The sequence below is a fragment of the Scyliorhinus torazame genome, chromosome 11, assembly GCF_047496885.1.
Source record: "Scyliorhinus torazame isolate Kashiwa2021f chromosome 11, sScyTor2.1, whole genome shotgun sequence".
NCBI classification, from domain to species: Eukaryota; Metazoa; Chordata; class Chondrichthyes; order Carcharhiniformes; family Scyliorhinidae; genus Scyliorhinus; species Scyliorhinus torazame.
Window position 1 is genome coordinate 186,087,904 of NC_092717.1, and position 268,499 is coordinate 186,356,402.

The 268,499-nt window shown below is 48.2% G+C and overlaps 3 protein-coding genes across 7 annotated transcripts; 2 read left to right on the forward strand and 1 right to left on the reverse strand.

The window, feature by feature from the left end:
* The first annotated feature begins 21,498 nt into the window (after window positions 1–21,498).
* On the forward strand, window positions 21,499–149,186 carry LOC140385713 (uncharacterized). Of its 2 annotated transcripts, XM_072468159.1 has the most exons (10): window positions 21,499–21,685; window positions 80,787–86,189; window positions 86,637–89,753; window positions 107,095–107,379; window positions 121,433–121,518; window positions 140,410–140,493; window positions 142,132–142,278; window positions 144,044–144,172; window positions 147,338–147,460; window positions 149,041–149,186. In XM_072468159.1, exons 1-10 carry the CDS (start codon window positions 21,616–21,618, stop codon window positions 149,053–149,055), a joined length of 9,459 nt encoding a protein of 3,152 aa, XP_072324260.1. In that variant the 5' UTR covers window positions 21,499–21,615; the 3' UTR covers window positions 149,056–149,186. The 2 variants fall into 2 exon arrangements, with proteins under 2 accessions (XP_072324260.1, XP_072324259.1); XM_072468158.1 differs by having other exon boundaries at window positions 80,787–89,753.
* A 15,946-nt stretch (window positions 149,187–165,132) lies between these two features.
* Window positions 165,133–169,770, reverse strand: LOC140385716 (actin, cytoplasmic type 5-like). Of its 2 annotated transcripts, none has more exons than XM_072468163.1 (3): window positions 169,638–169,770; window positions 169,404–169,552; window positions 165,133–166,971 (listed from the first exon to the last, which is right to left on the reverse strand). In XM_072468163.1, the coding sequence occupies exons 2-3, from the start codon at window positions 169,527–169,529 to the stop codon at window positions 165,967–165,969; spliced, it is 1,131 nt and encodes a 376-aa protein (XP_072324264.1). In that variant the 5' UTR covers window positions 169,530–169,552; window positions 169,638–169,770; the 3' UTR covers window positions 165,133–165,966. The 2 variants fall into 2 exon arrangements, with proteins under 2 accessions (XP_072324264.1, XP_072324265.1); XM_072468164.1 differs by having other exon boundaries at window positions 169,718–169,736.
* On the forward strand, window positions 169,052–234,866 carry LOC140385714 (actin, cytoplasmic type 5-like). Of its 3 annotated transcripts, XM_072468160.1 has the most exons (4): window positions 169,052–169,115; window positions 185,550–185,720; window positions 230,786–230,934; window positions 233,629–234,866. In XM_072468160.1, exons 2-4 carry the CDS (start codon window positions 185,636–185,638, stop codon window positions 234,631–234,633), a joined length of 1,239 nt encoding a protein of 412 aa, XP_072324261.1. In that variant the 5' UTR covers window positions 169,052–169,115; window positions 185,550–185,635; the 3' UTR covers window positions 234,634–234,866. The 3 variants fall into 3 exon arrangements, with proteins under 3 accessions (XP_072324261.1, XP_072324263.1, XP_072324262.1); XM_072468162.1 differs by lacking the exons at window positions 169,052–169,115; window positions 185,550–185,720 and adding an exon at window positions 211,983–212,038; XM_072468161.1 differs by lacking the exons at window positions 169,052–169,115; window positions 185,550–185,720 and adding an exon at window positions 227,576–227,636.
* Window positions 234,867–268,499: the final 33,633 nt, after the last annotated feature.

Here is a 268,499-nt window from a genome sequence, read left to right on the forward strand (position 1 = left end):
CACGGTAAGGCGCTGTTCTCTTCCCATTCACAATGAGGAATTGAACAAACAAATGTGATATAAAATAGTTTGTTCAAATATTAGTTACAATAATGTAGATGTGAGCCAGTCTGATAGTAGTGAGTTCACAAACAAAGGACAAAGGGATTCAGAAAGCATGGCAAGGATGGGGAAAAGGATGCTGGGTAACAAGAGGCCCAGGGTTAAGGACTGCGAAGTGAGCCAATCAGGATATATGGCCAGGTCAGGTGGTGTATTGGATGACCTATGAGAATCTTGTAGGTGAATCTTGATGCCATTTGAATGAGGTTTGCAGAGATTTCTTTGTCTCCGATCTCACTCGGTTCTGGAGCTTGTGTGTTCTGAATCTCTGTGGAGCGAGTCAGCCTTGCAAGTTGGTTAAAAATAAATAATACTATACCTACAAATCCATCTCGAGTTTTATTGAGGCCAGACTGACGGGTAAAGAATTCAATATTGTCAACCCAGTTAACCAAAAAATCTCCCTGGCCTCCGGGTCTCACTCTGTAGAGATCAAAGGGTTCTGCGTAGCGAACCTCACAGTCCAGGGAAGGAAATTAAAACATTTCCGACTTTACGTCCTCTCTCACCTCTGCGCTGCGACGCTCCTGGGGTTGGACCTCCAATGCAACCTCCAGAGCTTAACTTTTAAATTTGGTGGCCCTATACCCCCCTCGCGTCTGCAGCCTCGCAACCCTCAAGGTCGACCCGCCTTCCCTTTTTGTGAACCTCACCCCGGATTGCAACCTCGTCGCCTCCAGGAGCAGACGGTGCAGTGCCCAGGACCGGACCGTCATTAGGTCGGAAGTCCAGCGGCTACTGAAGGAAGGTGTTATCAAGGCTAGCAACAGCCCCTGGAGAGCTCAAGTAGTGGTTGTAAAGACCGGGGAGAAGCACAGAATAGTCATCGATTATAGTCAGACCATCAACAAGTATGCGCAGCTCGACGCGTACCCTCTCCCCCGCATATCTGATTTGGTCAATCAGATTGCACAATACAAGGTCTTTTCCACGGTGAACCTCAAATCCGCCTACCACCAGCTCCTCAACCGCCCGGACGACCGCAAGTACACTGCATTCGGAGCAGATGGGCAGCTCTACCACTTCCTAAGGGTTCCCTTCGGTGTCACAAATGGAGTCTTGGACTTCCAGCGGGAGATGGACCGAATGGTTGACCGGTACGGTTTGCGGGCCACGTTTCCATACCTCGACAATGTCACCATCTGCGGTCACGACCATCAGGACCACGACGCCAATCTCCGCAAATTCCTCCATACCGCAAAAACCCTTAACTTGACCTACAACAAGGACAAATGCAAGTTCAGCACCGACCGTCTAGCCATCCTCGGCTATGTAGTGCATGATGGAGTCATCGGCCCAGATCCCGAACGCATGCACCCCCTCATGGAGTTTCTCCTCCCCCACTGCTCCAAGGCCCTGAAATGCTGCCTGGGATTTTTTTCATATCACGCCCAGTGGGTCCCCAGTTATGCGGACAAGGCCCGCCCACTAATCCAATCCTCAGTTTTCCCCCTGTCGGCAGAGGCCTGCCAGGCCTTCAGCTGCATAAAAGCGGACATCGCAAAGGCCACGATGCACACAATCGATGAATCCATTCCCTTCCAAGTCGAGAGCGACGCGTCCGACATAGCTCTGGCGGCCACCCTCAACCAAGCGGGCAGGCCCGTGGCCTTCTTCTCATGCACCCTCCATGCTTCAGAAATCCATCATTCCTCCGTGGAAAAGGAGGCCCAGGCCATAGTAGAAGCTCTGCGGCACTAGAGGCATTACCTGGCCGGCAGGAAATTCACGCTCCTCACTGACCAACGGTCGGTAGCTTTCATGTTCGATAATGCACAGCGGGGCAAGATAAAGAACGATAAGATCTTACGGTGGAGGATCGAGCTCCCCGCCTACAACTATGAGATCCTGTATCGTCCCAGGAAGCTAAACGAGCCTCCTGACGCCCTATCCCGCGGCACATGTGCCAACACACAAGTAGACCGACTCCGGGCCCTCCACGAGGACCTCTGCCACCTGGGGGTCACTCGATTCTTCCATTTTATCAAGACCCGCAACCTGCCCTACTCCATCGAGGAGGTCAGGGCCGCCACCAGAAACTGCCAAATCTGCATGGAGTGCAAGCCGCACTTCTACAGGCCAGAGAAAGCGCACCTGATAAAGGCTTCCCGTCCCTTTGAATGCCTCAGTATGGACTTCAAAGGGCCCCTCCCCTCCACCGACCGCAATGCGTACTTCCTGAATGTGATTGACGAGTACTCAAGGTTCCCATTCGCCATCCCCTGCCCCGACATGACCGCAGCCACCGTCATAAAAGCACTCCACAGTATCTTTACCCTGTTCGGTTTCCCTGCCTACACACACAGCGATAGTGGGGTCCTCCTTCTTGAGGGACGAACTGTGTCAATTCCTCCTCAGCAAGGACATTGCCTCGAGCAGGACGACCAGTTATAACCCCCGGGGAAACGGACAGGTAGAGAGGGAGAACGGAATGGTCTGGAAGACCGTCCTACTGGCCCTAAGGTCCAGGAATCTCCCAGTCTCCCGCTGGCAGGTGATCCTTCCCGATGCACTCCACTCCATCCGATCACTGCTGTGTATCACGACAAACGAAACACCTCATGAACGTCTCCTTGTCTTCCCTAGGAAGTCCTCCTCCGGGACCTCGCTCCCAACATGGCTGGCAGCTCCTGGACCCATTCTGCTCTGCAAAAACGTGCGGGCGCACAAGTCGGACCCATTGGTAGAAAGGGTCCACCTCCTTCACGCTAACCCTCAGTATGCCTACGTGGCACACCCCGACAGCCAGCAGGATACGGTCTCCCTACGGGACCTGGCGCCCGCTGGATCCCCCCCCACCATCCCACCCTCCCTCCCACCGGCGCACCTCACGGCTGCTCCCTTTCCAGGTGGATCGGTTCTTCCACTGGTCCCATCCAGGGGTGATGAAGCTACCGAAGAAGCTGAAGTCACTCTCCCGGGTTCACGGATGCCCGAGTCGGCGCCTGCATCACCGCCGAAACTGCAACGATCACAGGGCCCCCGATCGACTAATTGCTTCATTCTGACATGGACATGTAAAATGAATACTGTAAATAGTTGTGTAATGTAATAGGGCAAAACATTGTACCACTGTATGACGCGAGACCACCACCCCTCCGGACTCTTTTTTAACAGGGGTGAATGTGGTAGTCTGTATTAAGGGTATTACGATACCTAGGTTGAGGCTGTAAGACCATTGGTGTGGGAGGTACCAGAGGCATGAAGATCATTGGTGAAGCCTGCCTGCTGGTTCCGCCCAGTAAGGCGGAGTATAAGAGTCTGTGTCTCCCTAACAGCTGCATTCTGTACCTGCGCTGCTGGGGGAAGCATCTAGTCCAATAAAGCCTTCAATTGTCATCCAATCTCGCTTCTGGAGTCATTGATCGAGCATCAGTTACTTTAAAAAGATTTGAAGTATTGAGGAGTGCCCAAACTGCACATTCATCCTCAACAACAACATCCAGCAAACGTTTTGGTGACTTGTCTGATGACTTTGACCTGCCGGTTTCTGGAGACAGCACGTTTCCTGAGAAACTTAAACAAGCAGTGGACTCTGAAATGGAAATGAAACTTCAAGTTCATTGTTCTTCTGCTGCTGAAGTGAAGGATGAAACCTGCCCTGAAGACAGTCCCATGGACAGAATCTGCTCCACTGGGTGTGATTGAACATTTTGTAATAAATAGACCAAAGAACATAGGTAACATGGAAAATTTGAGAAAAGAGTTTGAGGTTTGAAGCTGAAAGTAGTTTAGAAGTCCCATTTTCTGAGGGTGAAGAGAAATACCATGACGGAAAGGAGAAATTGATTGATTTTTTTCAGAAATCTCTAAGGCAGTCCACTGTTTTTGTTTGTGAATTATTCCTTGACCCTAGTAAAGGGAAACAATCATTTAGCAATGGGTATTCTAACTGGAGAAATGTTGGACGAATGATCACAAAACTTCCAAAAGTCATATTAAGGCTACGTGTGCATTCATTCAAAGATGTAAATTTTATGGAAGAATTGATATTGCGTCATTGGCTCAGCTTGAAAAGGAGTGTTCTTATTGGAGGCAAGTGCTGAAACCTTTTGTTGCCACAGCCAAACTGCTGTCTTCCTTGGGACCTCCTTTCAGAGGACATGATGAGTTATCAGTGTCAAGCCGAAGAGGTAATCTTTTAACCTGCCTTGAATATCTCAGTGAATGTGATGAGCTTCTCAAAGTGCATTTGAAAAGATTTCAATATTGTGGCTCAGGGGAGAACAACTTTTTAAACGCACACAACCTCCAATGACCTCATCAGTATAATGGCAGAATAGCTCAGAAACCAATTCACTAATGAAGTAAAAGGTGGCAAACACTATTCCATAATAGTTGATTCAACACCAGGGGCGGGATTCTCCGACCCCCCGCTGGGTCGGAGAATCGCCGGGGGGGCGGCGTGAATCCTGCCCCCGCCGGCCGCCGAATTCTCTGGCACCGAAAATTTGGCAGGGACGGGAATCACGCCGCGCCGGTCGGCGCCCCCCCCCCCCCCCCCCAACCGGCGATTCTCCGGCCCACAATAGGCCGAAGTCCTGCTGCTGTCATGCCAGTCCCGCCGGCGTGAATCAAAGCACTTACCTTACCGGCGGGACTGGCGGCGTGGGCGGGCTCCGGGGTCCTAGGGGGGGTGCGCGGGGCGATCTGGCCCCGGGGTGTGCCCCCACGGTGGCATGGCCCGCGATCGGGGCCCACCGATCCGCGGGCGGGCCTGTGCCGTGGGGACACTCTTTTCCTTCCGCCTCGGCCATAGCCTCCCCGATGGCCGATGCGGAAGTGATCCCCCCCTGCGCATGCGCGGGGATGACGTCAGCAGCCACTGACGCTCCCGCGCATGCGTGGACTTCCGCCAAAGGCCTTTCCCGCCGGATGGCGGCACGAAAACCACTCCAGCGCGGGACTAGCCCCTCAAGGTGAGGGCTTGGCCCCTAAAGGTGCGGAGAAATCCGCACCTTTGGGGCGGCCCGACGCCGGAATGGTTCACACCACTCCATCCCGCCGGGACCCCCCGCCCTGCCGGATAGGGGAGAATCCCAGCCCAGATCGCACACTTATGAGTGTTTTGAGATAACTTTTTTCGGAAATCATTTCAAATGTAGGTATGGATATCAAACATTATCATGGACAGAGCTTCGATAATGCCACAAATATGATAGGAAACTATTCAGGTATACAAGCATAGCAACATTGAAAATGGAAGTAGGCAGCCATTCAGCCCTTCCAGCCTGCTTCGCCATTCATTATGATCGTGGCTGATCATCCAACTCAATAGCCTAATCCTGCTTGCCCCATATATCCTTCGATTCCCATCATCCTAAGTGCTATATCTAACTGCTTCTTAAAAACATACAATGTTTTGGCCTCAACTATTTCCCGTGGTAAAGAATTCCACAGACTCACCACTCTCTGGGTGAAGAAATCTCTCCTCATCTCTGTCCTAAATGGTCTACCTCGTGTCCTCAGACTGTGACCCCTGGTTCTGGGAACCCCACACCATCGGGAACATCCTTCCTGTATTTACCCATAAGACCATAAGTCATTGGAGGCGAATTAGGCCACTCGGCCCATCGAGTCAGCTCCACCATTCAATCATGGCTGATATTTTTCTCATTCCCATTCTCCTGTCTTCTCCCCATAACTCTTGACACCCTTATTACTTAAGAACCTATCTAACTTTGTCTTAAAGACACTCAGTGATTTGACCTCCACAGCCTTCTGCGGCAAAAAGTTCCACAGATTCTCCACCCTCTGACTGAAGAAATTCCTCCTCATCTCTGTTTTAAAGGATCGTCCCTTTAGTCTGAGATGGTGTCCTCTGCTTCTAGTTTTTCCTACAAGTGGAAACATCCTCTCCAAGTCCACTCTATCCAGGCTTCGCAGCATCCTCTAAGTTTCAATAAGATCCCCCCTCATCCTTCCAAACTCCAACGAGTATAGACCCAGAGTCCTCAACCGTTCCTCATACGACAAGTTCTTCATTCCAGGGATCATTCTTGTGAACCTCCTCTGGACCCTTTCCAAGGCCAGCACATCCTTCCTTAGATATGGGGCCCAAAACTGCTCACAATACTCCAAATGGGGTCTGACCAGAGTCTTATACAACCGCAGAAGTACATCCCTGGTCTTGTCCTCTCGACATGAATGCTAACATTGTATTTGCCTTCCTAACTGCCGACTGAACCAGCACATTAACCTTAAGAGAATCTTGAACAAGGATACCCAAGTCCCTTTGTGCTTCTGATTTCCTAAGCATTTCCTCATTTAGAAAATAGTCTATGCCTCCATTCCTCCTTCAAAAATGCATAACCTTACACTTTTCCACATTGTATTCCATCTGCCACTTCCTAGCCCACTCTCCTAGCCTGTCCAATTCTGCAGCCCCCCTACTTCCTCAATACTATCTGTCCCTCTGCAGATCTTTGTATCATCTGCAAATTTAGCAACAGTGCCTTCAGTTCCTTCTTCCAAATCATTAATGCATATTGTGAAAGGTTGCGGTCCCATCACCGACCCTGAGGCACACCATTAGTCACCGGCTGCCATCCTGAAAAATACCCCTTTATCCCCATTTTCTGCCTTCTGCCAGTCAGCCAATCCTCTATCCATGCCAGGATCTTACCCTTAACTTACTTACCAGTCTCCAGGCTGGTCACCAGGCACCAAAGGCCTTCTGGAAGTCTAAATAAATCAGGTCCACTGGTTCTCCTTTGTCTAACTTCCTTGATATTTACTCAAAGAACTTTAAAACAATTTGTCAGACATGATCTCCCTTTGACAAATAGGATCAGTCCTATTTTATCATCACTTCTAAATACTCCGTAATCTCTTTTTTAATAATGGATTTTAAAATCTTATCAATGACCAAAGTCAGGCTAAAAGGCCTATAATTTCCTCTCTTCTGCTTCCCTCCCTTCTTAAACAATGGAGTTACGTTAGCCACTTTCCAGTCTTCTGTGACCATTCCTGCCTCCAGTGATTCCTGAAAGATCACCACCAATGCCTCCACTATCTCCTCAGCTATCGCTTTTAGAACCCTGGGGTGTAGTCCATCCAATCCAGGTGATATCCACCTTCAGACCTTTCAGTTTCCCCAGAACCTTCTCCTTAATGATAGCCACTGTACTCACCTCTGCCCCCTGATTCTCCTGGAGCTCTGGCATCCCACTGGTGTCTTCCACCGTGAAGACTGATGCAACTATTCAGTTCTTCTGCCATTTCTTTGTTTCCTATTATTACTTCTCCAGCCACATTTTCCAGTGGTCCAATGTCTATTTTTGCCTCTCTCTTACCTTTTATATATTGACAAAAACTCTTCCTATCTTCTTTTATATTACTAGCTAGCTTGCACTCATATTCATCTTCTCCTTCCTTATTGCTTTTGTAGTTGTTGTCTGCTCGCTTTTAAAGGCTTTCCAATCCTCTAGCTTCCCACTAATTCTTGCCACTTTGTATGCTTTTTCTTTTGCTTTTATGCTGTCCTTGACTTCCCCCGTGAACCATGGATGCCTTCTCCTGCTTTTAGCATGTTTCCTCCTCCTTGGGATGAATTTCTGTTGTGCCTCCCGAATAACCCCATCTGATTCCAGCTTCTCCCTCTCAAACTGAAGGGTAATTCTATCATATTAACTGCTCCCGAAGGAGCAGTGTTTAGTCCCCTGTCTAGTCTGTTAGAATTTTATAGGTTTCTATGAGATCCCTCCTCATTCTTCTGAACTCCAGCGAATACAATTCTAACAGATTCAATCTCTCTTCATACGTCAGTCCCGCTATCCCAGGAATCAGTCTGATAAACCTTCGCTACACTCCCTCTATAGCAAGAACATCCTTCCTCAGATAAGGAGACGAAAACTGCACACAATATTCGAGGTGTGGCCTCACCAAGGCCCTGTATAATTGCAGCAAGACATCCATGTTCCTGTACTCGAATCCTCTCGCACAATGAAGGCCAGCGTACCATTTGCCTTCTTTACCGCCTGATGTACCTGCATGGTTACCTTCAGTGACTGGTGTATGAGGACCCCCAGGTCTCATTGCACATTCCCCTCTCCTCTTTTATGGTCATTCAGATAATAACCTGCCTTCTCATCTTTGCTACCAAAGTGGATAACCTCGCATTTCTTCAAATTATACTGCATCTGCCATTCGTTTGCCCACTCACTTAACTTGTCCAAATCACACTGAAGTATCTTTGCATCCTCCTCATAGCTCATCCTCCCACCCAACTTGGTGTAATCTGCAAATTTGGGGATATTATATTTTGCTTCCTCATCCAAATCATTAATATATATTGTGAATAGCTGGGGCCCCAGCATCGATCCCTGCGGTAGCCCATTAGTCACTGCCTGGCAATTTGAAATCTCATTAATTCCTACTCTTTGTTTCCTCTTTGCCAAACAGCTTTCTATCCATCTCAATACACTATCCCTAATCCCATGCGCTTTAAATTTACATGCTAATTTCTTATGTGAAACTTTTGAAAGTCCAAATATACCACATCCACTGGCTCCCCCTCGTCAACTCTACTAGTTACATCTTTAAAGAATTCCAGTAGATTTGTCAAGCATGATTTCGCTTTTGTAAATCCATGCTGACGATGTCTAATCCTGCCATTACGGTAGCACAGTGGTTAGCACTGTTGCTTCACAGCACCAGAGTCCCAGGTTCGATTGCAGCTTGGGTCTGTGTGGAGTCTGCACATTCTCCCAGTGCCTGCATGGGTTTCCTCCGGGCATTCCGGTTTCCTTCCACAAGTCCTGAAAGACGTGCTTATTAGGTGAATTGGACATTCTGAATTCTCCCACTGTGTACCCAAACAGGCGCCGGAGTGTGGCGACTAGGGGATTTTCACAGTAACTTAATTGCAATGTTAAAGTAAGCCTACGGGCAGCACAGTAGCACAGGTGGATAGCACTGTGGCTTCACAGCGCCAGGGTACCAGGTTCAATTCCCCGCTGGGCCACTGTCTGTGCGGAGACTGCACGTTCTCCCCGTGTCTGCGTGGGTTTCCTCCGGGTGCTCCGGTTTCCTCCCACAGTCCAAAGACTTGCAGTTTAGGTGGATTGGCCATGATAAATTGCCCTTAGTGACCAAAAAGGTTCGGAGGAGTTATTGGGTTACGGGGATAGGGTGGAAGTGAGGGCTTAAATGGGTCGGTGCGGACTCGATGGGCCGAAAGGCCTCCTTCTGCACTGTATGTTCTATTTTCTAACAAAGAACAAAGAAAAGTACAGCACAGGAACAGGCCCTTCGGCCCTCCAAGCCTGTGCCGACCATGCTGCCCATCTAAACTAAAATCTTCAATACTTCCGGGGTCCGTATCCCTCTATTCCCACCCAATTCATGTATTTGTCAAGATGCCCCTTAAACGTCACTATCATCCCTACTTCCACCACCTCCTCCGGCAGCGAGTTCTAGGCAACTCGTGTAAAAAACTTGCCTCATACATCTCGTCTAAACTTTGCCCCTCGCACCTTAAACATGTGCCCCCCCAAGTAATTGACCCCTCTACCCTGGTAAAAAGTCTCTGACTATCCATCCAGTCTATGCCCCTCATAATTTTGTAGACCTCTATCAGGTCGTCCCTCAACCTCCTTTGTTCCAGTGAGAACAAACCAAGTTTATTCAACCTCTCCTCATACCTAATGCCCTCCATACCAGGCAACATCCTGGTAAATCTCTTCTGTACCCTCTCTAAAGCCTCCACATCCTTCTGGTAGCGTGGCAACCAGAATTGAACACTATACTCCAAGTGTGGCCTAACTAAGGTTCTATACAGCTGCAACATGACTTGCCAATTCTTATACTCAATGCCCCGGTCAATGAAGGAAAGCATGCCGTATGCCTTCTTGACTACCTTCTCCACCTGTGTTGCCCCTTTCAGTGACCTGTGGACCCGTACTCCTAGATCTCTCTGACTTTCAATACTCTTGAGGGTTCTACCATTCACTGTATATTCCCTACCTGCATTAGACCTTCCAAAATGCATTACCTCACATTTGTCCGGATTAAACTCCATCTGCCATCTCTCCGCCCAAGTCTCCAAACAATCTAAATCCTGCTGTATCCTCTGACAGTCCTCATCGCTATCCGCAATTCCACCAACCTTTGTGTCGTTTGCAATCTTACTAATCAGACCAGTTGCATTTTCCTCCAAATCATTTATATATACTACGAACAGCAAAGGTCCCAGCACTGATCCCTGTGGAACACCACTAGTCACAGCCCTCCAATGAGAAAAGCACCCTTCCATTGCTACTCTCTGCCTTCTATGACCTAGCCAGTTCTGTATTCATCTTGCCAGCTCACCTCTGATCCCGTGTGACTTCACCTTTTGTACCACTATTTTACTTTTCTGCCAGACAGAAATAAACATTTGTTGCAGTTCCGCCATGTGCTCTTTGAATGTTTGCCATTGCCTATCCGCTGTCAACCCTTTCAGTAACATTCCCCAAGTGATCAAAGCCAACTCATGCCTCATATCATCGTAGCGTTATTCATCTCATTTTCCTGCCACTCCTTGAATTTAAGCTGCAACGCAGTAGCTGAATCATGTGAGGCAGCTGTGTATTTTTTTACTTTGTTCAAAATTTGTATGCCTTCTTTTCAGTTTCAATGCATCGGTGGAATATGATGGAATCACGCATGTAGCAGGCACATTAAAAAAAAAAAATTTTTTATTAAAGGTTTTCATAAAATATCAATAACAAAATGAGAAAGAAAAAAGAACCCAACAGGGTTAAGTACAAAACACAATCTAAAAAAGCAACCCCCCAAACCCCTCCCCTCCTGTACATAAATAATAAATTAACATTAACACCCCGACTTAACACAACAGGTGTACACACCCCCTCTGATCCTCCAGTGTAAATAACATAAACAAAAATAAAGTAAACCCTTCCCCGCCCCCCCTGCCCCGAGTTGCTGCTGCCATTGACCAATGTCTATCGTTCTGCCAGAAAGTCTAAGAACGGTTGCCACCGCCTAAAGAACCCTTGTACCGACCCTCTCAAGGCAAATTTCACCCTCTCCAATTTAATGAACCCTGCCATATCGTTGATCCAGGATTCCACCCTTGGGGGCCTCGCATCTTACCACTGAAGGAGAATCCTTCGCCGGGCTACCAGGGACGCAAAGGCCAGAATTCCGGCCTCTTTCGCCTCCTGCACTCCCGGCTCCTCTGCCACCCCAAATATTGAGAGCCCCCAGCCCGGTCTGACCCTGGATCCTACCACCCTCGACACCGTCCTCGCTACGCCCTTCCAAAATTCCTCCAGCGCTGGGCATGCCCAGAACATATGGGTGTGATTTGCTGGGCTCCCTGAGCACCTAACACACCTGCCCTCACCCCCAAAGAACCGGCTCATCCTTGTCCCGGTCATGTGTGCCCTGTGCAGCACCTTAAACTGTATGAGGCTGAGCCTCGCGCACGAAGAGGAAGAGTTCACCCTCCCTAGGGCATCTGCCCACGTCCCCTCTTCGATCTCCTCTCCCAACTCCTCCTCCCACTTACCTTTCAACTCCACCACCGAGGCCTCCTCCTCCTCCTGCATCACCTGGTACATTTCCGAGATCTTCCCCCCACCCCCCGCGAAAGCACCCTGTCCTGTACTGTGTGTGGCAGTAGCCGCGGGAATTCCACCACCTGCCGTCTGGCAAATGCCCTTACCTGAAAGTACCTGAAGGTGTTCCCCAGAGGGAGCCCGTACTTCTCCTCCAGCTCACCCAAGCTCGCGAACTTCCCGTCCACAAACAGGTCCCCCAACTTTCGTATCCCTGCCCTGTGCCACCCCGAAAACCCTCCACCTGTTCTTCCTGGGGCGAACCGGTGGTTCCCCCGTAATGGGGTCCACACCGAGGCCCCAACTTCCCCCCTATGCCGCCTCCACTGCCCCAAAACTTTGAGGGCCGCAACCACCACTGGGCTCGTGGTATACCTCCTTGGAGGGAGCGGCAGCGGCGCCATTGCCAGCGCCCCCAGACTCGTACCCACACAGGACGCCGTCTCCAGCCTCTTCCATGCAGCCCCCCCCATCACCCACTTGCGCACCATCGTCGCATTGGCAGCCCAGTAGTACCCACAGAGGTTAGGCAGCGCCAGCCCCCCACTATCTCTACTCCGCTCCAGGAACACCCTTCTCACCCTCGGAGTCCCTAGCGCCCACACAAATCCCATTATACTCCTGTTAACCCGCCTGAAAAAAGCCTTCGGGATAAACACGGGGAGGCACTGGAACAGGAACAAAAACCTTGGGAGCACCGTCATTTTTGATTGACTGCACCCTACCCGCCAAGGACAGCGGCAACGTGTCCCACCTCTTGAACTCCTCCTCCATTTGCTCCACCAGCCTTGTAAAGTTAAGCCTATGCAGGGCCTCCCAGCTTCTGGCCACCTGGACCCCCAAATATCTGAAGCTCCTCTCCGCCCGTTTTAGTGGGAGCTCGCCAATCCCCCTCTCCTGGTCCCCTAGCTGAACTACGAACAGCTCGCTCTTCCCCATATTGAGCTTGTACCCCGAAAAATCCCTGAATTCCATAAGGATCCTCATTACCTCTGGCATTCCTCCCACCGGGTCCGCCACATACAGCAGCAGGTCGTCCGCATAAAGTGACACCCTATGCTCCTCCCCACCCCGCACCAACCCCCTCCAGTTCCTCGACTCTCTCAGTGCCATAGCCAGGGGTCCAATCGCCAGAGCGAAGAGCAGGGGGGACAGAGGACACCCCTGTCTCGTTCCTCGGTGCAACCGAAAGTACTCGGACCTCCTCCTATTTGTGGCCACACTCGCCATCGGAACCTCACACAACAGCCTAACCCACCTGACAAACCCCTCCCCAAACCCGAACCTCTTCAGTACCTCCCACAGGTACCCCCACTCTACCCTATCGAAGGCTTTCTCAGCGTCCATCGCCACCACTATCTCCGCCTCCCCTTCCCTCGCCGGCATCATGATAACGTTCAAAAGTCATTCGCGTTCAATTGTCTCCCCTTCACAAACTCCGTCTGGTTTTCATGGATGATCTGCGGCACACAATCCTCAATCCTCGTGGCTAAGCCCTTCACCAGCACCTTGGCATCTACATTTAGCAAGGAAATTGGTCTGTAAGACCCACATTGCAGGGGATCCTTGTCCCGCTTCAGGATCAAGGAGATCAGTGCCTGGGACATCGTCGGGGGTAAAGCCCCCCTCTCCCTTGCCTCATTAAAGGTTCTAGCTAACAGCGGGCCCAACAGGTCCATATATTTTTTATAGAACTCGACCGGGAAACCGTCCGGCCCTGGTGCCTTCCCCGCCTACGTGCTTCCTATCCCTTTGATCAGCTCCTCCAGCCCAATCGGGGCCCCCAGTCCCGCCACCAGTCCCTCTTCCACCTTTGGAAACTCAATTGGTCCAGGAAATGGCCCATCCCTCCCTCCTCCCGTGGGGACTTGGATCGGTACAATTCCTCGTCCTACAGATTGGGGGAATTAGCTCAAATGGTAGAGCGCTTGCTTAGCATGTGAGAGGTAGTGGGATCGATGCCCACATTCTCCACTTTCATTTGGGGCAGCACGGTAGCCTTGTGGATAGCACAATTGCTTCACAGCTCCAGGGTCCCAGGTTCGATTCCGGCTTGGGTCACTGTCTGTGCGGAGTCTGCACATCCTCCCCGTGTGTGCGTGGGTTTCCTCCGGGTGCTCCGGTTTCCTCCCACAGTCCAAAGATGTGCAGGTTAGGTGGATTGGCCATAATAAATTGCCCTTAGTGTCCAAAATTGCCCTTAGTGTTGGGTGGGGTTACTGGGTTATGGGGATAGGGTGGCGGTGTTGACCTTGGGTAGGGTGCTCTTTCCAAGAGCCGGTGCAGACTCGATGGGCCGAATGGCCTCCTTCTGCACTGTAAATTCTATGAAGACCCCATTGATGCCAACCCCACTCCGCACCACGCTCCCTCCCCTGTCCTTAACTCCCCCGATCTCCCTAGCTGCGTCCCGCTTCCGAAGCTGATGCGCCAGCTTGCCAAAAGGCTTGCCTTTTCCCCATACTCGTAGACCGCCCCCTGGGCCTTCCTCCACTGCACTTCCGCCTTCCTGGTGTTCACCAGGTCGAATTCGGCCTGGAGGCTGCGCCTCTTCCTCAACAATCCTTCCTCAGGCTCTTTCGCGTACCTCCTGTCTACCCTCACCATCTCCCCCACCAGCCTCTCCCTCTCCCCCCCGCTCCCTCCGCTCCTTGTGGGCCCTAATGGAGATCAGCTCTCCCATCACCACCGCCTTCAGTGCCTCCCATACCATCCCCACTCGGACCTCCCCGTTGTCGTTGGTCTCCAAGTATCTCTCTATACTTCCTCGGACCCGCTCGCTTACCTCCTTGTCCGCCAACAGCCCCACCTCCAAGCGCCACAGCGGGCGCTGGTCCCTCTCCTCCCCCATCTCCAAGTCCACCCAACGCAGGGCATGGTCCGAAATGGCTATTGCCGAATATTCGGTATCCTCTACTCTCGCTACTCAAAATGAAAAAGTTGATTCGAGAATAAGCCTTATGGACATGTGAGAAGAATGAAAATTTGCAAATCTCCAAGGGTCCACCCCTCCCATTTGGTCCATAAATCCCCTCAACACTCTAGCCACCGCCGGCTTCCTACCCGTCCTAGGCCTGGAACGATCCAGTGCCGGATCCAACACCGTGTTAAAGTCTCCCCCATTATCAGGCCCCCCACTTCCAAGTCTGGGATCCGACCCAACATACGCCACATAAAACCCGCATCGTCCCAGTTTGGGGCATACACATTGACCAGTACCACCCTCTCTCCCTGCAACTTACCACTTACCATTATGTACCTACTGCCATTATCTGCCACAATGCTCGACGCCTCGAACGACACCTTCTTTCCCACCAAGATCGCCACCCCTCGATTTTTGGCATCTAGCCCCGAGTGAAACACCTGACCTACCCACCCTTTCCTCAGTCTTACCTGGTCTGCCACCTTCAGGTGTGTCTCCTGGAGCATAACCACATCCGCCTTGAGCCCCTTCAGGTGCGCGAACACGTGGGCCCGCTTAAACGGCCCATTCAGTCCCCTTACATTCCAGGTTATCAGCCGGATCAGGGGGCTATCAGCCGGATCAGGGGGCTACCCGCCCCCCTCCCCCGCCGACTAGCCATGACCCCTCCTCGGCCAGCCACGCGCCCGCACCCCACTAGGACCCATCCTAGCTGGTTTACTCCCCCCATTGCACTTCCGCAAGTCAGCTGACTCCTGCTGACCCCGGCCACTCCCGCCTCCCCTTCGACTCCTCCCATTGTGTGGCACACCCTCCTCTCCCCCTCCCCCCTCCGTTCTAAGCGCGGGAAACAATCCTCGCTTGCCCGCCCCGGCACCGCCCCCCCCCAGCCTTCGGCGCTGGAAAAAAGCCCGCGCTCTCCACCTATCAGGCCCCGCCACCAACCAAAACAGTGCCCAACCCGCCCCATCCACCCTCCCCAACCCGAAAGAGAAAATCACAGAGAAAAAGAAACCCAAACAATGCAAAGGCACCCCCCCACCCGCCGAACAAGAAATAGGCATAACATATCCATCGCAGTCCCCAATCGCCCATCCCGACCCTCAGTCTGTGTCCAACTTCTCGCCCTGAACAAAGGCCCACGCCTCCTCCGGAGACTCAAAATAATGGTGCCGGTCCTTGTAGGTAACCCACAGTCGCGCCGGCTGCAACATGCCAATCTTCACCCCCTTCCTGTGCAGCACCGCCTTCGCTCGATTGTACCCGGCCCTCCTCTTCGCCACCTCTGCACTCCAATCCTGGTATATCCGAACCTCCGCGTTCTCCCACCTGCTGCTCCTCTCCTTCTTGGCCCACCTGAGCACACACTCCCGATCGACGAACCGATGGAACCGCACTAGCACCGCCCGCGGAGGCTCGTTAGCCTTGAGCCTCCTCGCCAACACTCTATTGGCCCCTTCCAGCTCCAGGGGCCCCTGGAAGGACCCCGCTCCCATCAGAGAGTTCAACATGGTGACCACAGGCCCCCACGTCCGGCCCCTCCAGCCCCTCCGGGAGGCCCAGAATCCGCAGATTCTACCGCCTCGACCGACTCTCCATCTCCTCGAACTGCTCCTGCCCTTTCTTGTGGAGCGCCTCATGCGCCTCCACCTTTACCGCCTGGCCTAAGATCTCATCCTCATTGTCAGAGATCTTTTGTCGAGCCTCTCGGATCGCCACCCCCTGGGCCGTCTGTGTCTCCAGCAGCTTATCAATAAAAGCCTTCATCAGCTCTAGCAGGTCCATTTTATTCTCTCTGAGGCAGCGCTGGATACCCTCCTGTTGCTCCTCCGCCCACTGCCTCCACGCTGTCTGGTCTCCGCCCGCCGCCATTTTGTCCTTCTTCCCTCCCTTCTTCGGGTCCACCACCACCTTTTTTGTTGCCCTGCTCCTAGTTAAAGCCATATACTGATGGGGAGCTATTATTAACTCCTTCCCACACCGGGAAACGTCGGAAAAGTGCCCTTGAGGGCCCTGAAAAGAGCCCAAAAGTCCGTTTTTGCGGGAGCCGCCGAATGTGTGACTTAGCTCCGCAGAGCCGCAACCGGAAGTCTCGAGAGGGAATCCTTTTGGCAGTGTTTGCTTCACCAATCTGCCCCAAAAAGTCTGTGGAAACTCCTGAAAAAGGTCTGAGAGTCCGTTCCAGGCAGGAGCTGCCAAATGCGCGACCTACTCCTCCATGGCCGCCACCAGAAGCCTCGGCCCCGCTTCTTCAATGGCCTTGGTAGATCTTTTCACAGTTGTTCCCTCTGCTGCTAGAATTCACCTTTAATAAAGGCCCTCAAGTCAGCTTGCAGCCTTTAAGCTTGCAGCCTTTAAGCTTGCCCTTCCCCCGCCTGCATGCTGGAAGAGGCCCCTCTCTCCCCTGCAGCTACAGCCAAATGTTTTACTGTTTCTGCCGGGTCTGGTAACCAAGAGACATACCATTCCTGGGGGACACTGTCGAGGGAATGTTGCAGTCTTCTTCCCACACCGGGAAATGTCAAACAAATTCCGTTGGGGGCCCTGTAAAGAGCCCAAAGGTCAGTTCCAAGCGGGAGCTACCGAACATACGACCTAGCTCTGCATAGTCGCACCCGGAAGTCGTAGCAGGCACATTTGCTGGTCAAAATAATTTGTGGCATTAGAAGGTCCGCTTGTGCAGTTGGTGTTCTGGCTTTGAGAGTAAACATTGTTAATACAAAGGAATGCTTATCAGACATAGCCACATCAAATTCAGAGAAATCATTTATGAAAGCAGATGCCAAAGATCCTGAGCAGAGAATTTTGGAAAGCATGAAATTGCTGTTTTTACTGTTTTGTGGAAGTGTTTACTTCAAAGAATTAATGCTTACAGCAAATTTCTGCAAAATGTTGATGCAATTTTATTGTATCAACAATATAGGCATGATGGTACGGTGGTTAGCACTGCTGCCTCACAGCGCCAGGGACCCGGGTTCCATTCCAGCCTTGGGTCACTGTCTGTGAGGAGTTTGCATTTTCTCCCCGTGTCTGCATGGGTTTCCTCCAGGTGCTCCGGTTTCCTGCCACATACCAAAGATGTGCAGGTTAGGTGGATTGTCCATGCTAAATTGCCCCTCAGTGTCCAAAGGGTTAGGTGGGGTTACTGGGTTATGGGGATAGGGTGGGGGCATGGGCCTAGGTAGGGTGCTCTTTCAGAAGTTCAGTGCAGACTTGATGGGCCGAATGGCTTCCTCCTGCACTGTAGTGATTCTATGATTCCATGAATGCTTCACAATTGTTAGCCTCAGTTAGAGGTTTTATCATGGATGTTCAAAAGGACTATAACCTCAATGGAAGCAGAGGCACTAACATTAACAAAGAATACTGCTCCCACTGATGATGAGAAGCATACAAGACACAGGAAGTTATTGTTGATTAAACTAGAGACAATGAAATCACTTTAAAAGAGAAAGAGAAGATCATCATTGAGACTGTCTAAGTTATTTGTGACACAATAATGGTGCAATTGCAGAGTATCTCTGAAGAAGACGGTTGAATTATTTTGCATGCATTTTGACAAAAGTTTGGATGAGAATGCTAAGAGCTGCTGCAGTAAGAGGTTAATTGAATTCTACTGGGACAAAATAGACACAAATCTTTTTGAAGATGAAATGAGACAATTTCATTCATTTAATTGATAATGATGAGCTCTGTGCTTTGAGATTGTCAGCTGATTTGTACAGACTTGTAGGTGATGGTTTGCAGGCAACCAAACGTGGAAACCATTCTGAAGATCTTTTTTACAATACCCGTCACAAAAGCTTCCAGTGAACATTCTTTCTTTGTGGTGAAAAGTGCGAAAAACTACCTGCGCAATATGACGAGTCAGAAACATTTGACAAGTTCAGCAATATTAATGATTACAATGCATCGTTCAACATTTTACCTATGATGATGTGATAGATGATTTTGTGAAGAAAAATGCAGAAGAAAAACCATCTAAGTTGCCATGGATTACAAACAACTGATGAAGCAAGAAAATCTAAAAAATCTGTCTCTCTATAATGTTCTTCAGTCTAAATTCTATTCTTCAGGAGAGAGCATGAGCTGGTCTGATATAATGGCGGTTGGTCACGTGAAGACAGTTATAACCAGTGAGTAATCGCCATTCCCCATTGCTCTTTGCTGGCCTTTGGAAAGTCTCTTACTCTCTGGACAATTAAAGAACGGAATCCCGCCAGACTGTTGCCAGCAAAGCCACTGACATTAAACTCAGACTGGACATTCCATTTCATTTGTGTATTTGCTCCAACACTGGGCTTTTTTTGGTTCATTCTGTCCTGTCCTGGTCTGTGCTGTGCTGCCGTCTTTTCATTGGTTGATTTTTCCATCCTGGTGTTCATCAGCCAGTTCATGTTTCCTCACCTCAAGATGCAGAGATCTCAATATTGACCATCTCTACCGTCATGCTGACAACAGGTAGGCTTGGATTTCACTTAGTACAGGCTTGTTGTTGTCATAAGTTAAAGACTACTACAGCAGTCTGTCAAGCAGTGATTTTGGGTTTCTGTGCCTTGCATGTGTGAGCTGTGGGTGGGCAGGACAGGAGGATATTGATGTCATTGGGGTGGGCTGCCACGTCACTGGGGCAGGTGTGACGTGGGCCCCCCACAATGTAGGAGAGCATGGGGCCCCCAAACATGTAAGCCCACCTCTGCTCGATTGGCATCATATCTACCATTCTTTACCACCCTTCACCACTGTGTACAGTCTACAAGATGCACTGCAGCAAGTTGCTGAGGCTCCTTCGACAGCAACTTCCAAACCCACGACCATTTAGAAGGACAAGGACAGCAGTTACATGGGAACGCCAACACCTGGAGGTTCCCCTCCAAGTCACTCACCATCCTGACTTGTAAATATATCGCTGTTTCTTCACGGTTGCTGGGTCAAAAACCTGGAACTCCCTCCCTAACAGCACTGTGGGTGTACCTACACCATGTGGACTGCAGTGGCTCAAGAGATTGGCTCACCACCATCTCCTTAAGGGCAATTAGGGATGTGCAATAAATGCTGGTCCTAGCCAGCGACACCCGCATCCTGTGATAACATAAAAGCCTCATCCACCACCTTAAACATTCACTCCCTCCATTACAAATGCACAGCGGCAGCAGGGTACACTATCTGCAAGATCCATTGCAGCAACTTACCAAGGGTCTCTCAACAGTACTGTACAAACCTGCAAGCTCTACCAGCTAGAAGGACAATCACAGCAGATGTCTGGGAACACCACCATCTGCACGTTCCTCTCCAAGTCACACACCATCCTAGTTTTGAACTATATCGCTGTTCCTTCATCGTCCCTGATCAAAATCCTAGAACTTCCTTCACAACAGCAGAATGGGGTTTTTCTATGCCACCTATGATGTCATTTTTGAAGTGAAGACACTATTATAACTTAGGAACACATCACTTCACCTCCAGCGAGATCTCACAAACATCCCTGAGATAAAAGAGCAGACAATCTGTTTAAGTGGCAATGATTGAGGGACAGGTTTTAGCCAGTAAAAATAGTTGGCATTGTCCCAGATGATCATAGGCTGCTTTCCCCTTTGAGGGGGAAGAGCTGACTGGTGGTGGTTTAACCTAACGATCCCCACACCTCAGGGGAGGAGCAAGGCTGAGAGGCGGAGCCTTCATGAATAATCTAAGCAGTTACCAGAATCGAACCGGTGCTGCATCACAAACCAGCTGTCTAGCCAACTGAGCTAAACTGGCCCCAGAAAGCTGGAGAGAACCTCCCTGCTTTGATTGATGGCAAATATTGTTTGACGATGCTCCTGTAAAGCACTGTGTTAAAGGCAGTATCTAAATGCAAGTTATTGTTGTTGATAATGTTGAGTAATTCATGTTTGAATGGAACAGAAATAATCCATTGTCTCCTGTTCACATGTGAAAAGTAAAACCCCTTTTACCTAAGATAAAGCTTTGTCCTTTGTTTACAGTCTACATGTCTCGCCATTCTAGAAATACTGCCCTATGGCTTTCTAATTTAAAAAATGTGCTAAGAATGTACAGACTCTGAAAAGGCAAATTAATTTAAGTGGGAGACTGGCACGAATGCAGCTTTTGTCTCTTTCTAACAGCTGGCACACTTGCTGTGTATTTCCAGCATTTCAAAATAATGCAGATTTTCGACGTTCGCAGCTTCTTTTCCTATTAAATCATCTCCTCCGGTTATTAACCAAACGGATTAATTATATATGTTTTAACATTAAAACGAGAAAGCCTCTCCCCCACCCCCCAATCACCATCAAGCTATCCAATCTCTCCTCCCCCACCCACCCACCCAGCTGTCTCACTGATGGTCTTTGTGCCTTGGTGATTATTGCTGGCGACACCCCTGCTGCTATATTAAAAAAAGACACTGCTTGAATCTAAATGAATATTTAATGAAGGCTGAAGCATTGACATCCAACAAAGACTGCAATGGGCTTGTAGAAATCAGAGCGAAACATGGTTTGTCTCCAAATGGAAGAATGGAGGGGACTGGGTGAAGCAATGGGACACAGGTGCTGGAAAAAAAGTGGCTTTATATTCTGCAGCATTGATGAGAGGCGAGAGCTCTCCCTATTTGTCTCTCCTAATTGATTAGAAACGAGAGCCCTCGCTGTTCCTCTGCTCGCTCTCTTCTCCCTCGCTCTGCAGTGCCTGGTACACACCCTGATTTTCTCATGAATCCTGCTGACATCATCTAGCATGACACAGCTAAGTACAGTAGAGTGCACTGTCAGAAGGGATGCTGGTGCAGCGCACTCTCAGTTTGCAAGCACGCACACAAACACACACGCAGTAAGCAGCCAGCACACACGTTCGCTCTCTTCCCCCCCCCCCTTCGGCGGAACCAATCCATCCACTCACCCCCCCGCCCCCCAATTCGGCAGCATTGGTGAGGATCAGGTGTAGGGAGGGATACCAAACAACACACGCTGGCTGCTTTGCCTAAATGAATCCACAGCATTCTTCCTGAGATCCAGCTCGAGAATGCCTGGGGATGCAGCAAAAGATGCAGCGAGTCTACACCAGGAGTTCCAACCTAAGCAAAGAAGCCCAGGTGAGTCGCGGGGCGAGGATTTAATCTATTCATTTATATTTTACCTTTTGCAAAGGATTTACCGTTTTAACAGTCTTAATGATGCACCCCCCCCCCCCCCCAATCTTGATGTAGAATATTGTTTTGAAGTGGGGGTGTCATACCGGGGAGGGGCAATTCGGGAGAATGTCCTGGTTCTCCGAAATCTGAAAGCACCATTGGCAGATATGTTGCTGCAGGACGCAGGGCCTCACCACCTCCCAAACCCCTATTAAAAAATAATAATTAAAATGAAATCTTTGCTTGTGTTGACCCAGCGCTGTTGGGTGCCGATTTAAAAATCACGGCAGGTGGGTGGTATCGGGTTACATAATATCGCTTGATAAGCTTCAAGGATGCCGCCTTTGAAGCACAAATGTGTTTTCCATTGGAGGTTGAGGCCGAATTACGGTCCTCGGACCTGAAATAAAATGCAATGTCGCCTGTGCCACCGCTGACAGGATTGAGAAATAAACGGTACAAGAGTGAGGTGGAAGACAATTTATTTCCAAGCCACGGGGCTGTTAATTGATACACATCCAATTGCCTTTTGAGTGACTGAACAGCTTCCCAACCGAGAGTGATTTTGTCTTTCAGTGCGTCCTCTTTGCAGTGCTTCATTCTGGGCCAGCAAGGTTGTGAGTTCCATAGAACATACAGTGCAGAAGGAGGCCATTTGGCCCATCGAGTCTGCACCGACCCATTTAAGCCCTCACTTCCACCCTATCCCCGTAACCCAATAATCCCTCCTAACCTTTTTGGTCACTAAGAGCAATTTATCATGGCCAATCCACCTAACCTGCACGTCTTCTGTGGTATGAAACCGGAGAAGCCACGGGGAGACTGTGCAGACTTCGCACAGGTAGTGACCCAGTGGGGAATCGAACCTGGGACCCTGGTGCTGTGAAGCCACAATGCTAGCCACTTGTGCTACTGTACTGCCCAGTTCCAACCCCCAGATTTGACACGTTCGTACAGTGCTGAGGGAGTGCTGCACTGTTGGAGGTGCCATCCTTTTGGATGAAGTGGGAAACCCAGTCTCCATCTCGCCCCTCAGGCAAACATAAACTCCTCTGTCGCAGGAGGGCAGGGAATTTTCTTTGGTGTCCTGACCAACATTTTTATCTCGTCCTTCACCACCAAATCGGATAATCTGGTTTTTTTTAAATGCCGTTTATTGAATGCTGCTGTGCACTAATTGGCCGACATCTTTCCTACTTTGCAACAATGACCATGCATTTGACAAGGTCTTCGTTGGCTGTAAAATAACTTGTTGTCATGAAAGACGCTATGTGAATACACGTTGGGTGAGATTCCTGGCAGCAGGAGGTGGCCCAGCATTGGGTGGAAGCAGGATCTTGTCTTGTAACAGTCAGTGGGATTTCCCATTGAATCCATTCCATGCCATCAAGAAATCCGTGGCAGGGGTGCGCCACTGACATGTCTTGAACCATTGGGAAAGCAAAATGTGCTGCAAAGTTTAGCAAAATAAAACACCCAACTGAGTGAAATGTCAACTTGGCTCATTTGCCTTTGAGTCCAAGGATGTGAGTTTGATGTTCACACTGGATATAATCTAATTCCAGCAGACTCAAGGGAGTGCTACACTGTCAGATATGCCAGCTTTCAAATAAAACATTAAGGAACATCCCGTGACACTATTAGAACATTCAGCAGGCACCAACGGTACTAAAGAATCCCAAACAGTTTAATTGTCCTTTTATTAGAACAACAAACAACATTTTCCCAGTTGTTCTCCTAAAATGTATAGAAATTCATGGCCCAGAAAGAGGCCACACAGCCCATTGGGGGTTGTGCCAGCTTTAAAAAGAGGTATTTGGTCTAATCACACTTTCCAGCCCTTGTTCCATGGACCTGTAGGTTATGACATTTCAAGTGCTTTTTAAATGTGATGAGGGTTTCTGCTCCTACCACCCCATCAGGCGGTGAGTTCCAGATCTTGACCAACCTTTGGGTGGAAAAAAATCTTTTAAATTCCCCTCATAGAACCATCTCTTTAAACTCCAATTTGTGCATTGTTTTTCCCCCACAATGTCTGTCTATATCTCCAGCTCACCTGCATGGCTACTTAAACCCTAGTCACCACACAGCAAAAAGACAAGGGTCCATCAAGTTTGCCTTTTGGTCAGTGCACAACGCAACAATAATGGAGTTATTAATCATAGCAATCAATCTCTATCAGCTAGTCTTCAACAGATCCAGACATGATGCAACAAAGGTTCCAGTGGTGGAGAATTTTGAGACCGAGGTTCAAAGTCATCTGATCTTCCCTTGGCACCTGCTATGTCTCAGAGAACTCACTATTTATCTGCTTCCCCTGTTCCTGGAGGGAGACTGTTCCATAGATTCACCACTAGCTCACTGATATATTAGCCTGATATTTAAAAGGAAGATGTTTGGGAGGTGGGGGTGAAGGATGAGGGGTGATGAGGGGTGGTGGGGGATGGAAAAAGAAGTGAAAACTGCCAGCAAATGTAACAAGGTTGTGATGTGGAAGTCCTGTCAAATAAAATAATGTGATCTCTTAACAGTTTATATCTCCTTTGCAACCCTTGGCTGACTGGATCGTCTGGCAGGCAACCAGGAGGGAATATTGATGGCTGGAGCCATGAACTGTCCTTGGCAATAGGGAGGTCAGAGGAGTCTAGAAATCGGAAGGACAAAGACCATGATTCTTTATTACTCGTTCATGGGATTTGAGCATTGCTGGCAAGGCCAGCATTTGATGTCCATCCCTAATTCCCCTTGCGAGAAGTGGTGGAAAGACACTTTCTTGAAGCATTGTGGTCTACATGGTATGGGGACACCATAGTGCTGTTAGGGAGGGAGTTCCAGCAACATTCAGGCTTGAGCTGGTAAATGGCAAGTAACATTTGTGCACCACATTTGACCATCTACAACAAGAGAAGAGTCTAACCATCGTCCCTTGATATTCAACAGCACTACCACTGCTGAATCCCCATGATCAACATCCTGGGGGCTTACCACCAATTAGAAACTTAACTGGGCCAGCCACAAATACTGTGGCTCCAAGAGCAGGTCAGAGTCCAGGAATTCTGCAGTGAGTAACTCACTCTGACTCCCTAAAGCCTGTGCACTATCTACAAGGCACAAGTCAGGAGTGTGAAGGAATACTCTTCACTTGCCTGGATGTGTGCAGCTTCAACAACACTCAGGTTTGACATAATCCAGGACACAGCAGCCCAATTGATTTGGCGCTCCATCCAAACTTCAACATTCACTCCCTCCACCATCAATGCACAGGGGCAGCAGTGTACATCATATGCAAAATCAACTGCAGCAACTTATCATGACTCTTTGGTCACACACTACATATGGTCATGATTGCTTTCAGAATCTGAGGACTTGTGAATTGTACTGTGCAATCATCAGTGAACAATCTTATATTTAGGATGGTGGGAAGGTTACAACGTTGAACAATTTAAGCTTGTTATGGACAAAGAAATAGACAAGTTTCAAAAAAATGTTTTGGTTTGGGAGAGTGCAGATTTGAGTAAAATAAGGCTGGATGCGGCTAAGGTATGTTGCTCTTATTAGCCTTAGTTTTATTAGCTCTAATTCTGTCACCTTTGCTCACGAGTCGCCAGGTATCTTTCTGATACCACCACGTGGTTCAAGTCTAAGTAATGATTAATAATGCAGCACACCGCTTAGTAAAAGTTAAATCAACGATCATTTATTATATACAGCAATAAATACTTATACAATAATCCTACTTCTAGACTACTACCTACCACTAAAGGCCAATACTTAACTTTGGTGATGGCCCACCAGGTCAGGGAAACGAATGGTCTATCGAATTAGGTCTGGCCCACGGGATTCAAAAAGGCTGGTATGAGTCGATAGTCTGGAGCACCTATCTGGTAGCGATCGCTGGAGTAAGACTTACTTGTTCTTTATCGAAGGGTCTCGAAGGTTGCGAGCAGGAAGAGAAGGGTCGATCTGAACTTGGCCCCTATTTTTATAGTTCCCAGGGGCTTCCCGCCTCTCGGGGCGGACCTCGTACCTGGTTCCAAGTGATTGGACTTGGTCCCAATCACTTGGTTCGATATGCTCCAATAATGGGGCGATTCCTTGATCGGGGGGGTGGTCGTTCTCCTTCCTTTGTCACGGCCACTGCTGGCGCCAAAAAGTCTGGATCGGCTTTATGTTGCTAATGTGTAGCAATTGTTCCCGGGGATGGCTGCTTAGTATGCAGATGGCTGCAGGTATCGGTCTGGGCCGACTGCCCCAGAGCCGAATACACTCTTTTGCCTGCAGCTGTCCGTTTGAGTCCTGTTGGCTGATTTTCCCATCAGCCTCTTTCGTTCGCCATTTTAGATCGGGGTTTGACCATTCTAATCGGCAATCAGCCATTTTAAGTGGCTACAGGTAGACTGGGAACAGCTACTTGTGGGGAAATCTACAGAAGAGCAGTGGGAGGCGTTCAAAAAGGAAATGGGGAAAGTATAGACCTAACATGTTCCCTCATGGGTGATAGGAAGGAGTAACAATCCCAGAGAAGGATAGATCACCGGAGGTATTCAGGATACGATGAGAAAGAAAAGAGGCTTTGAGCAGGTACAAGGGGAGCAACTCAGCAGAGGATATCGTGGAGCACAGAAAGTGCAGGATGGAGCTTAAGAAAGCAATTAGGAGAGAAAAGAGGGGATATGAGAGAGTCTGGCTGGTAAAGCAGATAAACTCACAAGATATTCTATAAGTATATCGATGGGCAGAGGATAACCAGGGAAAGAGTAGGGACCAAGGGGAAAATCTGTGGTTGGAGCGAGAGGACATTGGTAGAGTGTTGAATAAATACTTTGTATCTGTCTTCACCTGCGAGAATGAGGAGGTAGATAGGGAACTCGGGAGAGTGATTGTGAGGTTCTTGAGAAAATTGACATAGGGAGTGACAAGATATTGGAGATGTTGGCAAGCTTAAAAGTGGACAAATTTCCTGGTCCGGATGAATTATCATAGATTATCATAGAATTTACAGTGCAGAAGGAGGCCATTCGGCCCATCGAGTCTGCACCGGCTCTTGGAAAGAGCACCTACCCAAGGTCAACACCTCCACCCTATCCCCATAACCCAGTAACCCCACCCAACACTAAGGACAATTTTGGACACTAAGGACAATTTGTCATGACCAATCCACCTAACCAGCACATCTTTGGACTGTGGGAGGAAACCGGAGCACCCGGAGGAAACCCACGCACACACGGGGAGGATGTGCAGACTCCGCACAGACAGTGACCCAAGCCGGAATCGAACCTGGGACCCTGGAGCTGTGAAGCAATTGTGCTATCCACAATGCTACCGTGCTGCCCACTGTGTCCCATGCTGCTGTGGAAGGTGAGGGAGGAGTTTGCAGGGGCTCTGACCTAAATTTTTAATTTCTTTCTGACTACAGGGGAGGTGCCAGAGGACTGGAGAACATCTAATGTGGTTCCACTATCTAAGAAGGGTTGTAAAGATGAGCAAGGGAGCTACAGACCAGTGAGTCTCATGTCAATGGTAGGGAAGCTGCTAGAGATAATTCTGAAGGAGAGAATCCATCTCCACTTGCCTTGGAGAGGCAAGGTTTGATCTAGAATAGTCAGCATAGCTTTGTCAGAGGGAGGTCATGTCAAACAAATATAATTGCATTTTTTGAGCAGGCGACCAGGTGTGTAGATGAGGGTAGTGCAGGTGATGTAGTTTATGTGGATTTCAGCAAAACCTTTGACAAGGTCCCACATGGGAGATTTATATAGAGGTAAATGCATGTGGGATACAGGGCAGCACGGTAGCATTGTGGATAGCACAATTGCTTCACAGCTCTAGGGTCCCAGGTTCGATTCCGGCTTGGGTCACTGTCTGTGCGGAGTCTGCACATCCTCCCCGTGCCTGCGTGGGTTTCCTCCGGGTGCTCCGGTTTCCTCCCACAGTCCAAAGATGTGCAGGTTAGGTGGATTGGCAATGATAAATTGCCCTTAGTGTCCAAAATTGCCTTTAGTGTTGGGTGGAGGTGTTGAGTTTGGGTAGGGTGCTCTTTCCAAGAGCCGGTGCAGACTCGATGGGCCGAATGGCCTCCTTCTGCACTGTAAATTCAATGATAATTTCATAAGGTGGATTCAAAATGGGCTTAATTGTAGGCACCGAGGGTGATGACAGAAAGCAGCTTTAGTGACTGGAAGCCAGAGTCCAGTAGCGTACCACAGGGATCCGTGCTGTGCCCCCTATTGTTTGTCATTTATATAAATGACTATATGGGGGTAGTATCAGTAAGTTTGAGATGACACAAAGATTGGCCGGGTGGTTAACAGTGTATTGGGTTGAGTGTATTGGGTTACAGGAAGATATAGACGGGATGGTCAAATGGGCAGATGAGTGGCAGATGGAATTTAACCCTAAAAGTGTGAGGTGATACACTTTAGAAGGAGTAATTTGACAAGGAAGTATTCAGTGAACGGTAGGACACGAGGAAGTTCTGAGGAATAAAGGGACCTTGGTGCGTTTGTACATAGCTACGTGAAGGTTGAAGGGCAGGTTAATTGGCTTGTGACAAAGGTATATGGCTTTATCAATAGAGGCATGGATTACAAAATCAAGGAGGTCATGTTGGAGTTGTTTAGAACTTTTGTGAGGCCACAGCTGGAGTAATGTGTGCTGTTTTGATCACCACATTATAGGAAGGATGTGATTGCACTGGCGGGGGTGCAGAGGAGCTTCACCACAATGTTGCCTAGGGTGGAACATTTATGAAGAGAGGTTTGATAGGCTTGGGTTGTTTTTGTTGGAGCAGAGAAGACTCGGGTGACCTTATTGAGGTGTACAAGATTGAGGGGCATGGGTAGGGAGCAGCTGTTCCCCTTAGTTTAAGGGTCAGTCATGAGGATATAAGTTCCAGGTAAGGGACAGGTTTAGGGGGGATGTAAGGAAAAGCTTTTTTTACGCAGAGTGGAGTGACTGTCTGGAATGTATTGCCTGGGAGGGTGGTAGAGAGTGTGAATACTCTAGAAGGGTAAAGTTTCAAAGAAGACATGGTCAGAGGGAAGCTGGGAAGGGGAAGAAGGATCCAGAGGTGTGTTGGTATCCATGAAACTTGCATTCTTTCACTCCCTGAAAGGAAGATTAAAATATATTTGTTAAAACACTGGATGAGATGTAGGATGGAATGAAACTGTGGAACAGGTCCTCATTAAGATAGTGAGTTAGTGCTGCTGGAGAGAGCAGTTGACAATGTGCGTGTAACAGCAGGATCCAGATCATTTGGAGACTTGCGCAGAGAGATGGCAGATGGAGTTTGATCCGGTCAAATGTGAGGTAATGCATTTTGGAAGGTCTAATACAGGTAGGGAATATACAGTGAATGGTAGAACCCTCAAGAGTATTGACAGAGAGATCTAGGTGTACAGGTCCACCGGTCACTGAAAGGGGCAACATGGGTGGAGAAGGTAGTCAAGTAGGCATACGGCATGCTTGCCTTCATTGGCCGGGGCATTGTGAATAATAATTGGCAAGTCGTGTTGCAGCTGTATAGAACCTTAGTTAGGCCACACTTGGAGTATTGTGTTCAATCCTGGTTGCCACACTACCAGAAGGATGTGGAGGCTTTAGAGGAGGGTGCAGAAGAGATTTACCAGGATGTTGCCTGGTATGGAGGGCATTAGGTATGAGGAGAGGTTGAATAAACTCTGTTTGTTCTCACTGGAACGACGGAAGTTGAGGGGCGACCTGATAGAGATCTAAAACATTAATTATGACGGGCGTAGAGTGGATGGTCAGAGCCTTTTCCCCAAGGTAGAGGGGTCAGTTACTAGGGGGCATAGGTTTAAGGTGCGAGGGGCAAGGTTTAGAGGAGATGTACGAGGCAAGTTTTTTTACACAGAGGGTAGTGGGTGCCTGGAACTCGCAACCGGAGGAGGTGGTGGAAGCAGGGATGATAGTGACGTTTAAGGGGCATTTTGACAAATACATGAATAGGATATGAATAGAGGGATACGGACCCCAGAAGTGTAGAAGATTTTAGTTTAGACTGGCAGCATGGTCGGCACAGGCCTGGAGGGCCGAAGGGCTATTCCTGTGCTGTTCTTTGTTTGTTCTAATGGTGCATGGTACTGCGTGTGCATCCCAAGATGCAGTAAGCAGTGTGCGCAATGGTTCAAGGAATTCTGAATGTCTCTGAAATATCTGTAATCATGGGTGGATCTGAAACACAGAGAATTTCAATTGGAATTCAGATGAAATAGAACATAGAACATAGAACATAGAAAAATACAGCACAGAACAGGCCCTAGTTGGAGACAATTGCAGTGTAAAGAAATGAGAAGATTAATAATTTCAGGAGATATCCTGACTACATAGGCAGGAGGGAGCCGAACTACATGATGGAGGAAATGAACCATGAAGAGGGGCAGTTTGAAGAACGCAAATAATGGCTGGCAGAATAAGACCCTCTAGTCAATCTAGCATTTCCCACAAGAAGGCAATATCTTGTGAATCACAATATATACACTCCCTGTCCGGTTCCAAAAGCAATATTTTTCCTGGGTGAAGCAAAAAATGCAGGATGGGGTATTGCATGAAGATGGTCAAGGAAAGAGAGAGCCACAATGTTCACTGTCATTCTTGACCCTGCCAGGGGAGTTGGAGGGAATGAGGGGCTGAAAGCAGACTCCATTTCACCAGATAATTATGGAATAAGTAGTCTGGATGGTCATTTAATATATACTGGTGAGGAGAAGTGGAAGACAATGTCCACTTCAGTAAGATACAGGACGCCAAGGGTGCTGCACTAATTGTCAGTGCTGCAATAACGGTCACTGCCTTCCAATAGATGAGGGCTATGGTGGGCTCGTGGTTATGGCGCTTTCCCATAGAGATTGTGAACTCAAATCCTGCCATGGCAGTATGAAAATAAAATTCAATAAACCTGGTAATCTGTGGCTTGGCAGAAATCTGCCAGATTGTTCTTCAGAACATAATCTTCTCACCACCACTGGACTACTCAAAGATCACATGCTTGGCACTTGTTCTTAGCTCTTTGTTGACCCATGGCAATGTCAACCTTGGTGTAGAGTCAATTTGGTCATAAAACCCAGCTCCTCCACTTCTGTTCTATCAGGCATCAAGTCATGAGTGAACTCTCAGTTCCTACAGTCAAACAAGAACATAGAACAGCACACAACAAGCCCTTCGGCCCTCGATGGTGTGCCGAGCATTGTCCGAAACCAAGATCAAGCTATCCCACTCCCTGTCATTCTGGTGTGCTCCATATACCTATCCAATAACCGCATGAAAGTGTCCGACCCCACTAGCACAGCAGGCAGTCCATTCCACACTCTAACCACTCTCTGAGTAAAGAACCTACCTCGGACATCCCTCCTATATCTCCCACCCTGAATCTTATAGTTATGCCCCCTTGTAACAGCTACATCCACCCGAGGAAATAGTCTCTGAATGTCCACTCTATCTATCCCCCTCAATATCTTATAAACCTCTATTAAGGCGCCTCTCATCCTCCTCTGCTCCAAAGAGAAAAGCCCTAGCTCCCTCAACCTTTCCACATAAGACCTATCCTGCAAACCAGGCAGCATCCTGGGTAAATCTCCTTTGCACCCTTTCCAATGCTTCCACATCCCTCCTATAATGAGGTGACCAGAAGTGCACACATTACTCCAAATGTGGTCTCACCAGGGTCATGTATAGTTGCAGCATAACCCCTCGGCTCTTAAACTCAAGCCCCCTGTTAATAAACGCTAACACACTATAAGCCTTCTTCACAGCTCTATCCACTTGAGTGGCAACTTTCAGAGATCTGTGGACATGGACCCCAAGATCTCTGTTCCTCCACATTCCTCAGAACCCTGCCGTTGACCCTGTAATCCGCATTCAAATTTTTTCTACCAAAATGAATCACCTCGCACTTATCAGGGTTAAACTCCATCTGCCATTTTTCGGCCCAGCTCTGCATCCTATCAATGTCTCTTTGCAGCCGACAACAACCCTCCACCTCATCCACTACTCCACCATCTTGGTGTCATCAGCAAATTTACTGATCCACCCTTCAGCCACCTCCTCCAAGTCATTGATAAAAATCACAAATAGCAGAGGACCCAGCACTGATCCCTGTGGTGCACCGCTGGTAACTGGTCTCCAGTCTGAAAATGTTCCATCCACCACCACCCTCTGTCTTCTATGTGATAGCCAATTACTGATCCAATCGGCCAAATTTCCCTCTATGCCATGCCTCCTTACTTTCTGCATGAGCCGACCATGGGGCACCTTATCAAACGCCTTACTAAAATCCATGTATACGACATCAACTGCTCTACCTTCATCTACACACTTAGTTTCCTCCTCAAAGAATTCAATCAAATTTGTGAGGCAAGACCTACCCTTCACGAATCTGTGTTGACTATCCCGGATTATGCTGCATCTTTCCAAATGGTCATAAATCCTATCCTTCAGGACCTTTTTCATTATCTTCCCGACCACCGAAGTAAGACTAACTAGCCTATAATTACCAGGGTCATTCCTATTCCCTTTCTTGAACAGAGGAACCACATTCGTCACTCTCCAGTCCTCTGGCACTATCCCCGTGGACAGCGAGGACCCAAAGATCAAAGCCAAAGGCTCTGCAATCTCATCCCTTGCCTCCCAAAGAATCCTTGGGTATATCCCATCTGGCCCAGGCGACTTGTCGACCCTCGGGTTTTTCAAAATTGCTAATACATCCTTCCTCAGAACATTTACTTCCTCCAGCCTACCCGCCTGAATCACACACTCATCCTCAAAAACATGGCCCCTCTCCTTTGTGAACACTGAAGAAAAGTATTCATTCAACGCCTCCAATTCTTCTGACTCCATGCACAAGTTCCCACTACTGTCCTTGACCGGCCCTACCCTCACCCTGGTCATTCTTTTATTTCTCACATAAGAGTAAAAAGCCTTGGGGTTTTCCTTTATCCGACCCGCCAAGGACTTCTCATGCCCCCTCCTAGCTCTCCTAAGCCCTTTTTTCAGCTCATTCCTTGCTACCTTGTAACCCTCAAGCGACCCTACTGAACCTTGTTTTCTCATCCTTACATACTCTTCCTTTTTCTACAAGGGGTAGACTGAAACAATCGTATTTGCCTCCACCAGTTCAGTAATTTACTGTTGACACTGTCATCTATGTATCTGTAGGCTCCTCTGTTCCTCAACTCTGAGCTGTCTCCTAAACACCCAATGCAAACTGCATCTGGTCCAAATTTTTCCTACAAATTATTTGTCTCCCTTGTGATCTCAATTGGCTCCCTCTGCCACAGTGTTATTTAAAGTATACAGGAGTGAACAGGAGAGTGGGATAAAAACATGACAACTGTCTTGGTAAGCTGAATGCTCCATTTATCTGCTGGAATATTCAACAATCAGTAATTTCCAGCATCAGTCACTGGATAGGAAGTAGGAAAAGGAATCCTGGCTGATCTTTTTCTCTGTCATCCACTTGCTGGGAGCTGCTGAGATCATGTGTCACACTCCAGCCACTGCCTTGCTTGATAGCTGCTGACTCAGGAATTGGCTAATAGATCGGGAATCAAACCCAGGGCCTTGCAGTGAGCAATATTTGAATCATAGAATTTACAATGCAGAAGGAGGCCATTCGGCCCATTGAGTCTGCATTGGCCCTTGAAAAGAGCACCCTACCCAAGTCCATACCTCTACCCAAGTCCATACCTTCACCCTATCCCTACGCCGCCACCCTATCCCCGTAACCCCACCTAACCATTTTTGGATACTAAGGGCAATTTAGCATAGCCAATCCACCTAACCTGCACATCTTTGGACTTTGGGAGGAAACCGGAGCACCTGGAGGAAACCCACACTAACACTGGGAGAACGAGCAGACTCCACACAGACAGTGACCCAAGCCGGGAATCGAATCTGGCTCCCTGGAGCTGTGAAGCAATTGTGCTAACCACAGTACTACTGTGCTGCCAAATGGCAGTCATAACAATAGTGTATTTGCTGATCCTATGGTCAGGGTGAACTTTTGATTATCTAATCTTATCTCCTCTATTTCTTGACCCATAGCTGTTAATTTTTATTAACATGGCCGGTCCAGGATTCTAGCTGCTTCAGAAGATGCATTGTGTGTATCTGAAAAATGTATGGATGCTTTAGAAATTGTCGTTCCTCCATCAATCTTTAGGTTTCTATGATTTAGCAGCACTAACCCCTTGGATGAGGTTTTGATTCAGTTAGTCTGATTTTTTTTACTGAGAATCACACCTGTAAATTGTGGGACATCAAAAGAATGTTACATTTTGGAATTTTTGTCTATTTGGCCTGGAAGGGATTTTAGTTTTTTGCCTTTGTTTTATTGATATGGATCAGGTTCAGCCAACAAAAGTATTTATTCCCAAAAGATACACAATCCATTAAACTGAGTAGGATGATCAGATAGGACCTCAGAACAATGATCAAACTACTTACTTAGGATGGCTTTGAGGCAATGTCCTGCGTGTTTGTTGTTAATTGACACAGTCAGCACATATTTGCTTTGCAATTTATTTCTAACTAGACTGATGAGTTAACTATGAAATTGTCATTTAAAATAATGTCTTGCAATAACCCAAGGAAGAATACATGGAGTATTTAGTGATGTGGTGAAGGGAAGGGCAATGAATTTAATGTTAAATGGACTTGGCAATTCTCTACCAAGAAATACATTGGGAGGCTAAAATGCTGAGCTCCCAGTTGAGCGCAGTGATAGGAGAAAGAAGGCTCTTGCTGGATGAATGAGCTCGGATGGGCCGAGTGGTCTTCTGTCTGGAAGTCATGAAGGGAAGTGTTTCCAGGAAATGAAGAATGCAGACTAGGCCTCACCGGTCACAGGCCTGTTGACCTATGGTGGAAATGACTTCAACTGAATGCCTTCAGTAGGCCTGCTTCATCAGGCCTCACTCTGAGGAAGAGGCTGTGAATATAATGTGGTGCTCCGGTTTCCTCCCACAGTCCAAAGACGAGCAGGTTAGGTGGACTGGCCATGATAAGTTGCCCTTAGTGACCAAAAAGGTTAGGAGGGGTTATTGGGTTACGGGGATAGGTTGGAAGTGAGGGTTTAAGTGGGTTGGTGCAGACTCGATGGGCCGATTGGCCTCCTTCTGCACTGTATGTTCTATGTTCTCAAATCAGTGAAATAAACCCTGCAAGGGTTTTTGTTGGTCAGTTCTCTTTTCCATCTCTCATCTGCTTAAACCATTGACCCTTGCAGGGCCACAGTGTTACTGCATTACTTTCCCTCCAGTACCTCAACCATGTAATTGTTATCTGTGGTGATATCATGGTTGTGTTGTAATTCACTAACTGACCACTAAGAGTGTCATTACTCTATAAGTGAATGTTAGCGTCAAGTGACCTCAGACTGACTGGATAGCTGGAAGAGAGAGGTTGCTTAAACATGATCATACTATTATTCATCTGCTGTTTTGTATATAGTTGACCCACAGTTAATAAATCGTTTATAGCTTTAGCGACAAATGTTCTTATAATATAAATCAGGCCATCTGACAAGGACATTACATGTAATCTTCACAGACTGGAACAATCAACTGGGCAAAGGTAGCATAAAAGACTAATTCATAATGTTTTTGGGAGATAATTTCTTAGCACGTTCTGGAGCAAACCAGGGAGCAGGATATACTCTACTTGATATTGCGCAATGGGATAGAATTAATTACCTCATAAGGGTTAATTAATTACCTCATAAGTGAAGACACCCCTAGGTAATAGTGATCATAATATGATTACGTTTCACATTCAATTTGAGAAAGAGTTGGTCTAAAACTAGTGTGTTAAACTTAAATAAGGGCAATTATGAGAACATGAAAGCAGAGCTAGTGAAAGTGATTTGGCAATTTAGGTAAAGGGATATCTCAACAGAGATACAGTGGCAGATATTTAAGGGGATATTTTGGAATGCACAGAATAGATCCGTTCCAATGAAAAAGAAAAATTCCAAAGGGAGGATCCAATATCTGGTTAAATAAAGTCAAAGATGGTATCAAATTTAAAGAAAAAAACATATAATTTCACAGATGAGTAGCAGATCAGAGGATCACAATATAAAAAACAACAAAGAATAAGGAGGGAGAAATTAGAGCATGAGAGAAAGGTATATATTAAGAGTTCTTCTAGATATTTAAAGAAGAGTGAGCATTGGTCCTGTAGAAAGTGAGTCTGGGGAGTTAATGCAAAATAAGCTGGCAGATGAATTAAACAGGTATTTTGCATCAGTCTTCACCTATAAAGGATCCAAGTGACATCCCAGAAATAGCTGTACATTAAGAACTGGAAGGGAGATGGCTGACCTCAAATCTACATCCTGCCTAATCCCCAATAACCTATCAACTCCTTGCTTACCAACAATCTAGCCACTCTACCTTAAAAAGACTCTGCTTCCAACACCTTTACCGGAAGAGAGTTTCCAAGATTCCCGGCCCTCTGAGAGACCCTAGTTCTAGAGTCTCCTGCAAGAAGAAACACCCTCTCCACATCCACCTTGTCAAGACCCCTCAAGATCTTGTATATTTCAATCAAGTCGCCTTTTACTCTTCTAAACTCCAGCGGATGAAGGGACCAATTAATATGGTTGCTAAATTTACTGACAACACAAAGGTACAAAATGAGTTGTAAGAAGGCTACAAAAGGGTACAGATAGGTTAAGTGAGTGGGCAAAAGATTTGGCAATTGAACTATAATGTGGGAAATTGTCCATTTTGGCAGGATGAATAAAATTTGGAATATTCTCCAAATGGTGAGAAATTGCAGAGCCTGAGATGCCAAAAGATCTGGGTGTCCTAGTGCATGAATCACAAAAGTGCGGTATGCAGGTACAGCAAGTAATTAGGAAGGCACATAGAATGTTATCATTAATTGGACGAGGAATTGAATACAAGAGTAGGGAGATTATGCTTCTGTTGGACAGAGCACTGAGTACTATGTACAGTATTGGGCTCCTTAGTTAAGGAAGGATGAAATGCATGGGAAGCAGTTCAGAGAAGGTTTACTGGACTAAAAGCTGGGATGGTCAGGTTATATATTATGATCCCAGACCAGACCCCACCAGTGGCTAGGACACTGGACTGAAATCCCACTATTTTGGTTTATTTGTCTCTGTGCGGAAAGAATGATTCGCTTCAGAAGTGATTGCATGAGGAAATAGGGCGATGCAATTTTTAAAACCAAACGTTGTTATGAATACAATATTAAACTTTTTAACTTGTACTTGGAAAGAGCAGCTTACAATTACACGTAAATACTGCTCAATTTCCCATTAAACAACAAGAAAAGAAACCTACAGCTCTCAATCTGTCTTACTGGGTGAGAATTGTGGACTCGGTGTCAGACAGATCAGAATTCAACTCTGGCGGTGCAGTCGTTAGCACTGTTGCCTCACAGTGCCAAGGACCCGGATTCGATCCAGACCCCAGGTCACTGTCCGCTCCCGTGTCTGCGTTTCCCACCCCCACAACCCACAGTAGTACAGGGTAGGTAGATTGGCCACGCCAAATTGATCCTTAATTGAAAATTATAAAATAATTCAACTCCTCTCTTCAGTATTTCTCCACAAACTGCTCCTCTAAAGCGTTTCAAAATGTCTCCCCGCATTCCTTGGCTCCACCCAGCAATGACTTAATCTCCCCAAACTGAAACACATATTATCTCTGGAGACTGCAAAGCACATTAACACCCCAGGGACTTTCCCAGACAAACCACAGCCCATTAGCCTGGACTGAAAAACACATTCCTTTGTCAATTTCACCTTCTGGCCGCAAAATCCCTGCAAAACAGAATTAATTAAAAAAAAAAGACCATTACAGTCAACCTTTTAATCCTTAAATTTCCCAACACTTAAGACTTTAATCTTCCAGTCGTCACATATGTTATGAGGAAAGGCTGGACAGGCAAGACTTGATTGAAACATGCAAAATCCTGAGGGGTCTTGACAGGGTGGATGTGGAGAGGATGTTTCCTCTTGCAACTCGGGGCCACTGTTTAAAAGTAAAGGGTCGTCCATTTAAAAACTGGGTGAGGAAATATATTTTTCTCTCATGGCTGAGACATTCTTCAAAAGGTGGTTGAGGCAGAGGCTTTGAATATCTTTAAGGCTGAAGTAGAGAGATCCCTGATTAACAAGAAAATGCAGAAATGTGGGGTTGAGGTTACAATCAGATCAGCCATGATTTTATTGAGTTGTGAAGCAGGCTCGAGTTTCCAAATGGCCTACTCCTAATTTGGATGTTCGTATGTGCAAACACACAAGCGAGAGCTGGAAGGCTATTTAACATTGATTGAGGATCACTGCTAAGTTGCAACAGCGTTTATACACATACAAGCGCGTACACGAGCATGTGCTTCCCCCTTCAGATGTTAGTGGAATGAGAATCCTGGCTGTTGTATCTTTTTCTTTAACTCTTGAGGCCAATTGCTGAGGCCTACTTTTCCTACCTTGTTCAAGATCAGTGAACTCAACATTGGCCTGGCATTAGACTGCTAAGATCTTAGTGGCTCAGCAGGGCTACTCAGGCAGACTATCAACTGATTTGGATGCTGCTGTCTTTCCCATTAGATCACAGGATGGGACGAGAGTAATGGACCACCCCTAATTATAAACAGTTTCGCAACTCATCAATACACGCCTGCATCTGAATTACTATATCCGATGTTCCAACTACCAGGATTGTCCAAAGAATTGATCTTTGTTTTTTGGGCATCTCCTTTAAGCCCAAAATTACTTTCTGCTCTGCATTTCCCCAGTCTTCCACCTTTTCCCTTCCCTGTGACCAAAACTGCACGTACAAGTATGCCGGTGTACCCAAATACCTCCAGGAAGTAAAATGAGATGTCAGCGAAGTTTTGTGTACTGAGCTGCTGGTTCCCCATGGGAGAACACTGTGGTAGTAGAGGTATTACGGTACCTTGTAATGCTTGAACACCATTGGTAGAAATTGCATGCTTCCTATTGGTCAAGCGGTATGGTAGCTCTGCCCTGCTAGGCGGGGTATAAGAGCCTGTGCCGCCCCAGCAGCCTTCATTCTGTACCTGACTTGCTGGGGGAAACATCTAGCTTATTAAAGCCTTCAGTTGGACTACAACCTCGCTTTAGTGGTCATTGATCGTGCATCACACACTTCTGGAACCCTCTCCACCATCTGTTCCTGGACAGCGTCTTGAGAGGTACATTGTTCCTAATGTCTCCCTTCAGTGCCATGTCTGCATGTCCCAGGTGAAATTAGTTTGTGATGGTCTCAGTGTGATCTCTAATGCTCACTCTCTGATTTAGAAGTAACTGGCAGTGTGTCTGTGAATATGGTGAGAGACTTCTCACTGCAATCGAGAAAGACACATTTTCTGATTGTGTTTCTTGAAATGTTTTTCAGCATTAAAGTGCTGTATAAATGCAGTTTTGTTTCTTTTTTTGATTGGGGTCGAGGCAACTTGATTGGAGAATGTTTCTGGAACAAATCCAACTGGTGCTGCATCTGTTCTCGGAGATTTTGATGGGCAATGTATTTGGAGGATCAATCTGTATCTAACCTTTGTGGATGTTTCATGTAGGAGTGTAGAGGGAACTCTGCCCCAAGCTGTGCTGATTTTGAAGCTGACATTAAGCGCTTGTGAATGTGGAAATGCTTCATTTCTCCATTCCTCATCATCGCTTTTTGCATCCCTCTCCTCTCTGCTTTTCTGTCTGTTTCTCACCATCCCTTCCTTTGATAATTTAAGACTATCAGCAGCAAAGCCAACACAAGTAAGGGTATTTGGCCCAACCAGCCTCTGTTGATATTTACTGTCCACACATGCAGATAGCTCTAATCAGCATCACCAAAACCAGCTTTCTGGTCGCGACCATGTTTCTGTTTGTGGGAGCTTGTTCTCTGCAAATTGACTAGCATTTGCTACACTTCAGAAAGTACTTCATTGGCTGTAAAGCACTTTTGGAAGTTCCGAGGTCAAGAGTGCTATTATATAAATATGTGGGGGGGGGGGGGGGGGTTTCTGTATGTGTTGTAAGATTCTATGGAAATAAAATGTCTCCCAGTGAGAGAAGTGGTCTTTTGCCTCGAGGTTTTCTGTGCCTTCAATAATCGTGGACAGGAATAGCATGGAGGCCGAGCCAATAATTGGGTTAAAAGCTTTTTCATGTCTGAGTGCAGCAGGGAAGGTTAATGCTCTTCACTTAATCAATAAAAGAGCTTCTATTTCAACTCTTGAGGATTCTGTACATGCAAGGTTTTAGTTACATGCTGGAGAAAAGCAAAGCGATTTCCCTTCTGGTGTGTGTTTCAGTGTCATCTCCTCTACATGTAGTATGCAATGGGTAAAAGGACCAATTCACTTCCATCCATTGTATGGCTTATGTACATCATAGAATTTACAGTGCAGAAGGAGGCCATTTGGCCCATCGAGTCTGCACCAGCCCTTTCAAAGAGCACCCTACTGAAGCCCACGTCTCTATCCTATCCCTGTAACCCAGTAACCCCCACTTTACTGTTTTTGGACACTAAGGGCAATTTAGCATGGCCAATCCACCGGAGCACCTGGAGGAAACCCATGCAGAAATGGGGAGAACGTGCAGTCTCCACACAGACAGTGACCCAGCGGGGAATCAAACCTGGCACCCTGGAGCTGTGAAGCAACTGTGCTAACTGATGTGTTGGGTGTTCTGGATCGCAAACAGGTCACCAAAAGTGGAAGTTATTATAAGGTTAACTATATTAGCGTACTTGAACTGTGGGTAAATGCAATACCAGCTTTTACTGTTGACCCTTGCCTAGTCCTAACCAGGTGATGAACTCAGCACATGGTGAATGTCTGTGTTGCAGGCTGTGAGCTCTGTGCTTCCGAGCTGGCTGCTACTAGAATGAGTGGGAACTCTCCTGTCCCCTGTCTTTATAGTGCGTGTGCTCTCACTGGTGATTGGCTGCGGTGTTGTGTATGCTGATTGGTCCCACTGCATGTCCATCAGTGTGTGTGTGTGTGTCTGCACCATAATATACTGGTGTATATTATGACACTAACCACTATGCTACCGTGCTGCCCCATGTTCAAACACACAGAGTAAAAGGGAATGATTCACTCCATTCTGGTGCCACCTGGCCTTTGTGTGTCTCAATTTCAACTCCTCCACATACACCATATGCAAGATGCGCAAGGAGCGTAATACTCAAGCATGTAACTATGATTTCCAGTACATATACACCACACACCAGGTAAAAAAGAACTAGTTGGAAATCGAGACTGAAAATATTGTTTAAAAAAGATTTATTTTACATCTTGTTATTGTTGAACTGTATTCTGACTGAATGAATGTTACATCGACTGGAAGTGGCGTTGACCAGTAATACAGTCTGATGACTGCGTCAAAAACCTCTGCTGCACAGCATCACCAATTCCAATTCAATGGGACTTCCACTGGTCTTCCTTCTGCTCCAGGCTTTCATCTGTTCCCATGGAAATGCAGGCAAATGACAACGTCTTCAAGCCATTATAGCTTGATCAGGGAGCTCTCGTTATTATAGCGAATGTTCCAGAATGTTCTTTGGGCAAGAGCACAGAGAACTAATTAAATCCCTGAGAGGCGGCCAAATGCTTTTTAATGAGCTGGGGTCAAACACATGCTGTACATAACTTGAGCTTTTGATGTGCTTGCGGACAGTTTTCTTCGAATGGGTTGTCAGGCAGATTATCTCTCGTCCTTTTGTTTTACAATGGAAAAGAATTGCTGATTTTATCGATTGCTGCTGTCTCCTCCATAGACCAAGAGCTGAAGCAGAAAGATTGTACCTGCTGCTGTTTAGTATCATCATGGGTAAATAAACCTGTGAATCCCTTCACTTTGCCCCTCGCTGTAATCGTAATTCACTTTGTCCCCATTTTCACCTTAGGATGGTGTCCCTCACTAGCCCTTCAACTTTTTGATGGTGGTAGTGTTTGCTGTGCGGTTCACCTTTAAATGGCATTCCTCGCTATGCGTCTGACCTTTTGGATGGGTCTCTAGGAGCCTGTCTGGGTCTTTCATCCTCAGCTGGTGTCTATCACCTTGGCACGAGAAACCTCATATATAGATTTTAAAAAGACAATATATTGGATTTTTAGGGGGTTCAAAGGCATGCAAATCTGAACGAAATTGCATTGTGTGGGGGTGAGTGATGATTGGCAGATTCCAAAAAGAATTCCTTTCCCAATCTGAGTACCAGCTATTTTGCTCCAGTTGCCTGCATCACTTCTGTGGGTCTGTGCATGCCCAGCTGGCCCTGGAAGAGGAACATGTGGTGCAACTGATACATGTAGTAATAATAATCTTTATTAGTGTCACAAGTAGGCTTACATTAACACTGCAATGAAGTTACTGTGGAAAAACCCCTAGTGAAACCTTTGTAACTGGAGGGACTTGAGCACATAGTGAAATATAGTAACATAGGAAGTTTAATGGCATAGGAGGTCATTCATCCCATCATGTCTATGCCAGAAAATATGACTTGCTATGTTTGAAATATAGTAAAGGCTTGAATTCGAAAGAGGGTGCAGGAGCAGATGGGCCAGGGGGGATATGTACACCAATCATACATATGATTTGGGCAATTTGGCCCAATTTGGGCAGTATGGTAGCACAAGTGGATAGCACTGTGACTTCACAGCGGCAGGGTCCCAGGTTCGATTCCCCGCTGGGACACAGTCTGTGGGAGTCTGCACGTTCTCCCCGTGTCGGCGTGGGTTTCCTCCGGGTGCTCCGGTTTTCTCCCACAGTCCAAAGATGTGCAGGTTAGGTTGATTTGCCATGCTAAATTGCACTTTGTGTCCAAAAAGGTTAGGAGAGGTTATTGGGTTACTGGGATAGGGTGGAAGTGAGGGCTTAATGTGGGTCGGTGCAGACTCGATGGGACTAATGGCCTCCTTCTGCACTGTATGTTCGATGTTCATACAGGATCCTGGACTTTATATAAATAGAGTGCAAAGTAAGGGAATTATGGTGAACCTTTTTATATAGCACTGCTTTGCCTCAACTGTAACATTGCATCCAGTTTTGGGCACCACACTAAAGGATCTGATGAGTGGGTGCAGAAAAGGTTTGAGATTGGTTCTGAGGCTGTGGATAGATTGGGGAAGCTGGGGCTGTTCTCCTCAGAAAAGAGAATGTTGAGAGGAACTTTAACAGAAGTTTCTGGATAGAGTAAGCAGGGAGACACTGTTCCCGTTGGTGGAAGGGGTTGGAAAGAGAGCACACCGATTTCAAGGTGACTGGCTGAAGAATGAAAGGTGAGATGTATGCTTAAGTTGTGGGATGTGCTCCCTTAGAATGTGGTGGGGGCAGATTCCATCATGGCTTTCAAAAGGGGATTGGATAACTAACTGAAGAGTGAAGAGAACAGATTTGCAGGATTACAGAAGATGGTGGAGTGGGACTGGTTGGGCTGTTCTTGCAGAGAACTGGCGCAGACGTGCAAAGCCAAATAATCTCATTCTATGGGTGGAATTTAATTCAGGTGACAGGGTGCTGATTTTTTTTTTAAAAAATGGGTTAAAGGGATATGGGGAACAGGTAGGGGATGGTGGACCAGGAAGAGATCAGCCATGATCTGAATGACGGAGCAGGCTCGAGGGGCTGACTTGCCTACTTCTCCTGTGTTCTCGCCTGCCGAATGGAGATCCGGAAGGAGCCCAATGTTATGTTTCTTGCGAGAGGCCCACTGTATTAAGTGTCTATCAGACATTTAAGCGGACACAATCTGGTCTTTCCCGGAACCAAGCATTGCTGGGTGTGGGAATCCTGCCCCCTCCGAGCTGCCGAGAGGCCGAGCACGGTAGCATTGTGGATAGCACAATTGCTTCACAGCTCCACGGTCCCAGGTTCGATTCCGGCTTGGGTCACTGTCTGTGCGGAGTCTGCACATCCTCCCCGTGTGTGCGTGGGTTTCCTCCGGGTGCTCCGGTTTCCTCCCACAGTCCAAAGATGTGCAGGTTAGGTGGATTGGCCATGATAAATTGCCCTTAGTGTCCAAAATTGCCCTTAGTGTTGGGTGGAGGTGTTGACCTTGGGTAGGGTGCTCTTTCCAAGAGCCGGTGCAGACTCGATGGGCCGAATGGCCTCCTGCACTGTAAATTCTATGATAATCTATGAAACTCTGCATTGTGGGCAGTACCAGTAAGAGCAGTGATAACCACTGGAAATTCGCCTGCCAGAAACCCAGGATCAGTGCGGGATCTGAGGCTAAAGTGAGTGAGGGTGGGCTGAGGATGATGGAGGGTGGGGGGAATGACGTTGGAGGAGAGGGCATCCAGAACCCTCATTTAAAGGCACTTGGTGCTTGATCAGGAGCATACAAGTAAACCTGACAAGGCAGCAGGGTGAGGCCATTAAGTGGGCATTAATAGACCACTTTAGGGCTTCGGTTACCATACAGGTGGGAAGGCTGAAGCCTTCCCACACCAGGCTTAAGTGGGTGGTGATTGAAAGGTGGCTGGGTTCCCACCTCCAAAGATTATCGGGGATAGGCAAGAATGTGGAGTTGAAGTTATAATTAGACCAGCCATGATCTTATTGAATGGCAGACCAGGCTTGAGTGGCTTACTCCTGTTCCTAATTTGTATGTTTGTATCTCTGGTAGTGCAGCACTCTCTCCGTAATGCACCGAATTGCCAGCTTGGATTATGTGGTTGTGTCTCTGGAGCCAGAGGCAAGATGGTACCAACTGGGCCAAAGCTGACACCATAATTGATTTCAATAGTGCTGTGTTTGAGAGGAGGAGGAAAATATCACCCGTTGTTCATGCCCCTGGATAGTGTATAGAGGCCACCGCTGGCAAAGTGTGTGCAGATCAAGATCAGAATGGGACTGTGATAATTACAGATCATCTCTGCAGTGACCATTGCAGATTGCCTCTGTTATCCCACACAAGACTCTTATATCCCACTTCAACAGGCAACGCATGATTGTGGAACCTGTGGAGCTGGATTCCAAAATAAGTTGGTGAGTGTATGAATGGAGGATTATGGGTTCAAACTGGACTAGCAGCATGGAGGCTGTGAGCTCAAATGTCGTTATGTTTGTATCAGAGTTGGACAAGAAGAAGCTTTTTCCACTTGTGGGTGAACCTAAACATTCCAACCAATAAAATCAAATGCATAGCTTGGGAAGAACCTCTTTACATGAAAAGATGGGAAGAATGTGGGACTTGGTGGATATATGAGTGAAGTGGCATTTAGGGGTAATAGAGGTACGGTTGGATAGAGGTAATTAGAGTGGGCAACATTTTGAATGGTGTATAGATACAGACTGAGACCTGCTGGGCCAAATGTCCTGTTTCTGTTATCAATTCATGAATGTTCTTTATTGAATGTTCACATGAGTGTCCAGTGTGGGATCTGACTAAACATGCATGCTCAGCTGACTTTCCTTCTCTGCATTGTAAAAGACATTGTCGAAGATCACCCTCACAGCAGGATAATTGAACTGTTGCAGGTAAACTCAAAGCTCCGTAAGGACTCTGCCAGCCAACACTCTGAGATAGACTCGCATGTGGACAGTCCCTTAAAGTACTTCATGTTCTTACCTCGACAAACTGGCTCCCCCAATGACATGCAGGACAACCAGGCCCCCCCCTTGGATTCCTCTTCCACTCTTCCGTCCACCTGAACCCCAACCCCTGACGGACCCTTTTCGGCCCTGAAGTTCCGTGCAAGCTGCCACTTTCCTGCTCCCCTCCCTTGTGCCACATAGCTCATCAAGGAAAACCGCTGATCTCGCACAACTGGACAAAACCGACTGGTGCACAATACCTTTTGAACAAACATGAACTGGGTGCCCAAGATTCTTGATTGCCTCTGGCTTTATCTTAAAAGTAGGATGTAATTTTTAAAAGAAGTTGAATGCCAATGAGTATTCATGACATGCAATTGGATTACAAATGGGAACCCACCACAGGCCAGCATAATACTAAACATGCCATAAACATGCTGCTGACTTGACCTCTGCACCTCATTATCCGACATTGAGAAATCAATATTTCACATCCTGCCTAGTTCAGTGACCCTGCAGGGCCTGTAGGTTCCCCTCCAAGGTTACTAGTGTTTTCCAGCGAAGGGGGGATTGCTACCCTACCTACCCATTCTGGGTCTACATGTGACTCCACATATGTTTGACTATTGTCCTCTGAAGTTATAACCAAAGTGAGCAAACAACTCTTGTTAAGGCAACCTCTGTGCTGAATAAAGACCCTTAATTATAACGAGGGTAGAGAGAGCAAAGGCAAAAGAGTTGGCTGGAAAAAAGTTTTTTATGAAAAAAGGCTTCAATATTTAGAAAGGGAACAAGCTGTCCCTGGTTTATCATTATCCATTTGTCTTTTTCCCCAACAAATTGTTATTTTGTAGTTTAATAGTTGGAGACGTTTGCAGATTTCTAAATGGCTCTTTGTCAGTTGTTGAATGAATACATTGCTGCATTGTTTAAATTGGTGCTCAGATTATTGCAGGGGCCGACAGAAGGGGTAACACCATCTGCTTACACCCTGCAACCTGCCGATTATGGCTGTGCCATATGGAACCCCTCCCCACACATCCCGTACAGCAGCCAACCCGCTGCAGTGGCCCGAGATAAAACTAGATTGCTGAAATAAAATTGGCAGAGCTGCGTTATTTGAGTATGTGAATAAATAGCATTCCCCAGCTCCCCATCCCCCCAACCCCTGTGATCAATTAACCATCTGTCCTTGTTGGAGGAGGGGGTAGGGTAGTGGGTGTGCATCAGTCATAAAATATGATGAGGAGAAAGGAGAGGGTGGGATTTTGCACCCAAGTATATGGTGACCGACAAGAAATGCCAGCGACACTCCAATGGACTTTCCCATAATGTAGTCCGTGTCCAGAACAGCAGAACCAGAGGACATGAGCCTGCACTCGAAGATGAGTAAATTCAAAACTAATCTGCAGAAAAGATTCTCGGACTTCCGGTTGCGGCGATGCGGAGCTAAGCCGCACATTTCGGCTGCTCCCACTAGAACGGACTTTTGGGCTCTCCGGAGGAGCCCCAACTGAATTTTTTTGACCGATTCCCGTGTGGGAAGGTGAGAGCAAAGGTCCCCCTTCTGTCGTGTATGGAGGGGACTAGAAGTGGAGCGGCGGAAAAAGAGGCTTTGGAGTAGCGGCAGAAACGAGGGGGAGAAAACAAGATGGCGGAGATCGAGCAGCATGGGGGCCGGACCAGCAGGAGTTTCTCAGGCGCTGCGTGGAGGAGCTTAAAAAGGAGATGCTGGCGCCAATGTTGATGGCGATCGAGGGGCTGAAGGAGACCCAGAAGGCCCAGGCGATCGAGCTCCTAGAGGTGAGGGACAAAACTAACGAGAACGAGGACGAGATCTTGGGCCTGGCGGTGAAGATCGAGGCTCTGCACGAGGTGGGCCGAGAGATTCGAGGTCCTGGAGAACAGGTCGAGGAGGAAGAATCTCCGGATTCTGGGTCTCCCTGAAGGAGTGGAGGGGGCCGATGCCGGGGCGTATGTGAGCACGATGCTCCATTCGCTGATGGGGGCGGAGGCCTCTCCAAGCCCCCTGGAGCTAGAAGGGGCTCACCGGGTCCTGGCGAGGAGACCCAAGGCTGGCGAGCCGCCAAGGGCGATAGTGGCAAGGTTCCATCGTTTCGCGGACAGAGGGAGTGTCCTGAGATGGGCCAAGAAGGAGCGGAGCAGTAGATGGGAGACTGCGGTGATCCGAGTCTACCAGGACTGGAGCGCGGAGGTGGCAAAGAGGAGAGCTGGCTTCAACCGGGCCAAGGCGGTGCTGCATTTTTAAAAAAGGGTGAGATTTGGAATGCTGCAGCCAGCGCGACTGTGGGTGACGTATCAGGATCAACACCACTATTTTGAAACGCCAGAAGAGGCTTGGACCTTTATCCAAATGGCAAATTTGGACTCGAACTGAGAGTCTGTGGTTGTGGGAGAGATGTTGACTGTATACAGGGTTGTAAATATGGGGAAAGAATGTTTCACGGGTGGGATGATGGATGGGGATGGGGGAAGGGTTTTGTTGGGGAGACTGTGAGGAATGTGGGTGTCGGTACTGGAGGGAGGTGAGGTGAGACCCGGGGATGGGGGAATTGGGATAAGGACGCAACAGGAGCTGCGCCACAGGGGGCGGGGCTGGCTCAGGAAAGCGCGGGCTTTTTCCTGCATTAGGGAGGGTGGGGGGGGGGGGGGGGTGGGGGGATGGAGGAGCGCAAGGAGGAGGAGGGATTTCCACACCTGGGGGGTGGGGGGGGTCAACGGGAAGCCGGGGTCAGCAGGAGTCGGCTGACTTACGGAAGTATTATGGGGGGGAGCAAAAGAGCTAGGTTTGGATCTAGCGGGGGGGGGGGCGGGCGGCGAGAGCGGGGTAAAATAGGGTTGCTGCTGCATTGGCCGAGGGGGAACTGAAAACGGAAGGCGTCTGGGGGACTGGAGGGTGCGGGAGGCGTGTGCACGGGACTGGCCTAAGATAGGAGATGGCTAGGCGGGGTAGCCCCCCAATCCGGCTGATCACGTGGAATGTGAGAGGCCTAAATGGGCCGGTTAAAAGGGCCCGAGTGTTCGCGCGCTTAAAGGGACTGAAGGCAGACGTGGTCATGCTTCAGGAGACACACCTGAAGGTGGCAGATCCGGTCAGGTTAAGGAAGGGATGGGTCAGACAGGTATTCCATTCGGGGCTGGATGCGAAGAATAGAGGGGTGGCAATACTGGTGGGGAAGCGGGTGTCGTTTGAGGCCAAGAACATAGTAGCGGACAACGGAGGCCGATACGTGATGGTGAGCGGTAGGTTGCAGGGGACGTGGGTGGTATTGGTAAATGTATACGCCCCGAATTGGGACGATGCTGGATTCATGAAACGTATGTTGGGGCGTATTCCGGACTTGGGAGGTAGGAAGCTTGATAATGGGTGGGGGTTTGAACACTTGTGTTGGACCCGGCACTGGATCGCTCCAGATCTAGGACCGGAAAGCGGCCGGCTGTGGCCAAGGTGCTCAGGGGGTTTATGGACCAGATGGGGGGAGTAAATCCGTGGAGATTTGCCAGGCCTTTGGCCAGAGAATTTTCTTTCTTCTCCCATGTACACAAGGCTTACTCCCGGATAGATTTTTTTGTTCTGGACAGGGCATTGATCCTGAAAGTGGAGGGAACAGAGTATCCGGCCATAGCCATTTCAGACCACGCCCCGCACTGGGTAGAACTAGAGCTGGGGGAGGAGAGGGACCAACGCCCGCTGTGGCGGTTGGATGTGGGACTGCTGGCAGACGAGGAAGGGTGCGGGGGTGCATTGAAAGGTATCTGGAGGCCAACGACAACGGGGAGGTGCAGGTGGGAGTAGTATGGGAGGCGCTGAAGGCGGTGGTCAGGGGAGAGTTAATCTCCATCAGGGCTCATAGGGAGAAGAGGGAGGGCCGGGAAAGGGAGAGGTTAGTGGGGGAGATTTTAAGGGTTGACAGGAGATATGCAGAGGCCCCTGATGAGGGACTACCCGGGGAGAGGCGACGTCTCCAGACGGAGTTCGACCTGTTGACCACAGGGAAGGCAGAGGCACAGCGGAGGAAGGCACAGGGGGCGATGTATGAGTATGGGGAGAAGGCGAGCCGGATGCTGGCACATCAGCTCCGTAAGAGGATGGCAGCGAGGGAGATAGGTGGAGTCAAGGATGGAAGGGGAACTAAGGTGCGGAGTGTGGTGAAAGTGAATGAGGCATTCAAGGCCTTCTATGAGGAGCTGTACAGGTCCCAGCCCCCAGTGGGAAAAGAGGGGATGCGACGATTCTTGGACCAACTGAGGTTCCCGAGGGTGGAGGAGCAGGAGGTGGCTGGTTTGGGGGCGCCAATGGCGTTGGAGGAGCTGATGAGGACTGGGGAGCATGCAGGCAGGGAAGGCCCCGGGACCGGATGGGTTCCCGGTGGAGTTCTATAGGAAGTATGTAGACCAGCCCCGTTGCTGGTGAGGACTTTCAATGAGGCAAGGGAGGGGGAGACCCTGCCCCTGACAATGTTGGAGGCGACGGTCTCTTTGATCCTGAAGCGGGATAAGGACCCACTGCAATGTGGGTCGTACAGGCCGATCTCGCTCCTCAACGTAGATGCTAAGTTGCTGGCAAAAGTGTTGGCTACGAGGATTGAGGACTGTGTCCCGGGGGTGATTCACGAGGACCAGACGGGATTTGTAAAGGGCAGGTAGTTAAACACCAGTGTGCGGAGGCTCCTAAATGTGATTATGATGCCATCGGTGGAGGGAGAGGCGGAGATAGTGGGAGCTATGGACGCGGAGAAGGCCTTTGACCAAGTAGAGTGGGAGTATCTCTGGGAAGTGTTGCGGAGGTTTGGGTTCGGGGGAGGGTTTATTAGCTGGGTTAAGCTATATAGAGCCCCGGTGCCGAGTGTGGTTACGAATCGGCGGAGGTCGGAGTACTTCCGGCTGTATCGAGGGATGAGGCAGGGGTGCCCCCTGTCCCCCCCTGTTGTTTGCATTAGCAATTGAACCTTTGGCCATGGCATCAAGGGAGTCCAGGAAATGGAGGGGGGTGGTCCGAGGGGGAGAGGAGCATAGAGTGTTGCTATATGCAGACGACCTGTTGCTGATCCAGTGGAGGGGATGGTGGAGGTCATGCAGATCCTAAGGGAGTTTGGGGACTTCTCGGGCTCGGGCTACAAGCTCCATGTAAGGAAGAGTGAGCTCTTTGTGGTGCACCCGGGAGATCAGAAAAGAGGGATAGACGAGCTACCGTTGAGGAGGGCGGAAAGGAGCTTTCGATACTTGGGGATCCAGGTAGCTAGGAGCTGGGGGGCCCTGCACAAACTTAATTTGACGCGGCTGGTGGAGCAGATGGAGGAGGACTTCAAACGATGGGACATGTTGCCACTCTCTCTAGCGGGCAGAGTACAGTCGATTAAAATGGTGGTCCTCCCGAGGTTTCTTTTTGTATTCCAGTGCCTTCCAATTGTGATCACCAAGGCCTTATTTAAGAGGGTAGGCAGGAGCATTATGGGTTTTGTGTGGGCGTGCAAGACCCCGAGGGTAAGGAGGGGGATCCTGGAGCGTAGTAGAGATAGAGGAGGGCTGGCGTTGCCGAATCTGGGTGGCTACTACTGGGCAGCCAACGTGGCGATGATCCGTAAGTGGGTGATGGAGGCAGAGGGGGCGGCATGGAAGAGGTTGGAGATGGCGTCCTGCAAAGGAACGAGCCTGGGGGCGCTGGTGACGGCACCGCTGCCGCTCTCGCCGACAAGGTACACCACGAGTCCGGTGGTGGCGGCAACGCTAAAGATCTGGGGCCAGTGGAGACGACACGGGTGCGATGGGAGCCTCGGTGTGGTCCCCGTTCAGAGATAACCATCGGTTTGTCCCAGGAAGGATGGACGGGGGGTTTCAGAGCTGGCATCGGGCAGGGATTAGAAGAATGGGGGACCTGTTCATCGATGGGACATTTGCGAGCTTGGGGGCGCTGGAGGAGAAGTTTGGACTACCCCCGGGAAATGCTTTCAGGTACATGAAAGTGAGGGCGTTTGTGAGGTGGAAGGTGAGGGAATTTCCGCTGCTCCCGGCACGGGGGATTCAGGACAGGGTGATTTCGGGTGTATGGGTCGGAGAGGGCAAGGTGATGGCGATATACCAGGAGATGAAAGAAGAGGGGGAGACTTTGGTAGAGGAGCTGAAGGGTAAATGGGAAGAGGAGCTGGGGGAGGAGATTGAGGAGGGTCTGTGGGCTTATGCCCTAAGTAAGGTTAATTCCTCTTCCTCGTGTGCCAGGCTTAGCCTGATACAATTTAAGGTTGTTCACAGAGCGCATATGACGGGGGCGAGGCTGAGTAGGTTCATTGGGGTGGAGGAAAGATGTGGGAGGTGCTCAGGAAGCCCGACGAACCATGCCCACATGTTTTGGTCGTGCCCGGCACTGGATGGGTTCTGGAGGGGAGTTGCGAGAACTATATCTAAGGTGGTGAAAGCCCGGGTCAGGCCAAGTTGGGGGCTGGCACTATTTGGAGTGGTGGACGAGCCGGGGGTGCAGGAGGCGAAAGAGGCCGGCATTCTGGCCTTTGCGTCCCTGGTAGCCCGGCGAAGGATCTTGTTAGTGTGGAAAGATGCGAAGCCCCCCAGTGTGGATGCCTGGATAAATGACATGGCAGGATTTATCAATTTGGAGAGGATAAAGTTTGCCTTGAGAGGGTCTGTGCAGGGGTTCTCCAGGCGGTGGCAACCGTTCCTAGACTATCTTGCGGAGCGTTAGATGAAGTTCGGTCGACAGCAGCAGCAACCCGGGGGTGGGTGGGGGGGTGGGGGGGGGTGGGTGGGGTGGGGGGGGACATCTCTTTCGGCGGGGGGGGGAAGAAGGGACGGGTAAGGTTTTTTTTTTCTGGGGGGCACTTGAGCAAGAAAGTACGTAAATGATCCGGAAAGTTGATATGTACAGGAGGAATCCAATGTACAAAGTTCATTCGAGCTACCCCTTCATTCTCTCCAGGAGCAGAAAATGCTGAAGCCACGCTCTCTACTGGCTCTTTTGAGCTTTTAAAGAACTCAAGAGTTTACTTCATACTGGAACAGTGCAGCAATGTGGTAAAGGAAATCAGAATGGGGCATGAAGGAACAGAGAGTTTAACATAAATTGTGTGTGAGGGAATAAGGTCATTTCAGGGAATAGAAATTATAGAATCAAATTAAGAATTCTCTATCTAAATGCAAGACGCACCTACAATAGATTATCTTACGGCACAAATGGAGGTAAGTGGTGAGAATTGTCCTGACAAGCATGTACCGGATGTGGTGGGTCACCCGAGACTACAAGCCCCCAGAAGAGAGACCCCTATCTGGAAGCCAGGGAGCAGTCCAGACAGGCAGTGAAAATAAATTGCTTCTTTAAAACTCACCTGGGCAATACACCTGCTGGCTCAGGCAGTGTAAGCAGCACATGTCAATTCCTGGAAAGAGAAAACCAGTCAGCTGGGTTTAAACCCGCTCAGATCTTTGAAGGGTGGGGACAGTCAAAACCCTTGATGAGTATTAAAAAAAGTAGGAAGGTACCTGAGTGGGAAATTAGGAGGGCTAGGAGGCATCATGAAAAGTCCTTGGCAAGTAGGACTAAGGTGATTTCCAAAGCTTTTTATTCATAAGTAAAAAGCAAGAGAGTACCCAGGGAAAGGATTGGACCACTTAAGGGTAGTGAGGGGGAATCTATGTGTTGAGCCAGAGGAAATGGGCGAGGTACTAAATGAGTCCTTTGCATCAGTGTTCACCAAAGAAAAGGACTTTGTGGAAGGTGATTCTGGGTAGGGTGTGTGAATGGTCTGGGTCATGTTGATATCAAACAGGAGGAGGTATTGGGTGTTTTAAAATGCATTTAAGGTAGATAAGTCTCCTGGGCCGGATGGGATTTATTCCAGAATACCGAGGGAAGCAAGGAGGAAATAGTTGAGGCCTTGAGTGACATGTCTTCATTGGCTTCAGGTGAGATCCCAGAGGACTGGAGAATAGCTACCACTGTTTGAGAAAGGTAGCAGGGATAATCCAGTAACTATAGGCGGGTAAGCCTCACGTCGGCAGTAGGTAAATTATTGGAGTGAATTCTCAGTGGCAGGATTTATACATATTTGGAAATAAATGGACTCATTAGCGATAGACAGCATGGTTTTGTGAAGGGGAAGATTGAGTCTTTTGAGGAGGTGATGAAGATGATTGATGAGGGTAGGGAGGTGGATGTTGTTTACATAAGTTCAGTAAAGCTTTTTGACCAGATTCCTCATGGAATACTGATACAAAAGGTGAAGTCACATGGGATCAGAAGTGAGGTGGCAAGATGGATACAGAACTGGCTCGGTCACAGAAGGTAGCAGTAGAAGGGTGTTTTTCTGAATGGAATGTTGTGACTAGTGGTGTTCTACAGGGATTGGTGCTGGGGCCTCTGTTGTTTGTAGTATTCGTAAACGGTTTGGAGAAAAATGTAGCCAGTCTGATTAGTAAGTTCGCGGATGACACCAAAGTTGGTGGAGTGGCAGATAGTGTTGAGGATTGTCAGAAGATACAGCAGGACATAGATAGGGTTGAGACTTGGGCAGAGAAACAGCAAATGGAGTTTAATCCGGACAAATATGAAGTAATGCATTTTGGTAGAAAGTCAGAGAGATCTGGACGTACAGGTCCACAGATCTTTGAAAGTGGCAACACAAGTGGACAAGGTAGTCAGTAAAGCATATGGAATGCTTGCCTTCATTAGACAGGGCAGAGAGTATAAAAACTGGCAAGTCATGCTACAGTTGTATAGAATGTTGGTACGGCAATACTTGGAATTCTGGTCGCCACACTACCAGAAGGATCTGGAGGCTTTGGAGTGGGTGAAGAGGAAGTTTACTAGGATGTTATCTAGTCCGGAGGGTGTTGGCTCTGCGGGGAGGCTGAATAGACTCGGACTGTTTTCATTAGAAAGACAGACGTTGAGGAGTGACCTGATAGAGGTCTACAAGATTGAGGGGCACGGATAGAGTGGATGGCCAGGCACTCTTTCCCAGGTCAGTCACTAGGGGACATAGGGTTAAGGTCCGTGGGGAAAGTTTAGAGGAGATGTGCGAGACCGGGTGGTGAATGCCTGGATCGTGTTGCCAGGGAAGGTTGTGGAAGCAGATACATTAACGGCGGTCAAAAGGCATGTTGACAAATAAGTGGATTGGATGGATATAGGAAGTGCTGAGGGTTTTGGCCAAGGGTGATATGACCGGTACAGGCTTGGAGGGCCGAACGGCCTGTCCCTGTGCTGTATTGTTCTTTGTTCTTTGAAGGAGATGTTGAAGTACCTGGAGAAGGTGTAACTCCTCTGGTGTGGCTGGTGGATGGATCCACAAACTAGGAGTGGGACGAGAAGTAAAGAGCTGCTGGAACAGGAGAGACTTTATGGTGCGCCACAGGTTAAGATGGTGGTGGGCAAAGGGACTGTCCTGCCCGCCCAGTAGTCAACGGAGCAGTTGTGGAGTTTCTGAATGCTAAGTTCAGCCAGCAGAGGAAGGAGGTCCAGGATAATCTGGCCAAGGTGGTGCCGCCGATTAACGCAGGCATCGAGTGGAGCAGAGGCTGGAGTCCCAGGACCGGGCGATCAGAAAGTAGGGGTGGGGGAGCACGAGGAGCCTTGTGGTGGCCGAGGTGGGGGTGATGCAGGAGACCCAAAGAGGCTGAAGGAGAAGGTGGAGGATCTGGAGAACCGCTCCAGAAGGCAGAATTTCGGGATCGTGGGGTTGCCCAAAGGCATCACAACTGTCGAGGCTGGCATGTATGTCGCCAAAATGTTGGAGCAGTTGATGGGAGAGGTGGCCTTTGACAGGCCTCTGGAAGTTGACCGAGTGCACAGGGTGCTGATGCGGAGGCCGCTAGCGGGCGATGGCGATGCGGTTGCACCACTTTCTGGATAAAGAGAAGATTCTTCGGTGGACGAGGAAGTGCACCTGGCAAGGGAACAAATTGCGGGTGTATCAAGACCTGGGTGCAGAACTGGTGAAGAGAAGGGCCGGGTTTAATCTTGTCAAGGCTGCACTCGGAAGGTGGTGATGTTTGGGGTGCTGTGTCCGGCCTGCCTCCAGATGACTTTCCAGAATCGAGAACACTATTTTGGCATGCCAGAGGAGGTGATACGATTTGAGGGATAATGGACCTGAAGGAGAAGGAGGACAATGAACTGTGCAGGAGTTTGTGTTAACTTTTTTCCCCTTAAAAAGTTCTTTTTGCTTTAATGGCGGGGTGTTTGGAGGGCAGGGCCTCCGCTGGGGGGACCTTTTCTGCTTTTTGGGGGAGCTTGGACTGGGGGGGTTGGGGGGGGGGGGTAGGAGAAGGGATTTGGGGGAAGTTAGGAGGTTTGGAGGCCTTGGGTGGGGTCGTCATGCTAGCTAGGTAGACCATTTAATGAGAGTGCAGGTGATAGAAATGGGGGAGGGGGATGGGGTTGTTTTGTTAGCGGGGTGGGGGGGGAGAAGTCGCTGACTAGGGTAGCGGGTAGGGGGGGGAGAGAGAAAGTCGCTGACGAGGGTATGGTTGACGTGGCGCAGCTGGAAAGGGAGTGATTACAGTGGACATCGAAGGTGGGCCGGGAGGGCCACTTGACATGGGCCGGGGGCTGGCCCAAAAAGTGATATGGTTGGTCAGCGGGGAAGGGGAGGTGGAGAGTCGCCCGGCCAGGCTGGTCACATGGAATGAGGAGGTTAAATGGGCCGGTCAAACGGTGACGTGTGTTCGCCCACCTGAGGAGTTTGAAGGCGGACGTGGCTTTCCTGCAGGAGACGCACTTAAAAGAAAAGGGGACCGGACAAGGTTGAGGAAAGGATGGGTGCAACAGGTGTTCCACTCTGGACTGGATATCTGGATATGAAGGCGAGGGGGGGGGGGGTGTGGGGGGGGGTGGCGGTACTGGTGAATAGGCGGGTGGCGTTCGAGGTGGGGGATATTGTGGCAGACCCGTGGGGGGTGGGTTTGTGATGGCGAGTGGGTAGTTGGAGGGGATGGCAGTAGTCTTGGTAAATGTTTATGCCCCAAATTGGGTTGGTGTAGATTTCATGAGGCGAGTGCTGGGCAAGATTCCTGACTTTGATTTGCACCGGTTGCCATGGAGGTGGAAATTTAATATGGCCATAGAGCCAAGTTTGGACCGGTCGAACCCGAGGTCGGGGAGGGTGTCGGCAGTGGCGAAGGAGCTGAAGGGGTTTATGAGTGTATTTGGGAGGGAGGGGGTGCCCTGCGCGGAGTGGAGGTTTGGGAGGCCAAGGGTGAGGGAATTTTCATATTTCTCCCATGTGCACTGGGTGTACTCTTTTTTTTTTGTGGTGGACAAGGCACTGCTGGTGGGGGTGGTCAACTCGGAGTATTCGCCGATTGTGCTCCTCAACCACGCGCCGCACTGGGTGAATTTGTGGGTGGACTGGGAAGGGGGGTGCCTGTGCCCGCAGTGGAGGTTGGATGTGGAGTTGTTGGTGGATAAGGAAGTGTGTGAGCAGGTTGTGGAGCTCAATGACACGGAAGGTCACGGCTGCCACGCTGTGGGAGGCACTCAAGGCGGTGGTTCCTGGGGAGTTTATTTCAATTTGGGAGTTGACGGAATGGGCAGAGATGGCAAGGCTGGTGGAGGAGATTCTGAGGGTCGACAGGAAGGTCGGAGGTGCTGGCGGCAGGGTTTTTGAAAGAGTGGCAAAGGCTACAGGTGGCAGTGGGGCCAGTTACTGAGGGCCAGAGGACCATATAGGTGAGAAGGCGAGCAGAATGCTGGTCCACAAGCTGAGGAAGCAAGAGGCAGTGAGGGAGATTGGCAGAGTAAAGGATGAGATGGGAAGGGTGGTGTTGGACCCGGTGGGGGTGAATGGGGCATTTGAGGCATTTTACAGGGAATTGAATCGGAGACCTCCATCTGTGGGGAACATTACAGCGCAGTACAGGCCCTTCGGCCCTCGATGTTGCGCCGACCTGTGAAACCACTCTAAAGCCCATCTACACTATTCCCTTATCATCCATATGTTTGTCCAATGATCATTTAAATGCCCTTAGTGTTGGCGAGTCCACTACTATTGCAGGCAGGGCATTCCACGCCCTTGCTACTCTCTGAGCAAAGAACCCACCTCTGACATCTGTCTTATATCTATCTCCCCTCAATTTAAAGCTATGTCCTCTCGTGCTAGACATCACCATCTGAGGAAAAAGGCTCTCACTGTCCACCCTATCTAATCCTCTGATCATCTTGTATGCCTCAATTAAGTCACCTCTTAACCTTCTCTCTAACGAAAACAGCCTCAAGTCTCTCCGCCTTCCCTCATAAGATCTTCCCTGCATACCAGGCAATATCTTGGTAAATCTCCCCTGCACCCTTTCCAATGCTTCCACATCCTTCCTATAATGCGGCGACCAGAATTGCACGCAATACTCCAAATGCGGCCGCACCAGAATTTTGTACAGCTGGAACATGACCTCTTGGCTCCGAAACTCAATCCCTCTACCAATAAAAGCTAACACACCGTACGCCTTCTTAACAACCCTCTCAACCTGGTTGGCAACTTTCAGGGATCTATGTACATGGACACCGAGATCTCTCTGCTCATCCACACTACCAAGAATCTTACCATTAGTCCAGTACTCTGTCTTCCTGTTATTCCTTCCAAAATGAATCACCTCACACTTTTATGCATTAAACTCCATTTGCCACCTCTCAGCCCAGCACTGCAGCTTATCTATGTCCCTCTGTAACTTGTAACATCCTTCCGCACTGTCCACAACTCCACCGACTTTAGTGTCATCTGCAAATTTACGCACCCATCCTTCTACGCCCTCCTCCAGGTCATTTATAAAAATGACAAAAGCAGTGGCCCCAAAACAGATCCTTGTGGTACACCACTGGACTCCAGACTGAACATTTCCAATCAACCACCACCCTTTGTCGTCTTCCAGCTAGCTAATTTCTGATCCAAACTGCTAAATCACCCTGAATCCCATGCCTCTGTATTTTCTGTAATAGCCTACCGTGGGGAACCTTATCAAACGCTTTACTGAAATCCATATACACCACATCAACTGCTTTACCCTCGTCCACCTGTTTGGTCACCTTCTCAAAGAACTCAATAAGGTTTGTGAGGCACGACCTACCCTTCACAAAACTGTGTTTACTATCTCTAATCAAATTATTCCTTTCCAGATGATTATACATCCTGTCTCTTATAAACCTTTCTAAGACTTTGCCCACAACAGAAGTAAGGCTCACTGGTCTATAGTTACCGGGGTTATCTCTACTCCCCTTCTTGAACAAGGGGACAACACTTGCTATCCTCCAGTCTTCTGGCACTATTCCTGTAGACAACAATGACATAAAGATCAAAGCCAAATGCTCAGCAATCTCCTCCCTAGCTTCCCAGAGAATCCTAGGATAAATCCCATCCGGCCCAGGGAACTTTCTCACTTTCCAGAATTGCTAACACCTCCTCCTTATGAACCTCAATCCCGTCTAGTCTAGTAGCCTGTATCTAAGTATTCTCCTTGACAACATTGTCTTTTTTCTGTGTGAATACTGATAGCGCCTCTCCTATCAGTGGGCGTGGCTCTGGTGTGGCGGACTTCGCGGTGGGCCAAGGGGCTAACTCATTTAGGGAGATTTTCCCAAAGTCCTTCGGAGGGCCGCAACCCTCCCCACAATGCAAATCCTGTCCAAACTACCCCACCCATGAGGGAGGCCCCCACTCATAAGGGAGAATTCCTAGAAAGGGAAATCCACATCAATTGGGCATAAATCCCTTCAGATCTTTGATCTGCAAAGGCTTTCGTTCACACCAATGTGTTATTGATTTTATTAGACTATGATTGATAGCTTACACACACAACCTTTTAATCTTATTTCCCTTCACACGAGTTAATTTCAATTAGCCAGCTGTGAAACTAACCGCAATGTTTTTCACTTCCTCTTTTTCTCTGCAGAAAGAACTTAACTGCCTTTGATGTGGTCCAAAAGTTGCCAATCATACCTAGATTTTTATAAAGGCACAGTTGTTAGCATTGTTGCATCACAGTGCCAGGGACCCGGGTTCGATTCTCGACTTGGGTCATTGTCTGTGCGGATTCTGCACATTCTCCCCGTAGCTGCATGGGTTTCTTTGAGTTGCTTCGGTTTCCTCCCACAAGTCCCGAAAGACGTGCTCGTTAGCTGAATTTTCCCTCTGTGTACCTGAACAGGCTCTGTAGTGTGGCGATTAGGGGATTTTCACAGTAACTTCATTGCTGTGTTAATGTAAGCCTACTTGTGACACTAATAAAGATTATTAGATTATTGTTATAAACATTGTAGTTTTTAAAAAATGCACTTTACAGAGAAACGTACCCAGCAACAAAAAACAGATTCTTGTACTTAAAATATAAATCAGCTACCCTGTTGTTCACATGAGGCTATACTTAAGGCCAATTAGTGAATGACTTGGGAAGGACCAAAAATGATCCATCTTGCTTCAAGTGTAAGGGAGGTGAGGACAATGTAACTGCTCCCTGCAGTTCCCTTTCTTCACCTTCGGCTAACTCCCAAGTGTTACTGCCTCCTCATCCTCCTGATCTCCTTTAACCCCATCACTCCGTCTGTAACGTTTCCCTCCTCTCTTATCTCTAACCATATGTTGAGCCACACCTTCTGCTCTTCTGATTCTCAACCAGCCCAACTTCCAATCAGTAATTTTCCAATCCTGGCCCCAGATTATTAATGCTCCTTTTGTGTGGGAGTTGATCTACCCTTTGTTAATGTATCATTAGTCCGCACCTCAGCAGTTCCATCTTGACCTTTCCAGCGTATTGACCGAATTATAGACTTTTGCAGTACTAAAGGAGGCCATTATGCTCCATCATGGTAATGTTGGAGAAATTCAAACGTCATTCCAATGCCCTGCTCTCAAATTTTCTTTGAAAGCTGTAATGGTCTCAAATGCTACCTCTTTATAACACATTGGTAGTAAATGAATAGCCAAAGGAAGGGTGGGACAAATTGGGAACAACACAGGTTATTCTTCTGGAGGCAGAAGACATGTCAAGGTCCTAAATGTCTTCCTTGCAGCTGTTCCCACTAGAAACTACAAGGAGCAGTAAAGGAGTGGGCAGCAGCATTATAGGATAAATTAAATAAAGCTGAGGTACCTTAAGAGTTGGGGCTGCTACAGGTAGAAAAGTCACCTAGTCTGGATGGGATGCAGGTTACTGAGGGATGCAAGGGTGAGAATTGTGGAGAATGGACTTTCCAATCCTCCCAGGTTATGGGAGTGGTGCTCAAGGACTGGAAGATTACAAGGAAAAAGGGAAGGACAAACCCAGCAACTAATGCAAGTCCGTCCAAAACCGGTGGTGAGGAAACTTCTGGAGACTTCAAAATGGAAGTGGTGTTTTGAAAACTGAACTAACAAATGGAATTCAACATAGATCATGTTTGGAGAGGATGGATGAGGATTGTGTTATGACCCCTGCTGAGACTATTTAAAAAAAAAAAATAAAAATAACGGAATCCTCACAATACCAATGGGAAGGAAATTGGACACCAAGTTCACAGAATTGGAACAGAGTGAAGGAAGCCTTTCGGCCCATCATGTCTGCACCGGCTCTCGAATGAACAATTCACAAACGTTTCCCCACCTTCTCCCCATAACCCTGCACATTCTTCCTTTTCAGATAACAGTCTAATTCCCTTTTGAAATTCTCCACTGAACCAAATCTTAGGCAGTGCATTCCAGACTTTAACTACTCACTGCGTGATGAAGGTTTTCCTCATGTCATTTTTGTTTCTTGTTTTATTTTTGCCCATTATTTCTCTTTAATGATCCTTTCACGAGTGGGAACAGTTTGTCCCCATCTGCTCTGTCCAGATCCCTCATGATTTTTGATTACCTCTTTCAAATCTCCTCTCAGCCTCCTTTTTACAAAGGTAAACAGTCCCAAGTCCCAACTTATCCAATCTTCCTAAAGTCCAGCACTCAGAACTGGATGCAGTACTCCAGCTGAGGCCAAACTAGTGTCATATGCAAGTTCACCATGACCTCCTTGCTCTTGCACTCTATGCCCCTATTAATAAAGCAAAAGATAATGGGGGCGATCCACCACCTCTCCCTTGAGCGCAGTGCGGCTGGTGAATGCTGCGAGGCTTCCTGACAGTCTTCATGCCTTGCAGGATTCACGCCAACTCCCATGTGACGTCGGAGTCCCAATCCTGCACTCAAGGGGCGGGACTAAATGGCGCATGCAGAAGCCAGTTTTAAACGTGTTAGGTGAACTTATCCTGCATCCTCCTGCCTCCCTCGATTCTCCGGCCTCTGCTATGAGGCCGTAGCCGGGTGCCGTTCAGTACTGGCCCATACAAGCATGGAGCAGGCAGAACGGCACCTGGGGCCTCTCCTGAGTTCAGAGCAGGGTAGCCCCTTGGCCCACTCCCTGGCATGTGGGCACCCTCGCACTGTGACCATGGCACACAAGGTGCCCAGATGCCACTGCCTGGGTGTCAGTGGCAATGCCACAATGCACAGATGCCAGGGTGGCAATGCAAAAGGTCAGAGGCCGGTGGGGGGGGGGGGGGGGGGAGGGGTGGAGGGGTTGTGGGGGTCCATGCCCATGAAAGGGGGGGGTGGAGTGGTTGTGGGGGTCCATGCCCATGAAAGGAGGGTGGAAGGGGGCAGGGTTAAGTGGGTAGGTGTGTGCAGGACAGGTAGGTAAATAGGGGCCTCCGGAGGGTTTGGGGTGCGGGAGTGACAAGTGGGGATTCTCAAAGGGTGGGGTTGCTGTAATAGGGTTTGGGGGAACCTGAAGTGGGGTGTCCCCCAGGGACCCCATTGTGGGGTGTCCCCCAGGGACCCCATTGTGGGGTGTCCCCCAGGGACCCCATTGCGGGGTGTCCCCCAGGGACCCCATTGCGGGGTGTCCCCCAGGGACCCCATTGCGGGGTGTCCCCCAGGGACCCCATTGCGGGGTGTCCCCCAGGGACCCCATTGCGGGGTGTCCCCCAGGGACCCCATTGCGGGGTGTCCCCCAGGGACCCCATTGCGGGGTGTCCCCCAGGGACCCCATTGCGGGGTGTCCCCCAGGGACCCCATTGCGGGGTGTCCCCCAGGGACCCCATTGCGGGGTGTCCCCCAGGGACCCCATTGCGGGGTGTCCCCCAGGGACCCCATTGCGGGGTGTCCCCCAGGGACCCCATTGCGGGGTGTCCCCCAGGGACCCCATTGCGGGGTGTCCCCCAGGGACCCCATTGCGGGGTGTCCTCACTTGGGGACGGGAGGGGGAGGAGAGGTGTGGAATAGTGTCCATGTGTATGGGGGGCGACATTGCCTCCCATAGCAGCCAGGGATACATCTCATCAGGCCCTGGGGATTTATGCCTGCCAAAACATCTAATACATCATCCTTATCTTGAATTTCACTACCCCAACTGAAATCTCCAGCTACTATAATACCAGGAAGAGTAAGGGACTCAACACTGTCCCCTGGGGGACTCCACGATAAACCTTCCTCCAGCCCTAAAAACATCCACTAACCACTACTCAGGAGGAACTTCTCCACCCAAAGGGTTGTGAATCTATGGAATTCCCTGCCCAATGAACCAGTTGAATTTTAGATTGGGATGTGAGCAGAAGTCGAGCATCTGCTCTCACTGCAGTCCAGCTAGAAATTGACTGGGGACAGATCAGAAGCAGATTTGCTTATGAACAGGGTACAGTTTCAACAGTGAGTTGAAACAGACAGGAGTTTGCAGTTGGTTCTGCAAGTCAAACTATGAAGACAGTTCTGAAGACGTCAGCTAGCGATCCTGCATTGTTCTGACAGGATTCAGGTCTATCCCTTAAAAACAGTCTCAAAGAACATCTCTGTACAGCAAGTATCCCTGGGTCCGTTAACTGTATTTAAAAGTTGATTGAGATCCGAGATGGCTTTGCTGTCTGAGTCGAAGTAAAGATAGCAGTTAAGGGTTATTGTGTCACTGTATTGATTAGCTTTAAATTGTAAGCTATTTTCTCATGTCATGTTGAAGATATTTTAATATTGTGTTGTTTTAATATACCATTTGTCTACTTTGCGTGAAATCACTCCTGGAGCGAGGTACCCTTTCCTGAGTCTTACAAAATTAAAATAAAATATTGGTGTGTCTGTCCAGTAATTCTTTGACTGGTAAGATAGATTATTAACAAAATGAACACGTTGAAATATAACTAACAAACTATAATGCAAAGGTAACAAATAAGTGAATTCTCCTGGAACTACTTCTAATGCCACTGTCCTCTAGTATGACTTACTACCAACTGCCTGATCTCTGGAGCCGCATGGTGGATCCCTGTCGCCACCTACTAGTTGGATGTCTTGTATCTAACTATTATTGTTGGGGTCTGCCGGGTACTCTAGCTCCTCCCATTAATCTTACCAAGCTGAAACACAATGTATATCATTGCTATGCATATCACCACACAAGCCACTGTTGGGGTCTGGTCTAGGATAGTATTGCTTGCTCACAGGCCTGCTGTGAGGCACAATATAAACGTCTTTTGGAAGTCCATGTACACCACATCAACATTGCCCTGATCAATATTCTCTGTTGCCTTTTCAAAAAACTCTTTACCATGTTAGTTAAATATTATTTTTCCTTAACTGATCCTTGCTGCTTTTCCTGAATTAACCCACATTTTTTTCAATATAACTATTAATTTTGTCCCAAATTATTATTTCTAAGAGTTTCCCCTCCATTGAATAATAAGAATATTAATCTTTGTCACAAGTAGGCTTACATTAACAATGCAATGAAGTTACTGTGAAAATCCCCGTGTCGCCACATTCCAGAACCTCTTCGGGTCGCCACATTCCAGAACCTCTTCGGGTACACGCAGGGAGAATTCAGAATGTTCAAATTGGCAAACAGAAGGGGCTGAATTCTCTGTTTTTGGGACTATGTCCCCACGCCATCGTAAAAACTGTGGCCTTTAACGTCAGAAAACCTGGCGTGAAAGGGCCACATATTCCTAGCCCTGCAGGGGGCAAGCAGTGAACCATCGGGAGGCTTGCAGCGTTTGCTGAAGATACGGGTCCCTGCACTTGTTCAGAGGCCGCGCATGCAGTGCCCCCTCCAGGTCAGTGCCCTTGGGTCCTGAGCGTCACCTCGGGATGGAGGGGCAGCTGCTTGGGCTCCGGATGCCCCTGCGTCATCTGGCTTTGCCAGTCCTGACGGCTCCCCAATGTCTGCACCATGGTGTTGACGCCCTCAGCGATGCTCCTCAGTGATTGTGACACGCTCTGGAGCGCCCTGGCAAGATCCTCCTGAGGCGGGACACGTCCCTCAGCGACCAGGAAATGCTGTGGAATGCCTTGGCAATGCCCACTTGAAACTGGACCATGCTCTGCAGCCCTTTGGACATACTGCCATCACTGACTGAGCCACACCTTGGACACCTCCACTCATGCTGCCCATGTCGTGCTCCAGGCTCTCCACTGTGATTGCTACCCTAGCAGTATTGGTGTTGTTGCCACGTATCTCCAGTGCTATCTCCTGCGCCCAAAGCCTTTAGGACTCCTCCAATTGGCTATGGATTTGCTGGAGTGTTGTCGACATCCCATTCTGAACCTCACGGCAGGACCCTTTCGACCTCTGCAGTCCAGAGGCTCAGCATCTGACTGGGAGCCAGCTGGAACCTGAGATCCAGCAGACCTCCAACTGCTGCCTCCCTGGATGTCCCTGCCTCCACCTGATGTGCATCAGCAACTGTGTTGTGCTCACCAGAATGTGTCCCAGAAGCTTGTCCACTACCCCCCCCCCAGGCGTTCTCTTGGGAGGCAAGGGGGCTGGGATCACCAAGGATAGGCTCGCACCATCGGATGCAGATCCTGTAGGGGGATGGACATGTAGTCAGGTGGGAGGGAAGGCTCCCAGGTGAGGGTCTTCTGACTGGGGGTCGACGGATCCTCACTTCTGCGCCGTACGCTACCCTCTACGTCGGTGACCGATTTGTCCTCGGCTGCCCCCGCGTCCTCCAGGACATGGTCCTCGTAGGGTGAGGACTCTGATGTCTGACACTGCGCCACCCGTCTGGGCCCTCTCCCATCTGTGGGGACACAGTGGGCACCGTGAGCCGCATGCTTCATGCATCGCTGGTGGTGGGGGGGGCGGGGAGGAGACGGGAAGGCGAGGGCACCACTGCTGGACATGGGTGGCCAGGGGCATGGCATGGTATGGTGCTGGGCAGTGGTGGTGCCGGCCGTGTGGTTGTCTGGTTGGGGAGGGGTGGGGGGAAAGGAGAGGTGGGGATGGTGACTGAGCCAGTGCCAACTCACACGTGACGGCCACGCCAGGTCGACTGTCGGAAAGCTTGCGGCAGTTCCCGCTCGCTACCACAAAATTGGTAGGGAGAATGAAGACAACCAATGGGGGCAGCACGGTAGCATTGTGGATAGCACAATTACTTCACAGCTCCAGGGTCCCAGGTTCGATTCCGGCTCGGGTCACTGTCTGTGCGGAGTCTGCACGTTCTCCCCGTGTGTGTGTGGGTTTCCTCCAGGTACTCCGGTTTCCTCCCACAGTCCAAAGATGCGCAGGTTAGGTGGATTGGCCATGATAAATTGCCCTTAGTGTCCAAAATTGCCCTTCGTGTTGGGTGGGGTTACTGGGTTATGGGGATAGGGTGGAGGTGTTGACTTTGGGTAGGGTGCTCTTTCCCAGAGCCGGTGCAGACTCGATGGGCCGAATGGCCTCCTTCTGCACTGTAAATTCTATGATCTATGAATATGAACTAAATGGATTGCAAAAACTGAAAAACCTGGAGTGTATGTACTCCAATTTTAAAGGTGGCACGTAGGAACCTTGGGTTTATTGAGGGAGGCATAGTGTACAAAAGCAAGGACGTTTTGCTAACCTTTATAAATCACTGGTTAGGTCTTGTGTTCAATTTTGGGCGACACATTTTAGAAAGGATTTTGGGAAGGCCTTGGATTAAAAACTAATCAGGAACAAATATAAAAAACTAATTAAATAAATCTAGGATGGGGCCAGGTGATGTAGTGTTCCTGCATGGTGGGGAGTTGGTGGACCCCATTCTGGTTCCTACTGAGCACGTCTGTAAGTGTTGGTTGCTTAACGAACTCCCAATGAGTTGGTGAGTTGGAGTCTGAGCTTCGGATGCTGCGACACATCAGGGAGGGGGAGAGGTACCTGCAAACTGTGTTTTAGGAGGCAGTCACACACCTCTTAGATTAACTATCTTGAATTTGGCTCGACCAGTGGTCAGAGACGGGAGGGTGTGGCCGTGAGTGAGGCAGGTAGAGGGATCCAGGAGGTAGGGTTTCAGGAGCAGAACGAAAAAGGTAAAAATTTCTGGATTACGACCTGAGCCACAAGCTAATGGTACAGGGTCAATAAGATTAGGGAGATGATGGGATAGCTGAGGTACCCTCAATAATGATGCTTAGAGATTAAACTGTAAAGAAGGCTTTATTAGACTAATAACTATGCTACAGCTATGGACGAGAGCTGACTGCTATACAGACCATGAGGCAGGCCTTTATGTATGGCTCCCAGATGGGCGGAGCCAGAGGCGGAGTCCCCAGGGTTCCAAGCCCGGTCTTAAAGGGGACATCACCTTACATGATGATAAGGCAGTAACCGTTCATCACAATAGCCTCCCTCTGTTCTTGGTCGGCCAGGTGCAGTCCATGAAGATGAACATTTTGCCATGGTTTCTGTTCTGTTCCAATGTCTATCTTTTGTTTGCCAGAGGCGTTTTTTGCGGTGCTGGACTGTCTGCGTTTGTCCTTCATTTGGGCGGGTAAGGTAGCTAGGATTTGGCGAATGGTCCTGCAGAGGGACCAGTAGTCGGGGGTGTGGTGATATGCTTGCAAATAGTATTACATGTACTCAGCAGTGTGACCTGCCACCAGCAGGTGACGTCCAATATATGTTGGGTGACCTCCGGCTACTGGCAGAAGGTTGTAAGGTGTACACTGGGACAGTCGTGCACAAGGTTAGTTCCAGGAGAGTCTAGTGTAACTCTATGATAACTTGGTCTGTATTTGAATGTTACTTTACCACCTGCACATTAATAAATCCTAGTTCTGGCTAAGTTACCAGCAGTTCTATAGGTTCATTGCAAGACAAGAACACGGAACACATCAGGGGAGCCTAATGTTGCCAAGCTTTATCTACTATTATTGGGCGGTGAATGCTGAGCATTTGTTGGGTTGGTTTGGGGATCGGGGATCTCCTGAAGGGAGATGGGGCTGCGGGCGCTGGTGACGGCCTTGCTACCATTCGTCCGGTGACGTTGAAAATTTGCTTTCAATTTCGGCAGCATTTTAAATTAGGAAAGATGTCGAAGCGGGCAACAATTTGTGACAATCACATGTTTGAGCTGGCAAAATTGATTGCCAGGTTTCCGTTGGCTGTTTTATTTTATGGTTCATTTTTGTGTTCATTAAAGAATCATAGAATCCCTACAGTGCAAAAGGAGACCATTCAGCCCACCAAGTCTGTACCAACCCTCTGAAGGAGCACCCCACCTAACTTTGTTTGGACACGAAGGGACAATTTAGCATGGCCAACTCCCCTAACCTGCACAGCTTTGGACTGTGGGAGGACAGCAGAGCACCCGACGAAACCCACGCAGATACTGGGAGGATGTGCAAACTCCACCCGAGGCTGGAATTGAACCCGGATCCCCGGCGCTGTGAGGCAGCAGTGGTAACCACTGTGCCACCTTGTCGCCCAAATCAATTCCACTAAAAATATTTTAAGAAGAGATTTAGGGAGGTAAATGTGTGGCTTAAAAATTGGTGTGGTAGAAATGGGTTTGAATTCGTGGCACATTGGCACCAGTACTGAGGAAGGAGTGACCTGCTTCATCTGAATCATGCTGGGACCAGAATCCTGGTGAATCGCATAACTAGGGCTGTAGATCGATCTTTAAACTGAATTGATGGAGGGGGGCCAAAGATTCAATTGCAGGGAAAATTAGAAAACCATAATTAAAGGAGGAAGTAAGAGTGCAGATTAGCGATGTGGCGGAGGATTACCAGAAAATAAAAGATGAGGGATAGAACGGGCGAATGTCTTTTTGTAACTTGGAATTATAAAAGAGTAGGGAAATTTGACAACAGAAAAAATTTGAAAGCTTTGTATCTAAATGCAAGAAGAATTCGGAACAAAATTAGAGCAAATAAAGACAAAAGGGTATGATTTAGTGGCAATTACTGAGACATGGTTACAAAGAGACTGGGTCAGGGAACTGAATATCCAAGAGCACTCAGTATTGTGGAAAAATGGACTGAAAGGAAAAGGAGGTGGTGTAGCTTTGCTGGTAAAGAAAGGGATCAGTTCTAGGTAATGGGAAATGACATGAGCACTGGAGAGCAAGATGTGGAATCAGTCTAGGTAAAACTGAGAAATAACAAAGAACATAGAACATAGAACATTACAGCGCAGTACAGGCCCTTCGGCCCTCAATGTTGCGTCGACCTGTGAAACCACTCTAAAGCCCATATACACTATTCCCTTATCGTCCCTATGCCTATCCAATGACCATTTGAATACCCTTAGTGTTGGCGAGTCCACTACTGTTGCAGACAGGGCATTCCACACCCTTACTACTCTCTGAGTAAAGAACCTACCTCTGACGTCTGTCTTATATCTATCTCCCCTCAATTTAAAGCTATGTCCCCTCGTGCTAGACATCACCATCCGAGGAAAAAGGCTCTCCCTGTCCACCCTATCCAATCCTCTGATCATCTTGTATGCCTCAATTAAGTCACCTCTTAACCTCCTCTCTAACGAAAACAGCCTCAAGTCCCTCAGCCTTTCCTCATAAGGGACAAAATCCCTTATGAGGAATCCCTTTGGGAATAATCGATAGTTCCCCAACAGTGGGTCACAGTATAAACCAGGAAATACTGGGGGCTTGTAAGAAAGGAATGGCAATAATTCTGGGTGATTTTAATATGCACATAAACTGGATTAATCAAATTGGCAAGGATAGCCACGAGGGAGAGTTCATTGAATGTATTAGAGATTGTTTCTTGAAACAGTATGTTGTGGAACCAGCCAGGGAGCAGGTTACTCTGGATTTGGTATGGAGTAATGAGGAGGGATTAATTAATTACCACCTAGTTAAGGATCCTCCAGGAAATAGTGACCATAGTATGACAGAGTTCAAAATTCAGTTTGCGGGCGAGAAAGTGGAGTGCCACACTAGCATTCTGGAATTAAACAAATGTAATTACATAGGCATGAGGACCGATTTGGCCCCAGAAGAGGAGCAGGAAGGCTAAAAGGTAGGACAGCTGATGAGCAGTGGCAGTTGATTAAGGAGATACTCAATTCCACACAACTAAATATATATTCTGGAGAGAAGGAAAGACGGTAGAGAGGGGTAAAAAACAGCCATGGCTAAGCAAGGAGGTTAAGGGCAATATAAAAACAAAAACTAAGGTATGTCATTTTGCAAAGGCCAGTCAGTGGCAGGCACTTTCAAACATAACAAAGGGTTACCAAAAAAGTAATAAAAAGAGCTAAGGTAAATTACGAAAGAAAACTAGTGCAAAATATCAAAAAGGATAGCAAAAGCTTCTATAAGTCCATAAAGGGGAAGACAATCGCTCGAGTGAATGCTGATCCCTTGGAAGGTGAAACCAGAGAGTTAATAGTGGGGAACACAAATGGAAGATGTTGAATCAATATTCTGCCTCTGTTTTCATGATGGAGGACACTAGTACCATCTCTAAAGGAACGAGTAATTCAGACGTAATAGGGTGATACTTGGAACAATCATCAGCAATAGGTAAACAGTACTCAACAGACTATTGGGATTGAAGGTAGACTAGGCCCCAGGGTCAGATGGCCTACAGCCTAGGGTGTTAAAGAAGTGGCAGTGGAGATAGTGGATCCGTTGGTATAATATTCCAAAATTCCCTGGACATGGGAAATGTTCCAGTGGATTGGAAAAACCCTAATGTAATGCCCTTATTCAAAAAGCGAGGGAGGCAGAATGTAGGAAATTACAGACCAGTTAGTTTCACACTTGTTGGGGAATTGTGAGAATGCATTGTTAAGGAAGTAACATCAGGACATTTGGAAATTCAATTCGACATCCATCAGAGTCAGCATGGCTTAATGAAGAGTTAATCATGGTTGACTAGTGTGCTTGAGTTATTCGAAGATGTAGCAAGTCAAGTGGGTAATGGGGATCCTGTACATGTAGTATATTTTGACTTTCAGAAGGCATTTGAGAAGGTTAATACACAAGGTTAGATCACATGGAGATGGGGGTAATTTATTAACTTGGCTAGAAGACTGGCTGAAGGACAGAATACAGTCGGGATAAATCGGTCTTTTCCTGGGTGGCAAGGTGTAACTGGTGGGGTGCCACAGGGTTCGGTCCTTGGACCCCAACTATTAAGAACTATAGCAACGACTTGGACACAGGGATAGAAGGTTCTATAGCCAAATTTGCAGATGACACTAAAATAGGTGGGACAGTAAGTTGCGATGAGGAACTAAGAACTTACAAATTGATTTCCATAGGTTAGGTGAGGTGGGCCAAAATATGGCAGAGTTTAACATGGATAAGTGTGAGGTCATCCATTTTGGGCGGAAAAATGATAAGGCAACTAGTTGGGCGGCACGGTAACACAGTGGTTAGCACATTTGCTTCATAGTGCCAGGGTCCCAGGTTCAATTCCCAGCTTTGGTCACTGTCTGTGCAGAGCCTGCATGTTCTCCCCATGTGTGCTTGGGTTTCCTCCGGGTGCTCCAGTTTCCTCCCACAAGTCCTGAAACATGTGCTGTTAGGTAATTCTGAATTCACCCTCCATGTACCCGAACAGGCGCCTGAGTGTGGCGACTGGGGCTTTTCACAGTGATTTCTTCGCAGTGTTAATGTAAGCCTACTTGTGACATAAAAATAAAGATTATTATTAGGTGCGATCTACCGGCTGTATTTTGCTCGAGTGAGAGTGCAACGCAGCCAGTAGATCCCGCGAGAATGAAATGAAATGAAATGAAAATGAAAAATGAAATGAAAATCGCTTATTGTCACAAGTAGGCTTCAAATGAAGTTACTGTGAAAAGCCCCTAGTCGCCACATTCCTGGCGCCTGTTCGGGGAGGCTGGTACGGGAATTGAACCGTGATGCTGGCCTGCCTTGGTCTGCTTTAAAAGCCAGCGATTTAGCCCAGTGAGCTAAACCAGCACCGAGAACCATACAAGGAATTTGAAACTGCTAACCATCTCCACCTCGGCCCCGTTGATGCTGCCAGGGGTGTGTACAGTACTTTGCTTCCTGAAGTCAATTACCAGCTCTTTAGTTTTGCTGGCATGGAGGGAGAAATTGTTGTCGCTGCACCACTCTACTAGGTTCTCTATCTCCCTCCTGTATTCGGCCTCGTCGTTATTCGAGAGGCATCATGCGGGCTTCCCAGCAGCCTTTATGCCTCACGGGGATGTGCCAAAGTCCCCCGAAGCGCCGGAATCACCGGAAGCGCCCAAAGGGGCATGACCAACCGGCGCACACCTAAATAGGTTTCAAAACTTACCCGGGATCTACACATAAATGTGGAGCAGGCCGAATGGCACCCAGGGGTCTCTCGGTTCCTTAGAGGTCCCCGGGTGGCCAGGGATCGGATTGGATTTGTTTATTGTCACATGTACCGAGGTACAGTGAAAAGTATTTTTGTGCGAGCAGCTCAACAGATCATTAAGTACATGAGAAGAAAAGGGAATAAAAGAAAATGGGCAATACAACATATACAATGTAACTACAAAAGCACTGGCATCGGATGAAGCATACAGGGTGTAGTGTTAATGAAGTCAGTCCATAAGCGGATCATTTAGGAGTCTGTTAACAGTGGGGAAGAAGCTGTTTTTGAGTCAGTTCGTGCGTGTTCTCAGACTTCTGTATATCCTACCCGATGGAAGAAGTTGGAAGAGTGAGTAAGCCGGGTGGGAGGGGTTTTTGATTATACTGCCCACTTTCCCCAGGCAGCGGGAGGTGTAGATGGAGTCAATGGATGGGAGGCAGGTTCGTGTGATGGACTGGGCGGTGTTCACGACTCTCTGAAGTTTCTTGCGGTCCTGGGCCGAGCAGTTGCCATACCAGGCTGTGATGCAGCCCGATAGGATGCTTTCTATGGTGCACCTGTAAAAGATGCACCATAATGTAAGAGTAAATGTGGACATGCCGAATTTCCTTAGTTTCCTGAGGAAGTATAGGCGCTGTTGTGCTTTCTTGGTGGTAGCGTTGACGTGGGTGGACCAGGACAGATTTTTGGAGATGTGCACCCCTAGGAATTTGAAACTGCTAACCATCTCCACCTCGACCCCGTTGATGCTGACAGGGGTGTGTACAGTACTTTGCTTCCTGAAGTCAATTACCAGCTCTTTACTTTTGCTGGCATTGAGGGAGAGATTGTTGTCGCTACACCACTCCACTAGGTTCTCTATCTCCCTCCTGTATTCAGACTCATCGTTATTCGAGATCCAGCCCACTATGGTCATATCGTCAGCAAACTTGTAGATGGAGTTGGAACCAAGTTTTGCCACACAGTCGTGTGTGGTACAGGGAGTAGAGTAGGGGGCTAAGTACGCAGCCTTGCGGGGCGCCGGTGTTGAGGACTATTGTGGAGGAGGTGTTGTTGTTCATTCTTACTGATTGTGGTCTGTTGGTCAGAAAATCGAGGATCCAGTTGCAGAGTGGGGAGCCAAGTCCTAGGTTTTGGAGCTTTGATATGAGCTTGGCTGGGATTATGGTGTTGAAGACGGAGCTATAGTCAATAAATAGGAGTCTAATGTAGGAGTCCTTGTTTTCGAGATGCTCTAGGGATGAGTGTAGGGCCAGGGAAATTATGTCTGATGTGGACCGGTTGCAGCGGTATGCGAATTGCAGTGGATCAAGGCGTTCTGGGAATATGGAGGTGATGCGCTTCATGATCAACCTCTCGAAGCACTTCATTAGACTGAAGTCAGGGCCACTGTTCGGTAGTCATTGAGGCACGTTGCCTGGTTCTTCTTTGGTACCGGTATGATGGTGGTCTTCTTGAAGCAGGTGGGGACCTTGAGTGGAGTAGGGACAGGTTAATGATTTCCGTGAATACCTCTGCCAGCTGGTCCGCGCAGGTTCTGAGTGCACGACCAGGGATCACGTCTGGGCCCGTCGCCTTCCGAGGGTTCATTTTCAGGAAGGCCAATCTGACTTCGGAAGCTGTGATGGTGGGTATGGGTGAATTATGGGCTGCTGGGGCACTCGCCAGCGGATTGTTGGTTATCTACTTGAACTGAGCATAGAATGCATTGAGTTCATCGGGGAGGGGTGCGCTGCTGCCAGAGATACTGTTCGGCTTCGCTTTGTAGCCCGTTATGTTGTTTAGTCCTTGCCACAATCGCCGAGAGTCTGTCTGTGACTCTAGCTTGGTTTGATATTCTCTCTTGGCATTCCGGATGGCTTTGCAGAGGTCATACCTGGATTTCTTGTATAGGTCAGGGTCGTCTGCCTTGAACGCCTCAGATCTGTCCTTCAGTAGGGAGTCAATCTCTCGATTGAGCCATGGTTTCCGGTTGGGGAACGCACGTATTGCTTTCTTTGGCATGCAGTCGTCCACACATTTGCTGATGAAGTCTGTGACGGTGGTGGCATACTCATTTAAGTTGGTCGCTGAATTCTTAAATATGGACCAGTCCACTGTCTCTAAGCAGTCACGTAAGAGCTCTTCTGTCTCCTCGGACCAGCACTGCACAACCTTCTTAGCTGCATTCTCCTGCTTGAGTTTCTGCTTGTATGCCGGGAGAAGGTGCACCGTCTTATGGTCTGATGTCCCAAAGTGCGGTCGGGGGATGGAACGGTAGGCGCCCTTGATTTTTGAATAGCAGTGGTCAAGAGTGTTGTCGCCCCTGGTGGGACAGGAGATGTGCTGGTGGAATTTTGGCAGTACACTCTTGAGGTTGGCCTTGTTGAAGTGTCCGGCCACGATGAATAAGGCCTCCGCGTGTTCTGTTTCGTGTTTGTTTATTACTGTGTACAGTTCGTCCAGCGCCTTCCTCACTACTGCCTGGGGTGGGATGTAGACCGCTGTGATCATGGCTGAAGTGAACTCACGTGGAAGATAATATGGGCGGCACTTCACGGTCAGGTATTCCAGGTCTGGGGAGCAGTACGTCGCCAGAGTCGCCACATCCAAGCACCAGGAGGAGTTGATGAGGAGGCAAACCCCTCCACCCTTCGGGATAGTGTAGGATGGCTCCCTGGCCCTCCCTCTGGAACACTGGCACCTTGGCACTGTCAAACTGGCAGGAACACTCTAGGCTGCCAGGGTAGCTGGGTGCCAGGTTGGCACTGCCAAGGGTCAGGGCCTGAGGAGTGCCATGGCCATGAAAGGAGGGTGGAGGGGGGATATGAAGGGTGGGGGTGCAGGGCAGATCAGTAGGGGCTTCTGGGAGCTTGGAGCTTGATGGGTGGGTCCTTACTTGGTTGGGGGCCCTCACTTTGGAGGGGGGGTGGGGAGGGGTTAATGTCCATATGTTTGGGTGGTGACATTGGCCATGGGTGGGGTGTGGGGGCCCCACAAGCTCACTTGGAGATCGGGACACCCTTTCACAATGCTGGCCCAATCGGAGTTCAGCTCCCAGTGCTGAAAGAAATTCTAAGGGTGGGCCGGAAGATCGTGGTGTGGTGGTATTGTCACTGGACTAGTAAACCAGAAACCCAGGGTCACCTTGGGACCCGGGTTCGAATCCCGCCAGTGCAGATGGTGAAATTTGAATTCAATCTTCCACCCACGTCCGATTCTCCACAATGCCAGCGGGAAATCACTCCAGTCCAGAACATGTCTGGAATAACTTGGCGTGCAGAAGTCGGAATTTATGAACAATGCCTGGGGCTGCTCCGGATTTTGGGATAAAGGCCGCTAGCGACCGCAGAACAGCACAGCAGTGTGTGGGGGACCATTTAAAGTTGGAACTTCCAGATTCGATGTCATTGAGGAGGTCCATCTGTTCCTGGACACCCATCTTTTTCAACAGGTCTGTTTCCTTCAACGGTGGGCCAGTGATGTTGGGCACCTTTTTAAAATGGCACCCAGACATGATGGCAGGGAGCTAGGGTGAAAGCTGAGAGCCAGGACACAACGTGTTGTCATCTCTAGTTTGCTGCCAGTGCCAAGTGCTAGCGAGGTGAGGAACAGGGAGAGAGTGCAATTAAACACATGGCTATAGGGATGGTGTAGGAGGGAGGGTTTCAGTTACTTTGATAATTGGAGCACATTCTGGAGAAGGTGGGACCTGTACAAACAGGACGGGTTACACCTGAACCAGAAGGGCACCAATATCCTGGGAGGGTAATTTGCGACAGTTTTTCGGGGGGCGTTTAAACTAATTTGGCAGAGGGATGGGAAACTGATTTGTAGTCCAGGAGATAGCGTTGCTGGAGTTCAGGACGTTGAGGGTAGTGCAGTACTGAGGAAGGTGACAAGAGTGGACCTGCAGGCATGAAGGTGGTTTGAAATGTGTCTACTTCAATGCAAGGAGCATCTGGAATAAGGTTGGTGAGCTTGAAGCATGGATTGGCACCTGGGACTACGATGTTGTGGCCATTACGGAGACGTGGATAGAACAGGGGCAGGAATGGTTGTTGGAGGTTCTGGGGTTTAGATGTTTCAGTAAGATTAGGGAAAGTAGTAAAAGAGGTGGAGGAGTAGCATTGTTAATCAAGGATAGTATAATGCTGCAGAAAGGCAATTTGAGGAGGATCTGTCTACTGAGGTAGTGTGGGCTGAAGTTAGAAATAGGAAAGGAGCGGTCACTTTGTTAGGAGTTTTCTATAGGCCCCCAAATAGTAACAGATGTGGAGGAAAAGATCGCAATGCAGATTTTGGATAGGTGCTGTAGTCACAGGTTACAAATATTGATTGGAACCACTATAATTCGAATAGTTTGGATGGGGCTGTTTTTATCCAGTGTGTGCAGGAGGGTTTCCTCACACAATATGTGGATAAACCGACAAGAGGCAGGGCCACATTGGATTTGGTACTGGGTAATGAACCGCGCCAAGTGTTAATTTGGTTGTGGGAGAGCACTTTGGAGATAGTGACCACAATTCGGTGACTTTCACTATAGCAATGGAGAGGGATAGGAACATACGGCAGGGCAAGGTTTATAACTGAGGGAAGGGTAATTATGATGCGATGAGGCAAGAATTGGGGAGCATAAGATGAAAACAGGAACTGTCAGGGATGGGCACAATTGAGATGTGGAGCTTGTTCAAGGAGCAAATACTGCTTGTCCTTGATATGTATGTCCCTGACAGGCAGGGAGGAAATGGTCGAGTGAGGGAACCATGGTTTACAAAAGAAGTTGAATGTCGTGTCAAGAGGAAGAAGGGGGCTTTTGTAAGGATGAGAAAACATTTAGGCACTTGAGGGATACAAGATAGCTAGGAAGGAGCTCCAGAAAGGGCTTGGGAAAGCTAGGAGGGGGCATGAGAAATCCTTGGCGGGTAGGATCAAGGAAAACCCCTTTTTACACTTATGTGAGGAATAAAAGAATGACCAAGGTGAAGTTAGGGCCGGTCAAGGACAGTAGTGGGAACGTGTGCATGTAGTCTGAAGATGTAGGAGAGGCCCTAAATGAATACTTTTCTTCAATGTTCACAAAGGACAGGGGCCATGTTGTTGAGGAGGATAGTGCGATACAGGCTGGTAGGCTCGAGGAGGTAGATATTCGGAAGGAAGGTGTGTTAGAAATTTTGAGAACCCCGAGGATAGATAAGTCCCCTGGGCCTGATGGGATATATCCTAGGATTCTTTGGGAGGCGAGGGATGAGATTGCAGAGCCTTTGGCTTTGATCTTTATGTCCTCACTGTCTACAGAAATAGTGCCAGAAAACTGGAGAGAGGCGAATGTTGTCCCCTTGTTCAAGAAAGGGAATAGGTATAACCCTGGGAAATATAGGCTGGTTAGTCTCACTTCGGTCATAGGTAAATTATTGGAAAGGGTCCTGAGGGATAGGATTTCTGATCATTTGGAAAGATATAGCTTAATTCCAGATAGTCAGCATGGATTTGTGAGGGGTAAGTCTTGCCTCACAAGTTTGATTGTATTCTTTGAGGAGGTAACTAAGTACATAGATGAAGGTAGAGCAGTTGATGTCGTATACATGGATTTTAGTAAGGCGTTTGATAAGGTGCCTCATGGTTGGCTCATGCAGAAAGTAAGGAGGCATGGCATAGAGGGAAATTTGGCCGATTGGATCAGTAATTGGCTATCACATAGAAGACAGAGGGTGGTGGTAGATGGTAAATTTTCATCCTGGAGCCCAGTCACCAGCAGTGTACCACAGGGGATCAGTGCTGGGTCCTCTGCTATTTGTGATTTTTATCAATGACTTGGATGATGGAGTTGAAGGTTGGATTAGTAAATTTGCTGATGACACCAAGATTGGTGGAGTAGTGGATAATGTGGAGGGCTGTTGTAGGCTGCAAAGAGACATTGATAGGATGCAGAGCTGGGCTGAAAAGTGGCAGATGGAGGTTAACCCTGATAAGTGTGAGGTGATTCATTTTGGTGGGACAAATTTGAATGCGGATTACAGGGTTAACGGCAGGTTTCTGAAGAATGTGGAGGAGCAGAGAGATCTCGGAGTTCATGTCCATAGATCTCTGAAAGTCCATAGATCTCTGAAAGTTGTCACCCAAGTGGATAGAGCCGTGAAGAAAGCCTATTGTGTGTTAGCATTTATTAACAGGGCGATTGAGTTTAAGAGCCGTGAGGTTATGCTGCAACTGTACAAGATCTTGGTTAGACCACATTTGGAGTACTGTGTGCAGTTCTGGTCACCTCATTATAGGAAGAATGTGGAAGCATTGGAAAGGGTGCAAAGGAGATTTACCAGGATGCTGCCTGGATTGGAGGGGTAGGTCTTATGAGAAAAGGTTGAGGGAGCTAGGGCTTTTCTCATTGGAGCGAAGGAGGATGAGAGGTGACTTAATTGAGGTGTATATGATGAGAGGGATAGATAGAGTGGACGTTCAGTGACTATTTCCTTGGGTGGGTGTAGCTGTTACAAGGAGGCATAACTATAAGGTTCATGGTGGAAGATATAGGAGGGGTATCAGAGGTAGGTTCTTTACTCAGTGGTTGGGGATGGAACGCACTCCCAGCTATGGTAGTGGAGTCGGACACTTTAGGAACTTTCAAGCGGTTATTGGATAGGCATATGGAGTGCACTAGAATGATTGGGAGTAGGTTGATTTGATTTTAGTTTCCGGCTAGTTCGTGGACCGAAGGGCCTGTACTGTGCTGTACTGTTCTATGTTCCATGAACTGTTCCCTGGTGTGAACTGGTATAATTATTCCCATTCTGCGGAAATTTAGAGGTTAATTCTGCATTGGCTACTAACTTAACCGGACCTGGAAAATTTCATCAACTTCGCTTCCAGTTTCCAGCCCTCCATCACTTTCACCTGGTCCATCTCAGACACTTCCCTTCCCTTCCTTGATCTTTCTGTCTCCATTTCCGGCAATAGACTATCCACTAATATCCACTACAAGCCCACTGACTCCCACAGCTATCTGGACTACAGCTCTTCGCACCCTACACCCTGCAAGGACCCCACCCCTTTCTCTCAACTCCTTCGCCTCCGTCGCATTTGTTCCAATGATGCCACTTTCCAAAATGGTGCTTCGAAAATGTGTTCCTTCTTCCTCAACTGTGATTTCCCACCTACAGTTGTGGACATGGCCCTCAACACTGTGCGGTTCATCTCCCACGCCACTACCCTCGCTCCCTCCACTCCCTCCCAGAACAAGGATAGAGTCCCTCTCGTGTTCTCATTTCATCCCACCAGCCTCCGTATGCAAAGCATAATCCTCCGCCATTTTCGCCAACTCCAGCGCGATGCCACCACCAAACACATCTTCCCTTCACTCCCTCTGTCAGCATTCCGCAGAGACCGTTCCCTCCGAGACAATCTAGTCCACTCCTCCACCATACCCAGTACCTCTCCCATCACCCATGGCACCTTCCCATGCAATCGCAGAAGGTGTAACACCTGCCCCTTTACCTCTCCCATGCTTAACATCCCAGGCCCAAAACACTCATTCCAGGTTAAGCAGCGTTTCACTTGCATCTCTTCCAATTTGGTCTATTGCGTTCGCTGCTCCCAATGTGGTCTCTATATCGGAGAGACCAAACGCAGACTGGGTGATCGCTTTGCTGAGCATCTTCGGTCTGTGCGCATTCAGGACCCTGACCTTCCTGTTGCTTGCCATTTTAACAAAAGACCCTGCTCCCATGCCCACATGTCTGTTCTTGGCCTGCTGCAATGTTCCAGTGAAGCTCAACGCAAACTGGAGGAACAACGTCTCATCTTCCGGTTAGGCACGCTACAGCCTTCCGGCCTGAACATCGAATTCAACAACTTAAGATGATCAGCTCTACCCCACCTCGACCCATTTGTTTTCATTTCATTTCAACTGTCTTTTACCATTTCTTTCTTTCTTAATATATATTTAGTTCCCCCCGCCCCATCTTATCCACCTTTTCTTCACCTTTCTCCTCTTTCCTTCCCTCTTTCCCCCCCCCCCCCCCCCCCCACATCCCACAGTTCACCCTCTGATGTTAGTTTCCCTGCTGTTTGACCTTTCACATCTTTTGTCCTCTGGGGACTGCCATTAGCACTCTTTACCCTTGGTTTCTGTGGCCATTAGCACCCGGTTTCCCTGGGTTTCTGTGGCTATGACTCATCTTTCATTCTCACTCCACAGTATAAATATTTCCCACTTTCTCTGTCTGTTAGCTTTGACAAAGAGTCATCGAACTCGGAACGTTAGCTCTTTTCTCTCCCTACAGATGCTGCCAGACCTGCTGAGATTTTCCAGCATTTTCCCTTTTGCTCCTTGGGAGGAAGGCAGATTATCAGAAAGTCAGCTGAAACAGCACAATTCTTTCCCTCATTCCAAAATGAATTAGACTGTTGTCTGAAAAAGGAAGATTGTGCAGGGAGAAGGCAAAGGAGTGTTGAATTGTTCATTCAGTGAGCCACTGGGCTGATTGACTTCCTTCGGTGCTGCAGCAATTCTCTGGGTCATGGCCTGTTGCTCCATATAAAATATAAGAGATGAGTCTCGAAACGAACATTAAGAATGCACTCAAAATAAAAGCAAAATGCTGTGAATTTTGGAATTTGGAAAATCCAGCATTTACACTTTTTACTTAATTAAGAGTACACTGCCTGAAGGCATGGTGGAAACCGATTACATCACCGCTTTCAAAAGGGAGCTGGATATAAACCCAAGAAGGAAAATAATGCAGGGCTATGAGGAAAGAGAAAGGGAATGAGATTTATTGGATTCCTCATTCAAAGAGCTGGCACAAGAAATTTGGGTTGAATGGACTCCTGTGAAATGAACAAAAATCTAATGAAAATACTAATTCTCGACTCTTTTGCTCACTACCTTTTTTTCCCCTATTTCCATTTTACTCTGTTTTGGATCTATTCTATTTGTAAGCCATCTGCTCATTAATTTTGTTTCCTCTTGTTAATTCTGCAGACATTTCCCCTGATGTTTCCTGTGGCTCTTCTCACAGCATGCTCACCCCTAAAGACCAAACTTCACCCCAAGCCTCCCCAACGGCTGACACCTCATACCTGATGCAACTTCGTGGTGGCTCGGCCTGGTTTACGGGAATCGAGCAGAGCGAGCTCCCAACTGACGGTCCAGCATCGGATCGTGGCAGAGATGTGGCCGGAACCCTTGGCGAGAAGGGTCCAGCTGATGAGGGAACCCGACCTCAGCCTGAAGGAGCCAGTTGCGACACGGACGTGGGTAACTCCTACCCTGAGTCACCTTCAGCAGCTTGTTGCACCAAGGAAAGCCTTTCAGAAAGTGAAAGCCAAGTAGCCCAACACAAATTGGACGTGGATCGAGAAAGGGCAGACGTGTTTGCACTCGGCTCTGCTGACAGCACTGCAGACGTTCCCGACTCTGGGATATCCAAAATGGAAATTCCAGCAAAAAACAGACATTTACTGGATGGTCCACCAGCCACTGTTGTAGATGCAACACAAGATAGTTTGGAGGTCAGTGCAAGCCTTTCGCTGGAGGAGTCAGAGGTGAGCAGTTTTTCCACGACAGACACAATATCCAGGGAGGAGCCCGATGGCGACATGCAACTGACAGATACCAAAGCAGACAAAAAGGCAGAAATGACTGATGTGGAGAGGCAGGGAGATCAGGATTTGGCCGATTTGGAAACAGACACATCAGTTCAGTTGACCTTCATTGAGAAGGACACCCCCTGTGTTGAAAAGGACCTCGATTCATTTAAAGCAGGCAATGTAAAACCAATCCCTCTTGCAGAAACGCTTTGCTCTGCTGGCCTTCCTCCCAATGTCATGAGCAGCAATATTAAGACTTCACTAACATTAGAACTACAGACCATTTCAGCCACGGAGGCCGTGCAACCTGTACTTATTGATCCCCTCCATTCACTGACTGACAAATCAAGGGCTGAAACTGCAAAGACTGAACCTTCACAAACTCAGGATCAAGTTACAACCATTGGACACACTGATATTCCTCTGTATTATTCAGAACCCACCAAAGAATTGCTCGAGTATCCCACTGCTGTGGAGCACATGTGTGATCCAGATATTTTCTTCACGGCACCATCGAGTCCAGTAAAGACAGCATGCAATGCCCAAAAATATTTTTCTTATTCGAAAATCAGCTTACACGAAGAGCCCATTGAAACTCTGGAGAGCGAGGGCAGTGAGGGCATCTATTCTCCACCGACCTCTCCCTCAGGATCTTACAGAACTGCAGAAGGTGGTAGCTGGACATCAGGCACACCGAATACGTCCCCATCCTGCTCCCCAAACTTGCTGGCAGAGGTTGAAACAATGGAAGTGTCTGCCTGTTACGTAGAATCATTATCTGCATTTGCCGAGGAACTCAATGAAGATCAGTCTGAGCAAGTGCTGCCTCTTGCTGCTGCTCCTTATGGCATAATTGATGAAGAAACTTGGACTTCCATTGAAGAATCAACTGAAGGGTGCCTTACAGAAACACAGGATAACCTTGCTCCTTTAGCATTTGATAATGAAAAGCTTGAAACTAGTGAAGAGGATGATGATGAAGTTGGACAGGAGTATACAAACCTTAAAGTTCAGGATATTTCCAGTGTGGGATCAAGATTAGTTGAGGGAAATGATATGAATCAACAATCATACACGACAGACTGTGACATTAATCAAGAATTACGGAACCCACAAACAACGTGGCAAAATGCTACAACAGAGGATAAGTATTGTACAATCACTTTGGATAGAAAACACGAAGACGTATTCAGCACCCATCCAATATCTATTCCTCGGGACGATGAAAATTCAAAGTCAAAACATAGTAGGGAGTCCAGATGCTCTAACCATGGTGAATCAAGTTATGAAAGTGCTGAAGCAGGCCCAAAAGAGAGAGTTTTAACATTCTGTAATGAAAATGATCCAATAGGGTTAGGTATGCCGATTCTAAGCACAGAGGTTGGTGAAAGTACTGGGCATCATGTCGCTGAACCTTTTCAAGAGCCGATTGAGGAAGAAAGCACAATGCCAATGGAATCTCATGACAATATTACTTGTTACGAATCAAAACATAGCCTGACTTCTGAATTTGAATATCTATTAAAGGGAGACGTAAGTACTAATCATGGGTCAAATATAATGGGCGACAGCACAATTTACGCAATAGGTAACTATTTGCTTACTGCTGAGACAGTCAAAGACCAACATGCCTATAGCAAACATTGTGATGAATACACTAATTATGCTCCTCTTGCTTCTTCTGAGGAGCTTGTTGAAGATTATGCTGATGCTTTCAATGAAGAAAGAGGCATGGAAATAAAGACCGAGATGGGACCTGATGTGAAATTTGAAAGTTCAATCTCTTCTCAACCCCATCTACAATTGGATGAATCATGCAAGGAGATTTCCAATGCTCTTGTTAGTTTTGACTATGATCGTTCTTTTGGAGTTGAAGGTGAACTTGAAAGATCTGTGCCACTAGCTTCTGAAATTTACATTCCAATTAGTCAACCATCCAGTGGGATGTACAGTTCCATACAGGTTGACTGTTCATCTGACGTGTCCGACATGGCAAGTTCTTCTGAAATGGGGACTTCCGTGTTGCTGCAATCTCCCGACAAAATTGCTGACACGGGCTTTGGTAACGAGAGAATGGTGCCTGCAGCACTGCTCTCATTTAGAGGCAGCATTATTTTTGAGGCAGAATCTATTGAAGTTACTTCATTGTCTACGGTGCCCCCAACTGCAACAGAACAGGAAAATGTTGATGATGGTGATGCTAATGATGGCGAGCATGTTGATGATAACTGTGATGTCGCAGATGACGATGAAGACAGTTCTGTGTCGTTCCTTTATTCACTCTCTGAGACCTCTATCACTGCAGGAATTGATGAATCCTTCGCATTTCAAGATACAACTTCAGAATCTTCTGCTTCTGCATCTCTTGAGGGAGAGGATGAAAGAATTGCTACAGAACACTATGTTCTGTTCTCTGGAGTTACTGAAGTACAGATTGAAGGACCAAAGGATGAATCCATAGACTCTGGGAGCGACAGTGAGATGGAAATGTCTTCATCAGTCTCCTCATCAGACTCTGGAGCATGTGAGGCCTATTGTGCTACAACTATGACATGTAGCATTACATCCTTACAGGCTGAGAAATCCAACTTTGTTGATGATGAAGAAGAGCCACCTAGTGCTGAAATGGAAACACAAAAGAATTGGGGGAAGGAACCTGCGTACACAGCCATTGACAGTAAAGGTAAAACACAATTGCTTGTGGAAGTCACACAGCAACAAGCTTCAGCATGCATTACAGCTCCTCAGGAAGCCACTGTACAAACTGATACATTGCCGGATGATGAATGCATTCCACAGCTCTCTCCCAGTGTCCCAGATGAGCATCAGCAAACATCATTGGTTGGGTCTACAAAAGACAGCCCAGGAAGTATTTCGGAGATGATGCTGGAGATTGACGAGAATGAGCCATGTTCAGTTGATTCGGACAGTGAAGATCTGTCATCGGGATTGTCAGCCTTTGAAGAAATGACTCGTGAACTGGCACCATGTGAAATGCATTCTCCAGAGCTCGAATCTCTTCCCACCTTTGGTCAAGTACAGTCAGATATCTGCGATGAAACAATGACAACCAAGGAACTCCCACCAACAGAATCCAATTCCAGTCTTGCTTTCCAACTGGAAAATGCTCACCCTACTAAAGATGTCAATAGAAATGAACTTGACTTTGAATTGGCTTCTAATTTACCGGAAGGTATGAATAAATTTGATGATTACTGCTATCAAATTGCTGGTGCCTGGTCAAAAGATGGTGAGCGCAAAGGACCCAGTTCTGAAATGCCATTGAATTTGCCTGTTGATCTGGGCAGTGATCCTGATGTGCCAAATATCAGTTCGAGTGAATCAAATTCTGAAAGCAACAACTCTGTCTTGCTCTCACAACAATCATGTGATGCTGGTCAGTATGCCAGTGGGAAAGCTACAGATTCCACCAACGTCAGTGACCATGTCGGTGAAGATTTGGTGTTAGCCTGTGAGAAAACCGACAATCCGTGTACTTGTGTTGACCTAACACTTGAAGACACTGAAAAATCTCCCTGCATCAGTCCTTTCCAATCTGATTCAGCCAATATAAACACTACTGGGTCATTCGTCTTTGGATCACAAATTGTAGATATTCATGGTGACGATCTCCGATCACTGACTCCTTGTTCCAATTTAGCTCCCTCTGAGGACAATATTGTCAAAGAGCATTGGGACTCTTTTTACACACAAGAGTTCCAGGAGGTGTTACCTAGTGGACCAGCTGTGGGATATAAAAATGTTATTGCTTTGGGTTTCAGGGACATGCCATTGCCTGATCATGGAACCAGCATTGAGAGCTTAGATGAAAACATTGAGGCAAATGAGGATGAATCTCTCTCTCTTTCTGGTACAGAGCATTCCAAAACAAGTACTGGACTCAATAACCTTTCAGATTTAACAAGTCCTGAACAGGTAGTTGGGGCACCAAAAAGAAACCTTGAAGAAATTAATTTGGCGAAACAACATAATGAACCCCTCAACATTGAACAGGAGATAATGAACATAGTTCCGGTGAACACTTCAATGAAGGCGGTGTCGCCATGTGAAGAGCTGCAAGTTTTTACAGGTAACTCAATACCTGTATCATTGAGGAGTTGTTCATCCTCGGAAACCGAAGATTATGACATGAGCAGTGAATCTGATTTGTCTGAACACATGGCTCCTGTTAATGATCCTGAATTAACAAATGCCTTTGAAATTTCTAAACCTACCTGTGAAACCGATCGGTCTCTACTACAAGTGAGTGCTCAACAGGACGTGGCCTCATTGGATGATACTGTAAGGGACAGGCCTTCGGGTTCATCTCCGCAGCTGATCAGCAGGACTGAATCGAGTTACTCTGAACCATTGCTGGATAAACCAAATCAAGAATTTGAAAGCCAACAAATTGAAGGTGGAACAAGAGATAGGGTTGACCCCATTGCCATCCAAGACCATCTCAAAGTTGGACCAGAAGTTAGCGTTGATCAAACTAACTTATCAGGTTCCCAGTTAAGTTCAAACTCTTTTTCAAGAAATGAAGAACTGCAGTGCACCATCTCCTTATCACAGGAATGCTTTGATGCGATGAGGTTTCTGGCTGCTCGGACTGAAAATGCTGTTAGCCAACTTAAGGTCCTGGACTCCATTTCAGAAGCTGGAACTTCCTCTTTAACACATTCAGAAGTTCAACTTGAAGAGGATGATGATCAGAATGAACCTTCAGGTACACTAACGGAAGATGCTGATTGGAAAGTGGAATCTTCTGATACGCTGCAAGACAACGATGCTGGTAAGTTAAAGGATTTAGACACAACACAGAAAGGGAGTACTGGACAAGCAGAGCCCTTAGATAGCTTACCAGACAATGAGAGCAACCAATTGGATCTTTTAAAATTATCACCAAGGAATATTGATAAATTCTTAAATCAGAGGCCAGAAGAGGGGAGTAATCAGTTGAAGCTCTCTTGCGGTAAATCAGAAGATTATTCTGTTTGTTCAAGGGTGGTAGACACAATATTCAGAGATGACTGTAGGAAATTGGAGGCGTCAAATGCATTACTGGAAGATCATTCTTTTAAATCAGAGATCCTCGATACGGTGGTTGAAGATTTTGGTGGACAGTTGGAACTTGCAAATATCCACCCAGATTATGTTAGTAAATTGGGAAATGATAATAGTCAAGTAAATATTTCTCCCACATTACCAGAAAATGATGCTTGTAAATCTACTGTCCTAGACTTTGCAGCTGCATATTTGGGCGACCAAGTGGAAGTCTCCAATGTTCTGGCAGAAGATAGTTCCTTTAAAACAAACACCATAAATACAATGGCAGAAGGTGCTTCAGAAGGTGGGGATGTAGATCAATCAGCCATTTTGGGCATCACCACAGAGTGTACATTTCCTACATTAGTGGCCATGGACAATCTACAAGGGGATTATGATGATCAATTGAAACTCTCCAACAGCCAACCAGGAGATAATGCTGACCAATTAGAGGTTGCTAAAACAATGCTAGAAGATGGCAGTCGGGTAGACATTTCTGATACTTTACAAGATGGACATGTTTGTAAGTCTGAAGCCACTGACATGAAAATAGGGCAAGTCAGTGAACAAGCAGGGCTCTTGAGCATCGACAAATTAGAAGTTCTCGACACAATGCATGATGGTACAGTTGAAGTAATTTTACCCGAAGATAATGATTACAAAGCAGCGGTTGTAGACATGGCTGTAGGTTCTGATAGACCAGTGGAACACTACCATATCCTACCTGGAGAGAAAACTGATGAGATTGAAGATGTGGATGCTCTGCCAATGGAGGACGTTAGTCATGGGATTGTCCGTAGCATCCTACTAGAAGATGACACCAGCAAATTGGAAGATGTGGATACTCTGCCAATAGTGGAGGATAGTCAAATGAAGATCTATGACATTCCATCAAGAGATATTGCTTGTAAGTCAGAGTTTAATGACACCGTGATCTATCAAGACAAACTGATAGATGAATCACAGATCAGTGATGCTGCTGAATGCTCAGACATCCTTCTAAAAAAGCCTACTTGGACACCAGAGATTTCAGGAGATGATGGTTCCCAGCTGGAGAAGTTTGGGAGTCTGTTGCAACATGACTCTAGTGAATTTTCAGATATATTACCCAGAGCAGAGGCTTGTAAAGCCGAGGTCATTGACACACCAGGAGATGGCAAGGATCAAACCGCCATTTCTGATGTTCTGTTCAGTGAAACGCCTTATGATTTAGAGATCATAGACATTACATCAGAAGAAGATTGTGACGACCTTATTGATGATGACTATGAAGACGACAAGTTCACAGATGTGTCACAAAGTAGTGATACAGGTATATTAAATATGTCCCTGCCACAGAATTTTACTGGTGAAGTAGAGTTTACCAACAGCTCATCGGAAGGTAATGTTTGTAAACTTGAGATAGTTGATTCAATGTTAAGGGATAGTGCATCCGACAATGCTGTAAATGATTCACAAGTTACCGATAGTATGAAATTAAATATCATTGATTCGACACTAGGAAATAATATGAACACTATAGTGAACTTGGATAAGAGCCAAGGAGATAATGATGGTCAAATAAGTTATTTTAGCCTTCCACCAGGAGGTGATGCTCTGACATTAGGTGCAGAGATAACGTCAGCGAATGATGGTGGAAAAATGGAACTCCCTGACACCCCATTGAGAGAGGATGCTTCCCAATTGAAGATCGTAAATCTAGCATCAGGAGTGGAAGGAGGCCAGGCCAATATTTCAAATATTCCACAAGCCAGTAATGCTGATGGACTAAATCTTGACTCTGTCACAAGTATTGACTCCTGTCATAGTGAGCTCTCTGAAATGTCCCCAGGGCAGAGCATTGGACCAAAGGAGGATTTAAGCTTTGAACAAATAAAAAACAATAATCAAACTGAACTCCCAAACCCAGCTCTAACGGTCAGTGATCACAAAGAGGAAATTTGTGGAACTGCGTCAAAATCTCTTTATTGTAATCCGGAGATCTCCGATTCTGCAAGAGGATTGAACTCTTCTACTTTGGTATTGTCACAGTCTGCACAACGATTAACCAGTGAGTGTCTTACGGCTTCTAGAAGCTCTTCTGACATTTCAGAATTCTTCGAACAAGAAACTACTGCTGATCACATAATGACCACTGGTGACACTCAACAAAATAAGACTTTTGTGACACCAGATGGATCAGACTTTGAAAAGGGGAACGCAGGCAATAGAAGGAACTATGTTTCAGTTGAGAAACCAAATTCAGAAGTAGAGGAGGTTTCTGAGATTATGCCACTCTCTAATGTTTCAGAATTTGCACCAGAAGCTGAACTTGAAATTTCCAATAATGTGCCCGATAACTCAACATCAGGTGGTTCCAGGTCAGAAGGTGTTGAGATCTGTGGCCACCCAGTCTGCTCCTCAGAGCTGGTTTGGATAGCTTCGTCCAGCCCTTCTGTATGTCAGATAGCACAACATAACATTCAGGACTGCAAGGCTGATGAGGTTACTTTAAAATGCATGGTGGTACAGGGGGAGATGTCAATGAAGGCGCCTACAGAATTAGGCAAGGTAGGCAAAGGTCCACCTAGTCATAGGTTGGATTCATGTCAACTCCATGAGTCTGAAGGATTGAATTGGCCATGTACCCATATCATTCCTGGTTTAGAAATAGACTCTTACTGCAGTCCAGATATAAACCAAACTGTACCTGACGCTTTTGTGGTTCCACCGAATAGTGAACAACTATATTCGGACAAAAAAGACAACCGTGCATCATTGGAGACCTCCTCACAAGATAAAAAAGCTCTTTGCCTAGTGGGTAGTGATGGAGAGGAAAATGTTGACATTTATCAGCATGCTTCCCTTGATGTGAGTGGTAACAACACGCAGGATAAAATATTGGGTAATTTACATCATTCAGAACAACTCTCCACCAGTGGTCATTCACTGGCCGAGACACCAGCATTCGACACATTACTTGATATGTCTCGTAGTCCTCAAGACCGACCTCCTCCATGTCCTTGTGCCACATTGAGTAATATTCCTTCTGCATTTCCAGTGACAGAGTTTGGTCTTGCTCCTGAACCCATCTGTTCCGTTTTAGACCATTCCTCCCCAGATAAAGGACCCGCCACAACCTCTCCTGCACTGGCTAACAACTGTTTTTCTGCTGTGTCATCCTCCTTATCATGTAAACTGACTTTTGGACATCAGGATCAGGAAACGTGCTCAATGCATGCTGCTATGGCTGCCAGTCCACGAGGTGGAAATAAAAGTCATGAAGAGTTTAAGCTGTCCGAAGCCATGGACATGGACAAGAAATCAACAGGTAACGAGTTTCTATTCTGTAAAAACGTGAATGAAAATTAATTTATGTGGATTTTTATGGATTAACTATCGAACACTGCAATGTGGGATTGTTCCCTTCTTATTCCCCCACTTCATAGTTCTTTTGTCTTCATGCATTGGTTTAATTCCGTCGTCATTTGGATAAGAAGGTCATGGGGCTCATGTGCTACTCTAGGACGTGAGTTCATAACCTGGGTCGACACTTCGATGCAGGACGGAAGGACTTTGCACTGTTGGAGGTGTCGAGACACTGAACCAAAATGCATCTGCCCCCTCTGGTGGATGAAAATGGTCCGACGGTGTAAGTTGAAAAAGAGCAGGGATACTTTCCTGCATCTTGGTCAATATTCATCACTCAACCAAAACTTAGATGATCTATTTCACTTGTCTCACTGGAGTTTTTCTTGTGCAAATTGGCTGTCCTGTTTCCTTACACACCCTTTATATTGGTAATTTGTACATGGTGGGCGACACAGCAAGGGCACAGATACAGGAATCCAAAATTCAGCCCCTTAGGCCCGTTGTGTCATTCACTCAGAACGTGATTTAACAACATTTACATTCCAAAAATTATTTCACTTCAGATGTATTTAATTGGCTGTAAAGAGCCAAGGGATGTTCTGCAGTTGTGAAAAGAGCTATTTATTGCTGAATTGTTCTGTCGTGGAAAGAGCATTGACAAAATGACTGCTCCTGTCCACTCTCCAGTTCATGTTTATAAAATACTGCAGTAAGGGTAAGTGAGGGACCTTGGTAAGGGCATAGATATAGAGGAGGCAGTTAAATCCCCCTCAGCCAGCTATCTCAACATAATTTACCCACTTTAGCTCTTAATACTCTTACCCAACAAAAATCTCAACCTTGAAAACAGCCTTCTGAGGAGAAAGTTCTCAGTTTCTCTGTGCTTTGTCTAGATTTTTGCTCTGGCTTTCATTGTGTCTATGCTCACTCTGGATTCCCCCATTGGAGGATATAGTTTCTCAGTATTTTATTTAATATTGTTCTTGGGATGTGGGCTTTGCTGGCCAGGCCAGCATTTATTGCACACCCTTACTTGCCCTTGGGAAGGTGGTGGTGAACATCCTTCTTGAACTACTGTACTTCACGTTGTGTAGGTAGACCTACAATGATGTTGGGGAGGGTGTTCCAGGATTTTGATCCTGTGACAGTGAAGGAACAGTGACAATATTGTTCCATGCCAGGACATTGTGTGACCTGGAGGGGGACTTGCAAGAGTAGCGTTCCCCCTGTGTTTATAAGAGATAGGATGTATAATCATCTGGAAAGGAATAATTTGATTAGAGATAGTCAACACGGTTTTGTGAAGGGTAGGTCGTGCCTCACAAACCTTAGTGAGTTCTTTGAGAAGGTGACCAAACAGATGGATGAGGGTAAAGCTGTTGATGTGGTGTATATGGATTTCAGTAAAGCGTTTGATAAGGTTCCCCACGGTAGGCTACTGCAGAAAATATGGAGGCATGGGATTCAGGGTGATTTAGCAGTTTGGATCAGAAATTGGCTAGCTGGAAGAAGACAAAGGGTGGTGGTTGATGGGACATGTTCAGACTGGAGTCCAGTTACTAGTGGTGTACCACAAGGATCTGTTTTGGGGCCACTGCTGTTTGTCATTTTTATAAATGACCCGGAGGAGGGCGTAGAAGGATGGGTGAGTAAATTTGCAGATGACACTAAAGTCGGTGGAGTTGTGGACAGTGCGGAAGGATGTTACAAGTTACAGAGGGACATAGATACGCTGTAGCGCTGGGCTGAGAGGTGGCAAATGGAGTTTAATGTAGAGAAGTGTGAGGTGATTCATTTTGAAAGGAATAACAGGAAGACTGAGTACTGGGCTAATGGTAAGATTCTTGGCAGTGTGGATGAACAGAGAGATCTCGGTGTCCATGTACATAGATCCCTGAAAGTTGCCACCCAGGTTGAGAGGGTTGTTAAGAAGGCGTACAAGGGATTTTATTGGTAGAGGGATTGAGTTTCGGAGCCATGAGGTCATGTTGCAGCTGTACAAAACTCTGGTGCGGCCGCATTTGGAGTATTGTGTGCAATTCTGGTTGCCGCATTATAGGAAGGATTTGGAAGCATTGGAAAGGGTGCAGAGGAGATTTACCAGAATGTTGCCTGGTATGGAGGGAAGATCTTATGAGGAAAGGCTGAGGGACTTGAGGCTGTTTTCGTTAGAGAGAAGAAGGTTAAGAGGTGACTTAAGAAGGCGAGAATCTACACTAAATTAAAAAAATTAAGCATTAGTAACTAATTGAACATAATTACTTAATTATAATTTAGAGGGGTATCTAAGCCAGAGATCGGAGAGTACTATATTTAACTTTCACATTTATAGTAGAAATCTAGTGCTAGGAAACAGATAGTTAACAGTAAATTTTTTATTAAAAAAATGTTAACTTTTAATTTTAATTTACTAATTAATTGACGCAATGTCAGTTAGAGGGGTGCAGTGCTCTGACTGAGAGATGTGGCAGGTCCGGGAGGCTTCCAGCGTCCCGGATGGCTTCATCTGCAGAAAGTGCACCCAACTGGAGCTCCTCACAGACCGCATGGTTCGGTTGGAGCAGCAATTGGATGCACTCAGGAGCATGCAGGTGGCGGAAAGCGTCATAGATCGCAGTTATATAAATGTGGTCACACCCAAGGTGCAGGCAGAGAAATGGGTGACCACCAGAAAGAGCAGGCAGTCAGTGCAGGAATCCCCTGTGGTTGTCCCCCTCTCGAACAGGTATACCCCTTTGGATACTGTCGGGGGGGGGGGGGGGGGGGGGGGGGATAGCCTATCAGGGAAAAACAGCATCAGCCAGAGCATTGGCACCACGGCTGGCTCTGATGTTCAGAAGGGAGGGTCAAAGCGCAGAAGAGCAATAGTAATAGGGGACTCTATAGTCAGGGGCACAGATAGGCGCTTCTGTGGACGTGAAAGAGACTCCAGGATGGTATGTTGCCTCCCTGGTGCCAGTGTCCAGGATGTCTCCGAAAGGATAGAGGGCATCCTGAAGGGGGAGGGCAAACAGGCAGAGGTCGTTGTACATATTGGTACTAACGACATAGGCAGGAAGGGGCATGAGGTCCTGCAGCAGCAGTTCAGGGAGCTAGGCAGAAAGTTAAAAGACAGGACCTCTAGGGTTGTAATCTCGGGATTACTCCCTGTGCCACGTGCCAGTGAGGCTAGAAATAGGAAGATAGAGCAGCTAAACACGTGGCTAAACAGCTGGTGTAGGAGGGAGGGTTTCCGTTATCTGGACCAATGGGAGCTCTTTCGGGGCAGGTGTGACCTATATAAGAAGGACAGGTTGCATCTAAACTGGAGAGGCATAAATATCCTGGCCGTGAGGTTTGCTAGTGTCACACGGGAGGGTTTAAACTAGTATGGCAGGGGGGTGGGCATGGGAGCAATAGGTCAGAAGGTGAGAGCATCGAGAGAGAACTAGGGAATAGGGACAGTGTGGCTCTGAGGCAGAGCAGACAGGGAGAAGTTGCTGAACACAGCGGGTCTGGTGGCCTGAAGTGCATATGTTTTAATGCAAGAGGTATTACGGGTAAGGCAGATGAACTTGGAGCTTGGATTAGTACTTGGAACTATGATGTTGTTGCCATTACAGAGACCTGGTTGAGGGAAGGGCAGGATTGGCAGCTAAACGTTCCAGGATTTAGATGTTTCAGGCGGGATAGAGGGGGATGTAAAAGGGGTGGCGGAGTTGCGCTACTGGTTAGGGAGAATATCACAGCTGTACTACGGGAGGACACCTCCGAGGGCAGTGAGGCTATATGGGTAGAGATCAGGAATAAGCAGGGTGCAGTCACAATGTTGGAGGTTTACTACAGGCCTCGCAACAGCCAGTGGGAGATAGAGGAGCAGATAGGTAGACCGATTTTGGAAAAGAGTAAAAACAACAGGGTTGTGGTGATGGGAGACTTCAACTTCCCCAATATTGACTGGGACTCACTTAGTGCCAGGGGCTTAGACGGGGCAGAGTTTGTAAGGAGCATCCAGGAGGGCTTCTTAAAACAATATGTAGACAGTCCAACTAGGGAAGGGGGGTACTGGACCTGGTATTGGGGAATGAGCCCGGCCAGGTGGTAGATGTTTCAGTAGGGGAGCATTTCGGGAAAAGTGACCACAATTCAGTAAGTTTTAAAGTGCTGGTGGACAAGGATAAGAGTGGTCCTAGGATGAATGTGCTAAATTGGGGGAAGGCTAATTATAACAATATTAGGCGGGAACTGAAGAACCTAGATTGGGGGCGGATGTTTGAGGGCAAATCAACATCTGACATGTGGGAGGCTTTCAGGTGTCAGTTGAAAGGAATTCAGGACCGGCATGTTCCTGTGAGGAAGAAGGATAAATACGGCAATTTTCGGGAACCTTGGATAACGAGAGATATTGTAGGCCTCGTCAAAAAGAAAAAGGAGGCATTTGTCAGGGTTAAAAGGCTGGGAACAGATGAAGCCTGTGTGGAATATAAGGAAAGTAGGAAGGAACTTAAGCAAGGAGTCAGGAGGGCTGGAAGGGGTCACGAAAAGTCATTGGCAAATAGGGTTAAGGAAAATCCCAAGGCTTTTTACACGTACATAAAAAGCAAGAGGGTAGCCAGGGAAAGGGTTGGCCCACTGAAGGATAGGCAAGGGAATCTATGTGTGGAGCCAGAGGAAATGGGCGAGGTACTAAATGAATACTTTGCATCAGTATTCACCAAAGAGAAGGAATTGGTAGATGTTGAGTCTGGAGAAGGTGTGTAGATAGCCTGGGTCACATTGAGATCCAAAAAGACGAGGTGTTGGGCGTCTTAAAAAATATTAAGGTAGATAAGTCCCCAGGGCCTGATGGGATCTACCCCAGAATACTGAAGGAGGCTGGAGAGGAAATTGCTGAGGCCTTGACAGAAATCTTTGGATCCTCACTGTCTTCAGGTGATGTCCCGGAGGACTGGAGAATAGCCAATGTTGTTCCTCTGTTTAAGAAGGGTAGCAAGGATAATCCAGGGAACTACAGGCCGGTGAGCCTTACTTCAGTGGTAGGGAAATTACTGGAGAGAATTCTTCGAGACAGGATCTACTCCCATTTGGAAGCAAATGGACGTATTAGTGAGAGGCAGCATGGTTTTGTGAAGGGGAGGTCGTGTCTCACTAACTTGATAGAGTTTTTCGAGGAGGTCACAAAGATAATTGATGCAGGTAGGGCAGTGGATGTTGTCTATATGGACTTCAGTAAGGCCTTTGATAACGTCCCTCATGGTAGACTAGTACAAAAGGTGAAGTCACACGGGATCAGGGGTGAGCTGGCAAGGTGGATACAGAACTGACTAGGTCATAGAAGGCAGAGAGTAGCAATGGAAGGATGCTTTTCTAATTGGAGGGATGTGACCAGTGGTGTTCTGCAGGGATCAGTGCTGGGACCTTTGCTGTTTGTAGTATATATAAATGATTTGGAGGAAAATGTAAATGGCCTGATTAGTAAGTTTGCAGACGACACAAAGGTTGGTGGAATTGCGGATAGCGATGAGGACTGTCAGAGGATACAGCAGGATTTAGATTGTTTGGAGACTTGGGCAGAGAGATGGCAGATGGAGTTTACTCAGGACAAATGTGAGGTAATGCATTTTGGAAGGTCTAATGCAGGTAGGGAATATACAGTGAATGGTAGAACCCTCAAGAGTATTGAAAGTCAGAGAGATCTAGGAGTACAGGCCCACAGGTCACTGAAAGGGGCGACACAGGTGGAGAAGGTAGTCAAGAAGGCATACGGCATGCTTGCCTTCATTGGCCGGGGCATTGAGTATAAGAATTGGCAAGTCATGTTGCAGCTGTATCGGACCTTAGTTAGGCCACACTTGGAGTATAGTGTTCAATTCTGGTCGCCACACTACCAGAAGGATGTGGAGGCTTTAGAGAGGGTACAAAAGAGATTTACCAGGATGTTGCCTGGTATGGAGGGCATTAGCTATGAGGAGCGGTTGAATAAACTCGGTTTGTTCTCACTGGAACGACGGAGGTTGAGGGGAGACCTGATAGAGGTCTACAAAATTATGAGGGGCATAGACAGAGTGGATAGTCTTTTCCCCAGGGTAGAGGGGTCAATTACTAGGGGGCATAGGTTTAAGGTGAGAGGGGCAAGGTTTAGAGTAGATGTACGAGGCAAGTTTTTTACGCAGAGGGTAGTGGGTGCCTGGAACTCGCTACCGGAGGAGGTGGTGGAAGCAGGGACGATAGTGACATTTAAGGGGCATCTTGACAAATACATGAATAGGATGGGAATAGAGGGATACGGACCCAGGAAGTGTAGAAAATTGTAGTTTAGTCGGGCAGCATGGTCGGCACTGGCTTGGAGGGCCGAAGGGCCTGTTCCTGTGCTGTACATTTCTTTGTTCTTTAATTGAGGCATACAAGATGATCAGAGGATTGGATAGGGTGGACAGTGAGAGCCTTTTTCCTCGGATAGTGATGTCTAGCACGAGGGGACATACCTTTAAATTGAGGGGAGATAGATATAAGACAGATGTCAGAGGTAGGTTCTTTACTCCGAGAGTAGTAAGGTTGTGGAATGCCCTGCCTGCAACAGTAGTGGACTCGCCAACACTAAGGACATTCAAATGGTCATTGGATAGACGTATGGACAATAAGGGAATAGTGTAGATGGGCTTTAGAGTGGTTTCACAGGTCGGCGCAACATCGAGGGCCGAAGGGCCTGTACTGCGCTGTAATGTTCTATGTGTCTGCTCCCCTTGTCCTCCTAGTTGGTGAAAGCCGTGGGTTTGGTGTGTTGTTGCAGTGTATCCTGCAGATGGTACATACAGCTGCCACTCTGCACCATTGGTGGAACGAGTGAATGTTTAACATAGTGCTGGTGCCACTTAAGGACTGAGCATCTGGGTTTTGCTGGCTTTCACTCATCCAGGTAAGTGGGGAGTATTCCATCAGGGTCCTGATGTGCTTTGTGGATGTGAAGAGGCCTAGCGGAGTCAGCAATGAGTTATTTGCGCCCAGCCTCTGACCTGCCCTTGTAGCCACAGGCTAGTCCAGTTATAAGTTTCTGGTCAGTGGTAACCCTGAAGCTATTGATGTTGGGGATTCAACTCTGGTAATGCCATTGAATGTCAAGGGGATATGTTGGAAATGGTCTCTTCTTGGCAAATGCATGGTAAATCATAGAATGCGTATAGAGCTGAAGGAGGCCTTTTGGCCCATCAAGTCTGCACTGACCTTCCAAACGAGCACCCTAGCCAGGCCCACTCCGCTGTCTGGAAACCCACCGAACCGTTGGACGCTAAGGGGAAATTTAGCATAGCCAAGCCACCTAACCTGCACATCTTTGGACAGTGGGAAGAAACTGGAAGATCCAGAGGAAACCCCTACAGATACTGGAGAATGTGCAAACTCCACACTTACCCGAGGCCAGAATTGAACCTGCGCCTCTGGTGCTGTGAGGCGGTAATCAGTGGTAACCACCATGCTGCCCCGTTGCAGCATAATTTGGATAGATTTGAGGTTATCCATTGTGGTAGCAAAAACAGGAAGGCAGATTATTATCTGAATGGCTATCAATTGAGGGGGGAATGTGCATCAGTCACTGAAGTTAAGCATGCAAGTGGAGTAGGCAGTAAAGAAGGCAAATGGTAATATGATTCACTCCATGTGATGTCAAGAAATGGCTGCAGGCAATGGATACTGTGAAGGCTATGGGCCCTGACAATATTCCGGCAACTGAAGACTTGTGCTCCAGAACTTGCCGCACCCTTAGCCAGGCTGTTCCACGACAGCTATAACACTGGCATCTAACCAGTAATGTGGCAAATTGTCCAGGTGTGTCCTGTACACAAGAAACAGGACAATTTCAACTTAGCCAATTGCTGTCCTATCCGTCTAATCTCCCATCAGCAAAGTGATCCATCAACAGTGTTATCAAGCGTCACTTACTCAGCAATAACCTGCTCACGGATGCTCAGTTTGGGTTCCGCCAGGGTCCTGACCTCATTATAGCCTTATTTCAAACATGGACAAAAGAGCTGAATGCCAGAGGTGAGAGTGATTGCCCTTGACATCAAGGCAGCATTGAGTATGGCATCAAGGGTCCTCGCTAAACTGGAGACAATGGAATCAAGAGCAAAGCTCTGCTGGCTGGAGTCATACCTGGCAAAAAGGAAGATGGTTGTGGTAGTTGGAGGTCAATCATCTCAGTTCCAGGACATCACTAGGAAGTGTCCTAGGCCCAACCATCTTCAGCTGCTTCATCAATAACCTCCCTTCAAACATAAGGTCAGAAGTGGGGATGTTTGCAGATGCAATGTTGGCATCATTCGCAACTCCTCCGATAATGAAGCAGTCCATGTTCAAATGCAGCAAGACCTGGGCAATATCCAGGCTTGGGCTGACAAGTGCCAAGTTACATTTGTGCCACACAAGTGCCAGGCAATGATCATCTCCTACAAGAGAGGATCTAACCACATCTCCTTGACATTCAATCGCATTACCATCGCTGAATTCCCCCACAATCAACATCCTGGGAGTTACCATTGATCAGAAACTGAGCTGGACTCGCCATATTAATACTGTGGCTGCCAGGCAGGTTAAAGGCTAGGAACTCACCTCCTGACTCCCCAAAGCCTGTCCACCACCTACAAGGCACAAGTCAGGAGTGTAATTAAATACTCTCCACTTGCCTGGATGAGTGCAGCTCCAATAACACTCCAGCTCGACACCACCCAGTACAAACTGCCCGCTAGATTGTTACCCCTTCCACAAAAATTCAAACTCTCCACCACCGACGAACGGTGACGGCAGTGTTTACCATTTACAAGATGCACTGCAGTAACTCTCCAAGGCTCCTTAGACAGCACCTTCCAAACCGATGACCACTCCCATTTAAAAGGACAAGAGCAGCAGATATATGGGAACCCCACCACCTGGAGCTTCTCCTCCAAGCCACTCACCACCCTGACTTAAAAATATATCGCCGTTCCTTAATTTTTGCTGGGGGCAAAACTCCCTAACAGCACAGTGGGTGTGCCTACACCTTGGGGACTGCAGCGATTCAATAAGGCAACTCACCACCACCTTCTCAAGGGCAACTAGGGATGGGCAATAAATGCTGGCCTAACCAGTGATGCCCCATCCCATAAATTAATTTAAAAAAAAACGTTTGGGCTTCACAGTGTGAGGATTTGAGAACCAGGGCAGGGATGGCTTGCTGAATTGTACAGGGCCTTGGTGAGGCTACATCTGGAATATTGTGTGCAGCTTGATCTCCTTCTCTGAGGAAGGAATATCTGCTTGTGTTTCCTCCGGGTGTTCCGGTTTCCTCCCACGTTCCAATCGTGTGCAGGTTCGGAAGATTGGCGGTGCTAAATTGCTCCTTAGTGCCCAGATGTTAGGTGGCGTTGTGGCGTTGTGGGGGTGTGGCGGGGTATTGAGCTTTGGGTATGGTGCTCTTTCAGAGGGTTGGTGCAGACTCGATGGGCCGAATGGCCTCCTTCTGCAGTTGTGGGGGTTTGGTGGAAGGATGTTCTTGTTTATAGAGGGAGTGCAGAGAAGGTTTGCCAGACTGATTCCTCGAATTGCGTGACTGATGTATGAGGAGAGATTGAGTTGGTTAGCATTATATTTGATATAATGCTATTTGATATAATGCTGTTTGAACCCCCCCCCCCCCCCCCATTACAATCCCCTGCCAGTCCCTCTACGCTCTCAATGCCATCGCCAATGGCTCTACAGCCATGGCAAAAAGCATTGGGAAGTGTGGACATCCCAGGCCCTCTCACAATTAGTCCCATTCACCCGATCGAAGGCCTTCTCTGCATCCATGGCGACCACCACTTCCACCTCTCATCCTCCGGGGGGAATAATTTTTTAAGGTATTTGAAAATGTTTAGAACATTAGCAAAAACAATAACATCCACATGGCAAAATGAACATTTCCCCCCAGCCCAATCTTCACACACCTCAACTAAACAACAACAATCTGCCTGCCCCCCCCCCCCCCCTTCCTTGGAATACTGCATCTACTGACATGGGGCTGGTTTAGCACAGGCTAAATCGCTGGCTTTTAAAAACAGACCAAGGCAGGCCAGCAGCATGGCTTAATTCCCATACCAGCCTCCCCGAACAGGCGCCGGAATGTGGTGACGAAGGGCATTTCACAGTAACTGAATTTGAAGCCAACTTGTGACAAGCGATTTTCATTTCTTTTTTCATTTTCATTTTCATTTTCATTTCATTTCATTTTTTTCATTTCATTTTCATTTTCCCCGAGAAAGTCGACGAACGGAGGCTGCCACCTCCGGGAGAACCCTAACATTGACCCTCTTAAGGCGAACTTTATTTTCTCGAGACTGAGAAACACAGCCATGTCACTAACCCAGGTCTCTACATTCGGGGGGGGGGGGGGGGGGGCTTCGAATCCCTCCACATTAACAAGATCTGTCTCCGGGCTACCAGGGAGGCAAAGGCCAAGATGTCGGCCACTATCCCCCCTGAACTCCCGGATCTTCCGACACTCCAAAGATTGCTCCCTCCGGACTCGGCACCACCCGTGTTTTTAGCACCGTGGACATTGCCTTAGCAAAACCCTCTGAGCTTCGGGCATGCCCAAAACATGTGGGCATGATTTGCTGGACTTCCCGCGCACCTCGCACACCTATCCTCTACCCTGAAAAATTTGCTCACCTAGCCACTGTCATGTGTGTCCAGTGGACTACCTTAAATTGTATCAGGCTAAGCCTGACACATGATGAGGAGGTATTAACCCTGCTTAGGGCATCCGCCCATAGACCCGCCTCTATCTCTCCACCTAGCTCGTCCTCCCACTTGCCTTTGAGCTCCTCCACCGGAGTTTCCTCCGCCTCTGAAAGCTCCTGGTAAATATCCGATACCTTCCCCCCTCCCACCCAGGTACTGGAAACTACTGTATCCTGTATCGCCCGTGGCGGCAGCAGCGGAAAGGCCGGCACCTGCTTTCTCAGGAAGTCTCGCACCTGCAAATACCTAAAACCATTCCCTGGTGGCAATTTAAATTTATCCTCCAAAGCTTTCAAGCTGGGAAAGCTCCCATCTATAAATCGATCCCCCATCCTTCTAATTCCTGCCCTCTGCCAACTCAGGAACCCGCCATCTAGCCTACCCAGTACAAACCTGTGGTTATTATAAATCGGGGTCCAAATCGATGCTCCCTGCACTTGCTTATATCTCCTCCATTGCTCCCAGGTCCTCAGAGCCGCCACCACCACCGGACATGTGGAGTATCGGGCCGGCGAGAACGGTAGAGGTGCCGTTACGAATGCTCCCAGACTGGTGTCTTTACATGACGCTGCCTCCATCCGCTCCCATGCCTCCCCCTCCCCCACTACCCACTTCCTAATCATGGCTATATTAGCCGCCCAGTAGTAATTGCAGAGGTTCGGCAGCGCCACCCCCCCCCCCCCACCCCCTGTCTGCGTTCACCCGCCAGGTTTTACTTGCCCACACAAAGCCCAAAATAATCTTATTCACCCGCTTGAAAAAGGCCTTGAGGATGAAGATGGGAGGCACTGAAAGACAAACAGAAATCTGGGGAGGACTGTCATTTTCACGGTCTGTACCCTCCCCGCCAGTGACAGCGGGAGCATGTCCCATCTCTTAAAGTCCCCTTCAATTTGATCTGCCAACCGGGATAGGTTTAACATGCGTAGTACCTCCCATTTCCGGGCCACCTGGATTCCCAGATAGCGAAAACTCTTCCCTACTATTATAAGCGGCAGCTCTCCCAGTCTCTTTTCCTGCCCTCTTCCCTGGATCACAAACATCTCGCTCTTCACCATGTTCAATTTATACCCCGAAAAACTGCCAAATTCCCCCAAGATTTGCATTAATTCCCCCATCCCCTCCGACGGGTCCGAAATGTATAAGAGCAGGTCATCTGCGTAGAGCGAGACCCGGTGCTCCACCCCCACTGAACCAGCATTTTCCAGTTCCCAGAGACTCTTAACGCCATGGCCAAAGGCTCTATGGCCAGAGCAAACACTAACGGGGAGAGGGGCACCCTTGCCTCATCGCTCGGTGTAGTTTAAAATACCCCGACCTCAGTCGGTTCGTACGCACACTCGCCACTGGTGTCTGATAGAGCAATCGCACTCAGTCGATAAAGCCCTCACCAAACCCAAACCTTCCCAGTGCCTCCCGCAAGTAATTCCACTCCACCCGATTAAAAGCCTTCTCCGCATCCGTCGCTACCACCATCTCTGCCTCCCATCCTTCTGAGGGCATCATAATAACATTTAGAAGCCTTTGAACATTGGCCTTAAGTTGCCTGCCCTTTACAAATCCCGTCTGGTCTTCCCGTATCAACCCCTGGGACACAATCCTCTATCCTTGTGGCCAGTATCTTAGCCAGCAGTTTGGCATCCACATTCAGAAGAGAAATCAGCCTGTATGACCCACATTGCTCCGGATCCTTCTCCCATTTTAGGATCAATGAAATCGAGGCCTGCAACATTGTTGGGGGGAGGACTCCCTTCTCTTTTACTTCGTTAAATGCCCTCAAAAGCAATGGGCTCAATATCTCTGAAAACGTTTTATAGAATTCCACCAAGTAGCCGACGGGTCCCGGGGCCTTGCCCGACTGCATGCCTTCCAGCCCCTTGATTATTTCCTCAATCTCAATTGGAGCCCCCAGCCGCTCCACCAGGTCCTCCTCCACCCTCGGGAACCTCAACTGATCCAGAAATTGGCTCATCCTCTCCACTCCAGCCAAGGGTTCCGACTCATATAATTTACTATAAAAATCCTTAAACACCTCGTTCACCCCTGCTGGGTCCAGGACCGTATTCCCGCCTCTACTCTTTACCTATCTCTCTGGCCGCCTCTCTTTTCCTGAGCTGGTGCAACAACATTCTGCTTTCCTTTTCCCCTACTCCTAGATCGCCCACCTTGCCTTCCTCAACTGTTCCACTGCTTTCCCTGTGGTCAACAGCCCAACTCCACCTGTAACCTCCGCCACTCCCTCAGGAGCCCTGCGTCCGGGGCCTCCGGATATCTCCTGTCCACCTGGAGTATCCCCTCCACTAGTCTATCCCTCTTAGCCCATTCCACCTTTTCTCTGTGGGCCCGTATCGAGATTAATTCCCCTCTGACTACTGCTTTCAAAGCTTCCCAGACTGTCGCTGCAGAGACCTCCCACGTATCATTTGTTTCCAGGTAGTTCTGGATGGACTTGTTAACCCGCCCACAGACTGCCTCGTCCCCCACATCCAGTCTCCACAACGGGTGTTTCCCCCTCTCCACACTAACCCGTAGATCCACCCAATGCGGGGCATGATCCGACCCTGCAATAGCCGAATACTCAGTATCCACCACCTTCGCTATTAGCGCCCTGCTCAGAACAACAAAGTCGGTGCGAGAGTATACCTTGTGGACATGTGAAAAAAAGGAAAACTCCTTCGTCCTCGGCCGTGCAAACCTCCATGGGTCTACACCCCCTATCTGTTCCATAAACCCTTCAATTCCTTTGCTGCAGTCGGCCTCCCCCTGTCCTGGATTTTGACCGGTCCAATTCCGGATCAATGACTGTATTGAAGTCCCCTCCCATGACCAGGTTATGTGACTCTAAGTCTGGGATCTTACCTAATACCAGCCTCATAAATTCCACATTGTCCCAATTCGGAGCATATATGTTCACGAGTACCACCTGCACCCCCTCCAGCTTCCCACTCACCTTTATGTACCTACCCCCCTTGTCTGACCGATTTTCCCAGCCACGCATGCCACTCGTCTGCTGATCAAGATCGCTACCCCCCTGGTCTTTGAGTCCAGTCCAGAGTGGAACACTTGGCTAACCCACCCCTGCCTCAATCTCGTCTGGTCTGTAACCTTTAGGTTTGTCTCTTGTAGCATTGCCACGTCCGCCTTCAGTTCCCTCAAATGCACGAACACGGGAGCCCTCTTGACCGGCCCATTCAGTCCTTCCATGTTCCATGTGATCAGCCTGGATGGGGGGCTTCCATCCACACCCCCCCCCCCCCCCACCACCCTCCCCAGCCGACTAGCCATCACCATTTTTAGGCCAGCCTCGAGCTCGCGCCCCTCGCTTCATCGAGACCCCCCTCGGGCTGTTGCCGTTCCCAACCTCCCATTTGTCCCCTAATAACAGTTCCTCCCCTGTCAGCAAAGCAGCCCCCCACCCCTAGTAACAACACTAAAAACCCAATCCCCCAAGTCGAGCTCCAGCTTAACACCTGTCCACCCCCCACTGCGCTTCTGAGAGTCAGCTGGCCCATGCTGACTCGATAGCTCCCACCCCTGGCACCAAGCAGTCCATCTCCCTATTGTTCACTCCTCTCTTCTCCCCCTCCCCCCCACCACATGAATAAACATTTTAACAGCATCACATTCCCATTAAACAAACAACAGAAGGAAGAAAAAAAACAGTGAAGAAACAAACACTTAATAGTCAACCAAAAAGCAGAACTAAATTCAAAACCCATCCCTCCCCTCAAACAAGGTCTCTGCAAGACAAAACAACCTTTAACCATCCACATAGCCCATTATTTCACACACAACTACTTACATTTTTATAATCCAACACCACAAATCACCGCCACAGAACTTCTCCGAGGCTTAAATGTCTTTCAATTCACCTCCAGCTTTTCTTTAATAAAGGTCCATACTTCATCTGGTGTTTCGAAGTAGAAGTCCCTTTCCTCGTGTGACCCACAGACGGGCTGGGTACAGAATCCCGAACTTCACCCTCTTTTTAAAGAGGGTCGTTTTTGCCTGATTGGCCTCTTGGCCAAATCCGCTCCCAGGTCCTGATAAATACACAACTCACAGTTCTCCCACTTGCTGCTCCAATACTTTCTTGGCCTACTGCAAAACTTGTTCCTTGTCCGTAAAATGGTGAAAACGTACCACCATGGCACTCGGCTGTTCGTTTGCTCTGGGCCTCCTCGCGAGGGCTCTGTGCACTCTGCCCACTTCTAGGGGCCAAGGGAAGGCCCCAGCCCCCATCAACTTTTCCAACATGTCCATCACATCCGATCCCTCACTGCCTTCGGGGAGGCCAACAATTCTGAGATTCTGCCTCCCGGACCTATTCTCCAGGTCCTCCAGCTTCTCCTGCATTCTTTTCTGGCAGTCGTTCATCATCCCCACCTTGCTTTCCAGCACGGTTATATACTCCTCGTGCTCGGACAACTTTTGTTCGACCTCCTGGATCGCTCTCCCGTGGGTTTCCTGATTCTGAACCATTTGATCAATCGAAGCTTTAATCGAGTCCAGCGTGTCCTTCTTCAGGTTGGCGAAGCAATCCTCGAAAAACCTCACCAGCTGTTCCGTCGACCACTGCGCCGTCTCCCCGCGGCCCTTGCCCTCCGCCGTGCTGTCCCGTGTTACCAGCTCTGCTTGCTTCTCCCTTATAGGGCTTTGTTGTCTCACCCGGCCACTTCTGGTCCACTTCTCCATACACCGGAGGGGGATTTCTCCTTACTGTCTCACTCTTCACTGATTTATCCCATAAAATTCGAACAAAACCGGGGGAAAAAGGTGCAAAAGTCCATTAAGGTGGGAGCTATCAAATGTGCGACCTACCCCTCCATGGCCGTCACCGGAAGTCCCTCGGGCGGGGGGGGAGGGGGGGGAGATTATTATCATGTTTAGCAACCTCCTGATATTAGCCGCCAGATGCCTCCCCTTCACAAACCCCATCTGGTCCCGTCCTCTCTGCCCTTCACTTTCCCGACCTCCCTCGCTGCCTCCTGTTTCCTCAATTGGTGCGCCAGCATCCTGCTCGCCTTCTCACCATATTCATAAACCGCCCCTCTCTCCTTCCTCAGCTGCCCAACAGCCTTACCCGTGGATAACAACCCAAAGTCTATCTGCAGCTTCTGCTGCTCCTCAAACAGCCCTGCCTCCAGGGCTTCCGAGTACCTCCTGTCCACCTGCAGAATCTCCTCCACTAGCCTTTCCATCGCCACCCACTCCGCCTACTCCCTGTGTGCCCATATCGAAATCAAGTGCCTTCAATGCTTCCCATACTGTGGTTGCTGAAACCTCCCCTGTGTCGTTTTGTTCCACATACCCCCGAATGGCTTCCCTCACCCACTGACACACCACGCCATCCGACAAAAGCCCCACATCTAATAATAATAATAATCGCTTATTGTCACGAGTAGGCAGACTCCATTGCGGGTGCTGGCCCCCACCCTTATTCACCTGCAAGTCGACGCAATGTGGAGCATGATCTGACACCACTATCGCTGAATACTCCACGTTGACCACCCCACCAACAACGTCCTACGTAGCACAAAAGTCAATTCGGAAGTACACCCTGTGCACATGCGAGAAGAATGAAAATTCATCCGCCCTCAGCCTCCCAGACCTCCATGGATCTACCCCCCCCTCCATGTGCTCCATAAACCCCCCTTAGCTCCTTCACTATCGCTGGCACCCTCCCCAACCTCGAACTCGACAGGTCAAACCTTGAGTCTAAAACTGTATTAAAATCTCTGCCTATTATCATCCAATGCAAGTCCAGATCGAGGATCTTCCCCCAACACCCGCCTCATAAACACCACCCCCCCCCCCTGCAGAACGATAGCCCCTCCTGGGTCAGCCTCCAACCCGCATCCCGCACGTCCTCAGGCCCGCCCTCTTACTGGCATCCACCCTCCCCAAACCACATTTTAGAAACCCCTCCCCTGTTAGCAGTTTCCCCCCTCCCCCACCACAAAACAACAGCCCCAACCCCCCTCCCCACAAGGGATATTATTAGAAGAATTGCTTGAAGCGTGTAATCTGGGGGGAGGGGTGGAAATTGTGTGGACCGTTATGGGCGACTGTTGGGAAAGGCACGCTCCCCACTGGACGAGTCGAGGGCAAAATGGAAGGAAGAGCTAGGGATTGAAATGGGGTGGTGCCTCTGGAGCGAAGCACTGAACAGGGTCAACTCCACCTCCCACATGCACAAAGCTCGGCCTGCTGCAGCAGAAAATGATACACGGAGCACATCTTTAGAACCTGAATGAGCAGGTTCTTCACGGAGGTGGAGGACAAATGTGAACGATGCCAGGGAGGCCCGGCCAACCACACCCACATGTTAATAATCTTTATCCTTGTTACATTAACACTGCAATTATGTTACTGCGCAAGGCCCTTGGTCGCCACGCTCTGGCGCCTGTTTGTGTACACGGAGGGAGAATTCAGAATGTCCAATGGTGGTGCTGTGACCTATAGCCTCTGCCATTTCACAGTGGTTTTTTAACGTTAAAAAGAAATAAGTCCAAATTGCAATAAAAATATTCTATCTAGCAAAATCTTCAAAAGACCTATTTTTGTAGCCCTGCAGATCTCCGCTCAGTTGGAGCAGTGCCGTAGAATTGAACATCCGCACTCTGCCCGAGCTGAAGCCAGATCCTTGGATATCGAGACCGACCGTCGGATACACCATGCCTTTAGTCCGTCAGATTCAAGTTCCTCCAGCGAGAATGAACTGCCGTTCACCATCCCACTTCGAGATGCCAGGAGCAGGATCGCACCCCAAGAGGATTCCAGTAAAATAGAATCCAATGAATCCCAGATCTCGGTGAGGCAAAGGATACATGAGACCACCTCTGTAAACAAAGGTAATTAGTGTTCCTTCCTTTAAGGGTAGGAGATCTTTGTCCTGCCTTATCTCTCACCAATGCTTCAAACACCATCATCTTAATGTAACAAGAAATGGGCAAGAAGTCTTGAGCTTGTCAACAATGCCCACATCCCAAGCGTATATTGTTAAAATTGATCTGTAATATGAATAAGAGGTTTCTTCTGAAATACAGGCGATGAGTACAAGGGCCTATGCTTTCTGATTGGGGAAAATCTCTACCAGGGCTTACCTCAGGATGGTTCCTATCCTAACCCCGGCCATGTTATCCGTTCCAGAGTGATTTTTAAGTGCGCATATTAGAGAGTTGAGCCAAACCAGGGGGAAGTGTTTACTTGGACAGGCCTCTGAGCCTACTGGGAGAAAAACAAGTTGCTGTGCATGCTTAAGTTGCTATGCATGCCTATTACGTTTATTTTTCTTTTGATATCCCGTAAGCTCTTTTCTTTTCTATTTTTGCCCCCTCCACCCCATGACCTTCAAACTCTGAATGCCAGACCTGACAGAAGTGACTATGTATAGAACATAGAACATTACAGCGCAGTACAGGCCCTTCGGCCCTCGATGTTGCGCCGATCTTTGAAACCACTCTAAAGCCCATCTACACTATTCCCTTATCATCCATATGTTTATCCAATGACCATTTAAATGCCCTTAATGTTGGCGAGTCCAGTACTGTTGCAGGCAGGGCATTCCACGCTCTTACTGCTCTCTGAGTAAAGAAGCTACCCCTGACATCTGTCCTATATCTATCACCCCTCAATTTAAAGCTATGTCCCCTCGTGCTCGACATCACCATCCGAGGAAAAAGCTCTCACTGTCCACCCTATCTACTCCTCTGATCATCTTGTATGCCTCAATTAAGTCACCTCTTAACCTTCTTCTTTCTAAAGAAAATAACCTCAAGTCCCTCAGCCTTCCCTCATAAGATCTTCCCTCCATACCAGGCAACATTCTGGTAAATCTCCTTTGCACCCTTTCCAATGCTTCCACATCCTTCCTATAATGCGGCGACCAGAACTGCACGCAATACTCCAAATGCAGCCGCATCAGAGATTTGTACAGCTGCAACATGACCTCATGGCTCCGAAACTCAATCCCTCTACTAATAAAAGCTAACACACCGTATGCCTTCTTAACAACCCTCTCAACCTGGGTGGCAACTTTCAGGGATCTATGTACATGGACACCAAATTCTCTCTGCTCATCCACACTACCAAGAATCTTATCATTTGCCCATGACTCTGTCTTCCTGTTATTCCTTCCAAAATGAATTACCTCACAGTTTTCTGCATTAAACTCCATTTGCCACCTCTCAGCCCAGCTCTGCAACTTATCTATGTCCCTCTGTAACGTGTTACATCCTTCCGCACTGTCCACAACTCCACCGACTTTAGTGTCATCGGCAAATTTACTCTCCCATCCTTCTACGCCATCCTCCAGGTCATTTATAAAAATGACAAACAGTAGTGGCCCCAAAACAGATCTTTGTCGTACACCACTAGTAACTGGACTCCAGGCTGAACATTTCCCATCAACCACCACCCTTTGCCTTCTTCCAGCTACCCAATTTCTGATCCAAACTGCTAAATCACCCTGAATCCCATGCCTCTGTATTTTATGCAGTAGCCTACCGTGGGGAACCTTATCAAACGCTTTACTGAAATCCATATACACCACATCAACTGCTTTACCCTCGTCCACCTGTTTGGTCACCTTCTCAGAGAACTCAATAAGGTTCGTGAGGCACGACCTACCCTTCACAAAACCGTGTTAACTATCTCTAATTAAATTATTCCTTTCCAAATGATTATACATCCTATCTCTTATCAACCTTTCCAAGACTTTGCCCACAACAGAAGTAAGGCTCACTGGTCTATAGTTACCGTGGTTTTCTCTACTCCCCTTCTTGAACAAGGGGACAACATTTGCTATCCTCCAGTCTTCTGGCACTATTCCTGTAGACAAAGATGCCTTAAAGATCAAAGCCAAAGGCTCAGCAATCTTCTCCCTAGCTTCCCATAGAATCCTAGGATAAATCCCATCCGGCCCAGGGGACTTATCTATTTTCACACTTTCCAGAATTGCTAACACCTCCTCCTTAAGAACCTCAAGCCCTTCTAGTCTAGTAGCCTGTATCTCAGTATTCTCCTTGACAACATTGTCTTTTTCCTGTGTGAATACGGACAAAAAATATTCATTTAGCACCTCTCCTATCTCCTCAGACTCCGCGCACAACTTCCCACTACTGTCCTTGTCTGGCCCTACTCTTACCCTAGTCATTCATTTATTCCTGACATATACATAGAAAGCTTTAGGGTTATCCTTGATCCTACCTGCCAAAGACTTATCGTGTCCCCTCCTGGCTCTCTCTTTAAGTCCTTCATAGCTAACTTGTAACTCTTGAGCGCCTGAACCGAACCTTCACGTCTCATCTTTACATAAGCCTCCTTCTTCCTCCTTAACAAGTGATTTAGTAAACCATGGTTCCCTCGCTCGACCACTTCCACCCTGCCTGACAGGGACATACTTATCAAGGACACGCAGTAGCTGTTCCTTGAACCAACTCCACATTTCAATTGTGCCCATCCCCTGCAATTTCCCTCCCCATCCTACCCATCCTACGTCTTGCCTTATCGCATCATAATTGCCTTTCCCCCAGCTATAACTCTTGCCCTGCGGTATGCAAATTAAAGTGGAGAGAATTTGGGGATTGATCCCACTACCTCTCACATGCTAAGCGAGCGCTCTACCATTTGATCTAATTCCCCCAATCTGCCATTGCCCAATCTGCCCAATTTCCCATCTAATTATCATACACAATGGACAGGCATAGTCGCGTTTGACTGAAACCGTTGTTGGAAATGGGTAGGGGACAGGAGTGGATGTGGGCCGCTTTCCAGCCCAGACCTATTGGAAAAATTAGTGATGGTGAGGTGTTGAAAGCCTATTTCGGTGCTAGCTGGGACCTGTCCAAACTGATGAGGGGTGGGTTCTCCTGCTTCTGCTGTGAACTACTACATCATTTTTCAATCTCCTTTTCTTTCTGGAGGGAATGTGTTGTCATTTTTCAAAACTGCACAGATCCTTCCCACAACACAATGGTCCAATGACTGTGGTGGGACCAGAAGGTCCCACTGGGTGGGCGGGGCCAGAACATTCCGGCTGATGTTTGAATCGCTCCAGTGCCTTTCTGTCCCACCACAATACTGAAACAGCTCCAACCAAAATCACGCGTTTCATCTGATGTGATAAAGGTAAGCTATCCCCTCTGCAACCTTCCTGACCTATTTACAGCCTTTGACATAGTTGACCACACCATTTTCCTCCAACTCCTTTGAATCATCGCCCAACTGGGTGGGACTGAATGTTCCTGGTTCCATTCTTGCCTGTTGAATTGTGTGCAGAGAACCAGCTGCAATGATTTCTGTTCCCGCTCCCTCTGGTGTCCCCCAAGGAGCTGTTCTTTGCTCCCTCTTACCCACATGTTACCCCTAAAATGGTTTGGGTTTTCAAGTTTACACTGTCGACACCCAACCTTACCACACCCATCACCACCTCACCTCTCTCAATTTTCCACTATCCCAGACTTTTATCTGACATCCATTATTAGATGAGTAAAGATTTCTCTTCTTCCTTTTTTTCCCTGGCTTACTCCTTGTTGCTGGCCTCGAACTGTCCCCAAGTATCCAGAAAGCCTTCCTCTGACCCTTGGATGGCGTACTTAATCCTCTCCAGGTGGAGAAATTCCGAGAGGTCAGCGAGCCAGTCTGCAGCTTTGGGTGGTGCTGCCGAACCCCAGCCGAGCAGGATTCTCCGGTGTGCGATTAGGGAAGCGAAATCAAGGGCGTTGGCCCCCTTCCCCATGTGTAGCTCTGGCTGCTGCGATACCCCGAAGATTGCCACTATTGGGCATGGCTTCACCCTCACCCCCACAACCTTGGACAATGCCTCGGAGAAGGCTGTCCAGAACCCAGCAAGCTTGGGGCAAGCCCAAAACATGTGGGTGTGGTTGGCCAGGCCCCTCTGGCACCGCTCACATTTGTCCTCCACCTCCGGGAAGAACCTGCTCATTCGGGTTCTGGTCAGGTGTGCTCTGTGCACCACTTTGAGCTGCATGAGGCTTAGCCTTGCGCAGGAGGAGGTGGAGTTCACCCTGCTCAGTGCTTCGCTCCAGAGTCCCCATCCTACCTCTGTCCCCAGTTCGTCCTCCCATTTTTGACTGGTCTCGTCCAGTGGTGGTTCGAGCTCTGTCCAGTAGCTGTCCGTATATTTTCCCACATAGCCGCCCCCTTCTCGCTGCTTGTGCCTATCAGGTCCTCTAGTAGTGTGCTTTCTGGGTCCCTGGGGTACCCTTCTGTCTCTTTGCGGAGGAAGTGCTTTATTTGGAGGTGTCTCAATTCATGTCCTCTTGCTAGTTTCCACTTCCTCGTCGGTTCGTCCAGTCTGCGCCCTACGTAGAAGTCCCCGACCGTCAGTGTGCCCCCGCCCCGCCTCCATCTTTTGAAGGTGGTATCTAGCATGGCTGGGGGGAATCTGTGATTTCTGCAGATGGGGGCCATAAGGGACATTTTGGTTATCCCAAAGTGCTGTCTCAACTGCGTCCACGTTATCAGCATGGCCGCTACCACTGGGTTCGTTGTGCACCTTGTTGAGGAGGATGGGAGTGCTGCTGTGGCCAGGGCCCGGAGGGTTGTTCCTTTACAGGATGTCTCCTCCATTTGTACCCAATCTGTGTCGGGTTCTTGTACCCATCCCCTCACTTTTTCTGCCGTGCTGCCCAGTGGTAGTATTGTAGGTTCGGTAGAGCCAGGCCCCCTCTGACTTTCCCTCTTCGGAGTTTTGGCTTGGGAATTCTCGGTTTCTTGCCCCCCCCACACAAATGCCATGATTAGCCTGTCTATGTTTTGGAAAAAGGCCTTGGGGATGAAGATCGGGATGGATCTAAACAGGAAGAGGAACCTTGGCAGTACGTTCATCTTGATCGTCTGCACTCTTCCCGCCAGGGAGTGTGGGAGTGAGCCCCACCGTTGAAGGTCTTTTCTTACTTCCTCCACCAGGCTGGTCAGGTTCCACTTGTGAATCTGTGTCCAGCCTCTGGCTATTTGGATCCCCAGGTAACGGAATCTGTTTTGGGCCATTTTAAACGAGAGCCCCTTCAGCTCTGTCCCTCCCCCTTTTGGGTTCACTGGGAATGTTTCGCTTTTGCCCAGGTTAAGTTTGTAGCCCGAGAAGGTTCCAAACCCTTTCAGTATTTGCAGTATTGACTTCAGTCCCTCCTGTGGCTTCGAGACATAGAGGAGCAGGTCATCTGCATAGAGTGAGACTCTGTGCTCTTTGTCTCCTCTCTGGATATCCTTCCAGCTTTTTGTGTCCCGCAGGGCTATCGCCAGGGGTTCGATGGCTAGCGCGAACAAGAGTGGGGACGGGGCAGCCCTGTCTTGTTCCTCTGTAGCTGGAAGTATTCAGAGCTGGTGGTGTTAGATCGGACACTCGCTTTGGGAACGTTGCACAGGAGCCTCACCCAGGCGGTGAATCCTGCTGCTAGCGCAAACCGTTCCAGTACCTTGAGGAGGTAGCTCCATTCGACTCTGTCAAAGGCTTTTTCTGCGTCCAGGAGACTATCACCTCTGGTGTTCCAGTGAATTTGCGGCCTGAGCTAGCGTGGGGGGCAGTGTGCCCCCTGCCAGTGAGTCTGCGAACATGTCCCTCAGGTGTGGGGCCAGGACTGGTGTGAATTTTTTGTAGAAGTCCGCCGGGAACCTGTCGGGTCCCGCCTGCATGGAGATGATGCTCCCCATGATTTCTCCGAGATCTATTGGTGCTTCCAGCTCCCCCTATCTGTCATCCCCCACCACTGGTAGTTCCAGTCTGTCTAGGAACTGTTTCATTCCCGCATCCCCGTTGGGGGGCTCGGAGGTGTACAGACTCCGGTAGAAGGTCTCGAATGCCCGATTGACCTCTTTTGGCTCTGTTACCAGTCTGCCTTTGCTGACTGGTAACATGGCTCATGGCTGCCTGTTTTCTCAGCTGGTGAGCCAATAGTCGGCCAACCTTGTCTCCGTGTTCGTAGAAGGTCCCCCATGTCTGGCGGAGTTGGTACACTGCTTTCCTAGTGGATAGCAGGTTAAAGTCCATTTGCAGCTTTTAACTGAACTGCCTTTAAATGTGATAGAGTGCCTCTTAATGGAATGACCTGCTCAGTCTGTTCACAGGTCATATCCAGTACAAGCAGCTAGTGGCCATATCTGTGTTAGCAGCAGTCACTCAATATTTAGATGTTCAACAGGCTTAAAATAGGTTATTAAAATGTTTTATCCTATAAACAGATGAGTTTCCTCCAATTGTGTTATTGAACATGACATACGAATATATGAACAAGGATCAGGTGCAGGCCATTCAGCCCCTTCAGCCTGCTCCGCCAGATTATCGTTGATTTGATAGTAACCTCAAATCTGCATCAAACCTACCCCCAATAACCCATCACCTCATTTTTTTAAATCAAAAATGTATCCACTTTTGCCTTAAAAATATTCGAAGACTCTGCTTCCACCACTTTTTGAGCACAGTACGAAGTCTTACAACACCAGGTTAAAGTCCAACAGGTTTGTTTCGATGTCACTAGCTTTCGTGCTAGTGACATCGAAACAAACCTGTTGGACTTTAACCTGGTGTTGTAAGACTTCGTACTGTCCTCACCCCAGTCCAACGCCGGCATCTCCACATCATGACCACTTTTTGAGGAAGAGAGTTCCAAAAGACTTGTGACCTTCTGGGTGAAAAGCATTTGGCTAAATGAGCGACCCCTTTATTTTTAAACCGTGATCCCCAGTTCTAGATTCTCCCACAAGAGGAAACATCCTCTCCACATCCACCCTGTCAAGGTCCTTCATGATCTTATGTTTCAATCATATCGCCTCTTGCTCTTCTAAGCTTCAGTGGATACAAGCTTTGCCAGATGAATCTTTCCTCATTAGAAAAACCACCCCTTCCCGGTATTAGTCTGGTAAACCGTTTTTGAACATGACACCCTCTGGAATATTTTACAGCCTTGCACACACCCGACCTCTTGCGTTTTCTCAATGCTATATAATTGTGCGGGGAATTTGTTATTACACCATAGAGGAAGATTTAATTAAGTCAAACTGACTGTTATTCCACGATTACAAGAATCAAACAGGGGATTGATATGAACAGAAATTGCTGGAAGTCCTCAGTGGGCCAGGCAACAGGAGTCCAATCTGAATACACCTGAGCCTCACATCGCCCTTCCTTATAAAGTAAATGTGAGACTCACTGAGGAACATCTGAGCCACTAATCATCATGAAGAAGGCTGAGCAGTCAGAAGCTTTGGGGATGGACTACCCATGCAAGACAAATACAAACTACTTTTAATTTGTATGAAGTGAGTTGCTTTCCTTTTTTGTCTCCCTATTTATGCCACCCGTCTGTTTATCTCTTTTTCCCACCTCGGCCCAGCGAGATTAATTAAATTCTCTACAAATCCTTAAAGGTTTTGTGGATCCCCGTTTAAGAAATACCGCCATAATTGACCCCAAGATGAACCTCCAACCAGAGGCAGATTTAGCATTCATGGAGGCCCAAACTCGCCTTCATTTCTGTTCCCCCCCCCCCCCCCCCCCCATCAAGCTCTCCCAGTCTCACAATCACACTCCCACCGCTTGCCTGGGGTCTTCAAGGCAGCCTTCTGCCTCACTCGCCATCTCCTCGTGGCTAAGGCTTGATTCGGCGCATCGCTGTTGCTGGCCTGTCTGAGGTGATTTGCAAACCTGCTCACTGCTCGGCCGCATTGTCTCACCTCGTGGTGGCTTGATTTTAGTGCCTCCCCGTTGATGATCTGCCCTGGTTTAGTCGTAAACCCTGTGGTTAGGCATGGTGTGTTTCATTGCAAATTCGCCTTTGCCTCCAACCACACCTGCGCCTAATTCGACCTCTAACATCAACTGACTTTGCCTCACCTGCTGGTGAAATTCCCATTCATGCCTTTGTTATCTCTAGACTTGACAATTCCAATACACTCCTGGTTGGAACCCATGTGTCACTCTCTCTGTAAACTTGAGGCAATCCGAAATCCCGCTACCTGTGTCCTTTTTATTTATAAAAAAAAAAACCCTACTCACTCATCAGACATGTGCTTGTGAACCCGTTTTGGGTGCCAGTTATTTAATGTCCCACTTTTAAAATGCTCCTTGTTTTAAACTTCCTCCCTTATCTCTGTAATCTCCATCAGTCCTCATACCTTCTCAAGATGTCTGCATTTCTCTAATTCTGGCCTCTTGATCATCCCTATTTTAATCACCCCACCATGTTGGTTATGTCTTCCGATGTCTACACCCTGTGCACTGTAATTCCTTCACTATACCTCTCCACTTCTTTATCTCTCTTTCCTTCCTAAAACCACACACCATATCCCTCCAGACAGAGATTGTGGAATATTTTGTATATTAGGAGCTATGGAGTGGGTAAATAGAGATTTGGTACAGTTCTATTTGAATGGCATAATTAGCTCGAGGTTGAATGGCCGACTGCTGTCCCCATTTTCCTTTCTCCCTCCAGATCTTCAGGATCTAGTTATAATAATAATATAATATTTATTAATGTCACAAGTAGGCTTACATTAACACTGCAATGAAGTTCCTGTGAAAATCCCCTAGTCTCCACAGTCCAATGCCTGTTCGGGTACACTGCGGGAGAATTTAGAATGTTCAATTCACCTAACAAGCACGTCTTTCAGGACTTGTGGGAGGAAACCGGAGCACCCGGAAGAAACCCACGCAGAAACGGGGAGGGCGTGCAGACTCTGTTGTTATGGGCCAGGGTTTAGAGAACTACAAAGTATATCATGGAGATAACATTACCCACGACTTTGACTAGATTGTGGTATGGGGAGCACACGGCCCACTCTATAGGTGTGGTACAGCAGAAATGGAAAAGTATTTTTTAAAGCAAAACAATGTTTATTCTATGAACTCAGTTAACCTTTTTACAACATACAGTGATCATCTTAGCAACCATCAATTCAAATACAACCCACAAAGAATACAACACTCTAAGTAATCCTTAAACTTTCCTTTTTAACATCTATCAGACATAACCCTTTTTACAGAAGCACATCGGCTTTAAATTCTCTACTGAGAGCAGTTATGACTCTGAATTCACCATATGATCTAGAGATAGTCTTTAGATGGCAGAGAGATCAAAATTACAACTCCTTTGGCTGGCTGCAGCTCCAACAGTAAAATGAAACTAGAAAACAGACGCACCCAAGCTTTTCCTCAAAGCAAAACTAAAAAGCAGAGCCAGAGCTCAGCGCCACCCACACTCTGACATCACTGCAGCTACTTGAGCAGACAAACATTTCTTAGTGATATTCCCATGACACCTCCCCCCCTCCCCTCCCCCCCCCCCCCCCCCCCAGAAAATAAAATAAACCATCAACTTCAAGATGGTTTCATTTTTCACCTTTTCACTATCCTTTAAGAAATGCACACAGTAAATACACTTTTTTGTTTCAAAACAACAACACACACAAACAGGTATAATAACATAGTCCATTTTAGTTCTTCTTCCTCCACCGAACCGGCTTCTCGTCATCACATTCGAGACAAAGCATCGGCTATCACGTTTTCTCGTCCTGCCACATGTAATGACATATACATGTCTCAGATACCTCCTCCGATAGTGATGCAAATACTTTACCCAACTTTGTTTGAATCAGTAATACCCACATCTCCTGTGGCCATTTCATTTGTTTAGCTACCTGGATTGGATTGGATTGGATTTGTTTATTGTCACGTGTACAGAGGTACAGTGAAAAGTATTTTTCTGTGAGCAGCTCAACAGATCATTAAGTACATGAGCAGAAAAGGGAATAAAAGAAAATACATAATAGGGCAACACAACATATACAATGTTGTGAGCACCGGCATCGGATGAAGCATACAGGGTGTAGTGTTAATGAGGTCAGTCCATAAGAGGGTCATTTAGGAGTCTGTTGACAGTGGGGAAGAAGCTGTTTTTGAGTCTGTTCGCGCGTGTTCTCAGACTTCTGTATCTCCTGCCCGATGGAAGAAGTTGGAAGAGTGAGTAAGCCAGGTGGGAGGGGTCTTTGATTATGCTGCCCGCTTTCCCCAGGCAGCGGGAGGTGTAGATGGAGTCCATGGATGGGAGGCAGGTTTGTGTGATGGACTGGGCGGTGTTCACGACTCTCTGAAGTTTATTGCGGTCCTGGGCCGAGCAGTTGCCATACCAGGCTGAGATGCAGCCAGATGGGATGCTTTCTATGGTGCATCTGTAAAAGTTGGTAAAGGTTAATGTGGACATGCCGAATTTCCTGAGGAAGTATAGGTGCCATTGTGCTTTCTTGGTGGTAAGGTCGACGTGGGTGGACCAGGACAGATTTTTGGAGATGTGCACCCCTAGGAATTTGAAACTGCTAACCATCTCCACCTCGGCCCCGTTGATGCTGACAGGGGTGTGCACAGTACTTTGCTTCCTGAAGTCAATGACCAGCTCTTTAGTTTTGCTGGTGTTGAGCGAGAGATTGTTGTCGCTACACCACTCCACTAGGTTCTCTATCTCCCTCCTGTATTCTGACTCGTCGTTATTCGAGATCCGGCCCACTATGGTCGTATTGTCAGCAAACTTGTAGATGGAGTTGGAACCAGATTTTGCCACGCAGTCGTGTGTACAGGGAGTAGAGTAGGAGGCTCAGTACGCAGCCTTGTGGGACCCCGGGGCCCTGGTATTGAGGACTATTGTGGAGGAGGTGTTGTTCATTCTTACTGATTGTGGTCTGTTGGTCAGAAAAGCGAGGATCCAGTTGCAGATTGGGGAGCTACGTCCAAGGTTTTGGAGCTTTGATTTGAGCTTGGCTGGGATTATGATGTTGAAGGCGGAGCTGCAGTCAATAACTAGGAGTCTGATGTAGGAGTCCTTGTTGTCGAGATGCCCTAGGGAGGAGTGTAGGGCCAGGGAAATGGCGTCTGCTGTGGACCGGTTGCGGCGGTATGCGAATTGCAATGGATCAAGGCGTTCTGGGAGTATGGAGGTGATGCGCTTCATGATCAACCTCTCGAAGCACTTCATTACGACTGAAGTCAGGGCCACCGGACGGTAGTGAGGCACGTTACCTGGTTCTTCTTTGACACTGGTATGATGGTGGTCTTCTTGAAGCAGGTGGGGACCTCGGAGTGGAGTAGGGACAGCTGGTCCACGCAGGCTCTGAGTGCACGACCACGGATCCCATCCGTGCCCGTCGCCTTCCGAGGGTTCACTTTCAGGAAGGCCGAACTGACTTCGGAAGCTGTGATGGTGGGTATGGGTGAGTTATGGGCTGCTGGGGCACTCGACAGCGGATTGTTGGTTACCTGCTACCGAGCATAGAATGCATTGAGTTCATCGGGGAGGGGTGTGCTGCCGCCAGAGATACTGTTTGACTTCGCTTTGTAGCCCGTTATAGTTCATGTCATATTTCATGTTGTTTAGTCCTTGCCACAACCGCTGAGAGTCTGTTTGTGACTCTAGCTTGGTTTGATATTCTCTCTTGGCATCTCGGAGGCCGTACCTGGATTTCTTGTATAGGTCAGTGTCGTCTGACTTGAACGCCTCAGATCTGTCCTTCAGTAGGGAGTCAATCTCGCGATTGAGCCATGGTTTCCGGTCAGGGAACGTACGTACTGCTTTCTTTGGCACGCAGTCGTCCACACGTTTGCTGATGAAGTCTGTGATGGTGGTGGCATACTCATTTAAGTTGGTCACTGAGTTCTTAAATATGGACCTTCTCAAATGAAATGAAAAAGGCTTCTACCTCCTTCTCATCAAACCTTGGCAATGCGTGGACATACTAAAATAGATCCCCACCAAGCCTTCGACTATGAAGCTCTTTCGCTTCTTCCTCATCACTATCCTTCAACTGGACGTTTTTCTTTCCATCCGCCAGTCTTAACTGACTGTCATATTTCATGGCCATTTTCCGAAGTTCAAACTCTCTCTCTCTCTCTCTCTCTCTCTCTCTCTCTCTCTCTCTCTCTCTCTCTCTCTCTCTCTCTCTTTCCCTGTCCTCTTTCTCTCTTTTTCCTCTCTCTCTCTTTCTCTCTCTTTTTCCCTGATCTGTATTTCCCTTTCTCTCTTTTGTTCTGCTAGGGCCATTCTTTCTTTTCTCCTTTCTTCGCTCTCGTTTTCTTTTTCCTCTCTATCTCTTTCTCTCTCTTTTTCTTTATCCTCTCTATTTCTTTCTCTTTTTCTTTTTCTTCATCTCTTTCTCTCTTTTTTTCTTTTTCCCTGATCTGTATCTCCCTTTCTCTCTCTTTTTGTTCTGCTGGGGCTATTCTTTCTTTCTTTCATTTCGTATTCAAGCTGCTTTAATTCTTTTTCATGTTCTGGTTGCTTGATTTGTAACTGAAGTTTTGTCACTTCTAAAATGTATCTCAGGCAATTTTAAATGCTCAGCTTCCGCCGTAAGTACCTCATCTTTTCGTACCTTGGCAGGTAATGTTAAATGCAATGTATTTGCCAAATCTAACAGTCTGTTTTTAGTCTCTGTCTGTAAGGTACTGTTTGTGACCATCTCCACCCCCAAAAACTTCTGAGCCTCTGAAAGAGCCATTGTCCGCAACACACTCCCTACTTAAACTAAAATACCACACCTTAAAAGCTACCACAATATGCTCACCCCTCACCGTCTTTAAGTTTGCAAAGCCAACCCAATAGATAGACTTTTATCCTGGATGAGCCCCCAATTTGTCATGGGCCAGTGTTTCGAGAACTCCAAGGTATATCATGGAGATAACCTGACCCACAACTTTGACTAGATTGTGGTATGGGGAGCACACAACCCACTCTATAGGTGTGGTACAGCAGAAATGGAAAAGTATTTTTTAAAGCAAAACAATGTTTATTCTATGAACTCAGTTAACCTTTTTACAACATACAGTGAACATCTTGGCAACCATCAATTCAAATGCAACCCCCAAAGAATACAACACTCTAAGTAATCCTTAAACTTTCCTTTTAACATCCGTAAGACAAAAACCCTTTTTACAGAAACACATCAGCTTTAAATTCTCTACTGAGAGCAGTTATCACTCTGAATTCACGAAATGATCCAGAGATAGTCTTTAGATGGTAGAGAGATCAAAATTACACCTCCTTTGGCTGGCTGCAGCTCCAACAGTAAAACAAAACTAAAAAACACAGACACACCCAATCTTTTCCTCAAAGCGAAACTGAAAAGCTGAGCAGAGCTCAGCTCAGCTCCACCCACACTCTGACATCACTGCAGCCACTTGAGCAGACAAACATTTCTTAAAGTGACATTCCCATGACACCGTACAGACAGTGACCCAAGCCGGGAATCGAACCTGGGTCCTTGGCGCTGTGAAGCAACAGTGCTAACCACTGGGCTACCGTGCCACATCATGTTCGATGCATCATGTCTGGATATTGAAGTTTAAAAAAAAAAAAAAAAAAATTTAGAGTACCCAATTGTTTTTATTTTATTTTTCCCAATTAAAGGGCAATTTAGCGTGGCCAATCCACCTAACCTGCACATCTTTGGGTTGTGGGGGTGAAACCCAAGCAGACACGGGGAGAATGTGCAAACTCCACACAGACAGTGACCCAGGGCTGGAATTCGAACCCGGGTCCTCAGCGCCGCAGTCCCAGTACTAACCACTGTCACGTGCCTACCATTGGATATTGAAGGCGAGTGGTAAGAGGCAACCAATTAACATTGTGGAAAAGTCAGAGTAAAGAGAAAGAGCTGAGAGATGGGATTCGAGTAAATGCAGAGCTTTATGATATCACTGTAGGAGTGGTGCTAAACAAAATGGGCACTCTGTCTTCCTCTAACCAGTGGCCCTTAACAACAAAGACTGAATGAGGTACTAAGTGTTCAAATATACCCTTTTCTGGGGTAATTCGGTACTTGTACCTCCCACTTCATGTTTTTTCTTCTCAAGTGTATTTTAGATGTGCCTGTGTCTCTAATGCTGCTGCTTTGTGTTATCAGGGTCTTGCAATGAATCAGACAGCGATGACTCAGTACCTGAACTTGAGGAGCCTGAGATCCCAGTTCCAATAGCTGGACAGGAGCAGGTTTGTGAAAGCCTTTTCTGAATGGTCATAGCTGTCTACAGTTGTTTGAAGGTCCTACAACATAAAATTATTGGGTTGTTGATTCATAGTCTGGGTAATTCCACTCATGAAAAACCTTTAGCCCTCAGCCATGAGACCATCCTGGGTGTAACCATTTTATGTACAAACCTCCTTGGAGGAAACCTAAATGTCTGCTCCTGTCTTTGGGATGTGGATTAGAATCCAATTCTATTCCATCCCCTCACTATGTGGTTATAAAGGGGTGGATTTTCCACTTCCCAATGCCAGCAGCCAGAATTATGAATATTGGTAATGCAGAAATCGCAATTTGCACCCGACACCGATTCTGACTCCATGCTCCGTTCCCCTGCTGGCGGTGTTAGTGACGTTCGTGCCCTGCGACACCCTCATTTGCATGGATTTAAATGTCATTAAGTATGCCCCACCCCTCTCAGGCGGGAGTTACACTAGTGCAAATTGGTGCAAGTATTTACAAGCAGGAGCCTGGGTGCGGTGGCTGTTTGAGGGGGAGAGAGAAAAGGTAAGAAAACTTTCAAACCTTGTCTGGTTTGCTGGGATATGGCTGTTCGGACCTCTGGATGTAGCGGGAAACAACTTGATGCTAAGTCAGTGCACTCGGGGTGTCCCTCTCCGGATCGTGGTGACCTGGCTCAGACTGCCATTGCTGCTGCACCATGTGATTTAAGTGCAATTTACAGACCCCTGGCTGTTTGTACCTGACTGCTCACTGTGAACTGTAAATGCTCAGAGAGCCTCCTGTCATGTGGGAACCCACCCCCTTGGAAATACCCATGCCCCAGCAAGTAGTATCAACGGGATGGGTGTCCTAACTCAGTCGCTGGCCCACCACGTGTTGGCACTCCTCACAGAACTTCTCGAGTGCAGCCCCACTGCAGAGGAAGCAGGGATTAGCAGAGCTCACTGCCCCGCTCAGAGTAGACGCCTCACGAGTGACATGATCAGCTAGCCCACTTCTGAGGATCACAAGCTGTCTCCAAGCCCTGCCTGTCCAATGCACCCCTACTCCAAACCATCCTGCCCCCGGCCAGGAAACCTGACCATCTCCCTGTCAGAACTTGTGTATCACACCCAAGCCCCACAAGACACTGCAGCTAAGCTCTCAGTAAACCACAACTCTCACTCACCCCCAGCTATAGGACTAGCCTGCACATAGCCTCTTGGCATGGAGGTGACTGGCAGCGCACGGTGACTGGCCCCACCACACCTGTGACTCACCTGGCACTGTGGAGAGTATGCAGGAGGACACCAGCACTGGGTGGCCGTCAAGGTGATGGTCGCCCTGAACTTTTATGCCCCTGGCTCATTCTTGGGCTTGAACGGGGACCTGCGTGTGATCTCTCAAACGTCAACACACACGTGTATCCGAGATGTGACAGATGCCCTATATGCCTGGTATCGGGCTACACCCCCTTCAATCTGGACCAGGCCCACCAGAATGCCTAGCCTAAGGACGTCATTCATTTTCTTCCAGCATTGCGTGCCGATCCTCGTGGTGATGCTGGCAGCACTGACTGACTGCCTCTGCCACCTCCTCCCAGGCACAGTTCAGGAGGGCGGGCTTGAGTCTGTGGCCCACCCTGTCCCTCCTCTCCTCAATGGCATCGAGCAGTGGGTGCACTTCAGACTCCTGAAATTGGGGTGGGGCAGGCTGTCTCAGCCATTTATTTGGCTGGAGTGTGTGTGTGGTGAGTGAAGGGCTTATAAGCAGCCCTAGCTTGTCAGGACCCAGCGAATCCGTGCCAGAGAGGATGGAAACAGCTTCCAATTCGGTGGGCAGTGTGCTGAACTTCAGATCAAATAGCACCCCCAGCATTAACGCGAATCGCAAGCCATTCAGCTCTGGAAGATCCAGCCCAAAGTTTCTGATTTCTGTCAGCCTTTATGAATAATTCCCTTTGCAAATTGGCTTAATAGTGCATAATGTCTAGATCTTGCCTTGCATTCACTTTAAAATGACAATCTTACTTGAGAAACATTATTATTATTGAAGTGCATGGAGAACATAAAAAAATTTCTGCTATTTACGGTTATTTTGAATTTTCTGCCCTGTGAAAATGTTTTATTAGAACTAATTTTCTGAAGCAATTTGGAAGTCAGTGTTAAACATCAATTAAGTGCTTATTATGGGCTTTTTAATGTCAGTTACCGCTATTTTCCATTGAGTGTACACATTTCATTGGTTTATGTTGCACCAAACCTGACATGAAGTTTTGTATTTCTGGGGTAAGCCAACAGAGAGAATGTTATAAGGTGTTGGGTGTCATTCGCTAGGTCTTATTAAGGTATTCGTAGCTTTAATATTTATTAGTTACTCGAAACTATATACATGGATACGGTAAAGGTCCAAGCTGGGAGCTGTCTTCATGCTTGCTTCTACACATGGCTCAGTCCAACACAACTGATTTCTAGGTGTGGGCCATGTGTTCCCCTGCAGCACTATGTGAACGGTACTGTCTCAGTTAGACTTTAACCCTTTACATGCCAGACTACACCTATCCCCAAATACTTATCCAAGATTTTACAAGTTATCCCAATTTACCACTTACTTGTATTATCGCCACTACTCTATCTTGCCCCCTCTAGTCTCTTAGTTCATAGGTTCAGGCATTTTGGAGGCCCTCCCATATCTTGTTCTCACTATAGTTGGAAGAGTGGTAGCTTCCGTTGCTGCAGGAGATTTTTCTGGCATATGGGTGACTTTCCATCCTTTGGCATTGAATCGCTCTTTGTTGATTTCCCAGTTGTAGTGCTAGATGGTGGTTGGTTTATCTCCTTTTATGGGGCCTTGCCTGTGTAGATTTTGTTTTCTTCCTCTTCATCCTTCGTGCAGCTCGTTGTAACGCATGCTGGGATGGAAAATTGTTCTTCTGTTCTGAGTGTGACTTAAAAAAAGTATTTTTTTATTCGTTAGGTTTTCACCATATGAAAGAAAAACAAGAACAACAACCCCAACAGTATAAATAACCCCCCCCCCCGCAAAAGTCAACAGTAACCAACTCCCGAAAGTGCATTATAACAAACCCCAACAATTGTAGAACCCCTTCTTCAACCCCCCCCCCCCCCCTCAGCTCAAACGTCACCTTCTCCAGGGTCAAAATCTCCAGCAGATCCCACCGCCACGCCAACGCTCAGGGTGGAGAAGCTGACCCACCCCAACAAGACCCACCTACAACCGATCAGCGATGCGAAGGCTAACATATCCGCTCCCGCCTGCAACTCGGGCCGGTCCGACACCCCGAATATAGCTTCTAGCGGACCGGGCTCTACATCCACATGCAAGACCCACGAGATTGTACTGATCCCCCTCCAAAATCTTTCCAGCTTCAAGCACGACCAAAACATTTGAACATGGTTTGCGGGACCCCTCCCACATCACTCACAGACATCCTCCACCCCCTCGAATAGCCGGCTCATCCTTGATTTTGTGTGGTGCTCCCTGTACACTACCTTCAGCTGTATCAGCCCCAAACTTGCACACGAGGCCGAAGCATTCACGCTCCGCAGCACCTCACACCACAGTCCCTCAACTAAAGCAACCCAAATTCTCCTCCCACTTTGCCTTAATCCATCAATAGATGCCCTATCCTCTTCCAGAATCCTCCCATATATCGCCGGAACAACCCCCCTCTCTAGTCCTCCTGCCAACAGCACTGCCTCCAGCAGCGAGGAGGCCAGTGCTATCGGGAAGGTCAGGCAGACCTTTCTTGCAAAGTTCCAAACCTGCATGTGCCTCAACCCTTCCCCCTGTGCCAACCCATACTTCTCTCCCAACTCCCTTAGGCTTGCGAATCGTGACCCAAGAAACAAAGAACAAAGAAAAGTTCAGCACAGGGACAGGCCCTTCGGCCCTCCAGGCCTGTGCCAATCATGATGCCTTAACTAATAACACAACCTTTTGCCCTTACTCAGTCCCTATCCCTCTATTTCCACCCTATTCATGTATCCATCCAGCTGCCTCTTAAATGTTGCTAACGTGCCTGCTTCCACCGCATCCTCTGGCAGCGCGTTCCAGGTACCAACCACACTCTGCATGAAAAACGTACCCCGCGCATCTCCCTTAAACTTTCCCCCTCTCACCTTGAACCTGTGCCCCCTTGTAATTGACACTTCTGCCCTTGGAAGAAGCCTCTGACTATCCACCCTGTTTGTGCCTCTCATAGATCTCTTATCAGGTCTCCCCTCAGCCTCTGCCTTTCCAGTGAAAATAATCCTAGTTTAATCAACCTCTCCTTTTTTGCACTCTCTCCAAAGCTTCCACGTCCCTCTGATAATGTGGTGATCAGAACTGCACGCAATACTCCAAATGCGACCTAACTAAGGTTTTATACAGCTGCAACATTCCTTAATTTCCTTGACCCCACCTCTTATCCCATCTCCGAAACCTCACATCCATCCTCCCTGGCTCGAACCCACGATTCTTCCTAATCGGCATCCCCCCTGACCCAGTTCCCAGCTTAAAATGTTGCCTAAACTGCCTCCAAATCCCCCCCCCCCCTTCCCCACCCAGCAAATGAATGAGGATCAACTTGTTCACATCCCTCTGAAGAAGGACTTCAATAAAAATACCGGCAGGCACTGAAATAAAAATAGGAATTGCAGCAAAACATTAATTTTAATTGCCTGCTGCCAGCGGCAGAGGGAGGTTGTCCCACCTCGACAGGTCAGCCTTCACCCTCCCCACCAAACTAGTGAAATTACATTTTCAGAGCGCTCCCCAATTCCGGGCCACCTGCATCCCAAGTCCTAAAGTGGATTGTTGCCAACCGGAATGGCAGTCCCCCTACTCCTGGCGGAGAGACCATAAAATACTCGCTCTTGCCTAAATTCAATTTATACCCTGAGAATGCCCCGAATCTCTGGCGCAGCTCCATTATACTCCCTCAACAATGTGCTCAATTCCGAGATGTACAAAGCAGATCATTGGCGTATAATACACACTATATTCCTCGCCCACACCACTGTCCCCTTCCACAGCCCCAAGCTTCTTCGAGCAATGGCCAAGGGTTCTATAGCCAATGCAAACAACATGTGGTGGGAACATAGGGCACCCCGTCCTGTGCCCCGGTGCAGAGCAAAATACCTTGAGTTCCTGTTGTTACTGCGAACACTTGCCATCAGCTCCTTATACAACAGTCTCATCCACGTCACGAATCTCGGCCCAATTCCAAATCTCTCCAATACCCCATCAAGTACCCCCACTCTACCCAATCAAACACCTTCTCTGCGTCCAGTGCCACCACCACCTCCGTCTCCTTTCCCTCTGCTGGAGACGGGTTCGCATTCAACAACCTCCTCACGTTCATGAATACCTGCCTTTCTTTCTCAAATCCCATCTGATCCTCCCCAATCACGTTTGGGAGACATCCCTCCAACCTGGACGCCCAACACCTTTGCCAGTATCTTGGCATCTATATTCAGTAAAGATATTGGCCTGTATGACCCACACTCCACTGGACCTTTATCCTTCTTTAGCAGCAGCGAATTGATGCCTGCCCCATCGTCTACAGCAAGGCACCCTTGCTTATTGCATCCTCAAACATTCCCACCATCAGCGACATCAACTTATCTTTAAATTTTTATAGATGCTATGGGCCAGGGTTTATAATTCTGAATTCACCAAATGATCCAGAGATAATCTTTCATGGCAGAGAGCTCAACAGTACAGCTGCCTTGTCTGACTTCAGCTGCAACACACTGAAAAACGAAACAAAAAAAAACAGACACACCCAAACTTTTCTCAAAGTGAAACTAAAAAACAGAAACAGAGCTCAGCTCCATCCACACTCTGACATCACTGCAGTAACATGAGCAGCTGAACATTTCTTAAAGCGACATTCTCATGACAATAGAATTCAACTGGGAACCCGTCAGACCCCGCCACCTTCCCTGCCTGCATCTTCCCAGCCTGCATCTTCCCAATCGCCTCCTTCACCTCCTGCTCCCTCACAGGTCCCTCCTAGCCTGTCTCAATCCTCCTCACCCAGCCTCTGATACTCCAACCCGTCCAAGAACTCCCTCATCCCCTGCTCCTCCCCCGGTGGCTCGGACCTATATAGATCCTTATTAAACTCCTCAAATACTTTATTGATCTTCTCCGGAGCCACCACCAACTCCCCCGTCCTATCCAGTACCCAAACTATCTCCCTTCGCCGCTGCCTCCCTCTGGAGTTGGCCGGCCAGCGGCCTTCTCCCCGTTGTCCTTCTCAACTGGCGTACCGCATTCCCTGTGGGCATCTGGTCGAACCACCCCTGCAGCTCCTTCTTGGCCAAGGGACGTGGATCTGGGACCCCCGCATCCACCTTCAATTTCTGGCACTCATCTCCTCCATGCCCACCTTAGCCTTGAACGAGATCACATCCCCCCTCACCACTGCCTTCACAGCCTCCCAAACCACCGACTGTGAAAACCTACCCCCCCTGCAGTTAAACCCCACACATTCTTCGATCGCCTTCTCGATCATATCACACAAGTTCCGGTTCGCTAGCAACCCCATGTCCATTCTCCACCCTGGCTTTTGGATCATCCCCTTCTCTGAAGTCCCATCCACCCAATGTGGAACATGGTCCCAAATCACTATTGTTGAATTCTCCGACCTCCTAACCCCAGCCAATAGCACCTTCCCCACCATGAAAAGTCTTTCCTTGAGTACACCCACCGGGGAGAGACATTAATACACTTGTTCCCTCGGGTGCAGGAACCTCCATTGGTCCGCGCCGCCCATCTCCCTCATAAGCCCAACCAGTGCCTTCGCGCGCCCCCCCCCCCCCCCGCGCATGGGCCAGTGAGCACAGCTGAGACCTGTCCACCTTCGGTTCCTGCACCATATTCCTCAGTCCAAGTCCCAGTCCCATCTCCCATTTCAGTCCCAGTCCTTCAGCCTTCACGAATTATTCCGCCGCCTCCACCGCCTCGAAGTAGAAGTCCCTCTGATTGTAGGTCACCCTCCGCTTCGCCGGGTTGACCACACCACATCTCACGCCGTTACTGTAGATTGCAGCCTTCACCTGTCCGAAGGCTGCCCACCTTCTCGCCAGTTCCACTATCAAGTCTTGGTATATTTGAATTCCCCCCCCTTTGCTTCACTAGGACCTTCTCCTTGATGTGAAACTTGTGGAAGCAAATCAAAACTGCCCGGTGGCTCGTTTGCTTTCGGCTTGGACCTGATCGACCAATGAACCCTGTCCAGTTCATATCGGGAGGGTTCTTCTCGCTCCCCCAATAACTCGGCCAACACCTTTGTGAAGTACGCAGTCGGCCTCAGTCCCTCTTCCCCCTCAGGCAGGCTCACAATTCATAGGTTCTGCCACCTCGACCTGTTCTCCATGTCCTCCATCTTGGCTTTGAGCCCTTCGTTGGCCTCCGCCACTCTCCGCAGCTCCTCGCCCATCGAAGTGAACTGGTCACTGTGCTGCAACAGAGTTTCCTCCACCCCCTTCAACTTCTCTCCTTGCTCCCATATCTCGGCCAATGTCTTCGACACTGCCGCCTTCAGCAGGGCCATCGCCTCCTCCGCCAACTCCTTCATCGCAGCCATCATCTCCTTTCGCATCACCTCCATGTGCTTCGTGAACTACCTCTCGAATTCTCTGGTCATCACCTCAGTCAGAGTTTCCACTGTGAGGGGAGCGGCCCACCCAGCGATCCATCCTCCGCCATCCAGCTCCCGGGCTAACCGTTCACACGACGGCCATCTTTTGTTTGCCCCCTTCTTCCCAGCGGCTTTCCTCTGGGTCTTCAACATCCCTTATTTTCCTTATGCTTTCCTGGACCACCTTGTTCAAAAAATGCCCCTGAATCTGGGCATAAATATCCAAAAACTAGAGCCTCGAGCAGGAGCCATCCAACGTGCGCCTTTCACCGACATGCCATCACCGGACGTCCATGAGAGTGTGACTTGGTAGTAAGCTCACCTTTGCATTTAGCTCTGTGGTGTGCTTTCTTGATCTCCTGAATCCTCTTGGGATCTTCTATTTGTTTCAATGTTCTGGCTGATTTTGCAGGTGCTTAGTTGATGACTTGTCTCGGTTATTTTGTTGGTTGTCGGGCCCCTGCTCAGTCGGCTGACTCTGCACACACTTGGTATTAAATCTGGTCTTCCACAGGAGTCAATGGAGTCTTCTACTGCAGTGTGGAATTTCATTTCTGCCTTCAGCTCCCAAGCCCTTTGGAGCTTTTCTCTAGCTTCTTGAACACGTTCAGGTCAGATCACGTTGTCGATTTTGTTTTTTCCCCTCCGCTTTCAGAATTTTAATTTTCATCAGTCTCTCTGAGGTTTTGAGTTGTTCCATTTGCTTCCAGCATGTTGTACGGTGTTGGTCTTAGCTTGGTAGGTCTTAATATGGTATTCGTAGTCTTGGGTAGTTGAACAGGAAGTATTTATTAACTACTAGAATCTATATACATTGGTACAGTAAAGGTCCAAGTTAGGAGCTGTCTCCATGCTTGCTTCTACACATGGCTCAGTCCAACACCACACTGATCCCTAGTTGCAGGTCATGTGTTCTCTCTCAGTCCCACTTTAACATTTTGTGTCAGACTCTGTAAACCAGACAGTCTTCATAAAATCATATATCACAGAAGAAGGCTATTCCTGTGGTGCCTCTTTGACAAAGCGGCCCAGTTAGTCCCACTTACGCTTTTTCTACAACAGTCCTGCAAATGTTTCCTTTTCTAGTATATATCCACATTCCCTTTCAAAAATTACTATTGAATCTGCCTTCCCCTTCAGCTACAGCAAGACTAAGGGGAGCACTTCCCATACATGTGCATATGCAGCCAGTGCTATCATAGTCAGACTTCCTAGGCAGCTGCCTGTATTAAAAATGGCCTCTTGTTGGTCACCCAGGCCAGCACATAGGGAGCTGGCAGGATTGAGAGAGCACCACTTGACTTATTAGCTTTGATAGGAGCACGCAGTCTCCCACATGCAGCCCCCTTGCTGCTTCCTGCTCACTGCCTCGCTCACTTCTCCCATCCTGCTTGCCTCTCCAAGTTCTACCCTTCTTGTCTATTATGCCCCCCATTCACCACCCATCTCTTCTGCCCCGCTGACTGCCTCCCACTTGCCACCCACCTTTAAGTCAATGTCCTCTGCTTACTGATCCTGTGGCCACTGGAACCAGTTTCTAATTATTTACTTTGTCAAAACCTTTCATAATTTTCAATGTCTCCTTTTAAATCTCCTCTTAACTTCCTCTGCGGTAAGGAAACAATCCGATTTTCTTCACATAACCTTATACCTGGTACTATTCTAACGAATGACATCCTTCCAAAGATGGGGCCAGCTGGGCCTTACCAGTGATTTATAACTGTTGAACATAATTTCCTTGCTTTTGTACTCTATACCTATGAAACCAAGGGATTTTTATGACTTGCTAACAGCCTTCTCAACTTGTCCTAATACCTTCAAATTCTGCATATATGAACCCCCCAGACGGCTCTGTTTCAGCTAGTTTCTTACCAAGTTATCCTCACTGCTTCATCTTCAGCCTTTGCATTGAGTGGCTTCTCAACCTTGGTGATTTCAACTTCTATCTCAACTCACCTTGCCCTCTCTCCAGCCTCCTATTCTCTATTCACATAAACTCTCCATCTCGGTGTTGTCCCTGTATTCCCATCATCTCAATCACAGACAAGATCAAATGAAACGAGCATAAATCCTCGCATGCCTAGTTACCCAGGGATAAGGGGGTCTTGTGGCAGTCCATAACGTTCCTGCCTCTCAACCATGATCTCTGGGTTCAAGCCCCACTCCAGGACTTTATGGCCAAGGCAGATGTGTTAATGATGTGGTTAAACAAGTTGAGTAGCAACCTGCAAATCCTTCTAACATACGCCAATGCCAGGTGGTAAAAGTGGGAGAGTTTCCTGGTTAATTATATAAGATGGGAAAAAAAATTGGAGTATCTACCATGACTATCCATAGCTCCTGGACTACAGCGAGCATGTAAAAGTGTGTGTTGTCACCGCAGCTTGGAGTCCTCGAGGTGCCAGATGGCTGTTGTAAATCAGGTTGGTGCTAACAGCACAGGGGTCAATTCCTGTTGTGGCTGGGATGGGTTTGAGACACCTCTCCTTGCCCTACCTGTGGTGGAGATCACGGTGCTGAGGGTTAGACCTCCCTTGGGGCAGAGAGCTCAAGAAAATAAATAAACACCCACGGCTGAACATGGGCATAGTGTTCACTCCAATGGTTGTTCCACTTAACGGGGCAAATTTATTTGTACCCATGGTAACAGACTGAAAATGATTTAGCACAAAAATTAAAATGATTACAGGTTTAAGAGAGAAAGAAGAGAAAAGAAAATAATTTTAAAAATTTATTTTACACCCAGCAGATGAGTGCTTCAACAATTCCTCTCTCCCAGCAGGTAAATGCTTCAGCAATCAGAATTCTCAAATATCTCATCAAATACTAGTGTAATCATGGAAGCTGGCCAGGTGCCATTGATAGCAGGCTCTACTTCAGACATTCGGCTGGCCTTTCGCTAGTCGATCAATTTCTCCTTTCCTCCACTGAAGTACTTATCTCCCATGACTCAGCAAAGATTTCCCACATGTTCAATCTTTTATACCCTCTTCAGGAGAAAGGGTTGCTTTACTATACTGACAGGCCAAACCATCCCGCATAGCTTTTTATAAGGCACAATTACCCAATTATATTTCTGTGCCTTTCGTTGAAACCATGATTTGAATCCGCCCAGAAAACTGACCATCTCTCTTTTGTTTTCTCCAGTCATTTTCTCTTGTGTGGAAGCTCTGTGCTGTCAATCTAGCAGAAAAAGATGCTTCAATTTTGATGATGCGTGCTGTCTTTCCAAGACCTAATACTCTAAAATTCTGAACACTTGCCTGCACTTTGTGTTGTTTTTCCTGATGACATTTGTTTTAATCGCAGGGCAGGTTTATTTTACAAAGATTGAAATTTGCACAACAAAATTTGTTTTCCGTCCATTTTTTTTTTTGCAAGGTATGATGGATAGTATGACTAGGCTTTTTTGCCACTAATTTGTTCAAAAATAATTTCTTGTCCTGCAAATAATTATCTTGCCAAAAGATGTTGGACTTACTGGTTATAATTCCTGATTTTTACTTTTTTCTTTGTCACCTTTCTTCAACAGCTGTGTCCTTAACCTCTCGCAAACACTCCACTGCGTCTATGTTGTCAGGCTGCTGTCCAATTCAAATTTCTCAAATTCAATATTGGGATGACTAAACTAATTGCATCTGATCTTTCCATTGCCACCTGAACCATTTTCCTGCCTGCTCTCTCAGACTGAACCAGACTGTTTGCAACCTTGTTGGACATCCGACCCTATATCCATTCCGTCACCTATATAGTATCACTGTCTCTGATTCCCCCATTAGTTTATCTGCTGCTGAAATCTCCATCCATGCTTTGGTCACCTCGAGAGTTCTCTATTTCGGTTCTCTTTTGGTCTGTCTCCATTTCCACCTCCCAGACATTCTAAGCTCACCCAATTGTTCTACTCTATCCTAATCTGCATCATGTTCTACTTGCCCATCGCCTGCGTGCACGTTGACCTGTATTGTCTCCTAGTCCAGTTGTGTCTCAATGTAAATAAAATAAAATTCTCATCCTTGTTTTCAAAGCCCGCCATAGCCTCAGCTCTCCCTAACACGGTGATCGCCTCTAGTCCTGCAGCCCTGCCCAAAATGCTGAATTTTTTCAACTCTTGATTCTTTGGCACCCTTCACTCGCATCGCTCCACTTGTGCCTTCAGTCTTCTGGAGCTCTGGAATTCCCTCTCCTGTTTCTTTCTTCCTTTAAGGCCACGGTGAGAACCTACCTCTGTGGCCAAGCTATTGGTAATCGGTTCTCATGCCTTTTTCTTAGTGTCAGTTTTTCTTTCTTTTTGTGAAATATTTTTATTCTCCATTTTCACATTTTCTTCAGAATTTACACCCCACCAACAAGCAGTAAACGGTAACAAATACAAAGTCAATCCCCTTATCAACAACAACGATCCCATCCTCCCACCACCCCAAACAACACCCCACCTGACAATATAAGCATCAAATAAAACAAACCCTCCCACGGTGGGAAAAAAAAAGGAATCAGGAATCGCCTATGGTCACCATTGACCTATAGAGTCCACCCCCGCCCCCCGACATTCAATGCCATCCAATCCCCAAAAGAGTACCGTAAATGACACCCATGAATTGTAACCCCCCCTCCCCGACTCCTCCCCTCCACTTCCTCTTATAAAACTCCTCCCCCCAACCCCTGTTCCTTCCCCAACTTTCCACCCTGGCTAGACTCATCGGAACCTGTTCTGCCAGGTTCCGATGGCCGCAGCCCCCCCCCCCCCCCCCCCACCTCACTCCCATTCACTGGCCGGCTTAAACCGGCCAGTATGGAGTCCCCCGCCCGGGTCTCTTTCCCCTTTGCCTGGTCCCAGGAAAACCAAGAAATCCCCTTTAGCACACAAACCCCGCATAAACACCCCAGCCCCAAAGAACCATCATAGCAAATGAAAGTCCCATCTCTTCCCTTGTCCAAATATATACAACGTTGGCTCATTTAGCACGTACACAGCACGCAGTGAAAAAATACAGTTACATGAGGCTACATCGGTACATGACCATTTCTTAATTCAGCCACAATCCTTCTGCCCAGCACAGGACCTTCTCCTTCACCCTGTACCTACGAAAACACAGAGTCACTACTCTTGGCGGCTCACTCTCCTTTGGTACAGGCCTCCACGACCGATGAGCCCGATCCAGTTCATACCAGAAGGGATCATCCCCCTCCCCCAATAGCTTCGCCAACATCGTGGCAAAATACTCCGACGGCCTCGGGCCTTCCACTCCTTCGGGCAGACCCACAATCCTCAGATTCTGTCGCCTGGATCTGTTTTCCAAGTCGGCCATTTTGGCTTGCAGACCCTTGTTGGTCTCTATCACCTTCCGCATCTCCTTCCCCATCGAGGTAAGTTGATCACTGTGCTGCAATAATGTCTCTTCCACGTCCTTCAGCGCCTCATCTTGCTCCCGCACCTCCGCCACTGTGCTCAATACCACCGCCCTCACCGGGGCAAACGCCTCCTCCACCAGCACTTTCAATACCGCCCCCATCTCCTTCCTCATCGCCTCCTTGTGTTTAGTGAACTGCCTTTCGAGTTCCACGTCCATCATTATTTCAGCCGTGGGCAATGCGGCCTCCCCTGGTGCCCCAGCCTCCACTTTTCTTGCCGTTCCCGTGTTGACCTTTCCACTCCCTGACGGACTTTCAGCCACTTTTTTCACGGCCGTTTTTTAACTTATTTTCGACATTTCCCTTCACTCTGCCTTCTCCCTGCTTTTACTGCCTCCGTTGCCCCTGCGACCGGGCGTTAAACCCCGAAAATGCCATTCCCGAACGGGAGCCCTCCAATGTGCGGCTGCCTCCCGCCCGCCGTCACCGGAAGTCCCTGTGTCAGTTTTTCACTCTAAGCACCATGGGACATTTTACCACATTTACCACATTAAAGATAACCTATAAATACAAAATGTTGTCATTGTATCCGTGCTCTGAATATTTATTGTCCAAGATAGGAGTTACTCTGTATCCAACTCAGTACTGTACCTAACCATGGCGTATTTGATAGGACAGTGTAGAGGAGGTTTTACTCCGTATCTCACCCACGCTGCATCTGAAGTAGGTATCTGAATTAGGTGGGAGGGTGAATTGTGACGAGGATGCAGGGATCCTGCAGCAAGATCTGGACAAGTTGGGCGAGTGGGCAAATCAATGGCAGATGCAGTATAATTTGGATAAGTGTGAGGTTATTCACTATGGAAGCAAAAACAGGAAGGCAGATTACTACCTGAATGGTTGTAAATTGGGAGAGGGGAGTGTGCAGCGGGACCTGCGTGTCCTTGTGCACCTTCGCTGAAGGTAAGCATGCAGGTGCAGCAGGCGGTAAAGAAGGCTAATGGTATGTTGGCCTTCATTGCGAGAGGTTTCGAGTATAGAAGCAGGGATGTGTTGCTGCAATTGTACAGGGCCTTGGTGAGGCCACACCTGGAGTATTGTGTGCAGTGTTGGTCTCCTTCTCCTGAGGAAGGATGTTCTTGCTCTCGAGGGAGTGCAGCGAAGGTTTACCAGACTGATTCCAGGGATGGCGGGACTGTCATATGAGGGGAGATTGACTAGGTTGGGATTGTTCTTGCTGGAGTTCAGAAGAATGAGGGGGGATTTCATAGAGACTTCTAAAATTCTAACAGGACTAGACAGGTGGGTCTGCCTGGGTCTGAGGTGGGATCTGCCTCCTAATCAACACCTCCTGGTGCACAGATGTAGCAACACTGGTGAGTTTCTGCTCCCTGGACCTAGAATACCTGATGCTAAATTGCTGCCCCTACTACCTTCCGCGGGAGTTCAGCTCCGTTATCCTGACGGCAGTTTACATCCCACCCCATGCGAATGTGAAAATCGCACTGGACAAAATATTCACCAACACGAATAGCCTTGAAACGAAACATCCCGAGGCCTTGTTCATTGTAGCTGGGGACTTCAATCAGGCCAAGCTCAAGAGCGTACTACCAAGTTACCACCAACACGTCACCTGTTCCACCAGAGGCCCAAACATCCTGGACCCCTGCTACACAAATATCAAACATGCCTACCGCTCTGTCGCCCGCCCAGACATTGGCAAATCTGACCACAAGGCTGTGCTCCTGCTCCCGGCTTATAAGCAAAAACTGAAGCGGGAGAATCCGTCAAAGAAAGTCGTGCATTGTTGGTCTGAGGAATCTGATGATCTCCTATGCGACTGCTTAGAGTCAGTGGACTGGTCAGTATTAAAATACTCTGCGACCAGCCTGAACGAGTACGCCACTACAGTAACTGACTTCATTATTAAGTGTGTAGAAGCCTGTTTGCCAAAGAAACAAATCCGTGTGTTTCCAAACCGGAAACCCTGGATGAACCGGGATATCCACTGCTTGCTGAAGTCTAGTCTAGGTCTGAGGCGTTCCAGTCAGATGACCCTGACACAAGAAAGCCAGATATGATCTAAAGAAATCCATCAAAGATGCCAAAAGACAGTACCGGACCAAGCTCGAGTCCCAGGCTAGCCACACGGATCCCCGCCGTCTATGGCAAGGTCTGCAAGACATAATGGGCTACAAGATGAAGGCATGTAAAATCGTCGGCTCCAACGCACCCCTCCCTGATGAGCTCAACGCACTCTTATGCCCGCTTTGAACAAGAGGTCAGCGAGAGCGAGCCCTCCACCCCAGAAGCCGCGGATGAACTTGTATCTGAGATCACCACTGCAGACGTCAGAGCAGCCTTCTCGAAGGTCAACCCACGGAAAGCCACTGGCCCGGATGGGGTACCCGGACGGGCACTCTGGTCTTGCGCGGATCAGCTGGCGGGGGTATTTGCAGACATCTTCAACCTCTCATTACAACAATCTGAGGTCCCTATCTGCTTCAAGAGGACGACCATCATCCCTGTACCAAAAAAAAAGTCAAGCAGCGTGCCTTAATGACTATCGTCCAGTGGCTCTGACATCCATCATCATGAAGTGCTTTGAAAGGTTAGTCATGGCACAAATCAACTCCAGCCTCCCGGATTGCCTTGATCCACTACAGTTTGCCTACCGCTGCAACAGGTCCACAGCAGACTCCATCCATGGCCCTGCACTCTACCCTGGAACACCTATGTCAGACTCCTATTTATCGGGTACAGCTCAGCCTTCAACACCATCATTCCTACGAAATTCATCTCCAAACTCCGTGGCCTTGGCCTCGGCTCCTCCCTCTGCGACTGGATCCTGAACCTTCTAACCCACAGGCCACAATCAGTAAAGATAGGCAACAACACCTCCTCCATGATCATCCTCAACACCGGTGCCCCACAAGGCTGTGTCCTCAGCCCCCTACTATACTCCTTGTACACCTATAACTGTGTGGCCAAATTCCCCTCCAACTCGATTTTCAAATTTGCTGATGGCACCACCATAGTGGGTTGGATTTCAAACAATAACGAGACAGAGTACAGGAATGAGAATCTGGTGAACTTGTGCGATGACAATAATCTTCCCCTCAATGTCAACAAAACAAAAGAGATTGTCATCGACTTCAGGAAGGGTAGTGGAGAACATGTCCCTGTCTACATCAATGGGAACGAAGTAGAAAGGGTCGAGAGCTTCAAGTGTTTAGGTGTACAGATCATCAACAGCCTGTCCTGGCCCCCCCCCATGCCGACACTATAGTTAAGAAAGCCCACCAACGACTCTAGTTTCTCAGAAGAAATTGGGCATGTCAGCTACGACCCTCATCAACTTCTTCAGATGCACCATAGAAAGCATTCTTTCTGGTTGTATCACAGCTCGGTATGGAGCGTGCTCTGCGCAAGACCGCAGGAAACTACAAAAGGTTGTGAATGTAGCCCAGTCCATCACGCAAACCAGCCTCCCATCCATTGACTCTATCTATAATTCCCGCTGCCTCAGAAAGGCAGCCAGCATAATTAAGGATCCCACGCACCCCGGATATAATCTCATCCACCTTCTTCCGTCAGGAGAAATATACCAAAGTTTGAGGTCACATATCATTGCCGCTTCTTTTCCTCTGTCTTCTCCTGTGGCTCTGTTCCAATTATGGCAATCCGTGAGTTTGCCCTTTCTTTTGATATCTATGTTCTAATGCTAGAGTCGGCAGGTATCGAATGATACCACCACAATGTTCAACCGGCTATCGATCAAAGAGCCAAACACCAGTTTGTTAGTTCAAGGTCGAGGGTACTTTATTTACACACAATTAGTCATGCAACATAAACACTACTAGTTAACTACACCTATCGACTAAGACAACCTGTACTTAACATCGGGCACCCGGCTCAGGTCAGAAAACAGTGGCCGTTGTTCGATTCTGGATCTATCGAGTCCGAAGGAGTAACTGCTGTTCAGCTAGGCTCATCTGTTGAACTTGGACTCGCTTCTGGCGTTGCTGCAATTGGAGATGGTCGTGGCTGGAGCACCAGGTTCAAGAGAGGACGAACATATGGCGAACTCCTCTTCTTATACTTGGGGGTTTTCGCACTCTTTTGGGCAGTCCTTCAGTTTGGACCCCACTAATTGGGTGATCCCTGATCACTCTGTTCGATTCCTAACCAATAGGTGGGCGGGGATCTGGATGGCTGGGTGTGTCCCAAGTGGTCACTGACCCTGTTGTTGGCGCTTCCCCTAAACAGGGAGTGGCGCCGAAATGTCTGGGACTGTACCAGTCGCTCGAGTACCAGTCCTTTGTTCTGGTGAAGATGGGCCATCAAATGCTAATCGGCCCATCAAAATGCTAATTCGTCGGCGTTTCGATACCGTCTAGACTTCTTGCTTGCAAATATACATTTCAGGCTCTGAGCCTGCCTGAGTCTTGCCTTGTCCATTTCACCCACTAGGCTTTGCGAGTTTCTCTGTCCCTAGTTGTAAGTGGCGATCCCAGATGGCTACAGTACCAACCGACTCAAGAACAGCTTATTCCCTACTGCCATCAGACTTTTGAATGGACCTACCTCGTATTAAGCTGATCTTTTCTCTACACCTTGCTCTAACTGGGCAGCACAGTAGCATAGTGGTTAGCACAATTGCTTCACAGCTCCAGGGTCCCAGGTTCGATTCCCGGCTTGGGTCACTGTCTGTGCGGAGCCTGCACGTTCTCTCCGTGTGTGCGTGGGTTTCCTCCGGGTGCTCCGGTTTCCTCCCACAGTCCAAAGATGTGCAGGTTAGGTAGATTGGCCATGCTAAATTGGCCTTGGTGTCGGGTGGGGTTACTGGGTTATGGGGATAGGGTGGAGGTGTGTGCTTGGGTAGGGTGCCCTTTCAAAGAGCTGGTGCAGACTCGATGGGCCGAATGGCCTCCTGCACTGTAAAGTCTATGATTCTAACTGTAACATTATATTCTGCAGTCTCTCCTTCCTTCCCTATGTACGGTATGCATTGTTTGTACAGCATGCAAGAAACAGTACTTTTCACTGTATACTTATACATGTGACAATAATAAATCAAATCAAATAAAAGGGTAGAGCAGGGAAGATGTTACCAATGATGGGTGTGTCCAGAACCAGGAGTCACAGTCAGGATTCAGGGTAAACCATTTCTGACAGAGATCAGGAGACACTTCTTCACACAAAGTGGTGAGCCTGTGGAATTCATTACCACAGGAAGTAGTTGATGCTAAAACGTTGAATACATTCAAGAGGCGGATGGATATAACACTTGGGGAGAATGGGATCCAAGGCTATGGGGAGAAAGCAGGATTAGGCTATTGAGTTGGATGATCAGCCATGATCGTGATGAATGGCGGAGCAGCCTCGAAGGGTCAAAAGATCTCCTCCTGCTCCTATCTTCTACGTATCTACATATCTATGAACAGAGTGTTTGGTGTAAAGTGTTGTGGAAGCTTTACTCTGTATCTAGCCATTGAAATATCTGTCCTAGGGATTTTGATGGACGAGGTAGCTTTATTTCCTAGCTAACCCCTGCTGTACCTGAACAGGGAGGACGTGATTTTCCATGCAACCCGCCATGTGTTTTGCAGTGGCGGAGGCAGCTCACCATGGGCTGGCGGTGGTATCTTCGGGTCCTGCCATTGCCAACAGGGTTTCCTGTTAAATGCTCCCCTAGCTACAGGGGTGCGCTATCGGCAGGACCGGAAGATCCCCTCGGCTTGAATGGCTGGTAAGTTCTGGCCTGAATGTTTGTTTGTTTGTTTGTTTATGACACTTGGAAAGTAGATTGTTAACATTCTGCAGCACCTTTTCTCATCAATAAGTTCACTCTGGTGCCTTTGTATGTTAAATACAAATTTCCCTCTTTTGGAAAAAAAATGACTTCCAGTCGCAGTTGGCCCAAGCGGTCGGGATTGGCGACGAGCCTGTCAGCAAAGCGAAGCAGAGCCGCAGCGAAAAGAAGGCACGAAAGGTGAGTCAAAACACACACACCCTGCACATGGACACACACACACGCACATATACACAGATATGCACTCATGACACATGAGCAGCGCATACACTGTCAAAGGTACAGATGTGAATATGCAGTAACATAATCTGGATGTAGCAATGTCGTTATTCTACGTGTACCACTGAACTAACAATCCAGAGAATGCCAGCTCATGCCTCACCTTGGCAGATTGAGAATTTAAATTCAGTTCAAATTCATGGAAGTTACAAAACTGGTATTGTTAAAAGTGACAATGAATTTGCCAGGTTGTTGTCTAATTTCATCTGGTTCACCAATGTCCTTTTTATTATAGAATTTACAGTGCAAAGGAGGCCATTCGGCCCATCGAGTCTGCATCGGCTCCCGGAAAGAGCACCCTACCCAAGGTCAACATCTCCACCCTATCCCCATAACCCAGTAACCCCACCCAACACTAAGGGCAATTTTGGACACTAAGGGCAATTTAGCATGGCCAATCCACCTAACCTGCACATCTTTGGACTGTGGGAGGAAACCGGAGCACCCGGAGGAAACCCACGCACACACGGGGAGGATGTGCAGACTCCGCACAGACAGTGACCCAAGCCAGAATCGAACCTGTGACCCTGGAGCTGTGAAGCAATTGTGCTATCCACAATGCTACCGTGCTGCCCCGTGCTGCTTTCCTTCCTTTAAGGAAGGAAAGCTGTGGCCTGGTCTATGTACAACTCAGGTCCCTGACCAAAGTGGTTAATACTTATTGGCCCTTTGAAGTGGTCTAGAAAGGTTACCAAACCATTACCAGCAGTTAAACAAGGACACACTCCTAACTTTACACTTCCGCACACTGCATCTTGAGATACGGAGTTCAACTAAATCCTCAATCGGGTTCAATGCACTGGGTCATGAATTGTAGCTTCCCTGGAAGTGAATGATTGGAGTCACAGAGCAATGCAGGGTGACACACACTGATTCAATGGGAGAGCCAAGTTTTTGTTTCCATGTTCAGTGACTGCTGAACCCACCCATACTTTCTCACACCTAATATAAATCCCAGCTTCTGAGGTAAACAGGGCATCCAACCAATGACAAACTCAGCTGCCAGTAATCGTTCACATGGATTTTATAAATGTGTTGTAACCAATGTTCTCACTCTCTCTTTTTCTTTCCTCTCGCACTTAACTCTGTCTTACTCTGATTCTCTCTCCCCCACTGGTTTCACTCTTCTTTTTACTCTCCATCACTCGACATCTCTCTATTTTTCTCTCATTCTCTTGTTCACTCCTTCTTTATATGTCTCTCCTTCTGTTTGTCCATTCTCTCTTTTGGTTTTTCCTTCTTTGTCACACTCCCTCTCTCACCTTTACTGTCCTGCTATATCCCTTTTTCTCCATGCCCCTCATCTCTCTTGCTATATCTTTCCCTCCACCTCAATTGCTTTCATTCCATTTTTTTTATTTCTCTCCCCCTCTATCACATTTTCATCTAACTCAACCCAACACTCCTCCCCCTCCAACTCCCACTATCACGTACTATCTCCCCATCTTTCTCTGCTCTGTTTCTGTCTCTCCCTCACTCTGTCACTTCCTCTTCCTGCCTTTATCTCTGTCTCTCTCTTTCCCCCCAATCTTGTTTCAGGCTATGTCCAAGTTGGGGCTCCGTCAGGTACATGGTGTGACAAGGATAACAATCAGAAAGTCTAAAAACATCCTCTTTGTTATAACGAAGCCAGATGTTTTCAAGAGTCCAGTGTCTGACATCTACATCGTCTTTGGAGAAGCAAAGGTGAGCGTGAGTAACTATAACGACCAATAAAAATGTGGGCCTTATTGGGCACTGCTGAATATTGGCTTGTTAAAGATTAAATAAAACATGAGGGCTGGATTCATTGAAGGGACTATTCAAAATGTGGAGCTTGTTGCAGAAGTGTAGAGGGAACTTTACTCTGTACCGAACTCTTGCTTCATCTGACCTGGCAGTGTTTAATGAGACAGTGATGCAAGCAGAGCATAAGTACAGGGCAGACCAGTCAGCTCCTCAAGTCTGTTCTGCCATTCAATTAGATCATGGCTGATCTGTACCTCAGTTCCTTTGTCCACCTTGTTCTATGCGCCTTTATGACACAAAACTCTATTGACTGCAGCCTTGAAAATTTCAATTGACTCAATATCCAAAGGGGAGACAAGTTCCAGATTTCCAATAACTTGTTTGTTTGAAAATCTTTTCCTGATGTAATGCTAATAAGGTTTTCCCGCCTCCTCGAGTTCTGGATTTGCACACCAGAGGAAATAACTGCTCTGTATCTCTGAAAAGAAATGTTACTGAAGTCTTTTTGTCTTGCACTCATCAGGACAAAGGGAAGAATGCCAAATTTCAAATGTAAATCGCTTATTGTCACAAGTAGGCTTCAATGAAGTTACTGTGAAAAGCCCCTAGTCGCCACATTCCAGCACCTGTTCGGGGAGGCTGGTACGGGAATTGAACCGTGCTACTGGCCTGCCTTGGTCTGCTTTAAAAGCCAGCGATTTAGCCCAGTGTGCTAAACCAGCACACAATTTATGTTACAGGAGTTGTAATCTTTATTAGTGTCACAAATAGGCTGACACTAACACTGCAATGAAGTTACTGTGAAAAGCCCCTAGTTGTCACACTCCAGCACCTGTTCGGATGCACTGAGAGTGAATTCAGAATGTCCAATTCACCTTTCACCTAACAAGCACGTCTTTTGGTACTTGTGGGAGGAAACCGGATCACCCAGACGAAACTCACGCAGACACGGGGAGAACGTGCAGACCCCACAGAGACAGTGACCCAAGCTGGGAATCGACCCTGGCGCTATGAAGCAACAGTGCTAACCACTCTTCTACCGTGAAAAGGTGCTGCTTGGTTGGCAAGACCACTCTAGCCCAGCATAAATGAGCTACATTATGAGCTCAAATGATAAAATTATTAATGTGTGTATGTGTGCATTCAGGATTGTTCAGCAAGTGCTCTTAAATGTAGCTCATTTGTGTTGCTAGAAGTGCCATACATTTATATGCAGGGATCCATTCTCAACAAACCTAAAGAAATATGTTAAAGCCTTGCACCTTTTTTGAATTACCTGGGAGCTTGGGGGAGACTATAGTTTCCCAAGGTTTTCACCATGGCAACACTTCAGCCAGTCAGAGTGGTCTTGCCAACTAATCCGTAATCTTCTGTTATTAATTGTAATTGTTTGAAATTTGGGATTCTACTGCTTATCGTGAGTGCAAAATAAAAAGCTTCAGCAACATGATTCTCTTTTCATCGATATTCTCCATTTCTGTTTGATCCAATTAATTTTTAATTGTTTAAATATTTACCCCTCAACCTTCTATGGACAAGGGAATACAAGCCAAGTTGATGCAGCCTGCCCCCATAATTTAACTTTTTTACCCCTAGTTTAGTTCTGGTGAATCTGCATTAATTCCCTCCAATCGTGCCACCATGCCGTAAAGGGCTTTGGTGCAACTAGTAGTTGTAATAGATGCTATAAATGCACGTCTTTCTGTTTGCTCTTTTATTCCAGATTGAGGATCTGTCCCAGCAGGCTCACAAGGCAGCGGCTGAGAAGTTCAAAGTTCCCATTGAGCACGCCACACTGGTACCTGAAACAACTCCGACCCTCACGATTAAGGAGGAGAGTGAAGAAGAGGAGGTAAAGCACCTTTTGAGGCATTTCGGGGGCAAATCTTCAGTAAATAGGATGTGTGCTCCAGATCTTGTGTTTCCTTCAAAGTAATCCGATCTCCCCTAAGTGCTTTCCTTACTGTGAATACTAATACTAGAAAGGATGGAATAGCTTCAATGGTAGTTTTGAGGGAGTGGTACCATCCAGTTGGGATCTGGGACAAACAATGTGACCATGTTAAAATCGGGCAGAAAACAGCTGGTTGATTCAAGTGGGTTTTATGTTTTACTTTCAAAAAAAAATCTGAGGGTTTTGCAAACAAAGGAATGTAAGCAGAAAACTTAAAGTGGCAACACTAATTAATGCAGTACCCTGTAAATGGACACCGGGTATCAAAAATTGAAAGCGAGAGAAAGGTTATTCTTGAAGGAGGTGCCATCAGCCAATCTCAAGATTAGCAAGAGATCTAAAAACAAGTTTCCGGATAAGGGTGATTATTGGGAACAGAAGCTGTAATCCTGTGTCTGTGTCAAGAATAGTAAGAAGTCTTACAACACCAGGTTAAAGTCCAACAGATCTGTTTTGAATCACTAGCTTTTGGAGCGCAGCTTCTTCATCAGGTGAGGAAGGAGCTGTGCTCCGAAAGCTAGTGATTCGAAACAAACCTGTTGGACTATAACCTGGTGTTGTAAGACGTCTTACTGTGCCCACCCCAGTCCAACGCCGGCATCTCCACATTGTGTCAAGAATGAGTTTGAAACAGCATCAAATACTTGCAAGTTTATTAAGGGTTAAATGAACAAACACACTCACAGTCAACACAGGTTACAAGAGATGATTTGTTGCAGAAGAAGGCACAGTATAGCCAGTTGAGGGTAAGCTTTTCTCCTCCCTCTCTTTTCTCCTTTTGATCTCTCATTACAATGGATTTGCTCCTTAGCTCAACCGAAAGGCATTACCTCCCCCATGACCTTCATTCTCGGTTTATCTTCTATATTAGTAGCAAAATATACTAAAGGCTTAAAAATCTCAAGCCATGACATAAACTATCTTTTTTATTTGTGTTAAGAATTAACTTATAGATGTATCGATTAGATTAGAATTATCCAAGGTTATTTTGTATGACGACATATACAGCCTTATTGATTTATTGACATTCTACAAATAACGTATTGCCTCTCAGCAACACTTGCAGTATCTTGGGTTCCATTTTATAAGTAAAATTAATATAAATGGATTTGTTTTGTCTAGAATGGATTCCTTTATAAACTCTTGACCTCTAATTCTAACTTGGTCACCATGGTAGCTGGTCAAATTCCAAAGGACATAACAGTGAGGAAGTGTGGAGTGAGAAGGAAAGATTGGGGCAGGTGGAGGATGGGTGGAATTAGGAGGAGATATCCTTTTTACCCAAAGGGCAACATACATGTGGGAGGGTCACCTCAGGAAGGACAGCAAAATGGACTAAATAAGTAGGGTCAAGGCAATTGGCTTTGTAGGATTCAAGAGGGCAAGTAGATGATTAATTAAAAAATCAACGGTTGGGCCTAATGTTCACCATTCCTATAAATTATTGAATCTTCCTATGCTACAGTTGCATAATGTTCACATGGACATTATGAAAGAAAAACTTTTTTCTCTTAACCTAATTCATTTAATTTAGGCATCTGCTAAGGGTGACTAGAAGTTACCTTGTAGCAATGTCCACATCGAAACAAATAATTTAAAAAAATTAAAGGCTGCTGTTCCTTTGTAGTGGTCAACAGTTTTCAACTGTTTCCTCAATATCCCTGCCTGACATCCGGCGAAATCTTGTGGAGATGATGCCGCCGCCGCCGCCACCCCCCCCCCGCCCCACACTCCACCTTTCGAGAAGGCCCAATGCATAGAATATAGAACAATACAGCGCAGTACAGGCCCTTCGGCCCACGATGTTGCACCGAAACAAAAGCCATCTAACCTACACTATGCCATTATCATCCATATGTTTATCCAATAAACTTTTAAATGCCCTCAATGTTGGCGAGTTCACTACTGTAGCAGGTAGGGCATTCCACGGCCTCACTACTCTTTGCGTAAAGAACCTACCTCTGACCTCTGTCCTATATCTATTACCCCTCAGTTTAAAGTTATGTCCCCTCGTGCCAGCCATATCCATCCGCGGGAGAAGGCTCTCACTGTCCACCCTATCCAACCCCCTGATCATTTTGTATGCCTCTATTAAGTCTCCTCTTAACCTGCTCAGGCACATAACAGGCCAGTGGCCACTGAACAATTAAAGGCTGGCAGCTCTAGTGTTAAGCAACACAACCAGGGAGGCTGTAGCTGCTGTACTGAGTTCTCTGATCGAGGAGAGACGCAAGCACAGGTGAGTGATGGCAGAAGGGGGTTATGGGGCAGAGGGTATGTTGGCCACTAATGCAGGTGTGTGGCTCTCAGCAGGCCCAAGGGACATTTTCTTCCCTCCTCCCACCCCATTCTCTGCATGGCATTAATTCCTAATTAAGTGCCTCAATTGACCGTGGGGAAAAATGGCCATCATGGACTTGCCACCATGGACTTGCATAGGATAGGAATGTGGCAGGGTCCCCACCTGTCCCACTACACTTCTGCCATCAAGCTCACCATGGTGGAGGGCATATGATGTCATCCATCAAATCCAGGGTTGGTTGGATTCCCAATACTGACTGAAAGAGAAGAGGGAGGGCGTCAACTTGGTTCACAAGCCTTTATATATTCACTGAAAGAAAACAAATTGAGCTCGAGATAACCATTGGTCCTTAATGCACAGTAAGGAACAATGTGCTTGTTAGGAAAAACATAAGAACACCAGAAAAAGGAACGGGCCCTTTGTACCTGTTCTGACATTCAATATTACAGCTGATCATCTTCCTCAGCTCCACCTTCCCAAACTATCACTATAACCTTTTAGTTCCCTTAGCATCTACAATCTATCAGTCTTTTCTGTATTAAGCATCCACAGCACCCCTGGAGACACTTTGAATGAAAACATTTCTCTTCTTCTGTGTCCTTAATGGTTGACCTCTTGTCCTGAGATTGTGAGCCCTAGTTCCAGACTCATCAGCCAGGAGAAACATCTTCCCTCACCCCCAGCATCAACTCCCCTCATGCACTCCCTACTTAAGGTAGGAATGTTCCATGGGTAAATGTTCTGTGTTTACCATATTTCAGCTGGATGAAACAGGACTCGAAGCGAGAGACATAGAGTTGGTGATGGCCCAAGCAAACGTCTCAAGAGGAAAAGCTGTGCGGGCACTCAGGCACAACAAGAACGATATTGTCAACGCTATAATGGTGAGATACTTTCCCCATTTTTGTTTTATATTCGCCTCGTAGTTATTCTTGTCTTCAGAAAAGAAATGACTTGGCAAGCTTGTTTGTGTGGAGAAGGTGAATTGGATGGTATAGTGGGTTTGGACTCTGGCCTGGTCCTTCATCTCTGGAAACTGGATTAAGCTTGGCTCAGCTTGATGAGTTTGAAAGTCTCCTTGCTGTGACTGTGATTAAAGTTGGTTGAGATGAGTCTGGGGCCATCCTGAAAATAAAGGAAAATATTACTGATTCTGGAAATCTGAAATAGAAACAGGAAATGTTGGAAATTCTCAACAGCAGGAAATCAAAACGAAAGCTATTCGATTGTTAGAATTTCAACTGATTTATGTAATTCTCTCCAGGGAGGGGAACTTCTATGTATCCCAGCCTGGTTGATGCTTAATGCCCTCTCGGGGCACCCAGTTGTACGATCAAATAGCTGTCCAGGTTTGGCAATAAATGAAGCTTTGCTGGTGTGTTCCCCACATCCTGAGAAAGTCATTCCATACGTAGTGGGACTTTAACCATCGGCTGGAATGCCACCTGCTGCTTTAAACCACTGGCATCATTAGCATGTTGAATGCTGATTCCCATCTTGACCAGGTGGCGGGGGTGGGCAAGAAGCATCTCCAGAAAAGCAGACTGCTAAGGGTTGCCCACTGGTTCTCAGCTAAGTATAGGAACAGGGAGAACATGGAGTAGGGCTAATGATATATGATTGGCTGGGGTAGGGAATGCAGGCATGAGTCCAGGGCAGGAGGAGGCCTAAATCTTCCTTGTGGGGCCAGGGGAACCTTCCCGCTGGCGGCCCATGGAATGTAAGAAAATTTACCTGAAACAACGTACTCCGCTTTCAATCCTCCTGGGCTAAGTGCTTAACAGGCAGGATAGCTCTAGTGGCTTCCTCGTGTGGCTAGAGTTAAACATCTATTTGCATATTTAATGAAGGATCCTGCTTGATGCCTTTGGCACTTGCAGGTTAATCATAGAATTTCATCATAGAATTTACAGTGCAGAAGGAGGCCATTCGGCCCATCGAGTCTGCACTGGCTCTTGGAAAGAGCACCCTACACACAGTCAACACTGCCACCCTATCCCCATAACCCAGTAACCCCACCCAACACTAAGGGCAATTTTGGACACTAAGGGCAATTTATCATGGCCAATCCACCTAACCTGCACATCTTTGTACTGTGGGAGGAAACCGGAGCACCCGGAGGAAACCCACGCACACATTGGGAGGATGTGCAGACTCCGCACAGACAGTGACCCAAGCCAGAATCGAACCTGGGACCCTGGAGCTGTGAAGCAATTGTGCTATCCACAAGGCTACTGTGCTTAATATTGAATCCAGAGGGATCCAGCCCAGATATGAGTGGGTAAAACACTTCAAATCTATTTTCTTTTTAAACTGCCTATATGTTCAGTTGTTTCCAAGTGGTTGGGGTCAAAATGACGTTACGTGGATTAGACAGTCAGCTATGCGCCATCGGAGGAGGTGAGTTAGACATGAATCTTTATTACGAGTACAACCATTTACATATTTTTTTTATTTCCTCTAGGAATTAACAATGTAAGCTGCAAAAAGAAGATCTATTTCTATATATAATCACTGGATATTATCAACATTATAAACTATAACCAAACTGTAAATCATACAAGTTTGCATCTGTTATACCACTAATAAAGTCAGACTATAGAAACCAAACCAGAACTTGCCTGTATTTGTTTGAAAGAACAAGGGGAAGGTAAGGGTACAAATGAAGATTGTCGAGTTCCACTCGAGAGACTTGAACAGATAGTTCAGGCTGAGACTTCAGTGCAATACTGACTGAGGTGTTGTCTTTCAGATGAAATGTTAAACTGTCTTCCCCTTCAGGTGAATGTGGAGATCCCATGGCACAATTAGAACAGGAGAATTCTACCCGGTCCAATATTTATCTCTCTACCACCATCACTAAAGTGGATGGCGTGGTGATTATCTAATTGCTATTTGTAGGACCCAGCCTTGAGTAATTTGGATCCCATATTTCTAAGGTTATAACAGAGATTACACTTCAAAAATACTTCTTTGTCTGTAAAGCACTTTGAGATGTTCTGAGATTGTGAAAGGTATCCTATAAAGCAGGTTGGTTCTTTCTTTCCAAAGTGAGATGTGAGCTGGTGATGGCCTTCATGGTTCAATAATCTTGTAAAACTTGCTGCCCCAGCTGCCCCCGGTGATTGAATGAGATCGTCCAGCCAGTTGGTAAGCCATGGGTACAGGTGGATCTCAGATTTGAACCCTACTTTTTGTTTTGTTTGGACATGTTTGGGGTAAGCTCTGAGGCATCACCATGGCAGAATAGCCTTGCAGACATTCACTTGTCAGCGTTCATCCATGTGCGAGGGCATATGGCGAGGTGGAATCGTTTCCCTTTGCTAGGCAACTTCCCAAGAACTTCTCAATGATAGTGCAAAAGACAATTTTCAATTCAGCAGTACATTGGTCATGTTGCCATGCTGATTCTTTCATACCTTCTCCTTGTGCTGTTTTCCCCCCCTCCCTCCCCCGACCTGATGTTCATCTATTGACCTATTGCACCTTTTGAGAGGAGCAGTGTTGAATATTTTCCAGCGATAACTGGACATGCTTATGCCTTAACAGGGATTCTAAATTTGTTCTGTTCAAGTGATTTGACAATTAGCAGCAGAACTTTAAGATTAAAAACAGTTTTCACAACCACCAGACATCCCAAAATTGGTTTACAGCTAATAAAGTACTTTTGCAGCGGGGTCACTGTTGTAATGTAGGAAACATAGTTGCCAATTTGCACACAGTAAACTCTCACAACCAGCAATGTGATAATGATATGTTTGTTTTTTGTGATGTGATTGAATGATGAATATCGGTCAGGATACCAGGCATAACTCCATGGGATCTTTTATATCCATCCAAACAGGCAGATGGGGCCTTTGTTTAATGTCCCCTCCAGAAGATGGCAATGCAGCACTCCCTCAGTGCTGCACTGTATTGTTAACCTTTATTTTTATGCTCAAAAGTGGATTGGGACTTGAAGCTTATGGCCCAGAGACCAGGCTGTTACCAACTGAGCCACAGTTTACACAAAATCAAAACTTTGATCAAGATTTCAAACTACCTGCTTAGCTTTTACTTCAAAGAGAGACAGAAAACTTTACATAAACACAATAAGGATGCTCGCAGTACCGACAGTTTTTGTTAATATTGAGAATTTGAAAGCAATGATTATTAAAAATAATTTGCTGCATAGAGGTCAAAGTACACCACTCCTCATTGTGCAACAATATTTGTGAGTTTCTTTGATTATTCAGTATAATTTGAAAACATTTTGGAAGATGCATTTTGATAGAATTTTCACATCAAACCTCATATTGTTTTTGAGATGGGGCAGGGGAGTCTGGGGAAGATATGCAAGTGATTTTAGCAGTTGTCCGACCTTTTGATGCTACAGAGAATTTGGGAACAATTGATTTGCCAACTTTATCTGGAATAGTCTGTGACCCAACTTCAAATGTGATTTAACTACAAGCAAAGCACTGAGAAAATAAATCTGATTTCTCGAACCATTAAATTTAAATTCTTAGTTATGTATTTCAGAGGGCATGTTCTTCTCTCCCCCAAGGTGGCTGTCTGAGCCAGTGGTTGTATATTGATGCAACCAGCCGCCTTTACTTCGAGTAAACATTTCTTTATGCAGTTGCAATGTGGAAGAAAACATTTTTATGTTTCCCCAGAAATGTCTACACTTGTGGAAACCTCTTGCACCTTTTTTAAATTCTAGGGAAAATTAGGAACAGGAGTATAGTTTTAAACGATTCAGCATCTCTATCGTGCTTTGCCATTCAATTAGATGATGGTTCAATTGTACCTCAACGGTACTGGAATAAGTTCTCATGGCTGAATTGCCACCTCTTATCCCCTTATTCCTACCCAATAGGGAGAAATGTGCAGCATTTTTCTTGTACAGCTTTTATTATGCATGGACATACATTTATTTTATCAACCCATTTTAGTCGTAAGGTTTAGATTCATTACAATTTGCACTCCTTTTTTGTTGTGGATAAAGTGTACTTTTTTTTTTTTTTTTGAAACAATGACTTTTTGCTTGGGTTTACCAGGTGCAAATGAAAGCGGTGATGGTGTCACCACAGGATTTTGCTGCTCAGCCCTCAATTTAATGATGCAGCAGTAGCTTTGACCAATTTAGAGGCTGGTTCAAACTACCTGACCTCCTCCTTCACCCACTCCCATCACCCCTCTGTGGTACCCTCAATAACGACGCTTAGAGTGTAAACGGTAAAAAAGGCTTTAATAAGCTTAGACGTGTGCTAACTAGGGTGCCGCCCACAAGGCGGCCCCTTATATACGGCTCCCAGATGGGCGGAGCCAGAGGCGGAGTCCCCAGGGCTCCAAGCCTGGTCTTAAAGGGGACATCACCTTACATGATGACAAGGGTACAGTGTTACAGTAACCGTTCATCACATTCACCCCCTGTTTTATAAAAAAAAAAAAAAAGTCCGGCGGGGGTGAAGTGCCATCATAAGTCCATTCGTCTCGGTGGCCGGATCGTCATCATCGACCTCCTCAGCTCGGGCGGTGGTGCGGCGGACACAGACATCTTGGTTGAGGGTACGTCCGGGAGCACGGCGGTCGGAGCTTTGGTCCGGTTTGGGGTAGGGGAACGGGGCGCAGGGAGAATAGGTGGGGCCGGAGGTAGCGGTGATGGCGTCGGCGGGGTGTATGGGGGGGGCGCTAGGGGGAGCACGCACGGTAGGTGCTCACCAATGGGGACTGGGGCCGGGAGGGGGTGTGTTGTAGGGGGTGCCGGGTCCTGCAGGGGAGCGGCGCGGGAAGGGGCGTCTGTAGTGGGGGATGCAGCAGGTGCCAGGTCCCGGAGGGAAACCGTATCTTGCCTGCTGTTGGGGTACTCTATGTAGGCGTAATGGGTTGGCGTGGAGTAATCTGACCTGCTCGACCAGGGGGTCCGTTTTATGGCTCCTCGTGTGCCTCCGGAGAAGAACAGGTCCCGGAGCCGTTAGCCAAGGTGGAAGCGAGACCCCTGGGGAAGACAAACAATCGGTTGTGAGGGGTCTCATTCGTGGCCGTGCAGAGGAGTGACCTAATGGAGTGTAGGGCATCGGGTAGGACCTCCTGCCAGCGGGTAGTTGGGAGACTTCTCGACCGCAGGGCCAGAAGGACAGCCTTCCACACTGTCGCGTTCTCCCTCTCCACTTGCCCATTTGCCCGCGGGTTATAACTGGTCGTTCTGCTCGAGGCGATGCCTTTGCTGAGCAGATACTGACGCAATTCATTGCTCATGAACCTTCATCATCGTATTTTGGTCGTTTGGTCGGGGTTGATCGCTCCCACACGCGGGTAGTCTGAGTCCTCAGCCGAGTCGGACTCAAAAAATGGCCGCCGCCGTCGGTTGCACGTGTCGGGTCGAGAAGATGGCTGCCGACAAGATGGCCGCTCCCATGATTCGCACGAGGCTGATGATGCGTCAGAAGGGGGCGTGTCGGGTCGGTGCGCAGCCGCATTGCGAGGCCTGCGGGCCTGAGCCTGATTTTCGGGCCGGCTGTTCTTTGTTCTTCTGGCCCCTGGGCCTGGCCAGGCAGACCCTCGCAAAATGCCCCTTCTTCCCGCAGTCGCTGTAGATCGCGGAGCGGGCTGGGCAGCGTGGGTGTGGGTGCTGGCCCTGCCCGCAGAAGTAGCACGGTGTGTCCCCTTGATGAGCAGGCCGCCGCGTGGCACAGGCCTGTAACATGGCTGAGTCTGAGGAAGTCCGGGCGGGGGGGCCCGCAGAGTCCACTGGGTACGTACCCAAATTATGTCAGGCCACCTCCAGAGAGGAGGCGAGCGTTAAAGTGTCCTGGAGGCCTTTTGCCCCGTTTTCGAGCAGCTGCTGCTGGATGTAGGTCGAGCGGATGCCGGACACGAAAGTGTCTCTGATGTGCAGGTTCATATGGACTTCCCCTGTCACATCCTGGTGGTCACAGTCCCTGACAAGCGCAGTGAGTATTTTGACGAATTCGTCAAGCGATTTCCCCCGAACGCTGCCGGCAGGTAGAGAGCAGATGCCTGGCGTGCACCTCGTTGATGGGTTTGATGAACCACTTGCAGAGTAGCTCGACTGCCTCTTCATAAGTCGTCGCCTTTTCGAGCGTGGCGGAGATTCTGTGATTCACCTGGGCGTGGAGTAAACGCAGCTTGCGTGGCCCCAGGATGGGAGTCTCTGAGGAGCCCAGGTAGGCCTCGAAGCATCGGAGCCAGGGTTTAAAAATTTCCTTTGCCTCTGGTGTCCATGCTTCCAGGTTGAGTTTCTCTGGTTTTGGCCTGCATCCATCCTGATGTAGTTTAGCTTATTAAATTGTGGTACCCTCAATAACGACGCTTAGAGTGTAAACGGTAAAGAAGGCTTTAATAAGCTAAGAGCTAGCCTGGTGCCGAGACGTGTGCTAACTGGGGTGCCGCCCACAAGGCGACCCCTTATATATGGCTCCCAGATGGGCGGAGCCAGAGGCAGAGTCCCCAGGGCTCCAAGCCCGGTCTTAAAGGGGACATCACCTTCCATGATGACACGGGTACAGTGTTACAGTAACCGTTCATCACACCCTCCCCCAACACAAACCCTCATGGTGCTGTACTGTCCCAACACAAACCCTCATGGTGCTGTACTGTCCCAACACAAACCCTCATGGTGCTGTACTGTCTCTAATGTTAAGTTGGAGCTTGGAACTACAGATAGAGGTGACCTAATGTTTCATGATCTCCATCCAGGACAAAACAACCCACTTCATTCACACCATCTTCAACATTCACTCCCTCCACCACCAATGCACAGGGGCAGCAGTTTGGGCCATCTACAAGATGCACTGCAGCAACTCATTAAGGCCCCTGTGACACTGCCTTCCAAACCTGTGAGCTCTGCCACCTAGAAGGACAAGGTTAGCAGTTCCAAAGTGTATTGATCTGTTCCTCTGCACACACACACACCAGGGACTGTAACACAGATGTAACAGTCATAGCATCACTAGAGGGCAGCATTAGAGGTGGGTATAAAGGGTCCGACCCAAGGGAGGATCCGCCTCTTTTCGAAGCACCGGGCTAGTGAGCAGCAGCGCAGAGAGACAGCTCAGCATAGGCAGCTTATCTTCGCTTGTTTTACCTCTTGATTATTACGTCTGGTTGAGCTCTGGAGACAGAATGAACCCACTGAGTAAAGTATTTGTATTAACTGGAGGTCCACAATCTTTATTCAGATTTGGAGAATAACATATGGTACCAGGAAAGATTTCAGAAAAGCTAGCTAGACACCAGCAAGAGAAGAAAAACTTGAACCGGACATTCAACCAAGGAAGACTGCAGCAAATGGATCCTCGACGACTAACTGATTCAATGGATATCGTTGGAGCTCCATGGCAGCTGGAAACAACCGTTAATTTAAAGTTATAACTGGAAAATGTTTGAACAGATGTTCCAAATATGTATCGCAGCTGATGAGTTAAGCACGGCCTCTGACGCACTGAAAATAGCACCACTACTCTCAACAGGAGGGCATGAAGCTAGAAAAATCTATAATTGCTTTAATTACTTAGAAGGTGAAGACAACACCAAATTAGAAGTAATACTCTAAAAAATTGATGAACATTGTAAAAGTCAGTCGGGTGAGATGCTGGAAGGAGTTAACTTTTGTCATAGATGCCAGAGAAATGGCGAGCCCATCACTGATATTATTACAAATCTCAAGTCAATATCACAAGGCTGTGATTATGCTGATTTCAGAGACACTATGATGATGGATCAACTAATTTCTGGACTATCTGATAAAAATTTGAGGGAAGAACTTTCACAAAATAAGTATCTAACTCTAGAAATCGCTATACAAAAATGCCTTGCTTAATGAACAAAAACAAAATCAATACTTTGAGTCTCTACAAACACAATCATTATCTAGAAAACGAAATCTGTAAAAATGGCGTGAATACTCACCACGAGGCAGAAGCAGGGTTTAAACAGAAGAAGACGGAAGTTCTGAGTGGCAGCTATCTTGCGCGTGTACAGTCTGGCCAGTCCACACATGCGCATTACCCTAAAAGACGCGAACCGGCGAAACAGTGTTCTGCGCAGTAGCGAAAAGAGCGCACAGTAAAGGAAACTCGGATTGCGCATGCACAATCGTGCCCTACGCGTGATGTCACGAGCGTCATGATGTCAGAGAACCTGGACCACGCCCACTTAAAAGGAAACTGCCCGCAAATTGATTTTTAAAGCTACAAAACACAATTCTTTTACCTCCTAAGACAGAACAAAGCCTGAGCTTCTACCAGCAGTTGTAAATAACCTCCGCAGCACCCTGGAACAAGCAGTTTGCACCACCCAAAGTGAAGAGCACAATGACAAATCTGAAACCAAAGAAGATTATTTGTTCATTGAAGAATACTACTCAGACATGGCCGAGTTTGTCGGACATGATGACCATAGCATCAGCAACATGGTTGAAAAGCTCAATACGAATCTACTCCTGGTCGATTAATCCAATATCATGATGCAATGGCAGATCGTTGAAACATTGGATGACAGAAACCTGTTAATCAGCCAAGGAGAAGACAATGCCACACAGAGAGCACAGAATGACTCCGTTGAGAGAGCACAGATCGACTCCACACACAGTGCGATGAAAGACTCCACAGCGAGACCACTGCACGACTCCACAGAGAGAGCGATGAAAGACTCCACAGAGAGAGCGATACAAGTCTCCACAGAGAGCTCGTTGACAGACTCCAAAATGGAAGAAACTCAAGACTCCATAGCGAAGTCCATGCATGAACAAGACCATGAAAGTCTACCAACCTTATCTGAGCAACCAGCAGCAGACTATGAAAGTCTACCAAGCTCACGTGAACAACAAAAAGACTATGACGGTCGACCCAGCTTATTTGAGCCACCAGAAGAAGACTATGAAAGTCTACCCAGCTCATTGTACAGAAGCACTCAACAATCAAAGTGAAACTACTCTCGAGTCCAGTGAGGACCACGTCAAGTAAAACGTCACCTACTCTAAACTATCCACCAGAAAATGAAATCGTGAAGATTTTGACTCCAGAAGAGGAGCACCAAGAAACCAAAGATTATTCAAATGAACCGGCAATGACTCCAAAAGAGGAGCACCACGAAATCAATGATTATTCAAGTGAACCTGAAATGACTCTAGAAGAGGAGTACCAAGGAATCAAAGCGGAATCACATCAACCACAAATGACTGATGTCACCAAGATCATTCTCATCAGATCATTCTCACAATCCTCAAGAGGAAACGCTCAATGAAACATCAGATGCCAAAAAGGACACTGACACAAATAACTTTGAGAATGACTCGAATTATCCACACGGAACAGTCATTGAGTGCAACAAGAACCACAAAAACCGCAACAGAAACCAGAACAACAGTAGCAACAACAAAAGCTACAAGAACAACAACAAAAACAACAAGCAGCATAACAAAAACGACAACTGCAACAAGCATGACACAAACAAAAAGACCAACAACGAAGACTACTATAACAGAAACAACAAGCACAACAAAAATAACAACGGAAACAACAAAGACAGAAAAAACAGAAACAACAAAAACAACAACAATGAAACAACAACCAGTACAACATGGCATAACTCTGCACATGAAGGACATTGTAACAGCTCAAAACAATGGCAAGAATGCAAACATAACATGGCATGACAACGAATCTCGCGAATTCATATCTGCCCTACAGCAAACGAGCAAACCTGCTTTCAAGAAAGTTGACATACATAATCAATACCGAAAGCACAGGAAAAAGTCCAGGTCAGACGACAAAGATGACATACAGAATCAATACCACAAGCACAGGAAAAAGTCCAGGTCAGACAACAGTGCAACACAGAATCGCTACCCATAATCGAATGGGAAAGGGGAAAAAGGTGTCCACATCATTAAACGATTCATCAGCAAGGCAACCGATTCACGATCCGACATCAACCGAGCTCTGTTATCGTACCGAGCAACCCCATTGAGCTCAGGACTGTCACCAGCGCAAATGCTCTTCGGCAGAGACATCCGGACAACCCTACTGGCAATGCAATTCCGAGACCCCAGCAACGTACCGGTTCTCGACAAAATGCGGGTACTACGCTCCAAACAAAAGCGATACTACGATCAACACGCGATCCCACTCAAGCCACTGACAATAGGTGACACTGTCAGAATCAGGGACCCAGAAGGAGGATGGTCTGATCCAGCCACGGTGATCAGGCAGGTGGCACCGCAGTCCTACGTTGTCAAATCATCAGCAGGAATACTCTTTCGGCGTAACCGTTGAGATCTATTACAGATTCAACCCCTCACACCAGTATTTCCTACACTGGACTTGAACGAGTCCATTTGTCAACAGGACGTCCCTCTTCACACAACACCAGACAGCACTCTCGACGACATCAAACCATCATCACTACTCCAACTGTTAAGACGCTCCAGCAGAAGTCGCAAGGCATCCGACCGGCTAGATTTGTAACGAAAACGCAACACACGAACATGACTACAACGGCCATTTCTCAAAATGGACTCAATAACACAGTTAATTGTCTCTGTATTCCCATTACTATTTTTGTGGTGTGCAGATATGCGTAGTCCCACTCAACCACTTATTATGTGCAGTTTTCTTGAGACCAGCACAGAAAACATGTCAAATAAAAAGGGGGGGGGATGTAGTGATCTGTACATCTACACACACACACACACACACACACACCAGGGACTATAGCACAGATGTAACAGTCACAGCATCACTAGAGGGCAGCATCAGAGGCGGGTGTAAAGGGTCCGACCCAAGGGGCCTTTAGAAGCACAGGGCTAGTGAGCAGCAGCACAGAGAGACAGCTCAGCATAGGCAGCTTACCTTAACTTCTCTTGTTTTACCTCTTGACTTTATTACGTCTGGTTGAACTCTGGAGACAGAACAAACCCACTGAATAAAATATTTGTGTTAACTGGAGGTCTACAATCTTTATTCAGATTTAGAGAATAACATACATAGGAACACCACCACTTGCAGATTCCTCTGAATCTCATACCATCCTGACTTGGTAATATAATTTGTGTCGTTGGGTCTAAATCCTGGAACTCCCTAACAGCACTAGGTGTACCTACACCAGATGAACTGCAGCGGGACAAGGTGTCTCACCTTCTTGGGATGGGCAATAAATGCTGACCTAGCCAGTGATTTCCACATTCTGTGAAATAATTTTTTAAATGATAGTTACCGAGTAAACTTTTTTCCCCTAATAAAAGCAAATTACTGCAGATGCTGGAACCTGAAACCACAGAGAAAATGCTGGAAAATCTCAGTAGGTTTGGTAGCATCTGCAGGGAGAGAAAAGTGCTCACATTTCGAGTCCAGATGATGCTTTGTCAAAGATAAAAGTCAGAGAAAGTGGGAAATATTTATACTGTGGAGTGAGAGAATGAAAGATGTGTCATAGCCACAGAAACCAAGGGAACAGGGTGCTAATAGCCACAGAAACCCAGGGAAAGAGTGCTATGGCAGTCCCCAGAGAGAACAAAAGGTGTGAAAGGCCAAACATCAGAGAAACTAACGTCCAAGGGTAAACTGACTAGATGTAGATGTGGGGAGGGAAGCAAAGAGGAGAAAAGGTAAGGAAAGGGGGACAAGATGGGGGGTAAATATATGTCAAGAAAGATAAAAAAGAAAGAAATGGTAAAAGACAGTTAAAATGAAATGGGATGAAAACAAAGGGGTCGAGGTGGGGTTGAGCTAATCATCTGAAGTTGTTGAATTTGATGTTGAGACCGGAAGATGAGATGCTCCTCCAGTTTGCGTTGAGATTCACTGGATCTTTGCAGCAGGCCGAGGACAGACATGTGGGCATGGGAGCAGGGTCTTGTGTTTAAATGGCAAGCAATGGGAAGGTCAGGGTCTTAAATGCGCACAGACCGAAGGTGCTCAGCAAAGCGATCACCCGGTCTGCGTTTGGTCTCTCCAATATAGAGGAGACCACACTGGGAGCTTCGAATGCAATAGACCAAATTGAAAGAGGTGCAAATGAAACATTGCTTAACCTGGAATGAGTGTTTTAGGCCTGAGATGTTAAGCATGGAAGAGGTAAAGGGGCAGGTGTTAAACCTTCTGCGATTGCATGGGAAGGTGCCATGGGTGATGGGAGAGGTACTGGGTATGGTGGAGGAGTGGACTAGATTATCTCGGAGGGAACGGTCTCTGCGGAATGCTGACAGAGGGATTAAAGGGAAGATGTGTTTGGGAAACTTTTTCCCTATCTGGATACGACTCTGGAAATGTCAAAGGGACATTTAAAAAAAAAAAAATTAGATCTGGCAAAGTTATGTTTGCGAATTGAGAAGGTGGTGATGTACTGTCAATCTGTGGCCCAAAGTAATTGTTTACACACTTCTCATATGCAGCAATAATAAATGTTGATGCACAAGTCAATCATCCATGCTCTGGCCTCTGGTGATATGAATGAATTCAAATTATTCTAATATAGAAAGGTCCTAGCCTCACTGGATACTCCACGATTGAATAGCTATGGAAATGGATTCGCAAGGGGTTAACAGGATTCCTTGCATATCAGATATTAGTGAACCGTTTGGGTTTTTACAATAATCCACCAATGTCCATAGTCATTTTACTTCCCCTGGGTAATCACTTTCACAATCTGTCACCGTGAGAATTAAACTCTCAACTATCTGGGCTGCCTGACAGGTACCATAAACACTGCATTAGTTTACCCTAACTGGTGAAGGACAAATAAAGTATAATATAAAGATATGCCAAGCTTTACTTGACTTTAGGCCTCCAGACCCCAATGGACATCCCTTCGCCAGGATATGGTGGAATAGTGCCCCATTGTGCTCAAAACCCACCAGATTCACTGATGTCCTTTAGGGACTGGAACCTGTCACCTCGACCGGGTCTGACCTACTCACTGCTCTAGTGGTTGACTCTGCTCTCAAAGTCACAAGAGAAGGGCAATAAATGACAGTGCCGCCCAAATCCCAAGAACAAGCTTTAAAAAGTAATCGACTTCGAGGCCAAGATTATGCATAGGGACAAAAAGAAATTTGCATGAAAAACTGTCTTCACATCCACATTTATCATGGGAGAGGATGTGCGGTCACTCGAGCAATCTATTGGATTTCTATTGTCAGCAGGAGAGACGAGATCATAATATAGAAACACTAGTTTTGTTTGATTTTCAAAGGACCTCCGAATGACTTTGCACTGCAGTAAAATGCAGGGACAAAATAAAAGCAGAAATCATCAACCAAATTACTTGTACTGCAATGCCGAAAATAGCCTCTGTGGGTTGAATTACCAGGGAACAGATGGTGAGGAGACTATTGATCTGTACCTGGAGCCTTATGTCATCAGAAAGTGCTGACTGATTCCAAATGCGATTTAATTTACACTGAAGAGATAGCTTGCCAGAAGCAAGATCCTGCCAGGCCCGATTACTCAGCATAATATAAGTGGCCTGCTCACACCCCTGTGCCCTTGTGTTCACTCACAACAAAGGAAAGATACAATAGGATAAGAAACAGGCCAAACTTTCCCATGTTGTTCTCCTGCCAGTTATTACTGGATCAGCAGATGTTGTAGAATCCCTACTGCGCAGAAGGAGCCCATCGAGTCTGCACCGTCCCTCTGAAAGAGCACCCTACCTAGGCCCACTCCGCCGTCCTTTCCCTGTAACCCCACCTAACCTTCACATCTTTGGCCAATCCACTTAACCTGGACTGTGGGAGGAAACCAGAGCACTCGGAGGAAACACAGACAAGGAGAACGTGCAGACAGTCTCCCAAGGTCAGAATTGAACCTGGGTGGCTGATGCTGTGAGGTAGCAGTGCTGACCACTGTGCCAGCATGCTGCCCATACTTCAGCATTGATCGCCATCTGTCTTTTAGTGTTTATTGAGTACCGGCCGGGAGGGGGGTGGGGGAATACATTTATACTGAAAACTATAGGCCCCTGTCCACTCTTTTGGGGGAATTTGGTCCATTCCCTCATCGCCCTTCTCTCAGCACTGCTTTCTTTTCATTCATCATGGGATGTGAGAATCCCAGCATTTATTGTCCACCTGTGATTGCCCTTGGGAAGGTGGTGATGTGCCACCTTCTCGAACTGCTGCAGTTTGTGTGGTACAGGAACACCCACAGTGCTGTTAGGTAGATAGCTCCAGGATTTTCCCCGAGTGACAATTAAGAAATAGTGATATATTTCCAAGTCAGGATGGTGTGTGACTTGAGGAACTTGCAGATGATGGTGTTCCGATGTGTCTGCTGCCGTCATTACGCAATAGGTGCCAATGGTTTGGAAGGTGCTGTCGAAGAAGACTTAGTTTGTTGCTAGGCACCATGTCGGTGGTGCACACTGCAGCTATAGTGCACCAGTAATGAAAGGAGTGAAAATGGTGGGTGAATGTCAAAGCAGGCTGCTTTGTTCTGAATGTCAAGCTTCTTGAGTGTTGCTCGAGCTGCACTCATCGAGGTAAGTGGAGAGTATTCCATCACACTCCTGACGCGTGCCTGTAGATGATGGAAAGGAGTCAGGAAGTGAGTTACTCATTTCAGAATACTTATTTTTAATGTGCCCTTGTAGCCAAAGTATTTGTGCACCTATATGTCTCCCCTGACACCTTCCCAACCCACACCACCTCCATACACCCAAACCCCCTGTCCCCAGGTTACTGATGTTGTGGATTCAGCAAGGTTAATGCCTTCATTCTTGTTGGGGATAGTCATTTAATAGTCACATTACATCACCACCCTCACAACATGAACAGGTAAGTTATTCAATTAAATTTATGGTTAACTTTTCAGAGGCCTGAATCACCTGCCACTAAAACAAGGGAACAATACAGTTCAGATTTTCACTCGTGTACTTCAAATCAATGCTTCATGTGGGAACACAAGTCTGGATATTCAGTACTTATGGTTTTAGCATTCATGGTTTGGTGAATGATTCAGCAACATTTTCATAATAGTAGTGTCACTTTTCAAAATATTAATTTATGGGATGTGGGTGTCGCTGGGTAGACCAGCATTTATTGTCCATACCAAGTTGCCCCTAAGAAGGTGGTGGTGAGATGTTTTCTTGAACCATTGCAGTCCCAGAGGTGTAGGTACACCCACAGTGCTGTTAGGCAGGAGATTCCAGGATTTTGACCAAGCACCAGTGAAGGATCGGTGATATATTTCCAAGTCAGGGTGGTGAGTGACTCTGAGGGAAACCTCCAGGTGTTGGTGTTCCCAGGTATCTGTTGCTCTTGTTCTAGATGATAATGGTCATGGGTTTGTCTAAGGAACCTTGGCGAGTTACTTCAGCGCATCTTGTAGATGGCACACACGGCTGCCACTGTTCATCTGTGGAGGGTTTTACAGTTTGTGGAAGAGGTAGCAATCTAGCGGGCTGCCTTGTCCGGAGGGTGTCGAGCTTCTTGAGTGTTGTTGGAGCTGCAATCATCTAGGCAAGTGGAGGGTATTCCATTATACTCCTGACTTGTGCCTTGACAGGCTTTGAGGAGTCAGGGGATGAGTTATGCACCACCGGACTCCTTACCTTTGACCTACTCTGGTAGCCACAGTACTTATATGACTAGTTCAGTTCAGTTTCTGGTCAATGGTAATTCCCAGGATGTTGATTGTGGGGAATTCAGTGATGGTAATACAATTGAATGTCAAGGGATGATGGTTAGATCCTCTCTTGTTGGAGCTGGTCATTGCCTCGCACTTCATCATGGATGCCCAGTTTTGAGCTGCTAGATGTGTTTGAAGTCTATCCCATTTAGCACGATGGTAATGACACACAACACGATGGAGTATGTCCTCAATGTGAAGGTGGGACTTCTTCACAACAGCTTTGCGGTGGTCGCTCCTGCCAAAACGGTCAAGCCTGGTAAGGATGACGACAAGTATGTTTTGCCCTCTTGTTGGTCCCCTCACTTCCTCTTGCAGTCCTTTAGGCACCCCGAGTACATTAGGCACCCTTACCACCCTCCGTGTATCCTCCAATTAGTATTCAACAGAGTACTAATTCATCAGCGGAAGGAAGTCAGTGTGTGGTAATCAGCAGGCAGTTTCCTTGCCCATGTTTGACCTGATACCATGAGACTTCATGGGGTCCAGAGTCGATGTTCATGACTCCAAGGACAACTCCCTCACGACTGTACACCAGTTTCATTCCTTTTATTTGTGGAATACAATTGAGTGGCTAGGCCATTTAAGAATCTGCAATAGTGCTGTGGGTCTGGAGTCACATGTAGGCTTACCTAAAGTGCATTCGTGAACGAGATGAGTTTTTACAGCAATGGTTTCATGGTCATTGTTAGATTTTTAAAATTCCAGATAGAGATTTTAAACCCCACCATCTGCTGTGATAGGATTTGAATCTTGGATTACCAGTCAAATGACAATACCACTGTGCCTCCTTAATTCATGAGCTCCCAAAGAGACTGGTTAACACTAAAATTCTGAACACTATCCAGCATAATTATCCAAAGGCTAGGCTATGACAAGTGCCAGACAATTCTCCGAATAGCAGACTTATGGAGGAAGTTGCCAGCTTATGCAGAGTATTGACTCCCTTCACAGTTTCAAACAAGACTTTGACTAGTTCTGCTCTTGCGTGGGAAACATCGAGAATAGTAGGTAACATAAGTGTGGTCATTGGACTAGTTTTCATCTGTGCATGGAGCAAAGAAATTAATCCTTTGTACCCAACCAAATTCTGGAAAACTAGCAGAGCAGGTTTGAGGGCTTTGCAATTTGGTACTGAAGGAGCATGGTGTCCCGAGGCGTTATACAAAACCTTAAGGCATTATTGGAGGAGGCCCAAGGGTTGTATTGATTGCAGGCAGGCTGATGTCAGAATCTACTCCCAAAGGCACCTTCAGTTGTGGAGTGCAGTGGTTAGCACTGCTGCTTGATTCAGACTTTGAGTGACTAGATTTGCACATTCTCCTGCTGTCTGGGTTTCCTCAAGGGTGCTCCAGTTTTGTAAGAGGAGGTGGTTGGGACATGCTAATTTCATAGAATCCACAGTTCTGAAGGAGGCCACCCAGCTCCCCAGAAAGAGAACCCCATTCAAACCCATGCCTCCACCCCATCCCCGCAACCCAACCCTTTTGGACACAAGGGTAATGTAGCATGGCCAATCCACCCAACCTGCACATCTTCAGACAGTGGGAGGAAACCCGGGGGGGGGGAGGGAGAGGAGAAAAGAACAGATTCTGCACAGACAGTGACCAAAGCATTGAACTGGGACCCTGGAGCTGTGAAGCAACTGTGTAACCACTGTGCTGCCCCCTAGTGGCCAAAAGCTGATGTGGTTAGTGGGATAGGATGGGGAGTAAGCTTAGGTAGGGTGCTCTTCCTTCTGCACTGTAGTGATTCTAGTTCAAGAACTGGACAGCTGCAGGAGGCAGCCAGAAGGGTTTTGTAAATTGTGCTAGCAAATGCAATCATGTGCAATGGACAACATGGATTGTAGAAGAACATTTCATTTACTGCCACAACCAAGTACAGTGCTGATATAGTAGAAAAAAAATCACAAGCATAAATCACATTCATTTGAATTTTATTGTTCTTTACTCCACGGACAGACTCATACAGATTGCACTTGGACAAACTCAGCTATAGACATGCCCACTCCAAATTTGACAATTTGCCCATTAGGGAAAAGGAGATTTGGAGAAGGGGGGGGGGGGATAGGATTTGTCTTTGCAGTACAACACTAATTGCACACAAATCAGATGAGCATTCACATTATTCACTGTATTCACATTAGACCACAAACAGCAAGCAGGATTCAGTTTCTGGGTGTGGAGAATTGCCAAAGCTTTAGGACATGTTGCTAGGAGCCCAAAATCAAATGGAAGCTTATTTCTATGATGTTGGAAATGGGCGCTTGGAATGCATGTCCATGTTAGATGAAGTGATGTTCTTGAAAGCTAGTTATTCTGAAATGGAATGTTCTTCACCCCCTATTAGTACCAAAATTATTCTGTATGGCCTTGGTGAGTTAATTCAGTGAACAGAGACAAGGCAAGACTTAGGGAGTCAGGTCACTATCACTAGACTGGAGTTTAAGGGAGCAAGAGTACTGAACTGGGTCTTTCCACTACCATAACCTAATTGCTGTAGGTCACAAGGGGGTTTAAAAGTATATTGGAGGAATTACAGGTTGTCACAAACCAATCCCCTGACATTTAAATGGATTAATTATATGTTGGGGAGGAAAAGACAAAACAAGGAAGCAGATTTGGCGTTCTGCCAAAACACCATGATACTCCCCCATTTTCTGTCATAGGCATCCACCAGCATAACCAAGAATTTTAAGGCAATATTCTACTGACAGTGGCCTGGACACTTTGCACATTCCAGAACATTCCCAATCAGAAGCACTTGCGATGAACTATGGAGGGTCCTGACTCATCATACTCCTGCTTGGTGATCCACATTTGTTGAAATGTGGAGAGAGAAGCCAAGATGGAGCCACCAATCCACACGGAGTACTTTCTTTCAGGTGGTGCAACAATCTTAATTTTCATTGTACTTGGAGCCAAGGCCGTGATTTCCTTCTGCATTCGATCAGCAATACCTGGGTACATAGTGGATCCACCAGATAAGACCGTATTGGCATACAGATCCTTTCTGATGTCAATGTCACATTTCATGATGCTGTTGAAGGTAGTCTCATGGATCCCTGTGGTTTCCATTCCCAGGAAGGAAGGTTGGAAGAGCGCCTCCGGACATCTGAAACGCTCATTGCCAATGGTAATGACTTGACCATCTGGTAGCTCATAACTTTTCTCCAGTGTTGAAGAGGTGGCAGCCATGACCATCTCAGTCTCAAAGTCTAGAGCCACATAGCACAGCTTCTCTTTGACATCACGGACAATCTCCCTCTCCGCTGTGGTAGTGAAAGAGTACCCACGTTCAGTCAGAATCTTTATCAGGTAATCAGTGAGGTCCCTCCCAGCTAGATCTAGCCTCAGAATGGCATGGGGCAAGGCATACCCCTCATAAATGGGCACAGTGTGAGTGACACCATCACCAGAGTCCATTACAATACCTGTAGTGCGGCCAGATGCATACAAGGACAGTACAGCTTGAATGGAGACATACATGGCTGGTGTGTTAAAGGTCTCAAACATGATCTGCGTCATCTTCTCCCGGTTGGCTTTGGGGTTGAGAGGTGCCTCGGTGAGGAGAACAGGATGCTCCTCTGGGGCAACTCGTAGCTCATTGTAGAAGGTGTGATGCCAGATTTTCTCCATGTCATCCCAGTTGGTCACAATCCCATGCTCAATTGGGTACTTCAGGGTCAAAATCCCCCTCTTGCTCTGAGCTTCATCACCAACATAACTGTCTTTCTGACCCATTCCCACCATCACGCCCTGGAATTAGGAAAAAGGATCAATGAGCAAAGTCACAAGGTCATGTGAACCATGGTTCAATTAGATTGTTAGAACAACTTTAAGGTAGAGTCCCACTCGGGGAGCAAAGAACACAAGGTTGACAATGCAGTAATGAGGGTGTGCAGCACTGTTGAATGCATCTCTTAGAAGAGACACATTTGCCTGCTCATGTGAATGTAAGATCCCACGGTAACCTATTGCAAAGAGCAGAGAAGTACTGGGGAACCCCTACAAAAAAAAAATAGGATTCCCTCAAAACAATAATCTGGTCGTTGAATGACAGACATTTAATTGACTGCAAGGGAGCTTTGGCACTATGGTAGTCATGTAAAGGACGATATAAAAAAAAGAATTTATTTTCTAAAAGATTTAATGGGCATGACGTTGAATGGGAAGCAGCAAGTCGACACATCAATAATGAAAAGAATGACTGGGCAACATTTTAGGGATAAATATTCATCACAACCCAACAACTCCACAGCATTTGGACTGCAGTGATTCAAAGCAACCACCACATTAAAGGGGAATTAGAAATGAACAACAATGCTGGCTCAGTGACTCACACTCGAAAGAGGAAATGCTCCTATTCTGATGCTAATCCACCCAAAATTGCCTTAAAAAAAGCATACCTTTGGGCAGCACACTATTGAAATAGATTGTGCTCAAATCCCTACAGTGCAGGAGGAGACCATTCAGCCCATCAAGTCTGCACCAAACCCTTGAAAAAGCAGCCCTACCTCAGCCCACACCCCAACCCTATCCCCATAAGCCCTGCTAACCTGGTGGACACCAAGGCCAATCCACCCAACCTGCAAATCTTTTGGGAATGAGGGGAAACCGGAGCAGACATGGGGAGGATGTACAAACTCTACAGTCACCCAAAGGCTGGAATTGAACCCAGGCCCCTGGCACTATGAGGTGGCAGTGCTTGCCACTGTGCTGCCCCAGTAGAGATTGAGCTCACTACACCACAAAAGGAAAGACTGCCTTCCCATTCCAAAGCTATGCTTGAGTGTTCCACAAAATAATTTCTCCTTGCAGAATCCCAAAACAGGACTGGGATACCATCCATTGTTTGACAGGCAAGGAATAAACAAAAATGGGTATGCAATTGGAGACTTGTTCCCCATTATAAAGGAAAGTGTTCCAGGGAACAGTTTTGTGGCAGAGAGTGGACATCATTCAACATATGGCATTAGTTAACATTTACCTCACAAACCACAATTTATTCTCAGAATATGGATGTTGCTGGCAAAGCTCACATTAATAGTTTATGACTAATCACTGAAAGACAGTGGGCATTCTTAATACAGCTGAATGGTTCAGCAGGCAACTCAGGGACAATAGTCAATGTGGGATTCCAGTCAGCCCCATTGTTGATTTAGAAGAAAAAAAAAGTGGTTTCAGGGTTTAGTGGGGGGGGGGGGGGGGGCAAGCATGGTGGCAGTGGTTAGCACTGCTGCCTATGGCACTGAGGACCCAGATTCAATCCCAGGTCACTGTGAAGATGGCACATTCTCCCCATGGCTGCATGTGTTTTACCCCCCCACAACCCAAAGATGTGCAGATTAGGTGGATTGGCCATGTCAAGTTGGGTACTCTAAAAATGTATTTTAAGTAAATTTGGCTTCAGGGTCAATTACTGTTATCAGCTTTTCAAAATTAGATATTTTAAACCAGGACTCTTTAGATCACAGTGGAATATTCACTTTATATCCCTCCTAAATAAAAAAATATACAGAGGACAAAATTGCTAAATTTAGATTTGTAAACAGCAGATTTAAAAAAAAAAATAAGTAAATAAACTCATGCCCCACAAAAGGAAAATATCCTTCAAAAGATTTCTCCATGCTGTTCTAATGTAAACCTAAATACAGGTTAATCATACATAGCAGGGTACAGCTCATTGTCAGTTTCTTAGCAACCCAAAAACGTAATTCACACAGCCTACTTCACCCCTCCATTACGTTCCTGCCTCACCCTACCAGCAAAAAAAGTCATTGGCAAGGCCATCATGTGTTACCCAGCCCCAGTTGCTCTGCTTGATACATTGGAGAGAGAGAGAGAGAGAGAGAGAGATAGATCATTGGGGAGAGAGCGTGCAATAAGAGTCACCAACATTGGTAAGAAACTAGAGTTGAATATAGGCTACACAGAAATAAAGACAGAAGGAGATTTCCCCCCCCCCCCAAAAAAAAAAAAAAAAAACCCAACTTGCTCACTAATTCTCAACCAGTTTCTTCCCCCCAGCCCCTCCCCAGTCCAGGCAGTTGGATTGTTAAACTTGCAATACAACCCCTGTCATTCACAAGTCACAGAGAGACCAGTTCTGCCTCAAAGACTTTTGACCTTCCACAATCCCCTTTTAAATTTATTACTCAAGTAAAATATTTTCAAAAAGTTAAAATTACCTGGTGTCGAGGCCTCCCAACAATGGAGGGAAATACAGCTCTTGGAGCATCATCCCCAGCAAAACCAGCCTTACACATCCCAGATCCATTATCCACAACCAGAGCTGCAATCTCCTCATCCCCCATGGTGCCAAGCCTGCTAGAAATCCCTGCAAATTGAGAATTTAAAAACAGTAAATCATAAACTGAAGAAGCAAATCATTTTCTTGCAGTAAGCTAATCAGCAAATCTTACCGTCAGGAAGGTGGGGGAGAAAATCTCAGCACCACTCCTCTTGTGTTATAACAGTGAAAGATAATTCATTTACTCCTTACCGCATTCACTGCTCTTTTATACTGCACCAGGTTCAGCTCATTCATATTAGATGAGGTAGGCAAGGGGGAGGAGCTACAAATTACTGCTGCCAAAATACAATTGGATTCATGTTTAAACCTTGTATTTATCATTTAAAAAACTATCTTCTTTGCTTCCCGTCTTTCATATAAATCTAAAAATTCCTAACTCCCATGCTAGGTTTAACCTCTTATTTGCCTTCATCTGATTGGAGCATTTTGAAAGGTAGACTCAGCTTGTACAGCTTACCACACTTCAGATACTGGGTGTTGATATATAGCAATTGTGCGCACAGTTAGGTCCCACAAATAAGGCTAAAATGAAGGAGGTTGATCTGTTTTTACATTGATAATCATAGAATCCCTACAGTGTAGAAGAAGACAATTCTGCCAATCGAGTCTGCACCAACACTCCGAAGGAGCACCCCACCCAGGCTCAATCCCCCACCCTATCCCTGTAGCCCCACCTAGGGGCAATTTAGCATGGCCAATCCACCTAACTTGCACATCTTTGGATTGTGGGAGGAAACTGGAGCACCCAGAGGAAACCCACGCAGATACAGGAAGAATGTGCAAACTCCACAGTCACCCAAGGTCAGATTTGAACCGTGGTTTCTGGCACTGTGAGGCAGCAGTACCAACCACTGTGCCACCCATAATGCCAACCATGGCATTGTTAACTTATCATAGCAATCTATCTATTGCCAATGAATCTACAATGGGTCCAGAAATGATACAAGGAAAATCCCAATGGTGGAAAGCTTTGAGAAGTATACATCCAAAGTCACTTGCTGCTCCCAATCTATGTAATATCTCAAATCACTCATGTACTGCATCCCAAAATGTTATTTTGGCGGCATGGTAGCACAGTGGTTGGCACTGTTGCTTCGCAGTGCCAGGGTCCCAGATGCGATTCCCGGTCACTGTCTGTGCGGAGTCTGCGCGTTCTTCCCATGTCTGCGTGGGTTATATCCGGGAGCTCCGGTTTCCTCCCACAAGTCCCGAAAGACGTGTTTGTTAGGTAAATTGGATATTCTGAATTCTCCCTCAGTGTACCCGAATAGGCGCCGGAGTGTGGTGGCTCGGGGATTTTCACAGTAACTTCATTGCCGTATTAATGTGACAATAATAGCCTACTTGTGACAATAATTTTTTTTTTTAAGTTTAGAGTACCCAATTCATTTTTCCAATTAAAGGGCAATTTAGCGTGGCCAATCCACCTACCCTGCACATCTTTGGGTTGTGGGGGCGAAACCCACGCAAACACGGGGAGAATGTGCAAACTCCACACGGACAGTGACCCAGAGCCGGGATCGAACCAGGGATCTCGGCACCGTGAGGCAGCAGAGCTAACCACTGTACCACATGCTGCCCCTTGTGACAATAATAAAGGTTATTATTATTATTATCCAAAAGAAATCTAATTTGGATTTGGATTAATCTATGCTATCTGCCATCATCATCATCATAATAATAATAATCACTTATTGTCACAAGTAGGCTTCAATGAAGTTACTGTGAAAAGCCCCGAGTCGCCACATTCCGGCACCTGTTCGGGGAGGCTGGTACGGGAATTGAATCCGCGCTGCTGGTCTTGCTCTGCATTACAAGCCAGCTGTTTAGCCCACTGTGTTAAATCGGCCCCTTTTCATCCCCTGATGGAGTGTTTCATAGATTAACCACTCATTTGGTCAGCACAGTGGAGCAGTGGTTATCTCTGCTGTCTCAGGGTGTCGAGGTCGCAGGTTCGATCCCAGCCCCGGGTCACTGTCCATGTGGAGTTTGCACATTCTCCCCGTGTTTGCGTGGGTCTCGCCCACACAACTCAAAAAGATGTGCAGGCTAGGTGGATTGGCTACGCTAAATTGCCCCTCAATTGAAAAAAAAATAATTGGGTACTCTAAATTTATTTCAGAAAACCCACTCACTGAAGTATTATTTCTGTGGGTTAATTTTGAATCTACGCCTACTCAAGTGTAGGTCATGTTCTCTGATTCTACTATTCTAGAGAAGATGAAACAGCTCATTATGGTGCAGATTATTCAAAACAGCAATTTGTGACCAGCACATGCTGATGGTTTAATCTTTCCTCCAAAGGATGACACCCCTGACAATATATAGAGTCTCTTCAGTGCTATAGTGGGATGTGGGACTAAAAGAAAATAGGAGCAGGAGTTGTTATTTGGCCCTTCGAGCCTGCTCTGCCGTTCAATATGATCGTGACTGATCCTTGATCTCAACACCGTACTCCTGTGCTCTCCCCATTCTCCTTCACACCTTTAGAGTCCCGAAATGTAACTATTTCCTTCTTAAATATATTCAGTAACTTGGTCTCCATAGCCTGCTTTGGTAGAGAATTCCACAGGTTCAGCACCGTCTGAGTGAGGAGGTTTTTCCTCATCTCTCTGCTAAATAGCCTACCCTGTATTCTAAGACCCCTTGCTCTAGATCCCCCCAGCCAAAGGAAACATCATCCCTGCATCCAGCCGGTCCAGCCCTTTTACGCGCTTCAATGAGCCCCCCTCTCATTCTTCTAAAGTCCAGGTGAATACAGACTTGATAGACCCATTCTCTCCTCAAAGGACATTCCTGTCATCCCAGCAATCAGTCTGGTGAACCTTAGCTCTACATTCTCTCCATGGCATCTCTCCCTCTAATCCATGCATCCAAGGCTTGAGTGGGTTTGGGGCCACAGTGTTCTGACACAGATATGAGAGTACCACCAATTAAGAAAAATGAGTCAATTTTGCTTTATCTGAGGATTTCCCACCCCATGTTGTAAACCATTTGTCATTGATCTCATCATTACCTTGTTATTGTCAGCCATTAGGAATAGAGACAAAATTGGCCAACAAAGGAAACAAACATAACATATTTCCATCCCTGATTCTCAAGAGCTTCTCTAAAATTGTTTTCCTGGGGCGGGATTCTCCGACCACCCGCCGGGTCGGAGAATCGCCGGGGGGCGGCGTGAATCCTGCCGCCGTCGGCTGCTGAATTCTCCGGCGCCGGGGATTTGGCGGGGGTGGGAATCGCGCCGCGCCGGTCGGTGGCCAGTGGCAGCGGCCCCCCCCGGCGATTCTCCGGCCTGCGATGGGCCGAGTGGCTGCCCGTTTTTGGCCGGTCCCGCTGGCGTAAATTAGAGTAGGTACTTACCGGCGGGACCTGGCTGCGCGGGTGGCCTGCGGGGTCCTCGGGGGGACGCAGGGGGATCTGGTCCTGGGAGGTGCCCCCACAGTGGCCTGGCCCGCGATCAGGGCCCACCAATCCGCGGGCGGGCCTGTGCCGTGGGGGCACTCTATTCTTCCGTGTCGGTCGCTGTGATCCTCCGCCATGGCCGACGCAGAGATGAACCCCCCCTGCGCATGCGCTGGGATCACGCCAGCACACACTGGCGCTCCCGCACATGCGCCAAACTCACGGCAGCCGGCGAAGGCCCTTTGGCGCCGGTTGGTGTGGCGCCAAGCCCCTTCCCCGCCGGCCGGCCCGGCGCAAACCACCCCGGCGCCGGCCTAACCCCTGAAGGTGCAGAGGATTCCGCACCTTTGGGGCAGCCCGACGCCGGAGTGTTTCACGCCACTCCTCGGTGCCGGAGTTGCCCGCCCCGCCGATTCCCGCAGAATCCCGCCCCAGGTGTTTAAAGAGTCCAAGATGGAGATTTCTGGTCTAAAGCCTTCCTGCCCCTGCAACCCTCTGTGAAGAATAGCAATAGCTTTTTAAAACACCCCTCGACCTCTTTCCGGAAACACAAGGAGATCTATTTAATTTTAAAGAATTTTTACTCTCTCTTTGTGAAACTCGAAAATAAAAGTAAAATACTGGGGATGCTGGAAATCTGAACTAAAACTGAAGATGCTGGAAAACTCAGCAGTCCTGTCTGAGAAATAGAGGGCTGGATTTTTCAGCCGCGCTTGCCGCAAGATCGCCACGGACGGGACGGGCGCAGGTCCGTTGACCTCGGGCGGGCACGGCCGAAAAACCTCGGCCAGAGTTTAAAAACAAATAATTTCCATTCAGGACATTTTCCATTTTATGAACAAAACACAACACTCATTAAACATTGCACAATTCGCATTATAAACAACGGACCCACCATACCGTCCTATATTACTCATTTTACATTTACAATTCAAACCCGCACCCACCCTCTGCCTCCCCCCCACATATGCTGACTGTTACCAAGAAGGAGATGAAGAACCTCCACCCTCCACCTCACTCACCCTCCGACCCCCTGACAAACGTAATCTTTTCCAAATGCAGAAATTCCGACAGATCACCCACCCACACCGTCACCCTAGTCGGCTCTGGAGACTCCTCCCTTGCAAAATCCTCTTCTGGGATGTCAGGGAGGCAAAGGACAAAACATCAGCTTTCTCCCCTCCTGCACTCCTGCATCATCCAACACCCCAAATATTGCTGCCGACAGGCTCGGGGCCACCTTTACCCCTAAAATCAATGACATTGTCCCCAAAAAGGACTCCCAAAATCCTGCCAAATTCAGACAAGACCAGAACATTTGTGTGTGGTTCGTCGGTCCCCTTAAACACTGCTCGCCTCTGTCCTCCACCTCCGGGAAGTACCCATTCATGCACGTTTTGGTCATATGCACTCTGTGCACTACTTTAAATCGAATCAGACTCAATCTCACGCGTGAGGAGGTAAAGGTAATTCTAGCTAAGGCCTCACTCCACAACCCCCCTTCCAAACGCCCCACCCAGCTCCTCCTCCCACTTCCTCTTTATCTCCTCCAATGAGTCACTTTCCCTCTCCATCAATTGCCCATACATATCAGAGATCTTACCCTCACCTATTGTGGTGGTATGTATTAGGGGTTGTACGGTACCTGTGAAGCCGAGAGGTTATTGGCTGACAGGTCCCGGGTCCTGGTTGGATCTGCCGCCTGCTGGCTCCACCCAGAAGGCGGAGTATAAGAGCTTGAGCTCTCCCAGCAGCCGCATTCTGTAACTGAGCTGCTGGGGAACAAGTCTTGCTTAACTGTACAAATGTGAGGTTATCCATTTTGGTAGGAATAACAGCAAAAGGGATTATTATTTAAATGATAAAATATTAAAACATGCTGCTGTGCAGAGAGACCTGGGTGTGCTAGTGCATGAGTCGCAAAAAGTTGGTTTACAGGTGCAACAGGTGATTAAGAAGGCAAATGGAATTTTGTCCTTCATTGCTAGAGGGATGGAGTTTAAGACTAGGGGGGTTCTGCTGCAATTGTATAAGGTGTTAGTGAGGCCACACCTGGAGTATTGTGTTCAGTTTTGGTCTCCTTATTTGAGAAAGGACGTACTGGCACTGGAGGGTGTGCAGAGGAGATTCACTAGGTTAATCCCAGAGCTGAAGGGGTTGGATTACGAATAGAGGTTGAGTAGACTGGGACTGTACTCGTTGGAACTTAGAAGGATGAGGGGGGATCTTATAGAAACACATAAAATTATGAAGGGAATAAACAGGATAGATGCAGGCAGGTTGTTTCCACTGGCGTGTGAAAGCAGAACTAGGGGCATAGCCTCAAAATAAGGGGAAGTAGATTTAGGACTGAGTTTAGGAGGCACCTCTTCACCCAAAGGGTTGTGTATCTATGGAATTCCTTGCCCAGTGAAGCAGTAGAGGCTCCTTCATTAAATGTTTTTAAGATAAAGATAGATAGTTTTTTGAAGAATAAAGGGATTAAGAGTTATGGTGTTCGGGCCGGAAAGTGGAGCTGAGTCCACAAAAGATCAGCCATGATCTCATTGAATGGTGGAGCAGGCTCGAGGGGCCAGATGGCCTACTCCTGCTCCTAGTTCTTTTGTTCTTAATAGAGCCTCGATAGACTTCATCACTTCTCGACTTGTGTAAGTCATTGTTGCGCTACAATTTAAGCAAGCTTAAAAGACTATGGAGCTCCGGATCGCCCCGGAGTCTCTGCGAATCAGCCCCCATGCAGCAAACTCGGTGGCCATGTTTAAACACTGGCTAGCATGCTTCGAAGGTTACCTTTGAATGGCCTCCGGCCGGACCACGGAAGATCAGAAAATGCAGGTCCTGCATTCCAGGGTGAGCCCGGAGATCTACACGCTCATCGAAGATGCGGAGGATTTCCCGACGGCGCTCACCATGCTGAAAGGCGTCTATATTCGGCCCGTAAACCAGGTCTACGTATGCCACCAACTCGCGACGAGACGGCAAATTCCCAGAAAATCGCTTGACGAATTCTACAGCGCACTGCTAATTTTGGGACGAAACTACAACTGCCCGTTGGTGAGCGCGATCGAGCCCACGGAGCTGCTAATCAGAGATGCGTTTGTGGCAGGTATGACTTCTTCTCAAATTCGCCAAAGACTGTTAGAGAGAGACTCGCTAGGACTCACAGAGGCATGGGCCCTTGCGGCCTCCCTCGATGTGGCCTCACAAAATGCCCGCGCCTACGGCCCCGACCGCGCGGCTGCCTCTTGGGCTCCCTGGACCCCCATTGCAACCGACTCCCCGGCACCCCCCACCCCTCCGCAAGCCTGCGCGGCTAGAGCACCAGACCATCCCGGTGGGGCCCGCTGCTATTTTTGCGGGCAGGCGGAACACCCCCGGCAGTGCTGCCCGGCCCGCTCAGCTATCTGTAAAAGCTGCGGCAAAAAGGGGCATTACGCAGCGGTGTGCCGGTCCCGGGGGGTCGCCGCAATCCCCAGGGAAGAACGGGGACAGCAGATTCAACCCCCCCTCAACCCCCCCAACGATCCATGTGCGATCCGGGGGCGCCGCCATTTTGGGTCCCGGACACCACGCGGGGAGGATGGGCGCCACCATTTTGTCCACCCCCGACCGCGTGCGATCCATGGATGCCGCCATCTTGGCTGACAGCCAAGGACCCCAGCATAGACGGCTCCATGGGGTCTGAAGAAAACACCGCAATGCTTCAACCACGACTGGCTTCGGTGACCCTGGACCAATCGCGGCCCCGGGCGCTCCAAACGGCAACAACAACGGTGCTGGTCAACGGGTACGAGACGCCATGCTTGATCGACTCTGGGAGCACGGAAAGTTTTATCCACCCGGATACGGTAAGACGCTGTTTTCTTTTCATTCGTCCGAGCACCCAAAAGATTTTCCTGGCTGCGGGATCCCATTCAGTAGAGATCAAAGGGTTCTGCATCGCGAACCTGACGGTGCAAGGGAGGAGGTATAAAAATTATAGGCTTTACGTCCTTCCCCGGTAGTACGGTACCTGTGAAGCCGAGAGGTTATTGGCTGACAGGTCCCAGGTCCTGGTTGGATCTGCCGCCTGCTGGCTCCGCCCAGAAGGCGGAGTATAAGAGCTTGAGTTCTCCCAGCAGCCGCATTCTGTAACTGAGCTGCTGGGGAACAAGTCTTGCTTAATAAAGCCTCGATAGACTTCATCACTTCTCGACTTGTGTAAGTCATTGTTGCGCTACACCTATCTCATCCTCAGAAACAACCTTTTGCAGCAAGGAAGGGGCCGGTAACCGGGAAACATGGCGAGCTCCTTCCTCACAAAATTCCCGACCTGTGAGTACCAGAACCGGTTTCAATCGGAAGCTGAAATCTTTCTACCAGCTCCTCCAGCTCTGCAAATCTACCCTCCACAAACAAATCTCTAAACCTCTCTATCCCCTCCCATACCCGTACCCTGTATGTCAAATCCAGCCTCTCTGGGATAAATCTATAATTTCCACATATCAGTGCCCGCAGCGACATCTACTCCAGCTTAAAATGTTACCTAAACTGGTTCCAAACTCTTAACAAGGCTACAATTACCGGACTCGTAGAGTATCTGGCTGGCAGAATAGAAGCGGAGCCCTCAGACTTGACTCTATACACAAAGCTTCCTCCATCTGCTCCCAAACCGACCCTCCCTCCACGATCCATTCCGAACCTTCTCGAAATTTGCCACCCAATAATCGTTCATCAAATTCGGCAATGCCAACACCCCCGACCGCCTGTCCCTCTACTAAATTTTCTTTGGATCTGAGGCACCTCACCTGCACACACCAAGGCCGAAATCATCCTATTAATCCTCCCCAAAAAAGATTTGGTTAGGAAAATCGGGGGATTTTGAAAAATAAATAAAAACTTTGGAAGGATTATCATTTTCATGGTTTGAAACTGCCCTGCCAGCGATAACAAATCTTCCTTCACTCCTTCTACCAGGTTGGCCACATTCAACTGGTGCAGCAAGGCCCAGCAATGAGCCACCCATATTCCCCAGATACCGGAAACGCGACCTGACCAGTCGAAACGACAACATCTCCAGGCCACTTCCTTATCTCTGGGAGCTCACCGGGAATACCTCACTCTTCCCCACATTGAGTCTGTACCCCGAAAAAGAGCCAAACATACTCAGCATCTCCATAATCCTGCTCATACTGGAGATCGGGTCCGTCACATATAACAAGTCGTCCGCTCACTCCGTACACTCAGTGCTCCATAGCCCCCCTCTCTGTGCCGCTCCAATCCATTGTTGACCTTAGTGTGATCGCCAGCGGCTCAATTGCCATCGCAAAAAATTAATGGAGAGAGTGGACATCCCTGCCCTGCACCCTTGTGCAAACAGAAATACCCTTATTGTGTTAGTGCAAACACTAGCCAAGGGGGCCCTATACAACAGCCTAATCCAGGCAATGAACACAAATCCAAACCCACACTGCCCCAATACCGCGAAAAGATATTCCCATTCAACCCGGTCAAAAGCTGTCTCTGCAGCCATAGAAATTATCACCTCCGATTCCGGACCAGTCAGGGGCATGATCACTAAATTAAATAACCTCCTTATATTGGTCGACATAGGAACATATGAATTAAGAGCAGAAGTAGGCAATTTAGCCCCTCGAGCATGCTCCGAAATTCAATCAGATCATGGCTGATCTCTTTCTGGTCTTAAATCCACCTCCTTACCTGTTCCCGATATCCATGTAACCCTTCACAAACCGAATCTGATCCTCAGCTATCACTCCTGGCAAACAATCCTCCAAGCGTGTTCCAGCACCTTAGCCAGGAACTTTGCATCTGCATTTAATAATCATAGATCATAGATCATAGAAATTACAGTGCAGAAGGAGGCCATTCGGCCGATCGAGTCTGCACCGGCCCTTGGAAAGAGCACCTACTTAAGCCCACACCTCCACCCTATTGCCGTAACCAGTAGCCCCACCTAACCTTTTTGGACACTAAGGGGCAATTTAGCATGGCCAGTCCACCTAACCTGCACATCTTTGGACTGTGGGAGGAAACCCACGCAGTCACGGGGAGAACGTGCAGACACTGCACAGACAGTGACCCAAGACGGGAATCGAATCTGGGACCCTGGAGCTGTGAAGCAACAGTGCTAACTACTGTGCTACTGTGCCGCCCTAATGATATAGACCAATAAGACCCACACTCCTTTGAATCTTTATCCTTTCTCAAAGTTATCAAAATCGAAGCTTGTGCCAATGTGGGGGAAAGCACCCCCGGGCTAACGAGTCAGTGAACATTTTCATTAGATGAGGCCCCAGCTCCGTCGCAAATCTTTTATAAAATTCCACTGGGAATCCATCTAGGCACGGAGCCTTCCCAGATCTCATTGAACCGATGCACCTTATCACTTCTTCCAACCCAGGTGGGCCCTCCAGCCCCTGCACTTTCCCTGTCTCCACTACTGGGAAATCCAAGCCATCCTGTTTCATGACCGAGACCCCACCCCAGTGGCTTGGACCTGTACAGCCCCCAGTAAAAGGCTTCAAACACCCCATCACCTTACCTGGGTGTGATACCAACCCTCCCCAGGTCCTCTATTTGCCCAATCTTCCTCGGAGCCACTTGCTGTCTTAGCTGATGTTCCAACAACCTACCGGCCTTCTCCCCATGTTCATAAAATGCACCCCATACCGAAAGCAACTGGCCAACCGCTTTCTCCATCGACATCAGTTCAAACTCCATCTCTTCCTCTTCTTCAACAGCCCCTCCACCAGAATGGCTTCCACCAACCTCTGTCCTTCCATCCTCCCCACCTTCTCCCTATGCGCCTTGATCGAAAATAGGTTCCCCTGATTACCGCCTTTAACACCACCCAGAGCGTGGAGGGAGAAACCTCCTCATTCTTATTGAATTCAACATTCATGACTATAGCCAGTCCGGCCCTCTCATATGCCCCCTTTATCCACCAACAGTGCCACATCTAACCTCCAGGGCAGTAGCTGGATGTCCCCCTTCTCCACTCACAGATCCACAAGGTGGGCGCATGGTCCGCTATGACAATCACCGAGTATTCCGAGCCTACCACCCCTGGAAACAGTGCCTTACTCATAATATAAAAGTCGATAGGGGAGTATACTCGGTGTACATGCGAGAAAAAGAAAAACTCCTTTGCACTCGGGCGCCTGAATTACCATGGATCCACATCCCCCATCCGCTCTGTGAACGCAAGCAACTCCTTCGTTACTGATACCTTCAAGGATTTGGTGTATGACCGATCCAGCCTGGGGTTGAGCACACAATTGAAATCTCCCCCCATAATCAACTAATGTGTATATAAATCCGGTACCCTCACTAACACCTTCTTAATGAACGCCACGTAATCCCAGTTAGGAGTATTCACTTCACCAAAGGAACCTCCTCCAACGTTCCACTCACCATCACGTATCTTCCCCCCGAATTCCCCACTATATTTCCCACTGAAAAAGCCACCCTCTGAATGAAATGAAAATCGCTTATTGTCACGAGTAGGTTTCAGTGAAGTTACTGTGAAAAGCCCCTAGTCGCCACATTCCTGGCGCCTGTTCGGGGAGGCTGGTACGGGAATTGAACCGTACTGCTGGCCTGCCTTGGTCTGCTTTAAAAGCCAGCGATTTAGCCCAGTGTGCTAAACCAGCCCCTCTTATCAATAAGCACCGTAACTCCCCTCACCGTCATATCCAGTCCCAAATGGAACAGCATGGTAGCACATGGTTAGCACTGTTGCTTCAAAGCTCCAGGGTCCCGGGTTCGATTGGCGACTTGGGTCACTGTCTGTGCGGAGTCTGCATGTTCTCCCCGTGACTGCGCGGGTTTACTCCGGGCATTCCGGTTTCCTCCCACAAGTCCCGAAAGACGTACTGTTAGGTAATTTGGACATTCTGAATTCTCCCTCTGTGTACCCGAACAGGCGCTGGAATGTGGTGACTGGGGGATTTTCACAGTAACTTCATTGCAGTGTTAATGTAAGCCTACTTGTGACAATAAAGATTATTATTCTAAACACTTGGCCCACCCACCCTTTCCTCATCCTCATTTGGTTTCTAATCATCAGGTGAATCTTCTGTGAAAAGACCACGTCTGCCTTCAAACCTTTTAAATGGGCGAACACCCGATATCTTTTAACTGGTTGGGGGCTCCAGGCCTGATCAGCCAATTTTAATGATAATGCTTCTTGCCACTCGAGGGAACCACAGAACAGTCATGCATATATCATGTGACTTTGGGGATTCTGGGAGTCAGGAGTTATCCTCAATGCCTTCGGGCAGCTCTACAATCCTCAAGTTCTGCCACTTGCAGCAGTTCTCCGGTTCATCAATCTTTTTTTAAAATTTGTTCTTGGGATGTGGTCAGCATTTGTTTCCCATCCCTAATTGCCCCTTGAAATGAGTGGGTCTGGAGTCACATGTAGGCCTACCCGATAAGGAAGCAGATTTCCTTCCCTGTAGGACATTAGCGAACCAGGTGGGCTTTTACAACAATCAGCAATGATTTCATGGTCATGGAATTTTAATTCCAGATGTTTTTTATTGAATTCAAATTTCACCATCTGCCATGATGGGATTCGAACGTTAGCCTGGGTCTCTGGATTACTAGTCCAGTGACAATACCACTAGACCACCAACCCCCTTGGCCTTCAGTTAGTTTATTTTGCCCCTCCGACATCATCAACACCTCTGCCTCCAAAGAGGCAATCCGATCCTCGTGATCAGCAACCATCTCTGATCAAGGTCACCTCATACACCGAGTCTTTGCTGCTGGTGTCTCTGAGATGCCTACCTTTATCCCCCTCCCTCCCCCCTTTCCAGAAACTTATAATAATAATTATCTTTATTGTCACAAGTCAGTTTACATTTACATTTCAATGAAGTTACTGTGAAACGCCCCTAGTCGCCACACTCCGGCACCTGTTCGGGTACACAGAGGGAGAATTCAGAATGTCCAATTCACCTAACAGCACGCCTTTCGGGATTTGTGGGAGGAAACCGGAGCACCCGGAGGAAACCCACGCAGACGCGGGGAGAAGTCCGCACCGACAGCGACCCAAGCCGGGAATTGAACGTGGGACCCTGGTGCTGTGAATCAACAGTGCTAACCACTGTGCTACTGTGCTGCCCATGAGCTTTTGCCTGTCCATTGCCTGTCGACTACTGAGCAGGCAACGCCGCTGCAGGTCCCTCCACCATCGTTTCCCCGCGAGCGCCACGCGTGTCCTCCGGATCTGAAGAATGCCCCTTCTCGTCTGGTAACTCTTCACTATCCCTCATCAGAGGAGAAATCTTAGTTCTTCTACTTCACCATTTTTCCGCCTGCTCCACCCCCAAAAAGGGCCAATAATACAGTCTACAGGCAGGAGCCACATTATGTGGCGACCACTCACTCCATGGCCACCAGCGGAAATCCTGAGCAACAGGGGGCAGAATTCTCCGAGCCTCTGCGCTGAAATCGCGATCGGAGTGGGGGCGGAGAATGGGCATTGATGCTGAAAACCGGCGCCATGCCGCTCCCATTGATTATCCAGTCCTCGGAAAATCGCCGCGGATTGCGCCCGCGTGGTCTACACGGCGCAGGTAGAGGGCCAGTGACAGAGGCCACCCCCGCTATTCACGGATGACAACTGGCCCAGTTCCCGACAGCGTGGTTCTAACCCCGTTTTGCCTGATGGGAACAGTTGGCGGCGGCTGCGGACCCAGCCCTCAGGGAAAACCAGGCTAGCGATCGGGGGCCACCAATCCGCGGGCGCGCGCGATCTTGGGGGGGCCTATATTTTCGGGGAGTCCGCCATGTCCCGACCGGTAGTGCAGGGCCCCGTATCGGCAGGCAGAACTGCGTGGAGCACTCCGGAGCCCTGCTAGCCCCCTTCAGGTAGGAGAATCACTCTGGACTTTCTTCAACAATGTCCAGAATGAAATGCCTGCATTTTGACGCTGGAGTGGGGACATAGCCCCATTATTGGAGAATCCCGCATAGGATTTCCAAACCTTTCAAGAAGAGTCATATGGACTTGAAACCTTAACTCTGTTTCTCTCTCCACAGATGTTGCCAGGCCTGCTGTGTATTTCTAGCATTTTCTGTTTTATTTTTGTGAAACTGTCCGTGTTCCATTCTAGGGAGGCTTGAAACAGCGAATAGTTTTTTTGGGGTATTTTTTGGTGTCGGCTGGTGGCACATCCTCTGTTGCTGGGAAACCCATTGCATGGGTTGGGGGGGTTGTAGCAGTCGCCAAGAGTGGAAGATCTGCTGGCGAGGATGGCCAGAAATTCCCCCCCATTATCTCTCGTAGGGGAGTACTTACCCAGTTCAGCTTCTATGGTACCTATTTAACCTTATGGTCCCTCTGACAAACTATCACCGCTATTTAAAACTAGTACAGGTGGCTTTTTTGGCTGGAAATGTGATACAATAAAAGCAAAGCTGGAGACTCACTAATCCTATCAGAGCCTGATTTTTGTAAAAGACCATATTGAGTTTCAGGGAAACAAATGTAATCTGACTTTCTTTTGAAGGCAGCGTTCCTGGGAATTGCCTGGGTTGAATTTGCACATAGAGGAACACTTCTGTTTATTAGTTATGCAAACATTGGAGAAGGGATAAAGGCTCCCCCAGTAGGTGAGATGATGGAGGCAAGCAATTGTGATGAAAACTCTGCTCCTGTCTCAATCATCTGTTACTGAAGCCCTCATCCTTTGTTATATCTGGATTTTGAAATCCCAAGGCTGTCCTGATCAGCCTCCCACCTTTCGCGCTCCATAAATTAATCTCATGCAAATATCCTAATTCACGCAAATTCTCCTTCACCCATTGCTCCTGTTTCCACTGGCTTAAAGTGACTTGCAGTTAAGCAATGCCTCAATTTTAAAGTTCTCATCCTTGTTTTCAAATCCCTCTTTTTCTTTGTCCCTTCCCTATCTCTGTAATCTCCTCCAACCCTCCAAACATTCTGAGATCTCCGTTTCTCAAATCCAGGCTTATTGCCCATCCCAGATTTTAATTATTGTACCATTCAGACCCATGGCTTCAGCTGAAGATGCCCCAAGATCTGGTATTACCTCTCTAAACTTCTCCACTTCTTAATGCTTTTTCCCCCTTTAAAGAATTTTTCTTTGAGAAGCTTTTCATCATCTGCCCTAAACTCCTGTAAAAAATGTCTTACTTTTTATATTCAAGGAAGAGGATTAAAATACCAGCAGCAGCAGAAAACATAAATATAAGACATGGCAAGGAACTTAGTGAATTTAATACAAGGAAAATATTGTAATGGAGAAAATAATGGGATTTAAGATAGACAAATTTCTAGGATTTGATAAGTTACAACCCCAGGGCATTGAAAGAAACAGAGGATAGAATTGCAGTTTCATTAAGATAAGTAAACAAGGAGGGACTGGAAATTGGTTGTCAAAAGCCTTGGGCGGGATTCTCTGTAGCCTGATGTCAAAATCGGGATCGGCGATCGGGTGGAGAATAGCTTCCAACGCCAGTTTTGGGGCAGGTGCCAGATTGACGCTGGTTGACGATACTCCACCCCGCCAAATCAGCGTCATTGGGACGTACACCGCGCGGGTAGCTGCAAGGCCATTGGTGCATCATCAGCAAGCCCATCCGCGAGGCTCTGCCCCCGATGGGCCGAGTTCCTGACAGCACGGGCCACGTGTGAGTGTGATCCAAGCGGTCGGGAACCTGGCGTGCCGGCTGCGGACAGTGTCCAGCACCGCCACACCCGTCCAAGATCCATGCTGCTGGCCAGGGGGGGAGGGTGGGGGGTGGGGGTGGGGGGCTGCTGCTAGGGCTGGGGGGAGTGGTGGGGGGAGGCCAGGAGGTGTGGCATTGGGGTGGGCGGGTTAGGGTTCCAGCTCGGACGGCGCCATGTGTTTGGCCGTGACCGGTGCTCCTCGTCAGGCCTGCGCATGAGCGACCCAGGACCATTTTCCACGCGATCCGCGGGTCTTCCACGCGCCGCTGATGCTAGCCCCTCATCGGTACCAGAATCGCTAAGGGATTCGCTCCAATTTTTCCATCGTAAATCACCCGCAGATTCTCCGTTGGCACCGGCACTTAGCCTCAGGAACAGAGAATTCAGCCCCTTGTCTTTTACACGCATGAAACTGGCGGGGGCATTACAAAACCCACTGACATTCCCCTGGTTCCCATTTGAATTGCAGTCTTCTCAATATCTTCCTCAGTAATGACTAGCTGGTTAAAGCCAAATCAAAACAGTCAAAATAGTTCACACCTTTCATGACTTGTAATGCCTCTTCAATCCTAGGTTGCAGATAAGCATCCTCATGAGTCTTTGTGTTGAGTGCCTGGTATCGACACAAATCATTAGCTTTGCATCTTTCTTCCTTACAAGGTGTACGGACATGACACCTCTTTCCAAGAGCTTCTACAGGATGCCCTGTCTTCATTCCAATGATGTGGTGGATCCTGAGGTGAGAAACCTATACTGGGTGGTCATCACAATAACCAATATTGTTGTTGTCCTTTCTAAAAGTTGTCATGTAATTGGTAAGAGTAGCTTACTCTTGGTAAGAATGCTGTGTTTCCTCCAACTCATTGATGTCCATCTTTAAGATAAAGTTACTGAACTCTTCCATAATAGGCCCATTCTCAACAGCAGCTGCACATTTAAGGACTGCAATGCAGAGAAGAGTTGAGGCTACAGAATTGTGGTTTTTGAGATGAAAAATGAAGATGTCTGGGACAAGTCACACTATCAATGAAGAGGTGTTAGTAAAATATGAGAACAAAAAAACTCCGCTGACCAAGATCGGTAAGAAACAGTTGCAATTTCTTTGGCAAGTAATAAGAAAGTATAATTTACAAAGATTGGTGCTGATGGGAAAAATCAATGGTGAAAGAGATCGAGGTGGACAAAGAACAAACTTTCCAAAGAGCTTCACAAATTGGATGAATGTTCCGCCAACAAGGATGATCTATGTCTTTGCAGCAAAATTGACATGGAGGCCCATGGTTGCCAATGGCCTTCTTACGGCATGGTTCCTGAAGAGAGCGATAGGACATTTTGGTTGGATATAAACGCCTTTATCTCTGAAATTTGTGATATGCATAAATATTCTACCCACAATTACTAGAGCTGCTCCTTGAGTTATACCAGTTGGCAGCTCTGTTATATGAGAAACATACAGCTCTATTGGAGCATGACGGTGATCCTTAAAGGATGGTGATGGTTGTGTGGGTAATAGAAAAGCTTAATTCCAGGCTGGTCAGACAGTTTTAAGGACAGGTACAGGTTGACATCTTCAGTGCATGAAGAATGTTGTGAATTCTTGACCCCCTCCTGCCAAGCTCTTAACATATGTGTTTTCCAGGGATGTCCAGATATCTCTTTGTACATTCCACTCTAATGCCATGGGATATACTTTCTTAATTTTACTGGATTATCTATTGGGTCATGAACTACCAGTAATCCAGGGTTGTGGAAGGTGGGGTTGAAGAAAGAAATGGAAAGCCTGATATAATCATGATACGGGATATCTGATCCTTGGAAAATTTGGAGGAGTGAGGAGATGTTGACCAGCTCACACTCCTCCGCTAGTTGCCCCCTGAAGAATGTATTTATTTCATAGAAGGAGGCTACATGGCCCATTGTGTTTTGTTAGGTTTTTGTGGCACAACCCAGTCAATCCCAGTCCCCCGTGCTCCCTCGCTCACTGCCCTTAGCTCTGCAAGTATATTTCCCTCAAGCACCAATCCATTTGCCTTTTGAAATCATTAACTCATTTCTCTCTTTATAGATGCTGCCAGTCCTGCTGAGTGACATTATGTTCCTACTCATTGACTAAAATTTCTAAGTAAACAATTAAGGGTAAATTTCTTATCATCTGCAATGATATGAACTAGCCATATTAATACCATAATATGGACGAGCCATATTAATACTGTGGCTACCAGGGTAGGCCAAAGACTGAATCCTACGGCAGTAACTCACCTCCTGACCCCCCAAAGCCTGCCCACCATCTACAAGGTGCAAGTCAGGAGTCATGGAATACTCTCCGCTTGCATGGAAGAGTGCAGCTCCAACAACACTCAGGAACATCAAGACCATCCAGGACAAAGCAACCCGTTTGATTTCTCCCCCTTCCACAAACATTCAAACCATCCACCACCAGCGGTAGCCATGTGTACCATCTACAGGGTGCACTGCAGTAACCCACCAAGGTTCCTTAGTCAGCACTTTCCAAACCCACGACCACTACCATGTAGAAGGACAAGAGCAGCAGATGCCTGGGAACCCCACCACCTGGGGGTTCCCCTCCAAGTCACTCACCACCCTGATTTGGAAATATATCGCTGCTCCTTCACTGTCATAAGAACATAAGAGCTAGGAGCAGGAGTAGGCCATCTGGCCCCTTGGGCCTGCTCCGCCATTCAATGAGATCATGGCTGATCTTTTGTGGACTCAGCTCCACTTTCCGGCCCGAACACCATAACCCTTGATCCCTTTATTCTTCAAAAAACTATCTATCTTTATCTTAAAAACATTTAATGAAGGAGCCTCAACTGCTTCACTGGGCAAGGAATTCCATAGATTCACAACCCTTTGGGTGAAGAAGTTCCTCCTAAACTCAGTCCTAAATCTACTTCCCCTTATTTTGAGGCTATGCCCCCTAGTTCTGCTTTCACCCGCCAGTGGAAACAACCTGCCCGCATCTATCCTATCTATTCCCTTCATAATTTCATGTGTTTCTATAAGATCCCCACTCATCCTTCTAAATTCCAATGAGTACAGTCCCAGTCTACCAAACCTCTCCTCATAATCCAACCCCTTCATCTCTGGGATTAACCTAGTGAATCTCCTCTGCACACCCTCCAGTGCCAGTACGTCCTTTTTCAGGTAAGGATACCAAAACTGGCCTCACTAACACCTTATACAATTGCAGCATAACCTCCCTAATCTTAAACTCCATCCCTCTAGCAATGAAGGACAAAATTCCATTTGTCTTCTTAATTACCTGTTGCACCTGTAAACCAACTTTTTGCGACTCATGCACTGGCACACCCAGGTCTCTCTGCACAGCAGCATGTTTTAATATTTTATCATTTAAATAATAATCCCTTTTGCTGTTATTCCTACCAAAATGGATAACCTCACATTTGTCAACATTGTATTCCATCTGCCAGACCCTAGCCCATTCACTTAACCTATCCAAATCCCTCTGCAGACTTCCGGTATCCTCTGCACTTTTTGCTTTACCACTCATCTTAGTGTCGTCTGCAAACTTGGACACATTGCCCTTGGTCCCCAACTCCAAATCATCTATGTAAATTGTGAACAATTGTGGGCCCAACACTGACCCCTGAGGGACACCACTAACTACTGATTGCCAACCAGAGAAACACCCATTAATCCCCACTCTTTGCTTTCCATTAATTAACCAATCCTCTATCCATGCTACTACTTTCCCCTTAATGCCATGCATCTTTATCTGATGCAGCAACCTTTTGTGTGGCACCTTGTCAAAGGCTTTCTGGAAATCCAGATATACCACATGCATTGGCTCCTCGTTATCTACCGCTCTGGTAATGTCCTCAAAAAATTCCACTAAATTAGTTAGGCACGACCTGCCCTCTATAAACCCATGCTATGTCTGCCCAATGGGATAATTTCCATCCAGATGCCTCGCTATTTCTTCCTTGATGATAGATTCCAGCATCTTCCCTACTACCGAAGGTAAGCTCACTGGCCTATAACTGTCACTGGGGTAACGTCCTGGAATTCCCGCCCTAACAGGTGTACCTACACCTCAAGGACTGCAGCAGTTCCAGAGGCAACTCACCACCATTTTCTGAAGGGCAATTAGGGATGGGCAATAAATGCTGGCCTAACCAGCGATGCCCACCTCCCGTAAATTAATTTTCAAAAATGGTTATGATTGCTTGATAACGGTTAGTATTTCCTCTCCTGTGTCAGTTAGATACAACGCTGCATCTCACCAAATCGCATATCAACCGATGGACTAGTTCCTATTTTGAGAAGATCTAGTAATATTCTTCAAAACTCCTTAATCCCAAATAATCTTGCACCCTCCCAGCTCTTGGTGGCTGGCTTAACTAGTTTCACAACTGGTGAGGGAGGGGAGGTGCAGTTATGTTTAGTTTCTGCTGCCTGTGGGGTCTGTGGTTGCTGAGGGCAGTCTTGGTGAAAGTGCCCAATATGGTTGCGATGCCAGCAACTCCTTGAACTGTCTTTTGGGCATGATTGTCTCGAGGCTTGTTTTGGAGGTCAGACAGCAAAGATTGGATCTGTGCTTGCTGCGTAGCAATCTGCTCGACTTGCCTCTTCTGCATGATGCTTACATCTTCATCAGTGCTGATAGCCACCTTGCTGATAGAATGATCCCTGGAATGAAGAGCTTGTCATAGGAAGAGTGGGTGAGGACTCTGGGTCTGTACTCGATGAAGTTTAGAAGGATGAGGGGGGATCTTATTGAAACTTACAGGATACCTAGAGGCCTGGATAGAGTGGATGTGGAGAGGATATTGCCACTAGTCGGAAAAACTAGAACCAGAAGGCACAACCTCAGACTGAAGGGACGATCCTTTAAAACAGAGGAGGAATTTATTCAGCCAGAGGGTGGTGAATCTGAAGAACTCTTTGCTGCAGAAGGCTGTGGCGGCCAACTCACTGAATGTCCTTAAGAGAGAGATAGATACGTTCTTGATTAATAAGGAGATCAGGGGTTATAGAGAAAAGGGAGGAGAATGGGGAAGAGAAAAATATCAGCCATGATTGAATGGCGGAGCAGTCTTGATGGGCTAAGTGGCCTAATTAGAATTATAGAATTTACAGTGCAGAAGGAGGCCATTCGGCCCATCGAGTCTGCATCAGCTCTTGGAAAGAGCACCCTACCCAAGCCCACACCTCCACCCTATCCCCATAACCTAGTAACCCCACCCAACACTAAGGGCAATTTTGGACACCAAGGGCAATTTATTGTGGCCAATCCACCTAACCTGCACATCTTTGGACTGTGGGAGGAAACCGGAGCACCCGGAGGAAACCCACGTGCACACGGGGAGAATGTGCAGACTCCGCACAGACAGTGACCCAAGCTGGGAATCGAACCTGGGATCCTGGAGCTGTGAAGGAATTGTGCCAACAACTATGCTACCGTGCTGTCCCTATGTCTTATGGTCTTATGATTGTAGCTTCCTTCCTGCTCTTGCTGATCCTATCTTTTCCCATGATCTCGGTAATGTGGTCACACACATCGAAGAAGGACAGCTGGGGTTTGCCGCTGGTGAGACTCCCTCGCTCCATCTGGAAATTTTTATCCCTCACTGCTTCAGCTAAGTTAATTTTCAATGGAGTTTTCCTTTCTGATTTGAACGGAGGATCCACCATGATGAGTCGGTAAAAGGGGTTTACGAGCTCCAGACTATGTCCTCTCCTTTGGACTGCTTTTCTCTGTAGAATTTCTGCTGCAGCTGTGGCAGGCTACTGCTATCACTCATGTCAGGACTTCAAAGATCACCAGCTCTTCTGGCCATCAATACTTCTCCCTGGTATTTCTCAATGGGCTTTTCCAAATTAAAGTCAGGGAGATAGCACATCTTCCCCCACTCCACTTCAAAGCTTCATTGGCTGTGAAGCCTTTTGGAATGTTGCGAGGCTGTAAAAGGTTCTATATAAATGCAAGTTATTTTCTTTACACTGAACGAATGCCCTAAATGTCTTGTTTGTAGGCTGTAATTTCTACATGATTGAAAAACGACACCAATGTAGAATTATCATCATTTCATCATCTGAACCATTTTGCCTTTCTTCCCGTCCATTGTTCTTGACACTGCGCCTGTTCAATTTCTGTTTTCTGCGAATAGTCCAATTGCCTCAGGCTCCCTGTAACCTCCAAAGATCATTGTGTTCTTAATGAATCTGGGGAAGTGGCAGCACAGTGGCATATGGGAGATCAGAATTGGATTTTATTTAACTTCGCTGGTGGTGTTTGCTTTTGTTCAACATTCATTTTGAGGCAAATCTGTTGCTTCAAATCAATGAGGTTAATTTATTAACAGTGAAATTTGGACACCTGGCTCACTCGACTCAATTATACATAGTTTTGTACAAATCAAAATGACAGATATATAGTCATATGCCAAATATAAAAACACATTTCTGTAGCTTATTATGGTTATAGCTCAGGTTTTTTCTCGTGTTTGTAGCTTTCTGCAACATTTTCCATCAGCAGAATAAATCAACAGGTTTCTAGGAGTGGGAGTAGAGGAAATTTGCCAGATGTAATCAGGCATGAAGGGTTTCAATTATGTGGAATGCTGCGGGAAGCTGGGATTATTCTCCTTGGAGCAGAGAGGGTTAAGGGAGATTTAATAGATTTTCAGAGTGGGGAATTGTTTCTACTGGCAAATGAGTCGGTAACCAGAAACCACCGATTGAAGATAACCAGCAAAAGACCCATGGTTTAGCACGGGGGGACATTAAACCAACGGTGGCAAACCTGCGGCATAGGGACCACATGCGGTCCATCAGCTTTCTGAGTGTGGCCCATGAGACATTTTATTTACTATTGCCCACTGTGATGAATGCAGGAATTTCAGATACATTGTATTAGATGTATTTGATGCAATAAGGCTTAAAAGATTGGGTTAGTATGTGAATGCTGCAGTGATGATTTTTAAAAATCCAGGTTTGAAAGACAGCTGGCTTTTTGGGAGTGAGATGTGCAATTAAAGTGTCGTAAAAGTTTGAGCTAAAGGACTTTTATTTTGCTTAAGAGGGTTCCCTGGGGAGTAGATAATTAGAGACATTGGCCAGGATTCTCCAATCCCACGGCCCAAATTCTGATGCCGGTGTGAAAAGCGGCGCGAACCACTCCTAGGTATTCACCCCTTCCTAGAGGGCTTGGTCAGCGCCGGAGTGGTATCCGCTGCTCCAGTCGGCGCGGCACGGCTGGCGTGAGTCCGCGCATGAGCGCTACGACCGGCGCGAGTTCGCGCATGCGTATGGGTTCCTGTCTCCGCGCTGGCCCCCGGGCAATATAGCGGAGCCTTATAGGGGCCCGGCGCGGAGGAACATAGGCCCCCACGGAAATAGCCACCTTGGAGGCCCCCCCCCCCCCCGGTGTCGGATCCCCCCGCCACCCCCCCCACCAGGTCGGCCCCCGCAGACAGAACTTCATGATCCCACCATGTGGGACCATACGTGACCCACGGCGGCGGGACTCGGCCAAACCCAGCGGACACTCGGCCTGTCGCGGCGTGGAGAATCGCTGGGGGTGGGGGGCGCTTTCAACGGTCCCCGACTGGCGCGGCGGCGATCCCGCGGGTACCCAAGAATCAGTGCCAGAGAATTGGCGAGCCAGCATCGGGGCAGCGTGGCGCGATTCTTGCGCCCCTCCGGGGATTCTCCGACCCGGCGCGGGATCGGAGAGTCCCGCCCATTGTGTTCAGCTTACTAAGATGATGCAGGTAATGGGAGGAGCCAGGGGGTGAAGCAGTCAGGTTTTCAGGGTGAGGTTTTGGTTGAAAGGTGAGCTGAGAATGTTTCTGAAGAAATAGAACATACAGTGCAGAAGGAGGCCATTCAGCCCATTGAGTCTGCACCGACCCACTTAAGCCCTCACTTCCACCCTACCCCGTAACCCAATAACCCCTCCTAAATTTTGTGGCCACTAAGGGAAATTTATCATGGCCAATCCGCCTAACCTGCACGCCTTTGAACTGTGGGAGGAAACCGGAGCACCCGGAGGAAACCCACGCACACACGGGGAGAACATGCAGACTCCACACAGACAGTGACCCAGCAGGGAATTGAACCTAGGACCCTGACGCTGTGATGCCATAGTGCTTGTGCTACCGTGCTGCCCCCACATGTGCTACCGTGCTGCCCCCACATGTGCTACCGTGCTGCCCCCACATGTGCTACCGTGCTGCCCCCACATGTGCTACCGTGCTGCCCCCACATGTGCTACCGTGCTGACCCCACATGTGCTACCGTGCTGCCCCACATGTGCTACCGTGCTGCCCCCACATGTGCTACCGTGCTGACCCCACATGTGCTACCGTGCTGCCAGAATTATTCTGCATTATTGGAAAGGATGTCAGGTCTCTTTCTTTCACAAAGTCCCAAAAGATCTCTCTTCCTCAAAGTGGAGTATCCAAGACATCTCTATTCAGTAAATATTCCTGAGTCTGCTAACTGTATTTAAAAATGGATTGTGACCTGAGATGGAGTTTCTGTCCAGTGTCCTGACCACTGTTGGAGTCTGGCCCGAGATTGTAATACTATGTGCAAGGCTGCCACATTCCATTGGTTTCCATCCGAATAGTTCTTTTGTCCTATGGTGTGACAAAATAGATAAAGGTAAAGTACCCATAGTCCCAGATGACCATAGGCTGCTTGTCCCTTTGAGGGGGAGAGCTGACTGGTGGTGATTTAACCTGTGGATCACCACACCTCAGGCGAGGGACAAGATTGAGAAGGCAGGGCCTTCATGAATAACCTAAAGAGATACGTACATAAGGAAAGGGCACATGAGGTGAGGTGAGTGCTAATTGCATGACTGTGAGAGCCATGCGCTACCTTTGCATCCATTCAAAACGTAAATATTTATTTTGTTTTTAACATTTGAAGTTGGTAGTTCCATTAATAAATTAATATTTAAGCATTTTCTATAACTCCTTATGAAATTATTGTGTGTATTAAATGTTTTCATCTTATTCATGGGGTCATGGTTAGTGAAAACACCCGATTTCAATCTTGCTGCAAACTGAGATGACAGAGGGCCAATCATATGGGCCAATCACTGGCCTAGGTTGTCCATCAATGCATTGGACAAATACTTGGGACATCTCAAGGTAGAAGAATCAAAAAACATTCTGGAAGCAGTGGGAACCAGGGGTCCAGTGAAAATGAGAAACTGAAGTACTCAAGAAATTTATGGAATTATAAAAACCAACAGGTGGACATTATGGCTCACACCCTGAGGTTTACAGAAAAGATGGTTATGGAGATAGTGGGTTCATTAGATTTGATGGTCCAGAATTCCTTATATTCTAGACAAAGGCCATATAGGCCCAAGTATCCAAATCTATAGAATCCCGACAGTGCAGAAGGAGGCCATTCAGCCCATTGAGTCTTTACTGACCCTCCGAATTCTAGCTGGGTCCACCCCCCCAATTAATCCCTTTAACCCCACGCAATGATCATGGCCATTCTACCTAACCTGCACATCTTTACACTGCGGGAGGAAACTGAAACACCCGGAGGAAACCCACGTAGACACAGGGTGAGCATGCAAACTCCGCACAGTCATCCAAGACCGGAATCGAACCCAGGCCCTTGGCACTGTGCGAACCACTGTGCCGCCGTACCACCCCAAAGTACTCAAGGGCCAGCTACTCGAAGACCTAAGGATGGGGTAAGTCTGATTAAGGAAGGGTAAGCTGGTAAAAGCCTATTGGAGGAAGCATTTTTAAGACCTTTGCAATCAAGAATCAATTGCTGACAAGAGTGCTTTCAATTCCATCCCACAACACCCAGTTAGAGACGAGCTCGGAACTCTGGCAAAGCCAAAGCATCAGGAGGAGATGAAATCCCCGCTGAAACCTTTAAGCATGGAGGAGAAGAACTAACTTTACAGCTCCATGCTCTCATCCTACAGATCTGGAATGAAGCAGAAGCCTCGAATGATCCTAACGATGCCATGATTGTGACAATTGTCAAGTAAAGGGACAAGTACAATAGTGGAAATGACAGAAGTATCTCCCTGCTTTCCATTTCAGAAAAGATCATTACAAGAACGGCCTCTGAATTGACTTTTTGCACTTTCTGAAGAGCTGCTCCGCGAACCTCAATGTGAGTTTCGATCATCAAGAGGTACGACCGACATGATTTTTACAGCTCGCCAATTACAAGAAAAAGGACGTAACAACTTCAACCTCTCCACATAGTTTCTTTGACTTGACAAATGTCTTCAACTCTGTAAATCATGCAGCATTCTGGAAGGTTATGTTGAAGTGTCCTCCAAAATTCATTACATCCATCACAGGTTTCATGATGATATGTGAGCAGTGATCCTCAACAATAGATTCATTGAAGATGCTTTTTGAGGTAAGGACAGGAGTAAAAAAAGGTTGTTTCATCACTCCAATTCTTTCTTCGATCTTCTTTGCTACCATACTCGGTCTGAATAGAGATATGCTCCCCGCTGGAATGCAGCTTATTTATCGAATGGACTGTTGTGTTGGGTGCTCTGCTACACAGACGAATCAACACGGTTGCGGATGGTACAACTCAGTTTTATTACTAACAATATTTACAATGGTAAACTGGTTACTGTGGTTCATTCATTACCCTTGAATCTGTGGACCTATCCCTAACACTATCTTGGAGTGGCACTCAGCACATGGTGGATGTCTGAGTGGCTTGCTGTGAGCTCTGTGCCCTGAGCTGTCTCCTGCTGGAATGCCCGGGAAGTGTCGTGTTCCCATTTTGTAGTGTGTATGCTCTTGCCTGTGATTGGCTGTGGTGTTGTGTGTGTATTGATTGGCCGTTGATCTGTCCATCAGTATGTATGTATGTTTGCACCATGATGTTTACCTGAATATCATGACATGGACAGTAAACAATTTCATCTTCATTGACTCCAGTCAAAAACTAAGACTACCCCAAACTTAGTTATGGGGCTCCAACACACTGATGATGCTGCAGTAAGCACTCTGTTGAAAACGGATCTCCAGAGCATTCTCAATGTATTTACTGAGGCATAGGAGAAGATGGGACTTACACTCAACATTCGAAGACCAAAGTCCTCCATCAGTAACCTCCAAATTCACACATCCCAATCCCATTGTTTAGAATTCATGATGATTGCTTGGAAAATGTGGAGCACTTCCAGTACTTTGAAAGATATGTTTCACAGAAGGCTGACATTGATGAAAAAATCCAGCATCTCCTCAAATCTGCTGGTGCAGTCTTTGGCCACCTGGGGGAATGAGTATTTGAAGATGACAATATCAAAACTGAAAACAAACTCATGGGCCTGTAACGTCCGAGTATTGCCAGAAAGTCAAGGCCCGCCTATGCTGGAAGAGAAAACTGCGCACTTACCAGCGCTCGGAAATCGCGGCGAGCCTTCCCGTTTCAACGACAGCCTCCAGCCTCAGGCCTCTAGCGCGACAGTCTGTGCAGGCTCCAACACGGCGTAGTTTCGATGTAGCCATGCTGCCTTGTGATGCAGGAGCCACGGGAGCACCCACTGAGGGCAGGCATTTAAACTGCAGATTTATTTTGAAGACAACAAGCAACAAGTGTTTTAAAGGCATGCACAAGTTTTTTTTTCGATGGAGATAGACACCCACACCAGTGAAACTGAGTTAAGGGACTACCGCTGGGGGTTAGGCAACTACATAGCCACCCTCAGGAACGACTCGGATACTAAGGAACCCAGCCCCACTCGCAGATCCACTCCCAAACAAGGGAAAATTAGGACTAGACAGATGGCAGCCCCTGCAGCTTTTTGCCCGATAAGATATTGTAGTTGTTGCCATAGATCGGAGCCAGAGAGGAGAAATAGAAGCCCAAAACCAACATCTTGGAGAAGGACACATAGGCCGGGGTACAGGAGAATGCATACCCTAGAAGCCCCACCTACCTCTGACGAGGAACAACTAAATTGTGTAGCGATGGTTAAATCAAAACCAAATTAACCATAAGGTTGAATGGACGTCCCACATTAATGGAAGCCGACACGGGAGCAGCCGTATCAGTGATAGGGGAAACAGTATTTAACAAAATTCGCACTGGACTCCAACCCTTATCCCTAACCAGGACCTCGGCAAAACTGAGGACAAACACAGGGGAATCACTGAAAGTGTTGGGCACAACACAGGTACCCGTGGCTTATGGAGAGCAACTGGTTAGGCTGTCTTTAATGGTATTGAAAGGTGTGGGACCTAGCTTACTGGGCCAAAACTGGCTAAAGAAGATCCAGCTGGAGTGGGTAAACATTTCCAGCTGGAAAATGGTCGCCTGAGTGAACTCCTGTGCAGAAACCCAAGGTTTTCCCAGAAGGGCTCGGAACAATAAAGGGAGCAAAGGCGACATTACACGTAGATCCAGAGGCAGTCCCAAAATTCTACAAGGCACGGCCGGTACCCTTCGAGTTAAGGCAGAAAGTTGATAGGGAAATCAAAAGATTGGAGCGGAAAGGAATAATAAAACCTGTCGAGTTTGCAGAATGGGCAGCACCCAAGGTGCCTATCCTTAAGCCTGATGGCTCGGTCCGCCTTTGTGGCAATTTCAAACAAACGATTAATCGCTACTCACAACTGGACAAATACCCAATTCCCCAGATTGAGGATTTGTATGCAAAGCTGGCTGAAGAACCCGTATTCTCAAAGCTGGATATGAGCCACACATATCTACAGCTGAAGCTGGACGAAGAGTTGCAAAAATTCTCAATGATAAACACCCTAAAGGGCCTTTTTCAGTACACAAGATTACCCTTCGGGATATCATCAGCTTGTGCGATATTCCAGAGGACGATGGAGAATATATTACAAGTGTTACCTAAGGTCGCCATTTACCTAGACAATGTCCTCATTATGGGAAAAACAAGGGCAGAACACCTCCAAGCCTGCAGGAAGTGCTTAAGAGGTTTTCAGCAGCAGGCTTGCGCCTAAAGAGGGAGAAATGTGATTTCCTAGCACCTCAAGTAATCTATCTGGGGTACAAGGTTGACAAGTCAGGGCTACACCCTTTGGAGGATCGGGTGAGGGTGATTAAAGATGCCCCGGCCCCCACCACAATCTAGGAGTTAAGATCATTTTTAGGACTGGTGACGTATTACGGAAAGTTCATACAGAACAGGGCTTCCATCCTGGACCCCCTACACCAATTACTAAAAAAGGGGCAAGCCTGTGAGTGGTCCGTCCGCCAAGACAGGGCTTTCAAGAAGATAAAACAACAGCTCTCCTCAGAAAATGTCTTGGCACACTACGACCCCAGGAAAGAGTGGGTGCTCACTTGCAACGCATCTCTTTTACATAGAACATACAGTGCAGAAGGAGTCCACTCGGCCCATCGAATCTGCACCGACCCACTTCAGGCCTCACTTCCACCCTATCCCTGTAACGCAATAACCCCATCTAACCTTTTTTTTGGACACTAAGGGCAATTTAGCATGGCCAATCCACCTAACCTGCATGTCTTTGGACTGTGGGAGGAAACCGGATCACCCGGAGGAAACCCAGGCAGACACGGGGAGAACGTGCAGACTCCGCACAGACAGTGATCCAACGGGGAATCGAACCTGGGACACTGGCGCTGTGAAGCCACAGTGCTATCTGTCATAATATCCATTCATGTATATAATGAGATGCAGACAGCAGTGATTGACACACAGGATGACCAGTAAGCACACAACACAGTGCAGCCAATCACCAGACGGCACACTACCACTGTAAAGCCAGAGGGCACTAGGTTTCCCGCTCTTTCGGGATCCAGCAACTGAGACAGTCAGAGTCCACGAGCTAGCAAGTGCAAACACCATGCGGTAGCTAGTAAGTCTGGTCAGGCTACTACAAGGTCTCCAGTCAGTTCAGTATTGTGTTGACCCACAGCTGAATATGTATATCAGTTCTATCGTTGAATAAAACAGTGTTGGATCTTCTCCAGTGTTAGACGTCTGTTTCCAGCTTCCCTGCATCGAGTGCAGTTCACATCGAACCTACCTGCCTAACACATCATGGTACCAGAGTAATATTGATCTTGACGGATCTACCTCGAGTGAATCAGCATTGACCAGCAAGCAGCCATCCGGTGAAATGGAAAACATCCAGCCTCCGCATGTCCGGCAACCACGGCGATAATTTGAAAATCTTCAAGCAAAAGTTCCTCTTGTACATCGAGGCCTCCGACTTCGAAGCAACATTGGATGCCAGGAAGATCGCGCTATTTCTCTCCACCGTGGGGTACCACGCCATCCATATCTACAACTCCCTTACGTTCACTGACGGCGAAGACAAAACAAAATTCAAAACAGTCCTGCTGAAGTTTGACAGCCACTGCGACATTGAGCTGAGTGAGAGCTTTGAACGGTACGTTTTCCAGCAGAGGTTTCAGGGTAAGGATGAACCTTTTCAGTCCTTCGTGACCCATCTCCGCATCCTCGCGCATTCATGTAACTATGACTCGACGGCTGATTCCATGATCCGGGATCAGATCGTTTTCGGGGTCCACTCCGACTCCCTTTGGCAGCAGCTCCTGAAAGTCAAACAGTTGGCCCTCTCTGTCGCTATCGAGATGTGCGTTGTCCATGAGCATGCTAAGAATCATTACTCCCACATCAGGACGGCAGAAACTGCAAAGCTGGCCTCCCACGAGGTGGAACGGGTGCAGGCCATTGCACAAATGCAGGGCCTGAGCATCGAGGAGAGTGGCCGTTTCGCGCGCTTTTCCTGGGTCCCTGCGCATGCGCGCCACGACCGAGTGGACGACGAGCCCGACAACCCGACTGCGCAGGTGCGTACGTCGACCGACCGCACTGCGCATGCGCGATGGCGCATGGAACGCGCTGACGTCGGCGTCATGACGTGTCCAAATTGTCGCTCCGCCCCTTTAAAACGGCAATGTCCGGCAAAAGGGCGCCGATGTCTACAGTGTGGCAGGCTTGGCCACTACGCAGCCCTTTGAAGATCTGTTCCAGTGCTCAGCAGCCAACGATCCCAGCTGCGGCGCAGAAGTGTCCGCTCAATACAACAAGGCATGCCAGATTCTGATCCCAACAGCCCAACAGACCCAGATGCTGAGTGCCTCAAGTCCCCATCATAACTACACATGTGCTGCCTTCCACCACAACGGCGAAACGCCTCTCGATCCTGTGTGGATCCTGACGCCGCGTGGTGTGATGTCCTCACAGTTAACAAGGCTCGCATCTGATTTAAACTGGACACCGACGCATCAGCGAACCTCATCTCAAAATCCGACCTCGACACCATCCGCGCCAGACCAAGCATTCTTCCACCGGCCTGCCAGCTCCTTGACTACAATAGCAATGCCATAGCTGCCAGTGGCTCCTGTCAACTAGGGGTATCCAACAAGGCGATCAAGGCAACGCTGCAGTTTGAAATCGTTGGGCCTGACAGAGCGTCCCTGCTCGGTGCTCGAGCCTGCAAGCTCCTGAACCTGGTTCAGCGAGTCCACACCATGTCATCATCACCGGTGATGGCCTCGTCTGATGGAAACTTGCAAGCAGACATAGATGACATTATCACGCAGTACCACAGCGTATTCAATGGAATGGGCACGCTCCCATACCGATATAAAAGCCTGCTCAAGCCGAACGCCACCCCTGTAATTCATGCACCACCCTGGGTGCCGGCACCCCTCAAGGATCATCTGAAGAAGGAATTACAGGACCTCCAAGATCAGGGCATCTTATCGAAGGTCACAGAGCCAACAGACATGGTCAGCTCCATGGTCTGCATCAAGAAGCCATCAGGGGAGCTTCGCATTTGCATTGACTCTAAGTATCTGAACCGCAACATCAGGCAGGAGCATTACCCGATACCAAAACTTGAAGAGTTGACCAGTGAGATGGCTCATGCCAAATATTTTACTAAGCTGGACGCCTCCAAGGGTTTTTGGCAAATGCAGCTGGACACATCCAGTCGCAAGCTGTGCACGTTCAACACCCCGGCCGCTACTGCTACAACCGGATGCCTTTTGGGATCATATCTGCCTCTGAAGTATTTCACCGCATCATGGAGCAGATGATGGAGGGCATTGAGGGGGTGCGAATATACGTTGACGACGTAATTATCTGGTCCACAATCCCCTAGGAACACATCGCTCGCCTCAAGAACGTATTCCAGAGAATTCATGAACATGGTCTCCAGCTCAACAGGGCCAAGTGCTCATTTGGTCAATCGGATATTAAGTTCCTGGGTGACCACATCTCGCAGCAGGGCGTGCGGCCAGGTACCGACAAGATCTCGGCGATCAATGCCATGAAGACCCCGGAGGACAAGAAGGCGGTCCTCCGCTTCCTCGGGATGGTCAACTTCCTCGGGAAATTCATTCCCAATATGGCATCCCACACCACGGCCCTCCGCCATCTCGTCAAGAAGTCGACGGAACTCCACTGGATGCCCACACATGAAGAGGAATGGTGTGAGCTGAAAGCAAAGCTCACCACAGCCCCGTTTCTAGCGTTCTTTGACCCAACCAAGGAAACCAAGATATCGACTGATGCAAGCCAGGATGGCATTGGGGCGGTGCTCCTTCAGCGAGATGACTCCTCATCCTGGGCTCCAGTGCCGTATGCCTCCAGGGCCATGACGCCCACTGAGCAACGGTACGCTCAGATTGAGTAGGAGTGTCTGGGCCTCCTGACAGGGATAGTCAAGTTTCACGACTACGTTTACTGCCTGTCAAAATTCACGGTGGAAACGGACCACAGGCCTCTAGTCCATATAATCCAGAAGGATTTAAATGACATGACACCTCGGTTGCAGCGAATTCTTCTTAAGCTACACTGCTACGACTTCGAACATGTCTACACGCCAGGCATAGAGCTGATCGTTGCAGATGCCCTATCCAGGTCCATTACCACACCATGTGAACAAAGTAACTTCATCTGCCACATAGAAGCGCAAGTGCAGTTGTGTGCCACCAACCTTCCGGCCTCTGACGAACGGGTGGCCCAAATTCGTGAGGAGACGGCCAAGGATCCTCTGCTGCAGTGTGTGATGCAGCACCTTACCAATGGCTGGCAGAAGGGACAATGTCCCCAGTTCTATAACGTAAAAGACGACCTGGCGGTGGTGAAGGGAATCCTTCTGAAACTCGACAGGATCGTTATTCCTCAGAGCGTGTGGTGCTGGGCCAACTCCATGAGGGTCGCCGTGGGGTCGAGAAATGCCGACGTAGAGCTCGGGAGGTGGTCTATTGGCCGGGCATCAGCCAGGACATTGCCGACACAGTCCTCAACTGCCTAACTGTCAGAAGTTTCAACCAGCTCAACACAAGGAAACGCTGCAACAGCACAAGATCGTGACCTCTCCGTGGTCCAAAGTAGGTGTCGACCTTTTCCACGCCAAGGGGCGTGACTATGTACTCCTGATCGACTACTTCTCCAGTTACCCAGAAGTGGTGAGACTGTCCGACCTCACCTCGAAGGCGGTAATCAAAGCCTGCAAAGAAACAGTTGGCAGGCATGGGATTCCGCTCACGGTAATGAGCGACAACGGTCCTTGCTTTTACAGCCAGGAATGGCCTGATTTTGCACAGTCCTACAACTTCCGTCACATCACCTCCAGTCCCCACTACCCGCAGTCAAACGGGAAGGCCGAGAAAGGGGTCCATATTGTGAAGCGGTTGCTGTGCAAAGCTGCAGACTCAGGCTCCGACTTCAACCTGGCGATGCTGGCATACAGAGCAACCCCACTGTCCACTGGGTTGTCTCCAGCGCAGGTGCTCATGAATCGCACTCTGAGGACCACAGTTCCAGCCATCCATGTTCCAGACCTTGACCACCTCACGGTCTTACAGAAAATGCCGCAGTCACGGGCCCAACAGAAGGCCACATATGATGCTCATGCCACGGATCTATCCGAGCTGGCCCCAACTGACCATGTTCGTGTCCAGTTGCCTGAGGGCGGCTGGTCAGCCACAGCTGTTGTGATCAAGCAAGTGGCCCCAAGATTTTTCCTTGTCTGCATGGCTGATGGCTCCCTGCTACTGCGCAACCGACGGGCACGGCGAAGAGTTCCACGCCTGCTTCCTGACCGAAGTGCTCCGCTGCCTACGATGCTTCCTCCGGACGTACCCTGCCACGAGGCCACCGATCTACCAGCAATCCTGCCGGCCCATGTGACCACCGCGATGGCAGCGATCCCACCTATCCACGTGCAGGCGGCTCCTGATCTACCTCTGTGGCGATCAACAAGAATTTGTCGCCCACCACAAAGACTGAATCTGTAGACTGAACTTTTGTACATTTTGTGACTTCATCGATTTAACATCTGTAAATATTGTTTTGTTTGCCATGTATCTGCACTATCGACACCTTCCTATGTATATACGTTCATTTAGACACCTTTTGTAAAGAGTCAGGCATATATATATACGCACGCACACCTTAGTATTTATTTATCTAAAAAAAAAAGGGGGAGATATCATAATATCCACTCATGTATATAATGAGATGCAGACAGGTAGTGATTGACACACAGAATGACCAGTAAGCACACAACACAGTGCAGCCAATCACCATCAGGACACTACCACTATAAAGCCAGAGGGCACTAGGTTTCCCGCTCTCTCGGGACCCAGCAACTGAGACAGTCAGAGTCCACGAGCTAGCAAGTGCAAACACCATGCGGTAGCTAGTAAGTCTGGTCAGGCTGCTAAAAGGTCTCCAGTCAGTTCAGTATAGTGTCGACCCACAGCTGAATATGTATATCAGTTCTATCATTGAATAAAACAGTGTTGGATCTTCTCCAGTGTTAGACGTCTGTTTCTAGCTTCCCTGCATCAAGTGCAGTCCACATCGAACCTACCTGCCTAACACATCACTATCCATTTGTGCTACCGTGCTGCCCATATCTCCATATGCGTTGGGGCAGTTCTGGCATAGAGGGCAAAACGGACACGAACGGCCTATAGCGTTTGCTTCCAGGATGTTAGCAGCAGCAGAGCGAAAGTAGGCCCAAATTGAAAAAGAAGGACTGGCTGTGATCTTTGCGGTGAAGAAATTTCACCAGTACTTGTATGGGCGGGAATTCACAATAATCACAGACCACAAGCCATTGCTGGGCTTGCTGAAAGAAGACAAAGTGGTGTCACCAATAGCTTCGGCCCGGATCCAACGCTGGGCCCTACTACTGGCAGCATACCAATATCAACTGGAGCATCGGCCAGGAACCCGGGTGGCAAACGTCAATGCACTAAGCACGCTGCCATTACCGGACACCCCGCCAATAGAAGAAACGGCGATGATGCTACATTTCCTGAATACCCTACGAGTGGCTGCACAAAACATTCGTTTTTGGACACAAAGGGACCTGGTTTTAGCAAAAATAAAACACGTGGTGCTAACGGGGGAGATGGAAAGACCGGTCCAGGCGGAATTCCACCCCTACTGGAGCAGAACAGAGCAGATCACTGCAGAAGACGCGATCCTGCTATAGGGAGCTCGAGTAATAGTTCCAAGTCAAGGCCGTCGAGCCATACTGGCTTAACTACATCATGGGCACCCTGGAGTCAAAAATGAATTTGCTGACCAGAAGCTATGTCGGGTGGCCGGGCCTGGACATAGACATAGCGGCATTGGTAGCTCGATGCCAAGAATGTCAACAAGGGCAAAAGGTGCCACCGGCAGCCCCGCTGCACCCATGGAAATGGCTGGGTAGGCCATGGCCGCAACTTCATGTCGATTTTGCAGGCCCGTTTATGGGTTCAATGTTTTTTGTGATAGTAGACGCCCATTCCAAATGGCTGGATGTCTACAAAATGAACTCAGCAAACACAACAGCAACCATCAAAACACTTTGCACCTCATTTGCAACACATAGTATCCCGGAGGTGTTAGTTTCGGATAATGGGTCGGTTTTCACCAACCAGGCGTTCACAAAATTCATGAAGACAAATGGCATTCAGCATGTAAGGACGGCACCATACCACCCGGCATCAAATAGGATGGCAGAGAGAGCTGTCCAGACCCTAAAAGCCAGGTTGAAAAAACAGTCAGCAGCATCAGTAGAGACTAAACTGTCGCGCTGGCTATTCGACAATAGGACAACCCCACACGCCATAACAGGAATAGCACCGGCGGAGCTACTCATGGGCAGACGACTCCGAACTCGGCTGAGTCTACTATTCCCAAATTTAGGTGGCAGAATAGAGCGACACCAAGAGGCCCAATGCAGGGGCCACGACAACACTCGCCGAGAAAGGCAGTTCAACGCGGGTGAAAAGGTATGGGTCAGAAATTATGCCAATGGCCCCACATGGGGAGCAGGAACGGTCAAGGCCAGGACAGGACCTGTGTCGTAGGCCGAAGTGGAGGATCCGAACCCAGCGCAGAAACGAAGCAGGAGACCCGTGAGTCATGAGGACCACGGGAGCTCCTCGGACTTTGGGGGGGAGGGGTGCAATGCCTTTGAGATCGGCTGATTAGAATTGGAGTTCCCTGATTAGTGGCCCAATCAGGGAACCCCTTTATGTGTATATAACAGGGAGGGGCAGATCCTCTGCACTCCCAGTGTAGACAGCAAGCTGAATGCACCTGGTTGTTCGGCTTTTGGTTTTGTAAATAAAAGGAATTCTGGTGAAGGGACTTATTACAATTACGTACACTCCAAGCCCATTCTGTCCATTATAGTTCCTTTAATGAAATAACACCCTCATGACAAACAAAAGTTTAAAATAAATCTTTCTTTCACTTTCTGTGACTCCAAACTCACTTTATACAGTAAAGTATCTTTTTAATTAAATTAACAGCCTCATGACAAATCAAATTTTTAACAAATAAAAGTATATCTTCCTTTAATTTGATTTGCATTTTCAACATATTTATAAATGCTAAACATGAATAAAATAAAACATTAACCCACTAAAATAAATGGCTCCCGATGTTTCCTGCCTCCGCTCGATGATTCTGGACTGAGAAAAATAAGCACAAATAAAAAAGTGTAAAAACTCACCTGACATCGGGGCAAGCCGGCCACGTTAGCGCTGTCCCTGGATTTTTCATCTGTCTCTTCAGCGCAGCGGTGGAAGGAAAGCAGATGATAAAAACTGCACCGAGAGTTTAAATGTGGTGCGCTTCCAGTGCGTACATCTATCTGTCTACCATTTCGGCTGGTCGCGCTGCACTTGTGCGACAGACAATCAATCTAAGTCCGAAAACTGACAGGAAGTCAGGGACCATGGTCTACCACATGGTCGGGATCCTTTCCTTACTGTACAGGGCTTCCGCATGGACAACGTAGAGGAGGAAACGCAAAGAACTGAATCATACTATCAATGCTGCCTGCGGAAGATCTCCATTTGGAACTGATTAGCGTGCTACTCGTGTTTCCGTTGGGGGCGCTTTTTGTTCGTCGATTCAGGACATGCAAATGGACCATCATTCAGCCCATGTGAATTGCAAGCAATTCCCATTCCCTGATTCACTGGGGCTGCAATTAGCGCTAAAGAGCTTGACAAGCTAGAGCTGCTTATAAGCACTCTACTCACCACACACTATCATTCCAGCCAAGGAGATGGCTCAAAATTATTGGGTGCATTGGATTTGATGGTCCAGATTTTTACCCTCCTCCCCCCCCCCCAACCCCCTGCCCCCCTCCCCCAATGTCATGAAAGTGAAGTGGACAGAATGCTGGAGAGGGACAGCTTCCTTCCCAGGGTGGGGCGAAGCCTCAAGCCTGCTGTAGTCAGCAGCGCATAGGAGGAGGTGGCAGAGGCGGTCAGTGCGCCCAACCTTACCATGAGGACTGGGAACGAGTGCCGTAAAAAGATGAATGAGCTTCTTAGGGCAGCTCGGGCTGAGTCATCACCTCTGTGCCCCTGAAATCACTCCCGTCCCTCCCTCCTCACATCAACCCCCCAATCCACTAGAGACCAAGCACACCCCACCTGCTTGCATCTCCCTTACAACCCACCCTCCACCAAACCCCAATACATCTTTTGTCCTTTTTGGCCAGGAGCCTTGCATATACATGCCACCAGCTATAGACCACCTGTAGATCTCACGTCCCAGTGACTCACTATGTCCTTTCTGTGTCCCCTAGGATAAGATGGCCCATTACAGATGCGAGAGGCAGAATACTGGAGGGGGCATTCCTGAATTGCATGTCCACACCCCTACAGAAGAGAGGGATAGTGGGCGAGGTCGAGGAGAGGGTAATGGCTGTCACGGAGGTTGGCATGAGGCAAATAATTGAGAACCCAATGCAACACTGATGTCCCAATAGCAAGTGAGTCACCCCTCTCCCACTGACCAGTCCCTTTCCAAGATCTCACCATGTCTTTTGTCTTCGGTCTTGTAGAACCACCATTAGATGAGGCTGATCTGTCTGGGGTCGCTGCCCTCCAGCCACGTCCCCAGCCTGCCCAGGAGCATCACTCTGAGGAGGACACTGACCTTTCGTCACTGCTGTCACCTGCATCCTCCAACATTGCAGAGACTATCACCTTGGAGGGACATTTTAATGTAAAGGCTCCTGGGTCACCTTCCGGTGTGCACTACAAACATGCTGCAGCACACCAGGTGGAGGCAGGGGCTCCCCAGGGAGTGGACGGTCGGAGGGCTGCCCGATCAAAGGAAACAGCTGTTGTCCATCCAAGGGTGTTCTCATTCATGAATCACAGAACGTTAGTATGCAGGTGCAGCGGGTAATAATAATCTTTATTGCTGTCACAAGTAGGCTTACAATCACACTGCAATGAAGTTGCGTGCCGCACCAGAAATCCATTGAGTGCCTAACTATCCTAATCTCATTTTCTAGCACTTGGTCTGTAGCCTTGCATGCTATGGCATTTCAAGTGCTTGTCTAAATACTTCTTAACAGTTGCAAAGGTTCCCACCACTACCACCCTTTCGGGCAGCAAGCTCCAGATTCCAACCATCCTCTGGGTGAAAAGGTTTTCCCTCACATCTCCTCTAAACCTCCTGCCTATTACCTCAAATCTATGCCCCCTGGTTATTGTCCCCTCCACGAAAGGGAAAAGTACCTCCCAATCCACCCTATCAGTGTCCCTCACAATTTTGTACACTTCAATCTGTCCTGCCCTCTGCCTTCTCTGCTCCAGGAAAAACAATCCCAGCTTATCCCTTCTCTCTTGATAGCTGAAACGCTCCAACCCAGGCAACATCCTGGTGAACCTCCTCTACACTCTATCCAGTGTAATCACTTCCTTTCTATAGTGTGGTGACTAGAACTGTACACAGTACTCCAGCTGGGGCCTGAGCAGTGTTTTATACAGCTCCTGCATAACATCCCGGTTTTTATATTCAATGCCTTGGTTAATATAGGCAAGAATCCCATAGAACTTCTTAACCACCTTGTCCACCTGACCTGCTATCTTCACCTGCACAACAAGGCCCCTTTGATCCTCTGTTTTTCCTCGGGTATGACCATTCATTATATATTCCCTTGCCTGGTTAGTCCTCCCAAAATATATTACCTCGCACTTTTCATGGTTAAATTCCATTTGCCACTCTTCTGCCCATCTAACCAATCCATCTATATTGTCCTGTAATCTAAGGCCTTGCTCCTCACTATTTACCACACCACCAATTTTGGTGTCATCTGCGAACTTACTTATCAAACCTCCTACATTCACATCCAGATCATTAATGTACACTACATACAGTAAGGGGCCCAGCACTGATCCCTGTGGAACACCACTGGACACAGGCTTCCAGTCACAAAAACAACCTTCACCCATCACCCTCTGCCTCCTGCCACTAAGCCAGTTTTGGATAATTTTACCAAATTGTCCTGGAACCCACAGGCTCTTCCCTTCTTCATCAGCCTCCCATGTGGGACCTTGTCAAAAGCCTTTCTAAAGTCCACTTAGACTACATCAACTGCACCACCCTTATCTACACACCTAGTCACCGCCTCAAAAAATTCAAACAACTTTGTAAGACATGATCTCCCCTTAACAAAACCATGATGACTATCCTTGCTTAATCCTTGCCTCTCCAAATAGGGGTTAATTCTGTCCCTCAGAATTGTTTCCAGTAGTTTCCCTACCACTGAGGTAAGACACACTGGCCTGTAATTTCCTGGTTTGTCCCTGCTGGTTTAGCTCACTGGGCTAAATCGCTGGCTTTTAAAGCAGACCATGGCAGGCCAGCAGCACGGTTCAATTCCCGTACCAGCCTCCCCAAACAGGTGCTGGAATGTGGCGACTAGGGGCTTTTCACAGTAACTTCAGTGAAGCCTACTCATGACAATAAGTGATTTTCATTTCATACTTCCCTTCTTGAATAATGGCACTACATTAGCTGTCCTCCAGTCCTCTGGCACCTCTCCTGTGGCCAGAGAAGATTTGAACATTTTTGTCAGAGTCGCTGCAATCTCCTCCCTTTTCTCCCACACAACCTGGGAAACATCTCATCTGGCCCCGGGGATTTGTGGAATCTGTGGAATTCGCTACCCCAGAGTGCAGTGGACGTCGGAACACTGAACAAATTTGAGGAGATCGATAGTTTTTTAATCAGTAGTGCGATGAAGGGGTATGGGGAATGGGCAGGAAGGTGGAGATGAGACCGAGATGAGGTCTGCCATGATCGCATTGAATGGTAGAGCAGGCTCGAGGGGCTGAATTGCCCACTCCTGCTATTAGTTCTTATGAAACATTAAATTAAACCTACTTAAAATTATACCTTATTTCTAATGTTTACCAATACAAATACAAATCCCTTAAAACTTCCTTTGTTTTCCCAACAGATTGCTGGAATGCCGTATGAGCAATGATAATAATCTTTATTAGTGTCACAAGTAGGCTTACATTAACACTGCAATGAAGTTACTGTGAAAATCCCCTAGTTGCCACAGTCTGGCGCCTGTTCGAGTGCACGGAGGGAGATTTCAGAATGTCCAATTCACCTCACAAGAACATCATTCAGGACTTGTGGGAAGAAACCGGAGCGCCCAGAGGAAACCCACGCAGACATGAAGAGAACGTGCAGTCTCCGCACAAACAGTAACCCAAGCTGGGAATTGAACCCTGGTCCCTGGTGCTGTGAAGCAACAGTGCTAACCCCTGTGCTATCGTGCCGCCCTCGAGTAGACCAGTGCTATATTCCCTAAAATTTACAAAATTGAAAGGTATCTCATTGAAAAATAAAATCCCGAAGGCGTTTGATAGGATAAATAACTGAAAGATGTTTCTCTTGACTAGTGAGTCTCAGTCATATAATAAGAGGTTAGCACTGAGGTGAGGAGAAACCTCTTCACTCAGTGGGTTGCAAACACCTGGATTTCTGGACTCCAAAAGTTTGTGGATGTTCATGTTAGAAATCAAGAGATTTTTAGATACTTTTAGATGAGGATATTCACAGGCTCCGTGGATAGTGCATGAAGATGTCGCAGAAATAGAATATCCGCCATGAGCTTATTGAATGATGGAGAAGGCTGAAAGGAATGAATGGCCTTCTCCTGGTCTTTATCTTTGGAGATATGTGTGATGATGGGTTGGGGAGGGAGGGCTGGTTGTGAAGGATAGCATTATTCAAGAAGATGTTGGCATTCAGTGTTCTTGCAGATGCTTATCTTTCAATCAACACCTAAAACAGATCATCCGGTCAATTAATACATCGTCATCTCCATGAGCCACACTGATTGGTCCTCCCGATGCTGAAATATGGTTGCCAGCCCTAATTTTTCAAGGTTCCTGGAGATGCTTGAATAATCCCATGAGTTTCTTTGCATCAACTCAAGGACAGGCGTGTTGGGTAAATGTTGCGGTGCCACCCGCCATGGAAAATGTCACAGGCAGGATGGAAATTTGAAGGTTCGTTGACTTTGGGCGGGATTTTCAGATCTCGGGACGGGCCTCGACTGGAAAATCCTACCCGTTATGTTATAACAGTGACTATCGTACTTCATTGGGTTGGATGGTCTTTGAACTTCCAGAGGTCAGGAAAGGAGCTATATAAATGCAGGTGCTGTGTTGCATCTGTTAGTATGATCAAATGAGCCCATTTCAACAGAGGCGCACATATGGGGCGGCAGCTTTTCAGTTCCCTACTTCACATTTTGAGGTGGAATTCAATGGAAATAAAGCTTATTCAAGAGTTTAAGTAGAACAAATGTCCATTTGCACTTTCCACATCAAGAGTTATTTTAGATATTTTATTGAGCAGGTTGCTGACAAACATGTTGAGAACCAATTTGGGGGATAAAAGATTCAGTCATAAAAATGGATCAAAACATGAGGTAGTCATGGTTTTGTCATGAATAGTGTTGTTTTACGCACCATAAGTCATTTATATACATCAACACATTATAGTCCCATTAACTGCCTGAGGTCTAATGCATCACCATTGATGTCTTGGTCATAGGTCGATGGGGGAGGGGGAAAGCTACATTATTCTAGTGCATTTTACCACTAAGTCAAAAGAAATGCACTGAAGGTAAGAAAAAAGAAGTTATGGATATTCTAGACAATGATGTTGGCAGAAAGCCATTTTCTTCTACCGTCCTGGATTTAACAGTCATTTCTCCTAGGTCTAAATGATCGTAATTGGATCTGGGTCTGGTGACGATAGGGGTGTAAGATATCCTAGAATAACGAAGGTCTGACTGTTGGAGCAGACAACCAGTACTTTTAATGAAGGGGTGAAGGGATGTCGAGGCTTCAAAGGATCAATGGCAGAGAACTAAGTTTGATCAGCTGGTGCCACGGAAGCCTTGGGAAAGAAGCAGCATCTTGAACAATTGCGGATTGCACATTCAACTCAAGGCCATGAATATTATCAACATTAGTACGCAAATCAAAAGATAGGGATTCACATTGAAAACAGTGGTCCACTCAGAGAGAGGAAAATCCATGGTAGACAATGAAATGAAATGAAAATCGCTTGTTGTCACAAGTAGGCTTCAAATGAAGTTACTGTGAAAAGCTTTTAGTCGCCACATTCCAGCACCTGTTCGGGGAGGCTGTTACGGGAATTGAACCGTGCTGCTGGTCTGCCTTGGTCTGCATTCAAAGCCAGCGATTTAGCCCTGTGCTAAACAGCAACGTGAGTTGAAAGTTTATTGTCAGCATTCTAAGCTGATTTTGCAGCTGAGCACTATCCTCTTGCCTTCACCCCACAAAGATAAAGCACTTAAGCTCTCTGGGAACTTAGAATTGGAATGGTAGCTATTAGAACTAAGTACAATGCAGAACTTTGGCACAGTAGAATTGAAGTAGCTCATTTCAACAGTCATTTAGAAACAGATAGTAAAGCCTTTTGTGACTGCCTTGTTTGTCTTCCCACATACCCATGCTCTGTATGTTGTACTCCGCATCGCGCTTTGTGTGAGAGATATTCACTTATCTGAGTTTGAAATATCTAGATCTCTGCACTGATTCTTTGACAGGTACATCCTTTGAGCACAGTTAGAATGTAAGATTGGTTAATTTCCCTTAAGAAATCAGTTTCATCATTAATTAATTTTGCAAAAGATCTTTTTTTACAATAGCTGTTTGCAAGTGTGCCGAAAGAGTAAAACTGGGAAAAATGGGGTTGGATTCTCTGTTTTTGGGACTATGTCCCCACATCGTCAGGAAAACTGTGGTCTTTTACACTAGGAAAACTGGTGTCAAAAGGCCACAGATTCCCGTTTTGCTGGGGGCTAGCAGGCAGCTGTCGTAGAGCTCGCAGATCTAGCTGCCGATATGGCCCCCCGTACTTCCGGATCAGAGGCCGCGCATGCGCACGTGCTCCATAGTGGACACAGCCAGCGGCCCTGAACCGCCGAAATAGTGCCCCACATTGGCCGCTCATGCGCTACGGACTGCCACACACGTTGCTCCCAGCCCCGAATGAAGCCCCCCCCGCCCACCAATCGGCCCTCCTTGACTGTGGCGGCCCCGGACTGAGTCCGCAGCTGCCACGCGGGGATCACGTACGGTGGGACTATGTTCATAGAATTTACAGGGCAGAAGGAGGCCATTCGGCCCATTGAGTCTGCATCGGCTCTTTGAAAGAGCACCCTACCCAAGCCCACACCTCCACCCTATCCCCATAACCCAGTAACCCCACCCAACACTAAGGGCAATTTAGCATGGCCAATCCACCTAACCTGCACATCTCTGGACTGTGGGAGGAAACCGGAGCACCCGGAGAAAACCCACGCACACACGGGGAGGATGTGAAGACGCCACACAGTCAGTGACCCAAGCCGGGAATCGAACCTGGGACCGAGGAGCTGTGAAGCAATTGTGCTAACCACCATGCTACCATGCTGCCATGTTAGAACCGTGTCGTCAGGAATTTGGCCGTTCGGCGACGGAGCAACGCGGGGCAGGCCTCAGGCAATGGCCTGAGGCGGTGGATACATGGCGCAGCGTACTCCATGAGTACGCCAATTTTTTGGGGCGCGGAGAATTGAAGAAACGGCGCCGTTTCTGATTTTGTGCCGAAAACGGATTCTCTGCCTCATCGACGAACGCAATTTCGCGTCGGGGAGCGGAGAATCCAGCCAAGAATATTGGTCCAAACCCTAAAATAGAGCATCGGTAGTAATCCTACTGGGGGGCTTTGTAGGATAATGCAGGCTGCTGTGTTAAGTGCTGACTATCTGAGCACTTTTAGAGGGAACTGGAGAAGATCCTGCCGAGGACAGAAATCACACCTTACAGAATGTAAAGGTGTCTTGATAAATCTTTGTAATCCTTGGTTCACCTGACCTCTGTGGCTGACTTCAGTGACCTGAAGGGGTCATCAGAGAGGAATTTTCCAGGATATATTTCACCCCTTTGATAGTCCTGAGTTTTAGTTTCATTTGAGTATAAGAATTGGTATTGAGTATAAGAATTGGCAAGTCATGTTGCAGCTGTATAGAACCTTAGTTAGGCCACACTTGGAGTATAGTGTTCAATTCTGGTCGCCACACTACCAGAAGGATGTGGAGGCTTTAGAGAGGGTGCAGAAGAGATTTACCAGAATGTTGCCTGGTATGGAGGGCATAAGCTATGAGGAGCGATTGAATAAACTCGGTTTGTTCTCTCTGGAACGAAGGAGGTTGAGGGGCGACCTGATAGAGGTATACAAAATTATGAGGGGCATAGACAGAGTGGATAGTCAGAGGCTTTTCCCCAGGGTAGAGGGGTCAATTACTAGGGGGCATAGGTTTAAGGTGAGAGGGGCAAGGTTTAGAGTAGATGTACGAGGCAAGTTTTTTACGCAGAGGGTAGTGGGTGCCTGGAACTCGCTACCGGAGGAGGTGGTGGAAGCAGGGACGATAGGGACATTTAAGGGGCATCTTGACAAATATATGAATAGGATGGGAATAGAAGGATACGGACCCAGGAAGTGTAGAAGATTGTAGTTTAGTCGGGCAGTATGGTCGGCACGGGCTTGGAGGGCCGAAGGGCCTGTTCCTGTGCTGTACATTTCTTTGTTCTTTGTTCTTTGTTCTTTGACCGCGATTTTTAAATGGGTTGCGAATAAAATTGACAGTGCTAGCAATTGGAGGTCTAACAGCTTCAATGAAGAGCAATATGGTTATTGTGGAGTATTGTAACTGCTACCCCCATAAGACGAGAACCTATCTAATTGGTATTTGAGGAAGAGAGTTCCAAACTTTTACCACTCTATGGGCTGGATTCTCCTGCCTCCCGATCGCGTGTTTCTCGGCAGTACGCGGTCCGCTACTGGCCAGATTCACTGTTCCCACTGCTGTCAATGGGATTTCCCATCATGCCACTGAGAAACCGGTGGGCGGGGGTGCGCTGCTGGCATGACCAGAGAATGCTGCCAGCAGTGAACAGCCGGAAAATTATTCCCTACCAGCGTGATTGTCCCAAAAGGGAACAAAGTCCCCGAGCGAGTGCAGTTAACTGTGTGTTTCCCGGCACTTGCAGTGCCAAGAAGCACATGGCTATTCAATACGGGGGCCTGAACGGGGAATGTTAAATGGTGTCCCAATCTCCGAGGCCCCCGAAACAATTCGACAGCACAGAAGGAGGCCATTCAGTCCATCGAGTTTGCACCGACCCTTGAAAAGAGTACCCAGCTGAGGATCATGCCTCCAGCCTCTCCCCGTAACCCAGTAACCCCACCTAATCTTCACATCTCTGGACTGCGGGAGGTCACCAGAGCACCTCGAGGAAATCCACGCAGACACAGGGAAAGTGTGCCAACTCCACACAGTCACCCAAGGCAAGAATTGAACCCCAGTCCCTGGCGCTGTGAGACTGCAGAGCTAACCACTGTGCCACCTTGCCACCCTGGCGACCATTTTCATTTTAGATACCCCAGGGTGGCCATTATATAGTTCCATTAGTATCGGATGTCAGCCTAGATGGGGACAGATACTCGGGACGCCAAAGAATGATACCGTCCTCCACGCATTTCATCTTTCTTGGTCAGATGCCCGCGGACTCTGCCATTCAGGATTATCCGCTTCAATTTTGACAGTATTGGGTCCTTCTATGTCCAGGTCTTGATTTGCCAAGTTAGAGCTATCATGACCTCTTCCAACCCTGGCAGTGGAATTGGGTTGGTGGACAGCGGGGGGCGACACAAGGCATCAACATTAACTATTTGTGATCCAGGGCAGTGCTCTAAGAGTGTTCATAAGGCAAAAGTAACAGGACCCTTTTTGGGCCCAAAATAGGCTAATAAATTGGACGGCAGCAGCTGTTGTTTTACATTCTGGAAGACCTCCACCTGTGGCACCTCCCAAGACCATTTTTGGTACTTTTGCAGTAGTATGTGTCGTGGAGACAGTAAAGAGGCTAAATTCAGGATAAATGTCCCATAATTATTGACTAATCCCTGGGTGGGCTCTAACTCTGTGGTGTTTTGTGGAGTTGGTGCTTCTCTAATGGTCATCACCTTGTCCTCTACTGGATGTACACCTTTGTTATCTTCCCGATAGCCTAAATAGGTCACTTTAATTGCTTGGAGAACACATTTTTCCCTTTTTAGATGTCCACCAGCTTTTGAAGATCCCTGCAAGATCTAGGTTTACCAGGTGCTTTCGTTCTGAAGTCCCCATGACCAGAATGTCATCCAAGTACACATCCACTTTGGTTAACCCTTGGAGGTAACCACTTTTCCAACTTCTTCCATCGGCAGGAGATACAGAAGTCTGAAGACACGCAAGAACAGTCTCAAAAACTGCTTCTTCCCCGCTGTTACTAGACTCCTAAATGACCCTCTTATGGAGTGACCTCATTAACACTACACCCAGTATGCTTCATCCAATGCCGGTGTTTATGTAGTTACATTGTATACCTTGTGTTGCCCTATTATGTATTTTCTTTTATTCCCTTTTCTTTCCATGTACTTAATGATCAGTTGTGCTGCTCGCAGAAAAATACTTTTCACTGTATCTCGGTACACGTGACAATAAACAAATCCAATCCAATCCAATCCGGAGTGTATTCTCCATGATCCATTGGAATATGGTGCCCATTGATGAGAACCCGAAGGTCAAGCAAGTCTACTCATATAGGCCCTTGTGCGTGTTGATCATAATATATTTGCGGGATGGCTTGTCTAGTTTGAGTTGAAGATAAGCGTGGCTCATGTCTAACTTAGTGAAGGTCTAGCCACCTGCTAGCTTGATGCATAGGTCTTCCATTTGCGACATGGAAACCCGATTGACTGCAAGATTATAATCCCTGCAGAGGTGGACCGATTTGTCTGGCTTGATGACGAGGATGACAGGTGCTGCCCGCTCTGTGAATTGTATGCATCTTATTAAACCTAGATTTTCCAGGTGCCAAGCTCAGTCTCTACCTTCTTCAACAGGGAAAATGGAACCGGTCTTGCTCTAAAATATTTTGGCGTAGCAACAGGGTCAACATAAAATTTGGCTCTGGCTCCTTTTATTTTGCCAAGGCCCTCCTGGAAGCCTTTTGCTGATGACTTCATACAGTCCTCCCATGCCCAGCCTGAAAATCTCGAGCCAGTTCAGCCTGATCGTTGGAGCCAATCTCTCCCCATAAGACTTGGTCCCTGTCTCTGCACAATGATGAGTGGAACATGGGTTGATTGCTGCCTGTAGGTCACCAGGATTGTTGTGGTGCCCTTAATCTGTGAAGGTTCCCCTGTGTAGGTGACTAGTCTGGCCTTCGTGTCTTCTAAACTCAAGGGTTGGATACTAGTTTGCTCCCCAATGACAGAGATAGCTCTTGAGGCTAAAGGGGTCAAGGGATATTGAGGAAGATGGGATCAGGATATTGAACATAATGATCAGCCCTGATCATAATGAATGGCAGAGAAGGCTATCAAGGCCTAATGGCCTTCCACTGCTTCTATTTTCTATGTATATTTCTATGTGCACGGCGCCGAACTGACCGCTATGCTTCCGCCCTCCGCTGGTGGCGGGATCAGGGTGCGCCCCCGCGCGTCAGCAGGAGAATGTACATGGATGCAAATGGGTCATTAGGATCCATTTGCACCCATTGAGTGAGTCCGGCCCTCGTGATTCTCCGGTCCTCCGGACTGGTATTCACGTTGGCCTGGATTACTACAGGTATCACCAAATGTGAACCTGACGTGGTGGCCCTCGTGGTGGGCTAAAAGTTGCCCCAAAGTCCATCTGAAGGCCACCTTCCCCCCCACAATGCACGACCTGTCCACCCCTCCTCTACCACGCCCCTTAAAATGGAAGACCCCCTAGAGACTCCCTAAATATGGAGACCCCCCGGGACTCTCAAAATAAAGCCCCCCCCTCTTCCCCCAGGGACCCCCTAACTAAAGGGACCCCCCAACAGAGACCCTATAATTAAAGGGACCCCCAGACTCCCCAGAAAAGAAACCCTTGACTTGCAGCTACAGAGCAGTCTAGACAGGGGCAGTGAAAAAACTACTGTTGTAACACTCACCTGGAAGCACCACATGTCTTTCACACTTGAGTGATTTTGAAGTGCTGAGCTGGAAATTGACAGCACCTAACTCTCCTTGAAGTGGTTGATGTTTGTAAACATTGAGTTACTCATCCATGAAGAAGATGAATGAAGTAAGGCTCACAGCTGCGATTGTGGAATATGTCAATCACAGCCCACTACCAAAAATGAATGAGTTGTTTGCAGCTACAGGATCTGAGGGGTTTAAACACAAGTCACTGCTTTTCTCCTTCCAGGATTGGACAATCGTTCCCTTAACTTGCCCCTGTTCAGCTAGAAGACTGCTTGTTAGGAAACGCTGAAACCAGTGGTTGGGTTTGTGGACTGGTGTACAATAAAAGCATCATGGATGTGGCCAGGATAGTTCACTGCACAACGTGTGTATGGTCAATGTTGTTCCTGTACATGTACATGTATGTAGCCTAAAAGTGGAAGCCATGACCCGATACAAATTATTGGTTAGGAATATTGTATTTAGTTCTGAATATAACAGCTCTGTTGTGATTCAGTGTGACCTTGAAAATGATGGGAAAGAGATTCCAAAATATGTTTCTGGGATCAATGCTTTTAATTATGGAGAGAGACTAGAGAAATTAAAAATCTTTTGGATGATTTTGTTGATAGGAAGACATGAAAGAACACTACCTTGTGCAGTTATGGGGTTGACAGCTGCAGTGCTTCTAAGCTCTTACATTCAGAGGAGTAGGTAAAATGGGAAGCTTTTGGAGGAGGGAGTACTAGAGCTATTCATGGAAAGCCCAATTCAGAAAGGTCTTCAGGGGGCACCACTGCAATGAGCCAGGAGCAGTATCTCAAGAGGCTATGCTTCACAAAGGAGGGTAATGATTGAGCTTCAGCTTTGACAAAGAGTCATCGGACTCGAAACATTAGCTCTTTTCTCTCCCTACAGATGCTGCCAGACTTGCTGAGATTATCCAGGGTAATGATTGAGTTGTGCCACCCCCTTCATCATGACCTGGAGCTTTGAACAAGGGGGAGAAAGCCACCCCCCTCCACCCCCAGTGGCTGTGAAGATCACCATTGTCCTTATATTCTACATCACTGAACCCTTCTAGGTGGAAGGTGGTGACATCAGCAATGTGTCACACTTGCTCATGCATAGAGACATCTGGGAGGTGACAGATGTGCCACAGAAGCAGAGGGGATTTCATCCTTTTTTTCCTTGAGGGAGGAAGATTATTTTGAGAGGGTGCATTGGTCCGTCATTTTAACAAGCTTCCCAGGATTACAGGACACCATCGTCCGGACTCACGTGGCTTTCTGGGCCCCCATGACAACAAGGAGCAATTAGCACCCGCAAGGGCTAGTATTTCTAAATGTGCACTTTTGTGTGCTATATATGTCCAGGGACAAACAGCTCAGCAGCAGACAGGGATAACTTGTTACTTTTCTCTCACATTTTATCTGTATCACGGGGCACAGCAGCCGGTGGCATAGTTATTAGCACTGCTGCCTCACAGCGCCAGGGACCCGGGTTCAATTCCGGCCTTGGGTGTCTGTCGGTGTGGAGTTTGCACTTTCTCGCAGTGTCTGCGTGGGTTTTCTTCACGTGCTCTGGTTTCCTTCCAGAATCAAAAGATGTGCAATCCAATGGTGGATTGGCCATGCTAAATTGCCGCTTAGTGTCCAAAAGGCTAGGTGGGGTTACTGGGTTACACAGATAGGGTGGGGGATTGGGTCTACGTAGGGTGCTCTTTCCAAGGGTCAGTGCAGACTCGATAGGCCAAATGGCCTCCTTCTGAACTCTAGGGATTCCATGATTCTATGCATTTATGTTTCTTTTTGTCTCTGCCTGGTTTCTGCACATACCTTTATTCCACTCACTAATTCTCTCTGACTCTCTGAATCTGACTGTCACACTTCCTCCCCTCTCTCTGTTCAAAAACCTTACCAGTCCCGCTGAAGTAACTTTTATGATTTAACCAGGAGAAAAAATAGGGGGCATGTGGTGCAGGTAGGAGGGTGTTAAATCAGTGGGCCCACCTTGCTAGAGGTGCAATGGAAGTGGCAAGGTCTAGCCACATCTCAGAGGTGCCTTTTTGATTGTGTCCAATTGTGAGCAGATAGTGAACACCTCCAGAACCTTCATGGTAGTGAATCTTCGAGGCGCACCCCCGACTGAGGTGTCGTGTTGGGTGTTCTGATGCACAAATGATCCAACACGGCTGTCGATGGTACAACTCTGTTTTATTGTCTAAAAAACGGTAACGACTAACTGCTGGCTTGGGTACGTGCTTCACCAGCTAACCTGTGGACCCAGCCCTATTACTATCTTAGTGAGGCACTCAGCACATGGTGTATGTCTGAGTGGCACGCTGTGAGCTCTGTGCTGGTTCTCCTGGTAGAATCCGCGGGAACTGTGGTGTTCCCTGTTTTATAGTGCGTGTGCTCTCACTGGTGATTGGCTGTGATGTTATGTGTGTGCTGGTTGGTCCAACTGCCTGTCCATCAGTGTGTGTGTGATTGCACCATGATATGCTGATGTGGATATCATGACATCCCCCCTTTTCACAAAGGATATGTGCCTACATGCTAACAAATAGAAATGTGTACTGAGTGCATCTGAGTATGTGTGTGCAATATTTACAATATGTACATGAGGCTAAACTATATACAGAGGAAGGTGTCAGGTTCAATAGAACAACGAGGTTGTACCAATAACAGAACAAATGCAATCAGCAAATGACGAGAGAAAACATCTGGAACAATGAACGACAAGAAAAGAAACTCGTTAACAGTACTGTAAAACAATTCAGTGAGTCCAATGTGCTAACAGGCTCATAAGTCAAGTCTCTCAGGTGGGCGACGAATTCGGGTTGACCGCCTCAAGGGTGGGTCAGGATCCACCGGCTGAGGAATGGGCCTGGCCACGGGCGAGAGAGGAAGAGGCAGAGTGGCAGGAAACTCAACAAAGTGACATCAGGGACAACAGGAGGGCGTGGCACCGGTGCATGATCTCGTAGCGCTCGCTGAACCAGACGAAGGGCCCGCCGATTACGGCGGCGAATGGAGCCATCAGGCATACGAACCAGAAATGAGCGAGGAGCCACGTGGCGGAGAAGCTCGGTGGTTGCCGACCAGCCACCCTCCGGTAGGTGTATGCGGACGTTGTCTCCAGGCGCCAGGGCAGGATGATCAGTCGCCCGAGCGTCATGTGCCACCTTCTGCTGAGCACGCTGTTGTTGCATCCTTCGCAATACTGGAGCATGGTCGAGGTCAGGAACATGAATGGACGGCACAGTGGTCCTGAGGGCGCGATCCATCAACAGCTGGGCTGGTGAGAGGCCTGTGGACAGTGGGGCCGAGCGATAGCCCAGCAGGGCTAAACAGAAGTCAGATCCGGCATCAGCAGCCTTGCAGAGGAGCCGCTTCACAATGTGGACGCCCTTTTCCGCCTTGCCATCCGACTGAGGATGCAAGGGACTGGACGTCACGTGTGTGAAGTTGTATGAAGTGGCAAAGGAAGACCATTCTTGGCTCGCAAAGCAAGGCCCGTTGTCAGACATGACAGTGAGCGGCATTCCATGGCGAGCAAAGGTTTCTTTGCATGCCCGGATGACAGCTGATGACGTTGTGTCATGCAGGCGTATGACCTCCGGATAACTTGAGAAATAATCAATCAGAGTAATGTAGTCCCTGCCGAGCGCATGAAAGAGGTCCACGCCCACCTTCGCCCAGGGGGACGTGACCAACTCATGGGGCTGAAGGGGCTCAGTGGGTTGCGCCGGCTGAAACCTTTGGCAGGTGGGGCAGTTGAGCACCATGTTGGCGATGTCGTCGCTGATGCCCGGCCAGTTCACAGCCTCTCGGGCCTTCCGCCTGCACTTTTCAACTCCGAGATGGCCTTTGTGCAGTTGTTCGAAGACAAGCCGGTGCATGCTGTGTGGGATCACGATTCGGTCCAACTTCAAGAGGACACCATCAATGACGGCCAAGTACTCCCGGACGTTGTAAAATTGTGGGCACTGCCCCTTGAGCCACCCTTCCGTCATGTGACGCATCACACGCTGTAGAAGGGGGTCAGCCGCAGTCTCATGGCGAATGTGGGCCAGACGTGCATCAGTGGCTGGCAGATTGGCCGATGTGAAGGCTACTTGTGCGTCGACCTGACAAACGAACCCCTCCGAGTCGGGCGGCATATTGACCGCCCTGGACAGAGCATCTGCGATGACGAGATCCTTCCCCGGGGTGTAGACAAGTTGGAAGTCGTACCTCTGGAGCTTGAGCAGAATGCGCTGGAGGCGAGGGGTCATATCGTTGAGGTCCTTCTGAATGATGCCGACCAGGCGCGATGGTCGATCTCCACAGTGAACTGCGGAAGACCATATACATAGTCGTGAAACTTGTCGATGCCAGTCAACAGGCCTAGGCACTCCTTCTCAATCTGTGCATAGCGCTGTTCTGTGGGGGTCATGGCCCGCGACGCATAGGCGACCGGGGCCCATGAAGCGGTGTCGTCCCGTTGCAGGAGTACCGCCCCAATGCCGGACTGGCTGGCGTCAGTTGAGATCTTTGTTTCCCGTGTGGTGTCGAAAAACACCAGTACCGGGGCGGTGGTGAGTTTGACCTTGAGCTCCTCCCATTCACTCTGGTGTGCGGGCAGCCACTGGAATTCCGTTGTCTTCTTGACCAGGTGGCGAAGAGCAGTCATGTGCGAAGCAAGGTTAGGAATGAACTTCCCCAGGAAGTTGACCATCCCGAGAAAGCGCAGCACTGCCTTCTTGTCTGACGGCTGCTACATGGCTGCGATAGCTGCCACTTTGTCGGCATCTGGCCGCACACCCAACCGGGAAATGTGGTCCCCCAAAAACTTTAGCTCAGTCTGGCCAAAAGAGCACTTGGCTCGGTTGAGGCGCAGGCCCTGATCTCGTATCCGTGCAAAGACACACTGGAGACGACTGATGTGCTCCTGTGGTGTGGTGGACCAGATGATAACGTCATCTACATAAATGCGTACCACTTCGGCGCCCTCCATCATCTGTTCCATGATGCGATGGAACACCTCGGAGGCCGAGATGATGCCGAATGGCATCCTACTGTAGCAGTATCTGCCAAATGGAGTGTTGAAAGTGCACAGCTTCCTGCTGGACTGATCCAATTGAATCTGCCAAAAGCCCTTTGAGGCTTCAAGCTTGGTGAATATTTTTGTCCGAGCCATTTCGCTCGTGATTTCTTCTCGTTTGGGTATGGGGTAGTGTTCCCTCATAATGTTATGATTCAAATCTTTTGGGTCGATACAGATCCGGAGCTCGCCGGAGGGCTTCTTGACGCACACCATGGAACTGACGCATGGCGTTGGCTCCGTGACCCGGGAAAGCACTCCTTGGTCCTGTAGGTCCTGCAGCTGCTGCTTGAGGCGGTCCTTGAGTGGTGCTGGGACCCTACGAGGTGCGTGAATGACCGGGGTGGCGTCCGGTTTGAGCCGTATTTTGTACGTGTAGGGCAGTGTGCCCATGCCCTCGAAAACCTTCTGGTTGTGCGCGAGGATTGAGTTGAGCTGCGCCCTAAAGTCTGCATCCGGGAAATCGGACGTGCCTTCTGGAGACAGAGTGTGTACCCGCTTAACGAGATGGAGGATCTTGCACGCCTGTGCGCCTAACAGAGAGTCCTTCGAGGATCCAACGATTTCAAATGATAATGTGGCTTTGTGTGAGTTGTGTGCAACCTCGAGCTGGCAGGACCCCGTGGCCGGGATGACGTTTCCATTGTAGTCAACCAGCTGACAGTGGGATGGCAGAATCGGTGGTTTAACCTTCAAGGTCTGGAAGGCTGACCATGCGAGGAGATTGGCGGAGGCACCAGTGTCCAGGCGAAATGTGATCTGGGATCGGTTGACCGTTAGGGTGGCACACCACTCATCGCCCGGATCAATGCTGTGCACTGGCAGCGGCTGGTGGTTCCCACTTGGGGACATCCGGTTTTTGTGGATTACCGCAACGCGGAAGGGCTCCCTGTCGTCGGTATCGCTGGTCTGCCTACTATCTGGATATGACTCAGTGTAGGGGGGCTGAATCGCTCGCACGTCCCTGCGAGGCTGGCGGAATTGTTGGGAGTTGGCAGGTTGAGCTGCTCGACAGCAGGCAGCATAGTGGCCCATCCTGCCACAGCGGAGGCATTGTCGGGCTTTGGCCGAACATTGCCGCTTTAAGTGGGTGGAGCCACAGTTGCCGCACGTCGTGACATCATGGCGTTCGTTGCGCCACTGCGCATGCGCGGTCCTGCGTAGAGCACTCCTGCGCATCACGTCCCTCTGCGTCAACGTCCCCTCTTTTGGCGCGTACAAGCGCGGGAGGCCTCGGAAAGGGAGCAAAATGGCCGCCCCCGTCCGGGCTGCGGGCCAGGAGGAACTCGATCGACTGGACCCGCTCTGCCTCGTAGGACCTGTGCCGTGCCATTTCGGCGGCCTGGATTTGGGATTACCGGCTGGTCGCGTTCTCATGGAGGACGCAGGTCTCGATGGCAGTCGCTAGGGTGAGGCGCTTTATTTTAAGGAGCTGTTGGCGTAGGGTGTCCGAGGTGACCCCAAAAACTATCTGATCCCGTATCATGGAGTCGGAGGTGGCCTCATAGCCGCAGGACTGCGCGAGGATACGGAGGTGTGTCAGGTAAGATTGGAAAGGCTCATCCTTACCCTGCAGTCGCTGCTGGAAGAGGTACCTTGCGAAGCTCTCATTGACTGCCACGCTGAAGTGTTCCTCGAACTTCAGAAGCACCGTCTTATATTTTGTTTTGTCCTCGCCTTCCGCGAATGCCAGGGAGTTATTGATGTGGATGGCGTGTTGCCCCGCCGTGGAGAGGAGGAGGGCGATCTTCCTGGTGTCCGATGCATTCTCCCTGTCTGTGGCTTCTAGGAAGAGCTGGAAGCGCTGTTTAAACAGCTTCCAGTTTACGCCGAGATTTCCAGCGATTCGGAGCGGCTGCGGCGGACTGATGTTTTCCATGGAGCAGGATGGCGGATTTCTGAAAGGGTGCAGGTAGGTCTCACAGTCGCTGGTTAGCTTCCACTACTGGTATCATGTCGTGTTGGGTGTTCTGATGCACAAATGATCCAACACGGCTGTAGATGGTACAACTCTGTTTTATTGTCTTAACAACGGTTACAACTAACTGCTGGCTTGGGTACGTGCTTCACCAGCTAACCTGTGGACCCAGCCCTATCACTATCTTAGTGAGGCACTCAGCACATGGTGTATGTCTGAGTGGCACGCTGTGAGCTCTGTGCTCTGAGCTATCTCCTGGTAGAATGAGCGGGAACTGTGGTGTTCCCTGTTTTATAGTGCATGTGCTCTCACTGGTGATTGGCTGTGATGTTATCTGTGTGCTGGTTGGTCCAACTGCGTGTCCATCAGTGTGTGTGTGATTGCACCATGATATGCTGATGTGGATATCATGACATGAGGGGGTGGCCTTTGGAAGACAGGGGTTATCCGCTGCAGTTGTGGCTGATGACGCCCATGCACGACCAGGGGCGTTATCGAGCGGTGCTTCGGCATCCTGAAGATGGTTCAGGTCCCTGGACTGCTCTGGAGAGGCTCTCCAGTATAGCGCTAGGAAAGCCTCCCACATCGTGGTAGTCTGCTGTGTCTTCTACAACATCGCACAGCAGAGGGGCGACGAGCTGAAGGAGGGAGATGAACAGCAGGCCTCATCCGACGAGGACGATGCGGGGTAGGGTGATGATGGGCAGGACATGGGGACCGGGCATGCTTGGGAGGCCGCACAATGTGCGCGCCTGGGCCGAAACGCACGGGACACTGTAATCACCTCCAGATTCACCGACTACGGGGCCTGGATAGCGGCACGGACATCCCACCCCCACCCCCACTTCCCACCCCCACATCCCCCCGCGGCTCCCTCCCATGAACACCCTCCTTTCGCAACCCCCCTTGTGATTCCTACCTGCCTCACTATGGGGTACAGGGCTGGCAGTAACAGCGGGTCTGGCCCTTGAGATGGAAGATTACGTCAACCCGCTCTGGGATTGGTTCTGGTGCAATGAATCGTTTGACAATGTCTGACTCCTGACCACGGTAGCAATTTCCACTATCCACTTGAGTGATCCCTGCATGCGAGCTGGCCATTCCATCACACGGTGCATTGAATCCTTTGGGTGACGGTGGTGTGTGAGTGGGAGGGTGGGGTGGTGAGAGGGATGGGGGTGGGACACCAGAGTGGTGAGCGTTGGCTGCTTTGGGGTCCCTGGACCAAGCCCACCCCCAACGTCTGCCCCTGGCCCCTGCACCCTGCGTCCATTCTGCATCCAGCCCACCCGATCCCTTACACACCCTTCCGGCATGGAGACAGGTTGTGATGTTGTGCAAAGGTGTTTAATGTGAACACATATATACAGCTTTGTGCCCTAGCCCCTATTGCTATACTGTGCCCTGTACCTGTACCACCTTAACTGGTGTCTACCTTTCTGGTCTTACAGGCCCTAACACTACATCTAGGTGGATCCCCAAGTGGCATATCAGGAGTGCAGGTGGCCTGCTGCGATTTCCAACCTGTGACCTGGGTCCCCGTTGGCAGGCGTCTTCTGGGGTGACCGGACCTGAATGGGCCTGGCTGTTGCTCAGATCTCCCAAGTGACATGGTGCCACCCTGTCCTGCCTGCTGCCAGGGACAAGAGGGGGGGAGAGTCCGAGGCACTGTGCAGTTCTGGCACCTTCCCTGTGGGAGTCCCCTTGAGATGACTGATGGTCCCGGGTTACTCCATGGGACGGAGTAGAGCTATCCCCGACACACCCGTGCCACCTGATGCTGCCAGTACTGGAGGCCGAAGTCCTCCCCAACCAGGGTCTCGACGTTCGCAGCCATTGAACACAAGGAATGGACTACCTCCCTCTGGGACTGTGCCACACCGTGCTGTGACTGTGTCACCACCTTCTGGGTCTGTGCCACATCAGCCAGTGCCCAGGCAATACCACCAATGTCGTGTTAGGTACACTGGTATAACACTGGCTGCAACAGGATGCAGCATAGATCAAAAAGATACTCCAGACCTTGAAGTTAGTTCAATCAGGTTTATTGAACTAATAGCACAGTTAGCATAGTTCTCTGTGAGTTTGACTCTCTGCTAACTTAAGTGTGGCTACTCTGTCTGACTGAACCAGACTAGCTCTTAGCCACGTGGTGGAGGTGTGAGATTGTAACAACACCCTTGACTGATTCTCTAGATGTTCATCAGTGGAAAGAGGCGGAGTGTGAGTGCCTCGTGCCTTTTACAGTGAGATACCACCCCTGAGTGTCCTGCCTGCTTATTGGTCATGTCCTGTTCTCTGTGTCCATTATGTCATGTGAGAGTACCTTTAAGACATGGATGTTTAAGCAATGTACCTTTAAGAAAACAGTGATGTCAGAGAGTGGGTGGAGCTGAGGTCATTTTGCAGTTTAGTTTTGCATTTTGGAGGAAAAGAGCTTGGCAGTGTCTGTGTTTGCAGTGAGCTGGATCTCTGCCATGAAAGACTATCTCTGGATAATTTGGGTGATTTAAACTCATAATAGTAAAACCTTTAGCCTGATGTGATTTTGTTTAAAAGTGTTAAGTCTCTTGGAAGTTTGAAGGAACATTTTAAGGAATTATTTACTGTTGCAATATTTTCTGAGTTATCTTTGAAGTAAGGGGTTTTAAGAGATCCAATGTTTATTTAAGATGTTAAGTTGAGTTCATGGAATAAACAGTGTTTTGTGTTTAAAAACCCACGTGTCCATAATTGTAATACCACACCTAGGGAAAAGCCGTGTGCTAGGAAAAGCAACAAATACATTAAAGGGAGAGGTTGGTTGAACTACATGATACATTTTGGGGTTCTGAAAACGCCTCGCCCAAAACAATTAGCTGCTTGTCTGTGCCAGCCTGTATATCATTATGTGTGTGTCTGCATATCATGACAACCGACACCCTCATTCATGGCCTATTGTGACTAGGCCATGTTCTGGAGTGCAGGGGCAATGCCCTGGTATATGGCTGCCTGTGTAGTGCAGGCTTGCTCTGGGCCTCGACTACCGCCTGCACAGATTGCCCCAGGACTTGTACATGTGGACACATGGCTGAAACCTTCGCTCCCAAGGCCTCCACTGTGGACTCCACCGGTGCGGTATTGGCCTGGGTGGCACGCATGGTTGGCACCACCTCCTGCTCCTGCAAGCGGTTCGACTCCAACTGCACTTGCAGGGACTGGATGGTTGGCGACATCCCCTCATCTGCCTCTGCGATGACATCTCCGCTATCATTGAGACCGCCTTTTCCAGAAGCCCAAAACCCATCTGGAATCTTCCAGTCCCTTTGAGGTTGACCCCCACTATGGGTTCCCTGGACGGCAGCTGGTCCCTGGGATTGGCTGCCCTCTGTCCACTGCCTCGGGTGTTCCTACCTCCTTCTGTGGTGCACACCAGATAGTGCCCCAGGAGCATCTTCGCTGAAATGCCCTACCGAGGTGTCTCTGGGCTGGTGGGGGGTGTTGGAGACAGCTGTGATGGGAAGTCAGTGTCCCCCGCAGACTGGTGCTCCAAGTTACCTCGGGCTGCGGGTCGAGGGCTCCCGCCTGTGTCTGTGTCCTCCCCTTCCTCGCTGCCCTCTTCCTGGGTTGGGGTTGTGCTTTGGGTCAGGGGCAAGGGACACTAGAATGGCCTGCCTCATCGCCAGGTGATCCTGCAAGACACTAGACAAGGCACATGATTGGATTGTGGGGTGGGGTGGCAGGTGGTGGTGGAGGGCGCAGTGTGGGGGTGGTTGTGCTGGAGGGGGAAGTGTGGAGAGGTGGAATTGGGGGTGGTCGGTGTGGGGGTGGAAGAACCACAACTCAGCGGGTCTCACTTGCCCGCCCGATGCCGATGTCTGACTTGGTGACTGGCCCCCCCGGGCCTTCCAATCAGGTCCACTGCTCCCATGCGGTGAAGAGCCGCAGGTCTGGCCACCCCCCTCCGGTTTTCTCCCTCTCACGACAGTTGTGCGCCCACTCCTCCCAGGGAGGGGCGGGGGGGGGGGGGGGGGGGGGAAACACACACTGTTAGGCAGTCCAGCAGGTGGGGTAGGGGTCTGGTGGACCTTGTGGCCAGGACACTTGGCCGTGCTGGCTGGTATGAGTGCTGGCAGGTGGTGCAGGCTGGGGGTTCGGTAGCCTCCCCCTTCCCCACTCCAGTTGTTGGGGGGGGGGTGAATTTATGGGTGTGTGGGTCAGGGATAGTGCCAGGGGCACAGCACTGTCTACTCATCCTGGTCGCCCTGCAGACGTTGTGCAGTTTTTTACGGCAGTGCTGGCCGGTCCTGGCAGTGTTGCCCATGGTGCTCACAACCTCTCCCACCGGCGCCCAGGCCTAGTGCATGGTGGTGGGTGGCAACCGCCTCCCCACCCGGGGGTACAGGGTTGCCCGCCTCACCTCCACTGCGTCAAGTACGATCTCCAGCGTCCATGAAACAGGTTGCTGCGTTTCGTGCTGCTATCTTTTTGGCTGGGATGGTGTGTTTGTGCGGGGAGTGGAGTGCTTATACGTGGCTGAAGCTTGTCAACCTCTCGAGTGTCAATCCTGGCTCCAGCGAATCAGACAGTTTTACATTGGAATCGGTCGTGTTCCACGTGGTGCCGGTCCTAGGCCATTAATGGTCGGTAGATTGGTTTGGGAATTGCGCGAATTCTGCTGTCGTAGAACACCATCGTGCAGCACGGTAGCACAGTGGTTAGCACAACTGCTTCACAGCTCCAGGGTCCCAGGTTCGATTCCCAGCTTGGGTCACTGTCCGTGCGGAGTCTGCACATCCTCCCAGTGTGTGTGTGGGTTTCCTCCGGGTGCTCCGGTTTCCTCCCACAGTCCAAAGATGTGCAGGTTAGGTGGATTGGCCATGAAAAATTGCCCTTAGCGTCCAAAATTGCCCTTAGTGTTGGGTGGGGTTACTGGGTTATGGGGATAGTGTGGAGGTTTGGGCTTGGGTAGGGTGCTCTTTCCAAGAGCCGGTGCAGACTCGATGGGCCGAATGGCCTCCTTCTGCACTGTAAATTCTATGATTATACCATCAATTCAGTCCCAGTTTCAACACTTAGGGCGGAGTCTCTGGCCGCGACCACCAGGTGACCAGAGAATCCCGCCCGAGGTCAATGGAGCTTTCCATTGTCCATGCCTCGCCCGTGGCGATCTTGTGGAGGGCAAGCCGGAAGAATCCAGCTCTTAGTTTATGGAACGGAAATTCCACCGGAAATACATCAAAGAAGCTTTTTAAAAATGCCATTTCATTTGTCAAAAACCTTTGACACCACCCTCCGATTCCACCACCACTCCTCAAACTTTGCTACTGCCCCCTCCCCCCACCAACTCAAATTTGTGTCAACCTTAAGTGAAGGTGGGGTGGAATGGAAAATTCTGCCCATTCTTTCCAGGTCCACCTTTCCAAGACCATTCAGGATCTTACATACTTCAATCAAGTCACCCCCCACTCTCCTAAACTCCAATAGAAACAATATTGAGGAGGGAAGAGTAACAAACACATGAACCCTCACTCAGGCTGCAAAGAACTTAAGAGGCTGGATTCTCCATTTGGGAGAGTAAGTCCCTCGGTGGCGTGAAAATGGTGGTGTTTTACCCCAGCAAAACTGGCCTACCAATTCTCCGTTTTGCTGGGGGCTAGCAGGGAGGCAGCGTACAGCTCCCAGCTCTAGCTTCCAATACGGCCTGCCGCATGTCCGGGTCCATGGTCATGCATGTGCACAGTGGCGGCCTGCAGCGGCCGCACTGTGCTTCACGGTGTGCTCAGCCCGCGGACCCGGACCGCAAAAATAGTAGCCCCCTTCAGCCACTCGTGCGCCCCAGACCACCCGGCCACAGTGCCTCCAGCCCCGAATGAAGCCCCCCCCTGCCCGCGGATAGCCCCCCCCCCCCGACTATGGCGGCGCCGGACTGAGTCCGCAGCTGCCACGCTAAGTTCACGATGGGTGAGACCACATGTGTCCCACGCCGTTGGGAACTCGGCCGGTCGGGGACGGAGCATTGCGGGGCGGGGCTAAGGCAATGGCCTGAGGCCGTGGATACATGGCGCGGTGTACTTCTAGACTACGCCATTTTTCAGGGGGTAGAGAATCCGAAAACCTGCGGCGCCCCCATTTTCGGCCTCAAAACGGATTCTCCGCCCTGTCGCTGAACGCGATTTTGGCGTCGGGGAGAATTTAGCCCAGGAGGTTTTGTGAATAGGCGATATAAAATATCTACTGTTTTCTCAACGTGCTGATGTGTTTTTTTTTGTCTCTTTGCAGGGATTTCTAGCAGGCTTGGCACCATGGGGGATGAGGAGATTGCCGCTCTGGTTGTGGATAATGGATCTGGGATGTGTAAGGCTGGGTTTGCAGGAGATGATGCTCCAAGAGCTGTGTTTCCCTCCATTGTCGGGAGGCCTCGACACGAGGTCAGTATTGAAAGAGACTTCTGCTATCAACCATCTTTTTTAATGAAGGAAGACCTTCAACTCACGAACTCTTCAAGAAAGCAAACTATATTTAGATACTTTGGTCAAGATCGCAATGAGTTTTTGCTTCTCTGTGTATTTCTCTCTTCTTTTTCTGCTTAAGTAAAGAGTACCCTTGGAAAAAAACTGAAGAAAGTATAATTCTCAAAAGTTATTGTTGCGGTGTGTGATTCTGAGCCAAAGGAGATCTTAGGAGATGTATCATAGAAACACTACAGTACAGAAGGAGGCCATTCGGCCTATCAAGTCTGTAACCACCCTCTCCAAACGAGCACTCTGCCGAGGCCCACTTACCCCCACCCCATCCCCGTAACCCTAACATACACATCTTTTGACACTAAAGGGCAATTTAGCACGGCCAATCCACCTAACCTGCACATTTTTGGACTGTGGGAGGAAACCGGAGAACCCGGAGGACACCCACACCGGCACGGGGAGAACATGCAAGCTCGGCACAAACAGTCAACCAAGGTCTTAATCGAACCTGGGCCCCTGGTTGTGAGGTAGCATTGTTAACAACTGTGCCATCATGATAGATTTACAGATCTTCTTAAATGAGGAGTGAGAAAGGTGGTGGGCGGGTGGGGGGGCTTGTAAAGGGGAACATTTCAGAGATTCGGCCATGAAGGTTGAAGGCACAGCTGTCAATGTCATAAAAGGTCAGAGTTGACAGTGTGCATTATTTTTGAAAGGTTATCGACCTGTGAGAAGCTATCCACAGAATGCGAATGGAGGGATTTAGACCTGAGACTGGGAATTATTAAACAAGGAATTGGAACAGGAGACAAAAGTAGATGATGGGCAGTAAATGATGGACAAAACATTGGCGCAAGTTAGGCTAGGGACAGCAGTTATATGTGAAGTTACGTTTATGAAGAGAAAGAATGGAAGCCTGATCAAGGAGAGTCTGAAATGCGGATTTATTTCACTCTTCCCCATTTACATTCTTTCTTCGATTAACATGAGGAGCACATCTTTCATCCATCGGTAGGTACAGAGGTTTGACCGCTTCTACTCAGCCACGCAATTGGTTTAAAATTGGTCAGCAAATGGGATCTTAATAATTCATGGCTATCTTTAAAAAAATAGCCTTTTATTAAGTGATTGTGGCGCTCATAAGGAACAATGACAGAGTGGATAGTCAGAGGCTTTTCCCCAGGGTAGAGGGGTCAATTACTAGGGGGCATAGGTTTAAGGTGAGAGGGGCAAGGTTTAGAGTAGATGTACGAGGCAAGTTTTTTACGCAGAGGGTAGTGGGTGCCTGGAACTCGCTACCGGAGGAGGTGGTGGAAGCAGGGACGATAGTGACATTTAAGGGGCATCTTGACAAATACATGAATAGGATGGGAATAGAGGGATACGGACCCAGGAAGTGTAGAAGATTGTAGTTTAGTCGGGCAGCATGGTCGGCACGGGCTTGGAGGGCCGAAGGGCCTGTTCCTGCGCTGTACATTTCTTTGTTCTTTGTTCTTTGTTCTAATGTGAGGGGATTTTCGGATATTTCGCTTTATTAATAATTCGTTCTTGGGATTTAGGGGTCTCTCATAAAGATGGTATTTCTTTAATAATAATAATAATCTTTATTGTCACAAGTAGGCTTACATTAACACTGCAATAATATTACTGTGAAAATCCCCATGCCACCACACTCCAGCGCCTGTTCGGGTAGACGGAGGGAGAATTCAGAATGTCCAATTCACCTAACAGTGCATCATTTGGGAATTGTGGAAAGAAACCAGAGCACCCAAAGGATACCCACGCAGACACGGGGAGAACGTGCAGACTCCACACAGACGTGACCCAAGTAGGAATCGAACCTGGGACTCTGGTGCTGTGAAGCAACAGTGCTAACCACTGTGCTAGTGTGTCCTCCATCTTCCAGTCTCTGACTCCATGATACTCCCTAGGGCTGACCCCTCCCTCTCTCTCTCTCCCTTGGTCAACCCTGGCCATGCTCCCCTTCGATTGTTACCTCCCCCCTACCTCCCCACCCCCCCTCCCCGCCTCCCTCAGTCAGCCCTGGCCAGCCTCCCATCTGACTGTTACCTCCCTCCCTCCCTCGCTCAGCCTTGGCCAGCCTCCCCTTTGACTGCTGCCACTGGATTTCAATCATGAATGCCTCTTCTCCAGTGGTTTGACAAAGCTCCAAAAAGAAGAAAATGCAGTCCCAACTCACTCCAAAACCACAAGAAATATGACCTGGCTTGATGTACGCCATGTTCAAACAATTATGAATCTCAAGTCACATATTTCTCGTTCGCCAATTATTTAATTGGAGAAGCACATGGAAATTTTGGCAAGGTTGCCTTTAAATGAACTTGAATGACACGCAAACGTTTTAAAAAGGGGTTCCTGATGCTTACCATCAGAAAGCCTGGCTGCCGTCAATCGCCGCCAACTTAATTCCGTACTTTCGTCCTGCCGCTGACGTTTAGCCTCCCACCCAAATAAGTACCTTCACCCACCTCATGTCCTGCCCCCGAGAGCTTCACAACATTCCAATGCCACAGGATTTTAATATGTTCCTGTGTATACAAATCAGTTTGTGTTTAATGACTAAGTAAGAGATGATATATACTTTCTATGATTACAGTCCTTTGTTTCGTAAACATACCTTTTCTTTCCTAATTCCAGGGCGTGATGGTGGGAATGGGTCAGAAAGAGTGTTATGTTGGTGATGAAGCCCAGAGCAGGAGGGGGATTCTGACACTGAGGTACCCAATTGAGCATGGAATTGTGACCAACTGGGATGACATGGAGAAAATCTGGCATCACACCTTCTACAATGAGCTACGAGTTGCCCCAGAGGAGCATCCTGTTCTCCTCACCGAGGCACCTCTCAACCCCAAAGCCAACCGGGAGAAGATGACGCAGATCATGTTTGAGACCTTTAACACACCAGCCATGTATATCTCCATTCAAGCTGTACTGTCCTTGTATGCATCTGGCCGCACTACAGGTATTGTAATGGACTCTGGTGATGGTGTCACTCACATTGTGCCCATTTATGAGGGGTATGCCTTGCCCCATGCCATTCTGCAGCAAGATCTAGCTGGCAGGGACCTTACTGATTACCTGATAAAGATTCTGACTGAAAGTGGGCACTCGTTCACTACCACAGCCGAGAGGGAGATTGCTCGTGACATCAAGGAGAATCTATGTTACATGGCTCTTGACTTTGAGTCTGAGATGGACATCGCTACATCCTCCACGACCCTAGAGAAAAGTTATGAGCTACCAGATGGTCAAGTCATCACCATTGGCAATGAGCGTTTCAGATGTCCGGAGGCGCTCTTCCAACCTTCCTTCCTGGGAATGGAAATAACTGGGATCCATGAGGCCACCTTCAACAGCATCATGAAATGTGACATAGACATCAGGAAGGATCTGTATGCCAGTATTGTCTTGGCTGGTGGGTCCACTATGTACCCAGGTATCGCTAATCGAATGCATAAGGAAATCACAGCCCTGGTTCCGAACACAATGAAGATTAAAATCATCGCTCCTCCCGAGAGGAAGTACTCAGTGTGGATTGGTGGCTCCATCTTGGCTTCTCTCTCCACCTTCCAACAAATGTGGATCATCAAGCAGCGATATGATGAGTCGGGACCCTCCATAGTTCATCGCAAGTGCTTCTAATCAGATTCTTTGAGTGGACGTGAGCTTGCGTAGGGCATTGTTGCAAGCAAAACAATCCCTTATATAACTTTACTAAGCTTATCTTCCCTCCCTTAAGTGAAAAATTGAAAAAGATATTCCAATAGATGTTGTTCCTAAAAGTGAATATTCTAATCTGCATGCTGGGGGTCTCCCTATTGTCAGAGGCTCCTTTCAATGCTATACTATAAAATTAAAAGCTGATTGATTTTTCAGTTCAGTATCTTAATTTCCAGCAGTTTTGCATCTTGTCCAAATCCCTGCAATGTGTGTGGTCTCTTTAATTGCTGGTCTAGATGGTTCCAGATCCAGGAGAGTGTGTCCGACCTTTATTACAATTTAATCTGCCCGTTTTCTATTTTATGCTGGAGCCCGTGACCATAAGACCATTAGATATAGGTGCAGAATTAGACCATTCGGCCCACCGGGTCTGCTCCGCCATTCGATCATGGCTGAAATGTTCCACATCCCCATTCTCCTGCTTTCTCCCCATAATCCCTGAACCCCTTATGAATCAAGTAAAGTTATTTATTCAGAACATCAGATTTGTGCTTGAGGTGATGTCAGCTACAGGGCTGCATATAAAAAGCTGGAAGGTGGAATTAGAAAGAATAAAACATAAGAACATACAAACTAGGAGCAGGAGTTGGCACCTTAGCCTCTCAAGCCTACTCCAACATTCAATACGATCATGACAGTGATCCCCACCGTAACCGTTCAACAATGATCCGCACTTTAACTGCTCAACAATGGTCATCTCCCTTAACCGCCCAACAATAATCCCCACTTTAACAACCCAACAATGATCATCCCCTTAACCGCCCAACAATGATCATCCCCCTTAACCGCCCAACAATAATCATCCCCCTTAACCGCCCAACAATGATCATCCCCCTTAACCGCCCAACAATGATCATCCCCCTTAACCGCCCAACAATGATCATCCCCCTTCAGCGCCCAACAATAATCATCACCTTAACCGCCCAATAATAATCATCACCTTAACCGCCCAATAATGATCAACCCCCTTAACTGCCCAACAATGATCACCCCCCTTAACCGCCCAACAATGATCATCACCTTAACCGCCCAACAATGATCATCCCCTTAACCACCTAAAAATGATCATCCCCTACAACTGCTCAACAATGATCATCCCCTTAACCACCTATCAATGATCATCCCCCATAACTGCTCAACAATGATCACCCCCATTAACCGCCCAACAATTATCATCACCTTAGCCATCCAACAATGATCAACCCCCGAAACCACCCAACAATGATCATCACCTCATCTGCCCAATAATGATCATCACCTCAACCACCCAACAATGATCACCCCCCTTGACTGCCCAACAGTGATCATCACCTCATCCGCCCAACAATGATCATCCCCTTAACCACCTAAAAATGATCATCCCCTACAACCGCTCAACAATGATCATCCCCTTCACCACCTATCAATGATCATCCCCCATAACTGCTCAACAATGATCATCCCTCTTAACCGCCTAACAATGGTCATCCCCCTTAACCGCCCAACAATTATCATCACCTTAACCACCCAACAAATATTCACCTCCATTAACCGCCCAACAATGATCATCACCTTAGCCATCCAACAATGATCAACCCCCTTAACCACCCAACCATGATCATCACCTCATCTGCCCAATAATGATCATCACCTTAACCACCCAACAATGATCACCCCCCTTGACCACCCAACAATGATCATCACCTCATCCGCCCAACAATGATAATCCCCTTAACTGCTCAACAATGATCATCAACCTTAACCGCCCAAAAATGATCATCCCCCTTAACTGCCCAACAATGATCATCCCCCTTAACCGCCCAACAATGATAATCCCCTTAACTGCCCAGCAATGATCATCCCCCTTAACCGCCCAACAATTATCATCACCTTAACCACCCAACAAATATTCACCTCCATTAACCGCCCAACAATGATCACCACCTTAGCCATCCAACAATGATCAACCCCCTAAACCACCCAACAATGATCATCACCTCATCTGCCCAATAATGATCATCACCTTAACCACCCAACAATGATCACCCCCCTTGACCGCCCAACAATGATCATCACCTCATCCGCCCAACAATGATCATCCCCCTTAACCGCCCAACAATGATCATCACCTTAACCACCCAACAATGATCATCCACCTTAACCGCCCAACAATGATCATCAACCTTAACCGCCCAACAATGATCATCACCTTAACCACCCAACAATGATCATCAACCTTAACCGCCCAACAATGATCATCCACCTTAACCGCCCAACAATGATCACCCCCCTTAACTGCCCAACAATGATCATCCACCTTAACCGCCCAACAATGATCATCCACCTTAACCGCCCAACAATGATCATCCACATTAACTGCCCAACAATGATCCCCAGCTCACGGCGACTAGGTCCCAGATTCGATCCCGGCTCTGGGTCACTGTACGTGTGGTGTTTGCACCTTCTCCCTGTGTTTGTGTGGGGTTCGCCCCACAACCAAAAGATGTGCTGGGTAGGTGGATTGGCCACGCTAAATTGCCCTTTTATTGGAAAAAATGAATTGGGTACTCTAAATTCATAAAAAGAAAGAAAACAAAAACAATGATCATCCCCCTTAACCGCACAACAAATATCATCCCCCTTAATCGCTCAACAATGATAATCCCCTTAACCGGCCAACAATGATCATCCCCCTTAACCGCCCAACAATGATAATCCCCTTAACCGGCCAACAATGATCATCCCCCTTAACTGCCCAACAATGATCATCCACCTTAACCGCCCAACAATGATCATCCCCCTTTACCGCCCAACAATGATCATCCCCTTAACCGGCCAACAATGATCATCCCCCTTAATCGCTCAACAATGATAATCCCCTTAACCGGCCAACAATGATCATCCCCCTTAACCGCCCAACAATGATCATCCCCCTTAACCGCCCAACAATGATCATCCCCCTTACCCGCCCAACAATGATCATCCCCCTTAACAGTCCAACAATGATCATCAACTGTAACCACCCAACAATGATACCCACCTCACGGTGTCTAGGTCCCAGATTCGATGCCAGCTCTGGTTCACTGCCTGTGTGGAGTTTGCACATTCTCCCTGCGTTTGCGTGGGGTACGCCCCCACAACCAAAAGATGTACTGAGTAGGTGGATTGGCCACGCTAAATTGCCCCTTAATTGGAAAAAATGAATTGGGTACTCTACATTCATAAAAAAAAAGAAAAGAAAAACAATGATCATCTCCTTAACTGCACAACAAATATCATCCCCCTTAACCGCCCAACAATGACCATCCCCTTAACTGCCCAACAATGACCATCCCCTTAACCGCCTAGCAATGATCATTTCCCCTTTACCGCTCAACAATGATCATCCCCCTTCACCGCCCAACAATGATCATCACCTGATCCGCATACCGATCATCACCTTAACCACCCAACAATGATCATCCCCCTTAACTACCCAACAATGATCACCCCCCTTAACAGCCCAACAATGATCATCACCTTAACCACCCAACAATGATCATCCCCCTTAACTACCCAACAATGATCACCCCCCTTAACAGCCCAACAATGATCACCCCCCTTAACCACCCAACAATGATCATCCCCCTTCACCGCCCAACAATGATCATCACCTGATCCGCATACCGATCATCACCTTAACCGCCCAACAAATATCATTCCCCTTAACTGCCCAACAATGATCACCCCCCTTAACTGCCCAACAATGATCATCCCCCTTAACTACCCAACAATTATCACCACCCTTAACCGCCCAACAATGATCATCCCCCTTAAACGCCCAACAATGATCACCCCCCTTAACCGCCCAACAATGATCACCCCCCTTAACCGCCCAACAATGATCATCACCTCATTCACCCAACAATGATCATCACCTTAACTGTCCAACAATGATCATCACCTTAACCACCCAACAATTATCATCACCTCACCCGCCCAACAATGTTCATCCCCCTTCACTGCCCAACAATGATCAACCCCCTTCACTGCCCAACAATGATCACCCCCCTTAACCGCCCAACAATGATCACCCCCCTTAACCACCCAACAATGATCATCCCCCTTAACCGCCCAACAAATATCATCCCCCTTAACTGCCCAACAATGATCATCCCCCTTAACTACCCAACAATTATCACCACCCTTAACCGCCCAACAATGATCATCCCCCTTAACCGCCCAACAATGATCACCCCCCTTAACCGCCCAACAATGATCATCCACCTTAACCGCCCAACAATGATCACCCCCCTTAACCGCCCAACAATGATCACCCCCCTTAACCGCCCAACAATGATCACCCCCCTTAACCGCCCAACAATGATCATCACCTCATCCACCCAACAATGATCATCACCTTAACTGCCCAACAATGATCATCACCTTAACCACCCAAAAATTATCATCACCTCACCCGCCCAACAATGTTCATCCCCCTTCACTGCCCAACAATGATAATGCCCTTAACTGCTCAACAATGATCATCAACCTTAACTGCCCAACAATGATCATCACCCTTAACCGCCCAACAATGATAATCCCCTTAACTGCTCAACAATGATCATCAACCTTAACCGCCCAACAATGATCATCCCCCTAAACCGCCCAACAATTATGATCCCCCTTAACCGCCCAACAATAATCATCCCCCTAAATCGCCCAACAATGATCACCTCCCTTAACTGCCCAACAATGTTCATCCCCCTTAACGGCCCAACAATGATCATCCCGCATAACCCGCCCAACAATGATCATCCCCCTTAACTGCCCAACAATTATCATCCCCCTTAACCGCCCAACAATGATCATCCCCCTAAACCGCCTAACAATTATCATCACCTTAACTGCCCAACAATGATCATCACCTTAACTGCCCAACAATGATCATCCCCCTTAACCGTCCAACAATAATCATCACCTTAACTGCCCAACAATGATCATCACATTAACTACCCAACAATGATCACCCCCCATAAGCGCTCAACAATTATCATCACCTCACCCGCCCAACAATGTTCATCCCCCTTCACTGCCCAACAATGATAATCCCCTTAACTGCTCAACAATGATCATCAACCTTAACTGCCCAACAATGATCATCACCCTTCACCGCCCAACAATGATAATCCCCTTAACTGCTCAACAATGATCATCAACCTTAACCGCCCAACAATGATCATCCCCCTTAACCGCCCAACAATGATCATCCCCCTAAACCGCCCAACAATTATCATCCCCCTTAACCGCCCAACAATAATCATCCCCCTAAACCGCCCAACAATGATCATCCCCCTTAACTGCCCAACAATGTTCATCCCCCTTAACGGCCCAAGAATGATCATCCCGCATAACCCGCCCAACAATGATCATCCCCCTTAACTGCCCAACAATTATCATCCCCCTTAACCGCCCAACAATGATCATCCCCCTAAACCGCCTAACAATTATCATCCCCCTTAACCGACGAACAATAATCATCCCCCTAAACCGCCCAACAATGATCATCCCCCTGAACCGTCCAACAATAATCATCACCTTAACTGCCCAACAATGATCATCACCTTAACTGCCCAACAATGATCATCCCCCTTAACCGTCCAACAATAATCATCACCTTAACTGCCCAACAATGATCATCACATTAACTACCCAACAATGATCACCCCCCATAAGCGCTCAACAATGATCATCCACCATTACTGCTCAACAATGATCATCTCCTTAACCGCCCAACATTGATCACCCCCTTTAACTGCCCAACAATGATCATCTCCTTAACTGCCCATGATGATCACCTTCTTTAACCACCCAACAATGATCATCCCCCATAACCACTCAACAATGATCATCCCCCTTGACCCTCCAGCAATGATCATTCCCCATAACCGCTCAACATTGATCATCCCCTGAACCACCCAACAATGATCATCCCTTTAACCACCTAAAAATGATCATCCCCTACAACCGCTCAACAATGATCATCCCCTGAACCACCTATCAATGATCATTCCCCATAACTGCTCAACAGTGATCATCCCCCTTAACCGCCTAACAATGATCACCCCCATTAACCGCCCAACAATTATCATCACCTTAACCACCCAACAAATATTCACCCCCATTAACCGCCCAACAATGATCATCACCTTAGCCATCCAACAATGATCAACCCCCTTAACCACCTATCAATGATCATCCCCCTTAACCGCCTAACAATGATCACCCCCATTAACCGCCCAACAATGATCATCACCTTAACCACCCAACAAATATTCACCCCCATTAACCGCCCAACAATGATCATCACCTTAGCCATCCAACAATGATCTACCCCCTTAACCGCCCAATAATGATCATCACCTTAACCACCCAACAATGATCATCCCCCTTAACCGCCCAACAATGATCATCACCTCATCCACCCAACAATGATCATCCCCCTTAACCGCCCAACAATGATCATCACCTTAACCACCCAACAATGATCATCCCCCTTAACCGACCAACAATGATCATCACCTCATCCGCCCAACAATGATCATCACCTTAACCGCCCAACAATGATCATCACCTCACCCGCCCAACAGTGATCATCCCCCTTAACCGCCCAACAATGATCATCACCTCATCCGCCCAACAATGATCGTCCACATTACCTGCTCAACAATGATCAGCCCCCTTAACCGCCCAACAGTGATCATCCCCCATAACTGCTCAACAATGATCACCCCCATTAACCGCCCAACAATTATCATCACCTTAGCCATCCAACAATGATCAACCCCCGAAACCACCCAACAATGATCATCACCTCATCTGCCCAATAATGATCATCACCTTAACCACCCAACAATGATCACCCCCCTTGACTGCCCAACAATGATCATCACCTCATCCGCCCAACAATGATCATCCCCTTACCCACCTAAAAATGATCATCCCCTACAACCGCTCAACAATGATCATCCCCTTAACCACCTATCAATGATCATTCCCCATAACTGCTCAACAATGATCATCCCCCTTAACCGCCTAAAAATGGTCATCCCCCTTAACCGCCCAACAATTATCATCACCTTAACCACGCAACAAATATTCACCTCCATTAACCGCCCAACAATGATCATCACCTTAGCCATCCAACAATGATCAACCCCCTTAACCACCCAACAATGATCATCACCTCATCTGCCCAATAATGATCATCACCTTAACCACCCAACAATGATCACCCCCCTTGACCGCCCAACAATGATCATCACCTCATCCGCCCAACAATGATCATCCCCTTAACTGCCCAACAATGATCATCCACCTTAACCGCCCAACACTGATCATCCCCTTAACTGCCCAACAATGATCACCCACATTAACTGCTCAACAATGATCCCCACCTCACGGCGACTAGGTCCCAGATTCGATCCCGGCTCTGGGTCACTGTACGTGTGGTGTTTGCACCTTCTCCCTGTGTTTGCGTGGGGTTCGCCCCCACAACCAAAAGATGTGCAGGGTAGGTGGATTGGCCACGCTAAATTGCCCTTTTATTGGAAAAGATGAATTGGGTACTCTAAATTCATAAAAAGAAAGAAAACAAAAACAATGATCATCCCCCTTAACCGCACAACAAATATCATCCCCCTTAATCGCTCAACAATGATAATCCCCTTAACCGGCCAACAATGATCATCCCCCTTAACCGCCCAACAATGATCATCCACCTTAACCGCCCAACAATGATACCCACCTCATGGTTTCTAGGTCCCAGATTCGATGCCGGCTCTGGTTCACTGTCCGTGTGGAGTTTGCACATTCGCCCTGCGTTTGCGTTGAGTACGCCCCCACAACCAAAAGATGTACAGAGTAGGTGGATTGGCCACGCTAAATTGCCCCTTAATTGGAAAAAATGAATTGGGTACTCTACATTCATAAAAAAAAAAAGAAAAACAATGATCATCCCCTTAACTGCACAACAAATATCATCCCCCTTAACCGCCCAACAATTACCTTCCCCTTAACCGCCTAGCAATGATCATTTCCCCTTTACCGCTCAACAATGATCATCCCCCTTCACCGCCCAACAATGATCACCACCTCATCCGCATACCGATCATCACCTTAACCACCAAACAATGATCATCCCCCTTAACTACCCAACAATGATCACCCCCCTTAACCGCCCAACAAATATTATCCCCTTAACTACCCAACAATAATCATCCCCCTTAACTACCCAACAATTATCACCCCCCTTAACCGCCCAACAATGATCATCCCCCTTAACCGCCCAACAATGATCACCCCCCTTAACCGCCCAACAATGATCACCCCCCTTAACCGCCCAACAATGATCATCACCTCATCCACCCAACAATGATCATCACCTTAACTGCCCAACAATGATCATCACCTTAACCACCCAACAATTATCATCACCTCACCCGCCCAACAATGTTCATCCCCCTTCACTGCCCAACAATGATCATCCCCCTTCACTGCCCAACAATGATAATCCCCTTAACTGCTCAACAATGATCATCAACCTTAACTGCCCAACAATGATCATCACCCTTAACCGCCCAACAATGATAATCCCCTTAACTGCTCAACAATGATCATCAACCTTAACTGCCCAACAATGATCATCACCCTTAACCGCCCAACAATGATCATCACCCTTAACCGCCCAACAATGATAATCCCCTTAACTGCTCAACAATGATCATCCCCCTTAACCGCCCAACAATGATAATCCCCTTAACTGCTCAACAATGATCATCCCCCTTAACCGCCCAACAATGATAATCCCCTTAACTGCTCAACAATGATCATCCCCCTTAACTGCTCAACAATGATCATCAACCTTAACTGCCCAACAATGATCATCACCCTTAACCGCCCAACAATGATAATCCCCTTAACTGCTCAAAGATGATCATCCCCCTTAACCGCCCAACAATGATAATCCCCTTAACTGCTCAACAATGATCATCCCCCTTAACCGCCCAACAATGATAATCCCCTTAACTGCTCAACAATTATCATCCCCCTTAACTGCTCAACAATGATCATCCCCTTAACCGCCCAACAATGATAATCCCCTTAACTGCTCAACAATGATCAACCCCCTTCACTGCCCAACAATGATAATCCCCTTAACTGCTCAACAATGATCATCAACCTTAACTGCCCAACAATGATCATCCCCCTTAACCGCCCAACAATGATAATCCCCTTAACTGCTCAACAATGATCATCAACCTTAACCGCCCAACAATGATCATCCCCCTAAACCGCCCAACAATTATCATCCCCCTTAACAGCCCAACAATAATCATCCCCCTAAACCGCCTAACAATGATCACCCCCATTAACTGCCCAACAATGATCATCCCCCTTAACTGCCCAACAATGTTCATCCCCCTTAACGGCCCAACAACGATCATCCCGCATAACCCGCCCAACAATGATCATCCCCCTTAACTGCCCAACAATTATCATCCCCCTTAACCGCCCAACAATGATCATCCCCCTAAACCGCCTAACAATTATCATCCCCTTTAACCGACGAACAATAATCATCCCCCTAAACCGCCCAACAATGATCATCCCCCTGAACCGTCCAACAATAATCATCACCTTAACTGCCCAACAATGATCATCACCTTAACTGCCCAACAATGATCATCCCCCTTAACCGTCCAACAATAATCATCACCTTAACTGCCCAACAATAATCATCACCTTAACTACCCAACAATGATCACCCCCCATAAGCGCTCAACAATGATCATCCCCCATAACTGCTCAACAATGATCATCTCCTTAACCGCCCAACATTGATCACCCCCTTTAACTGCCCAACAATGATCATCTCCTTAACCGCCCATGATGATCACCTTCTTTAACCGCCCAACAATGATCATCCCCCATAACCACTCAACAATGATCATCCCCCTTGACCCCCCCAGCAATGATCATTCCCCATAACCGCTCAACATTGATCATCCCCTGAACCACCCAACAATGATCATCCCCTTAACCACCTAAAAATGATCATCCCCTACAACCGCTCAACAATGATCACCCCCTTAACCACCTATCAATGATCATCCCCCATAACTGCTCAACAGTGATCATCCCCCTTAACCGCCTAACAATAATCACCCCCATTAACCGGCCAACAATTATCATCAACTTAACCACCCAACAAATATTCACCCCCATTAACCGCCCAACAATGATCATCACCTTAGCCATCCAACAATGATCAACCCCCTTAACCACCTATCAATGATCATCCCCCTTAACCGCCTAACAATGATCACCCCCATTAACCGCCCAACAATTATCATCACCTTAACCACCCAACAAATATTCACCCCCATTAACCGCCCAACAATAACCATCACCTTAGCCATCCAACAATGATCTATCCCCTCAACCGCCCAATAATGATCATCACCTTAACCACCCAACAATGATCATCCCCCTTAACCGCCCAACAATGATCATCACCTCACCCGCCCAACAATGATCATCCACCTTAACCGCCTAACAATGATCATCACCTTAACCACCCAACAATGATCACCCCCCTTAACCGACCAACAATGATCATCACCTCATCCGCCCAACAATGATCATCACCTTAACCGCCCAACAATGATCATCACCTCACCCGCCCAACAATGATCATCCCCCTTAACCGCCCAACAATGATCATCACCTCATCCGCCCAACAATGATCGTCCACATTACCTGCTCAACAATGATCAGCCCCCTTAACCGCCCAACAATGATCATCCACCTTGACCGCCCAACAATGATCATCCCCCTTAACTGCCCAACAATGATCATCCCCCTTAACCGCCCAACAATGATAATCCCCCTAAACCGCCCAACAATTATCATCCCCCTTAACCGCCCAACAATAATCATCCCCCTAAACCGCCCAACAATGATCACCCCCCTTAACTGCCCAACAATGTTCATCCCCCTTAACGGCCCAACAATGATCATCCCGCATAACCCGCCCAACAATGATCATCCCCCTTAACTGCCCAACAATTATCATCCCCCTTAACCGCCCAACAATGATCATCCCCCTAAACCGCCTAACAATTATCATCCCCCTTAACCGCCCAACAATGATCACCCCCCTTAACTGCCCAACAATGTTCATCCCCCTTAACGGCCCAACAATGATCATCCCGCATAACCCGCCCAACAATAATCATCCCCCTAAACCGCCCAACAATGATCACCCCCCTTAACTGCCCAACAATGTTCATCCCCCTTAACGGCCCAACAATGATCATCCCGCATAACCCGCCCAACAATGATCATCCCCCTTAACTGCCCAACAATTATCATCCCCCTTAACCGCCCAACAATGATCATCCCCCTAAACCGCCTAACAATTATCATCCCCTTTAACCGACGAACAATAATCATCCCCCTAAATCGCCCAACAATGATCATCCCCCTGAACCGTCCAACAATAATCATCACCTTAACTGCCCAACAATGATCATCACCTTAACTGCCCAACAATGATCATCCCCCTTAACCGTCCAACAATAATCATCACCTTAACTGCCCAACAATGATCATCACCTTAACTACCCAACAATGATCACCCCCCATAAGTGCTCAACAATGATCATCCCCCATAACTGCTCAACAATGATCATCTCCTTAACCGCCCAACATTGATCACCCCCTTTAACTGCCCAACAATGATCATCTCCTTAACCGCCCATGATGATCACCTTCTTTAACCGCCCAACAATGATCATCCCCCATAACCACTCAACAATGATCATCCCCCTTGACCCCCCAGCAATGATCATTCCCCATAACCGCTCAACATTGATCATCCCCTGAACCACCCAACAATGATCATCCCCTTAACCACCTAAAAATGATCATCCCCTACAACCGCTCAACAATGATCACCCCCTTAACCACCTATCAATGATCATCCCCCATAACTGCTCCACAGTGATCATCCCCCTTAACCGCCTAACAATGATCACCCCCATTAACCGCCCAACAATTATCATCAACTTAACCACCCAACAAATATTCACCCCCATTAACCGCCCAACAATGATCATCACCTTAGCCATCCAACAATGATCAACCCCCTTATCCACCTATCAATGATCATCCCCCTTAACCGCCTAACAATGATCACCCCCATTAACCGCCCAACAATTATCATCACCTTAACCACCCAACAAATATTCACCCCCATTAACCGCCCAACAATAACCATCACCTTAGCCATCCAACAATGATCTATCCCCTCAACCGCCCAATAATGATCATCACCTTAACCACCCAACAATGATCATCCCCCTTAACCGCCCAACAATGATCATCACCTCACCCGCCCAACAATGATCATCCACCTTAACCGCCTAACAATGATCATCACCTTAACCACCCAACAATGATCAGCCCCCTTAACCGACCAACAATGATCATCACCTCATCCGCCCAACAATGATCATCACCTTAACCGCCCAACAATGATCATCACCTCACCCGCCCAACAATGATCATCCCCCTTAACCGCCCAACAATGATCATCACCTCATCCGCCCAACAATGATCGTCCACATTACCTGCTCAACAATGATCAGCCCCCTTAACCGCCCAACAATGATCATCCACCTTGACCGCCCAACAATGATCATCCCCCTTAACTGCCCAACAATGATCATCCCCCTTAACCGCCCAACAATGATAATCCCCCTAAACCGCCCAACAATTATCATCCCCCTTAACCGCCCAACAATAATCATCCCCCTAAACCGCCCAACAATGATCACCCCCCTTAACTGCCCAACAATGTTCATCCCCCTTAACGGCCCAACAATGATCATCCCGCATAACCCGCCCAACAATGATCATCCCCCTTAACTGCCCAACAATTATCATCCCCCTTAACCGCCCAACAATGATCATCCCCCTAAACCGCCTAACAATTATCATCCCCTTTAACCGACGAACAATAATCATCCCCCTAAATCGCCCAACAATGATCATCCCCCTGAACCGTCCAACAATAATCATCACCTTAACTGCCCAACAATGATCATCCCCCTTAACCGTCCAACAATAATCATCACCTTAACTGCCCAACAATGATCATCACCTTAACTACCCAACAATGATCACCCCCCATAAGTGCTCAACAATGATCATCCCCCATAACTGCTCAACAATGATCATCTCCTTAACCGCCCAACATTGATCACCCCCTTTAACTGCCCAACAATGATCATCTCCTTAACCGCCCATGATGATCACCTTCTTTAACCGCCCAACAATGATCATCCCCCATAACCACTCAACAATGATCATCCCCCTTGACCCCCCAGCAATGATCATTCCCCATAACCGCTCAACATTGATCATCCCCTGAACCACCCAACAATGATCATCCCCTTAACCACCTAAAAATGATCATCCCCTACAACCGCTCAACAATGATCACCCCCTTAACCACCTATCAATGATCATCCCCCATAACTGCTCCACAGTGATCATCCCCCTTAACCGCCTAACAATGATCACCCCCATTAACCGCCCAACAATTATCATCAACTTAACCACCCAACAAATATTCACCCCCATTAACCGCCCAACAATGATCATCACCTTAGCCATCCAACAATGATCAACCCCCTTATCCACCTATCAATGATCATCCCCCTTAACCGCCTAACAATGATCACCCCCATTAACCGCCCAACAATTATCATCACCTTAACCACCCAACAAATATTCACCCCCATTAACCGCCCAACAATGACCATCACCTTAGCCATCCAACAATGATCTATCCCCTTAACCGCCCAATAATGATCATCACCTTAACCACCCAACAATGATCATCCCCCTTAACCGCCCAACAATGATCATCACCTCACCCGCCCAACAATGATCATCCCCCCTTAACCGCCTAACAATGATCATCACCTTAACCACCCAACAATGATCACCCCCCTTAACCGCCCAACAATGATCATCACCTCATCCGCCCAACAATGATCATCACCTTAACCGCCCAACAATGATCATCACCTCACCCGCCCAACAATGATCGTCCACATTACCTGCTCAACAATGATCAGCCCCCTTAACCGCCCAACAATGATCATCCACCTTGACCGCCCAACAATGATCATCAACCTTCACCGCCCAACAATGATCCCCACCTCACGGCGACTAGGTCCCAGTTTCGATCCCGGCTCTGGGTCACTGTACGTGTGGTGTTTGCCCCTTCTCCCTGTGTTTGCGTGGGGTTCGCCCCCACAACCAAAAGATGTGCAGTGTAGGTGGATTGGCCACGCTAAATTGCCCTTTAATTGGAAAAAATGAATTGGGTACTCTACATTCATAAAAAGAAAGAAAACAAAAACAATGATCATCCCCCTTAACCGCACAACAAATATCATCCCCCTTAATCGCTCAACAATGATCATCCCCTTAACCAGCCAACAATGATCATCCACCTTAACCGCCCAACAATGATCATCCCCCTTAACCGGCCAACAATGATCATCCCCCTTAACCGCCCAACAATGATCATCCCCCTTAACCGCCCAACAATGATCATCCCCCTTAAACGCCCAACAATGATCGTCCCCCTTAACCGCCCAACAATGATCATCAACCTTAACCGCCCAGCAATGATCATCCCCCTTAACCGCCCAACAATGATCATCCACCTTAACCGCCCAACAATGATCATCCCCTTAACAGCTCAACAATGATCATCCCCCTTAACCGCCCAACAATGATCATCAACCTTAACCGCCCAACAATGATCATCCCCCTTAACCGTCCAACAATGATCATCAACCTTAACCGCTCAACAATGATACCCACCTCATGGTTTCTAGGTCCCAGATTCGATGCCGGCTCTGGTTCACTGTCCGTGTGGAGTTTGCACATTCGCCCTGCGTTTGCGTTGAGTACGCCCCCACAACCAAAAGATGTACAGAGTAGGTGGAGTGGCCACGCTAAATTGCCCCTTAATTGGAAAAAATGAATTGGGTACTCTACATTCATAAAAAAAAAGAAAACAAAAACAATGATCATCCCCTTAACTGCACAACAAATATCATCCCCCTTAACCGCCCAACAATGACCATCACCTTAACCGCCTAGCAATGATCATTTCCCCTTTACCGCTCAACAATGATCATCCCCCTTCACCGCCCAACAATGATCATCACCTCATCCGCATACCGATCATCACCTTAACCACCAAACAATGATCATCACCTTAACCACCCAACAATGATCATCACCCTTAACTACCCAACAATGATCACCCCCCTTAACCGCCCAACAAATATCATCCCCCTTCAGCGCCCAACAATAATCATCACCTTTACTGCCCAATAATGATCAACCCCCTTAACTGCCCAACAATGATCACCCCCCTTAACCGCCCAACAATTATCATCCCCCTTCAGCGCCCAACAAGGATCATCACCTTAACTGCCCAACAATGATCATCCCCCTCAACCGTCCAACAATGATAATCCCCCTTCAGCGCCCAACAATAATCATCACCTTAACCGCCCAATAATGATCAACCCCCTTAACTGCCCAACAATGATCACCCCCCTTAACCGCCCAACAATGATCATCCCCCTTCAGCGCCCAACAATGATCATCCCCCTTCAGCGCCCAACAATAATCATCACCTTAACCGCCCAATAATGATCAACCCCCTTAACTGCCCAACAATGATCACCCCCCTTAACCGCCCAACAATGATAATCCCCTTAACTGCTCAACAATGATCATCCACCTTAACCGCCCAACAATGATCATCCCCTTAACAGCTCAACAATGATCGTCCCCCTTAACCGCCCAACAATGATCATCAACCTTAACCGCCCAACAATGATCATCCCCCTTAACCGTCCAACAATGATCATCAACCTTAACCGCTCAACAATGATACCCACCTCATGGTTTCTAGGTCCCAGATTCGATGCCGGCTCTGGTTCACTGTCCGTGTGGAGTTTGCACATTCGCCCTGCGTTTGCGTTGAGTACGCCCCCACAACCAAAAGATGTACAGAGTAGGTGGAATGGCCACGCTAAATTGCCCCTTAATTGGAAAAAATGAATTGGGTACTCTACATTCATAAAAATAAAGAAAACAAAAACAATGATCATCCCCTTAACTGCACAACAAATATCATCCCCCTTAATCGCTCAACAATGATCATCCCCTTAACCAGCCAACAATGATCATCCACCTTAACCGCCCAACAATGATCATCCCCCTTAACCGCCCAACAATGATCATCCCCCTTTACCGCCCAACAATGATCATCCCCTTAACCGGCCAACAATGATCATCCCCCTTAACCGCCCAACAATGATCATCCCCCTTTACCGCCCAACAATGATCATCCCCTTAACCGGCCAACAATGATCATCCCCCTTAACCGCCCAACAATGATCATCCCCCTTAACCGCCCAACAATGATCATCCCCCTTAACCGCCCAACAATGATCGTCCCCCTTAACCGCCCAACAATGATCATCCCCCTTAACCGCCCAACAATGATCATCAACCTTAACCGCCTAACAATGATCATCCCCTTAACAGCTCAACAATGATCGTCCCCCTTAACCGCCCAACAATGATCATCAACCTTAACCGCCCAACAATGATCATCCCCCTTAACCGTCCAACAATGATCATCAACCTTAACCGCTCAACAATGATACCCACCTCATGGTTTCTAGGTCCCAGATTCGATGCCGGCTCTGGTTCACTGTGCGTGTGGAGTTTGCACATTCGCCCTGCGTTTGCGTTGAGTACGCCCCCACAACCAAAAGATGTACAGAGTAGGTGGAGTGGCCACGCTAAATTGCCCCTTAATTGGAAAAAATGAATTGGGTACTCTACATTCATAAAAAAAAAGAAAACAAAAACAATGATCATCCCCTTAACTGCACAACAAATATCATCCCCCTTAACCGCCCAACAATGACCATCACCTTAACCGCCTAGCAATGATCATTTCCCCTTTACCGCTCAACAATGATCATCCCCCTTCACCGCCCAACAATGATCACCCCCCTTAACCACCCAACAAATATCATCCCCCTTCAGCGCCCAACAATAATCATCACCTTTACTGCCCAATAATGATCAACCCCCTTAACTGCCCAACAATGATCACCCCCCTTAACCGCCCAACAATTATCATCCCCCTTCAGCGCCCAACAAGGATCATCACCTTAACTGCCCAACAATGATCATCCCCCTCAACCGTCCAACAATGATAATCCCCCTTCAGCGCCCAACAATAATCATCACCTTAACCGCCCAATAATGATCAACCCCCTTAACTGCCCAACAATGATCACCCCCCCTAACCGCCCAACAATGATCATCCCCCTTCAGCGCCCAACAATGATCATCCCCCTTCAGCGCCCAACAATAATCATCACCTTAACCACCCAATAATAATCAACCCCCTTAACTGCCCAACAATGATCACCCCCCTTAACCGCCCAACAATGATAATCCCCTTAACTGCTCAACAATGATCATCCACCTTAACCGCCCAACAATGATCATCCACCTTTACTGCCCAACAATGATAATCCCCTTAACTGCTCAACAATGATCATCACCCTTAACCGTCCAACAATGATAATCACCTCATCCGCCCAACAATGATCATCCCCTTAACTGCCCAACAATGATCATCCACCTTAACCACCCAACAATGATCATCTCCTTAAGCACCCAACTCTGATCATCCCCCATCCATCAATGATCCCCACCCTACCCGCCCAACAGTGATCCTCCCTTAGCCACACAACAGTAATTCCCCACCTTAACTGCCCAACAGTGTTTCCCCCATCTGAACCGGCCAACAGTGTTCACCTCCCCTTAACTGCACAACAGTGACCCCCATTTTAACCGTCCAACAATGACCCTCACCGTAACCGTCCAACGGTGTTCACCCCCCTTAACCGCTCAACTGTCACACCCACCTTAACCGTACAACAATGTTCACCCACCCTGAACCGTCCAACAGTTCGGGCAGCATGGTAGCACAGTGGTTAGCACAGTTGCTTCACAGGTCCAGGGTCCCAGGTTCGATTCCCGGCTTGGGTCACTGTTTGTGCGGGTTCTGCACATCCTCCCCGTGTCTGCGTGGGTTTCCGCCGGGTGCTCCGGTTTCCTCCCACAGTCCAGAGATGTGCAGGTTAGGTTGATTGGCCATGATAAATAGTCCTTAGTGTCGAGAAACGTTAGGTGGGGTTTCTGGGTTACGGGGATAGGGTGGAGGTGTGGGCTTAAGTAGGGTGCTCTTTCCAAGGGCTGGTGCAGACTCGATGGGCCGAATAGCCTCCTTTTGCACTTTAAATTCTAAGATCAACATTGTCAGCGTTCAACCCCTCCATCACCCCACAAAAATGCTAAACACCACCCCTTGCTCTACTTCCCAACCATGCTGACTTTCCGGCATCTGCTAGACAGGAGTCAGGGATTTTGGATGGTGAGTTGGGAGATGGAGTATGGGAGGAGATGAGCACTATCCAGGGATGGGGACAAAGGGGGTGAACATTGTGTGGGGTGGTGAAGATGAATATTGTCTGGGGAGGTGGGTGAAGATTGTCTGGGAAAGGGAGGATAGAGGGATAAGCCTTATCTGATGTAGGGGTTAACATTGCAGCGAGGGTGGTGAACAGTGCGGGGTTTGGGGGGAAGTGAAGTAAAGTAGCAACAATCCCAGGGCTCAGATGAGTCATGGGGCTGGATTCTCCGCACCCTCGTGCCAAAATCGCGGCCAGCGCGTGGGCGGAGAATCGACGTTCGCGCAAGAAATCGGGACCGGCACAGGGCCACCAATTCTGCGGGACCCGAAAAGCGGCGTCACCGGGTAGTATGACACGCCACCGGGGGCCATTGCCAGAAGCCCCCTCCGACATCCTCCGTCCCCGACCGACCGAAGTCCCGGCTGCAAACTCAGTCCCGCCCTGGTCGGAGGCGGGTGGATCGGAGGCAATGGGGGGTCTTATAGGCGGCCGGGGAATGATGTGTGGGGTTTGAGGGTTGGGGTTCTCCTTTGTGGGTCTACCTCCACGGTCCAAGTCCGCCTTGGAGCACGGCGCGGCCGCTGGAAGCCGCCGCCATGCGCTTGCATGACCTCCGACCCGATAGTGCGGGGCCCGTATCTGCAGCAAGAGCTACGAGATTTACTCCGGGTCCCTGCTAGCCCCTTGCAGGGCTATGAATTTGTGCCACTTTTTTCCAGGATTTTCAGGAGTAAAACTCCACGGTTTTGATGCCGGCATGGGGACATAGTCCCATTAATGGAGAACTCAGCCCAAGGAATCTCCACGACCCCTCCCAGAATCATTTTGAAGTGCAAAAGGCTCACAACAGGTCCAGAACTGGGACAAGGTTCAGAAGTTAGAGAAATTGCTTTTGACTTACACAAAAATGATCAAAATGACCAGGTCAGTGCACGACTTTATACAGTTGGATCTATTGCTGATGACATCATTAAAGGCAGTGAGTTGATGTGATTTCAACTTCTTATGATTAATATTTAAGCATCTGTAAAAACTTAATTATAGACAGAGCAAGGTTAAACAAGGGAAAGCGAAGACCAGGTGAAAGCAAGGATTCATTCATCAATGATCTATACACACTGGCACGGAACTGCGGTTATGGTATTTTAAGGGGTGAATTGATTCTTGACAGAATCATAATAGGGGTCCTAGATGAAGCATGATCAGAGCTTTTATGGACAAAAGAGGATTTAACACTAGACAAGGTAAAACAAATTGCGAGGCAAACTGAGCTGACAAAACTGGTTTAGCACAGTGGGCTATATAGCTGACTTGCAATGCAAAAGAATGCCAGCAGCCCGGGTTCAATTCCCGTAGCAGCCTCCCCGAACAGGCGCCGGAATGTGGCGACTAGGAGCTTTTCACAGTAACTTCATTGAAGCCTACTTGTGACAATAAGCGATTATTATTATTATTTCTTAAAACCAGGCATTTGTTTGCAGAGATAGCGACGTCTCATGGAGAAGATTGAGTGAGACCATTCAGTTTGTAGGCCATAAGGGAGAAAGTGTACCAAAGCCTAAGCCCACTAAAAGAGGGAAATGCATCGACCGCCATCTTGAAATGTCCTAGTGTGACAGGAACAAACAGCACAAGTGAGAAGAATGCCCAGAGTGCCGCAACTGTGCAAAAACAGGCCATTTCAAAACTGTCGGCAGGGGGGGCCAATTGTATTATACTTTCACATCAACGTGAAACGTAACTTTGGACTTCTGAGTGATATTTCCCGCTCTTGTTGCTGAACCCATCTGACGTGAACAGGAGTGGAAAATCCCGGCCTACATCCCCAGTAATCCAATACTACACCAACACTTTGATAAGTTCAAACACCTCACAGCTGTTGATTTATTTGTCTTCTAATGAGAGAATAGTGAAACCGAGAAGACTTCAGCTTAATATTCTTCAAACATTTAATCAAAGTCACTTATGGATAGCAAAATCTCATGCGAGAGCCCAGCAATCAGTCTGCTGGCCCGGCATTACTTATTCTATGCAAGAAATTATCTCTAATTGTCTCACAAATGCACTAAACAGTCAAAGCAAAAAGAAGCACTATCACCGTCAACCTTCGCTATCATTTAGCGCTTTGGATCAGAAATTGGCTAGCTGTAAGAAGACAGGTGGTGGTGGTTGATGGAAAATGTTCAGTCTGGAGTTCAGTTACTAGTGGTGTACCACAAGGATCTGTTTTGGGGCCACTGAACAAAGAAAGAACAAAGAACAAAGAAATGTACAGCACAGGAACAGGCCCTTCGGCCCTCCAAGCCCGTGCCGACCATACTGCCCGACTAAACTACAATCTTCTACACTTCCTGGGTCCGTATCCTTCTATTCCCATCCTATTCATATATTTGTCAAGATGCCCCTTAAATGTCCCTATCGTCCCTGCTTCCACTACCTCCTCCGGTAGCGAGTTCCAGGCACCCACTACCCTCTGCGTAAAAAACTTGCCTCGTACATCTACTCTAAACCTTGCCCCTCTCACCTTAAACCTATGCCCCCTAGTAATTGACCCCTCTACCCTGGGGAAAAGCCTCTGACTATCCACTCTGTCTATGCCCCTCATAATTTTGTATACCTCTATCAGGTCGCCCCTCAACCTCCTTCATTCCAGTGAGAACAAACCGAGTTTATTCAATCGCTCCTCATAGCTTATGCCCTCCATACCAGGCAACTGCTGTTTGTTATTTTTCTAAATGACCTGGAGGAGGGCGTAGAAGGATGGGTGAGTAAATTTGCGGATGACACAAAAGCCGGTGGAGTTGTGGACAGTGCGGAAGGATGTTGCAGGTTACAGAGGGACATAGATAAGCTGCAGAGCTGGGCTGAGAAGTGGCAAATGGAGTTTAATGCAGAAACGTGTGAGGTGATTCATTTTGGAATCCTCTGCACCTTCAGGGGCTAGGCCGGCGCCGGAGTGGTTTGCGCCGCACCAGCCGGCGCTGAAGGGGGTTGGCACCACACCAACCGGCGCGAATTGGCGCATGTGCGGGAGCGCCAGCGTGTGCTGGCGTCATCCCAGAACATGCGCAGGGGGGTTCTTCTCCGCGCCAGCCATCGCAGACCATTACACCGGCTGGCGTGGAGGAATAGAGTGCCCCCATGGCACAGGCCCCCCTGCAAATCGGTGGGCTCCGATCCCAGGCCAGGCCACCGTGGGGCCACCTCCCAGGGCCAAATCCCCCCGCGCCCCCCTGAAGACCCCAGAGGCCGCCCGCGGAGCCAGGTCCCGCCGGTAAGTACCTGTTGTAATTTACGCCGCCGGGACTGGCCGAAAATGGGTGGCCACTCGGCCCATCGTGGGCTGGCGAATTGCCGGGGGGTCTGCTGCTAGCAGCCGCCGACCAGCATGGCGCAATTCCCGCCCCCGCCAAATCCCCGACGCCAGAGAATTCGGCAGCTGGCAGGGGCGGGATTCACGCTGCCCCCCGGCGATTCTCTGACCCGGCGGGGGGTCGGAAAATCCCGCCCAGGTTCTTTACTCAGAGAGTAGTAGGGGCGTGGAATGCCCTGCCTGCAATAGTAGTGGACTCGCCAACATTAAGGACATTTAAATGGTCATTGGATAAACATATGGGTGATAATGGAATAGTGTAGATGGGCTTTAGATTGGTTTCACAGGTTGGCGCAACATCGAGGGCCGAAGGGCCTGTACTGGGCTGTAATGTTCTATTGTCTATTGTCAAATCTTGAAGGGAAAGAAGAATAAGTCAAAAGACTCCAGTCACCCGGGAGAAGATCACTCACACCAACAGCTGGAGAGTATGGAATATTCTCAACCTCAGGACGATATCAGAACAAGGTTGGTCACGGCAACTCAAAGACCACCTCTGTGAAGTCTGAGACTTTGAGGTAGATGTAGGAGGATTTAAACGTGATAGGGATAAAGGGATAGTCTTGGTGTGGGGCATAAGGGTTATCATCAGAAACACATGATGCTGATGTAATGATGATGTAACATCACATGATTGAGTAACTGAGATCTAGAGGGAGAAATTTCAACATTGTGCAGTGTTCCCAATATGTACATGCTACCTATAAATAAACAAATCACCATTTCGAACAGCTGACTTTGGGACAATAGGCAAGCCCCAAAGAACCCCATCTAAACCCCGAACACATGACAATACATGTGTGTGAATTGAGACTTTCTCAAGGTCTTGATGTACATCACCAACATAAGTTAAATTGGAGGCTTCTCCCCATATTCATAGATTTGGGTCACTGTGTTGTTCCCAATTAATCTCAATATAAACATTGTTGATCAAATTAATATGGTTTGAAAGAGAAAAAATAGTTATATCCTTGATGGCACAACATCTAATATGCCTTGTTGGTGGGAGTAGGGGTGGCACCCCAGGAAAGTCATTCCTTTACCGTCACTCCTCGGTCTTTGCTTCTTCAGTGTTTGGTTTATTGTACATTCTGATCAATTCTGCCTGGCATGTTTTTCACCAACCTCCCTCCTACCTTAATTGGCATTTTCCTCTTCCAACTAAAACCATCTGCTGACCTCTCGCAGCTATTAGCACTATTAGTGACTCGAGAAACACTCGAGACAGGCTTCCAGTAGTTTGCAAAGTTTACTGATGAAAGGCAAAGGCAGTTAAGGAGCATGCACAGGATACAATATAACAGGATTTAACCCTTCAGCTCCAGGGTCCACACTGCCAGGCCCCCACACAAACTCCCTATTGGCAGAATACTGTCCCTGGCCAACTCACAAGTTGCTAGCCAACCAATCGAACCAACTTCCTCCAAAGCTGGTTCCTAAGATTCACTCGGCATCGATGAGTCTGTTTCTGTGCTCCAAAATACAAAACTTTGGAGCACGCTGTCCTGACAAGCAGGCTGCTTCAGCCTGAGTCCTCTGCTTAAAGGCACATCACAAATATGGATCCATGGACCAAAAATAATAAAAGAAATGAAAAGAAAATGGGAACAAAGGAAATAAACAGGAAGGATTCTTACAGTCTGAAAAGGGGCAGTAGGGTAACACAGTGGTTAACACGATTGCTTCACAGCGCCAGGGTCCTAGGTTCAATTCCCGGCTTGGGTCACTGTCTGTGTGGAGTCTGCACGTCCTCCCCGTGTTGCGTGGGTTTCCTCCGGGTGCTCCAGTTTCCTCCCACTGTCCAAAGATGTGTAGGTTAGGTGGATTGACCATGCTAAATTGCCCTTAGTGTCCAAAAAAGGTTAGGTGCGGTTACTGGGTTCCGGGGATAGGGTGGAGATGTGCGGCTTAAGTGGGGTGCAGACTCGATGGGCCGAATGGCCTCCTTCTGCCCTATCAATTCTATGTTCTATGATTCCATGGACTCTTACTTTTCTCTTTATTTTTCCAAACATACAAAAGTATATTTCACATATATACAACATCATACCAAGTTAGTTCTAATAGTTACCAATAACAATATCAGGAAGGAAAGAAACGGATATCTTCTCAAGGAAATACAGCAGTTTCCTATTATTGGTCTGAAGGAACTATTAACACTAACACTAGATTTCCTATGTCATCATGTTTCAGTTCTTCACAGTTGTCTATATTATGCAATTTACAAGTTGTGCATATGTAGGTTTGTCCGAAATTCACAATAGTCATAGGCTTTGCGGTTTCCTCTTGCTGTCTTTGGGCAATGGCAGCAAGATGCTGGTACCGGGAAAAAGCACTTTCTAACTTCTTTTAGGACTCGTTCTCTTCTTCCTCCCCCTCATCGTCCTCCTCCTCATCTTCCTCATCATTTTCGTCATTGACGCCTTCCCCATCACCACCTCCTCCTTCTTTCTCCTCCACAAGCATCTTGAGGCATTCGCTTGCCAAGATCTTCTTTGGCAAGATATCAGCCAGACACTGTTTCAGAGAATATTTCAGAGTTCTCCACACAGTCAGCTAGGTCACTGTAGGTTAGTTCCTTTCTTCCTTAACTACTGCTTTTGTACGTGAATTTAGAAAGTTGTACAAATAATTCCATGGCCTTGGAAGTCAGGAAGATCATGGGCGAAATTCTCCCGAAACGGCGCGATGTCCGCCGACTGGCGCCCAAAACGGCGCCAATCAGACGGGCATCGCGCTGCCCCAAAGGTGTGGAATGCTCCGCATCTTTGGGGGCCGAGCCCCAAAATTGTGGGGCTAGGCCGACGCCGGAGGAATTTACGCCCCGCCAGCTGGCGGAAACGGCGTTTGTTGCCCCGCCAGCTGGCGCGGAAATGACATCCCCGGGCGGAGCATGTGCGGGAGCGTCAGCGGCCGCTGACAGTTTCCCACGCATGCGCAGTGGAGGGAGTCTCTTCCGCCTCCGCCATGGTGGAGACCGTGGCGGAGGCGGAAGGGAAAGAGTGCCCCCATGGCACAGGCCCGCCCGCGGATCGGTGGGCCCCGATCGCGGGCCAGGCCACCGTGGGGGCACCCCCCCGGGGCCAGATCGCCCCGCGCCCCCCCCCAGGACCCCGGAGCCCGCCCACGCCGCCTTGTCCCGCCGTTCAAAAGGTGGTTTAATCCACGCCGGCGGGACAGGCAATTTATTGGCGGGACTTCGGCCCATCCGGGCCGGAGAATCGAGCGGGGGGGCCCGCCAACCGGCGCGGCCCGATTCCCCCGGCGATTCTCCAACCCGGGGGTCGGAGAATGACGCCCCATGTCCGGGTTGATGCTGGAGAATTCGGAACAATTCTTCATGATGCGTTTGACCTGGAAGAGGGGCAGTGCGGTGGAACCAGGGCCTGGGAGACACCACCCTTCCTTATCAAACGTCCTGCTGAAATCCATCTAGACAACAAATGGTATTTGACATCAGCATAATGTTTTTTTTATGCTTTACTACTCTATCTACACTTTGACAGCCATGGAGTCTATATTTGGGAGACCCCCTTTTTTCCCTTCTGGGAACATGTTTGGCTGAATACACTCTTTCTCCTCCAAGAACGTGGCATGGTGGCACAGTGGATAGCCTCACAGTGCCAGGGGCTAGGGTTCGATTCTGGCCTTGGGTGACTGTCTGTGTGGAGTTTGCATGTTCTCCCCAGCATCTGTATGAGTTTCCTCCCTGTGCTCCGGTTTCCTCCCCCAGTCCAAAGATATGCAGATTAGGTGGATTGGCCTTGCTAAATTTCCCCTTAGTGTCCAAAAATGTACAGGTTAGGTGGATTGGCCATGATCACTGAGCGGGGTTACGGGAATAGGATGGAGGAGTGAGCCTAGGTAGGGTGCTCTTTCTGAGGGTCGGTGCACAATTGATATGCCAAATGGCCACCTTCTGTACTGTAGGGATTCTATTGTAGGGATTCTATGGATTGTATGGGATGCCTCCCACATTTCTGACACTGATTTACCTTCGAATAGCTGTTTCTAATCCATCATTGTCAAATCACATTAACTGGCCTATTCCCAACTTAATCTTTAACTCTTGGTGTAACTGTGCCCTTGTCCATGCTGGCTCAGTAGAATTTCACTGACCCCTGGGTGGCAGGCTGGGTGGTTGGGGAACCAGTGAAATCGTAGATCACGTTACTGCAGACGTTGGTCCCTGACGTGGACCCAATGCTGGGGCATTTTCCCAGCAGCAGGGCTGGGTGTAGAGTGGCTGCTCACTGCAAATGGGTGAGTAGCTGATTAGCATAATTAAATGCCCTACTGAGACCATTTTGCTAATGGGGAGGGTACAGGGAAGAGAGGGGCAATCCTCTGTCTCCTGAAGAGATCAAGATCTAAATGGAGGCTGCCCACCCCGTAGCAGCCCAGGGGTCATTGGAACCAGAGACTTGATTGCCTAAAGAGGGGCCCTGGCAGTCCCACTGATCCTTCCAGAGGGATATCCTTCTCCAACACTGACATTTTTTCATCATAACTCTTTGCGAATGGTGGAACTGGCTTGAAGGGCCTACTCCTGCTCCTTAGTTCTATGTTCCTCCTGATGACTCCTGCATTCCTCAGCAGTGACCATCTCCTGGCAGCTTCAGGGCTGTTGGCACTCTGACTGAGACTAACCAGGAATCTGCCTGTGGTAAAATTGCCAAGGCAAATCTGCTGCCAGCAAATGCAGGCTTGAGGCCTGTGTTTTACTCAACATTTAAGCCACTGTAGGATTGGAACCCCTCCAACTGGGAAATTTATGGAATATAGAATCCAAACCCATGGACATGTTTTGAACTATAAAATACAACAGCCAAGCTGAGGTCGACAACACTGGGCAGCAAGGGGTTAATTCAGACATCTAATGAAAAGAGAGTGGGCAAAATTCTCCCATTTTGAAACTAAGTGCCATGGCAGGTGCAGGCAAGTGAAATGTTTCCTGTTGCAGCGGCTGCCTTGATAACATGCCAAATCTTCCAGCTCTGACCTCGTTAATTAAGCACTGGGTGTTTCACACCGTGTGGTAAATCACTGTTGCACCTATATCAGGTGATGTACGGTAGGATCTATACTACAGGTATGGCGGTAGTCCCTGCCTGTTTGCTCCGCACAGTAGGCGGAGTATAAATATGTGTGTCCTCTGTGCAGCAGCCATTTCGCCAGCTGCTGTGGGAGGTCACACATCTTAGAGCAATAAAGCCTCAGTTGTATTCAACTCTCGTCTTTGTCCAATTGATCGTGCCTCAATTTATTGCTCCAGAATTTTCAGAAGATGGACCTCTGTATCAAGCCGGATCGCCTGCAGCTGGATCCGCAATCAAGCAACGCCAAAAAGGACTTTCAGCACTGGCTAGCTTGTTTCGAGGCGTACATCAACTCGGCACCAGACCCTGTTCCGGAGGCTCAGAAAATACAGATACTGCAACGTCTTTCCGCTGATCCAGAACGCGCCGAACTATGACGAAGCCATGGTGCTACTTAAAGAAAATTACGCCCAGCGGACGAACACGCTCTTCGCCAGACACGTACTCGCCACTCGCTCTCAGCTCCCTGGTGAGTCCATAGAAGACTTCTGGCGGGCCCTAATCCCACTAGTTCGGGACTGTGACTGTCAGGCCGTTACGGCCACTGAACATTCTAACCTCCTTATGTGGGACGCTTTAGTTATGGGTATTGGGTCGGACCTCATACGCCAGCGACTTTTAGAAGTTGCCGTGCTCGATCTCACAGAGACAAAGAAGCTAGTGCTCTCTATGACGGTCGCCTCGCGCAACATTCAGGCCTACGCCCCCAGCCGCGCGGCCCACCCCTCCTACGCATCGTGGACCCAACAAACGGCCGCCCCAGCGGCGGCCTTACCCAGCCAGTACGCCTGCACCACGCACCAGCCAGCTAACCCCGGGGTCCCCGATGTTACTTTTGCGGCCAGCAAAAGCACCCCCGCCAACGCTGCCCGCCCGCGCTGCCCTTTGTAAGGCTTGCGGTAAGAATGGGCACTTCGCCACGATGTGCCAGGCCCGCGCAGTCACCACTATTGCCCCCACCCCCCTCGTTTACGCACAATGGGTGCCGCCATCTTCACCCCCCCGGACCATGTGCGGCCAGTGGGCACTGCCATCTTCTCCCCCTCAGACCACGTGCGGCCAGTGGCCACCGCCATCTTCTCCCCTCATACCAAGCGCGGCCACTGGGCGCCGCCATTTTCCCATTCCGCGCAACACATGAGGTCCATGGGCGCCGCCATCTTGTTCAACCCCCGCCACGTGCGGCCCATGGGTGCCGCCATTTTGTCCTCCCCAAGATTTTCAGGTGCCGCCATCTTGTCTCCCCCACGGCACATGGGCACCACCAGCGTTCCTGGACCCATGCCCTCCGGGCACCCCATCATCCAATACCAGCGACGACCAACCACGACTCGCCTCAGTGACCATCGACCAGTCTTGTCCGCACCTGGCCATCGCATCGACCAGCGTTAAAATCGACGGACACGTGACCTCTTGCCTGCTGGACTCCGGGAGCACCGAAAGCTTCATCCACCCGGATACAGTAAGGCGCTCCTCCCTCGTGGTACACCCCGCCAATCAAAGAATCTCCCTGGCCTCCGGATCCCATTCCGTGGTGATCTGGGAGTACTGTACGGTCACACTCACGGTCCAGGGCATAGAATTCAGCAGTTTCTACCTCTACGTCCTCCCTAACCTCTGCGCTGCCCTACTACTCGGTCTGGACTTCCAGTGTAACCTCCAGAGCCTAACCCTGAAATTTGGCGGGCCCCTACCACCCCTTACTGTCTGCGGCCTCGCGACCCTAAATGTCGATCCACCTTCCCTCTTCGCAAATCTAACCCCGGATTGCAAACCCGTTGCCACCAGGAGCAGACAGTACAGCACCCAGGACAGGACCTTTATCAGGTCCGAGATCCAGCGGCTGCTTCGGGAAGGCAGCAACAGCCCCTGAAGAGCCCAAGTGGTAGTAGTTAAAACTGGGGAGAAACACAGAATGGTCGTGGACTACAGCCAGACCATCAACCGGTACACGCAGTTCGACGCGTACCCCCTCCCACGCATATCTGATATGGTCAATCAGATTGCACAGTACCGGGTCTTCTCAACGGTAGACCTCAAATCCGCCTACCACCAGCTCCCCATCCGTAAGGCGGACTGTCAATACACTGCCTTCGAGGCAGACGGTCGCCTCTATCACTGCCTCAGGGCTCCCTTCAGCGTCACCAACGGGGTCTCGGTCTTCCAAAGGAGATGGACCAAATGGTCGACCGGTACGGTTTGCGGGCCACCTTCCCGTACCTAGACAACGTCACCGTCTGCGGCCACGATCAGCAGGACCACGATGCCAAGCTTGCCAAATTTCTTCACACCGCCACTCTCCTAAACCTCACCTACAACAAGGAGAAGTGCGTGTTCAGCACAAACTGCTTAGCCATCCTCGGCTATGTGGTCCAGAACGGAGTTCTGGGGCCCGATCCCGACCGCATGCGCCCCCTCATGGAGCTCCCCCTCCCCCACTGCCCCAAGGCCCTCAACCGCTGCCTGGGGTTCTTTTCATACTACGCCCAGTGGGTCCCAAACTATGCGGACAAGGCCCGCCCACTCATACAGTCTACCCATTTTCCCCTGACGGCCGAGGCTCAACAGGCCTTCGCCTGTATCAGAGCCGATATCGCCAAGGCACACAGTGGACGAGACGCTGCCCTTTCAAGTGGAGAGAGATGCATCAGATGTCGCCCTTGCCGCCACCCTCAATCAGGCAGGCAGGCCCATGGCATTCTTTTCCCGCACCCTTTATGCCTCAGAAATTCGGCACTTATCCGTCGAAAAAGAGGCCCAAGCTATCGTTGAAGCTGTGCGGCATTGGAGGTATTACCTGACCGGCAGGAGATTCACTCTCCTCACTGACCAACGGTTGGTAACCTTCATGTTCAATAACACACAGCGCGGCAAGATCAAGAATGATAAAATCTTGAGGTGGAGGATCGAGCTCTCCACCTACAATTACGAGATTTTGTGTCACCCTGGCAAGCTCAACGAGCCCCCAGATGCCCTATCCCGAGGTACATGTGCCAGCGCACAAGTAGACCGACTCTGGGCCCTGCACGACAGCCTTTGTCACCCGGGAGTCACACAGTTGTACCATTTCATAAAGGCCCGCAATCTGCCCTACTCCGTCGAGGAAGTACGGACAATCACCAGGGACTGCCAGGTCTGTGCGGAGAGCAAACCGCACTTCTACCAGCCGGACCGTGCGCGCCTCAGCATGGATTTCAAAGGGCCCCTCCCCTCCACCGACCGTAACACGTATTTTCTCAGTGTGGTCGATGAGTACTCCAGATCCCCCTTCGCCATCCCATGCCCCGACATGAAGTCTGCCACTGTCATCAAAGCCCTCAACACAATCTTCGCTCTGTTCCGTTTCCCCACCTACATCCACAGTGACAGGGAATCCTCCTTCATGAGTGATGAGCTGCGTCAGTTCCTGCTCAGCATGGATATCGCCTCCAGCAGGATGACCAGCTATAACCCCCGGGGAAACAGACAGGTAGAGAAGGAGAACGGGACGGTCTGGAGGGCTGTCCAACTGGCCCTACGGTCCAGGAAACTCCCGGCCTCCCGCTGGCAGGAGGTCCTTCCTGATGCACTACACTCCATTCGGTCACTACTGTGCACCGCCACCAACAACACGCCCCATGAACGTCTCTTTGTCTTCCCCAGGAAGTCCACATCCGGGGTGTCGCTCCCGACTTGGCTCGCAGCTCCAGGACCCGTCCTTCTCCGTAGGCACATCCGACTCCACAAGGCGGACCCGTTGGTGGAGAGGGTGCAGTTGCTCCATGCGAACCCCCAGTATGCCTACGTGGCGTACCCCGACGGCCGCCAGGATACTGTCTCCCTCAGGGACCTGGCACCAGCAGGTTACACACACACACACACACACCTCTGGCCCGGCTCCACCCCCTCCCCCCCCCCCCCCCCCCCCCCCCCCCCTCCCCAGGTGCTCCCAGCAACAACCCTCCCAGGACCATCCGTCCTCCCCCTGCCCGAGGATGAAGAGGATTTCGGCACGCTCCCGGAGTCACCGAAAACCAGACCAGCATCGGCATCGCCGCCACCATTGCGTCGCTCCCAGCGGCACATCAAGGCCCTGGACCGGTTAAACCTCTAACTGGTTCACTGGACTTCAAAGAAACATTTTTTTTTCTCGCAAATATTGTAAATGTAAATTCAATTGCTGTACATAGTTCTCCACCACGCCCGCCAGACTCAATTTTAACAGGGTGTGAATGTGGTAAACCACTGTTGCACCTATATTAGGTGATGTACGGTAGGACCTGTACTACAGGCACGGTGGTAGTCCCGATCTGCTGGCTCTGCCCAGTAGGCGGAGTGTAAATATGTGTGTCCTCCGTGCAGCAGCCATATTGAACGGCAAGCAACATCACTGAAGAAAGAAGTGGACCTCCTGAAAATAAAGATCTATTTCCTGGAATACTTTGAGGCCGTAAGGTGGACCTCCTGACAAAGAAAGTGGATCTCCTGGCCCATTCTGAGACTGTGAGGTGGACCCTCCTCCAGGACACATAATCTGCAATGTCGACCTGCAGATGCTCCCCTGACACCCGACCCACTGCTGTGCTGTTTCAGGCTTGAACTCCTGAGGCAGCCCCACACTTGGTTCAGATGAGTCTCGACATCTGCATGCCACATTGTTCCGGAAGTGTTTCACGCTGGAATGTTCCCCCGCCTTTACCATGGAGACCCTGGCATGGGGGATGGGGGGGGAGGGGTGGTTGGAGGGGGGGCGGGGGGGGGGGGGGGGGTGGGTGGTGAGGGTTTGGCATTAATTTGCATCCAATTAACGAGATTATGGTCTCTGGCGGGTTTTCTGACCAGCCATGGTGGGCACTGACGGAAGTCCCGCTGTAAATTCATGCCTGCATGTACCCGATTTCCTGGCCTCCCGCCTTATTCTCCCACCATGTCTGCCATTGAACACACCAGAGGGGCTCTGGAGAATTCCACCAGTGGGCAGAACCTTGCGAGAATTTGGCAAAGTGTGAAGCTCAGACTGAAAGCTGGTGTGTAGCTCTCCAGTTGCACAGACCCGTTTTCTCTCCAGGTCTTGAGCCTCTTTAAAGAAAAAAAATGAGTGCGTGTGGTTTATGCCAATCTTTCCAGCCACACATTCACCTGCACTGACCTCCTCTTGCAGTACCCATTTGTGTGATGAACCAGGAATAATCCAGAACTTGCTAACTTTGAAGTCCGAATTCTTAGCTTTTTTTCCTAGCTCCTTGACATTTCCCTGGAGAATCCCTCTTTCCATTTATGATATTGGTACCGGCATGACACAATCTCCCCCCTCAGGATGCTCACATGACAGCAAGTGAGATTCATTCCAGCCCAGTTTAAACTTGGTTTGGAAAGAAGACAGATCAGATAAATAAACTTCTCTATCAATTCGTCTTTTTATTAGAGATAGAAATGAGGGAAATGATTTACAAAACTGGATGCTTTAATTGTGGCACTGTAAATCCATTCCAGAGGGATGAGCTACAGAATCATTTTAATTTGTTCCCCTTGTTGTTGCTCCGACATTAGCTATTCAATGCCCAGAATCAAATGGTAGCAGGCCCTGCTCTCCACTGCTAGGACTAGTCCAGGGGTCATTCTCAAGTGTACAGATGGCCCCGGCTTCTTTTCTCCTCTGCCCACTGCCTCCATGAACGGTTCTCCATACATTCCTCCAATGACAAGTGTATGGAGATCATGGACTTCATTGTCACGAATTCCAAATCTCTTCCCGCACCTACTGGTGCACTAAGACATTTGTCTTTTTCCACAGCTTGTAATTCCCGGAACAGGTCGTTGGTCTGTCACCAGGGGCTTATAGTTTGAGGGGCGCCACTCCACATCACACGTGGCTGACCAGGAGTCTCTCCCACTCTTACCGCCAGCCATTGGCATGTTTTGGGAGGAATTGCAGATGATAGTCAACCTGTTTGACTGCGTTATGAGTGTACCTTCCTTGGCCATCAAGCCCTCAGGTGAGACTCGAACCTGGATCTCCTGGCTCAGAGGCAGGGAAGCTACCCACTGCACCACAAGGCCTCCACCTGTATCACGAAGATGGAGGTCGTTCATTTTGTTATCGGAATATTGTAATATCCTGCACGGGACTTACGGGGTGGGAATGATTGTCTTCCCTGTGATCCTCGCGGAGTATGAGCTCCCCCGCTGAAGGGCGGGGAACTCGATTAACCATTGTATAAAAGATCAGCCAGTAAGGCTCTGAGCAGAGAGGTAACCCGGTAGGGATCTATCGGCAGTGTATATATCATATTGTAAATAAATCTTATTTTACTCGGTGTGGACTCCCTGGGCTGGATTCTCCGGTCGCCGATGCCAAAATCGCATTCCACGATCGGCCAGAGAATCAAAGTTCCCGACCAAATCGGGGGCGGTGCCACTTTTTTGATGCTCCGCCCCCTCCAAAGCAGCGTACTCAGAGAGTACGCCACGCAATGTATCAATGGCCTGAGGATAATGCCTGAGGCCCCCGCCCCCTGATTCTCCGCCCCCGACTGGCCGAGTTACCGACGACGTGGGTCTCACATGGTCTCACCCATCGGGAATTTGGCGTGGCGGCTGTGGACTCAGTGTAGCGCTGCCACAGGCCGGGGAGGGCCGATCCACGGGAAGGGGGTCTTCATCAGGGGCTGGGGACATTGTTGGGGGGTGGTCCAGGGCTCGTGAGCTGGCCAA

Coding starts and splice junctions, on each gene's coding strand:
- LOC140385713 (XM_072468158.1), top strand. CDS start 21,616: ATGCCTGGGGATGCAGCAAAAGATGCAGCGAGTCTACACCAGGAGTTC. Junction 89,754..107,094: donor CATGGACAAGAAATCAACAG/GTAACGAGTTTC, acceptor CTATTTTTGTAG/CCCTGCAGATCTCCGCTCAG. Junction 144,173..147,337: donor AGGAGAGTGAAGAAGAGGAG/GTAAAGCACCTT, acceptor ACCATATTTCAG/CTGGATGAAACAGGACTCGA.
- LOC140385716 (XM_072468163.1), bottom strand. CDS start 169,529: ATGGGGGATGAGGAGATTGCAGCTCTGGTTGTGGATAATGGATCTGGG. Junction 166,972..169,403: donor TTGGGAGGCCTCGACACCAG/GTAATTTTAACT, acceptor TCCTAATTCCAG/GGCGTGATGGTGGGAATGGG.
- LOC140385714 (XM_072468160.1), top strand. CDS start 185,636: ATGAAGATGTCTGGGACAAGTCACACTATCAATGAAGAGGTGTTAGTA. Junction 185,721..230,785: donor AACTCCGCTGACCAAGATCG/GTAAGAAACAGT, acceptor GTCTCTTTGCAG/GGATTTCTAGCAGGCTTGGC. Junction 230,935..233,628: donor TCGGGAGGCCTCGACACGAG/GTCAGTATTGAA, acceptor TCCTAATTCCAG/GGCGTGATGGTGGGAATGGG.